The sequence below is a fragment of the Drosophila tropicalis genome, unplaced genomic scaffold, assembly GCF_018151085.1.
Source record: "Drosophila tropicalis isolate 14030-0801.00 unplaced genomic scaffold, ASM1815108v1 contig_993, whole genome shotgun sequence".
Classification (NCBI taxonomy): Eukaryota; Metazoa; Arthropoda; class Insecta; order Diptera; family Drosophilidae; genus Drosophila; species Drosophila tropicalis.
In genome coordinates, this window is record NW_027173497.1 from 929,416 (window position 1) to 1,173,208 (window position 243,793).

General features: G+C 37.5%; 2 protein-coding genes and 2 long non-coding RNA genes across 5 annotated transcripts; 1 reads left to right on the forward strand and 3 right to left on the reverse strand.

The window, feature by feature from the left end:
- Positions 1–18,575: 18,575 nt before the first annotated feature.
- On the reverse strand, positions 18,576–85,834 carry DCX-EMAP (Doublecortin-domain-containing echinoderm-microtubule-associated protein). Of its 2 annotated transcripts, none has more exons than XM_068302440.1 (11): positions 85,159–85,834; positions 41,287–41,481; positions 29,413–29,529; positions 28,929–29,317; positions 21,169–21,318; positions 20,935–21,106; positions 20,776–20,871; positions 20,318–20,716; positions 19,840–20,257; positions 19,377–19,773; positions 18,576–18,930 (listed from the first exon to the last, which is right to left on the reverse strand). In XM_068302440.1, the coding sequence occupies exons 1-11, from the start codon at positions 85,504–85,506 to the stop codon at positions 18,777–18,779; spliced, it is 2,835 nt and encodes a 944-aa protein (XP_068158541.1). In that variant the 5' UTR covers positions 85,507–85,834; the 3' UTR covers positions 18,576–18,776. The 2 variants fall into 2 exon arrangements, with proteins under 2 accessions (XP_068158541.1, XP_068158542.1); XM_068302441.1 differs by lacking the exon at positions 85,159–85,834 and adding an exon at positions 55,597–55,704.
- Positions 85,835–124,477: 38,643 nt separating this feature from the next.
- LOC137586448 (uncharacterized) lies at positions 124,478–125,332 on the reverse strand. The gene is made up of 2 exons (XR_011033791.1): positions 125,125–125,332; positions 124,478–124,731 (listed from the first exon to the last, which is right to left on the reverse strand). It is a non-coding gene; the product is annotated as an uncharacterized lncRNA (long non-coding RNA).
- A 4,427-nt stretch (positions 125,333–129,759) lies between these two features.
- Positions 129,760–229,586, reverse strand: LOC137586411 (Ig-like and fibronectin type-III domain-containing protein 2). The gene is given in 20 exon segments (XM_068302432.1): positions 129,760–130,633; positions 131,672–131,916; positions 131,989–132,269; positions 132,999–133,677; positions 133,772–133,982; positions 133,984–134,019; positions 134,103–134,295; positions 134,355–134,487; positions 134,578–134,725; positions 143,771–144,093; positions 144,649–144,942; positions 145,804–146,077; positions 146,142–146,355; positions 152,049–152,839; positions 152,841–153,172; positions 153,237–153,374; positions 153,441–153,611; positions 153,670–153,766; positions 191,921–192,009; positions 229,113–229,586. Coding segments are annotated over 19 exon segments (4,953 nt in total). The 5' UTR covers positions 191,930–192,009; positions 229,113–229,586; the 3' UTR covers positions 129,760–130,249.
- On the forward strand, positions 197,630–198,023 carry LOC137586452 (uncharacterized). Its single transcript, XR_011033793.1, has 2 exons — positions 197,630–197,722; positions 197,779–198,023. It is a non-coding gene; the product is annotated as an uncharacterized lncRNA (long non-coding RNA).
- Positions 229,587–243,793: the final 14,207 nt, after the last annotated feature.

Consider the following 243,793-nt stretch of genomic DNA (forward strand, 5'->3'; position numbering starts at 1 on the left):
TTTCTGTTAAACCAAGCCTAATATATTAATAGGATAAAATAATAAAGTTTTTAGTACAACATTATGCCTATATCATGGAATAATATATTGCAAATTAGGTCATTTCGAATAATTTGAACGCATTTTTTTCGAAATCCTGACGTGATGGAGAAAAACTAAGTACATGGCCGTGATTAGCAGCCCCCAATTACTATAGGAGACCTATTGAACTTTAAACACTTTTTCATGACTTCAAAAATGTCGGCCTGTGTTATCGATAAACTATACAAAATTTGAGTCGAATACGAAAGATCCCGTTTTTAAGTTATTCGATAAGTTTTGTACTATATATTTCCCGAATTAGAACTTTTCCTATTGGTTTTTTCATAGGTTAGGGTCATTCCACTTCTCGTAAATTCAAATTTTCGAAAATAAAAAATTTCTGATTTTAAAAACTTCAGTGTTTTCTAATTTGAAAGTGAATAAGGACTGATTTCATCGTATTCAATTGCAAAGTTTAAAATTTTTGTGAATTTCCAGAATGAAATGGCGGGAAATTCAAATTTTCAGAATTTCCAAATTATGATGTTGACAAATTTGGATTTTTAAAAATATAAGAGCTAATAATGACAGATTTGATAAAATTCAATTGCAAAATCCGACTAAAATTGGAATTTAAAAACTGGACTGGGCGCAAAATTTGATCTTTCAGAATTTTAAAATTAGAATTTTTCAAAATTTTGATTTTTCAAAATCTGTAAGTTGACAATCACTAATCGCTAATCACTAATTCAATTGTATTGATTCTCATATAAAATTTTGAATTTTTAAAATTTTCAAAAGAAAAATTGGGAAAAAATTCAAATCTTTCAAATTTTAATGGATTTGCGTGTGAAAGTTGACAAGGACCACTTTTATTGTAAGTGCAAAGTTTTGAATTTTTCTACATTGTGAACGAAATTTTCGGGAAATTGAAATTTAAAAATTATGATTTTGAAAAATTTTGTTGTTTTTTTTTTCAATTTTTCAATTTAAAAGCTAATAATGACAAATTTTATCAGTTGCAATTGCGAAATTGAAAGAACATTGGCATTCAAAAACAAATTTAAAGTATTGAAGTTGTCGAATTTTCATTTGTTGTTCATGTTCATTCATTTCTGCTATTGTATATGACTGTAGTTCATCGTTTACTCGACGAATTCCTAGAGAGCTTCGCTCTACCCGGGTGTCCTGTGAACAACACCACCAACAACACCATTTTATGACCCATATTGATCTCACGTCTACCACACCGAATCTACTAACCCATGTCAAATGGAAAACTGATCAGGACTTTCACGGGAGTGATCACTTTCCCATCCACATATCCCTCCTTGACAATTTGAATTCCGAGACTCAGGGTAGACCACCCAGATTCATGTTAGATTTAGCAAATTGGCCGGTTTTCACGGAACAAGCAAAACAGTATCACTTAGAGGGAGAAAACAGTAATGAACCAAATAAGGAATCAGCTAACCTGATTAAAATTATTAGGCAAAGCGCGAACGTGGCCGCACCACAATCCCATCCTAGACTCCGCTAAAAGTATACTGTCCCTTGGTGGAATAGTAAGTTAGAAAAACTAAAAAGTACTAAAAATAGAGCATGGAACTTATTCAAAAGAAACATTAGCACTGATAACATTATAATGTTTAACAGAGCCAAGGCTTTATTTAGAAAGGAATTAAGAGAGTCCTAACGTATGTATATCCCTGCTGAACTTCACGGCTGAAATGAACCCTAGATTAACGTCATCCAAAATTTGGCATAACATAAATACATTCTGCGGTAGAAAAGTAACACGCGAAATTCACTGCATAACCTCCGCATTCGACCCATTACAAACGTCTATAAATAAATTTGTTATCGCACAGACGTTTACATCCTGCTGATCTGAAGCATCCTCCGATCAGAACTTCAGCACATCCTTTTGCTTAAACAAGAGCCACTCAAAGACATCACCTCTCACCCACATCGCCACCATCGCCAGAAGCCCTCATGATAGAAATTAAAGCAAAGTATGTAGAATTTATGGCAGCCTTAAATAGCCTAAAGGGGAAGACACCAGGTTGCGACAGAATTTATTATCCGATGTTAAAAAACCTTTCATGAGTCGTGTTACATCGCCTCCTAAGACTTCATAACAACATTCTCAACATCTGTAAATCCCTCCCGCAGTATCCTCGCAAGACGGTTACTTCCTGCCAGGCCTCTAAGACGGCTCAAAAGAATGGGCTTCGCCAAACACATTAGCTAACCAACACCAACAATAATATTAATACATAGTCCTCTTGGGTATACCAATGAAGTTTAGTCCTTTTTGTATGTCATCTATTTGTGTTGTTATGATACTATTTTTGTATGTATGGATTCAGCGCTTAAAAAATAAAAAACCAGAGGGCCGGGGCTAACTTCGACCGCGTCAAAGTTTGTATACCCTTGCAACTAGCCATCAATGTGGAAGAACGTTTTATCTAAAAAGGCTTATGTTTGCGAAAGAATGGCCTACAATCATAGGAAATAACGAAGATATTCATCACAGTCACTGTTTTCCACCGATCGTTCCTATGGGAGCTATATGGTATAGTCACCCGATCTTTATCAAATTCGGCACAGTCAATAACAGATATATCAAACTAACAAATGTTTAATTTGAAAGCAATCGCTTTAAAAGTAACGAAGTTATTTACAAAAGTCACTGTTTTCGACCGATCGTTCATATGGGAGCTATATGATATAGTCACCCGATCTTTATCAAATTCGGCACAGTCATTAACAGATATATTACACTAACAAATGTTTAATTTGAAAGCAATCGCGTTAAAAGTAACGAAGTTATTTACAAAAGTCACTGTTTGTGACCGATCGTTCATATGGGAGCTATATGATATAGTGGTCCGATCCGGCTGAATCCGAGATATACAACCCCTGCAGTATATACAAGCCTACGTGCAAAATTTCAGCTCTGTAGCTCTTACGTTCTAGGAGGAGTTTGCGTTGATTCAGACGGACGGACGGACATAGCTTTGAACTCGTCTCGTCGTGCTGATCAAGAATATATATACTTTGTATGGTCGGAGATGCTTCGTTCTATGCGTTGCACACTTCTGACCAAAATTAATATACCCTTTTTGCAAGAGTAAAAAAAGTCGTCCCTATGTATATCTTATTGCACGGCATGTTTCCTTGTCCATTGCATGGGATTTCGTATATCACATTGCTTCTATTAGTCATCTCTATCTTGGATTTTGTTTTGTTGAATACATGTTTGAGGGTATTGTCCGGTTTATGTGCTATTTTTATTCCATCTTTGTCATAACAATCCGAATGTGATAGTCTTACTGATAATTTGGGTACATAAGTGACCGATATATGTATATGTTTTTTCATTCTTAGTTTTGTCAATGGTGGATTTATGTTTTTTAAATAATGTCCTGATTACGTTATCCGGAAAATCGTTGTCCTTTAAAATATTTATTATTTCCATCTTCGTTTCTTCATGGTATATTTTATCCGAAATGTTCAGCATCCGTTATAAATAAAATAATAAAATATACCATGAAGAAACGAAGAAAATAAATAAAAATAAACTTAAAAACAATGTTTCATTTTTATTTGGAAAAAAATGACCTAAAGCCTGATTAAAATTTTATATAACAACACAAAGGTCGCAAAAACTACCACAATTAAAGTTTTGCAATACTCTCTGGACAGAAGAATGTGTTCTGCCAACAACACTGCCAATTTCTCGTAGAGTTTTCCCCTCATCCCGCAGTTTAAGGATTTGATTTTTCAAATCGTGATCAATTCCTTTAGACTTATTGCCCATTGCGAAATTTTTAAGAGAATAAAAAAATTTGTCAAAACAAAAGCCATTGGAAATTTATGCAAATGCAAACATGTTACATTTACGTTTAACAAAAGAAACTGTCCAGCTCTAATGCTAAACAACGTACCAGTTCCTCAAGCCGTGGATGTCACTTACCTTGGCATCCACCTAGACAGAAGACTAACTTGGCGCAAGCACATCGAAGCAAAAAAGTCACAGCTTAAACTGAAAGCAAGTAGCCTACATTGGATCATCAATGCTCGGTCCCCTCTACGTCTGGAGTATAAAGTCCTCCTATACAACTCCGTACTGAAACCCATCTGGACTTATGGAGCAATACTATGGGGAAATGCAAGTACCAGCAATGTCGATATTATACAAAGAGCGCAGTCGAAGATTTTAAGATCAATCACGGGGGCCCCGTGGTACATACGGAACGACAACATTCAAAATGATCTAAAATCTGAAATAGGTAGTCAACAACTAAAGTATTCTGCGAAACTGGATGCACATCCTAATGTTCTTGCCAATTCCCTTACGCGAACTAATAATAGAACTCGTCTTAAAAGAAATTACAGACCAACCCAATAATAAGTGATTAGGGCCGCCTGCAATATCCCCAGGATTTATCTTAAGTACTAGATTAAGAAAAATATCTCAAACTTGTTGTTAGGCTCTAATTTAAGAGTAGATTCAACAAATATATATTAAACGTTAAAAAAAAAAATTTTAAATGTATTAAGGCTTTAAGCACAGTTATTTGTTATTAAACGGTAATTAAAGTTCAATACAAAGCATAAAAACAGTTGCTTCTTAGTTTGTACGCATACTTCTTCTGCATTGAAATTCGTTGTTTTTTAGTTTTTTAATTATAAACCAGAGGTCCGGGGCTAACTTCGACCGCGTCAAAGTTTGTATGCCCTTGCAACTAACCATCAACTTATGTTTTATGGCTTATGTTTGCGAAAGAATGGCCTACAATCATAGGAAATAACGAAGATATTGATCAAAGTCACTGTTTTTGACCGATCGTTCCTATGGGAGCTATACATAGGATCTTTATCAAATTTGGCACAGTCCGTTATAGGCGTAATAAACTCTTTAATATTAATAGTTTCACGATAATAGCATAGAAAATAACAAAGTTATTGAGAAAAGTCACTGTTCGTGACTTTGGGGTTTGTATGGAAGCTATATGATATAGTGGTCCGATCCGGCTGAATCCGAGATATACAACCCCTGCAGTATATACAAGCCTACGTGCAAAATTTCAGCTCTGTAGCTCTTACGGTCTAGGAGGAGTTTGCGTTGATCCAGACGGACGGACGGACGGACATGGCTATTTGAGCTCGTCTCGTCGTGCTGATCAAGAATATATATACTTTGTATGATAATCAAATTATGAATCTAATTATGAGGCAAATCTGCTGCTGTTTTGAGAGCTCTAACGATCTCCTTAAAGCTCTATTCTATGAAAATGATCTCTACTTAGAGCAAGCAATATGTAACAGGTTTTCACCCCTCGAACCATTCCAACTTTTAGATAAAAGAGGATTTATGTATTCTAGACAGTAAAGCCATATCTATCCTTTACCACATATTAAGAAGAGCAAATAATAAGTTAATTCAATCAAAAAGCTTAACTTTTGAAATTAAAAGTCCCTATCGATCAGAGACAAAGAATTTAAGCTAGCATTAAGGAAGCTTCCTAATACTAATTTAGCTTTTAGGTATATGTATGTATGTATATACAAAAAATATTCAGTTTTGAAAAGAAAGCCTAGTTTACAAACATCTATTTTTGGCGAGAGTTCGATTCAATTTACCAATAAAAAAATATTCGATCTTGATAAAACTCGGAATAGCTACTTATTAACAGCTTTAATTAACTACTGTTTGGAAGCTATGCGGCTGAATGATGTAAAACTTCTGTATAAAAGAAGTACACATTTGAAATGTCTTGTCTTGTACTGTTGAGGGTGTATTTACTGTATTTGATGGTCGAAGACGCTTTTTGGAAGGGGATAAAGATTGAAGAAGAAGTTCATGTCTGATCTCTTTGAAAAAAAAGACCCCACTTATTATTATTATTATTATAAGTATAGAATATAGTTGTAAACATCAACCTAATATTTTTACAAGCAACTCAGGCCTTCGGCTTAGACGAAAACTACATCCATACACTAGCCTGGGATTCGAACCCGGATCCTCGTTGTTCAGTTGCCTAAAATGACTGGGCCATTTAGACAACTCATCTACCGAGGACTGTGGAAAATACCACTTATGTAAGAATTGAGCATCCGTTTCGTTAAAGTGATAATAAAAATTGGGCATAATTTTTTGATTCATTTAGTAAAAAACACCATTGTCTGCATAAGGGTTGACCAGAGAATAATTTTTTTTACTTTAACAATTATTTTAATTCATTGGGTCTTTTATAGCAATTAGCAGAAGAAACCGAAGTCTAAATAATAAATGTATGGCGAATCCTGTTTTGAAGAAAAACCTATGCGGTTCGTCTGTCGAATTCGCTGCTTATTTTGGAGGAGTTGACATTTTAGTTTCTTTCGCAGCACAATACATCGTCGTCGATCGATTCAAAATTTTCATCCAAAACAAACGAAAGCAAGTTACCAATTTTGACTATCTGCTGGACTTGTAGTGGCTTCTTTTATTCGTTTATTATTTCCCTTGCAAAAAGCGGGTATAGCGTAAACTACGTCATACAAATAATTATATGTGCATCATATTTTTTGCAAATAAAAAGTCGTATAGTATTTTTAAATTATTTCTGAGAATGTGATTTTATTTATAGCATGATGTAAGATAAAAAAAAAAAAAAATTTAAACTTAATTTCAACTAAAATAAATAATTATATGTGCATTCTTTCACTTTGGTCTCTTAATTAACGTTGGTAATTTTGAAGTATTAATTATGTTAATAATCAATACTTTTTCCTTTATTATTTAAGACTAAGTTGAGACGATTTGGCATAGAATTGACCAACGACTGTAGAACAGATGCGTCAATATTAGCCCATTCCTGTTCTATAGCCAATTTAAGGTGTCGTACAGCCTCAAACTGTCTTCCATTTTTGAAAACGCGAGCCGACAGAATGCCCCAAAGATTCTCGATGGGATTAAGGCCGGGCTCAATGGGACCCACTTCAATACATGAATTTTTCTTTCTTCAAAAAAGTCTTTGGTGACCTGCGCCGTGTGGATTGAAGCATTGTCTTGCTGATAAGTCCAATTATCGCCATAAAGATTTCTAGCGAAGTCTATAAAAACACCGTCTAGAAGTTCTACATACATATTGGCATTCATTCGAGTAGATATGAAGCACATAGGCGTCTTTCCTAAATAGCAGAACGCGGCCCATACCATCAAGGTGCCGCCGCCAAAACCTCGCTTGTAACAAGATAGTCGTTCTTGGCGCGTATCTTTCCAATATTTTTTGCAATTGTCTGGGCCATCTAAATTAAATTTTTTTCGTCGCTAAAGATGATGTTGTGCCATTCCTTATCCCAAAATCGGTATCTATTGGCAAATTCTAAACGAGCCTTAATATGCTGCTCCCGAAGCTTTGGTTTAGGGACCATTGAGGTATGTTTAACGAAACGATTTTCGTTTAGAATCTGAACGATTCTACTCCTTGTTGTTTGAAGATCCAAGTGAGCCCTTATTTGACCGCTGCTCATCGAATCCTCGACTGCAAGACGTCGAATCTGCCGTTTGCATCGTTCGTCAATGTTGGTCTTGCGTCCGCTGCGTCGAGTAGCACCATATTTCGATGGGTTTTTCAGGAACCTACTTATGCAGTTTCTATGCCTGTTAAGTCTGGTTGCTATCTCAGAGATCTTGGAGCCGCTTTCATGCATGCCGAGGATAATTCCCTGCTCGTAATCGGACAAACTTGTACCACGAGGCATTTTAGCCTGACAACAATATATATTATGTACTAATTAAGGTTTTTTATTTATAAATTTAAAAAAATTATATACTTACAATAGAGATTTAAGCAAATTTTCAGAAATAAGTCTTCAACAGCAATACTTTACGTACGAATGATCAGCCACAAGTGTTTTACACATATAATTATTTACTACGCAGAACCCGATGAACCAAATCATTTTACAGTAACGGTACCACGAAAGAGATTAGAATGACAAAATTTTATACGCATGGCAAGCACAAAGAATACCATGATAATTGTGCATTCGTCAAACTTTTAAAAACTAACTTATAACAGTAAAACAAGACAAAAGAAATAATGCACATATAATTATTTGTATGACGTATATATCATCTTAATCGGCACGTCCGCATGTCCGCCCGTTTGTCATTCAACCGTGAAGTGACTTTTTTCAATAACTTCGTTATTTTTTAAGCTACTGCCGTAAAAATATTTGTCGGTTTAATATAGCTGTTAATAACAATGCCAAATTTCATTAAGACCGGACTGTAACCTCTGTAAACAGAGACAGAGGTTAGACACGGTTCCTGTTGTTTTTTACGCGCAAACTTAAGTAGATAGCTGCCCACCTTTTACCAAACTGACCGAGAGTGCAGCGCGTGGACAAATACACATCGAAAAAAACGGACTGGACTATGATTGGACTTTTTTAACTGATAGGGTTACAAATTTGCTCGATATGCTCTTTGATGTGTAAGTTATTTTGTAATGGTCAGTGTTAGCTTTTCTATTTTTAAGGAACAAGAAAGGTGGGAGCACAGAAGCATTACGTTTGCAATTCACCAAATTATAGAAGATTACAATGCAGAAGATTTTTCTTATAGCATTTCCCATTCAGCACCATGAATTTTGACGACCAACTGAATACAGAGTAAAATCCTATGAACGACATGCTCTTTGAAACTTCTTATAATACGAGTCTTCAAATTTTTCAAGTTGGATAACTCCTGGTCTAAACAGGGAGTCCTGTCAAACCTCTACCAAGACGTCCACAAATATCAAAGAGTAAATTAAGCGTATCATAAAAGAAGCGAACAGCTGAGTTCATATCTTTGTGATTGTACAGATAAGACCAGTTGGTAATAAAAACGTTTTCATTAAGCCTGGCGAAGTCAAATGAAGTAAGTAAGTCGACTCGCCGACTTGGGTATACCATATGGTATGATATACGAGAACTCTAGCGCCGCCACTAGCCAACGGCCATTTCTGCCCTTATGGATCGCTAAGTAAAATACGTTCAAACGCATATTTTACATGGTTCTTGTCCGATTTAAATAAAATTTGGTAGTTTGGTAGAAATAGATAAGATTAATAAGTCTGCCCAATTTGATTGCGATAGTCAAAAAATTTCAGCAGGCATTCGATTTTTTCTAAATTATGGAGACTAAAATGTGCGTAGCAAAATAGTAAAGTATACAAATCCTGCGCGCATACTAAAAAAATCTACATTTTAAATTTGGTGACTTTAGCTTTGTTAGTTTTTGATAAAATCAGCTTTATTTCATTTTCGGGGGCGGAAGTGGTCGTTTCAAAATTTTGTAAATAGTCAATATCTGCGCGTCTATTAAGCTAGCTTACATACCAAATTTAATGTCGGTAGCTGTCATAGTTATTAAGAAAAACAGCTTTATGTAAATTCTGGAGGCGTAAGAAGGCGTGCGCAAAATTGTTTTTAACTCTATACATTTACATACTGCACGAGTATACATACCAAATTTGGTGGCTCTAGCTCTTATAGCCTCCGAGATCTGCTGGTTCATACAGATGAACGGACAGACGGACATGGCTAGATCGACTCGGCTGTTGATCGTGATCTATAATATATTTATGGAGTCTGAAAAGCTTCCTTCTGCCTGTTACATACATTTAGGCGACTTTAATATACCATTTCACCTTATGGGTGTATGGTATAACAAAGGCGCTGGAAGAAATATTATTACTTAATGCTATTCAAGCAATTAAAAACTAAGTATCGCGTTGATCTGCAGCTACTTTTGGAATCGCAGAGACAACATTGCGTCGACATTGGAAATGAAGCAAGTAAGTCGACTCGTCGACTTGGGTATACCATACACCTGGTGAAACAAATATTTCAAATTTCGAAGACCAAATGTATGTCTATTAAATTGTTTTTACATGTCTTATACTATGTGCTATCTCGCTCACTCTACAAACACACGAGCACTCTAGCGCCGCTACTAGCCAACGTCCAATTCTGGCCTTGTGGACCGCGTAGTAAAATACGTTCATACGCATATTTTGCATGTTTCTAGTCCGATTTCAATAAAATTTGGTAGTTAGGTAGAAATAGATAAGATAAATTAGTCTACCGAATTTGATTGCCATAGTCAAAAAACTACAGGAGGAAATCGTTTTTTTCTAAATTATGGAGGCGGAAGTGGTCGTGGCAAAATGTGAAAATATCTAAATTCTCTGCGCATACTATGCCAGTATACATACTAAATTTGGTGACTTTAGCTTTGTTAGTTTTTGATAAAATCAGTTTTGTTTAATTTACGGGGGCGGAAGTGGGCGTGGCAAAATGTTTAAATAGCCAATATCTCCGCGTCTATTAAGCTAGTCTACATACTAAATTTGATGTCGGTAGCTATCATAGTTTTTAAGAAAATCAGTTTTATGTAAATTCCGGGGGCGGAAGGGGGCGTGGCAAAAAGTTTAAACAATTAGTTTCTGCGCGCCAACTAAACGAGTATATAAACCAAATTTGATGTCTCTAGCTGTTATACTTTTTAAGAAAAACAGTTTTATGTGATTCATGGGGGCGTAAGGGGGCGTGGCCGAAATTCCAATTAACTCTGAACATGTGCATACTACACGAGTATACATACCAAATTTGGTGGCTCTAGCTCTTATAGTCTCCGAGATCTGCGTGTTCATACGGACGGACGGACAGACGGACATGGCTAGATCCACTCGGCTATTCATCCTGATCAAGAATATATATACTTTATAGGGTCGGAGAAGCTTCCTTCTGCCTGTTACATACATTTTGGCGACTTTAATATACCATTTCACCCTATGGGTGTATGGTATAAAAACAACAACATTCGCACAAAATAACTGTAATTTTTCACATTTCGTTTTGTTCTAAGTGCATAACTATAGCCGCACTTTTCATTTTTGACCTCTGTAATCACTTTGTGACGTTGTTCTCATGAAATCGGTCGTAAATAATTAGCTGAGGAGACTTTAATCAATATGCCAAAAGGATCGGTCCTATCAGATTTTGAAAAAGCATAAAGAGGCTCGGGTGAAGTTCGCTAGAGACAATATGTCAACTGATTGGAAAAAGGTACAGGATTTGTTTTCTTATAAAAAGATACTAATTTTATATTTTAGATAATTTTTTCGGATGAGAAAAAATTTAATTTGGATGGTCCGGACGGATTCTCATATTATTGGAGAGATTTAAGAAAAGAACCTGTCTATTTCTCGAAGAGAAATTTCGGTGGAGGATCTCTCATGGTATGGGCTGCTTTCTGTGAGTCAGGATGCTTGGAGATTGCATTTCCAAGCACTCATATGAACTCCAGAGAGTATATCGATTTACTAAAAATGAATCTTCTACCGTTCCTTCGCGCACAACGAGAAGATTCATTTGTTTTCCAGCAGGATAACGCATCAATGCACGTCAGTCGGGAGACCCGGTCATGGCTTGATGAGAATGGAATTACACGATTGATGTGGCCGGCATGTTCTCCAGACATGAATCCTATGGAGAACTTGTGGGCTTTACTAGTGCGTAGAATTTATGCCCGTAACACAAAATTTAGCAATGTTAATAGCCTTAAACTGGCTATTATTAAAGAATGGGAAAATATCTCCCAATTAGATATAAGTAATTTGATTAACTCCATGCCAAATCGTATTTTTGAGCTTATTTCAGCTAAAGGTGGTTACACTCATTATTAATATAAGTAGGTTGTTATAAATTTGTTAATACTTTGTTTTTGTTTATAAAAAATGAAAAGTGCGGCTATAGTTATGCACTTAGAACAAAACGAAATGTGAAAAATTACAGTTATTTTGTGCGAATGTTGTTGTTTTTATTATTTATTTCTACATCTTGCTTCATGCTTTATCTAACGGTAGTTTTAGATTTCTTCTATGTCTATTCGTTTTTGAGTTATAAGAAAAAACAGGGTGCGGCTATAGTCGTGCACCAGAGTTTAGGTAAGGAAAGAGTAACAAAAAAACTTTCAAGGGTATACAAACTTTCACGCTGTCAAAGTTAACCCCGGCCCTCTGGTTTTTATTTGCACCGATTTCTAAAGCTTGAGAAATTTTTTGAGGGAGATCGAAAATTGTCATGCTCGTCCAGGTTTGGTTTTCAACCAGTCAGCATACTCACATCAAGTGGCTGTAGACGATGGCTGCAATGTGGTGGAACGGACAGCAAATCAATTCTGTTTTATTACAATCTAAAAATAATAAGCAATGTTGCGAAACATGATTATCTAGACTCTAGAGGGATCAGGGTTGCTTTTTCTACAGTGCACAGTGTAAAATCTTGAAATTTTCAAATGAATTCTAAAAAGTTTTCAGTATCCATGAATCCATATGGATTTTCTCCAAATAAACAAGGCGTTGGTGGTGCTTTTGAGCCTGCAACGTTGACAGCTAGGGCCATGGAAATAATGTTTCCACGTTCAGCTAAGTTGACGCTTTCAACTTGTTTCCAAACACGTCGACTGACAACCCTATTGGGCTCACGAACAGTTGTAAGCCCAGTCTTATCAATATTTTTTGTAGCTCGAAAACTTTATTCTCAATGACCTTGTCAAATAGGTCAATAAAAAACCTTGACATTTGTGCGATTGAATACAGACGCTCAGGCCAAACTAGCGGCCTCCTGCCTTCCGAACCGATTATTTTGGGTGGCGTTTCATATTTTCTGCGAACCAGTCCTTTCTAGCCTAGTTTATTCGTTGAAAATTCATTGGCATGGTTTCTTCTTTTTTTTTATTGATAGCCCGGCATTCACTTGCTGTTAAGCCAAAATAAATGTCTGCAGAATGGAGCAATTCTTCAAATTCTTTTTCTTCATCGTTCAAAAAATATGGTAAATGGCCTGACTAGCCCCCGTTCACCTCTACCGCTGGGATTTGTATTTTTTCCAATGTCGACGCAATGTTGTCTCTGCGATTCCAAAAGTAGCTGCAGATCAACGCGATACTTAGTTTTTAATTGCTTGAATAGCATTAAGTAATAATATTTCTTCCAGCGCCTTTGTTATACCATACACCCATAAGGTGAAATGGTATATTAAAGTCGCCTAAATGTATGTAACAGGCAGAAGGAAGCTTTTCAGACTCCATAAATATATTATAGATCACGATCAACAGCCGAGTCGATCTAGCCATGTCCGTCTGTCCGTTCATCTGTATGAACCAGCAGATCTCGGAGGCTATAAGAGCTAGAGCCACCAAATTTGGTATGTATACTCGTGCAGTATGTAAATGTATAGAGTTAAAAACAATTTTGCGCACGCCTTCTTACGCCTCCAGAATTTACATAAAGCTGTTTTTCTTAATAACTATGACAGCTACCGACATTAAATTTGGTATGTAAGCTAGCTTAATAGACGCGCAGATATTGACTATTTACAAAATTTTGAAACGACCACTTCCGCCCCCGAAAATGAAATAAAGCTGATTTTATCAAAAACTAACAAAGCTAAAGTCACCAAATTTAAAATGTAGATTTTTTTAGTATGCGCGCAGGATTTGTATACTTTACTATTTTGCTACGCACATTTTAGTCTCCATAATTTAGAAAAAATCGAATGCCTGCTGAAATTTTTTGACTATCGCAATCAAATTGGGCAGACTTATTAATCTTATCTATTTCTACCAAACTACCAAATTTTATTTAAATCGGACAAGAACCATGTAAAATATGCGTTTGAACGTATTTTACTTAGCGATCCATAAGGGCAGAAATGGCGGTAAATGTTTACTATTACTACTCGGGCCCAAAACGCCCTTAAACTACATAATTTTGGTATCAAACGAAAGAGAAAAATTGCACGAGCACAACCTCGGGTGCGCCTTGTCGATTTATTTCGTAGTTTTTGAGTAATTAACAAAATAAAATTAATGGTAAATGTTTACTATTACTACTCGAGATTTCAGTGTTGAAAAGTGGAAAAATCGGGTAAAGCTAGATTTCAGTGTTGTCAAACGCTATTTTTTATTTGGCGCGCTGTTTGACTGCCCTGGTAGCCAAATATTTTAATCTAAACCCAAAAGTCGAGGAATATTCGGCTGCTCTGGCAGCCGAATATTGTATTCGGTAAATGTTTACTATTACTACTCGAGATTTCAGTGTTGAAAAGTGGAAAAATCGGGTAAAGCTAGATTTCAGTGTTGTCAAACGCTATTTTTTATTTGGCGCGCTGTTTGACTGCCCTGGTAGCCAAATATTTTAATCTAAACCCAAAAGTCGAGGAATATTCGGCTGCTCTGGCAGCCGAATATTGTATTCTAAACTATATTTGTTCCATAAAATCAAGAAATATTGTAAACTCAACAATATTTTCGTTTGTTGAGAATAGTGCGAACAAAAGATTCAAAATGCCCGCGTATTCGAGTATCCAAAATTCGGCATTTGGCAACACTGTCTCAAAATCTGACAGCTTTTTTTAGCCGGAAAAAGCTACTTTTAGCTATAGTCCCGCTAAAAATATTAATTTTATTTTGTTAATTACTCAAAAACTACGAAATAAATCGACAAGGCGCACCCGAGGTTGTGCTCGTGCAATTTTTCTCTTTCGTTTGATACCAAAATTATGTAGTTTAAGGGCGTTTTGGGCCCGAGTAGTAATAGTAAACATTTACCAAATTAATATTTTTAGCGGGACTATAGCTAAAAGTAGCTTTTTCCGGCTAAAAAAAAGCTGTCAGATTTTGAGACAGTGTTGCCAAATGCCGAATTTTGGATACTCGAATACGCGGGCATTTTGAATCTTTTGTTCGCACTATTCTCAACAAACGAAAATATTGTTGAGTTTACAATATTTCTTGATTTTATGGAACAAATATAGTTTAGAATACAATATTCGGCTGCCAGAGCAGCCGAATATTCCTCGACTTTTGGGTTTAGATTAAAATATTTGGCTACCAGGGCAGTCAAACAGCGCGCCAAATAAAAAATAGCGTTTGACAACACTGAAATCTAGCTTTACCCGATTTTTCCACTTTTCAACACTGAAATCTCGAGTAGTAATAGTAAACATTTACCATTTATTTTAGTTGAAATTAAGTTTAAATTTTTTTTTTTTTCTATCTTACATCATGCTATAAATAAAATCACATTCTCAGAAATAATTTAAAAATACTATACGACTTTTTATTTGCAAAAAATATGATGCACATATAATTATTTGTATGACGTAGTTTACGCTATACCCGCTTTTTGCAAGGGAAATAATAAACGAATAAAAGAAGCCACTACAAGTCCAGCAGATAGTCAAAATTGGTAACTTGCTTTCGTTTGTTTTGGATGAAAATTTTGAATCGATCGACGACGATGTATTGTGCTGCGAAAGAAACTAAAATGTCAACTCCTCCAAAATAAGCAGCGAATTCGACAGACGAACCGCATAGGTTTTTCTTCAAAACAGGATTCGCCATACATTTATTATTTAGACTTCGGTTTCTTCTGCTAATTGCTATAAAAGACCCAATGAATTAAAATAATTGTTAAAGTAAAAAAATTATTCTCTGGTCAACCCTTATGCAGACAATGGTGTTTTTTACTAAATGAATCAAAAAATTATGCCCAATTTTTATTATCACTTTAACGAAACGGATGCTCAATTCTTACATAAGTGGTATTTTCCACAGTCCTCGGTAGATGAGTTGTCTAAATGGCCCAGTCATTTTAGGCAACTGAACAACGAGGATCCGGGTTCGAATCCCAGGCTAGTGTATGGATGTAGTTTTCGTCTAAGCCGAAGGCCTGAGTTGCTTGTAAAAATATTAGGTTGATGTTTACAACTATATTCTATACTTATAATAATAATAATAATAAGTGGGGTCTTTTTTTTCAAAGAGATCAGACATGAACTTCTTCTTCAATCTTTATCCCCTTCCAAAAAGCGTCTTCGACCATCAAATACAGTAAATACACCCTCAACAGTACAAGACAAGACATTTCAAATGTGTACTTCTTTTATACAGAAGTTTTACATCATTCAGCCGCATAGCTTCCAAACAGTAGTTAATTAAAGCTGTTAATAAGTAGCTATTCCGAGTTTTATCAAGATCGAATATTTTTTTATTGGTAAATTGAATCGAACTCTCGCCAAAAATAGATGTTTGTAAACTAGGCTTTCTTTTCAAAACTGAATATTTTTTGTATATACATACATACATATACCTAAAAGCTAAATTAGTATTAGGAAGCTTCCTTAATGCTAGCTTAAATTCTTTGTCTCTGATCGATAGGGACTTTTAATTTCAAAAGTTAAGCTTTTTGATTGAATTAACTTATTATTTGCTCTTCTTAATATGTGGTAAAGGATAGATATGGCTTTACTGTCTAGAATACATAAATCCTCTTTTATCTAAAAGTTGGAATGGTTCGAGGGGTGAAAACCTGTTACATATTGCTTGCTCTAAGTAGAGATCATTTTCATAGAATAGAGCTTTAAGGAGATCGTTAGAGCTCTCAAAACAGCAGCAGATTTGCCTCATAATTAGATTCATAATTTGATTATCATACAAAGTATATATATTCTTGATCAGCACGACGAGACGAGCTCAAATAGCCATGTCCGTCCGTCCGTCCGTCTGGATCAACGCAAACTCCTCCTAGACCGTAAGAGCTACAGAGCTGAAATTTTGCACGTAGGCTTGTATATACTGCAGGGGTTGTATATCTCGGATTCAGCCGGATCGGACCACTATATCATATAGCTTCCATACAAACCCCAAAGTCACGAACAGTGACTTTTCTCAATAACTTTGTTATTTTCTATGCTATTATCGTGAAACTATTAATATTAAAGAGTTTATTACGCCTATAACGGACTGTGCCAAATTTGATAAAGATCGGATGACTATATTGTATAGCTCCCATAGGAACGATCGGTCAAAAACAGTGACTTCGATCAATATCCTCGTTATTTCCTATGATTGTAGGCCATTCTTTCGCAAACATAAGCCTTTTTAGCTAAAACGTTCTTCCACATTGATGGCTAATAGGTAAGGAAAGAGTTACCAAAAAAGTTGCAAGGGTATACAAACTTTGACGCGGTCGAAGTTAGCCCCGGCCCTCTGATTTTTTTAAAGAGTTTTGACAAAGAGCTTCAAAATTTGAGCCTGGCTAAAACCTTTAACTTCTTAGTTTGCGAGAAAATCAGTTTTGTTTAATTTGCAGAGGCAGAAGTGTACATGGCAAAATTTTTAAACGACCAATATTTGTCGTATTAAGCAAGTATACATAGCAAATTTGATGCCTCTGCATTGTACATTGTTCACACGAATCAACATGTCCCTAGTCCTTATAGTCTCCGATATCTAGTTGTCCATACGGATGGACATGGCTAGATCGACTCGGCTGTTGATGCTGATCAACAATATATATTGTCACATACATTTTGGAGCCTTTATATACCATTTCACCCCATGTATGTATGCATGGTATACTTAGTAGGGTTGAATGAGTTCCTTTTTACAAACAATAACAAACGATTAGCTTCAATTCTAAATATTACAAAAATTCTTCCAACCTAAAATGTACACGGCGTTTTTTTTGTTCAAACTGTTTATTTATTTCAACGCTAGAAAAAAAAATCCGTTTTGGTATAATAATACACATTCGATATATTGTATGTATGTAAGTGTCTAATCTGTTAGAAGTGCACATTTCTTTATTCATATGTGTGTGTGTGTGTTTTTCTGTTGCTGCACTTGTTTTTGGAACGTGAAGTAGTATGTTTTACTGATATTTAGTTTCAGTTTTCGACATATAGTACCACCAGTGGCATTTAAAGGTTTTAACCAAATCAAAAAAGAAAATCTAATAAAATAAATATCGAACCAATGCAAATGGCAGCAATAACGGAAGATTTCGAGTTGTGGAAGTCAAGTTCGGTGCTGGCTAATTCCTTTTTTCTGTTCTCTTTTTTTAAAAACTTTCGAAAATTTGTTAATTTTTTTTTTTATAAACGTGCAATTATCTAAGATATTTTATTTTAGTCATTGTTATACCCTTGCAGAGCGTATTATTAAGTCGGTCAGAGATTTCTAATGCATAGACAGACCCGAAAGCCGAGCCGAGTTGAGATATTGTTATGTCGGTTAGCCTGACCTTTTCAATTACTCTCACATTACTAAGAGCTATTAAATGAAATTTCAGCAGCTTATTACCATAGTTAGAAGAAATTATTTAATCGGTCAGATCGTTTCAATGTAATATACAGCTTTCATACAATAACTGACCGGTCAAAAGAGTAGAATTAAGTAGGAAAACTTTTTGCTTCTTAAGTTTTTCAACCCAAGCTAGCCGCAAATATGTGTTTGTTTTGTATCTTTGAGTTTCGAGATCGGACAGCTACATCACTCATACGTATGGATAGGAACAATCCTGAAAAAGGCAGAGTGATTGTGACAGTTGAAACAAATGAAAATCTTCCGAAAAAAGGCTGCAAGGGTATAACAGCGCCGGCTTAGCCGAAGTTACCGTTTCTGATATTTTTCTATAAAACCAAATGGGAATGCTGGCCAATTCGTTGTATTTGTTGTTATTGCAAGCTTAAAAACTAGACAGTACTTGGGAGTATGAAGCCACTCGGAGTTTCTTTTACTGATAGCCCAAAGAGTCACTATCCAAAACGGTGGACGAAACTTGAGATGTGCGACGATGCCAGTAATCTGTGTAAGATGATTCGTACTGTCCAGTAGGGCGCCACGGTGGCCATTTCAGTTATTCCTCAACAATGTCCCAGACCATTAGGGAAGCATCAGTGCCGCCTACAGTGATAAGGGTGTGATCGCCGCATAGGAAACGAGCGCAAGCCAGCATTCCAGAATAAACCTTTGACTCATGGAATTCAGCACGTGGGGAGATGCAAGGATATCTATAAATGGGGCGGTAGTTGAGAATATAAATCGATTTATTATATACACATACAAAAACAATAAAGTTTGATTTTTAATAAAAGTTATCGCCAACTTCAGTGTGCCATGCACCAGCTGAAACAACTATGTTCAATTTACCGAACCTTGGCATATTAATTTCGATGGTTTAAATATTGGAAAAGAATATATTTTGTTTCTAATTCTGTCGACGGAAGGGACCGTGGCGAAAATGAAATAAACTTAAAAACTTTATCTGCGATCACGCTACTCAAATCTACAAAAGACATTTGATGCTCTAGGTTCTATGGACACCGAGTTTTAGTTGTCTAAACGAACGGACAGACGGAAGAACGTTTATCGTCAGGTCGAGTCGGTTATTGATGGCGTTTGGTACATAAAAACCACAAAAATCTTAGGTCCACAAAGTATTTTCCTCTCAAGTTACCTGAACAAGCGCAAATATCCTTCAGCATCACCCGAGGCTAACATATCATGGGCGGCTGATCGACTGCAAGTGGCTACAATTGTATTGGTGCTGCTATAATAACGATTACTCCACTGTCCAGCCACTAAAAAGCCGACTGTACAGTTGCTGGTCAGCCATTTGACATCCTTCATGGCAATGGGGCTACGTTCGGGTGATAGTGACTTGGCATCCCAAAATAGTAGATCGAAATCAATAGTCACTGTCTGAACGAAATTCCCATCCATGCTCCAATCCAGATGCGTAAGAGGCTGGGAACCGCGTATTTTGTTGACCTTCTTATATGAGAAACCATCGCGTGACACGCGAAAGAGGTAAATGCTGCCATTTTGCGAACCCATAGCGATCATGTCGCCAACTATAATATATATAAAAAAGCAGACATGATATTTTAGAGCTAAAAATACTTTGTTTTTTACCCTACCCTGATTGTAAGCCACGCAGTTAAGGGGTGATCCACAAACACGAAGCGTCAACATCACAGCTCCGTTGTCACAATTGATAACCAACAGATGGCCCTCAGTGCTGCCCGCAGCCAGAGTGCCAAACGGATGAAAAGCCAATGCAACACACTCATAACCAGTTTGAATGGTCCAAATTAGTTTATTCTTACGCCACAGGGCCACATGCTTATCATGGCCAGCTGTGGCATACAGTTCATCATCAGGATGGGCGGCTAGCCCCCAAAGTTGACGGCCGTGGCCGAACACAACCTGCGTGAATCGACGCTGTAAAGAGCCTTCTAGAATATTATTGCGGGTGGTGCCCACGTATATGTTGCCATCATTGCGACCAGGACGCTGTGGATAGATGGTTCTCACTCCTCCAGCCGCTTCAGGAAGCTAAAAGAGTATACGAGTGCGTTACAAAAAGCTGATTCTGTGTTGCACATTATATCGCACCTTTGTATCGGCTATCTTCTTGTAATTCTGTAAGGAATCCCATGCGGCTATTTTTCGATCCTTTTCACCACCTGAAAGCAGAGTGCCTTCACCAAGCATAATAAGACAGCCGATGCCTTTATTGTGTGCTTCGAATTCTGTACGCACAAAGTAGGCGCCATCAGAGTCCACTGAATATATGGTAATAAAACCATCTGAATCCGCTGTTATAACATCGCCGTCTGGCTCAAATTGCACGCTGGTTACATGCGAACGTGAAGGTTGCTTAACAATATCTGTACGTTCAAAGAAACCATCTTTGCGGCGATGCCAGAATGCCAGGTGCCCACGACCATGTGTGATAATTAAATTGTCATCGAGGGGATGAAAAGCAGCCCCCGATAAGCCCTCTTGCAGAGTCTATGAGTAAAAGAAAATAGTTACGAACTGATTTCGAATGTTTTCCTAGTTAACCATACAGCCACTTTGCCCAGCAGGTGACCCCATTGCCATTGCCAAACAGACAATATGCTCTCCCGGCCACTGTCCACAGCTAGAATATAACTTCCTCCGTTCTGAAAATAAGTTAAATATTAATGCATCTACGGACTAAATTAAGACACGTGTGTGTAACTAACCAACTGCGAAAAGGCTACAGCTGTAACTCCGGTATCTAGTTCTCCCATACCAAAGACGTATAGGGTTTGCAGCGATTCAGTACTCCAAATGCGTACGTGTGCCTGTGATTTTCGATCGCGACCTGCTTTTTGACCGGAAGCCACCAGCTCTCGTGAGGGATGCACATCCATGCTACAGAAAGAGTTGCAGTTTCTAAATTTTGTATTTTTTGAGGGGAATATTATTTTCCTTACCACATAATGTCTTCTGTGTGACCTACGTAATGACGCTGGGTATCTTCGTCCCGATCGAATAGAACTGCCACAGCGGCCACATAGTAGAGAAGTTCTCCAGAAGGCAATACCCACAGATTGCGACGTGCGTCAATTCCACGGTAACCATGACTGGATTAAAATGTAATGTAAAAAAAATGTGTAATGGATTATTATGTGCGTAAGGTGGTAACCCACTTTATTGATAATCGTATAAGTAACAAGTTTAGGCACCAAAATTATTTTTGTCCAATCGATGTATGACATAGTCATCCGATCTTAATTGAATTTAATACGCATATTAAACTGATATTTGTCAGTCATTAAGTGGTTTACACTTCAACACAGATTCTAACGCAAAAAAAACTAATTTGATATATTTTACAATCATCATTAAAAAATAATGTTATTATTATATTTTCATTAAATATCTGAAATACAGTAAGAATAACCATTTAAAAAGTTCACATTATTGACTCTTTTTTATACCCTTGCAAAAAGGATATATTCATTTTGGTCAGAGGTGTGCAAAGCATAGAAAAAGCATTTCCGACCATATGAAATATATTTATCAGCATGAGAAGCTGAGTCGATATAGCCATGTCCGTCGGTGCGTATGCGTTTTACTCAGCTGTCTTAGGAGCTATCGCGATGAAATTTTTTTTGGGACTTTTTATTACCAGCCCCATGTGTTAGTGTATTGATGAATTGAGTTGCAGGGAAAGAAATTTCAAAAAGCAAAAATGTTGAAATGAAATGAAAAGCCGCTGCCGAAATTAAGGAAGTGCAGCTAGCACTACCAATTGGGATCTGACTGGAAGGGGAGGTCAAGAGGATGCAACCTCTTCAGCTGCAAGCCTGTTGGTGTGAGAGGTGAGTCTGCCGAGGTGGCGGACCCCATATCTGAGGATCTCCCTGTGGACTGATGGGATTTTCAAGTCCCTATGCAGAACTGAGTTCTAGACGTAGAACGGGGCACGCACCAGTTTGCGCAGAAGCTTGATTTGAAATCTTTGCAGGACTTCCACGTTGAAATGGCTCGCCGCAGCTGAATGCCGAATGTCCAAATTTGCTTCAGTATAGTTATATATACAGTTATACAGCAGCACTTTGTTTGATCGATCCGTGACCGATGAGCCAGTGCGTCCTTCTTGCCTTCAAATTAAGCTGCATTGTCTTAGCCCTGATGTCAGCCTTCCAGTTAAGTCTACGGTCAAGGGTGAGGCCGAGGTATTTCAACTTGTCAACTGTGGGCAGAGGAGTCCCGTACAGACTGACTGAAGGATAGTCACCTATTCGTGTAGCAAAAGTGATGTGGTTGGATTTTGCTGTGTTTACTTCGATGTTCCATCTGAGCAGCCAAGGCTCAATAATGTTCAGCTGTCTTTCGGTGGCTTGACTTCGAGTTGATGCTGATCCTATAAACGCAGTGTCATCTGCATAGGTTGCTATCAGTAGCTCGTGAGACTGGAGAGCTGGGAGATCAGCCGTGTATATGGTATACAAGATGGGGCCTAGGACGCTTCCTTGAGGGACACCTGCCTTCACTTTCTCAATCCGGGATACCGCAGTGTCACATCTGATGTAGAAGATTCTATCGGCCAAGTATGATTTAAACAGCAGAAAGAAAGGGGCTGGGAGCCAAGACTTAAGTTTGAACAAGAGTCCCTCATGCCAAACTCTGTCGAACGCCTGCTTTATGTCCAGGAAGACGGCTGAACTATACTTTTTTTCCTCGAAGGCATTGAGTAATCTTTGGACGATGCGGTGACATTGCTCGGGGGTTCCGTGGTGTTGCCTGAAACCAAACTGGTGGTCTGGAATGATATCGTCCAGCAACGGCAGCACTCTAGCCAAAAGTATTCTTTCGAATACCTTCGAGAGAAGTGCCAGGAGACTAATCGGACGGTATGATGCGGGGTCGCTTTCCTGTTTGCCTGGTTTTGGTATCATTACGATCTCAGCACATTTCCATTGGGATGGAAAGTGACTAAGATCGAATATACCGTTGAACAGGCACGCAAGGTGTTGGATTGCTCATGGCGGGAGAAGCTTCAGGGTGACCGCGTCAATACCGTCGTAACCTGGACTTTTAGTTGTTTTTAGCCTGTCATTTTCCATTTTTACTTCCTCCGGGGAGACTCTGCTGATGGGGAGGGCCATTTGACATGGTGACTCTAGAGTCTGTGGTGTCGTCTCGTTCGGCCTGGGTGCACAAGTTGAAAGGGGAGAAGGCATTAGCTACGTGAGTGGCAAACTCCTCTGCCTTTTCCTCTGGTGATCTGCACCAGTCTCCGTTGGTACCTCGAATGGGAACTTTCCTGTTTATGGGTCTTTTGAGGTATCTGGTCGCATTCCATAGATTTTTCTCAGGGTTGTTGGGCTCGAGGTTCTCCAAGTATTCAGCAGTAGCTGCGTTTCTTTAATCAAAGAATAGAGTCTTCAGGTGTTTAGTGGCTCTGTTAAGTGCTGTTTTGTCAACTGGGTTGCGACTGAGTTGCCAAACTCTTCGAAGTCTTCTCTTGTTCCTGATTGCATCTGTTATCTCATTTGACCAGGCAAACTTGTGTGGCTCGTGTAGGTGGTGTGCAAGAGGTAGCAGCTTCACAAATGTCAAGGGCAAATTTTTCGACGGTTTCATCAATGTCCCCACCAGAGTTGAGGCGAACTGATGGGTTGACTACGTCCTCTAATATGGATTGAAAGAGTTCAATGTTAGAGTTTCCCCTAAGCAGCCGAGTGTTGCGTGTCTTGACTTCAGCAGGGGTGTCTACCCAGATTTTGATTGCGCTGTGGTCAGAAAGCAGGTCTGGTTCATCAACCACGACGATTCTGCTGAGGTGAATGCCTCTGCTGACAACAATGTCTAAGACATCAGGAACCTTGTTTGGGTCGGTTGGCCAGTATGTAGGTTGACCAGTTGAGGCGATCCTCAGGTTGAGTGTGTTGACACAAGGTCTGAGGGCAATTCCCTTGGGGTTATTTAGCCTTGAGCTCCACCATGAGTGCTTGGCATTGAAGTCGCCTGCAATGAGAAACCTGTTGCCAAAAGTGCTCAGGCATTGTTGAAACATTTGCGTGTCGACTGCGTGTCGTGGAGGAATTTAGCATGAAGCAATTGTCAGGAGTCCGAGTGAGGTTTTGATGACTGTTAATGCAGCTTGCAACAAGGGAAGAGTTAGCGGAGCGTTTTCGGTGTATTTTATTGTGGATTTTATAAGAATGGCAGCACCACCTCTGGCGTTGCCGCTCGGATGATTCGCCTGAAGCAAGTCAAATCCCTGGATTTTGAAGTAGGATCTGTCGGTAAGGTGTGTTTCACATAGGAGCATTATGTCGGTGCGGTTGCGTTTTAAATAAAGGTCGATTTCTGCCCAGCTTTTGCATGCGTTACCTTGATAATTTGCTCCAGCTGGGAGGATTGGGAGTTGGGTTCCGGGAGCGGGGGAAGGGGTGGGAGGTTGAATCCTGTTGTGGGAATGTTGCCAGGGAAGGAAGCGGCTTTGGCAGCGTTGGCGTATGATAAGCCACTAGTGACGTGCTTAGTATAAGCGTTCTGCGTGGTTGCGTTGTTGGTTAGCGTGGGTTGGCTTGCTGTTGCTGTTCGCAGTAAGTTCTTGGCCACTTCCTTATACACTCTGCAACCTTTGTAGGAGGCAGTGTGGTTCCCGTTGCAGTGAACGCATTTGGCTGGGGCTTCCTTGACTTTTGTGCACATTGAAGATATGTGGTTGCCTGCGCACTTGACACATCGGGCAGGCATGTTACAAAAGTGCTGTGTGTGCCTAAATTCCTGGCATTTGTGGCATTGGACGACGTTTCTGACTTTGCGAGGGGGCTCTATGGCTACGACTGCGTTGCAGAGGCGCTTGATTGAAAAGACTTCTTTATTGTTGGCGGCTGGCTCGAAATCAACAAAGAAAATGGGCATGGGGACCTTTGTGTGTCTGTTTTTGGCGTTGATGATATGCCGAACTGGGTGTCCAAGGGCTGCCAATTCCTCTCGGATGTCCTCAAGGGAGGTAGTATGATGCAGGTGCCTGATCACCGCTCTGTAGGCTCTTTCTTGCTTCAGTTGATAGCAGTAGAACGCTCTATTATTGGTTTCCAGGGCTGCTATGAGGAGCTTGTAATCTTGAGCATTGGCTGTCATCACACGTACCTCGCCGTCTTTACCTGCCTTGTAGGAGAAGTCCTTACCGATAGATTTCGTGATGAATTTTAGCATTTCGGCAATGTTTAAAACAGCCGGAATAAAGATGGGGGTCTTGGGTCTTGGGTTCACCGCCTGTGTTGGCTGTGGTATCAGCAGCGGGGGAGACACCCGGGTTGGTGCAAGCAGTGCAAAACTATTGGTGTTGTTGGTGGACGAGTCTTTGTCCTTGGTTTGGGCTTTGCGCAGGATTTCGCCGGGCTCTGGCGAACCGTCATCGTATTCAGATTCCGCCGACATGGATGAATCCGAGCTGCTCGATGCAGACCTTTTTTGGGAAACGTTCTTCTTCCGCTTTATTTTTGGGGAGGCTCCTTTGCGTTTTATCGGAACTGTTTTCCAGATTTGTCCTTGCCAGGGTGCTGATGTGGCATTATTACTGCCGCTTGGTGCTTCGTTATTGCTCATAGTGACGGAGGGTTGTGGTAGTAAACTTTATGGGCAAAGCCCACAAGTATGCTACACTTTTTTCAATTTTGTTGGCGCAGTAAGTATGCAATAGTTTATGTTAGCTTCGGTGATTGGCTGACCAATCAGGAGTAAGTAACGGAACCGACTAAGGTTGATTAGCGCGTGTTCCGCAAGCACAGTTATTTGTTGGTTTTGTTTTGATTATTTCACGATAACCGTTTGTTAGTCTTAAGATTTATCCGCACACACGTCCGTTTGGTTTGGAGATCGCAATAAGACAACTGATTACAAATGAATACTTTTATGACTTGTTTTTAAATTGCAGCATTGTCAGACAATGTGGTCTATTTAAATCATTTCAGCCACTAAATTTTGAACGTAGGTTCGTGTAGTATGTAAAGTGATTATCGTTCAAAAATCTTTTTCTGCAACTCATCAATACACAAACCAAACATTACACAGGCCAACATTTTTGAGGTTATGAAAAAGTGTTTGACGTTCAATAGGTCTTACTAGAGGAGAGTAATTGGGAGGTGCTGATTACAACCCTGTACTTAGTTTTTCTCCATCACGTCAGGATTGTGAAAAAAATGCGTTAAAATTATTTAAAATGACCTCATTTGCAATATATTATTCCATGATATAAGCATAATATTGTATTAAAAACTTTATTATTTTATCCCATTAATATATTAGGCTTGATTGAAAAGAAATTTACATAATATCAAAGGGTTATTTCTTTGTTATAATGGATAATATCTTACACTCTGGATATGGTTCTATAATGAGTAAAATTTGAACCAAAAAGTATGCTATAGGGATTCCAAGAATTGTCTGCTTTTAAATTTTAAAGAATTGTGGGAATTTGCTGCGTCTTACAAATTGTTTATTTATTAGTGTGTAAAAAAGAACTAATTTTCTTACACGGAATATTCTAAAATCTGTTAAAAAAGTTAAAAATTTTTGTTTTAAACTTTCTATAGTATACTTTTGGGTGCCTATTTTCCAACCGCAGATCTCCAGATTTCACAAAATCTGGACGTGATGGAGAAAAACCAAGTATGCAGTTAGAATCAGCGTACCCGAATTAGTTAAGAACAATTCTTAAGATAACGTCAGCAAAAATCATGTCGGCCTGTGTTATTAATCGTTTTACTACATTTTTTCCCTGCTTCCCTCATTCAATAATCAAACCACGGCACGCATACAAATAGAGTTTATGAGGCGGTGCGTCTGTGTGTTTGTGATCTGCTGTCGTACGTAGTAAGCAGCAGGCAGCGCCGATTTATATTGACCACTAACCATAGAATACATAGATGCGTCAAACTCAAGATTTTTTGATTACAAACGCTAGCCTGAGCGTGGAACCCCAGAGAACTTCGGCAAAAGCCGAACAGCGTAGAACCCCAGAGAGCGGCCGCAGTGTCGCTACACATCGAAAATAATTCAGTCTGCCACAGATCGCAGAACGATGAGCGCATGTCTGTGTCGGTGTGCTCTCGTTTTGCATATGTATGCGTACACTCGTCGGTACATGCTCAGGCTTCGTAGTGTGTGTGTGTGACGTGAAGTTGTACAACATCGCATTTCAATAGCTCCCTCAACCAAAATTTTTAATTTTCGACAAAAAAAGCGACAATGCGAATAGGTAATGCCTCTGTGAAAAGAATATCAAGAAGTATTGACATCAGCTTCGTGTGAATCCCGGTGGCTGTGCCGATAAAGTGCTCGCTTCGCGATCGGAATGTTCTTGGTTCGATTCCCGGAAAATTAAAAATTTTGGTTGAGGGAGCTATTGAAATGCGATGTTGTACAACTTCACGTCACACACACACACTACGAAGCCTGAGCATGTACCGACGAGTGTACGCATACATATGCAAAACGAGAGCACACCGACACAGACATGCGCTCATCGTTCTGCGATCTGTGGCAGACTGAATTATTTTCGATGTGTAGCGACACTGCGGCCGCTCTCTGGGGTTCTACGCTGTTCGGCTTTTGCCGAAGTTCTCTGGGGTTCCACGCTCAGGCTAGCGTTTGTAATCAAAAAATCTTGAGTTTGACGCATCTATGTATTCTATGGTTAGTGGTTTCATCCCAATAGCTCTTAAGATGGCTAAGTACCGACGCACCGACGGACGGAGAGACGGACATGGCTATATCGACTCAGCTTCTCATGCTGATCAAGAATATATATATACTTTATGGGGTCGGAAACGTCTCCCTCTGTGCGTTACAAACATCTGAGCAATTTTTATAATACCCTCTTCGAGGGTATAAATATCAAAGAAGTTAAATTCGGCTATGCCGAAGTTTATATACCCTTGCAGTCCTTGACAATAATAATTTCACATGTTCAAAATTTGTTTTCTGCAACTCAATTCATTAATATACAAACAAAACAATTTTACTCTTCATACTATGTACAATTTGTTCTTCTTCTTCCCTCATTCCCTAAGCAAAGCAACGCACGCATACACATACAGTTTATGTAGCGTTGCGTCTGTGTGTGTATGCATGTGCTCTGTTGATTTGATGATGACGTAGTAGGCAGCAAGCAGAGCTGCCGGCAGCGATTGAACCGATTTATATAGACTGTAACTTGTGTTCTATTTATCCGATCAGGGTCAAATTTTGGGATCTGAGATTTTATATCAAATTCTATTATATTGGTAAATTTCATGGGGATACTCCAATTTTTGCAAAAATTTTTGTTCCAGAGTTATATGATATAGTAGTCCGATCCCAAAGATTTTCATACTTTATCTCACCCGGGTAAAAAAAAAGCTCCCAAAAAAAATTTCATCCCGATAGCTCTTAAGATGGCTGAGTAAAACGCGTACGCACCGACGGACAGACGGACATGGCTATATCGACTTAGCTTCTCATGCTGATCAAGAATATATATACTTTATGGGGTCGGAAACGTCTCCTTCTGTGCGTTACAAACATCTGACCAATTTTATAATACCCTCTGCAAGGGTATAAAAATCAAACTCAATGATGGAGTGTGTTGCAACTAATTCTCGAACAACTCACACAAAGCGACATAAACTAAAGTTTGTTCGTCTCACAGCACGTTTTTATCCCCCAGTTCGATTTTACTTATACTTACACCCACTGCAATTGCAGTTTTTTATCGGGCGGTGAATTATCAGCCGGTGCGTGGTGTAAGGGCGGATAAAAGGTGCGTCGCAATCCACGAATGGTCACCTTACTTGGCTCTTCCTTCATTATGTCCAACATAGAATATTCCCCATTTGGTCGTAAAATCTCACTCTCTGGAGCATACAATATTCGTGGACGACTCTTGCTGCGTGGACGTGCGCCGCGCAACGGCACTTTAGGCAATTCGTCCGTGGGAATTATAGGTGCGGCCGCAACTACCGAAGGCCGTGACCGCGATCTACGTATGGGCGAACCAGCAATCAGAGCTGTTCCTGTGGCTAAATAGAATGTGTCCACATCGGCGAATTCATTGCGTAGTTGGGAAAAACTGCGTACCTGTGGGGCGAATGTTTAAGACATATAATTATTTGTGAAATCATGTTCACAACTTTATTTGTTCAGTTATTAAGTGGAGTGAGTCAACGCCTTACCTCCTGGCCTGTGCCTGTATACATTTTTTTTGCTCCATTAATTTTTAACACTTGACCCAAATCTTCAAGCACTTCCTCAAATGGCTGAGAGGTGCGTAGGTTCAACAAAACGCGACACTGCAATAAGAAAAAAGAGGTATAATTCTATATAATAAATATAATATTTTTTCACGTATTAAAAATGCTGAAAAAATTATGTTTAAAAAAAAAAAAAAAACGTACAGTACACGAAAACCAGATATCAAAGAAATAAACGATTTAGGAGTGTCTTAGACATCGGTAACGAAAGGAATCCACCACAAAAGCAAAGTATGATGTCACAGAAATGTCCTTTGACAATTTTAATAGTGGCCCAACTTTTCCCCCAACATTCTAATAACATTCTCACCAGTTCGTCTCTAGTCTAAAGGGAAGGCGGACGGCGTGACAAATCTTAACACGTTGTGCAGCAGGTTGCGGGCTAATGCGTTGTCATAAGTTTTCAGCCTGGGGCATTACCGAATGCGATACCTCCGAATCTCGCACTCAACCGCGCGTTAAGTCACCTGTAGCTGACTAAGTTACTCACATAGGAAGGCGCTTTTACAATTATGCAGAAAGGTTTGTTTTGTGATCGGTGTAAAATTTGAACGCTTAAGTCTGACGCTGAGAAGGCACTGTAAAAATAACTAGGTACTTCTCCTAGTCCACGCTTGAGAGAAGCATTCTGTGAAAGCTGACTAGGGAGCAGTTGAACCTAAGAGTTGCTTGTGCTGCAGCACTGGTTGTGGAAGGTAAATGTATAAAGTGTAGGTATTTCTCACACCTGACATATTTTTATACCCTTGCAAAAAGGTTATATTAATTTTGGTCAGAAGTGTGCAACGCATAGAAGGAAGCACGACGAGACGAGTTCAAATAGACATGCCTGTCCGTCTGGATCAACCCGAACTCTTCCTAGACCGTTAGAGCTATGTACACGTAGGCTTCTATATACTACACAGTTTGTATATCTCGGATTCAGCCGGATCGGACTACTATATCTTCCCATTCTAGCGGCAAAGTCACGAACAGAGACTTTTCTCAATAACTTCTTTATTTTTTGAGCTCAAATAATTCCCCTTTTTTTTGCTATGCTAATTGTAAGATTGTAGGCCTTTCTTTCGCAAGCAGTAGACTTTTTAGATAAAACGTTTTTCCACTTTGACGGCTATAGGTAATGAAAGAGTACCAAAAAACCAGCAAAGGCTTACAAACTCTGACACGGTCGAAGTTAGCTCCGGCCCTCTGGTTTGTTATTGTTTTGCAAAAACTATAAAATTGTTAATTACCAACAAAATAATCTAGGGCATCGCCGTTTTGAATATATAAATTAGACGGTCATACATTTTCCACACACAGTTAATAACGCAACAGATTAGTGTGTACTATGTTTTATTAGCGTTCTGCGTTTTTCCACCCCTCGAAACGAGTTTACAATTTTCCCTTATTGTAGAAGTAGTAAATATAATTGTTGCCGCTCGCCCCCCTACTTAATTTGACCTTTCTCGTTCTTCCGGCTTGAGTAAACTCCCCACACTGCCTGCCGCGCCCAACTGTGGACCAGCTGCAGGCACTTGCATACAGCACACTCAAACGTGTACCAATATAAGCATATGCAAGTCAGTTGCCTCCCCAGCACTATGGGGTGCACAGCTTAAGTCGATTTTTAAAAGTTTATAAAATCGAAATATTTCGATGACGTTTTATTGATAAAATATCAATACAGTTATTTGATTCTACTATGTGTTGCTAGATTTGTTTTGTTAAAACTCCAGGAAGCGTGTCCTGAATTTTGTGTGAGCTTAAGCGACCTTCAAAGACAAAATGGGCTTAGAAATCTTAACTTTAAGGAGACTTATAAAAAAATGTCTAGTCAGTTTACCATTTGGACCGTTTCTATTTGGTAGAATAATCAACTCTTTATAAAATAAATGAAGTAAGTAAGTCGACTAGCCGACTTGTGTATACCATACACCAGGTGAAACAAATATTTCAAATTTCGAAAACCAAATGTACATACATATGTCTATTAAATTGTTTTAATATGCTATGCAATCTCGCTCACTCTGCAAACACACGAGCACTCTAGCGCCGCCACTAGCCAACGGCCAATTCTGGCCTTATGGACCGCTTAGTAAAATAAGTTCATACGCATATTTTGCATGTTTCTAGTCCGATTTCAATAAAATTTGGTAGTTTGGTAGAAATATATAAGATTAATTGGTCTGCCGAATTTGGCTATTTAAAAATATGAAGTGAGCGAGATAGCACATAGTATGAACACACGAGCACTCATGTTTGGATTTCGAAATTTATAATAACAAATGGATTTATATATTTATACTTTTTACATCTTTTTGTATCTCGCTCACTCAAGCATATGCTCACGCTAGCGCCCCTACCAGCCAACGGCCAAGTCCGACCTTATGGAAAAATGTTTCTATGCATAACTCGACTATTTTTTGACCAATTTTGATCAAATTTGGTATTTTGTTGGATATTAGTATCAAATTTGAGTGAGAGGGTAGAAAATAACGGGAAACAATAGAGTTTTTTCAAATAACGGGGACGAAAGGGGGCGTGGCAAAACTTTTACACATACAAACCTGCTCATTTATTAAGCAAATATACACACCAAATATGGAGTCTTTAGCTTTAAAAGTCTTTGAGATAAACTATTTTTTTAATTGTGGGGGCGAAAAGGGGCGTGGTAAATTTTTGAAATAACCTCGATCCCTTTACATCCTACACGAACCCACAAATTTGGTGGCTCTATCTTTTAAAGTCTGCGAGAACTAGGCGTTCATACGGCCGCACGGACAGACAGACAGACGGACATGGCTAGATCGACTCGGCTGTTGATACTGAAACTGAATATATATATTTTATGGGGTGTGAAAAGCTTCCTTCTGTCTGTTACATACATGTTGGCGACTTTAATACACCATTTCACCATATGGGTGCATGGTATAAAAAGGAAAAGTCGCTAGCATAGACACGCGTAAATAACGGTTTTATCAAGCAGTGAAAGTCATTAAAATCTCAAGTATGGACAATAAATAGGCGGAGTCAAAACCAAAATGCAACAACATCTTGCCTCCTAATTTTCAACCCTTATCTCGATACACAAACCAGCGGCTTGGCATGGGTCCGGGGTGCACGCAATTATGAAAACAAAAACAGAAGTGCAGCAGGAACAATAACTAAGGAATAGGAGTAGCTTGAGTGGCTGGCAAACAATGATGGACCGTTGGTAGCTACAAATAATATGTATTAAATATTAAACCGGAGGGCCGGGGTTAAGTTCTGCCATGTCAAAGTTTATATACCTTTGCAAGTTTTTTGCATCTAAGCAGAAAAAGACTAAAAAACCAAGCTCACATTTCCTCGAAAAAACGGCCCACACACTCAAGCTGCTATAAAATGTCGGTTGCTGATTTTCATCAAATCTGACTGAGTTATAGAATATTAAATGCGTTTCCCGGAGCCATATGATCAAGTGGCCCGATCCCACTGAGTCCAAGATATGCAGATAATTCCAGCGATTTAATTATAACGGTCTTGCAGGAGATTGCATTAATCCACACGGACAGAAAGGACATGGATATACGAACTCATTTGATTTCCGCTCTACGGTTTTGAAGGTGGTTCCGTTGATCCAGACGGATGGGCCCACGAATGAAGGGACATACTTTATTTTGTCGAGAGAAATGCGTGACCAAAATTAAAATACTCTTTTTGCAAGGGTATAAAAATAAAGGTTATACATTTAATAACCAGAGGGCCGGGGCTAACTTCGACCGCGTCAAAGTTTGTATACCCTTGCAACTTTTTTGGTAACTCTTTCTTTACCTATTAGCCATCAATGTGGAAGAACGTTTTATCTAAAAAAGGCTTATGTTTGCGAAAGAATCGCCTATAATCGTAGGAAATAACGAAGATATTGATCAAAGTCACTGTTTTCCACCGATCGTTCCTATGGGAGCCGTTGTTTATCAAATTCGGCACAGTCATTAACAGATATATTAAACTAACAAATGTTTAATTTGAAAGCAATCGCGTTAAAAGTAACGAAGTTATTTACAAAAGTCCCTTTTTTCGACCGATCGTTCCTATGGGAGCTATATAATATAGCCATCCGATCTTGATCAAATTTGGCACAGTCGCTTATAGGCGTAATAAACTCTCTAATATTAAGTTCCAATTCAATTATAGCATAGAAAATAACGAAGTTATTAAGAAAAGTCACTGTTCGTGACTTTATGGTTTGTATGGGAGCTATATGAGATAGTGGTCCGATCCGGCTGAATCAAAAATATACAACCCCTGCATACAAGCCTATGTGCAAAATTTCAGCTCTGTAGCTCTTACGGTCTAGGAGGAGTTTGCGTGATCCAGACGGACGTCGTGCTGATCAAGAATATATATGTATACTTTGTATGGTCGGAGATGCTTCGTTCTATGCGTTGCACACTTCTGACCAAAATTATTACACCCTTTTTGCAAGGGTATGAAAAGAAAAAACCTAATTTGGGTCAGAGACTTTTGCGGCATGGAGACCGAAGGTTGAAAGACCATACAGACGAAAACATATAATTATAAGTAATATTGGCGGCCGAGCCAACGGAAGTTGCGTGCCATGGCTAAATGTTAGACTGCCAGGTCATAAAAGTGTTAAAAGCCAAAGGCTTCATAATCATATACACGTATGTTTGTACGTATGTATGTATGTATCTATCTATAGGTACTTACTAATAGACCGATCGAATGTTTTTATATTACAACCTAAGCAAAAGGTATGTTAAGATTTTGTTTTTAAAAGACCCTTTAAGGGTCCTGCAAACATTTAAGTTTCACAACTGAAACAAACACTTTTTAGAAAGTTATACTGTAAAAAATGATAAGTTTTGCGTTATAAGAGCATTTGTACAAAAAAAACGATCAGGACCCAAAAAAATCAACTTACGCATACTAATCAAACCTTGCGCTTAGCCCACTGGAGGTCAAGAAGAACCAAAAGGTTCTACCACCAGCAGACTTAGCTGAACAACTTGCTATGTCTAACTATACCTACATCTGTATGTATCTTCACAGGTACGAGTTTGCCTTGGACACGGCAAAGATTTTTATTAATTAAGGATTTTAGAAACTTTCGACTGAAGCTTACACCCAAAAACTCAAGAACAAATTCAATGCAGGACATAATCTTTAGCGGACGTTGACGATACTATGCGCAGTACGTTCTAGTGGCCCCTACGACACCAGGACAAAACATGTTAAGCGCGAGCTGAAGCAGATGACTGCCCACCTCCCACCCGACCGAGGGGTGCAGCCGTATAGCGCACGGCACGAATCGCGTGGACAAATACACAATAGAAATGAAGTAAGTAAATCGACTTGGGTACACCATACACCAGGTGAAACAATTTTTTTTTAAATTTCGGAAACCAAATGTATGTCTATTGTTTTAAAATGCTTCACTATGTGCTTCTCGCTCACTCTACAAACACACGAGCACTCTAGCGCCGCCAATAGCCAACGACCAATTCTGGCCTTGTGGACCGCTTAGTAAAATACGTTCATACGCATATTTTGCATGTTTCTAGTCCGATTTCAATAAAATTTGGTAGTTAGGTAGAAATAGATAAGATAAATTAGTCTACCGAATTTGATTGCCATAGTCAAAAAACTACAGGAGGAAATCGGTTTTTTTCTAAATTGTGGATGCGGAAGTGGCGTGGCAAAATATGAAAATATATATACTCTGCGCGCATACTAAGCCAGTGTACATACTAAATTTGGTGACTTTAGCTTTGTTAGTTTTCGAGAGAATCAGTTTTGTTTAATTTGCGGGGTGGAAGTGGGCGTGGCAAAATTTTTAAATATCCAATATCTGCGCGTCTATTAAGCAAGTCTACATACCAAATTTAATGTCGGTAGCTGCCATGGTTTTTAAGAAACTCAGTTTTATGTGAATCCCGGGGGCGGAAGGAGCGTGGCAAAAAGTTTAAACAATTAGTTTCTGCGCGCTAACTAAACGAGTATATAAACCAAATTTGATGTCTCTAGCAACTATACTTTTTAAGAAAAATAGTTTTATGTGATTCCTGGGGGGCGTAAGGGGGCGTTGGCGAAATTCCAATTAACTCTATATATGTACACAATACACGAGTATACATACCATGGTGGCTCTAGCTCTCCTCCGAGATCTGCTGGTTCATACAGATGGACGGACAGACGGACATGGCTAGATCGACTCGGCGGTTGATCCTGATCAAGAATATTTTGGCGACTTTAATATACCATTTCACCCTATGGGTGTATCGTACATTAAAGAAGATATTGATCAAAGTCACTGTTTTCCACCGATCGTTCCTATGGGGACGACAGACGGACGGACGGACATGGCTTTATAACCTCGTCTCGTCGTACTGATCAAAAATATATTTACTTTATATGGTCGTAAACGCTTCCTTCTATGCGTTGCATTCTTCTCACCAAATTAATATGCCCTTTTTGCAAGGGTTTAAAACTTGCAAGGGTATACAAACTTCGGACCCGGCCCTCTGGAAATGCTTAGAAGGGATGACTACATATATCTGCTGGATCACGGTGCTGGAGGTCATGAATCTCATGTGAGAAGCCTCCCAGCTACTGTATGTCCCATTTTACAATCGTGTTGTGAGGGGGATTTTAACGCTGCTGAGTCACCAATGATAGAGGGCAAGTCGTTATGGAAACTCGCTACTAGTTTTCTTCGGAATTCTAGTGTTAAAGGTTAGCCATTGACGACGATTATGCTTCGTCAATCAAATTATTATTATGTCGTATCAAGAATAACTATATTTGATGGATGGAAAAGCTTTCTTTCTATGGGTACATGAAGAATTTACTTATCAATAAGTTTTGTTAAAAATTTTAAAATTGACTTATTGTTCAACAAACTGCAATAAATACCCCGTATTGTAAATGCACAATTAACCTTTGCCGAAATAATTTACGTTGGCGGACCCACGAGGCCAAAAAAGTAGCCGGCAATCATACAGAAAATCAATTGTCTGCAATTTGTATTTTATTGTATGCAGCGAAGTAATAAACTACCCTGGCCCCCCACGCTAAGCAAAAAAACAACAACAAAAATTTAAGCCACGGTCAATTTGGTAATATCCGACGACATACAATAAGGAAAAACAAAGACAAGGAACAAAGGGCAACGAAAACAAGGACGGTGGAGATGTGGCAGAGGAACGACAAATGTTGGCACCACAACGCTTTTCCTTTCAAGCAGCTGTTTATTATGGAAATGCCTTAAAAAATGAAAATTGGCTCGACCAGGGAGTCAGTACCTTAGTGTCGGGGTTTCCATGTTGTCCTAGTAACGTTTTATGGTAATTTCGCTAAGTGCAAGTACGATTTTAGGTAAGAGGGCTTCCCTTTTTGCACGACACGTGCTACTTTTATGAATCAAAAACTACGTATACTGTGACCTCGAATATAAAACTTTTGCCATGTAAATTAGCTGTACAATACATATTTTCCACATGTGCAAATTATCATGATGAAAACAACTCACAATGGGTGTAAACACCTTACTACAGCCCAACCATAAAGTCTGTTCGATTCGCTATCAAATATTACTTTCCTTTAGCAATAATAATTAAAAACCAGAGGGCCGGGGCTAACTTCGACCGCGTCAAAGATTGTATACCCTTGCAACTTTTTTGGTAACTCTTTCCTTACCTATTAGCCATCAATGTGGAAGAACGTTTTATCTAAAAAGGCTTATGTTTGCGAAAGAATGGCCTACAATCGTAGGAAATAACGAAGATATTGATCAAAGTCACTGTTTTCCACCGATCGTTCCTATGGGAGCTATATGATATAGTCACCCGTTGTTTATCAAATTCGGCACAGTCATTAACAGATATATCAAACTAACAAATGTTTAATTTGAAAGCAATCGCGTTAAAAGTAACGAAGTTATTTACAAAAGTCACTGTTTTCGACCGATCGTGGGAGCTATATGTTATAGTCACCCGATCTTGATCAAATTTGGCAAAGTCATTAACAGATATATTAAACTAACAAATGTTTAATTTGAAAGCAATCGCGGTAAAAGTAACGAAGTTATTTACAAAAGTCACTGTTTTCGACCGATCGTTCCTATGGGAGCTATATGATCGATCTTGATAAAATTTGGCACAGTCGTTTATAAGCGTAATAAACTCTCTAATATTAAGTTTCACGATAATAGCACTGAAAAAACCGAAGTTATTGAGAAAAGTCACTGTTCGTGACTTTGGGGTTTGTATAGGAGCTATATGATATAGTGGTCCAATCCGGCTGAATTCGAAATATACAATCCCTGCAGTATATACAAGCCTACGAGCAAAATTTCAGCTCTGTAGCTCTTACGGTCTAGGAGGAGTTTGCGTTGATCCAGACGGACGGACGGACGGACATGGCTAGTTGAACTCGTCTCGTCGTGCTGATCAAGAATATACTATGTATGTACCTTGTATGGTCGGAAATGCTTCCTTCTATGCGTTGCACACTTCTCACCAATATTAATACCTCTTTTGCAAGGGTATAACAAAAGGGTCGTGGCTAACTTCGACCGCGTCAAAGTTTGTATACCCTTTCCTTTTTTTATATAACTCTTTCCTTACCTATAGTCGTCAAAGTGGAAAAAACGTTTCATCCAAAAAGGGTAATAGTTGCGAAAGAACTGCTAAAGTTACTGACGGAAGTCACTGTTCGTGACTTTGCCGTTTGTATGGGAGCTACGAGGGCAGTCCGATAAGTGCTTAGCCAACAAATGAAAACGAAAATTGTATAGAAGTGTCGATTTATTTCTCAACATAGGTTCCTTCAAGGTTAATACACTTGATCCAGCGATGCTCAGCGAGCTTGCATTGATCCAGACGGCCGAAGAATATAAATATAAATATGGTTATTCCGACTAAAATTAGTATATATACATATATGATGTTTTTACTGCAATTGAAACAATGAATACAGTACGAAGTCCAACACCCAAAAAGACAAACCCAAAAGTGACACCACACGCTCAGTGCCCTGGCCAAAGTTTTAATACTGGAAAATGCTAAATTTAAGTTTGCAACCAATGCGAATTTGAGTATTCATCATTTGTTTTTGCTGTTAACGGTTCTATTGAGCCGACCAGCAAGCACTCATTGACCAAGGCCATGAACTACATGTTACAAAGTCAAAAGCTTATGACTTTCAGTAGTAGTATATTTAGTACATTGGCCTCCAATGACATTGCCGACGCCGCCGCACAGTGGGCGATTCGGCAGATCTAGCGTAACTTAATTTATACATATGTGTTAGAATATTGGTGTTTTTTTTTAGAAACTATTAAAATTATTAATATTTAACATTAAATTCACAAATCCAAGTGAATAATATTGTATATATTGATTTTTATATAAAATTAATATTTAATTAATTAGTCGGAGTCAGAGCTGTAGTCTGTTTCTTCAATTTTCTCTAAAAGAAGAGCTTTTACCTCCTTATCTAAAATCGTATATTTATACCCTTGCAAAAAGGGTATATCAATTTTGGTCAGAAGTGTGCAACGCATAGAACGAAGCATCTCCGGCCATACAAAGTATATATATTCTTGATCAGCACGACGAGACGAGTTCAACTAGCCATGTCCGTCCGTCCGTCCGTCTGGATCAACGCAAACTCCTCCTAGACCGTAAGAGCTACAGAGCTGAAATTTTGCTCGTAGGCTTGTATATACTGCAGGGGTTGTATATCTCGGATTCAGCCGGATCGGACCACTATATCAAATAGCTCCCATACAAACCCCAAAGTCACGAACAGTGACTTTTCTCAATAACTTCGGTTTTTTCAGTGCTATTATCGTGAAACTTAATATTAGAGAGTTTATTTTGCTTATAAACGACTGTGTCAAATTTGATCAAGATCGGGCGACTATATCACATAGCTCCCATAGGAACGATCGGTCGAAAACAGTGACTTTTGTAAATAACTTCGTTACTTTTAACGTGATTGTTTTTAAATTAAACATTTGTTAGTTTAATATATCTGTTAATGACTGTGCCGAATTTGATAAACAACGGGTGACTATATCATATAGCTCCCATAGGAACGATCGGTGGAAAACAGTGTGATTAAAATCTTCGTTATTTCCTACGATTGTAGGCGATTCTTTCGCAAACATAAGGCTTTTTAGATAAAACGTTCTTCCACATTGATGGCTAATAGGTAAGGAAAGAGTTACCAAAACAGTTGCAAGGGTATACAAACTTTGACGCGGTCGAAGTTAGCCCCGGCCCTCTGGTTTTTTATGAATTGTGTTGAGCTTCTACACAAACTACTTATTAAAGGATCCGAGGATATTAATAACGTGTTGCCTCTGCTTTTCACATTATTCATTAACGATATTCCATCAGTCATTGTTCATTCGCGCGTGCTTATGTATGCTGACGCTGTCAGGCTTTGTCTTACTTATAAAGACACAGATTCATTTAGTCTGCTACAAGCTGATCTTAAAAACTTTCAATCCTGGTGCCAGTTTAATCTACTAAATCTTAACACTACCAAATGTAAGGTAATGACTTTTTTTGGTAAATCTCCTCAACTGGTCACTTACTTTCTAAACAGTAGTCCTTCAGAACGTCTAAACAATATGAACGATTTGGGCGTAGTTAGGGACCATAAGATAAATTTTAACACCCATATTTTCACCAAGGTCGCAAAGGCCATGAGTGTTCTAGGTTTCATTAAAAGATGTTTAAAAAAATTTGACGATCCCTATACAACTTTTTACGTCGCTTGTCCGTCGTATTTTAGAGTATGGATCTTGCATTTGGTCACCTCAATATGAGTCGCCCCAGACTAGACTTGAATCCGTTCAAAAGCAGTTCTTGCTATTTACTCTTCGTGGCTTTAGCTGGGATCGCAATGCCAATTTGCCTTCGTATTCTAGTAGACTTCTCTTGATTAACCTTCCGTCCCTAACTAACCGTAGACTATAGTATTATTTGATTGTTTGTTTTTATACCATACACCCATATGGTGAAATGGTATATTAAAGTCGCCAAAATGTATGTAACAGGCAGAAGGAAGCTTCTCCGACCCTATAAAGGATATATATTCTTGATCAGGATCAACCGCCGAGTCGATCTAGCCATGTCCGTCCATCTGTATGAACCAGCAGATCTCGGAGGCTATAAGAGCCAGAGCCACCAAATTTGGTATGTATACTCGTGTAGTATGTAAATGTATAGAGTTAATTGGAATTTTGGCCACGCCCCCAGGAATCACATAAAACTGTTTTTCTTAAAAAGTATAACAGCTAGAGACATCAAATTTGGTTTATATACTCGGTTAGTTAGCGCGCAGAAACTAATTGTTCAAACTTATTGCCACGCCCCCTTCCGCCCCCGGAATTCGCATAAAACTGATTTAAAAACTATGACAGCTACCGACATTAAATTTGGTATATAGACTAGCTTGATAGTATAAATATTTGTTTCACCTGGTGCATGGCATACCGAATTCGGCTAGACGACTTTCTTCCTTCATTTTTTCCTACTCGCACCAGGATTGTTTTCTTACTCTTGCGCTAAAGTTGAATATTAAGTTTTAAACAATCTTCGACATAATTTTTGATCTACTAGTAAAAATTAATAAAAGAATTCAGAAGGGTGTGCAAGGTTTTATCTGGCTTTGTATGATTTCACTTGGTTGGTTGGTCTGTAACTTTTTTGCATCATTGATGATGGAAGACCATGGAAGGGTGGAAAAATAAAGATGAATTGCGAAAATCAATTCTTTTCGGCGAATGGAACTTACCTGTACCGAATGGTCCAAATTATTGATTATGCGTATTACACGACCGGCACTACGTTTTATAGATCCCGATGTAGTTGATAATGTGCCCAAATCCGCTTCCATTATTGAGGGCTTGCGACTGGCAGGCTTGGAGCCCCATCCCTGATTTCCTGGCGATGCGTACCACATGCCGTTCTTCTTACCGTAGCTGGCGGGCTATAAGAAAGAGATCGATACACAAATAAATAGTCGAAGTACAGATAAACTCTGGACTTCTGCAAGTCTATACAACAATGCTTATATTTATACCATGCACCCATGGGGTTTGCGACAAATGTATACTCATTTAGAAGGTTGAGCGGTATAGCATTTTTACTATGCATCATGTAAACACAAGTTTATAAACATTTAAACCAATAAACTTAAAACAGTTGTTTCACTTGGTACACTGAAGTTAGTGAGACGACTTACTTACATGTACATATATCATGGGCGCAAACCATTATCGCAATAATTATGGAGTTGAGTGTGTGAGTATGCGCTCAGCTGTTTTACATTAAAAACTATAGAAAATTTCATGTGGATACTTCGACTTCTACATTTTCGTATATCACTGCATGATATAGTATTCCTATCCTGACGATTTTACTTTATCTTACCGGGTTATAAGTTGTTAAAATATCAAGTTTTATCCCGATATCTCTTAAGATGGCGGCGTGAAGTTTTCACCGACGGAGGGACGGACTGACTAAGTTTCTCATGAGCAAGAATATATATACATACATACATACATATTTTTATGGGGTCGGAAACGTCTCCTTTTCTGCGCTAGAAACATCTAACCATTTCATTAATACCCTTTGCAAGGCTTTAAAGAAATCTTATACATAACATATACATATTAGTCAAATTTATTGACCTCAAGCCAGATAAAACTGAGTTTTGATTTATTGCAATAAAAAAGTGTGAATAAAACAAAATTACAAGTGCATTGCGTTAGTTGCCTGCTTTAAAGTTCCAAGGGTCATGGTTTATCTATTGCCACAGTCCTTTGTAAATACGTTGTCATTTGGGCAACAGAACAGCGGGGATCCGGGTTCCTATGCCAGGTAAGTGATTGTGAAACAAAGTTATGTAGGTTGATAGTATACAACTGTACCCTATACTGATAATAGTTATATAGTGTGAAATATGGAAAACTTTGATAAAAAATGTTGTTGACAATGGCAAAAATGTTCCAAGTCGTGTATGCAGCAATTTGACACTTTACATTAAATGTTTTATCGCAAACTTTAAGTAAGAAAAGAACGAAACCAGAACTTGCAAAGGTATTCAGAACTGCCGAAGCTAGCCCGCCCCTCGGATTTTTATTTACAATGCGTCTGTGTTTCGTTGCTGGCGCTTCTCGCGCAAATCTGGAATTAATTAAATTGTTTTGTAGCACGCACCAAACATGACCACGAACGTGGTGGACACGCAGTCACGTCAGAAACACACAAACGTAAAAACATATATGTACTTACATACATATACAAATGTATATGGACAAAATCATAGCCGAATATAAATGTTTGTCCTTTTACCCATGAATATGTATGTACGTACATACGTCTGTACGTGTATGTATGTGTATCAACGCCTGGCGAATTTGATTTTGTGTTTTATCCAACAAACTTTTTCGCATTTCCTTATGAAAATCTATTCAGCGACACTCATCGAGAAGGTCGCGTGACACGAGAGTGTCAAATAATAAGCCATATGTATAGCGGAGGAGACTACTACTAAACTGACGTCGATGTTGCATTTAAAGCAGGAGTAGGCACCCATAGCCCGGATGCGGACACTTTATTTCGGCTCGTGATCCCATGCATGCTGAGACAACATGAGAGCGTAAAAGCTGAGTTAGCCTCTTGAAGTACATCGACACGAGACCTTCCACGTCGCGCAGTTGGGCTTGAGCCTAGATAGCGTTGAAAAATCTATTTTTTCAACATCGTGTTTTGCAAAAATGATATATGCAATCGATAGGGAATACATCAGGGATTATAAGTCCAAATCAGTTGAGATTCATGGATGCTAGAGCCGCCTAAATTTGAGACATTTTTAGTAAAGGGAAATAAATGATAATTTTTACACAAAGTCGCAACTTTAAAGCTGAATATTCGACGATTTTAAAAATCGATCTTGAATTTATTGTTTTATCCGAAAAGTATCTTTATCAATAGAATGTTTTATAAATTTTAATAATTACTAAAATCGTTATTGAACTACAAAAATACACTAAATATTGTTGTTTTTTTAACTTTGGTGGAATACAGCTAACAAGGATCAACTAGGATTAACGCCGGTCTACATACACTAGGTAGGTAAAATATTTACCAATCAGATGTACATAAATATGTGGTCAAAATCTGCGGATATTTGCAAATTCGATGTGTCAGCCATAAAACTATGGAAACCTCGTCTATATGAAGTAAGTAAGTCGTCTCGCCGACTTGGGTGTACCATACACCAGGTTAAACAAATATTTCAAATTTCGAAAACCAAATGTACATACATACATACAAGTCGCCAACATGTATGTAACAGACAGAAGGAAGCTTTTCACACCCCATAAAATATATATATTCAGTTTCAGTATCAACAGCCGAGTCGATCTAGCCATGTCCGTCTGTCTGTCTGTCTGTCCGTGCGGCCGAATGAACGCCTAGTTCTCGCAGACTTTAAAAGATAGAGCCACCAAATTTGTGGGTTCGTGTAGGATGTAAAGGGATCGAGGTTATTTCAAAAATTTACCACGCCCCTTTTCGCCCCCACAATTAAAAAATAGTTTATCTCAAAGACTTTTAAAGCTAAAGACTCCATATTTGGTGTGTATATTTGCTTAATAAATGAGCAGGTTTGTATGTGTAAAAGTTTTGCCACGCCCCCTTTCGTCCCCGTTATTTGAAAAAACTCTATTGTTTCCCGTTATTTTCTACCCTATGCTATCAAATTGGCACACTCAAATTTGATACTAATATCCAACAAAATACCAAATTTGATCAAAATTGGTCAAAAAATAGTCGAGTTATGCATAGAAACATTTTTCCATAAGGTCGGACTTGGCCGTTGGCTGGTAGGGGCGCTAGCGTGAGCATAAGCTTGAGTGAGCGATATACTAAGTTATGTAAAAAGCATTTGAACAGAATTTTATTAGAAGTCCACTCGGACTTTTACCTATGTATAAGTCACAGAAGCTATAACTTTAAACTCGATTTATTAGGAAAATATAGAATAGTGCGCCGAAATATTTCATACAGCTTCAAATGACGGTGTATTCTACAACAATTCCAAAATTCATCCAAATCGGTGATTCGCATACCTAGAGTTTCCCTTGTATGATTGTGGACCATCCATTAGACCAAGGATGGGCACGTAGTGGCTCTTTTGGCTCCCGTGGCTCTTTACCGGCATAGGCTTGGCAGAGAAAAGGGTAATTTTTTGGTCTCCACGCACACAAAAATTTGTGTGTCTCGAGTTTTATGACGGGTCATAAACGACCTTTTTTGGGTCGAGCGAGCGATCGTCGTCGAAATTTTAGGCAGAGGGACGGCCAAGTACCGAATTTTGCGGGAAGGGAGAAAAGGGTCGCGATCTTGAGCTCGCAACTTGTTGGCAAAGGGAGTGAGGGACAAGTACAAAATAAGGGTTGTTATTGATGAGTGCTCGAAACCGCAAAATTCGGGATTTGGCCGTCCCTCTGTCTAAAAGTTCCACTCTTATTGCATTGCGTTAAGTAACAAATATATTTCAATCGTGTTTTGACCAAATGGGCGTGGCATCTCGCCTCCACGGTCTATATACCGTATTGTGCCCGAAAAAGTATGCTAAATAAACATCAATAAACACAACTAGAATAATATTGGGCTTCTAGTGAAAAATGAAGCAAGTAAGTCGACTCGTCGACTTGGGTATACCATACACCAGGTGAAACAAATATTTCAAATTTCGAAAACCAAATGTACATATGTCTATTAAATTGATTTTACATGTCTTATACTATGTGCTATCTCGCTCACTCTACAAACACACAAGCACTCTAGCGCCGCTACTAGCCAACGTCCAATTCTGGCCTTGTGGACCGCATAGTAATATACGTTCATACGCATATTTTGCATGTTTCTAGTCCGATTTCAATAAAATTTGGTAGATTGGATTTAGAAATAGATAAGATTAATTAATCTGCCAAATTTGAATGCGATAGTCATAGAACTACAGGAGGAAATCGGTTTTTTCTAAATTATGCAGGCGAAAGTGGGCGTGGCAAAATGTGAAAATATATAAATTCTCCGCGCATACTATGCCAGTATACATACTAAATTTGGTGACTTTAGCTTTGTTAGCTTTTGATAAAATCAGTTCTGTTTAATTTGCGGGGGCGGAAGTGGGCGTGGCAAAATGTTTAAATAGCCAATATCTGCGCGTCTATTAAGCTAGTCTAATCAGTTTTATGTAAATTCCGGGGGGCGGAAGGTGGCGTGGCAAAAATTTTAAACAATTAGTTTCTGCGCGCTAACTAAACGAGCATATAAACCAAATTTGATGTCTCTAGCAACTATACTTTTTAAGAAAAATAGTTTTATGTGATTCCTGGTGGCGTAGGCGGGCTTGGCTGAAATTCCAATTAACTCTGTACATTTGCATAGTACACGAGTATACAGACCAAATTTGGTGGCTCTAGCTCTTATAGTCTCCGAGATCTGCGTGTTCATACAGACGGACGGACGGACGGACGGACGGACGGACGGACATGCTGATCAAGAATATATACACTTTATAGGGTCGGAGAAGCTTCCTTCTGCCTGTTACATACATTTTAGCGACTTTAATATACCATTTCACTCTATGGGTGTATGGTAAGTCTGGCAGTCTAATTAATCTTATCTCTTTCTACCAAACTACCAAATTTTATTGAAATCGGATAAGAAACATGCAAAATATGCGTATGAACGTATTTTACTAAGCGGTCCACAAGGCCAGAATTGGCCGTTGGCTAGTGGCGGCGCTAGAGTGCTCGTGTGTTTGTAGAGTGAGCGAGATAGCACATACTATGAAGCATGTTAAAACAATAGACATACATTTGGTTTCCGAAATTTAAAAAAATTTCACCTGGTGTATGATATACCCAAGTCGACGAGTCGACTTACTTGCTTCATTTTTTTATGTAATTATTGTTTATGTCCTAAAATAAAGAAAAGTTAACCCATGTGTGCGTCTACTGTGGAGTGGAAACTAACTTTCTGTGAATTTCTGCGAAATTGTAATTATAGTAAAATACAGCTCAAAGTATGTATTAAATTATGTTATGATTACTTTTCCGAGTTTTTCCGAGGTAAATTTATATTATCATCTATGTTAGAAGCAATTGTCGAAAATATCTTAAATATTTAAAATAAAATCAAAATTGTTTGTTTTTAATTTGTATTGCTTATTTGTTTTTATTAATAACAGTTCAAAATAAAATATTAAAATTTAAGTTGTTGACTTTTAATTCTATAATTATTTTAATCCGAAATTAATTTAAATCACATTACGTATACGCTGCGTGGGCTAGTATGGGAGGTCAAGAGGGCGTGGTCAAATCACTGCAATTTTTTTTTTTATTATGCATCCTAACATAGTTATATGTTCAAAGTTTCAACTCCGTAACTGCATTCCTTCTAGTTAATGCCACAAAATCTGGATTTTGGACCACTGTGCTATGGGAGCTTTATGATGTTGTCACCTGATTTTGATATATGGTTATGGCAATATGGTTTAGTCATTCGATCTTGATCAAATTTCAGACCAAAATGAATATACCCTTTTCGCAAGGGCGCATGGAATGCAAAAGTCGACGTGACGGCTTCACTTCTACATTCTTCCATTATTTAATTTTGGTTTTCGTTGTCTCATATTAAAAGATTTTGTTTGGCCTTTGTGTTACCTTAAATCAATAGCCTTCAGTTAACCCTCTAGGAAATTCCAGAAATTTTTGATTTCGAATGCAGGAAAACCAATTTTTTTGCAAATATTTGTGTGATTATTGCTATTTGCTGGTGAACCAAAGGAATTAAATGAAATACTTGGCCCCTGAGTGAGCTCAGGAATCAATTTGACAAATGCATTTTCTCTTCATTTCAAAAGACATCCTGTCCACTATCCACTCATGCTTCTCTTACTCGTTTCATAAACCACAAAGCTGTGTACATACATACATATATGCACATGTACATTTGTGTAGTATGTATACATACATATGTATAAATAAATAGTTTTATTTTGAATTGTTTTCTTCTTTTTGCAGTTTTCTCCATAGGTGAAAATTCAATTTTATATCCTTTTAAATTTTATTCCCTTTTCCGCAATGGCTTTGAAGAGGCAACAATGCATACATATGTACACATGTATAGATGTATCCGTACGTACCATTATTGGGAAACGGAAGGGCAGGTCGGAATGAAACAGCAAAAAATGGGAAACTGAAATTAATGCAAATTAATTTTCAACACAATTTCTCAACCGACATTTTTACATTGCTTTGTGACTCCGTCCCAGTGACCTGTGACCAACACCAAATACCAGCGGACACAGGGCACCAGAGACCAAAAGTAGAGAACTTTCAATACGGGGACCCAGCATGTGCACAAGGTTACAATCAAAGCTTTTAATTAAAATTCAACAAAAATGCAAAACAAAAATATGTACTTTAATATGTGTGTATATTTCTCATTTTATACAACTGCAAATTGGTTCAATATTTTAGATTCAATTTTCCAGTTTTTAAAAAAAAAAAACAAAGGTCCGGCGCTAACGGACTTCGGATGTATCGAAGTATGTATATCCTTTTTACGTAAAATTGTTTTATTAAAAAGACTATATAATTATTGTCTGCATAAGAAGCAATTTGATATACCTGTCCGATCCGGCTGAATCCAAGATATACAAAGCAGTATGTAGGCTAGTTTATAGCCGATCTACAAATTGCGTGCTTTAATCCAGACGGATCCTATGTGATGCACATTTCTGACCAAACTAATATACCTTTTTTGCAAGGGTATGCAAATCTGGTTTGTTTTCAAAGACTTTCACATATGTCAACGAAGGATTGGCACATTGTGGCTCACTTGGCTCCCTCCGTGTATTGTTTTGGCAGAGATTGTGCAGAAAAGCTACAACACCCATTTACAGCAAACATTTTTTTTTTGGAAAAGCGTGTATCGTCACTGTTTGGGGGATATGCCAATGTTCCTTGGCCATAATACATAACACTGTAACTCAATTCATCAATGCGGAGACAAAAACCTTCACAGTACCACAGTGTCTTGTTTTAATTCGCTAGTAGTTCGATCTGTACGATTTTTGTACCCGTGCAAGAAGGGTATATTCATTTTGATCAGAAGTATCCAACGCATGGCATCCGACCATATAAAGTATATAAATTCTTGATCAGCATGACAAGACGAGTTTATTTAGCCATGTCCGCCCGTTAGAAATTGTATATTTTGCACAGTCTGTATAACTCGGCCAGATCGGATTACTATATCATAGAACAGTGACTTTTATCTATAACTTGTTTTCTCAATTCGTTGTTTTCTATTGCCTTGAAATTTAACATTGGTTAGTTTATTACACCTATAGACGACTGTGCCAAATTTGATCAAGATCGGGTGACTATATCATATAGCTCCCATAGGAACGATCGGTGGAAAACAGTGACTTTGATCAATATCTTCGTTATTTCCTACGATTGTAGGCCATTCTTTCTCAAGCATAAGCCTTTTTAGATAAAACGTTCTTCCACATTGATGGCTAATAGGTAAGGAAAGAGTTACCAAAAAAGTTGCAAGGGTATACAAACTTTGACGCGGTCCTCTGGTTTTTGTTTTGGTATATCCTGATCAGGAGATCGTATTCTGTCCTATGGGCTCATAAATGAAAAATTTATTCATTGATTCATCAAATGTACCTACATGTAGATGAGATTTACTGAAACAAAGCTAAGACGAGTTTTCGAACTTACCCGAAGTTGGTGTTATCAAAAATGGTGGGTCAATCGGCGTTTTATAGTTGTTTATTTCAAATTTTTCAAAAAAAGAACAAAATATACATAGTTTAATATTTCAAATGTGTTCTTCAACAGTGTTGATTGGTTTATACTTTCATTATGACTGTTTGTATGGCAACTACATATGTGTACAATTTTTTTTATAATTAGTTTATATACCGCACTTTTATTTAATCATATTTATGATTTTAAAGCGCCATATTTTAATTTCCACTAGTGCGCCATTTTACCCACCCTATCTTTTCGCTTTTAAAACTAATAACATGAAGTAAGTAAGTCGACTCGCCGACAATACCATACACCAGGTGAAACAAATATTTCAAATTTCGAAATCATTAAATTGATTAAATTGCTCACTCTACGAAGACACCGCACTCTAGCGCCGCCACTAGCCAACGGCCAAAGCTGGCCTTATGGATCGCGTTGTAAAATACGTTCATATTTTGCATGTTTCCGATTTCAATAAGATTTGGTAGTTAAGTAGAAAAAGATAAGATTATTTGGTCTGCAGAATTTGGTTGCGATAGTCAAAAAATTGCAGCTGGCAATCGTTTTTATACCATACACCCATAGGGTGAAATGGTATATTAAAGTCGCTAAAATGTATGTAACAGGCAGAAGGAAGCTTCTCCGACCCTATAAAGTATATATATTCTTGATTAGGATGAACAGCCGAGTCGATCTAGCCATGTCCGTCTGTCCGTCCGTCCGTCCGTCCGTCCGTATGAACACGCAGATCTCGGAGACTATAAGAGCTAGAGCCACCAAATTTGGTATGTATACTCGTGTATTATGTACATATATAGAGTTAATTGGAATTTCGGCCACGCCCCCTTACGCCCCAAAGAATCACATAAAACTATTTTTCTTGAGAAGTATAACAGCTAGAGACATCGAATTTAGTTTGTATACCCGTTTAGTTAGCGCGCAGAAATTAATTGTTCAAACTTTTTGCCACGCCCTTTTACGCCCCCAGGAATCACATAAAACTGTTTTTCTTAAAAAGTATAATAGCTAGAGACATCAAATTTGGTATGCAGACTAGTTTAATAGACGCGCAGAAACTGGCTATTTAAAAATTTTGCCACGCCCACTTTCGCCCCCGCAAATTAAACAAAACTGATTTTTACAAAAACTAACAAAGCTAAAGTCACCAAATTTAGTATGTATACTGGCTTAGTATGCGCACAGAGTATATATATTTTCATATTTTGCCACGCCCACTTCCGCCTCCATAATTATTCCTCCGATTTTCTCCTGTAGTTTTTTGACTATCGCATTCAAATTCGGCAGACTAATTAATCTTATCTATTTCTACAAAACTACCAAATTTTATTGAAATCGGACTAGAAACATGCAAAATATGCGAATGAACGTATTTTACTAAGCGGTCCACTAGGCCAGAATTGGCCGTTGGCTAGTGGCGGCGCTAGAGTGCTCGTGTGTTTGTATAGTGAGCGAAACATGTAAAAACAATTTAATAGACATACATTTGGTTTTCGAAATTTCAAATATTTGTTTCACCTGGTGTATGGTATACCCAAGTCGACGAGTCGACTTACTTGCTTCATTTTCTAAATTATGGAGGCGGAAATGGGCGTGGCAAAATAGTAAAATATACAAATCCTGCGTGCATACTAAAAAATCTACATTTTAAATTTGGTGACTTTAGCTTTGTTAGTTTTCAAGAAAATCAGTTTTATTTCACTTTCGGGGGCGGAAGTAGGCGTGTCAAAATTTTTAAATTGTCAATATCTGCGCGTCTTCTAAGTTGGTTTACATACCAAATTTAAAGTCTATTTAAAGGAGTATGACGAGTGTATGATGTCTCTAGCTGTCATACTTTTTAAGAAAAATAGTTTTATGTGATTCCTGGGGGCGTGGCCGAAATTCCAATTAACTCTATATATGTACACAATACACGAGTATACATACCAAATTTGATGGCTCTAGCTCTTATAGCCTCCGAGATTTGCGTGTTCATACGGACGGACGGACGGTCAGACGGACATGGCTAGATCGACTCGGCTGTTCATCCTGATCAAGAATATATATACTTTATAGGGTCGGAGAAGCTTTCTTCTGCCTGTTACATACATTTTGGCGACTTTAATATACCATTTCACCCTATGGGTGTATGGTATAAAAAACTTGTCATGGTATGCAAAGTTTGGAGCGTCCGAAGTTAGCCCGGCCTTCTAGATTAAGAGATTTACCATTCAGCGATTTAGCTGAAAATCACATTTTTCTATGGGATTCTTTTTATTTTACTTGGCCGAAATCCTGCTAAATAACATTTGGGCTAGCTAAAAGATTGAAGGGGTGTGTTTTTGGTCCACACAAACATATGTACATAAAAGCACTGTGGAAAAGCTTAAATTACTTTATCAATTAAACTTTAAGCAATTTGGCAAAGACCAAACAAGGGAACTTCAAAACCCTTGAAACACCGTTTGACGTGCAGCCTCGCAGAAAATTCAGTGACACCACAGGGGAAAAGTCATGGTCCTTGTAGTCATTCTCATTCCCACTCCCGTACACATGCCAACCCCACCACTTTTTCATTCTTAAAAGACAAATCTCTTCATACTTAAACTGCGGTAATTTACTCATACTGAACCCAACCCATTGTAGGATAGCGTCTTTGTTTTTGGTAAACAAATAGTTGAACAAATATGAAAGACCAAATTTAACAACATAACGTAGTGAAAAGTTTGCTGGTGTTTTAAGCTCACCATACTTAGCATTTAATTGGATTAGTTTTTGTACCTTGCATTAATAGTGGTGGAATGGTATATCCAAAATGCCAAAATGTGTGTAAAAGGCAGAAGGAAGCTCTCCCGACATCATATGGTATACATACATATATGTATGTATGTATATTCTTAATCAGAAACAACAGCCGAGTCGATCTTGACGTATTCACCAGTCTTTATGTCCGTATGAACACCTAGACCTCGGACACCATGAAACCTAAAGCCACCAAGAATGGTACGTGGACTCGTGTATGATGCATGAAGGTCATGTTTAATGCTTTTGCCACGCCCTTTTGGCTGTGGCGGTGTGTGCTTGTAAGAGTGAGCGAGACAGCAAAATGAAAAAGGATTTTATATTTATATAATTTTCAACAGTTGATTCACTTGGTGCATGGTATACCGAAGTCGCCAAGTCAACTTACTTACTTAATTTTGTTGTTTTGGCTGTTGAGCTATTCAAAAATTGTGAAAAATAAACAAACTTTTTATTGTTCGGAAAGTTAAAAGAGTTATGCATATGCAATACATCCACATTCAAACAACAAATAATTTTCAAATTTTAATAACAAACTTATATTATTAAAAAGTTTCACATGTCTATCATGTGAAAACGACAGCTTTGTGTACGATAAAGTCATTGACTTTGATTTTAGTCCACATTGGCTTATTACGCCAATTGGATTATGAGCTGATTTGATGATAATCGCACCAGAAAAACCGGGGGGCTAACTTAGGCCATGCTAAAGTTTTTCTGTAACTCCTTCGTTACCAAAGAGCGTTAAAACGGAAAGACCTTTTGTATGTAGTCATCCGATGTTGATCAAAGTTTTCAAGTTTATAGACCATTATATACGTACGTTAGTTACCTAGTTTGGGGATAAACACACTAGAGCCAACGTCCCTGTCAAAGCAATTTAAAATAGTTATCCGATCTTGATGAAATTTCGAATAGTCTTTAACAGCTATATTGCAATGGGCTAGGAAATAAAAAGCTATGAGTGAAATTATATAGTGGTTCGATCCAGCTGCATCTGAAATATATGTACAACCCCTGTTGGCTGCAGTCTATACATGTGTATCTGCACAAACACACATGCAAAGTTTTAGCTCTGTAGCTTTAATAGTCAAGGAGGACTTCGCGTCGATCCAGACGCTCGAACGGACGGAAATGACAATTTTTTTTGTCGGATATGCATTAAAACACCTTTTATGCAAGGGTAAAAAATTATACATACGACTTACGTATCATGGTATACATATATACATATATACACCATGAAAACAAATATATTTTAAACTTATAATAACAAATGCACTTATGTATTTTAAAAAAAGTTCTGTTCAATTGCTTTTTACAAGCTTAACTCAGTATCTCGCTCACTCAAGCATACGAGCACCCTGGCGCCCCCACCAGCCAGCGGCCAACTCCGGCTTTATGGAAAAATTCTATGCATAACTTGGCCGATTCGAATAAAATTTGGTATGTTGCTAAATATTAATAATAAATTTAAGTGTGCCAAATGGCATAGAGTGCAAAATTACGGGAGATAATCGAGTTTTTTCAAATCACGCAGGAGGAGGTGGCAAAATTTGTACACAGACGGACAGAGGGACATACAGACATGGCTAGATCAACTCGGCTGTTGATACTGATCAAGAATATATGTAAGTACATACTTTATGGGATCGGAAAAGCTTCCTTCTGCCTGTTACATACATTTTGGTGACTTTAATATACCAGTTCACCCTATGGGTGCATGGTATAAATATGTATGTAGGTGACATCTTCGAACTCTTACAATCATCATGATATTTCTCTTTCGCCTTTCATCTTTTTATACCATACACCCATAGGGTGAAATGGTATATTAAAGTCGCCAAAATGTATGTAACAGGCAGAAGGAAGCTTCTCCGACCCTATAAAGTATATATATTCTTGATCAGGATGAACAGCCGAGTCGATCTAGCCATGTCCGTCTGTCCGTCCGTCCGTCCGTCCGTATGAACACGCAGATCTCGGAGACTATAAGAGCTAGAGCCACCAAATTTGGTATGTATACTCGTGTATTATGCACGCGTACAGAGTTAATTGGAATTTCGGCCACGCCCCCTTACGCCCCCAGGAATCACATAAAACTATTTTTCTTAAAAAGTATAACAGCTAGAGACATCAAATTTATTTTGTATACCCGTTTAGTTAGCGCGCAAAAACTGATTGTTCAAACTTTTTGCCACGCCCCCTTACGCCCCCAGGAATCACATAAAACTGTTTTTCTTAAAAAGTATAACAGCTAGAGACATCAAATTTAGTATGCAGATTAGCTTGATAGACGCGCAGATATTGGCTATTTAAAAATTTTGGCACGCCCACTTCCGCCCCCGCAAATTAAACAAAACTGATTTTCTCAAAAACTAACAAAGCTAAAGTCACCAAATTTAGTATGTACACTGGCTTAGTATGCGCGCAGGGTACATCTATTTTCATATTTTGCCACGCCCACTTCCGCCTCCATATTTAAGAAAAAACCGATTTTCTCCTGTAGATTTTTGACTATCGCATTCAAATTCGGCAGACTAATTATTCTTATCTATTTCTACAAAACTACCGAATTTTATTGAAATCGGACTAGAAACATGCAAAATATGCGTATGAACGTATTTTACAAAGCAGTCCACAAGGCCAGAATTGGCCGTTGGCTAGTGGCGGCGCTAGAGTGCTCGTATGTTCGTAGAGTGAGCGAGATAGCACATACTATGAAACATGTAAAAACAATTTAATAGACATACATTTGGTTTTCGAAATTTGAAATATTTGTTTCGCCTGGTGTATGGTATACCCAAGTCGACGAGTCGACTTACTTGCTTCATTTTTTTTTGGCTTTGCCCTTCACCTTTAACATGCTCATGGCAAAACTTTAAATAAACTAGATCGGGGTGCATACTACACATGCCGATTTCGGTGGCTAAATCTCTTATAATCTCCGATGTCTAGGTGTTCTCACGGACAGACGGACGTAGTTTGAGGCTAATTAGTAAATTATATAGCTTGAAGCTTGAAAATTAGTTTTTACTATTTATTTAGATAAAACGGTCATCTAGTTTATCACGCTTTATAGAAATAACGTAATTCAAGCGACTGAGTATTTGGTTAGAAATTAACAGAGGGATAAATCAGTTTGAGTTCAACTACAGTTTCGGTTTCCAGCACACGTAAATCATTAAAAAACACTTAGAAAAACAACAAAAGTCATTTAAACTTTTTGCCAACTTTTTTTGTTATGTTATTTTTACCCAGCTTTCTGCAGTGAAAAAAGAAATATGAAATGGAGAGATGTGTATTCGAATAAAGTTGAGTAGATGATTCTAGTGTCGGGGAGGGGTTGGTGTTTGGGTATATGTACATATATGTATGTTGTGATGAGAATGGGTGGTTGGTTCTATGAGGTTGGAAATGGCCTCATTGTTTATACTAGGAACTCAACTGACCCAAGACTTGGTTGGCGATGTGAGCATCACAAAGGGCGAACTTTCCTCGGTATCCTCGTCGATGTACATTTAAGTGAAATTTTTGTTTTGTCCGTTTTCCTCTTTTATATTTTATTTTACGCTTTTAATTCAGTTTACGCGCGTTAAGTTAATTTAGTTTATAAAACGTAAGTGAGTTGATTGAAACCATTTAGATTTAATTACACGCTCTCAAACTCTCTATCTATGTGTTCACAAATATGTATGTATGTATATGAATGCTCATATGTACATATGTATACCTAAGCATATATTACACATATATTGATAAGTATGTATAATACTGTATTGGTTTATCTTTGCATCTGAAAATGCTGAACCGGTTTGCTTGACGTTCGCGTTTCGACTACCTTCAAATTTGGTGTCTCTAAATTACACTAGACCTATTACGTTACGGTGCGCTAGGCTATCCAATGTCAACTGACCCCCTGATATGGCGTGTATATGAAGCATTTTCACATTGCCAACTCCACACCTAACACTCGTTTCGCTTCTCAACTTCAACTTCAACTAGCTTGGCTCCGGACAAGAACTTCGCATATATTCCTCTCGTAGCTTTTTCTATTCGTACCTTTTCGGCTTATTTATTTATTGTTCACTTTTGAAATCAGCGACGGCAATCTCAATAATGCTGACCCATTAGCTGCCATTTTGTGTGAATGTGTTAAACCTACATATTTACATGCATATGTATGTATACACCTGTTCATGTGTATGAAGCAGGGCTTACTTGACTACCCTGCTGTTCAGCCTAAAGATGGCTACCTGCCGTGCCGTGTCCACGGGCTTCTGCCAGAAATCATACGACTTCGTGCCTTAAAATTACGAGAGTATATTTATTGTGCGCACTTGGCTTTACAGTTAAAGAACAATTTGCTAGATTTGCTAGATATGTACATACATACATATATAGTGAAAAACGAACAGCAACGACAACTAAAAAGAAGATAATAATAATTGAAAAATAAATTTGTTTAATTTCGTCCTGGGTCGGTCCAAGCCTCATTGAAAAATTTCCATGACCGTTAAATTTAACTTCGTGTTCGTGCTGGGCCGGCGCTCTAAAAATTAGTCCCGTATTCATCTCTAGTGCGATGACTGTGATTACTAATACAGGTACAGTAGGGATACACAGGCATGGGTACTGGTACTGGTTGATTACCACTGTATTCGTTTTGGTCTACTTCAAGCAACTGACGCTGTGGGGCGCTTTGAATCAACAAGGCTTCGCTTTCGCGCCAAAACACATAGTACATAACATACATAAAGTATTCTGTTTAAGAGTTGGTGTTTGCGTGCGACTCTCGTTCGGCTCAATTTATTCGCTTTGTACGCCCTCAAGGGGAAACCCCGGACAACGTTTAGCTCGCCAAAATTTGCTACACTACCTTCAAAGTGAATATGCATCGGTCTTTAAAGCACCAACATGTTATTTGCAGAACTTAGTTGATGTTTTAGGGTAACAAATCAAAATCGTTAATCGAGAAAGACATACAGTCAGTAATATGTTTCTGAAATTCTCGTGAATATATGTGACGAGTCTGTCCGTCTGGATCAACGCAAACTCCTCCTAGACCGTAAGAGCTACAGAATTGATATTTTCTTTGTAGATTGTACTTCTCGGACTCAGATGAATCAGACCAATATATTATTCAGCTCCCTTACAAATGGCAACGTCACAAACAGTGACTTTTCTGAATAACTTCGATGTTTTTTTAGTTATTGTCATAAGAATTAATATTTGTTAGTTTTGTATGACTGTACCAAATTTGATAAAGATCGGGTGACTATATCATATAGCTCCCATAGGAATGATTCTTTTATAATTAAACATTCATCAGTTTACTTGTGACGCTATTGTCATAGAAGCTATTGTTTGTCAGTTTAATATAGTGACCTTGCGGAACTTGATCAAAATCGGATAACTATAATAATATATATAGTCATATAACTTTAAAATAGCATATATGTAAATGCTGCCTCCTCAAGATTTTAGGCTATTCCTTCGCCAACATTAGAGTTTTTGAATAAAAACTTTTTTCACATTGACGGTGACAATAGGTATAGAATGGCAAGGGTATAGAAACTTCGGCGCGCTCGAAGTTAGCCCCTGCTCTCTGGGCTAAAAGGTAACTTTGCTTGACAAAACTGAAAAAGATTGAAAAAGTATTTTTTGTTTACTGGTTCTGTTTACTGGTTTTTTGATCGGAACACATTTTACTAGAAATTCTGATATTACGGTTCGCGTGCAAAAAAAAGCTCTAGTTTTCTTCACACAACTTTCACTTTGGCTTTGGGCCACGACGTACTTTCTTTTACGTAGTTCGTGGCAGTCCCAACACCTTACTGTGCTGCCTCAGCTGTGTTGAAGAGAAGTGGTACGCTTTTGGTTTTTCCCGGCTATACAAACACTTTATATACCTGTAGACTCACACACCCTGAACCGAACAGAACTAAGTTACATTTTAATATATATTTATATTTATATTTATATTTATATATGTACATATATATGTGTATAAATATATATATATATGCATATATATGGTGTATTGCTCCGTGTGTGTGTTGTGCGTTACTTTCGAAATGGTATTGGTGTTGGTAGAGTGGTACGTAGGCCAAGCAATTTTGTTGCCCTATTCGCACACACTAACTTCCTCACTACGACTCCGAAGCCGATTCTGACTCTGGGTTTATTTGGGTTGAAATATTTATGTATGTAGCTGTAGTTCACCTTATTGCTTTTCACTTTGAAGTGGCTGGCTTATACATACATATGTACATACATACGTATGTATGTGGATATTTATTACCATTTCAGTTGTATTTGCTTGTAGTTCTCCACACCACGACTTCTTTTGTTTTGGTTGCCCTTGCTGCTTTTGCTTTGAAATTCTTCGCCTACGGCATAACAATTGAACCTCTATCAATTTTCCTTTTGTTTTGTAATTGAAACTGTATGCGCTTAAATTTTTTTGCCCTTGCAAAAAGGGCATCTTAATTAAAACGACGAGACGAGTTCACATAGTCATGTAAAATATATGAATAATTTTCCTGTTCCATATAGGTTCCTGCCTTGTCTACGAAATTTATGTTTTTGACGCGGACAGATGTATAAAAACAAACAAAATTAAATGTGTCTGACTTCGGTCTAAAGGCTTTTAATGCGTATGTTTGTGTACATTTAGTTACTTTTTGAATGTTTTATGCCATTTTGTATCTTTATCAGTGAAACTTTATGATTTGCTAGTATATTTAAAATATAATGTATTTCGCGATCTAATAAATTTATTTTGCAATTGATTTTCAACAAAGTGCGAGTGGGATCTCGCCTCCACCACCAAATCAATGCCCAAATAAGTATGCTAAATAATTTCATATCATACTTTCTGTACATTTGGTAGAAACTCATTTTGTTTTTTTATACCATACACCCATAGGGTGAAATGGTATATTAAAGTCGCCAAAATGTATGTAACAGGCAGAAGAAAGCTTCTCCGACCCTATAAAGTATATATATTCTTGATCAGGATGAACAGCCGAGTCGATCTAGCCATGTCCGTCTGTCCGTCCGTCCGTCCGTCCGTATGAACACGCAGATCTCGGAGACTATAAGAGCTAGAGCCACCAAATTTGGTATGTATACTCGTGTACTATGCAAATGTACATATTTAGTTGGAATTTCAGCCACGCCCCCTTACGCCCCCAGGAATCACATAAAACTATTTTTCTTAAAAAGTATGACAGCTAGAGACATCAAATTTAGTTTGTATACCCGATTAGTTAGCGCGCAGAAACTGATTGTTTAAACTTTTTGGCACGCCCCCTTCCGCCCCCGGAATTTACATAAAACTGATTTCCTTAAAAACTATGATAGCTACCGACATTAAATTTGGTATGTAGACTAGATTAATAGACGCGCAGATATTGGCTATTTAAACATTTTGCCACGCCCACTTCCGCCTCCACAATTTAGAAAAAACAGATTTCCTCATGTAGTTTTCTGACTATCGCATCTATTTCTACCAACATACCAAATTTTATTGAAATCGGACTAGAAACATGCAAAATATGCGTATGAACGTATATTACTACGCGGTCCACAAGGCCAGAATTGGACGTTGGCTAGTAGCGGCGATAGAGTGCTCGTGTGTTCGTAGAGTGAGCGAGATAGCACATAGTATAAGACATGTAAAAACAATTTAATAGACATATGTACATTTGGTTTTCGAAATTTGAAATATTTGTTTCACCTGGTGTATGGTATACCCAAGTCGACGAGTCGACTTACTTGCTTCATTTTTTTTTAAGAGTTCGTCAAAAACAATAGTTTTTTCTAATAGAGTAATGTCAGGGGCATCTAGAAATCATAACGAAAAGCTATTGGTTTACGTAAACTTTCACTCTGTTCTCTGTTCAAAAAAAGGCAGACTTTAAATTTCTACGTCTAGGGACTTTCTTCAGACATTTAAGTGAATCAAAATGGAAAATGATCTTCAAGGTATCTAGTCTTAACTTGTTGTATCGGAATTGTTGCTGTGTGTAATGTAGCTTTGTTGTTTTGTGATGATATATTTTTTGCAATCGTTTTCTCAAAAGTTTGTGTTTCGTGGAGTAAAAGTTAGGTGGATTGTTGGGGATTGTTGTAAGAAATTGAGAAGTCTAATTTGTCAATATGTTTATTATGCGATATTATTAAGGAAAATAGAAAAAAAAATGCCAAAAAGCTATAGACTATACTATAGAATTTTAGTTTATAGTCTATGATCCATTTAATGCATCAGAATTATAATGGTAAAATAAAATGACTAAAAAAGCCTAAAAGTATGCAAGTTGGTCAAATTTATTTTTTTCTGCGAATTACGAGAAATAAATGGTCATATTGCAGAACGAAAAAAAGCAAAATTATATTTTAGTCTTAGAAAACTGCCAGTAAAACTTCAATAAGCTAGCATTAAAATTGTAATTTATGACAAATTTTTTTGACATCTGGGCCAGTGTACATTCCTTGCCATATTCAAGATTCATAGAAAAATCTAGAAAATGCTACTCAAAGTAATAAATACCAACATTAGCAATATAAACACTTGGAGCAGGCAATTGCTTCCATGGGCTGTGGAATTCGCCAACTCTTTTGAATGCTTTTGCCAGGCTTGAAAGGAAAATCAATTGATCCTGAGCATCTACTTTCATAAGGAAGGAGGGGATAAAAACTACATAATTGAAAAACTTCTCTGTGGCAATACTCCAGAAATGTCAAACCAGGCCAAAAAATGTCTAAAATAAACATTTTAGAGTATTCAAACATAATTTCATAAAGAATCCATCAAATTTGACTAATGTTTATTAATTTTAACTTTACCCATAACCCTTATTGAAATGTTTAAGTGTAAATTGAACAACTAAAAAAGTTAACATTTTCGGATCAACTATTTTTAACTACCAAATTTAGCATAAACACTTTAAACGTCTAATTTATTAATATTTGACAATGCTGCGAATTCTAAGTATAAGCAAGCACCATTATTAAATATATGTATATAAAATTTGTAGTGTCTTGCCTTTTTATTGTCTTTTATCGCCGGCAAGAGAGAATTTTCGCATAAACTAAAGAAATTTAATATGAACTAAACTAAACCAAATACAAATCAATCTAAATTATGAAAATATGTATGTTTGGCATACGACGCTCCAAGTGAAACGGCTATTGTTAATAATTTAGACGCGATTGGTTAGGAAAGCGTGAATAGCAATAATAGGCTAGATCGACTTGAAAATCTTCTTTCTGCCGGCTAAATCTATTTTGCCCATTGGTATACAAAATCAGCCTCCTGAAGGGTGTTTTCTTCTTAATGTCCTCTGTTTGCAAGGTCACAAACTTCAAATCTTGACATACATACATTTGTACATACAAACATACAATCATACATATCCACACAACTCGCCTCAGACAAGGACAAGGACAAGGACAAGTACATACACATACATGTACTGCAATTTATTTGCTTGCCCTTTGGCTGTTCCTTCTTTTCAGCTCTGGAGCGTGTCAAAATGAATCGTCTTAGTTTTTCCTAAAGTGCGTTGACTTTAATTGAATTAAATTGATTTTGGCTTGCTCTAGGTAACCTGACAGTCATCAATTTTTTGTGTGCCAGGTGAAAAAGGGCAAATACTGTGATGTTTATAAATAGAGTTTTCTAATCTAGATGTTCGTCTTGGACCAGCATCATCGCTCACACGCTCTGTCGTGCCTTCCTTCTCCCCTCTCTCCTTACTTCCTCTCCAAGTATCCATCGTCGAGCTTGTTCACGTCTACGTTCTCCTCGACCATTGTCTCAATTTCAATCCATTTGGCCGTAAATTTGACATGACAATCAACTCAACTTGGACTCGCATTAGATACACGCATACAAACTCTCACTAAACATGACACAATGTTAATGTTTTTCCAATCAATTGTGTCACAAACATCGACTATGAAAATAAGTACACCATGCACATAGCCACACACACGTACCTGAATAGCAAACCCTATGCTTCTCAAAAAAAAAAAAAAAAAAAAAAAAAACTAATTTTTATCTACTATGTATATTTCCTTTAATCACAACTCACTTAATGTGATCCGTTTAAAACAATCAGATAAAAGTAGATATTAAACAAAGGTTGCAGGAAAAAACTTTTAACTGTAGCGTACAATCAGTTTTAAACTAAAAATTTCATAGCATTTTAAAAGAAGTTCTTTTCAAAAATTGAATGTTTAGTTTTGGAAACGGTTACTGTCGTCGCATGTCACTTGTTGGCGAATAGTTTACCGATCTTGGTTGATGGGAGAAGGGCACAATTTAAAGTTTTTCACGAGCACATAAATCAAGCACTAAGACCGAAAACAGAAAACTACTGAGAAACAAAGACCGAGCCTGAATTCTTGCCGTCACCTTTTAAGTGCGTGCAAAGTTGTTTGGTGAGAAACTTGAACTGGACTCAGCGGGTAGAAAACAAGAATTAACCGAGTGGACGAAAAATGGCACGAAGAACTTGACAAGAGGGGAGAAAAAGAAAAATTAATAAAAGTCGTTATAATACTCGTAACTTCCTTTTGGGTTCTTTTTCCATACTTTTTCTCCCTTTTTTTGCAAGCGCATATTTATACCCTTACAAAGGAGTATATTGATTTTAAACAAAAGTGAGGAACGCGAAGAATGTCCAATGTATAAATCATGAAGCTCTCATAGATGTTTTCCAAGCGAGTGGCAATTGTTATTTAACATTCGGTAACTTAATATACTGATTAATGGTTGCCTCAAATTGCTTAAAAGCTTCAAACTACCTCAGACATGGAACATGTATATGTACACATACATAAGTATATTCACACAATGATTATGCAAAAAACAAAGGGAAAACCGAAAAATTAAGATTGAGGGCCTAACGAAATAGAAAGCATCAATTGTGAGACTTCAATTGTGGCATTTACATTTGCATTGCTCGAAAATATTACGTTTAAAGACTGTAAGGGTATGTAAGCTTCGGCATAGCCGAAGTTAACTTCACATACAAGAAGCTATAAATCTAATAAATACACAGTTTTATCGAATGGCCGGCCTAAGTCTTAGGCCTCAATTGACAGTAACTCGAAATTTAAGAAAAAAAGTTTACTTTGACATCCTTGCATAGATATGGAATAAGTAGCACGGAATCCTGTAAGGGTGTTTAAATTTCGACGCAGCCGAAGATTTATTTCCTGCTTTCATTTCTTTTGGGTCGGTTAAAGAAAATTCCTCAAGTTCTTCGGTTCTGATGCTGTTCAGTATTTCATTTGATTTAAATAGTTTTGCCTACTATGGCTTTATTATTATTATTTTTGTTGTTTCATTTTATTGTTCTTTGGGGCTTTATGGGTACACATTATAATGGTAAAACAAGGTTAGGTCACTGCATATTTCCCAATGCCCCGCAGGTCGGTCACTCTCTTACAAATTGCCGCTGACTGTTTTTTATGCTGTTTTCGTGCGGAAGTGGCCTGGCTGGTGACTTATCGTCGCCATTTTCGTCATGAACGAGAAAAGAAAATGAAAAAAAAAAAACGAAGAAAAATAAATACATACATAAGTACATACATATGTATGTATAATAATTTCAGCATTTATTTTTTTGTTTTAGGTGTAAATATTTCAAGCTCACAAGTCTCCGAAATCAAGGAAAAACCAGGTCGAGGTTTATGGCTTAATTATTTCCATGCATGAAACCCCTTTTCAGGGAGGTCTTTATGATGTAAGACTCTTTTGTCGATTCCTTTCCTTCGCTGTTGTTGACACGCATATTATACATAATTTTTTATGATTTATAAAATATAAGAATAAATCCCAAGGCACTTGTTTGTGTGTTAATCATTTCCTACTTGTGCTCGGTTATTATTAATAGAGCAACGTCAAGATAGAGGTCAACATTGTAGTATAAATATTAAAAAATGCATAAAGATTTATGTTAATTATTTACTTAAGCACTCGGACTCGAATAACCTTAATTAGAGAGGAATGGTCAATTGTAAAATAGTATTGGGGACTACGTAAAAATAGAGTTGCCGAAGTTAACATTTTTGAATTTTGTTTTTGTATACTCTTTCAGAGGGCATTATAAAATTGGTTGGATATGTGTAACGCAGAGAAGGAGACGTTTCCGACACCATAAAGTATATGTATTCTTGATCAGCATGAAAATCTGAGTTGATACACCATGTCCATTTGTCCGTCCGTCCGTCCGTCGGTGCAATCAACTTCATTTTGAAAGCTGTAGGAATGGAAGTAAATATTTAATCTATTTATGACCCGGGTTCTTACCCGATAATTATCTTATAAATTATAATTTATGAAAATGAATTTACTAATTCGATAGCTTGTAATGTAAAACATAATTTTCTCGAATTTTAAAAATATGTATGTAGAACGCAAGTTACGTTTAGTACAAATCGGCTCAGCTCAAACTCTGCCAGCAGCCTACTACGTCATTCCTCGGATTCACCAAAGCAGCTGACAAAATATCAAAGAGGTTTGTTATAATGCATAATACCCTACACTTTGTATATGGTTCTTTGATGATTTAAATGTGAACCAAAAAGTATGCTATACTGATTCCAAGAATTGTCTCCTTTTTAATTTTAAAGAATTTTGAAAATCTTATGCGTCTTACCAAGTGTGTATTACTAATGTTTGCAAACAAAAGCTATTTTTCTTACAAAGGATGTTCCAAAATCTGCTGAAAGAGTTGAAAATTTTTTTTTCATATTTCTATAGTTTACTTTTGGGGGCCAACCCCAGATTCCCTGATTTCGCAAAATCTGGTCGTGAAGGACAAAAACCAACTATGCAGTTATAATTAGCGTACCCGTATTGGTCAAGAACACCTCTCAAGTTAACGTCACCAAAAATCATCTCGGCCTGTGTAATTATGTCATTTATAACTAACAAGCAATTTAATGATGAGTCAATGAACCCGTTCATCTAAATGGCCCAAGGACACTGTAAATCACAAATTTTTTAGATAGCCCCAAAATTCTTACTTTTCATGTATGAATTTTTCGGCTCTTTCGAGTTGACATAATCTTCCGTCTGTTGCAATACTTGAGAACAAGACTGCGTCTCCAATTCGCATAGCCATTGTTGTAGGTGGCTACTACCTGCGTGCAGTCATCGCCCCTTTTACATAGGCTTAGGCCTTTTAAAGGGTCCCACGCAAAGATGCAGAGTTTGCATAAAAAGAAAGAAGGGGGAGGATGTTTTGGGAGTCTGTCTTAATATATTTAAGGGTTAAAGAATCAACTTAATATTAAACTTCGTACGATGTATGTATGTGTGGGTACATAATTTGTACATATGCATGTATATGTATATGGTACACTGAAACCTCGATGTAACGCATCTGAAGGGAACCAGACATTTTTTGTTATATCTATTGATTCGCTATAAGAACTTATTATTAATATTAGTTTTTTTCAAATGACTTAAAGAAAAATTCGTTATGTTGAGTTTTTTCGCTATATCGAGGTTTCATGTATTTATATGTACCTATGTATCTAAGTACATACATATGTGTTCATATATTTGGGTTTGCCACTTAACTAGTCACATAAAACCAATGCATTTTCCGTAGGTGATAAATGCCAATTTTGCAGACATTGGGCAATAAATTGTAAAATTATATAGTTCAATTTTCAGTCATTTTTGGGCATTTTCGAGCGAAAATCGTTCTTGGATAGCGAAATTTGACTACTTTCAAAGGTGAGATCTCACTTTTGCGAAGGTGGAGGTCCCGAAATGTGAGGAATTTCGCTACTGTATGTAGAATGTATGTTTGTAGGTAAATATGTACTAGCATACATACATATATCCTAACCATGTGACATTTTCTGCTCCATTATTTTCATTATGTCTGACAGATGACGTTTCAACATGCAACTGGAATAGAGGCCAAGCAGCCATCGCACTCATTTGCCAACATACCGCAACCCACACCATCGCATCTATCTATATGTATGTATGTATGTAACAGCCCGCCCTTAACACGTATGTAACTATAACTCTAACTGTTTTTGCAATGCGACTGGACAGTGCTGTCAACTCGGGGCTGGAGCTGCTCATGTCTGCTTTAGACGCCAATATATTATGCCTTTAGCACTGTCAGGGCGATTGCTGCTGTTGTTCTTGTTGGTGCTGCTCCTGGTCATTTTGTTGATCTCACCTCCCCCCGTCCTGTTGCACATGTTGGTGACATATATGTATGTGAACACACATACACCTACACTGCCATATACTTATTTCCTTCAACTTCGTTCTCCTTTTAAATCTCTTCTTCACGTTGTCCATCTCTACCTAAGAATTCTATATTTATACATATGTATATATGTACATATCTGTATGTGTGTGTGTGTATGCCAGCATTTTGCATTGCAAATATTTGTACCCTATTTAAATTAAGAGTTTTACGACTCTGACCCAAAATGGTTGTGCCTTTTGTGGGTGTCTGTCGAACATAAGAAGATTTGAAGCTTATTAAGTGAATAGGCAGTGAAGACCACCTACTATCTAGACCAGCCAATTAAACTCTCATTCTGTACAACATCTGTTAAGTGAAGAAAAAGGTAACATAATATGCTATATTTTTGCGACATTTAATCAAAATCTAACAACAACATCAACTGGTTATTCTACAAATGATAAAACTGCACTTTTCCGCCTTCTGGTTTATATTCAGCTTTCAAATGTAAATACTCGAATTGAGTTAATGAAATAAGTAAGTCATCGCGTACATCATTGTGAATCCACATTCATTTTCTTTTCGCATGCCACATATCAAGCACAGGTTATTTGTATTTTCTTATTCTGGGCATAGCCAAAATTTTAGGCAAACTTGAAATGAACCAATATTAAACAAACAAATGGTTTTTGATCAAATTTGGCAAGCATATGTAAAGTAAAGAAAGTTATTGATAAAACTGACTGTTCCTATAGGAGCCATATGATCTGAATTTAGCAAAGACATAAATGGCTATGCTTAACTGAGTAATATAATTTTATTTGACAATTGCGTGAAACGTAAAAAATGTCATTGTTAAAAATCGCCGATCTTTCCAATGGGAACTATATGATATAGTCATCAGATTTTTATGAAATTTGATGAAATTGCATTTGTAGCAAATGTTAATTTTTATAACAATAGCTTAGAAAATAAGTTAAGACGTTATTGAGAAGAGTCTCTGTTCGAGCTCTAACTATCTAGAAGGAGTTTGCTTGATCCAGTTGGACGGACGGACACTCGTCTCGTCGTGCTGATCAATAATCTATGTACATACATACATAAATACTTTTTATGGTCGGAGATGCTTCCTTTTATGCGTTGCACACTTCTGAACAAAATCTTATACACTTTTTGGAAGTTTAAAAAAGTAAGAGAACCCGAATAAATGACTTTAGTAAATCAAATTTAACATTGATACAACAACTTGTAAGGGTAACTTCGATTTCGATGTAAATTTGATGATATTGACGCCACAATAGTGTTATGTGAACAAGCGGGTACATGAGTAGAAGAAATGCTGAACCACAGTGAAAAAGAGATAAAAAGAAAGAGCAACATGTTTCATTTTCGTATTGAAATTGTGTGTGAGTTAATAAGGAAATATCCTTTTACACATGTGACCCTAATAATTTCCAACAAGTTCCTCGAGTCTGAGAGGGGGTGACGCGCATGCATTACTAATAATAATGCCATTGTTTCACTGTGTTTGTGTGTGTGTATGTGAGGGTATGAAAGTGGGTGTGTATTGTGGGCATTTTGTGCCGCGTTGTGATTTATTGCATTCGTGTGCCAGATTTTACAAACGTAATGCGCCACACTATATACATATGTAGCCTCCTCGTTCTCCAACTCCCTCCTCATGCATATGTAAAGTTTCGAATATTTCCCCTTTGCTTTAACCATGTAAATGTGTGAGAGGGCCTGTAGGAGTGGTGTGTATGGGGTTTCACATATTCACATATTCCATTTAGAGTAATATTTCTTTCTTGTGCTTTCTATGCGTTACACTCTCGGAAGTGGCATGGACATACGTTTCAGTATTATTTGACATCCGTTTTTTTGTTTTCCCAAAAATGAATAATTTGCCCCTAAAATATAAATTTTGCAGCTTTTCTTAGCTTTCTTAATTGAATTAAAAGTAGTGGAATAATATTCTGTTTATCCGTACGAAATTTAACTCGAAATATTGGTTTTCTGAATTTAACTGAGTTTCATAAATTACACAGGCCGACATGATTTTTGCTGACGTTAACTTGAGAGGTGTTCCTAACTAATTCGGGTACGCTGATTCTGACTGCATACTTGGTTTTTGTCCATCACGTCCAGATTTTGTGAAATCTGGAGATCTGGGAATGGAAAATAGGCACCCAAAAGTATACTATAGAAAGTTTAAACAAAAATTTTCTACTTTTTTAACAGATTTTAAAATATTCTGTATAAGAAAATTAGTTCTTGTTTGCACATAAAACTAATAAACAATATGTTACACGCAGCAGAATTCCATAATTCTTTAAAATTAAAAAGCAGACAATACTTGGAATCCCTATAGCATACTTTTTGGTTGAAATTTTACTCATTATAGAACTATATCCAGAGTGTAAGATATTATCCATTATAACAAAGAAATAACTCTTTGATATTTTGTAAATTTCTGTTAAACCAAGCCTAATATATTAATAGGATAAAATAATAATGTTTTTAGTACAATATTATGCCTATATCATGGAATAATATATTGCAAATTAGGTCATTTTGAATAATTTGAACGCATTTTTTCGAAATCCTGACGTGATGGAGAAAAACTAAGTACAGGGCCGTGATTAGCAGCCCCCAATTACTATAGGAGACCTATTGAACTTCAAACACTTTTTCATGACCTCAAAAATGTCGGCCTGTGTTATCAAATGTTAATTGTTGTTTCATATTCAAAAACGAAACAAAAATTAAGTTCTAAATCGTGGAAAATTTTGAATTATTATTTCATACTTTTGATAATAATTGTTCAAGGGACTCATCAGCAGTTCTTGCATTCCATTCTGGATCATATGTGATTAGGGAAAAAAAATGTGGATTGATGTAATAGTACAATAGTTTAATGACCAACTAGTCGACTAAAAAGTAAAGAATAATTAACATGAAAATGATTTATTATTATTGTTATTTATGTAATATCAATGCAAGATCAAAACCTGACTTCAATCTTAATTAGAGTAGGTATGTGAAATTACCAATTTTGTTACTTAAGGAGTTAACGTACGGCCAACGTACGGATTGAACAATTGTACAATGCGAAATAAATAATTAATAAAATAATGGAATTGAATGGTGAAGCGAGGTAGGTTAGAAACGTAATGTAAATAAATCTCAAATATTTAAATTCATATTTTAGAAAAAGGGCAAAAACAGACTAAAGATTATGACTTTCTTGTTCTTGTTACAGAAATCGAGAACGATTTGAAACCAACCCAAAAGCAATTGTCAGGTGTTAAAGAAATGGACAATGTTACGCTTTTATTCTATTCTATTTAAATAGTAATAGAATTGTTGAAATAATCTTTGGCTATTAGTGTATCACAATGCATCCAAAAGCAATTGCTAATAACAAATTCATTGGGATACGAAAACGCTTTTAAAAACAATGAACCAAAACGCCCCTACCAACCTGCTGGAACTAATATGTTTCTATGGGGAAAATTGACCAAGTGGGCATGCTTTTGTTTTTATACCCTTGCAAAAAGGGTATATTATTTTGGTCAGAAGTGTGCAACGCATAGAACGAAGCATCTCCGACCATACAAAGTATATATGTATATATTCTTGATCAGCACGACGAGACGAGTTCAACTAGCCATGTCCGACCGTCCGTCCGTCCGTCTGGATCAACGCAAACTCCTCCTAGACCGTAAGAGCTACAGAGCTGAAATTTTGCACGTAGGCTTGTATATACTGCAGGCGTTGTATATCTCGGATTCAGCCGGATCGGACCACTATATCATATAGCTCCCATACAAACCCCAAAGTCACGAACAGTGACTTTTCTCAATAACTTCGTTATTTTCTATGCTATTATCGTGAAACTTAAAATTAGAGAGTTTACTACGCCTATAAGCGACTATGCCAAATTTGATCAAGATCGGGTGACTATATAATATAGCTCCCATACAAACGGCCAAGTCACGAACAGTGACTTTCTCAATACCTTCGTTATTTTCTGAGCTATTGTCGTGAAACTTAATATTAGAGAGTTTACTACGCCTATAAGCGACTATGCCAAATTTGATCAAGATCAGGTGACTATATCATATAGCTCCAATAGGAACGATCGGTCGCAAACAGTGACTTTTGTAAATAACTTCGTTACTTTTAACGCGATTGCTTTCAAATTAAACATTTGTTAGTTTAATATACCTGTTAATGACTGTGCCGAATTTGATAAAGATCGGGTGACTATATCATATAGCTCCCATAGGAACGATCGGGGGAAAACAGTGACTTTGATCAATATCTTCGTTATTTCCTACGATTGTAGGCCATTCTTTCGCAAGCATAAGCCTTTTTTGATAAAACTTTGACGCGGTCGAAGTTAGCCCCGGCCTCTGGTTTTCTTTGTTTTTGGATTTTTGCTTTGTTGCCTTATAATTTTCAAGTTGATTCCTTCAAAATTTTGTGATGAAACAACTAGTTAAATTACAGGTACATATTGTAGTAGCAAGGTTTATTCTTTATTTATTAATATTTTATATCACAGGCTTATTAATATTATTCTTATTTATTTTATTTTAACGTCTGTCGTCTTTGCTCGTAGCCTATCGAATGACTCTCTCTCTCTCTTTCCGTTCGTCTGTCTGTCTCTCTTCTCATTGTTCAGTGTTAATCAACGTGCATACTGCTCTGCCAGAACAGTGTTGGCAATTCCAGCATACTTATCGGCGTTCGTTATAGTTTAAACTAGTTATCCTACTACAATATGTATAAGCATAGAGTGAAAGCTCTAGGATGGCTCCAGTAGACGGACATCTCTCTGACCGAACGAGTTTTATAATCCTAAGATATGTGTCATTAATTTTATCGTCAAGATCAACGCAAATAGTGAATTGTATCTATAACTTTATACTTCATGCTACATATGTATGTACATATGTACCTACATATATGAGCCCGCATTACTATAAGGACAAAACGTTACTCTGCGAATTGCAGCGCATTAGGAAAAACTTGCTGGAAGCAATCGGTTTTGTTTGGATCACAAAATGTGCCTATTCACTAAATGAGGATGCATGTGGCAATTGATGTGTATGTTATATTTGTTTTAGTTGTATCTTCGTATTTAATAAAATTTGAACAATTGCAAGGTTTAAAAACACACTTTAATTAAAACATTGCACTTAAGCCGGTTTGAGATCAATCTTTTAAAAAAGATTTTTCAAAGGTAGTTCATAAAAGTGAGCAAGCTGCCTGTATAGTTACTTCATAAATCACTTAGTTCTATCATCAGCAGCCTTTGCAATAGAATCCAGGGTCATAATGCCCCATATCTTCACATATCTTCAACGCTAAAGGTAGTTGGGAATTCAAGCATCCGCCCTTGAGAGCATCAGAATTAGTGAACGAGTTTTGCCCAAAGTATCGTGCCCTATTATTTCATACAGTGTAATTTGTTTTGCCCTTTGAAATGTTGTTCCTTTAATGTTTGACCACAAGCCAGCTTACAATTATTTAAACTAGTCGGAGTCTAAACAAATAACAAAAACCATTTACATACATATTTGTTTTTCAAATTTAACCGAAAATAGGATAATAAGAACAATTGCCTCAATGACTCTTCCCAATTAACAATTTGTTAGATGCAAAAGATTCATATATGTAATTCTTAGGGAAAAAAATTTCTTCGACTCCCTATAGCTTTTGGGTTTAAATTTTACTCATATTAGATCTTATACATTATAGCAAAGAAGTAAGTCTTTCATATTTTGTAAGTTGTTTTTGATTTATTCCTTATTTGCTTATAGGTTAAAGCCAGAGGGCGGAGGCTAACTTCGACCGCGTCAAAGTTTGTATACCCTTGCAAATTTTTTGTCACTCTTTCCTTGCCTATGGTCTTCAAAGTGGGAAAAACGTTTTAAAGGGTTTCTTTTAAGTCTAATCTTTGCGAAACGGCTTACATAGGAAAAAACGAATAGTGGTCTGATTTGCCCATTTGCAAACATTTACTAAAGTTTTGCTCGCCACTGTTATGGTTTAGTCTGCAATCAGGCTAAATCCGACATACACAACACCTACAAAGCAGTAATTCATCACAATATTCACTTTGTTAAATCGAAAATGTTGATCTGTCATTAACCCAGTTATTATTTACATAACAGCAGCATTTAAGTACATATTATGTGCATGTGACAAAGTTTTTGTGCTTTTGGATAGGTTGCACATAATTGTGTAGATTGCTCCATCAAAAGGGTAAAAGCGTTTTTTAATTAACTGTCTCACACTCACATGCACGTGATTAATGCACATATACACAGGATATATACAATATAGTATAGTTTTGTATTTACATGGGATGTGTGCAGGAACGCATTTACTGCCGATTCCTTAGCCCAGAAATCACGCAATGTGGCCTTCTGTGGTGGTTCATATTCGCGCGCTGAAGGGTAAGCGGTCATCTCCGTTGTGGTCGATTCGGCGTACATTACTCTTCTTATTTTAGTAAGGCTACTTAGCCTAGTTTCGCCTTGTGATATTTCTGGCACAAAAAGTGTTATGTATCGCCTTGACTCTGATTAAAATAAATGAATTTAGAACACGTGACAATATACGCTATGATTTATGCCCCACGGTTTTTTGGGTAATTTTAATAAATTTTCGTGTATACAGTAAGTATAAAAATATGAGAAACATTTATAACAGGTTGATCTAATTAATGTCACTTGCACTCGCAGAAAACAAATTATGAGCCGTTGGAAATATTCACGGAAATTATTGTTTGAATGACGCGTGAACCGTATGAATCGCTGTTAAACACCCAACTGAAAACTTTGAGGCTCCTTAATCCGCAGTCCTACAGAGCACTACAGGTACAGAATGACGCAAAATATTGCACCGCATACATAAACATAAGAAAAATGGTCGCTAAAGTCTGTAAATGCGGATGGGAAGGGGAAAAATGGGCCCTCTGCATGTGCATTGATATGTGTGTGCAAATGGCTGGGTTTGTGTGTATGCATACACATGTACATATGACACGGTCTCTAATGGCAAAAACTTCATACAAAAGACTTCATACAAAACACACAACCATCAACCACCACGACGACAACGGCAACAACAATGGCAACGTTTCAATTGCATTTCCGTTTGTACCAGTTTTCATTTCAAAACTTATAAGTTTTAGACGACATCAACGACGGCGACATGACCAGTCTGCTAGCTTGGTGTACTAGCTTTAAATGGTAACCGGGACTTGGACGGGTGAGCGACTGTCTCACGCTGTACTGCGGTTGACAACGCGGCGCAAATGTTTGCAAATTCTAAAACTTTTCAATATTGTGGCAACGTATGCGATTTACAATGGAACGTTAGGACGAATAACTTATACATGATAAAATGAAGTATGTAAGTCGTTACGTTGACTTCGGTATACCATGCAGCAAGTGAAACAACTGTTCCAAATTCATAAGACCAAATAAGTGTGTGTAGATAAAATTTTTTTGCATATACTCTTACAAGAACATGAGTACTCTAGCGACGATACCGGCCAACTCCGTTCTTATAGGTGCCCCAGGATATTTTCAGCCCGAATTGGATAAAATTTGGAATGTTGATAGATATTACAGAATCAAATGAATAGACCAAAGATTTTTTAACTGTTAGAGGTTTCTCTTTTTTTATATACCCAATATACACTACCATATTTGGTCTCTAGGTCTCCGAGATCAAGGTGTTTATATGCTTGGTTTATTAAAGTTTATAGAAATGGTTTTGTTTTTTCGGGCTTAAAAAATACATGATAATCGAAATTTGATGCCCATTGTGCAAGCGTTGTGTAAAGAAAAACCAACGGAAGTGTACCCTCAAGTCCCCAATACCGGACCGCCCCCACACCAATCCACCAGAGTTCTTCGTCAAATCTTCTTCTCCTTTCTTCACTTGAGCCGCTTGACAACTTTCACCATTAGCGCACAACGGAATAAACACAAGTCCAATTTGTAGTCAGCGCCATCAATTCAACTTGAAGACGTTTTTCCCCAAACCAACACTGAACCTCAACGGCAGCCCCCACCCCAGTCCGAAGTCAGCCCCTCGCCATACCATTTACCATCACTCCTCCGTAATACCAGGCCCGCCACACCCTGTTCACAACTTATGCCAACTGCCACCATGTCTGTGTTTTATTGCTGTGCGCTTAAGCGACGACAAGAATGTTTGCCTACTTTACAGCGTCGTCGCCCGGAGAATTGAATTGCGTTTTGCATAGTTTTAAAACGAAACTCTCTTCAGAACCTTACAATTATGAAAATATGATATGCATTCCCAAGAATTGGGGGGTGTGCCTGTAAATAATTTATCTATTTTGCAAATTTTTGTTGCCTGGCTTATCATAAACTGTAAAAAATCGAGTAAAACATTTTGTTGTCATTTTTTGCAGATTGCGTTGCTCTCAGTGCTACTGCCACTTTTTGGCAGACTAAACTCTTAACAATAAACAATACAAATTCTAATTACCGTCTTTTGGCTCTGGTTTAGGTTTTACGATGTTGTCGAGGTCCTTTTGGCAAACTTGTGCTCATCCTGCCACAGCGCGTGTAGATTGGCTATTATGCAATCAACGATTTTCAACATACTTTCAATTTAAACTTTTTAAGTGGATTTAATATTGTTTCACTAGGACCCTATAATTCACATGCGGGATCCATTTTTTAAAAGGGGTTTTCCAGATTTCGAATTAATACAATATGGAAAAACATAACAAAAAATAATTTAAATCCTACTTTCGTCAAAAAACATTGATTAGAAATAGTTATATATGTTTTTTTTTATACTTTTGCAAAAAGGCTATATTATTTTGGTCAGAAGTGTGCAACGCATAGAACGAAGCATCTCCGACCATACAAAGTATATATATATTCTTGATCAGCACGACGAGACGAGTTCAATTAGCCATGTCCGTCCGCCCGTCCGTCCGTCCGTCTGGATCAACGCAAACTCCTCCTAGACCGTAAGAGCTGAAATTTTGCACGTAGGCTTGTTTATACTGCAGGGGTTGTATATCTCGGATTCAGCCGGATCGGACCACTATATCATATAGCTCCCATACAAACCCCAAAGTCACGAACAGTGACTTTTCTCAACACCTTCGTTATTTTCTGTGCTATTATCGTGATATTAGAGAGATTATTACGCCTATAAACTACTGTGCCAAATTTGCTCAAGATCGGGTGACTATATCAAATAGCTCCCATAGGAACGATCGGTCGAAAACAGTGACTACGATCAATATCTTCAATATATGTTGTAAGCCTTTTTAGATAAAACGTTCTTCCACATTGATGGCTAATAGGTAAGGAAAGAGTTACCAAAAAAGTTGCAAGGGTATACAAACTTTGACGCGGTCGAAGTTAGCCTTGTCCCTCTGTTTTATGCTGTTAATGGTATGGTGGTGCTGTTCGCATTTAAATCCGGATTACGGGAAAAACAGCAACCAGATTTTATTCAGCGCCAAAAAGAATATAACTCAGTCAATAAAATTTTATAGTTGGGACGCCACAGTTCAAAATTGCCCGATGTTTACTTTTTATTTAACGTCAACAATCTCCTTTCTTGTTACTCCTTTTTACAGTACCGGATTCAGCAAGCGCGGGACCTGTGGCAATAATGCGAAATAAGTGGAACTGTCGCTATATCATGTAGTGATATACGACAAAAAAAATAAAGGGCTTGGAGTATATAAAACATACTATAAAATTTACCAATGTGTTACTATTTAATGTAAAACATCATATCCCCCTACAAGAAAAAAAAAAAAAAAATGTGCAACGTAAGAAAAAATAAAGAGCGATAGAGTGATACCTTGAAGGTAAGAACATGTAGGTATATTCAAATTTGTACACCCTTGCAAAGAGTATTGTAAAATTGGTGAGATCTTTGTAACGCACAGAAGGAGACGTTTCCGACCCCATAAAGTATATATGTATGTATGTATGTACATACATATATTCTTGATCAGCACGAAAAGCTGAATCGATATGGCCATGTCCGCTATCCGTCCGTCCGTCGGTGAGTATGCATTTTACTCAGCCATCTTAAGAGTTATTGGGATGAAACTTGGTAACTGATATATGTACTTATAACTCGGATAAGATAAAGTAAAACCAGAAGGCCGGGGCTAACTTCGACCGCGTCAAAGTTTGTATACCCTTGCAACTTTTTTGGTAACTCTATCCTTACCTATTAGCCATCAATGTGGAAAAACGTTTTATCTAAAAAAGGCTTAAGCTTGAGAAAGAAAGGCCTACAATCATAGGAAATAACGAAGATATTGATCAAAGTCACTGTTTTCGACCAATCGTTCCTATGGGAGCTATATGATATAGTCACCTGATCTTGATCAAATTTGGCATAGTCGCTTATAGGCGTAGTAAACTCTCTAATATTAAGTTTCACGACAATAGCTCAGAAAATAACGAAGGTATTGAGAAAGTCACTGTTCGTGACTTTGGGGTTTGTATGGGAGCTATATGATATAGTGGTCCGATCCGGCTGAATCCGAGATATACAACGCCTGCAGTATATACAAGCCTACGTGCAAAATTTCAGCTCTGTAGCTCTTACGGTCTAGGAGGAGTTTGCGTTGATCCAGACGGACGGACGGACGGACGGACATGGCTAGTTGAACTCGTCTCGTCGTGCTGATCAAGAATATATATACTTTGTATGGTCGGAGATGCTTCGTTCTATGCGTTGCACACTTCTGACCAAAATTAATATACCCTTTTTGCAAGGGTATAAAAATCATCATATATGTAGTTCTAGAAGAAATATAGCTGAAAAAATTGAAGTATCCCTAAGAAATTTACTAATATAAAGTATTGGATATAAGACCTCAGATTTCAATTTGAATCTGATCGGATAAATAGGACACAGGTCAATATAAATCGGCTCTGCTCCTAGCGCTGCCTGTTGCCTACTACGTCATTGGTTATCAACAAATTGACTCACCAATGTAGCATAAAGTTTAATAATAAACTAACTCTTAGTATTAGTTCAAAAAAGTTTATGAAGAAAATAGTGAATTATTTTCCTGCAATGGATAATCATGCAAAAAACGAAAGTTTACCTTAAGTTTCTGAAAAAAGCGAGCGAGTGAGCGACTCCGATCAGCTGTCGCAACGCTGCCGATCTGTTACCGTTTTCTAACACTGAAGACAGCTGCTTTTATTATTCCTTGTTGTAACGAGGTGCAAAGTTATTTACTTTGCCTAACAAACCAAAAGGTGTAGAGTATGCCCAGCCCTGAAATGGATAAATGGAGTCTGAGGTACCAAAATTTTGGAGCAACGTAAAAACCGTCCGTACTGGTTGTTATTTCATGTACGTAGATGAGTTGTCTAAGTGGCACAGTCATTTAGACAACTGAACAATGAAAATCCGGGTTCGAATCCCAGGCCCTACATTAGATGTATTTTTTCGTCTAAGCCGAAGGCCTTAGCTGGCAGTGCATGTAATATACAGTTAGGTTGATAATTTACACCTATGTATATCCTATACTCATAATAATATTAATGGAATATCCATTGTAACTCCAATAATTGATTTGTTGAACAATATTCAGGACTTCCTTCTCCGACGTTCAACAGCTGCGGATCATTGTGCAGCTGAGTCTGTTATGCAAAACGGCATCACAGTGGTGATGCATGAACTTCCTCTAATTTTAGCAGGTGATTTTAATATCAACTTTTGTGTTAAAAAAAAGAGTCAATGATACAATCATCAATGATACAGTTTCTTTTTAATTTGAAAATCAATAACGATCCATTAATATTAACTACAAAATTCAATACCACTATTGATGCAGTTTTTTCGAGAGACTTGGACAAAATGCAATCTAAAACAATCCTATCTTACTTTAGCTACCATAAGCCTTTCGTTACAGTGATTAAATTAAATGCCTAGATTTATATACCCAGAATAATTAAAAAGCAATTCTCTACTTATCACCATCTCATCATTACTGACCTCTGTCTGACATAAACAGTACACTCTCTCCGTAGACACACTCTATTTTATACCCTTGCAAAAAAGGGTATATTAATTTTGGTCAGAAGTGTGCAACGCATAGAACGAAGGATTTCCGACCATATAAAGTACAGATATTCTTGATCAGCGCGACGAGACGAGTTCAAATAGCCATGTCCGTTCCTCCGTGCGTCCGTCTGGATCGACGCAAACTCCTCCTAGACCGTAAGAGCTACAGAGTTGAATTTTGAATGTGGGCTTCTATATACTGCAGGGGTTGTATATCTCGGATTCAGCCGTATCGTAGTTTTCTTAGTTATTGCTATGAAATTGGTTATTGGTGAGTTTATTGCTTCTATAAACGACTGTGCCAAATTTGATAAAGGTCGGGTGACTACATCATACAGCTCCCATAGGAAGGCTTGGTGGAAAACAGTGACTTTTGCAAATAACTTTGTTGCTTGCTATGCTAAGATTGTGGGCCGTTCTTTCGCAAACACTAGACTTTTTAGGTGGGTAAGGAAGAAGTAGCAAAATACTTGCAAGGGTATACAAACATTGAAGCGGTCGAAGTTAGCCCCGGCCATCTGATTTTTTTTTGGGCTTACTCCCCATATTTGTCCGACTGTATGTAAAAAACTTCGCTTCAAAACGAAAATATAAGTTTATAAGTTCATTATGCAAATTATATCTTTTTCCAATGTATAAGTTGAGAAATGAATATTTAGAATGTTTTAAACATACATTTTTGGCATTTCTTTTAGGACTATAACCGAATGTAAATATTATAACCGAATTAAAATTAAATTTTATCAAAATTTATCATACTTTAACATCTTGGATTTCTGTACAAATTTATTTATTTCGACCTGATTTTGGAAAAAAATACGTTACGAAACGTCACAAGTATTAACTTTTTGAGATTATAATGCAGGATAAAAGAAAATTCTGACTCGAAAATAAAGACAAGAATATTTCAAACACTTCAAGAGTTCACTAAATTGGAGTTTCATCAAATTAAGGTTCATTAATGATACTTTGCTGTCCTCCGTTTCTGTCCTGTTTAAACATAATTAGCTCGACTAATGAACGAACAGTTAATCAACCAATCTGTAACAAATGTTTTTCCGGCGATCTGAAAACGCGGGCCCCGTAGCTATTGCTAATCCTGCTAAATGACTGATCCAGCACTGGTTGTTAAAACTGTCATTGTTGTTGGTGTTGCTGTTGCTGTTAATTTTTTTTTGTTATTGTTGCTTCAATTTAAAACGCTGATATATAGTCATTTTACAGTTCAATAAATTTACGCAATGCCCTTTGCCATCTCCTGGACAATCCTCACTTCCCCGGCTGCTGGCCCTGCTTCTGTTGCTTTTGGTTTGCAGCTACATATACAATTTATTTTGACTCTGATGTTTGCGCGAACGATTCGGAATCTTACAAACCAATGACAGTTTAATTAATTGCCGCGCTGTAATGCGTTTTAAATTGTCATGTTTTTACCGTGAAGGGGAGTAATGAAAGAAAGGCTAGAGTTATAAGAGCTTAACGCATGTACCCTTCCCAGGACTTTCAGTGTGCGGTTGTTGGCTTTAATGTCTGATTGTTGCACCATGGGAGCAAGTTGAAAGTAATAAGACAAATTTAAAGTCAGGTTATATTTTAAACTTTAGACGAAAAGTCAATAAATTTGGTACGTAGATTTGATTATAATTCTTTAAAGTTTAAGCCACGCCCACTCCCACCTCTATGAATTAGAAAATCCCGATTGCCACCCGCAATTTATTGACTAACGTAATCAAATTCGCAGACTTACATATTAACCTCATTTACTTCTGCCCACCCAGAAAACCAAATCGGACGACAAACATGCCAAATCTACGTATAAAAGTGTTTTAGGCGGTCCATTAGGGTGAAGATGCCCGTGTGTTTGTTAGAGGGAGCGAGATAGCATGTGCTTTTATGAGGCATACATTTGGTTCTAGAAATTTAGAGCATTTGATCAATTGGTGCATGGTATACCGAAGTCGGCCAGACGACTTACTTCATTTTGTTTTAATTTTCGTGTATCTTTCTCTTGACCAAAAATCAAAGACAAAATGTTTACTCCGCAACCTCTTATTTTAAGCGGTTTGTCGTATAATTAAGAAAGAAGTCAGTTAAAAAACATGATATTTCCTGAACGCAAATATATATGGGGTTATTTGGTCTGTGTACAATCTAAGCAGTTTTCTCACGATTACTCAAATGCTGCATCGAAAAATGTCTTTCGATTAATTGAATTGATAATGGCTGAAACAATCGCTTCAATCAGACCCACACTTTTAAAAGGGGACACGAAGGGAATTATGATAATTTTCTTGCTGCCTTTTAAGTGAAAAGCCGATCTCAGCTCCATCTGCAGGAGCAACAGTCGAATCCATATCCCTGAAGCGTGCAAATCGTAAATGACAGTAACATTTTTTAGTTGTTTTGTGATTAGGCCTGTTTATATTGGAAGGTAATCGGATTGCTTAAACGTTATGCACATGTCTCCGAGGCAGGCTTCTCTCTTTCCTTTTACTTTTCTTTGGGCTGTGGGTGAAAAACTGAAGTCGAATAGGAGTGAGAGGAAGAAAGATGAGGAAAATATATAATTGACGTCAAATCCCGTCGTCTGTTGCCTCTGCCTCTGCCACTCCCGTTCTATTTGCACTTAATTACAGCGCGTCCTGACCTTGCGTGCTGCATGAGAAGGAGATTTGCTTTTCGATATGCCCTGCACGTTTGTGCCAAAAATTTTATTTTTTGTTGAGGGTTGAAAACTAAAAGCTTTGCGTGTTTATTTTCTTGTCCACGCCGTCTTTTTTTTCTTGGTTTGCTGCAGTTCCATGTGCTGGCCCGGTCATCATTCATAATTGGCGTGCTGCACCTTTAAAGCGTATTTATGGCGGTGTTGCATTATTACTGGCCAAGTCAATTCCAGGTTTGGAGAAAGTATGAATTTCATGTAAGTTATGAAACTGGTCGCAAACCATAAGGAAAATCGACATTATCAAAATGTACAACTAGTTACTGAAATTGCTTTCCCAATTAAAAATAGAAAAAAACACGACATTGTCTTTGAATCAGCGCATAGTAAACTTACTCACTGAGCGCAACCAATAAGTTCTTTTCATTGTGTCTAGTAGGCAATAGATCAAAATTTTAATTTACTTTATTGACATTTAAGACCTTTGTTTTATTATATTTACCAAAGAATTCTTCCACTTTTCTTTTCTTTTCCACTTTTTTCTAACTTTACCCAATTTATTATTCAAATATTCTTACAAGGTTACTGCAATTTGCCGCACCCCAAAAATTCTGGTAATGCAAGAAGCAAAAAGAAAAAAGCCATATCAAGTCTATGAAGTTAGTGAGTCCGAGTCACGCATATACATACGCCCAGCATGATGAATAAATTATCAAAAACGATTTGAAAAAACATTTTTTTTATTTTGTTTTCACTTTTCCACGCCTTTTTTCGTTTTGTGCAAATTTTTGATTAGTCTGCTTCTCATGACTTCTTAGAGTGAAGCAAGGGTTTTGTCTACTCGTTTGGCTACATATTATTAATTTCCTTAAGTGAAACCAAGCCACAAGTTTTCAAATTGGCCTTTTTTGTTTACGTGCAATTTTCCATTCATTTTTAAACTCAATCGTGGAGCGCTATTGTTCTTTGTGCTTTTTGTCGGAGCTGCTCGACCCATACGGCACAGAGCTCGACTTCGCCTCAAAGCCTGCAGCTGTGCAGCCTCGACTTCTTCATCATAAGTTTTGATTTCATATGAAGCGACCGAGGACCGAGTGAAACGATGCTATATGCGAGGCTTTTGTTTGCCAAGCCGCAGGCGAAGCGCGGGATGGCCTCAACCCCAGCTCTGAAGTTGGTGGCGTTGTAGAAGTTAGTGGTATTTCTTATTCGCCCCTTCTTTCATTTCCATTTTTCTTGCTTTCCTTTTATATCATGCACCCACGGGGTGAAATGGTATATTAAAGTCGCCAAAACGAGTGTAACAGGCAGAAGGAAGCTTTTCCGACCCCATAAAGCATATATACATATATTCCTTATCAGCATCGACAGCCGAGTCCGCAGACAGAGCCGGACGTACGGTGATCGAGTTTATTTCAAATTGTTGCCCCGCCTACTTACGCCACCGCAAATTAGATAAAAACTATTTTATCTAGGACTATACTAGCTAGAGACAAAAAAAATTGTACACAGCATATGCTACAAGGCACATACATTTTGGTCACTTGGTGCATGGTATACCAAAGTCGGCGAGACGACTTACTTTATCTCGACTTGACTTTGAAGTGCATTAGACGCACAGTCTTGAATAGAGCAATAGATTACACAGGTCAACAGCAATTTTGTGGCAAGGACTTCATATCCCTTTTTAGGGTTATTTGGTGTCACAGATTCCGAATATGATTGAAGTTTCTGGGAAATTAAAAAATAATACAAATAGTTCTAGATACCAAAATTTTATTAAGAGGGTGAACATTTTTGCAGTTTGGAAAATAGATACAATACAGAAATGAATAAAAATGAAGCAAGTCGTCTCGCCGACTTCGGTTTACCATGCACCAGGTAAAACAAATATTTAAATTTTGAACACCAAATGTATGTTATTTTACATACATATCTCAGTACAGCATATGCTATCTCGCTCACTCTTACAAACCCACGAGCCTTATAGCGCCGCCAATAGCCTATTTTTTCAGCCCTAAATTTTTCTTCTATCGATCGTTCCTATTGGAGCCGAATCCGAGATTATAATTAATGGAGAAGCCCACATACACTTGGTTTAATGCATTTGAAGAATGTTGTGTGTATAAGCAGTTCGTGACGAAACATTTTTTTCGTCATTACCAGCGGATATCGTTATAAAAATAAGTGATTAAATTTGTTTGTTCGGATGATCTTGTAACCCAGCATGGTGACCACCGCAAACGCTTTTTGTCATAGAGACTTAGCAGATGCGCTGCCACGGATCGAAATATATGTACATACATATATGTATGTATGTATGTACATATATACAGATTATCCGGGCTCCCCTACTATCCGGGATGAAGTTGAGTTTGTTCCATTGTCATTGTGATTACCTCTATTATCCGTTATTATATGATGAATTAATATTTTTTTCTGAAACGAGTTCGGGGCTTCCCCGTTTTAGTTAGCAATCAATAAGAAACAAGCGCGTATATACATATTACTTTGTAGAACTAAGAAACATTTGTTTGTGGATTGATTTAAAAATATGTATGTACGAAAGTACGAAAGTGTGAACGAAATATGTATGTGTGTGGACATTTTGCTCTCGATTTACCGGGATTTTTGATTTTACGTAATGGCTGGTCCGGACCGTCCCGGATAATCGGGGTCCAACTGTATATGGAATTCAAAATTTTACCCATGATGCTTCAAATGTCAATTAACAACATTTATATAAAACAAATAGTCCCAAATTATTCATATCTTTACAAAAAATGTTTGAAATGTGATTTTTTTGGGCTTTAAGACCTTAAGATCTTTTTATCATTATTTTAAATGGCATTCATTTATAGAGTAGTTTATTAATAAAATTGGATTTCTTCATTCAGTTGTCATACTTTAACCTTAACATTACTCTTAATAGCTTTGCTCTCTTAGAACTTGCTGGCTCTCTTTAATGGTTAACCTATGTACAAAATAAGAGTAAAGACCTTCTAAGTTAACTCTTCGGAGCGCCTATTTTCAATGTGGCCAACTTGCAAGCACCAAGCTAATTGTTCGGAAAAAGTGGGCCGGGGCTAATATCGGCAGTGCCGGAGTTTGTACACCCTTGCATGTTTTTTATACCCTTGCAAAAAGAGTATATTAATTTAGGTCAGAAGTGTGCCACGCATAGAAGTAAGCACGAGTTCATATAGCCATGTTCAACCGTCCGACCGTCTGGATCAACGCCATCTCCTTCTAGACCGTAAGAGCTACAGAGTTGAAATGTTGTATGTAGGCTTGTATACACTGCACGTGTTGTAAATCTCGGATTCAGCCGGATCGGACCACTATATCATATAGCTTCTATACAAGCGGCAAAGTCACGAAGAGTAACTTTTTTGAATACCTTCGGTGTTTTCTAATCTATTTTCGTAAAATTTAATATTGGTGAGTAAATTACACCTATAATTAATCGTAGTCGTTAACAGTTATGACTTTGACTCGTTGAGCTAATCAATATAACACATACATATATACTTTGTATAGTCGGAGATGTTTGCCTAGTTGCGTTGCTTGCTTCTAACCAAATTTAATATACCCTTTTTGTAAGGGTATGTAAATAAAAGTAGAGAAAAGACTCCCACAAGCTCAGGCCATGCCGTGTAAGGGAGTGTGTGGCTCCTTCAACTCCGACTCTTACTCTGAGGTCAGTCGCGAAAAGAAGAAAAATAAACAACAAAAAGCCCTGAAAACGAGCACAAGGGGAGAAAAGGAAAGTGGTTTGCATGCAAAAAAGGGAGCAGGTCAAAAACAATAAATAAGACGAAAGCTTTCCTTTTTAGGCCAAATGAACAAGTTGAAGGAGGACGCTGACCGCAAAACAAAAATTCAGCTTATATAGTTTTATACGAAAATATTCAAATTTCTATTGATTTTACGAGGACTCTGTCGTTAAGACCTATAGTAAAATTGTACAAGTAAATGCAAATTCAACTTACCTTAAATGCCTTAAATGAGGAGACGACATAGAAGGCCCCATCTTCCAGTTCGTCTAGGTGATACTTGCGATCGCCGTCCATTGAGAAGACATAGCGGGCCCCTCGGGGCAGATCCATTTTCGGAGATATTTTGTCCAGCAAATTGTCCAACGAGGTGACATCCCGGCCGGGGCGATAGCGCAGCTCCACACCGGGAAAAAATGGATCCCCATTGCGATAGAAGACTACTCTTCGAGCTTTCCAATACGACAAATTGGAATAACGTGAAGCGGCGGCGCTTGAAATTTCCGGTCGAGATTTTGAACGCACAAGGGGTACAACAGGCGGTTGCTCCGAGTTCTCACTCATGTTATCCAAGTATCCAGGGCTGATGGCGCAACTTGATCCGGCTCCTCCGTTACGCTGTTGCCAATAGTCTGGTACCCCGCCTCTGCCCGCAGCTGCTCCTGCTTCTGCTGCTGGTCCAATCCCAGCAGCCAATGCCGGCTTATCTTCTGTTAGGTCCTCCTCGTCATCGTAGTTGATTTGAAAACTCGATGATATATTTCGGGTGGGACTCTTGGTGGGGCTACTACGGTTGCTGTCGTTATTATTGCTCTGATGATGTGGCTTGTTGCTAGCGTTATTATTTATTTGATTATCATCGAACTGAGTCGTCGTCGGCGTAACGTTTCCCTCGAGCTGTGCGTTCGAACTAATTTGTGGCATTGTTTGTCCAACAAGCATGGGTTCGTGACTAGCAGCAGCTGCTGCGACGCTACCGCGGTCTTCGTCCAAATCAACTCCTGCCCCATTATCGTCATCCGCAGCACCAGGTCCACCTATATATTCATTCTCTTCGTTGGACATTGTCCTTGTAGCTAGTCGCGCTCTCTCTTAAGGAACTCTTTATTTCTTTCAAGCACTTGCCTTGCGTGTCTGATTTGTTGTGGTCAAACGAAATTGCTGCGTCGACGCAGACGCAAACTTTCCTCAGATGGCTCTGGGCTGATTCCAGGCGTGCTATAGTCTGTAGTTGAAGTTGGTTTTTCGCGCTGCGTTGATGTTTGCCAATTCCAGCTATTAAAATGCAAAATTTTATACATTAAACATAAAATCATACAAAAAATATTTTTATTTGTACTTTCGATTCTCGATATCATTTTGATGAAATAATGCTTGTATTACAAATATAAATATTATAATACTAAATATAGTATAGTTTTTATATCATATTATTTATATTATTCCCGAGCTAGTTGGCGGGGACGGGGGGTCTGGTATCGTACACTAAAAACCAAATTGCATTGAGCCATTCAACTTAATCTTCCCTTAATCAATATGCCAAGAACTCTCCAAGACAATGTGTCCATGTCCAGGCTTGCACCCAACAGGAGACACACTTGTGGGGCAACACTCCAGTAGCTCGGTTCAATGACTATCCGACCACTTTGCTGTTTCTTTGTGCAGTAAACAGACTGAAGAGTTCTCACTCAGCCAGCGAGAACACTACAGGCATTCACACTTTTCTCTCACAGCAGAGTCCGGCACTTGAGGCAAAAAATATGGCGTATTATTTGACTTGTACAAAAAAAAAAAAAGAATGGAGGAAAAAAATATCTGAGTTTTGGTCTCAGTTGTGGTTTTACTCCAAACATTTTACACTCGAACTACAACTACTACAACTATACAATCAGCCGAACATACATTACTTTTCACTGCATTGGAATTTCGTATGTTTAAGGACTGCAGCCAAAATGCAGTTGGCGTAAAATATTCTTTTTCTCTTTTTAATCACTAATGGGGTTTTACCTGCTTTCTGTAAATTCTGTGTGCACTTTTATGGCAACACGTTGCTTTTTGCTTCTGTTTTATTTCTTTGCCAATTAGGTTAATGACACTTCGGTTGCCGGGGTTATTTGTGCATTGCCTTTTTCATAGCCGTTTACTTTGCATCTTCCACTTCAACTAATTGCGAATCAATCGCTCTACGCAATCGTCTCAGGCCACCAGTAACGGAACACATACACACATTACGATAAATCCGATTTAATGAACTCGAAGAAATTGAGAAGCAGCAGCAGGTGCAGTTTATTAAAAAGTTGGCTTAACTTTCGTCGTTCAAAAAAGGAGAAGAAATTCCGTCTAGCAACTTTGCCGGTCAAAATGTTTTTGAATTGTGTTTCACGTGCCTCTGTGCCATGTGCCTCGCTGACTTGTCCACTCTAAGCTCGACAACAATTTTTTTAGAGAGTGCCTCGAGTCGTTCTCGTAGTAGTCGTCGTCGTCGTTGAAATACAGTTGTTCTTGCTGTTGCTTTGTTGGGTCGGTGTTCAAGTGACTGACTTATGGGGCTACTGCTGCCACGTGACCCATACTCAACCCCCAACCTGGACGCCTAATTGTGCCCCGCTTACAAAACCACGAGCTAGGTTTCTCGGTATACGTCCCAAACGAGAGCCACAGTCGTACGCCTGTACACGTTATGTCGTCTGCTAGAGGACCTTTTGTTAGGCTCTCTTTCTTAATCATTTAATTTTTTCTGCCTTCTCATTGCACTATTATTTAGAACTATGGGAAAAAGCCGTGGCAAAGTTTGTCTCGGCGTACTAAGTGCTTTAGGAGATTAGAAATAAAGGCTCTGGGTCCATTGGTCATACCGCACATAGCAAAACATAATTTTTATATATTAAGTTTTTAAGTTTAAGTTGATAAGTTTTTGGTTTGTGAAAATAACAAAACCAAAGCTTACGAAAAGGTTCATTAACTGTGAGTAAATATGATCACTAAACATGTTTATCTTTGACTCACTCATAAACCGACTCACTATCTCACCAACAGAATTGTTTTATTTCATTTTATAAATTTAAAAAAACGCGAATTCACTGGCTGTGTTTCATGTGCTTTAAAGTGCATAAAAATGTCAGTCCAATTGTGTGGTGAGCCATGAAATAAGTTTTGCGAAATGACAATATCCTCCTGTTTTATTTTTTAATACCCGTAAAGTTCAATATAATGTCAGTGAAATTGCCGATCCCGTGACACTAATCAGTGTGGCTTATATTTTGGGAAAAAGTTAGAGTTCCTGTGATCGCCGATTTTCGTCGTTATATCCGGAAGACTTACTAACTGGAGGCCCTTTCATATAAGTTTGTATTGGGACCAACCAATCGCTCATCGAACTTAGTCGCTATAACCGGACGGACGTTATAAGCAAAGTCGTCACAACAGGATTCGGATCTTCCAGAGAGCATTGAAAAAATATCGATTTGAGTAAAATTAAAATATGTACATCTTGAATTTGTAAACATTAAATCATTGATAATTTTTAATGTTTAAATAGGAACTTTAGAAATATTTTACTAAAAACTGTTGTTGACCACAGCTCGAATGTGGTAGCGAATACACCACCTCACCATGGTCTGTGCTTCCTGAAGACGTGAAAAGTTTCGAAAAAGTGAATCCCATAACTTCAAAAATTACTGTAAGCAAACTTAGCAATTCCTTGTGGTATTTGAATGAAGTTGAAAAGGAACCTGAACGGTCGGGACCCAGAATTCAACAAACGCTATGTCGCTTCGAAGAAAGAACAGTCTCACGTTCTGCGATCTTGTATTTTGATGGGCAACTTTTCCCAGATAAAACACTTGACAATTTCTATCACGACTCCAGATCAACAACAGTTTTCTTTAGGATGATTTGACCACTCGAATGGTTACGCTGGCTTTCTGGATGCAAAAAAACCGTTAGAAAGTTGTAAGTGACACTGCTGAGAGAGGTGTGCAATTAATGGAAGATATAAATGGTATCATTAATAGGAGCGAAACGGGACTTGTATCCAGATTTCAAAACTGTCCCAGTTTATTGTAAAACTAAATTGATGTTTATGTTGAAATAAATGTTTTATCTGTTAAATTAGTTCAGCTCATTTAAAAAGATTGTAGCTCATTCGCCACAAAGTTTAGAGCTTTTTACCTATATATATATATTTCTAACTGGCAAATTTTGTAGAGACATTCCAACAGACAAAGAAGTTTTTCTGGGAAGAAAACTCTTCGGACTCCATTTGTATATCAATATTCTTGAATCGATCTAACCATGTTCCTTTGGATCATCGAATTAGACTATTGTACGTAGTGGTTTTTTAGTTAAAGTTATCATGGTGATCAAGAAAAAATTATTTGGAAAAGTCCTGATCAATTTAATAATACCCTCTACGAGGTTGTACGAATTCTAATAATTTTCGTGCACTTTGAACCACTGTAATACATTTTACCGTATAACCTCAGTTCTCCGATTTCCACTTTCTTCTTGAGTCTGCGCCATCTTCTGCATTTCTCTGCGCCCTTTTCAAATCACATACACCAACGAAGTGAATGGGGCGTTCCATAGGCGATTCGCAGTTGTCCTTTGGTTGTGTGTTTTGTCGTCGACATCGTCAGCAACTTGAACGTCACCGCCGACAACCCTTGTCCAGGGCACTCGAGCTCCGGCTTATGCTTCGCGCACATGCAAGTTTTTATACCATGTACCCAGAGGGTTAAATGAAATGTTAAAATCGCCAAAATGTACATAACAGACATTAGAAACCTTTTCTATTCGGGTCGTAAGCATACATATTTCTGATCTGTCTCGACAGGTTTCGCCCTTGCATTTCAAAAAACGACTGACGATCAAATCTCACACTCTAATTAACAATGTTTTTAATTCATTTTGTGAGAATGAGGGAGTCAGCAATACGATTGCTATGTATATGAAACTTGATCTGCATTTGAACTTATAATTTAAACAAGGTGGCTTATTTGGTGCATGGAATTACCAAAGTCGACCCGTTTACTCGCATGGTTCTGCCGTTTTGGCCAGGCCAATTTGTATTAAATAGACGACTACTGAAGTTCTAGCTGGGGTAATACTTTGCACTGAGAATATTTTCTGTGTCACGGCGTAGGTAAAGCAAACGCAATAGTCGGAATTTTTTAGTGGGTGTTTTTGTCGCACAATTAGGCCAAACGTTTGTGGAAATTTGTTTTTATTACAAAGCTATTACTCGTACTAGGTCCTAATAATTTTCCTTCTTGCCAGAGAAGTTCATTCCCTCTTTTCCCCTTTTTTCTTTTTTAAATTAATCACACTTATACATACATACATACGTATGTACTTGTTCCTTTGTTTTTAGCCTTTTGCTTGGGCCTTATCAACGTTTGTTGGAGTTAATGTATTATTTTAATGTCATATCCGGTGAATTGCGTGATTTGTGGATTTTGCATTTACTAAAATGTAACTCATAATTTCAATGTTAATTTGGTTCTTTGGGAAATACTTTAAGCGTTATATGATAATAGAGAAATTTTTCTTATAAATGCAAACATTTAATTACAATGTTGCTTTTGTTGGCGGGTTTCGATTAACGGTTATGAACTTAGTTCCTGGGCATCTTGCTTTGATTTGAGTCCCCCAATTGCCCTCGGAAATTCAATGTGTGGTTCTTGGCATTTTCCCCCAAAACAGCATGAATTTTAAAGCTTTCGAGCATTGTCAACAGCCAGTTTAATTTTCAATTGTTGAATTTCCCCCGAACGGGCAAATAAATATGTTCACACTCACACATACTCATTGTCAAACCGCTAACAACTTAAATAAGCTGCTTGAGTAAATCCTGTTCTATATTCGTGCATGCAAGCAAGAGTTTCATGTATGTAATAAGCCCTTTCAATACAATGCTTTCCATTGTGCTTACATAGACGAAGACAAGTGTGCTTAGCTCCACTCTATTCGCAAGGAATTTAGTTTTTGTTGTTGGCCTATCTTAAAGTCTGCAGCACTATGAACTCCCCCTCCCAAAAAATTAAATTTGTTAGGTTTTCCAATCTTATATTAGCGACAAAATAAAAACCGCGGCATCGGAAATGTGGCACAATTAAACACGGACAACGAAGACAACTCAAACAATCATCTATGCACACACATAAAACCATACTTACACAGTACCATGGGCGACTTGTCGATTTTGTCGGCATAAAAAATTAGCTAAAACTTAATTTTTCAAATGTTTATTTACCCTTGCAAAGATGGTAAAAAATATGTACATATATTCTTGATCAGCACGACGAGACGAGTAGCATGTCCATCTGTCTAGATCAGCGCAAACTCCTTTTGGGCCTTTACAGCTACAGAGTTAAAAATTTTGTATATAGGCTTGTGTGGACTGGGGTTGTATGTCTCGGACTCTGCCGAGTCTGTAGTGACCGGATGTTTTTGATATATGACATGATAAGATCATGGTCAACATAATTACATAGTTGAGTTTTAGCTTTGAGTGCAATTTACTAGTATCCGCGTTCACGCGGTCCAATGAAAGACGACAGGTCGCAACCACTAACCATAGAATACATGTATTCTATGGATAGTGTCGCAACCTTTGTGAAAAGACCCCTTAGAAAGCTCTGTTCTGCCAAAGCGATAAGTTGTGTAATATATAGTGATCTTTTTAAAAAATTCCAAGTCGTAATAGAATAGAATCCAAGTCGTGGTAAGAATCAGTTACCGGGCTGTCTAGTCAATGCTTGTGGAAATTCTGGAGATAGTGGTACAGTGCCTAACATAACCATTTGGTTAGTCGATTCAAAGTGAAAGAGTTAAAGTCCCAGTCGTAGCGAGAAACCGATTATCCTTAGTAGCGGTAAGAGAGCCTTGGCTTTGGGAATTCGCAGCTGGAGTTGCAAAAGCTGAGTGGACGAACGCCACATGGTTCTCCTACAGTAACTTAAGGCGCAGAAGTTATACGGAAGGCAATGAATTAGAAAGACATACATTCACAGACTTGAAGGGAGCTGCCTAGACTGATAAGGAATTAGTCAGATAAAAACGTTTTTCATATGGTCACGTAATAGTGCTACCTCGCACCTGTCGCTCATAGGTTAAACGCGTATATGAAAACCGTATGAAGAGTTTTCAATGAGAGCATTAAATTGAGTCAGCCTTTCTTACAATCTGTAAAATTTGTACATTACTCGTTCTATTTGAATCAAGTATAACCTATTGTTTCTTAAGCAAAGGACGTAAATAGAATAAGTTTAAGTTAATTCATTTTCTCTCATTATGAGCCCTTGAACACTTTTTGTAAAGTATTTAGATAATCTCTAATATAGAATCCTACTTTAATTGTTTGATCCTATGAAGCGGTATGCGTAATGTAACCTATAAAGTAGGTACATTTCAATGTCATTTATATAATTAATCTAAAACTTGTTTAAAACCCACACCACAGCAAACTTAACGTCATCTTGGGCTCAACGATTACATCGAAAACCCGTAAAGTACCCTAAAGTCGTGACTAATGTGCTATATGAAATATCCCCATACCGTTTGCTCTAACACAACCGTTCCTTTTTTTCTCGTTTAAGACATTAGTGATTTAAGTGATTTTTTGGATTTGGAAGTAATGTTACAGTCAAATTTATGAAATTTTCTCAAAGTTGTTATGAAATAAACAAAAATCCGAAATTATGTTTGGAATAGTTACCCTAACATGGTAAGAAATAAAAATTGTATTTGTTATGGGGAAAACACTTTGAAATAGAACAGTTGTCATGGTTGGGTGGGTAAAGAAGAGGGACTAATCACATCTAAGTTCTCTCACATCATTTATTTAGATTCCTCGTTGTCTTCTTTATTTAGGTCACGGTGAATTGGCACCTTAGCAATAGTAATAATAGTAGCATCACCTTTAACTTTTGGTATTTATCTTACTTTTCTTAACGTGCATTAAATTAGTTAATGAGAGTGAGTGTGAAAAGGGGTAGAAAGAACCCCGACGAGCTAGACCCGTGAGAACAGCCTGATCACACTGTTGGTCAGTTTATTGTATCTGTAAATGTGCCAAACTTCATCAAGATCGGACGACTATTTCAAATAGTATTGCGACTATTGGTCGAAAACAGTGACTTTTATCTCCGATACTTTGGTCATAAATATAAAACTAACTAATATCAGTTACAGCTGTTAATGACTACGATGAATTTCATCAAGATTAATCAATAATATTTGTCGGCTATATCTTTAAATGACGCTGCCGAATTTCATCATTATATACATAGCTGTCATACAAACATGCGCCGCATTGCTCCAGCCTAGGATTGTAGGCCGTTCTTTCGCGAACACTAGACTTTTTTAGATAAAAGGTTTTTTACTTTAACGGCAACGGGTAAGGCAAAAATAATAACAAAAAGTTGCAACTCGAAAATCGACTTGGATCTATGAAGAATTCTATTGTATTGGCGAAAGTAACTTTCGCCACTTTCGCTTTAATTTGCTGTATACATATTTGATTTGTTCAAACCATCTTTATTAATTTTTCGCCAAATTTAGTTAATTGAAAACTCCAACAGATCAGCTGGATTTAAAGTATTTCCATCTTAGTGATTTATTTAAATTAAAACATTCTCTCACCATCAAATGACTTAATGCTACCCTGCAAATGTATATACAACCCCTTTATGGTCGACAGTACGATTCCGTCGAAAAAGTCATAAAAAACAATCTTCGAAAAAGCGAAATTCTACAGCAAACCTTCTGGCCAGATTTGGAAAACATTTTGGAACCGTTTATTATACCCTTGCAAAAAGGGTATATTAATTTTGGTCAGAAGTGTGCAACGCATAGAACGAAATTTTGCACATAGGCTTGTATATACTGCAGGGGTTGTATATCTCGGATTCAGCCGGATCGGACCACTATATCATATAGCTCCCATACAAACCCCAAAGTCACGAACAGTGACTTTTCACAATAACTTCGTTATTTTCTGTGCTATTATCGTGAAACTTAATATTAGAAATATTACGCTTATTAACGACTGTGCCAAATTTGATCAAGATCGGATGACTATATCATATAGCTCCCATAGGAACGATCGGTCGAAAACAGTGACTTTTGTAAATAACTTCGTTACTTTTAACGTAATTGTTTTTAAATTAAATTTCTGTTAATGACTGTGTCGAATTTGATAAAGATCGGGTGACTATATCATATAGCTCCCATAGGAACGATCGGTGGAAAACAGTGACTTTGATCAATATCTTCGTTATTTCCTATTATTGTAGGCCATTCTTTCGCAAACATAAGCCTTTTTAGATAAAACGTTCTTCCACATTGATGGCTAATAGGTAAGGAGAGAGTTACCAAAAAAGTTGCAAGGGTATACAAACTTTGACGTGGTCGAAGTTAGGGGGCCACGGCCCTCTGGTTTTGCCTTTTATTGTTTACCCTTTCGCTGTGAATGACAATTCTTTTCCCGTGAATGACTAATTAAAGCATTGTTATTAAACTTATTCTTTTGGATAAATATTTAAATAACTGTATAGCCGGTAAAACATATTTCTGTAACATACATTTTGGCGACTTTATTATATCATTTTATCCCTTGGGTGCGCGTATAAAAACAACAGTTCACTCGCTTTGCTTCTTCTGTCAGTGAGCCGAGAAAACTTTTCAATACTAAGTATGAAGCCCACGACGCTACTAAAAGAAGACATTGAAGAATACGACAGCCACGACATTGGTTACGAGTCCAACTCCCCATGCAACTGAATGAACCACAACAATGGCCTGACTTTTACATCCACATCCACATCGACTTCGACTTCGTCGACATCTCCTACTCTAGTTCTAGTTGCAAACTATGCAGAAGCTGTTGCAGTTGCTATCATATCGTAGAAAACCACAAGCAATCTACACCCACATATACTCACACAGACTCATATATATGTACTAACAACCACATCAGGGGCAGCTGCCATGTCAAAATGAATGGAACGCATGACAAAATGAATGGATGGGAATATATGCTTGGAAGCAAAACGACCACAAGCAGGCCAACAGACTGGCCAATGCAATACACAGAACATGCGGATTTAAGCACAAGCAATGGGCATGCCAACGCATTTCAAAAGAAAAAAAGTCTTCTGTCCTTAAATGTCAATGAGACCGGATTGTTCTCATCCAAGTCGTTGTTGGCGGTTAGCAAAAAGTTTCAATTGTCTGTGCCCGAGGATGTGTGAATGCGATTGTTTAAGTTTCTCTCATGTCCTGCACAGAACGAGATCACATCCCTGTTGCTTGTGAGTGCAATTATTTTTCAGTTGTGTATGTGGGGCACATATATATGAATGCACATTGACAATAATTTATGTGTATGTGATAAACTATATACACAGTTGATTATGCTCAAATGAGCAAAAAAAACATAAAAGTCCGATTGTGAGGCTTGATTCGAAGCTCACCAAAAACAAATTTGTTATAATATCCAAAAGCCTAATCCATTACACAGGTCGACATTTTTGAGGTCATGAAAAAGTGTTTGAAGTTCAATAGGTCTCCTATAGTAATTGGGGGGTAATGTTCACGGCCCTGTACTTAGTTTTTCTCTATCACGTCAGGATTTCGAAAAAATACATACACCCATTAAGTGAAATGGTATATTAAAGTCGCCAAAATGTATGTAACAGGCAAAAGGAAGCTTCTCCGACCATATAAAGTATATATGTTCTTGATCGGGATCAACAGCCGAGTCGATCTAGCCATGTCCGTCTGTCCGTCCGTACGTCCGTCCGTCCGTATGAGCACATAGATCTCATAGAGTATAAAAGTTAGAGCTACCAAATTTGTTATGTAGACTCTTGTAGTACCAACGGTGACAAAGTTTATTTCAAATTTTGCCCCACTCTTCATACTAATTTAAAAAAAACCGATTTTTTCACAAACCTTACTAACTAGAAACACCGAATTTGGTATGTGTACTAGATTAGTTTGTGCACAAATTTTGTTTGCTTAAAAATTTTGCCATAAAACTGATTTTCTCAAAAACCAACAAAGTAAAAGTCACCAAATTTGGTAGTCGCCCAGATTATGATTTTTTAAAATTTTTTTTCACAATATCAAATTTGGCCCAATAGTTAGTCTTTATCGTTTCTACCAACCCACATTGGGCCAGATTCACTTTTTTTTTGGCATAAACTACATTTCAAATGCTAGAGAGCTAAAATTTGGCAAGCACATAAGTCAGATGAAAATAGAATTTTTTTTTTTTTTTTTTTTTTTGAATATACCACGTTTTTACCGTTATCTGCCCAAAATTGTAAAAATTACCCCATTTGCATACTTTTAGGCTTTATTTTTAAAAAAAGCCTTTTTTAGTAAACAGCATGTATAAAATAATTAAAGGATGTCTACACAATTTATTTTTTTTCAAGCAACGCTTCAAATCTTCAGACGTAAAGCTGCAACCTACCAAATTTGTTTGAAATCGGACTACAGACACGGGGAACAAGGCCGTAGTTGGCCGTAGGCTAGTGTCGGCGCTAGAGTGCACGAGTGTTTTTAAGAGTGAGTGAGTTCGAAATTTAAAAAATTTGTTTCACTTGGTACATGGTATCACATAGTCGGCAAAAAGACTTACTCTCTTTTTAATACAGAGCGTATTAAACGAAATAATCGTGAATGGCAACAAATGTTAATAAAAGTTGCGACCCGCTATTGTTGTTCGTTTTAAAAGTCTTAAATGAATTTGTTATTCAATGTCAATTTCATGTGCTTATCTAACCACAAATGAAGCAAAACCAGAGGGCCGGGGTTAACTTCGACCGCGTCAAAGTTTGTATACCCTTGCAACTTTTTTGGTAACTCTCTCCTTACCTATTAGCCATCAATGTGGAAGAACGTTTTATCTAAAAAGGCTTATGTTTGCGAAAGAATGGCCTACAATCGTAGGAAATAACGAAGATATTGATCAAAGTCACTGTTTTCCACCGATCGTTCCTATGGGAGCTATATGATATAGTCACCCGATCTTTATCATATTCGACACAGTCATTAACAGAAATTTAATTTAAAAACAATTACGTTAAAAGTAACGAAGTTATTTACAAAAGTCACTGTTTTCGACCGATCGTTCCTATGGGAGCTATATGATATAGTCATCCGATCTTGATCAAATTTGGCACAGTCGTTTATAAGCGTAATAAACTCTCTAATATTAATAACATAGAAAATAACGAAGCTATTGAGAAAAGTCACTGTTCGTGACTTTGGGGTTTGTATGGGAGCTATATGATAAAGTGGTCCGATCCGGCTGAATCCGAGATATACAACCCCAGCAGTATATACAAGCCTACGTGCAACAGCTCTGGAGCTATTACGGTCTAGGAAAAGTTTGCGTTGATCCAGACGGACGGACATGCCCATTTTTAAATCGTCTTGTGCTTATCAAGAATATATACTTTGTATGGTCGGAGATATTTCCCTCGTATGCGTTGCACACTCCTGACCAAAATTAATATATCCTTTTTGCAAGGGTATAAAAACTATTTTTGATTGGATTGATTGTTGGTTAAATGCATGGAATTATCGTTAACTTTTAAACTAAAATCTTCAAGAAAATAAAAAATTTGCATATTTATTTATTATAAATTCCATCAAATTTTAAAATTCCGACTCAAAATATATACAGAGCCAAATTTTATGGTTTTAAAGAACCCGCGATAAAACCGTAATCTGATTGCAATGAAGCAAGTAAGTCGACTCGTCGACTTGGGTATTCCATACACCAGGTTAAACAAATATTTCAAATTTCGAAAACCAAATGTACATATGTCTATTAAATTGTTTTTACATGCTTCATACTATGTGCTATCTCGCTCACTCTACAAACACACGAGCACTCTAGCGCCGCCACTAGCCAACGGCCAATTCTGGCCTTGTGGACCGCTTAGTAAAATACGTTCATACGCATATTTTGCATGTTCCTAATCCGATTTCATTCAAATTTGGTAGTTTGGTAGAAATAGATACGATTAATTAGTCTGCCGAATTTGATTGCCATAGTCAAAAAACTACAGGAGGAATTATGGATGCGGAAGTGGGCGTGGCAAAATTTTTAAATAGCCAATATCTACGCGTTTATTAAGCTAGTCTACATACCAAATTTGATGTCTCTAGCTATAATACTTTTTAAGAAAAACAGTTTTATGTGATTCCTGGGGGCGTAAGGGGGTGTGCAAAAAGTTTGAGCAATTAATTTCTGCGCGCTAACTAAACGGATATACAAACTAAATTTGATGTCTCTAGCTGTTATACTTCTCAAGAAAAATATTTTTATGTGATTCCTGGGGGCGCAAGGGGGCGTGGCCAAAATTCCAATTAACTCTATACATTCGCATACTACACGAGTATACATACCAAATTTGGTGGCTCTAGCTCTTATAGTCTCCGAGATCTGCGTGTTCATACAGACGGACGGACGGACAGACGGACATGGCTAGATCGACTCGGCTGTTGATCCTGATCAAGAATATATATACTTTATAGGGTCGGAGAAGCTTCCTTCTGCCTGTTACATACATTTTGGCGACTTTAATATACCATTTCACCCTATGGGTGTATGGTATAAAAATCGAAAAATCGAGAAAAAGTTTTTTGCCATACCGATGTTCTTGCAAAATTTCAGACCAGTGGCATTTAAACTGTAGTTTATGCAAAAAAAAAAAAAAAAAATAAAAACGAATACGAAATCTGGCCCATTGTTGTGCATGTCCAGAAAAGTTTATCAATAATGTTAACTTTTATACTTTGATAGAAATATATGTATTTGTTGTAATTTAAAAGCGATTTGGCAATTCGGCACATCCACCAACTTTTGTGAACTAATACAGGTTGCTTGTGGCACCCAGAAGCCGAATTTTATTGGCAAAGTCTTTTGGTTTTCCTTTCATTTTTGTTTTTTAATTTAATTTGTGCTTTTAAAGGTACCAACAACGAATGTTTGGGATTTTTTTTTTGTTTCTTTCTCTGGGACCTTTACATCCCAATCACTTTAGGTAGCAAAAGGAAAAAGGGCCTTACTGCCTAATCTTGCGAGGCCTATATTTCACAGCAGTTTGCCCGAAAGCAAGTTGCCCACAACCCGATAGCCGAGTAAGCCTTTGCTCTGCACTTCCCTTACTTCACCAAATTCTAAAGAAGCACAATTTAGGATGAATAAACTATGTACGCCGAATCGCTACCAAATCTCCAACTTTATATTCATATCTTATCAATCTTACGTTTTGAATCATATTGTTTCTTTTATGCTTCCTGGTCGTTAGTGATTTCCCGTTTGGCAATAGCTCTCATTAACTGCCTCTCTTCATCAAATTCATCGCATATTTCCTCCTCCAATATCTTAAGAATCAGAATATCTGGCCAGTTGCTCATTTGAACACCCAGCATTAGTTCAAATGGCGATCTTTTTATTGATTCATTAACATGAGAGTAAGTAGTTTTTTGCACATTTGGCACATACTTAAACCATTCATAATAATTCGAACGGAGTTACCAAATTTAGTAGATCACACTTTTAGCATATGTAGTACTTCCCCGCAACTTGTTGTTTTTGTTGGATGTAACCAAACAGATTTCTTTCTGCTTAGAAGTTGCTTCTAATGGCCCAAGATGTACCGTTTCTAATTGTCCGTCTCCCTTGTCTATTGCCTTCATTACTCCTTCCTTTATTGGCGAACTTTTTGTCATAAATTATGCAGTTAACGCAATTATTAATAATTCGGGCCACTTTTGACTCTAAATGCGGCATCCAATAAGACTGCTGAATGCGTTTTACTCAGCCAACTTAAGACCTATTGGGATGAAACTTGATATTTGAACTACTTATAACCCAGGTAAGATAGGCTATGAAAATCATTAGGATTGGACCACTATGTCATATAGTTGTATAAGAAATATAGGTGAAGAAATTGGAGTATCCCTATGATGATAGTTTTGGATATAAAAAATCAGATCCCGAAATTTCAATCAGATCGTCTAAATAGAACACAAGTTATAGTTAATACAAATAGCAAGAAGGTCATGCATGTACAAGGGGATGGGGAAGAAAAAGAAACAGAGATGAGTTTTGGCTTCAGCACGGTTATCCTGGTAATTCATTAGGCATGCTTAAAAATGAATTATAAATTCCCCCTTATAAACTGCGTTTCAATATGCCCATTGACCATTAAACTGCACATCTTGCGTTCATGCAATTAATTTCCATTTCATCAAAATTGTTCATTACTTTTTCTCATGCCTTTCTCGCATGATTTTCTAGACATTCACTTTTTATACTCTTGCAAAAAAATAAGAAAAAATATTTTTGCAGTCGTATTGTTTACATCAACTAAAAATTTAACTGCCAACTTAGTATGTTTTTTAAAGCCAAAAACTGTGGCCAAAAGCGCCCTGTGTTTAATTGGGTTTTCGAAAAATAATATAACAATAGTATAATATCAATGCAAAAATGATCAAAGTTTATTTCAGCAATGTTTTATTTTATAACAATGTCGCAACAACTGCAGTATTATCGAAATGTTGAAGGAAAAGCTAGGAAATTTTAAAACGGCACCCACATTTGCTTTTGGGTTGGTTTTAGCTTGTTATCGATTTCCATGAATAGTTTTTTATCCAACCAAATTTAAACAAAATCTCATAACTACATACATATGTATGCGGTGCATTGTTCCAGAAATTCGATTTGAGGTGAAATGTACTCTCGCTTTGATCCTATAGGCATAGGGAAAGAGTAACACAAATACTTGCACGGTTAGACCCGCCCTCCAGCGAATTCAAGCAAATGACTAAAATTTTGCAGCAAGGAAATTAACATTCGGCAGCCAAAAGAGAGGAGCCACGATTCAGATAGAAAGCGCGCCAGTTTGTTGGCGTTTCAGTCATGATTAGTTTAAGTTTTCGGTCTGGGCCACCGCACTGCAGACCACTTTTGGCATGCCTCCTTTTCGCCACATTCGTTTTTAGAACGGGTGTTCACTATGCAGATGGAGGCACTCAAATGGTTGGCTGGTTGGTCGGTCAACTTTTTGACATGCCAGCAGCAAACATTTGCCCCTTTCTTTTTTATTCTTCTAATTTTTTTTGCGCATTAGTTGCGCTTGGCTGAACTCTCGCCGTCACTTTTGTCGTCCTCGTGGTCGCTGTTTCACTTTGTGGTAATTAATGTGCAGATGTGTGTGTGGCATCAATTATTTTCGTCCAGCTCCAAATTTCAGGGCTTTGGGGTAACTTTGTTGGATTTTTTCTTTTTATAAAATTTATTGGCAAATCAATTAAGGGATTTTAAAAATGCGGCACGATTCCATTTGCCTTTGTGCAAAATACGGAACAAGGTTTTAATATATTTGCTTTATAATTACTTCGGTTCCTTTATTGTTTTGTTTTGTTTTCTTATGTTGCTTGTTTTCCTCTTTAATCAGAAGTATTTGATCACGATGACTTTTGACGGCAACTGTGCGCGCGCAATCGTTCGTCCTGCCCGTTGGCATAAAATTTAATTAGCTTTAAGTGTGTCGGTTATCTGCCATGGTTTTGGTTTTGTAATTTGTTGTTAATTACTTTTTTGCAGCTTTTATTGAAAATTAATGCCAGCAGGTTTTCGGGTTCTGCTGCTCCCTTTATTTTTTCCTCCTCAGCCTATTCCCGGACGGTACTTAAATTGAAATCAACCATAAATAGGCATTAAACTTTTGGTGCATAATGATTTTAATGGCGGTTTTCTATATTATGCTGATTACTGTGAATTTTGTGTTTCAATTTGCTGCTATCGATTTATTCTAGTCGATTCTGATTGGTTTGCCTGTCATCATTTTGTTATTTTTTATGTACATATATTTTCTCTAATTATTTACTTTTGTGCAAATTTAGGCTGCATGACAATTTTTAATTAAATAATACATGGATATATTTGGATTAGAGATTGCTTGCTACCAAACTTAATGAAGATAATTCATATCTACGTCGGCTAATCTTCAATCACAATCAACTAATACTTAGCCATACAACCATGTATTCAATTTGATAGAAATTTTGTGAACTCTGTAAAAGAACAGATATTTCTGAATTCTATTTTTTATTTTATATATGTAGACGTGCTACGCCTGTGTACCCGATAAAAATGGAGTACGTCGTCTCACCGACTTTGGTATCCTACACACCAAGTGAAACAAATATTTTCAATTTCGACGACCCAACGCTTAACTTGGTTATTTTGTATAAAGGTTTTCTGATCCCATAATGTACAGTTGTTTCAGTATTCGGTACACCAAGAACGAAGAAAATATCCGATCGATACCCGGTATTTGGTTCAGTTTTCGGTACTCGGTTCTTCTTATGCTCATACTTGCAAGTACCGAATTGTTCGGTACGTGCCACACACTCACACTTACCCGTTCGGTGACCAATGCTCGGTTCACTGTATTTGGTCGAACGTACATACATATGTACATATGTAAGTACTTTGATCAGCAGCGTGGAAAGAGATGGAAAGAGCAATCGACATCTTATTTTGTTTCGTTTTGTTCTGAACCCTTTTATAAGTGGTTCAAATCGAAAATATCCTATAAATACATCGAACCCCAGTCGGTGGCTCAGAGAATGCCTACTCAGGTAGGTTTTAGGTTTGTTAATCTTTGAGATCCGTTTTTTTTTTTTCAATTTGCGGAGCGGAAGTGGAAGAGGCAAAACTTTTAAATAATCAGTATAAGCGCGAGTGCCAACCCTAGTTCGTAGCTGGTGAAATCACTACTTACTAGGGTACCACCATTACTTACTTTGCTGACCCTAAGCAATGCATTTCATCATATCGTTTCTTGTATGAAATGTCCGCAAAAAGGGTCAATCGCATCGTTTACCGCGAACTAGTTAATTGGGTCACCATGAAAGGGCTAGTGACCCATGTCAGGGGTGGCAAAATGGGTATTCAATCCAGGGGTGGTGAACGGAGTACCCAAGATGAAAAAAAATTAAAATAGTTTTAATGACGTTTTTATACCCTTGCAAAAAGTATTTTAATATTTTAATTCAGTCGGATCGGACCACTATATCATATAGCTCCCATACAATATTCGAGAGTGTATTACGCCTATAAACTACTGTGCCAAATTTGATCAAGATCGGATGACTATATCATATAGCTCCCATAGGAACAATCGGTCGAAAACAGTGACTTTTGTAAATAACTTCGTTACTTTTACCGCGATTGCTTTCAAATTAAACATTTCTTAATTTAATATATCTGTTAATGACTGTGCCGAATTTGAACAAGATCGGGTGACTATATGAATGTTGATCAATATCTTCGTTATTTCCTATGATTGTAGGCCATTCTTTCGCAAGCATAAGCCTTTTTAGATAAAACGTTCTTCCACATTGATGGCTAATAGGTAAGGAAAGAGTTACTAAAAAATTTGCAAGGGTATACAAACTTTGACGCGGTTAAAAATACATTTTTCTGCCTTCAATCGGTTTCATTTTCTTTTCTTTTTTTTGCCTTTCGCAGTTGTTCTTCAGGTGATCCACTGTCATCAACCAAATTTATTGCATCTAGGGGAAAAATTAAATAATAGCTACCAAGTAATACTTCATAAAAAACCTTCTCGTTTGTATATTTGTAGAATGGGGCGACATCTAAAATTTAGATTCTTAATGATGGCTTTTCAATACTATGTAATTGTAAGTCAATCGCGCAGTCACGCGTCGGCCTCTGCCTTAGGAACCACAATTTTAACTGTTCATTAAAAAGATTAATTTGTTTTTCTTCGTTTTTATTATCTATGTTATTACTGTCAATGTTTTTAAAATTTAATACTTCCTCTACTTCTTTGATTTTAACTTCATTTTCATTGTTTTTTCTCCCTTTTTAGGCGTGTTCTCTACTGTCGCGACACAATTTAATTTGCTTAAATACAGGATGGGCCATTTAAAGTGGAAGCATCTGGCAACCCCATAACTTTTGACAGAGATGTCAGATTAAGTGTTGGTAATGCCAGTCATCTGTCCAGACAACGACCAAGACGTTCCGACGAGAATATTGATGCCGTTCGAGCCAGTGTTGCAAAGACTCCATCGACATCAGGTCGCCATCGTTCGCAAGAGTTAGGCATCGCTCGTACCACTCTCCGACGCATAATTCGTGTTGATTTGAAAATGTTACCGTATAAAATTCAACGGACGGCGCTACATGCCTTGAAGATTAATATCGAAAAACGGCGATTATGACTGGCCACCGAGATCACCTGATTTGACGCCTCCTGCCTTTTTATGGGGATATTTAAAATCCAAGGTATACACTGGTAATCCAAGGACCCTGGCTGCGCTGAAAGACAATATCCGACAAGAAATTGCTGCCATATCGGCCGAAACATTGGGCAAGTGATGCGAAATGCAGAAGATTACGAGATATATGTACATATTGTTTTATTGGTAGTCAATTTTGTCACTTGTGTTTTCATTGTTTAAATTTTGTTGCAATATTTACGATTGTTGTGCACGTTGCTGCTTCAGAACTTGCAATGCTTTCAAACATCGAGGAAGAGCAGAAAGCATAAACAAAAAGAAACTGTACTTGCTTAACAATTGTTTTTGTAAATTAGGAAAGAAATATCTACAAAAACTATGTGATGATTGTTTAAGAATAAACATCGTGTTCATCTGAAATGGCTTCACCAAATCAGATGCACCAAAGAAATGTACAAAACGAACCAAAAATAAGTCATAAAGATTCATATATCACGTATTGCTTAAAACCAAAACAGAACATGCATCCACACTCTGTGGAAAAGCACTTAAGATTATAACAACGGCGCAATATCAAGTCGCCAACGCTGTGATGAAATATAAACATTATAATAAGCATTTTTAAAAACAATTGTCGCCTCCTACAGTCTAAGAATTCATTTATATACACAAGACGTTTGTTAATAAAATCAATTCTTATTTTGAATTCAAGAGATGAAGATCGTGTTTTAGTTTGCGGTGCTAAAATCCTCTTTATGATAGTACCGTTTTTTTTTTTCGTTTCGCTTTCGTGCATATACTTTTTTGATCGCTGGGTCGGCGTTCGCTTACCATAGGGTCAGTTAAGTAAATACCCATGTAAGGACTAGTGGCGAAGGTAGTACTATAGTGATGTCTGTAGCTCATATAATCTTTGAGAAAAACGCCTGTACCTAATTTGTCGCGCAGAAAAGTAAAGAAATTTATACAGATCACTGTACATACTACACGAGTTCTATAGTCTCTGAGTTGGTTCATACGGAGAATAATAATGTTATTGAACGGGATGCACGTGTCCATTCAAATTTTTCAGTTGATAAACTTTAAATTCGGGACTACAGTTGGAATGTTGAGCTTGCAGAATGAGTCTGCAGATTTAATGTTTAAAGTTTAAACTTTAAACTCATCAAAATCAACCCTTATTTTCTCACCCGTCACCACTCCCTCTGCCAACAAGTGGAGAGCTCGAGATTGCGTCCCTTTTTCCTCCTCCACCGCCAAATTCGTTGTAGTCGTCCCTCTGTCATTCAGTTCGACGACGATCGCTCGCTTGACCCAAAAAAGGTCGTTTATGACCCGTCATAAATCTAGACAGCCAAACTGGATCCACGGGAACCAAAATCCAAAAGCCATCCTTGGTCCTTAGTATAAGTGTAATATAATGGTGATATATAATGGTGTAGTATAATGGTGATGCTGATATGAATCTTAACCTTGAGTTTAAGAGTATTGAAAGTACAATGTACGATATATCAAAATTTGTAGCATACTTATACGGTTTTTGACAGTGGGGGCGAGCATCGTTTTTAAAATATATTTGTTACTTCAAGTAATATACAATAATAGTAACAATTCTTGCTAAAAATGTATTTTTGAATAATTGAATTAATTAATAATAAAACGGCTGTGCACCCCATTGTGTGCTGGACTAAAGACTGAGTGATAGTTTTGGTCCGAGTCACGCGACGCTTTCAATAGTCAGTGCATTATAACAAAATCTCATTGACTTTCGTGATAAGCAGATAAAGGATATTGACACGAAAGGACACAAATAAGCAAAAGTTTTTTCGACGTTTTCTTTTTACTTTGTGCCAAATACAACAGCTGTTTTAAATTGAAAGGACCAAATGCAATAAGTATATAAAATTTGTTTTCCAACTCCGTGGAGTAAACGTTTGGTGTACTGCCCTGACTGTAAATGCAAAACTGTTTGGCAAATTGTTCTATATTCAGCAAATTAATTTTTTCCGTACATAAAATCCATTTTGCTTAGACAAGATCAATCACCCTTGTAGAGGGTATTATGAAATTGGTCAGATGTCTGTAACGCACAGAATTAGAAGGGATGAAACTTGGTATTTGAGCCACTAAAACCCGTGTAAGATAAAGTATGAAAATCATCAGGATCGGACCACTATTTCATATAGTTCTATACGAAAAGTAGGTGATCGCTATGAAGTTTACTTATGTGATAATATAGGATTTAAACTTCAAATCCCTCAATGAATTGCAAGGAAATGGTAAATGTTGAAAATTGGCCGAGGCCACACGAAAGTATCAGTGCTTGGATATATTTTCTGACTTTGACCTTGAATATTACAGTACAACGGACATTCAGCACTCTTGGCAAACATTCCTTTTGAAGCTTGAGCAATTATTTATCTTAAGTTTCCAAAACTTTTTTGATCACTTTTTCGGTTTAGAAGCGCTATGATATTTGCAATGTAAAATGCCAAAAAACCCAGTGGGGGCGTCAAATATTTTTCACTTTTGCCTTTTTTTTTTTAAAGTGGTGATAATTTTACGGTCTAAGCAAAAATAAGTATAAAGCTCTGCGTATTCTGATTCAAAATTCACAAAATGGATTCCGCTCGACGACATAGCAAGGATTCTTTTGCGAATTTGCGACAGTTTCGCCGAAATTATTTTTATTTTGAGTCTTGTGGTTACGAAAATTTGAACAAAAGAAGTACACAAATTTCCATATGGCGGAGGTTAGCACGGCTCCCTTTCTTTTCCCTTTTTTCTTGTTTTTCATGATTTCTTAATTTACGATATCATACAGATTGTTTCCGTTTCTAGTTCCTATTCCTTTCCAAATGGCTGTACTACTGTCCGCCAGGGTCGGGAAATGTTGCCAAACACAAAACAAACAGACAAAAAGTTAATTGTATGAATTCAACACACTTCAAGTCAACAACAACAAATACTAACAGAGCGTGTTGACAACAGTCAAGGGCAATAATACGGGGAAAAAGCAAGAGATGGTGGAGAGGCAGCTGATAAAATGAGAAACATAGTGGGGTCGGAGAAGCAGTAACCGTCAACTGGGGTACGGCGTCGGAGAGCAAGCAAAGGAGCAAAAGCAGAACGTAAGGACAATACGCAAGTTGAAGGCAGCTTATAAGCCCCATCAGCAAAATACTATAATCCTACACTGAGACAAAAGAGGGACAGTAGCTTACTGAAGTCAAGTTTGTTCTCGTATCCGATGCCAAATGTATTATTTCGCAATTAGATTCGAGTCCCGCTTTTGGTTTTTATTTCGAGCCAAATTTCTTCCTTGTTGGGTTTTTTAAAAAGTAATTGCAAATTTCCTCTTAAATGGCATTTACTTATTTATTTTTTTCTCTTAAAGCTATGGATACAATTTGATTATATTTATAAAATAAAATTTTAGTCTGCGGGCAGCAATTTTTTTAAGTGCGTTTGTAAAAAGTGTGTCTGGAAAAAGGACTAACCAATGGGCGGGGCTAGCTTCATTCGTGCCAATATTTGTATACACTTGCAAGATGTCAACGCGAAAAAATCTGTTATGAAACGTCAATTTTTTAAAAATCTTTTATGAAACATCAAGTTTCGGAATATATATGTACATATCTGTTTATGTATGTACATATAAAGATACTATGCCTTTTCATCGTATGCTTGTAAAACAGCTATTTGATATAGTTGTACCAAATACTTTTTTCTATGCGTTAAAGAATTCTTAACAAGAGTAATATAACTTTTTTGCAAGGGTATAAAAATGATGAAGCAGCTCTTGCTACATCTACAGCTACACCTATCTAAGCGATGTTGCACATAAAAACCAGAGACGGGGCTAACTTCAGCCATAACGATGTTTGTATACTCTTTCAAGTTTTTTGTTACTCGTTCCTTATCCACAAGCGTCGAAGCGAAAAGACGTTGAATGGAAAGTCATATGTTCGCGAAAAACGGATTTCAATCTTAGGCTTGAGCAGTATGGTTATGTAACCATATGACAGCTATGTATATACATATGTATGTATATATAGTTGTTCGATTTTGATCAAAGTTGCCAGAATTATATTCTACTTACGCATGTATCACAGTGATTAACGGCTACATAAAAATGATAAATATCAAAGTATACGGCAATTACGTTAAAAGAACAAACTTCATTCCTATGGGAGCTGTATAATATAGTTACCCTATCTTGATCAAAATTGGCAGAGTCATTAATAGTTATATTAAATACATATAAGAGGGACGGAGATGGCTATATGAACCCATCTCGTCGAGCTTATTAAAAATATTTGTAAATACTTTGTGTGGTCGGAGATGCTTCATTCTATGCTTTTTCCACTTCTGACAAAAATTAATATACCCTGTTTGCAAGGACATAAAGGTAAAACTGCTTGTGTTTGTACTGACATACCGTTTGTTAAGCTAAATACGCAAGCACGGAGACGGAAGGGCATCGGGAGTATATATTGGTATGGGGTTGGCCACACTAAAGAAGCTCAGCAGACACTCAACAACACATACCTTAACCTTAGCACGGGGAATGTGTCCTCAATGCTTTTGTCGTGAGAACGAAAATACTTGAGAAAATCGTGTTAAATCGCGCTCAAGTGTTAAAGTAATAAGCACTTTTAATAAATAAAGTTGAAAGGTTGTATGAGCGAAAAGAGAAGGGGCAGAGTTAGCAAGTTGTTGGCTTACTAAGGTGAATTTGCGTTTTCTCTAGATTAGATCAATAACTAAAATATTGGCAAATTACTTTTCTGACTGTGTTTATGGCATTTTCGTTTTATCTGGGCCAAAGTTTTTGCATTCCTAATAATTTAAAATCAAGGACCAAAATCAATGTTTTTATTCATGTGTGATACACGTTGATTACATTTACGAAAAGTGTCCATTCCTGATTTATATAAATTAACTATGGAAGTATTTATCGACGTAATCAATTCAGCTTTCGAGAGAAAGTAATTAGTAAGTTTCCCTTGTTTTTTGTTCATCCCAACAATGCAAATCATTAAAAGGCATGATTAAAACATATTCTCAGTTTAAGTGCACACATTTGTTGATTGATAATGGAAAAAAATATTCGGTAAAATGTCTGAGGTAAGCACAAGCTATGCCTCTACGATATTAAATTGCAATGAGTGTCTGTGACTGCATTAACTCAATAATTAACACTAATTATGTGCGTCATGCATTCAATACTATGCTGATGATGAATATAATGAGGCCGATGACGACTGAGCAGAGCATTACAAGCCCGTTGGAGCTGGAGGATAGTTAATTATAATTTCAGCATAATTAAAAGTTTATTTATTTAAATATGCATGTTGATAGGGGCAATGAGTTACAGCAAACTCACCAAACTGGGTACATAAATGAGGCATAAAACCAATCGTAACCGACCGCCACCGTGTATCACTCTATCGACCCTCTGGTCTCTCTGCCAAATATTGTCTGTGGCCCGGGTTTTCGGGGGCTTATACCCGCCATTAGAAATATAATTTTCCACGACCATAATCACTTTAAAAACAATTTTGTGTGTGAGTGTGGCATATTTAATGAAAATTAATTTAAAACTTTTACGGGACCAAGGGGTATAGAGGTGGTGGTGGCGGTGGCGGTGGCGGTGGAGGTGACGGTGTCAGTGCCTGGCAAAAAGCCGCTTAAATTACCAAAATCCCAGACATATAATCTTTATGCCAGCTTTTTTGCATTGCACGAGAAACCCACCACCCCATCCACACCCCCAACTCACACACACGAACTCAAGTTTTGGTTGTGGCAATCACTTTTAAGTGTAAGCTGTGCGCCATATTGTCAGCCATTATTGTCAGTGTACGGAAAACGGAAATAGGGTGTCATATTTTTCAATGTCTGTCTGACTGACTCTTTCTCTCTCTTATTTGGTATGTGTGCGTGAGCCTGTGTCTGTGTGTGTGTGTAAAAATGCGTTAAGCTCCACTTGTGCTGAAGCTTTCCAACTGTCTGGATGTCTGTGTATGTGTATGGACTTTATCCGACCGTCAGACAACTCATGACATCGGCATGATATCTCATTACCCAGCTTAAGCAGTTAAACATTTCTCAGTAATTTCACAACATAACACTTTTTTGCAATTAATCCGTATTAGAGGTGAGAGCGTGATTGTCTCGGATATCTGCATATCAAGACCTAGCAAATTACAAAAATAGATTGAAATTGAATGAATCGAAACCCAAATGCGAAAAAATCAACAATAGCCACGCTTTAAGTCCAGATCTGCAGGTCTAATATCAAGACTTATTTGGCGGCTTTAGTTAGTCAAATTCACCGAACTGGAGAAAGATATGAACCATGTCCTTGCACATGTGACCAAACACAAAAAACAAACGAAAAGGCAAAGGAAAGGAAAAAATTAGAAAGTATAATGAAGTGTTTTATACTTGTTTTTATATTTTAGGTTGCCTCATCTGTTTTATATCTCCCTCCATCTGCCATCTCTCTGTTGACTTTTTGTGCTTGCTGCTTCTGCTGTGCCGTGACATTTTATCAAGTGCTAGCGAGACAACACTCATACGCCATGTGCGCCATGAATATTTGTTAACCGCACTGTAAACTGTGTTTACAAAAGTGTTGTTGTTTGCCACCGCCCACTATATACAAGAAGTATCTGCACGTATGTACCTAGATGTTGTATGCAAAAAGGATGGTCTATCTCTTTACACCCCCCGGCACCACCATATCCATTGCGCAGCGTCTCTCAACGCACTGCACCTGTGGGGTCTTCTACTTACTATACCTACTAACACGATACAAATGGGTCCACGCTTGTGTGTATTTTTGACATTACAAGGCAAAGGGTAAAGGGTACATGGGAGCTCCTTAATGGTACATTTCGCAGTCACACAATAACACACTGCCAAGTGCAAAGACTCGTACAACAGTCCTTAAAGATCCCTTGCCATCTTCTCAACTAATGTATCTTAATTTTGGTGGCTGCTGATATGTTTGCAAGCATTTACGCATATGCCGTCCATCATTAAGACATCTGTTTTTGTTGAAATATTAAACCAAACATACAAAGGAAACAAAGGAAAACTAAATAGTAAAAGCAACTACAAATAAACGAATAATAAGTGAAAAAGTTATATACTCAATTCAGGTAGATACGTAAGTATTTCATCTATCTCGATCGTTATTAAGACTCCGAACTCGGAGTGAAAAATATTCACATAAAGATTTCTTTACAATTTAATTGGTGACTTTTCACAGCTAGCACCCCTCTTTTCATTATCTGTTAATGTTAATTATTATACAATGCCATGCAATGGTTTATTAAAGTTACCAAAATGTATGTAACAGGGAGAAGGAGACAATTCCGACCCCATTAAAAGAATATCTTGATCAGCATCAACAGCCGAGACGATCTTTCCATGTCCGTCTGTCCAGCAGCAGCAGCGCTGCCAGCATCTTACTACTTAAATGAAATAAAAAGGGACAATGGTGGTTTTTATGTATGGATGATTTGATTTAAAGAAAAATAACTTTGAACATGTAAAACTACATACACATATATGCCAAGGACTGCAAGCGTATGTAAACTTCGCCATAACCGATATTTTTTTCTGTTACAAAAGAAATTAAAAATGTACCTTAAAATTTTAGGAACAATTTTCCATTTTACTAGTTCATCTACCATCACCCACCCTGTCGAATGCCTGCTGTGCCTTGTCAAAATCTAATAAGATAATCAAGATGTGATAACAGCTTTGTAGAGGGGATGTCATCTGATAAACTAGCCGATCTAGCGAATCAGACTCTGATTTCCCCGTTCTAAATACCACTTGACGACTGTCTAACAACTTGCGGATTGTGGCTAGCCACCACAGTCGTTTCGTCACAATTTTGTAGAAGAACATGGATTGAGTGAGTTGGGGGATATTGGTATTAAGGATGTTGTTGTAGAGGTCTAGGTTTCTTTGCGGTAGCATAGGGGGCAGGTTAGCATTTGGTCACTTATCCGATCTCTACCCGGCGTCTTCCCTTTCAACTGATTGAGGGCCGTAAGCAGTTCAATCATTGTTATGTCAGTTTCTACACTTTGGGATATGGGTGATGACGTAAGAGGAGTGCTACGATTAACTCTGGTATTGTCTTAATTAAAGGTTGAGTGAAAATCAGAATCGATCGCTTTAAGCTTTACTAGGCGGTCCATCGTGGTTCCCACACGCTCTTTTTCTCTATTTTGCTTTTGCATCAGATTATACATACGCAGGCAAACATGAGCACACATACAACGGAATTTATTTTGGCCAGGCCTTTAGAAAGTTCAGCATAGATGGAGATGAAGCGACTGTAGCTTCGTAATTTTCTGTTTTTCAAATTTTTGTTATTTTGAAACAAAGTTCCTTATCGCACGTTATGAACAGGGGCTACATGGATCAAACCGTAACGATATCAAATCGTAAGAAATTCAACCCTGTGAGACTGTGATTGTGTGTGTAAGTCAGAAGCCGGCACAAAAAGAAAATGAAGTAAGTAAGTCGTCTCGCCGACTTAGGTATACCATACGCCAGTAAAACATATTTCAAATTTATAATAACAAATGCATGGACAAATTTTAAAAAATTCTGGTTACAATCTTTTTACAAGCATAACTGAGTATCTCGGTCACTCAAGAACATGCGCACCATAGCGCCCCAGCAGACAACGGCCAACTCCGTCCTTTCGGAAAAATGTTTATTTGAATAACTTGGCTATTTTTAGTCAGATTTTGATCAAATTTGGTATTTTGCAGGATATTAGTATCAAATTAAAGTGTGCCAAATTTGATTGCACGAGATACAAAATTACCGGAAATATTCGAGTTATTTCAAATTACGGGGGCGGAGGGGAGGCGTTTCAAAATATGGAGTCTCTACGTAAAATAGTCTATAAGAAAATCGAATTTGTTTAAGTTTCGGGGAGGAGGGGGGCGTGGCAAACATTTGAAATAAACTCTACCACTCTAGCTTTTATAGCATCTGAGATCTACGTGTTCATACGGACAGACAGACGGACGGACGGACGGACGGACATGTCTAGATCGACTCGACTGTGGATCCTCATCAACAATATATGTATATGTATATACTTTATGGGGTGGGAAAAGCTTTCTTTTGCCTGTTACATACATTTTGGCGGTGGTGGTCCCTCGTCAGCCTTGATATTTCGTCTTGTCCCAATGTAAGGTGGATATCAGCCTATTAGCATCGCACATGACTCTTAGGGACTTGTTTTGGAATCTTTGAATGATTTGTCGGCTAGACATGCAGGCAGTGCCCCATTGTGGGATCTTGTAGGTCCATACTGGCTTGAGGATGGTTTTATATATAAGCATTTTTGAACGTAGCCTTAGAGTAGATCTGCGCACCACCAGCCAGAAGTATTTCCTCAATCTTTGATCCAGTATCCTCCTATTCTCCATAATATGAGGTCGGTCCAAGGTTCTTCACTCCATTTGCTTTCGGTATAATAGCGCTGTCCATACGTACTGGTTTCATCTTCTCATCCATGATGTCTAGCTGACCCTGTAGGATGCTGCTAGGAGCAGTTGGCGACTCATCCGTGATTCGTGCGTCTGATTCGCCTGGCATATCGGCAGTGTAGACTGTATAAAGAACGCCGGCTCTTATGATCTCGATCTCGGACTTGTCGTCACCGCATTTCACGAACAACGATCTGTCGAGTAGATAGGATTTTAATAGGCAGTAGTACGGCGCTGAAAGAACATTTTTCAGTTTATAGAGCAGGCGAGTTTGCCAGCTCCTATCAATTGCCTGAAAGAAAGCTGCGGTGCAGTACATCTTCTCCTCAAATGCTTCCAGGATTTCGGCCGTGATTCTATAGCATTGTTCTGCTGTGCCATGACACTCTCTGAAGCCAAACTGGTGGTCAGGGATCAAACCGGCCTCGTCCAACATTGGTCGTACGTTACGCAAAAGTGGTCTCTTAACCTCTTTGGAGACCAATACACTTATCGAACGATAAGAGGCGAGATTAGCTGCAGGTTTCCCAGGTTTTTGAATCAGCATGATTTCTGCGCACTTTCACTGGGTGGGGAAGTGTCCTAGTTTAATGGCAGGCTCGTCATCGCCATCATAGCCAGGGGGACATGGAAGCCTTCAGCTTATAGCTTTCTGCGACTAGTTTATGCCAACAGCCTGGATCGAGGGCCATTTGACAAGGGATGGTCAAGAACTCCGCCGTTTGGGTAGCTTTCTCTTGAGAGCATCTGTTGAAAGCGTGAAGGCTTCAGACAGGTTTTTGGCGAAGGCAGCTGCCCTGTCGCTGTCTGCACAACACCAGGAATCATCCTGTCTCCTCACAGGCTCTTTCCTTCTGGTGGGCTTTTTCACTCCACGAGTTAGCCTCCACATGTTGTATTACTGGTCACCAGTCTCAACATTCTCGAGAAAGTTCTCCAGAGACTGCTTACGAAGAGTGTACAGCAGTTCCTTTTTTTGGTCTCGACGCACACAAAAATTTGTGTGTCTCGAGTTTTATGACGGGTCATAAACGACCTTTTTGGGTCGAGCGAGCGATCGTCGTCGAACTTTTAGGCAGAGGGACGGCCAAGTACCGAATTTTGCGGGAAGGGAGAAAAGTTTCGCGATCTACGCACGCAGTCTTCTATATAGTGATGTGTTGTAAATCTATATGTATTATATAGCTGTCATACAATGATACAATGAAATGGCATGCTACATCCCCAAATTGCTCCACCCCAACATTGTAGGCTGTTCTTTTGCGAACATTAGACTTTTTAAACAAAACCTTGTTTCACATTCACGTTGACAATGTTTAAGAAAAGATTAACAAACAAAAACTTAAGGGGTATAGAAGCATCGCGCGGTCGAGGTTAGCCCTAGCCCTCCATACCTACATACATATGTAATCGCTGCAGATCTCTGTGCAATATCAATTCAAGGGTATGGACAGATTTTCGAATAGTATCGTAGAGCTGTTTGGTAGAATTGCGGTCGCAAAAAAGTTTTACATACCCATACGTATTTTTAGGACATGCGTACAGTTGACATCATATACTTTTTATTGTGTACATGTGGTGTTTGTGTAAGAGTGGATGTTTGTAAAATGTCATTTGTTTCAATTTGCTTCACTGTACGTGAAGCGGATTACACTAATTTATTTTTCCACACTTTTATACATAAATTACATATGTATTTGTATGTATGTACGTGTGTATGTGTTTGGATATGAGGTTTTTTGGAAATCCTTTTTCTACCCTTGCAAAAAGGGTATATTCGTTATGAGAGACGACCTCTGTCTATATAATAAATATAAATTAGTTTTGGTGTATTCTGGTAAACCAGTTTTAGTATCTCAAAATAAAACGGTTCCGAACGGTTACGGTACTAAGGATACTAAGTTATAATTGTGTGATTAAGCACTAAATACAATTTTTATTTGAATATGGTTGGTTGGTATTAATGAAATCGAGTCCACCGGCCTGAATTGTCTCTTGTGGGTGGCATTATAAATTTCAGCAGGAATAGCTAAAGCTACTTTGGTTATTCATTCGAGAACACGAGAGCAACAAGATTAGAACGAATCGTTTTATCGGAAGGAAAATCACGCTTTGCGTTTATCTAAGACAGCCTCAACCCGAAGACCTCAAGCTCAGAATCTGCCCTCCGAAGTTCATTTAGCCAAGTCAGTCTGCCAGTCCGTCTAGAATCTAGACTCTAGATAATGCTAATGGTTTCTTCTTCCAGTTTTATTCCACACTAGCAATATGACAGCTTGTTCCTTTATGTCAGTTGATAAAACAATGGTGTAACTTGGATCCGGGGAAGTAGCCATCAATAAAAGCATTGGTCATTCGTCTTCTCGTAACACAAAATGGCAGAAAATGAATACTGTTGCTTCATTTGTTTCGAGTGTTCCCCCTGCAGTGGCAACGTAATTGATTTCTGCCCCAAATACTGCCGCCAGATTCGAGTTTATTGGGAGATAGAATAGCATCTTTAAATCGAAATAGTCAGCTTACAGTGTTTCGGTTTGATTACTTTCTTACAGACAATTACGATTTCGCTTTTAGGAACAGATTAATCCTTGGATCGAAAAATTATTTTGGTTTGATTTTCTTCATCTAATATTTATGGATTTTTTCAAATAATTATTTCAAATTATAAAAAAGTAATCAGCAGTCCACGTTGACCAGCTTGGAAATGCCCCTGAAGTTCTGCAAATTGCTGATGGTTTCTCATCTCTAGAGCTAATAATTTATATGGCACCCCATTAATTATTTAAGCAGCTGACAAAATGTGGCCAGAGTATAAGTTATTGTCATCTAGACACATGGAAATTCATCTGCCAAAGACATTTAACTTTTGTTCACCGGTTGCTGAAAAGCGCGATGTCGTTATCGTTGAAGTGCTACCAGAACAGCACACACACACACACACATCCACGCGTTCTCGCATACACGTACCGAAAATAAATGTGTTATGCGTGCGCTTAAGTGTTCATTAATTTCGTACGTCAAACTATGTTTGCGTGAAAGTCAAACGAAAATGTTCCACCACGCTTAATCGTTTTGGAAAAGGACGAACGAAAATGTAAATGATGATGGGTACGTACGAATGTCTGGAAAGTGGAGTTGGGGCTTTCCATCTCCCCGTTTCCTAGCTGGCAAATTGATTTAACAGCGGATTCGTCTCGGCCGATTGCTGGGGCTTGGGTTTCATAAGAGTATTCAAGAAGTTGGATCCAAGCACTGATCTCTGAATGGAAAGTCATGCACGTAGGTGCAGTTTGGCTAGCAGGACTGTAGGATGTGCCTTCCCTTTTCTTCCACGTTGAAGAGAGAGATATACATATGTAGATAAATTTCTGGGAGTTTTGTTTTACAAAAACTAAGGGCAATGTACTTCCGTGTATTTTCATCAATTATTTTCTTAGCTTTATGCGAGATGCAAGTAAGTTACACACATTTCGGCGACTTTAATATACCGCTTCACACAATGGGTGCGAGGTATACAAAGATGTGTGCAAAGATGTGTGTACAATTGAAATCCTTACATATGTAGGGGAGAGGGCCCAGTTGTGACTCAGGCCCAGTTGTGACATTCTCAAATATTTTTGAAATGCGGTATTGAATGACAGTTTGAGCCCTGTAAATCATGTTTGTTAGACGTTCTGCAGTTTTTGGACAGACCCCAACGTTAATAATCGTATTGTATATATGCGTACCAAACATCGTGTTGAAAATCGTGCGAAAAAGTTTTTTTGATTTTTTTCAAAGTACCAAAATTTTGTAAACTTAACAGTGAAAATGTGAGTGTAATGCATTAAAATATTCTATTTGCCGTATATTTTGTGATCCTATAAGGATTTATGTGATTATGTAGTGTCTATAAAAAATATACATACATATAAACTTTAAACTATGAAAAGGCCCGGTTATGACTCAGCTGGGGTGCCCAGTTATGTCCCATATTATTTTTTGCAATAGGATTATGTAAAATTGTCAAATTCAAACATTTTTGTTGTTGTATAAAAACAAGGAAAGAAAATTTACTTAATGAGACCAGTTTGTCCGAAAATATTCTGGAAGATCTCGAGCGGGAAGGTGCGGGATTGTTTCATTTGGTAAAAACACAAATTAAGTAATGTTTGGGAATTAAAAAACTTTATATAGTTTAAGTCAATGTTCATTTGTGTTTTTCATTATTTTTGTCATTGAAGGCCTTCATAATAAGTAAACCATTAAATCACAACAATTGGAGTGATTTTCCTTTCATATTTTCTTATTTTCAGTGAATTTCTTAAGGTGAGTCATAACTGGGCCACTTTTTTTTCGGCCTAAAAAAAGTTATCCACATTAAACCTGTTCCAAAATTTTTTGAGTAACTCAAATAAACATACATTCTTTGGAAAAAAGTTGCGTTTGGTTAATATTTAAATGTTAAACTTCTTAATTTTTAATTTTGCGGAACTGTAGAAAAAATTTTGAGGTTTTTCAAAACCCGCGTCATAACTGGGCCCTCTCCCCTATGTATGTGAATACACAGCATGTGTGGAAAGTGTGTGGTACACGGTAGTGTTTCTTTGAATAAATTTCACTAGTGAATGTAAGTATTGCATCATTAGGAATTAGGCAAAAGTCAGTGCGAAAGTCAAGTACTTTCCAAGTGTTTTAAATGACAGGCTCAGAGCTAAAGTTCAAAAAGCTCCCACCGTAATGCGGGTAGCGCACCCGCTGACACACACGGCTACCGGTCACTGGATTCCCCGCCAGCTCCAACGCCTGCTTCAAACTCTATTCAGAATTACCTCTTTTTTTGCCGCTGCATCCTTTAAATATTTTCCCTTTAATTAAAATTTCAACAAGGCAGACTCACTTGTGGAACGATGCCCGCATAAATTAACTTTTGCGTAGGTAACTGGGAGTGTGACTGCGGCTCCTTCCACTACCTAGATCGACTACATCTCGGTGTAAACGTAGCGTAAGTGCCTTATCTTAATGTGCGCCCATATCTGAGGCTCTAATGCTTATAATAGGCCGAAGCGCAAACTCAAGCCCAGTACCAGTGCCAGTACCAGTACCAGCATCAGCAGCAGCAATAGAGCAGGACCCAGCCATTTTAAAATCCAACAACCCTTTTTATATGCAAATTGTTGCGTCACACGTACGTGCCCCAACGCCCCGCGTTTCGTAGGTAGACAGAATGATAGACGGGAGGCTGCCTTCCTCCGCACACAACTTGACATTTTTATACACTTCCTAACAAGGGTACAGACATTTCTTATCAACACTATCAGCTGAAAAGTCCCAATTAATACCAAACCGAAAACAATGTATACCCTCTATGGGAAAAGAGAAACACTTAAAAGGGTATACAAACTTTGGCACAGGTCCCAGTTCCCACGAATCACAGCTTTTTTTGTTTTTGAATTTAATTCCTTATAAGTATATAAATGATTCCTCTTTTATTTTTCAAGCTACGGTATGAGCTCGCTTTTTAATTTCCCCGTTTTCACATTCTGTTTTAAAAACCATATGAATTGTACCTGGGTTGTACCTTAACTTCGCAGGAATTCCTTGCTTGCGTGTACGTGTTGTAGAATTATATAATAGTTTGCAATTCAAATAGTTTTAATTAACTTTCACTAATTTGACGTCGCCGCTTAAGTTTTCTGAAGTTGGTAAACTAATTTTAAAGTGATTTACTATTTAAACAGCATGATGATTGGCAGCAAATCACTCAAAAATTCACCCTGCATCTTTTGATACCAATGGGAGAAGTGAAAAACGCTTCCTGTTAGCAAATCTAAAGTGGGCGACTGAATCAGTATCTGCACTTTGACAAAGTGCAAAACCTGTCAAAATTTGTTGGGCAAAGTGCCCACATGATGACTGGGAAACCAAATGGAGTAGCTAACCAAATTAAAATTTACCTTTTACCCTTTGCATTTCTCTTTGGCAGATAATTTTTTAATGTGCTCTATGCATTTTGCGTGTTGGTACGTAAATACATACATTTACATATATGTACATAAATCTCAAGTACATACAGGTCTGAGCCGGTAGTTTGAACAACTCGACACATAGCCTAGTCAAACTAGGCAGACTAGGCCCGATTGAACATTAAAGGGACTGCCCACTAAAAAGCCGTAGACCAGCCAGTCCAGGCTGGTTTAAAAAAGGTCCAAAAACTTCGCAGCACGCTTCGGGAACAAGCTCGTGTAGGTTGATCAATTGTCTAGAGTCTAGACTCTAGACTAAGAAGGCTAGCCATGGACTGATTCACAAGGCTCCAGTACTTAAGCAATACCTTCTGGCCAAATATTCCGAAAGTCCTATCCACTCTGGCGGAATATCAAACCAATTCTCAGTGTACCCCACAGAGAGGGATAGGGAAAGTTTTAGATATCAGCTGTCAGAGTAATTTTCGTACCGTTTATGCTACTTTCGTATGTTAATACTCAGACTTTCTTTTTCAAATTTTCAGATAAAATGACGTGAACTTGGTGCACTTTTTGAGTATTCATTTAACATAAATTGTATGGTTAATTAAAATACATTTCTTACATTATTAATCTAATTCAGCAGAATGATAATTTGTTTCGCATCGGCTTAAAATAAAGCGTCGCCGGTTAATATACCTTGTGTTTTCCTTGGTGCATACCATAAAAATTTTGATATCTGTGTGTTCTTGGTTTCATGAAAAGTTGATCAAAAGAATTTGACGATCCATATATGTACAACTAAAGTTATTATGCCATACACCCGTAGGGGGAAATGGTATATTGTAGTCGCTAAAATGTAGCTTTCCGACCCTAAAAGTATATATATTCTTGATCAGGATCAACAGCCGAGTCGATCAAACCATGTCCGTCCGTCCGTCTGTATGAACACGCAGATCTCGGAGGCTATAAGAACTAGAGCCACCAAATTTGGTATGTATACTTGTGTAGTATGTAAATGTATAGAATTAATTTGAATTTTGGCCACGCCCCCTTACGCACCCAGGAATCACATAAAACTGTTTTTCTTTAAAAACTATGACAGCTACCGACATTACCAGATACTACTTATTGAAATCGGACTAGAAAAAAATTACTCGTTATCCACAATCGTTTCCATTATCCCCGACGGAACTACCCTTCAGTATTGCTTCATCGGGGGGAAACTCCACCTACGTCGGGGTTCGAACTCGAGCACAACCGAATTGTACAGGGTGGTCCATCTAGTGTTTGGAATTTGAATCACGGCTTGTATGACTGTCAAACGTCAAATGTCATCCGTGAATATATATGTTTGATATTTACGAAATGGGACGCTATTCGCTTGAAGAAAGTTGGGAAATATTAAAAACTTATTTCCAAAGTGGTGAGTCTTCTACTCAAACAGTGCGAAATTTTAAAAATAAGTTTGGTAAAAAAAATGTGCCTACAACTCAATTTGTGGATCAATTCGTGAAGCGTGTTCGTAAAACTGGAACGTTAGTGGATAAACCAACTCGAGAACGTACTCGTCCAGTGCGCTCAACCGAAAATATTGCTGCTGTGGCTGAAAGTGTGCGTGAACAGCCATCAACATCAACTCGGCACCGTTTACAACAATTGGACATTTCACGCACTTCTCTGATGCGAATTTTGCGAAAAGACCTTGCAATGAAGCCATATAAAGTTCAATTGGTGCATCAGTTAAAGCCTATTGACCATCCGAACCGTCTAAACTTCGCAATTTGGGCTGAAGATCGTTTAATTGAAGATGATAAATTTTATCGAGAAATCATCGAAATTGAAGGAATGGATATGGACAACATTTGGTTTTAACAAGACGGCGCTACGTGCCACACAGCGCATGCCACAATCGAAATTCTGCGTCCAATCTTCGAAAATCGCATAATCAGCAAAAATGGTGATGTGACATGGCCTCCTCGAAGCTGCGATTTGACGCCATTGGACTATTTTCTGTGGGGAGCGGTGAAAGATAAATGTTATGCAAACAATCCAGAAACAATTCAAGACCTCAAGACCGAAATTCATGCAGCTATTGCTGAAATACAGCCGCACACAATCGAAAATGTACTCAAAAATTGGGTTAATGGAATGGGCTATTGCCAAGCCAGTCGTGGTGGACATTTGACCGAAATTATTTTTCATAAATAAATGACATAAATATACCTTTCAAATAAATGTTTAACCTTTAACAAATATCCACCCGTTTCTTTTTTATAACAAAATCAAATTCCAATTTTTAAATGGGCCACCCTTTAGTTTTAGAAGGTCTCTACTGAGCCACCGACTAACAAACAGTGGCGGCGCTAGAGTGCTCGTTTGTTTGTAGACTAAGCGAGATAGCAATTTAAGAGACATACAATTGGTTTTTGAAATTTAAAATATTTGTTTCACTTGGTGTATGGTATACCCAAGTCGGTGAGTCGACTCACTTACTTCATTATACCCTTGCAAAAAGGGTATATTAATTTTGGTCAAACGACTCTGCCAAATTTGATCAAGATCGGATCACTATATCATAAAGCCCCCATAGGAATGATCGGTGGAATACAGTGACTTTGAGCAACATTATTTGGCATGCTAAGATTGTAGGCCGTCTAATAGACTTTTTAGATGAAATGTTTTTCTTCTTTGACGACTATACGTAAGGAAAGAGTAACAAAAAACTGGAAAGGGCATACAAACTTCGGCGCTGTCGAAGTTAGCCCCGGCCTTCTGGTTTTTTCTTCGCTTGTCCGTCCTATCTTAGAGTATGGATCTTGCATTTGGTCACCTCAATATGAGTCGCACCAGACTAAACTCGAATCCGTTCAAAAGCAGTTTTTGCTATTTACTCCTCGAAGGTCAAGGTTGGTTGGCAATGTCAATTTTCCAACAAGTTCTAGTAGACTTCTTTCCATCTTTCACTTTACTGAAAACATCTATCCTCTCCTATACATCATTATCATCCGCTAAGCTTAGTTAAAAACATTTGCGGACAAGCTTAAAGAATACATCTGTTTAGGATGAAAGATTGATATTATTTGACGTAGTCTCACTTTTTCCAAGTATACTAAGAGAATTCGCATATCTCTAATTAGAGAAATTAGAGAAAAACAGTACTTTTTGCATTCAAAAATGATAAGATATACATACCTTTTTGCAAGGGTATAAAAAGGACACACTTCCGCCATCAAACACCAAGACCAAGATGGTTCAAATCAGTCCATCGAATTCGAGCTGTGTACCGCTTGACAAAGAAAAATGCTTACATACATTTGTACATCTTTTTTGCTCAAAGCCCAATGTTTCATCTCTCTTTTTCTCTAATCAATATTGTGTACCCACACGCTGATGCCATTTTAGCTACATTCTCTCTCTGCCACAGTCATGCCTTCCACGATATTTGTACATATGTATGAGACTTTTAACAACTACATAATTACATATGTATTCCAATAATCAAATGCAATAAAATTAAATAAACCAGATTATGGGTCTGCTTATTCCTTACGCCTGGTGTAAGCCATTGCGCCATTTGTATTTATTTACATTAATGCGACATATTTACAGCAATAATATTTTTGTACACAGAGAGGTTGCGGTGAGTATACATACATACATATGTATGTACATACACACTTACACATTTACATATGTTTATTGGGAGATGGCTTGTAAACAATACAATTAGCACGTTATTTGGGGTAACATTTTATTGGCATTCAACTACTTACACATACTTATTGGCATTAAAAGTGACTTGTTGTTGTACAACAGTGTGTAAAAAGTGAGCATTCGAGAATGGAAGCGCCCGTGCGTCCGTCTCTATCCGATCTAGTAAGTGTATTAGCTTTGAGCTATTGAAACGAATCTTTGCAATTAGGCTTGCAATCCAACAGATTTGCCGGAGAACTTTAACCTATCGAAGAGCTTATTTAATATTTTTGCCACGCCGCCTTTCCCCCTGTTTATTTTTCAGAGTCTAGCGTAGCTAAAGCCATCAATTAATGTTAACGGGGCCGAAGTTGGCCGCTGGGGTCGGCGCTTGATTGCTCATGTCCTCATGCTATGTATGGACATACATACATCTGGTCTTCGAAAATAATTTAATATGTTGTTTTTCTTGGTACATAGTTTACCTCACATCATAATTGATAAAAAATACATTGAAAATTTTAAACAACTGAATAATTCGCCAATATACATGTTATGTACACATGGGTACATATTGTAAGTTTAGCTTTTCTTAAAAGTGAAATAAAACGCATAACACTCTGTACATGTACATACGTACATGTATTCGACGGAAGAAGATGACTTGGAAGAAAACACTCCAAAGCCCTACCCTACCAGTACCTGTCTACGCCCTTGTTTTAATATAGCTGTTAATGACTATGCCAGATTGTATAAAGATATTCAATATCTTAAGCGTTTTGATCGAGATCGAATAACGATATTATATATGTACATATATGCGCAATATTGCCTAAAATTTTAGGACCTCCGACTTCTTATATGTAAAGGACCATTTGTCGCTTTAAAGCATGCATGTACATAGGTAACAAACAAGGAGCAAACAAATTTGGAAGGGTCTACAAACTTCGGCATGGCCCCAGTTAGCCCCTGCCCTCTAATTTCATTCTTCATTTAATGGATTGTAGTACCATAGGGACGCGATTCGAACTCTCTTTAGAGAAAAACGTGTAATATTTTTTAGTTCTTTCTTTGTTTGGATTTGCCATTTTCGTGACTATTATTACTTCATATATAGATTCAAGAATAAGTGTGCCTTCTCCACTGCTTCTTCAGGGTCCTTGGCCTTCTTTGTCAATCCTGCTTCTCCGTGTATCAGTACTCGTATTCTTAATGTGAAAAATTCACGCGATTTCTGCGATTAGACCCAAGTTTTGTGCTCGAGGAATTGCCCTGTGTCCGCGTCTCGACAATTAAAAGTCGTAGGCCTTGTGAAAGGGAAACAAAAAAAGATTTGTATAGATGCTGTAAAAATTTCACGCAAAAGTAATAATCATAAAAAATGTTAAGATTTTACTAATAAAAAAAAAACAACACTACGCAAAGAAAGAAACAAAAAATATGAAAGAATTCAGAAACAGGCCATTAAAAATGAACTAACTCATCGCTCCGACTTTGGAATGCCATGCAGCGACTAAAACAACTACTGTTCATAATTCATAACGCCAAATACATACATACTACATACAAATGCACCTACATAACTACATATATTTATTTCTTTTACGTGCCATCTAGCCAAAATGGTGTTCATACGGACAAACATAACTACCTCCACTCGCCGGTGCATGGTATAAGTAATCGTATCAAGTTGTACTCACCCACTGGACTTTAATACGTAGTGTGTCTGTTTTTCCGCGTTTGCAGTTCATTTAATTGTTTGGTTGGCCGGAAGCAAATAAATAAAATCATAAAATAAAGAAAACGAAAAAATCATGCTTAATAACAACATTTGCCTTTCGCATCCACTTGCCTTTCTTCTGTATTTGTTTTGTATTTTTTTATTGTGGAATCTGATTGACTATTATTTTTTTAATTTGCTTTGTTCTAGCCCAACTTGCCTGGCGTATACAATATTTTCCATTTTTATGACAAGATTTATTAGTTTAGCGATAAATAACAACAGAATCCGTTTCCACATACATACATACATAAATCACTTGACGTACTGTAATATTGGCTTTTAAGTTCTACCACCGAGAGTTCATTCAATTTTGGTAATTTTCAACTAAACTTGAAGGTTACTCTTTGTCGGGTTGTTATACCATGCACCCAAAGGGTGAAATGGTATATTAAAGTCGCCAAAATGTATATAACTGGCAGAAGGAAGCTTTTCCGGTCCCATAAAGTATATACTTACATATGTATATTCTTGATCAGTAACAACTGCCGAGTCGATCTAGCCATGTCTGTCTGTCCGTCCGTCCGTATGAACGCCTAGATCTCAGAGACTATAAAAGATAGAGCCACCAAATTTGGTATGTAGGCTCGCGTAGTGTGTAAAGTGATCGAGTTTATTTCAAATTATTGACACGCCCCTTTGCGCACCCGCAATATAAAAAAAAAGTTTATCTCAAAAACCATTCTAGCTACAGACTCCATTTTTGGTATGTATATTTGTTTAAATGCGCAGATGTGTATGTGGAAAATTTTAACACGCCCCCTTTTGCCCCCGTAATTTGAAAAAACTCGATTATCTCTAGTAATTTTCTACCCTATGCCATCAAATTGGCACACCTAAACTTAATATTATGTATATATTTTATCCGAATCGGACAAAAAATGGCCAAGTTATGCATATAAACGTTTTTCCATAAGGCCGGAGTTGGCCGTCATCTGGTGGGGGCGCCAGGGTGCGCATTTGCTTGAGTGACCGAAATACTCAGTTATGCTTGTAAAAAGCATTTGAACAGAACATTTTTTTAAATACCTACATATATGCATTAGTTATTATTCAAAATATATTTGTCTTACTGGTGCATGGTATACCTAAGTCGGCGAGACTTTCTTCATTTTTATTGCAACTCATATGTACATAGGATATGCTGAGACTTATACTACTTCGCAAGCAGAAAATTTTGAAATTTCTTGCTTACAGGTTTGAAGCTAAGTTTTAAACATGTGAAACACGTGAGGACTCTGCGCAGATTACAGGGTAAACAGAGCAAAAGATCTAAAAATTGGACATGAAAAGAAAGGATAATTAGGAGAAGCCAGCTGCAATACTGACCATCAAATTCTGTTAACCAACTTTTTATAAAACCGGAAACGCCCATAGTCTTGCTTACAGTTGTGGAAACATGTACAAAATGTATGTAACAGGCAGAATGAAGGATATCCGACCATATAAAGTACATATGTATATATATTCTTGATTAAAACGACGAGACAAGTCCATATAGCCATGTACGTCCGTCTGGCCCACTGGATCAAACCAAACTCCTCCTAGACAGTAAAAGCTACAGAGTTGACATTTTGCATGTGGGCTTATCGGCTTTATACTGCACAGGGTGTATGTATATCTCGGATTCAGCCGGATCGGACCACTATATCATATAGCTCCCATACAAACGGCAAAGTCACGAACAGTCATTTTCCTCAATGACTTCATGATATTAAAGATCGGTGAGTTTTTTACACCAAGTTTCATCAAGATCGGATGACTATATTATATAGACTTTTGTCAATAACTTCGTTACTTTTTACATAAATGTCACAAAAATGTATATTTCTCAGTCTAACAAAGCTCGAAGTTAGCCCCTGCCCTATGGGTTTCTAATAGTTTTTTCTTTTCTTTCTGTTTTTTTTTTTTGTCATATCTAAATCCATGATGGTCAACGAGATACATAAATGTTAAAAGTTTAGTGTTTGTACTATTGTGGCTCTGAAAATTATCTTTTGAAAAAATTAGTAATAACGGCCAACTTTGAAATTGATGGATGATTTAAGCATTTAAGCAGCCTAAACTCAATTACCTCAAAATTCATTTTTTCAAAATTGTGCTATACAATTTATGCAATGGCTATCGGCAGTAGTAGAATCAATGGTACCTGAAGGTATTATGAGATTCTTCCGATGTTTGGAAGGGAGTGTGGCAAAATTATTACACATACAAAATCTGCGCCTTTACTATGCTAGTATACATGCCAAATAGGATGTCTCTAGCTATCTAGTCTTTGAGCCAAAAGCTCTTTTGTTTAAATTGCGGGGACGAAAAAGGCGTGGCAAAAATTTGAAATAAACTTTACATACTACACAAGTCTATATACCAAATTAGGTGGTAGTTCATACGGATAGACAGACGTATAAGGCTATATCGACTCGGCTGATGGAGCTGATCAAAAATATATATCCTTTATGGGACGGAAACGCTGCCTTCTGCCTTTTACACACATTTTGGCGTCTTTAATATACCATTTATCCCTATGGGTGCATCGTATAAAAAGGACTGTCTTCGACCGACCGTTCATTTGGTTGGGTATATGTATTTTCGGATTCATAATAAAATCAAAAGTAACAAACCCGTGAAAAACCATAAGGTTTTCCATCCACTAATATCGATCTGGCTGAATGCGGTACAAACAATGCCTGCAGTGCGAGTAAATAGAAGCCAAAATGCCAAATAGAAGCTTAACGGGTCTAGATGGGAAGAACTTACTACGTCGTTAATATACTTTCGTGGCAAGGGTATAACACGAAGTCATAACATCACCAAAGGGCCAAGGTATTTCAGCCAGCCTCAAAGTGGGCATCACACAATATCATTTACTTGTAAATTTTTCCATTTTATCTGGCACTGTCAACATTTTCATCTCCATTCGGTCACCCTTTTTTATGTGGATTGTTCTTTCTTTCCTTTTTTCCCCCTTCCTTTCCCGGCAGAGGCAAGCAACTTCTATTGCTAAAGATGCATGTGGGGAGGGACTACGACTACGTATGCGAGAGTATAAAGAATGCATGGGGCACTTAAACGTGTTGCATAATTCAAGCAGCAGTTTATTCAGAGCGATTGCACTAAGCAAGCACTGCGGAAGTTTGAAAAGCGCATAGACAAGCAGAAAAAGATGAATGTTTACATACATATTTAAAAAAAAAGAGGGGAAGCACATTCAAAGCAATATGCTTTTTTTGAGAATCCCTTCATTTTGATATTTACTCACGGCTCGGCGCACTTCTCCTTTTATCAGAAATCACCGCACACACTTATCTAAAATGCTTAGCTGCCTTATATTTGTAACTAAATTATAATGATATTTTGTGGCACCAGCCTGTCATGATGGCATCATCCTTGTATCAGTATCAGATCATAACGGATTATGGTGAAAAGCGCTGTCTTAGATATTCTAATAAAAATAAATTTACATATGTAAGTTAAACTTCTTCCATCCTTATGCCATACTAATAATAATACTATGGCTCATCTTTGCACATCTCCGTCGAAGTAGAACTCTGTGTGTGTGTGTGTTTGTGTGTGTAGTACATAATAATACGCCTTACTGCATGCAACATTACATGAACAAACATCGTCAGAGGGATCAACATTCCGTCAAAATGAGATAGAGGAGATGCTTGGATATGAGTTTGAGTATAAAGGAGTAGAGGCAGAGAAAGAGGAGGCCATCCTTTAATATTGTATTAAGAACGTTGTTTATTCCTAACATACACAGTAAGAAACGAACGAGTAGATGAAAATAACCAGAGTATCTACTACAATATCTATATTGCATCAATTTTGTATTAATACATTTTTAACACTGTACGCCTTTGCTTAGAATAGAAAATGTACATACATATGTAAGTATTTCATCGTTTCTATTTTTCTGCTGTACATACTTATGTACCAATGAATTCTTTTCTGTTGTTCTTGGCTTGTAGTTGTGGTTTATTATTTTCCAATTACACATACACTTTTTGGAAGAATTCCTTTTTGATTTTCCATTCCCTATTGAGTAATTTCCTTGTGTCTTCATTAAAGTCACTAATTCGTCTAGTAGTTTTTATTCTTGGACATATCCAATGTACCTATATACATACATACATATGTACATAAGAAGTTGCTATTGTCGATTTTCCTGCTTTCAATGTACATACCTACATACAAATATACGTTACCTAATTCCTCTGCTGGTGTCTTCGGGCCCCCAAAACTTACTCAGATTGACTGCACATCAAATCGATGAATTTAACAGATAATTAATGAATGTATATGGGCGCAAGGAATAAGCAGTGAGTGGAGTGCATATTTAGGCATGTATGTACATATGTACTTATAGTAGCCATATACAAACATACACATACATTTTGCATTATCTTATTACATATGTACATATCTATGTATATGTTAGAGTCCAAGGACTCGGTAGCTAGCAATCTTAGCTTTCCCATTAGGTATTTTTGCTTTTTTTGTCTTTGCAAGATATCTAATGGAATAAATAAAATGTATAAAAAGAAGATAATTTTTAATTTTTACGTCTCTTTCGATTGCTGTTACCAAACAAACATTGTAACAGCATTCTTTATATTATTATATTTTTATTTTCAATCACAGTTACATACTACAAATTTATTACGTTACGCTACCCAAATATTTTGCAGTTTTACCTTGTTAGCTACTCAAAAAATGTACCCAAAATTTTCTCGCAATGCATTTTTTGTAAAGATGTCACGTCACAGTGTACATAAATGAGTGTGTCTGTGTGGCGCTTGGCGCTGTTTACACGGCCTATGTCTACATTTAGCATATATTTATATGTGTATATATACGTATATGTATGTAAATATGTATACATATGTATATATACATATATGGATATATGTATATACGGATATACTGTATAGCTATACTTGGTTGGTGTTCGTCTGTGCTCTATCTGTCTGACTGTTGTGTGTGTGTGTTTGGGTGTGGGTGTGGGTGTGTGTGTTCTTTGTGTTGTGCGCGTTTGTCATTTATGGCACAAGTTTCTTAAATCCAGCACCTTCTTGGCCAAGTTTGAGCTCTTCATAAATTGTGGGATTTACTTCATTGCACTGCGTATTGCTATTGCTGAGTGGGTTGTGAAAGTGATGCGCCGCATCTGTACCGCCGCCACGGTGCGGGTGCTGGTGATGCCTTCCGTTCAACGCGGTTGTGCCTCCACCTGACGTGGCTGCCGTCGGTGCGGTTGTTGTTGTGGATGACGTCATTGTGGCAGCATTGCCATTATGGCTGATATTACTGTTGCTATTGCTGTCGCTGCTGTTGCCGTTGCCGTTGGTTGCGGCCCTACCACCGCTCCCGCTGCCATGATGGTGGCCATTTTGTGTTGTGATAGCCGATGTGACAGTAGGTAACTTTGAGTAGGGACACCATGCGTATGTGGGTAGGGGATGGAAAAAAAAACAACAAAATTGCAGATATAAAATAAAAACGTATAGATACACACAGGTAATTGTATTTACATGTGCTAACTTACATACGTGAGTATACTCAGTAAAACTAAGAACCTAACCAAAATCCTTTAACGATTTCGCCCAACTGTTACACTTATTAATACATTTTAAACATTCTCCACAGTAATCGCTGAAATATAACTAAACATATCTAATTGGGTAAACTTTGCATCAAATTTGCTTCGGATGTGCAATAATGTAACAGGTACCAAAGCTTTTAAATTTAGTTCTTGACCTGATATATTGGAGTCGTTCAATCGTCATTAAAGCTGGTCCTGGTCTGTATTTTGTAGTCAGATCTACATATCTAATGTTGTGAAATCCTTACCTGTTACCCTGAATGGTATTTTAAAGTCGTCAAAATGAATGTAATGGGCAGACATACGGATATGGCTAGGTCGAGTCGACTGTTGATGCCGATCAAGAATATATTGGCTCTGTGGGGATGCTTCCCTCTGCCTGGTGCAATCATTTTGGCGACTTTAATATACCATTTCACTCTATGGGTGCGTGTTACATATATTTTGAGAAATCAAAATATATTTTCAGCATTTGGATTATGGATTATTCGTTGTTCTGTCCCTGCTGAATACAGTCGATTAAAACAAAGGACTAACTGAACTGAACTGATTAAAGTTAAACAAAAACAGCTTGTTGTTGAAACAAAAGGCTGTGAAATTATGTCGTTGCATGTACAAAATAGTTCCTGGTATTATCTAATATCTCAGCTGAAAAGACAATAATTAAGTCCTACATTGGTGAATAAATAATAAAGGAAATAAACCTTTTAAATCCAAAATATCCTTGTATTCGATACGTTTCATATTAATGCCTTTAAAAGCTACTTAAACTGCGGGAAATGCTGTTATTGACTAGGCCAGCTGAGTATTTGCCAACTACAAATGACTCAGTAAAACGTCCTCTTATCATAATACATACCTGCACCTGCTCCAACCCTCGCGTATAGGTTGGGTTCTCGAATGCCACGTTGCCATTGCCAGCCTTGCCGTGGTTAAGGCGTTGACGACGATAGAATACAATAGCAGCAGCAGCTAACAAAATGGCCAGAATACTTGCTACAATGCCACTAATAGTGCCGACAGCACTGGAATAGCTACTCGTGGCGGAGGTCACATGATTTTCTCCAAGCGTGAATCTAATGGGATTGGTCAGAACACTGGCACCTGCCCGAAGAGGAGACAAGAATCGGCAAATTAAGCCTCAATAGGAAACTGTGTATGTGTGTGTGTACGCACCGTAGGTATTGCCAGCTTTCACTACCAGCTCATACAGCACATCCTTCTTGAGGCCATTAATGCTTATTGTTGTGTCCTTTACATCGATGCGTCGTATCTCGAGAGCGGCAGCAGCACCACCACTCATACTTGTTGCATTATTCATGGTATCCATGCCATTTCCTGGCCCCGGCTCCATAGCCGACGTAGGATCGCTAGTTGTTGGCGGCAATACGGCGGCCTCATGGTAAAATATTCTATAGCCGTCAACGGCGTTTGGATTTTTTGTTGGGGCATCCCATCTGTAATGAAATAGTTTGTAAGATGCGGACCAGGCGTCGTATTATGAGTGGCAATATTGTTGCAGGCGGGCAAAACTTGTGTGGAATTTTAATAAATTTAGGGCGGCCAAGCTGACTTTCTTTCTCCCTCTGGCTTCGTTTATCTATCTCTATCTTTGAATAGCCAACCAGCAATCTCCTCCACCTCAACTTACTCATCCCCTTTTTCTCCAACAACCTTTGACGCTGACTGAGTGTATTAAAGTGAGATAAAAATCTCAGCTTTAATGGATTTGCGGTCTATTAGTGCACACAGGGGTTCTGCCCCACACACACACCCACACACCCCACACTCACACACGTGTACACACACAATATAAACTAAATCGAGTGAGTGTGGAGTTTTGTGGTGAGGGTAATGAATGTATTGCTTTCAGTGTGCAAAATGGATGAGTTTACTTCCGGTCCAGGCCATGAAAAAGTGTTGAAAGGCTTAGCCCGGATAGGTACGTGCCATTTAAGCGCTTGGACACTTTTTTAAGGGATTAAAGTAAATGGACTTAAACGGCTGAAGAAGTGGGCCAGATGTACTCAATGTGGATGAAGTCTTAAAGTTCCATAATATAAATAATAACAAAATGTACATTTCTAACAAAATGTACATTTCTAACAAAATGTACATTTCATAATTTCGACATTATATTCAATTTATGTGCATATGTATTAATCAAACCATTAAGAGACACATACCTGATGTTCACTTCGCTATCTGACATAACACTAATTACGATGTTTTCCGGCGGTCCAGGCAATCTATCGCGATTCTTTTCAAAGCACCCCACAATGGTGCGGGCGTATTGCAAACTGCAAATCTCTTTGGAGCGCACTGACTCGCCACGACACCAATTTAAGCACTTCCGCGGCACATGCTCGTCAGCACAGCACGATCGATGATCAGAGCCATCTGCAGCACAGCGCATCAATTTATCAAAGTCGACAATGCATTCGGGCTTATCAGCTATGGCATCGAAGTCCACATAATAGCTGCACGCACTGCGACAGGCTAGCGAAACATTTTGCTCGGCACAGCATTCCGACACATTGTGATTCAAAGCAGGCGTTTGACGTATGCGTACTGAAACCGGAATGGTGGTGGCACCAAAGGGGTTTTCTGCGTGACAGAAGTAGTCGCCTACATCGTTGGCCTGCAGCTTGCTTATACGCAAGGACATGGTATAAATCGAAGATCGTGTGTCATTTGCTCGGACCGAGATGTAGTAGTTGCCGCCCGTGATGACAGGAATACGGCCTTCCTTTTCACGCCAGAATATAGTTTTCGGCGCTGGCTTGGAGTCCACGGTGCAACGGAGTTCGATTTCATCGCCAACAGATGCTACGGTTATGCCGGCAGCTTGGATTTTCGGAGGATCTTGAATGAGCAAGTAGTTAAAATTTATATAAGAACTACAGTGCACTCTACAGTGATTTCTAATTTCAAGAGTTAAATGTATGTATGTACGTACAGCATACATTCACCCTGCGAGTGGCCTGCATTGGCACACCATAGCCGTTATCGGCATAGCAAGAGACGTGCTCCATATCTGCTGAAACATTATGAATGACAGTGACCATGTGCCTCGAGGTATCCTGACGTACCAAGTGTCCGCCTACATAAAGTGAAATGGTGGGCGCTGGATTGCCCAACGCTAAGCATAGAATGGTCATCGAGCCCCCCCTCGGGAATGTTGTCCGCAGGATGCACAGTTGGAGGCTGAAAATTTTAAAGTACAAATGAAGGAATGAATGAAAGGTATGAATATCTCTTCTGTCATCTTGTCTGCTGGCTTAACTTACATCGACAAAGGCGGGCAGAGCTGGATCCGTCCAAGCCACCAACGTTTCTGATGGCAACGAAACGCCCTTCTCTCCCACAGCCTCGACATACAAAACATGCTGCGAGCTGGGCTTGAGATTATTCATACGCAACCAAGCTAATTTTGTTTCGATTTTAATAAATTGCTCCGCCTTCATAGGCTTGTGGTAGACTCTGCAACATTAGGAAAACCATAAAGTATTCTGCAGTCCTTTGCCCATTCGCTCGTTTACCTGTACGTGACACGTTCGTGTGGATGCGCATATTCCGGCGGCTGCCAAGTCAATTGCATCCATGTGGCACTGTGACCCGCTACAGTGAGGGAGTGCGGTGGCGAGGGGGCAGCCCAGGTACCATTTTGCTGTCCTAAAACAGACAGATACCATCACAACAATTCAGTGCAATTAATTTCGATTCCACAAACCACCATAACACCAACCGATCCTGCACTCTTACCATATGTATTATTGTTCGAGGTATCCACTAGCAGCATTGAAGCTGGTAACGAGGTCCCGGATTTTCCACGCGTCACCACCGTGATCCTGTACAAGGTATTCGCTTCCAAATCTGTTAAATCGATACTCGTCTCATTCGTGGTCAATTCCTAATTGCATAATGACACAGAAATCGAAGAGAAACACAGAAAAAAGGGAATACAGATATACTAATTTCCAAACATACATAAAGGTAAGCCATTAGGCCGGTGCTTCCTTCGGCAGTGCCGCAAAAGGAAAATGAAAATACAAATACACAATATTTCAAACATTCAAATAAAACCAGAGCTATATATTGTACATATGTACATATATGCAGTTAGCAGACCTAATATGCTCTTATGTTACTTAAAGCGTTGTCTAAAATGATTTGATTTGAGCTACTAACTCGTCTCTGACCATAACGAGTTCGGTGTTTTTCTTGTTTTGAATGATTGTATGTCATTGTCACTGAATAACATGTCTAAATTTGTATGGCGGTTTCTTCTCGTTTTGGTTTGAGAATATTTGTTTATTTCTTTTTGTCTAATGGGTTTATTCCGTTTTCGGCCGACTTCGGGTCAACTATTGTACACTCTGGACTTGAGCCGGTGTCTTTAACTGCATTTCCGGTGCATGGCTAGTAAATATCACTTCATATACTTATTTGAAAATTTACTCCTGGACTTACTCATTTCGGTGTGTGTGGGAGCTAGAAAATTATCGGTTTTTGTCAAGACTAATAATAAACGGGCAATAAATTGTGTTAAGTGATTGAGAGGTACACTATGAGTGAATCTGTCATACAAAGCGAATTGAATGAGAATATATACTACGTTATTTTATTTGCATCGTCGCTTAAATAACAACAATAAACGCTTTGCGGTTCGGATTTATTCTACGTTCAACATATTTTTAGATACTTTATCAGTTGAAAATAAGCCAGGGACCCTTTAAGGATATACAAATACTAATTAATTAGTTTGTATGTTCATTTGTCTTCCATGAATACGTCTTTTGTTTAATATTGAATTTAAACCAAATTTAATCGTAAAGTACCATTTTGCACTACTCAAGACGACTTGTGGCTTGGCCTCACTATATCATTTAATACAGCCACATTTGGCTAAATGAAGTCTAATTAGTGTGTTAACGAGTTGGAACTTGGTTTATTTGACACCTTTAAGTTAATGGTACGATTAAAGCTGGTTAGAAACTTATTAGCACACATTTATACACAGGTTCTACCTTAGTTCAACAGACATCACTTGTGGGCCAAACTTGTTTTTACATGGCCAAAACAATGCGCTTGTTTTTCAAGGTTATATGTCCTCTCCTTCATTATCCATATTTTGAATTGACTTTGCACAAACCTAACATGAATTTTCAGCCAATTTCATAAACACAAACCGATGAGAGAGCATCTAACTTCCAAATACCACCGAAACTACAGAGCTTTAATAGAACTTTACTTTAAATTCGTAATTTTAAAACTGAGCTTTGTTTCAATGAATTTTTCCACTTTGTGTGTGTTAAATTGGCGATTGGGACCAATGTGCCAGCCACAATTGATAAACTATAATTTACTATCCAATAGAAACCATTTACCTTGCCCTAGCAAATAAATTGGAAAACACAACACACCCACTTAAACACACACACACACACTCCTAGACAACTAATTTTCTCCAGCCGAAGAGAATTCTTTGAACTTATCTAAAACGCATTAAATCTAAACCGAAAAACGATTTATTATGCTCTCGACCCAACACTAATAGCCGCAAAAGCCTTTAGTTTCAACTTTGATGTCACTTTATTATGGGTCCCTTTTCACCTATAATTGCATTAACCGCAACAATTGGCAAAACGAGGGCCATTCGAGTGTATCAAAATGAATAATTAATACTCGGTCGAGGTTGGGTCGCCAGCATGGCAACTAAATATTCAAAAGGCATCCCCAGCTGAGGAGAAACTAACTGTTTGGCCATAAAACTAAGTCCCCAGTTGCTCATTTAGCGTTTGTCTTGTGACAGGGCACATAATCGCCATCAAGTTACCCCTTTTTGGTTTGAGAAACTCCGAAAACAGAACTGTATCAGAATATTTAATGTGTCTAATTTTTGGCTTGCTTCTCGTCTCTGCCATGCCCCATTTTTCTCCCCTTTGGTCTCTTATTTCACTGTTTGCAGACTCATATTAAAAAGTTTTTTATGACCGCTTCGTCCTGTCGCTGCCAACAAACAGAAATAAAATTCTGCTTCTTTTTGGTTGTCAACCAACAGCGGCCGTAAGAATCATCGCAAAAGTTACTGCGCTCTATAATAATATCAGCAACGACAACAACACCACAAGAAAAAAAATTAAAAAAGGCACGAACAAAATCATTTGAAAGAAGCCACAAAACCCCCTTTATTTCCGTCCGCATTTCACATTCTGTTCCTGTAATATCCTGTAAAGTCAAATAAAGTTTGTGTTTTGTTGATGCTGGTGACACCCAAAGATGCGGATGTGCTTTTGACTGCCGTTGTCCTCTTGTGCATCTGGCGACGAATAGAAATTGCCAAATTATTGGCACTGATTCAATCATGGGAACCAAATGGATAGCGGTGAAACTGGGATATCGTTTGGAAACTGGCCCAGACCGCATAGAGAAGGTTCCATGGTTACTCGGCTTGGATTGGGCAATTACCTATAATTAGACTTTTTTGTTGTCTGCCAAAACAGTTGGTTTGAAACATGAACGCAAAAGATTCAGGCGAAAAGATGTTTTCCTGATAAAGGATATTCTTAAAACAAAGATTCGTTTACCCATGCAGAGCTCGGAAAAATATTGACACCACCAGAACATAACATACATCCCACTCTTGTTTGCACACGCGTCAGTTTATCGACAATCTCACCCTGACAACATTTAAAGTTGACATTTAAAAACCATTTCTTAAACGATACTATCAAAGCTATAATTGTCTGTGTAATTTATCTGAGGAACTTAAATATGTATGTTTGGGCGATTCCAGTATGACGTTACGGAAGATTTTTTTTAACTTGGCCGTGAAATTGGTGTCTCCACTTGCCAATTTCTGGTCCGTTTTTGTTTAAATCTGGCATGTTGCTGGATATTAATATCAAATTTAAGGATGTCAAGGTAATTGTGTTAATTAATTGCAGAAGGTGAAAAATTACGGAAGATAATTCATATTTTCCAAATACCTCGCCGACTTCGGTATACCATGTACCAACTGGAACCATTATTTTCAATTGCGTAAACCAAATGTAGGTATATATAAGAATATATAGGTAGGTAAATGAAGGCATGTTTGTTAAATTGCTTCATACCAGTCGTATGCTGTCTAGCTCGCACTTACAAGCCCAAGTAGCACTCTAGCGCCGCCAAGAGCTTATGACTAAGTCCTTATAAGGTATGGTAAAATACGTTTATACGAACAGACTAAATTTTTATACCATACACCCATAGGGTGAAATGGTATATTAAAGTCGCCAAAATGTATGTAACAGGCAGAAGGAAGCTTCTCCGACCCTATAAAGTATATATATTCTTGATCAGGATGAACAGCCGAGTCGATCTAGCCATGTCCGTCTCTCCGTCCGTCCGTCCGTCCGTCCGTCCGTCCGTATGAACACGCAGATCTCGGAGACTATAAGAGCTAGAGCCACCAAATTTGGTATGTATACTCGTGTATTATGTACATATATAGAGTTAATTGGAATTTCGGCCACGCCTCCTTACGCCCCCAGGAATCACATAAAACTATTTTTCTTAAAAAGTATAACAGCTAGAGACATCAAATTTAGTTTGTATACCCGGTTAGTTAGCGCGCAGAAATTAATTGTTCAAACTTTTTGCCACGCCCCCTTACGCCCCCAGGAATCACATAAAACTGTTTTTCTTAAAAAGTATAATAGATAGAGACATCAAATTTGGTTTATATACTCGTTTAGTTAGCGCGCAGAAACTAATTGTTTAAACTTTTTGCCACGCCCCCTTACGCCCCCGGAATTTACATAAAAGTGATTTCCTTAAAAACTATGACAGCTACCGACATCAAATTTGGTATGCAGACTAGTTTAATAGACGCGCAGAAACTGGCTATTTAAAAATTTTGCCACGCCCACTTCCGCCCCCGCAAATTAAACAAAACTAATTTTATCAAAAACGAACAAAGCTAAAGTCACCAAATTTAGTATGTATACTGGCTTAGTATGCGCGCAGAGTATATATATTTTCATATTTTGCCACGCCCACTTCCGCCTCCATAATTAAGAAAAAACCGATTTCCTCCTGTAGTTTTTTGACTATCGCATTCAAATTCGGCAGACTAATTATTCTTATCTATTTCTACAAAACTACCAAATTTTATTGAAATCGGACTAGAAACATGCAAAATATGAGTATGAACGTATTTTACTAAGCGGTCCACAAGGCCAGAATTGGCCGTTGGCTAGTAGCGGCGCTAGAGTGCTCGTGTGTTCGTAGAGTGAGCGAGATAGCACATACTATGAAACATGTAAAAACAATTTACATTTGGTTTTCGAAATTTGAAATATTTGTTTCACCCGGTGTATGGTATACCCAAGTCGACGAGTCGACTTACTTGCTTCATTTGTAGTCTGAGTTCAATTAACTTTGGTAAAGCGATAGAACTTAACAAAACTAATTCGATAGCTACACCGATTTGGCTGTTTATGCTGATCAAGAATATATACCCTTTATGAAGTTGGAGAAGGTTTTATCTGTCTGGTACATACATTTTGGCTACTCTGTTTCACAATTTCGATCTTTGGCTAGGCCACAAGGATTCGATACTACTGCGAAGCTTCCAAAATAGGTTAGTTTTCGAAATTACCGCATTTGTAAAACATTCGTGGAATGACCATATAAGGTACATATATGTACATACATATTAGTGATTATTTCGGCGATACTAGCTCATATAACCATGTCTGTCCGTTCTTCAAGACCTTTTAAAATTCAGCGCTGAAATTTTGACTTTTCTCAATAACTTCGTTATTTTTTGAGCTATTGTATATTATACCTATAAACGACTGTCTCAAGATTGGGCGACTCTTTCCTAACCTAAAGCCGTCAAAGTGGAAAAAGTTTTATCTTGCAGTCTAATCCTCGCTAAAGAACAACCTACAATCTTAAGCTTTATGGAATCTGATTTTTTATCATATTAAGCACAGTTATTAATAGATATACATATGTATAAAGTTGAAAATTTTGTACTACAATCGTATTAAAAGTAACAAAGTTATTGATCATTGTCATGAAGTTTAATATTTTTGAGTTTCTTATACCTATAAACGGCTGTGACAAACTTGATTAAGTGCTTTAGCCTATAATTGTAAATATGACCTTCGGTTCAGAGGAAAACTACATCCATACACTATCCTGGGATTCGAACCCAGTTCCTCCTTGGACACTTTTTGTTAAATATTTACAATTGTATAAAATGTATTTGTATTTGGCTCTTGTTATTATAGTATTTGATGATCTAATCTATATGATGCTTAAATGGTTAGATCGAAAAAATATACATATGTAACTACATTTTCTCTGACTGATAGATGCATAGAAAGAACTTTTAGTCTACCAAACTTTATAAAGAAATATAAAATCAGATGGCCGCGCTAACTTCGACCGCGTCAAAGTTTGTATACCCTTGCAACTTTTTTTGTAACTCTTTCCTTCCTTTCCTTTCCTGCTTGCGAAAGAATGGCCTACAGTCAGGCCTACAGGAAATAACGAAGATATTGATCATAGTCACTGTTTTTCACCGATCGTTCCAATGGGAGCTATATGATATAGTCACCCGATCTTTATCAAATTTGGCACAGTCATTAAGAAATATATTAAACTAACAAATGTTTAATTTGAAAGCAATCGCGTTAAAAGTAACGAAGTTATTTACAAAAATCACTGTTTTCGACCGATCGTTCCTATGGGAGCTATATGATATAGTCACCCGATCTTGATTAAATTTGGCACTGTAGTTAATAGGCGTAATAAACTCTCTAATATTAAGTTTCAAATAATAGCACAGAAATTAACGAAGTTATTAAGAAAAGTCACTGTTCGTGACTTTGGGGTTTGTATATTGTATTGTATGATATAGTGGTCCGATCCGGCTGAATCCGAAATATACAACCCCTGCAGTATATACAAGCCTACGTGCAAGCTCTGTAGCTCTTACGGTCTAGGAGGAGTTTGCGTTGATCCAGACGGACGGACGGGCGGACATGGCTATTTGAACTCGTCTCGTCGTGCTGATCAAGAAGAAACAGAGTTTAAAATTTAACCATTAACCACTTATTCCACATAACCATGTCAAATTGCACTCCTACATCGAGAAAGGCAAATGGGATCAGAGACGAAGCAGAAGTTTAATCAGTAAAATTTTTTCACATTTGTAATAGTCTGTAACTGCGACGATTTTGATCAAAATAAAAAGATTATTTCATACACACATTAAGATGCAAGGGTATACAATTTTCAGAGCGACCAAAGTTAGCCCGGACCCCGGCCCCAGGGCCTCGTTGTTTTTTTCATACCATGCAAACATGGGTAAATAGGTAGGTACATATATTCGCAAACAAATTTGGGGCACTATTATTGTATTGTAATTCTATCAATAAATTCTATTAATCAGACTGAATATAGCCAAGTTATGCTTATAAACGTTTTTTGCTAGGTGGGCCATAAGAGCGGAATCGGACGTTAAGCGCCGACGGCACTACAGTGCTTGTGAGGTTATAAGAATGAGTTCGATAGCATCTGATTGGTAAACGAATTTTATATAGATTTACAGATTTTTGGCAGTTGTTTCACTTGGTGCATGGTATATTGAAGTCGGTGAGACGACTCACTTACTTCATTTTGTTTAACATTTGCAAGTTTTTTTGAGGCCAATAGCATTGTTGATGGCCATGGCTGGTGCAGTGCAGCAGCACAAACATCAGCCGGCCCAACTGCCATTGAAGCGTGTTAATGTGTGACAACAACAACTACAACTACAACAACAACAACAACAAAAATATCATCAGCAACCGGCGAGCCAATAACTACAACAATACCAATGGCAAACAGCAACAACCAAGTTTGGTTGTGGGTTTTTTGGGTCGGCAGCAATATTTACTAGTTTATGGTCACGTTTTCATTGCATATGACGCTACCCACCATGGAGCATCGAATCATCATTTTTGTGACTGCCAGACGAGGCGTTGAAAACTTTATCCACAACTATAGTCATAGTTCCTTTCTCTTCTAACGAACTCTGTCCGTATGTACAGCACATTCTGTCACCTCCCACCCTCTAAGCTGATGTTTTAGACAGATATCAAAGATTATTGCTTTAAATTGGATTAGCATTGACAGGACACCAGAAATAAATATTCGCAAAAATATTTCATTTTTGAAAGCTTCGAGCTTCACATTTTATGGGCATACCAATTAATATTAACTGGTGCATAAAATTTTCAAAGAAATATTGAATTTCCATCGCTGAAATATTCTGTATTATTTCAGCTGTTGAATTTCGCATTGGATTCTGACAAAAAAAGCTGTCCATGTATGACTCTCTGATTTTCATGACACTTGTCCGTACCCTTTTTAAAGAGAGTGCTATGAAATTTTTGATTGGCATGAGAATCTGTCCCCCACGATTAACGATTAACAGTTGCCTTTCAGTAGTATTTAAGTTATCTATAAGCTCGGTATGATGCAGTATGAATATCATCCGGACAGTTTTTAATGTAAACAATCATATCCCATAATTTCAATAAGATCAGTTCTGCGTGCTTATCACTGAAATTTGGACACATAAAAAGGGCTTGGAATGGAAAAAGAGCGGCATCTTTTTCCTACATCAGAGTATCGGCTCTCATTTTAGGCGGTTTTTATATAATGTTAGTGGAAATTATCGCACAAAATATCGAATTTTCAAATATGTTTGCAAAAATCTAAGTTATACGTAGTCTGGTTCGTAGGCCTGTGTAGTATGTACGGTGATCAACACCCTATTCCACTAGTTATCTACTGATCAAAAAGCTACTGAACCACAGAATATTTTACATCAAAATAGAGTCTTTGGAATCATTTATTAGAGCGGTTGCAATTGGAAATCCACAAGAAAGTGTGCTGGGTTCGTTACTCATTCTGTGCCCGATGGGGTACCTACTAATCCCTGACAACTGATATCTAAGTTGATGATCACACTCAGAAAGAACAAGGGTAAGGTAAGCCCACAAACCACCTCCGCAAAATATCTGGGTCTCACATTGGACTGACGGCTCACTTGGCTCACTTGGCTGAAACCAGTCGCAGCTGAACATCAAGAACAAATATCAAGAATATTGATACTCTAGGGGGTCGGAAAAGCCATCTTCTACCTGATACATACATACATATTGGTGACTTTAATACTTATACATATGATTTCATCTTATGCCAAATTTGATCAAGATCGGGTGACTATATCATATAGCTCCCATAGGAACGATCGATTGAAAACAGTGACTTTTGTAAATAACTTCGTTACTTTGAACGCTATTGCTTTAAAATTAAACATTTGTCAGTTTAACATAGATATAATTGACTGTGCTAAAGTTAACCAAGATGGGGTGACTATATCATATAGCCCGGGTCATCTGGTTTTTTTAGTTTATTACTATATTCGCTTTCTCTCCCCGTACTGTGTAAATTTCACTGTTAGTGTTTTTTCTGTTTGTATGAATTCGAAATATCCAACAACAACTGATGTGTATATTAAGAAGCCCACAGGAAAACGGACAGACCGACGTGGCTATATTAACTCGACTCGTCGTACTGATCAAGAACATTTATACTTTGTTTTGTTGAAGATGTTTCCTTCTATCCGTTGCACACTTCTGACTAAAATTAAAATAGTCTTTTTGCAAGGGTAATGAAAAGAGCTTAGCACAATTTAAATTTTTTAGTCTAGCTTGACATTTCGGCCGAAATACCCATATTTACACTTAGACATTTGCCCAAAAGGCAAAAATTTGTAATAAGTACCACCTGCTGGCCCATATTCAAATGAAGCGCGCTGCCCCATTGTCAGATCTCAGGAGCAGGTACAAAGAAGAGACAGGCAAATGTTTTTGATTTCTATTGTATTGCTAACTTAGATACTTACATTTTCCAATTTGGCAACTGTCTCATACATGGTCATGTCATTGACTTTCCCGTATTGTACAATAAAATCAATATCATCAGCAGGACTTGGGGTGGTATACTCTGATGATGTCATCTCTTTTTCCACATCCGCACTCCGGGGAGTTGCAACATCACCAGCTACTGCAGCCAGCTCATCGCCAGTAACCAAGTCCGGCGGTGAAGACATGCTGAATCCCGTTGAGTAATTATCCACATCGGGCTGCGACCAGACCAAACTGATGGTAGTTTGGTTCACAAACGTCGCATGCACATCTTCAGGTGGTCCAGGAATATTTTGGGTGCCTATGAGAGAGTCGGGGGACTTTGTTTTATAAAACAACTTTAATTGACCAATATTGGTTTTGTCTGCCCATTTTGTGGGTTAAGCCCAACAGAAGGCTCTGACCAAATAATTTAACGCACAGTGACGTGCAACCAGGCGTATACGTATTGGCATACGTATACGCAAACGCATCCGTATGGGTAAGCTCAACGTTGAACAGATACGCAATTAAACAAACAGAATTAGCTGTAAACACAAACGAGGTACAGTACCAATACACGCATATGGCTGTACGCACATATGTATATAAGTATGTAGCTCTTGCTAAACGGTTAAATTTTGTGCATTTTGTGTTAAATGTGATTTCCGTACAAAATCATAGGTTCAAAGGTTTAACAGTCATCAGACTCGAATAGATATTGGAAATTCAGGTGTCATTAAAACAACACGAAGCAAGATAAGAAGTCGGGGTGAAAGGGCATTCGTCTATGGAATGCATACACATAGCCTATTCGATATCCGAGGACAAGGACTGACAGCTATCTGCATAACTAGTCCACTTAATGCTCACTTACCTTCCTCAAAGCATTGCAGAATGTTGCCGGCATATGATAAGCAATCGGGCATGTAGTTACTCCCTGATGTTGGCGGCGCTGCTGATGACGATGTTGACTTTGATGATACCGTTGCAGCACCTGCTACCACGGTTCCACTGTTTGTTGAAGCTGCAGCTGCCGCAGTGGCCGATTTTGTGGTCAACGCAAGCGGCATGACGCCACGACAGAGTGGCATACAGGCGTTAATGACACCGCGTCGACTGCAGCAAGGACTGTGATCCCGGCCACCGGCTGCACAACGTGCCAGGATAGCTAAGTCGAGACAAAATAGTTAGAATTTCCATAAACTGACATTGTTTCAATTCTAGATCATCTGCTCATCAATATTCCTTAAAGATAATTCCTCATTTAAGTTGTTCGACTCCACTTATTTCCCAAATGCTCTAATTCAAAAGGTTGACCTAAATTTAAAGGATTTTGCATTTCTTTTTAAGAGAGCTTACAACCATGAGTTGGCAACTTGTGTCAATTTGCCGGAAATTATCGAAGATTTCTTATCACATGGGCAAAGTTGCTGAGTAATCTTTTTGGATATTGAACACAGTCATCATGTTAAAGACAAATAAACGTGTTCTATAATTTAATTGATGATGGCCGGCCGTTTCTCTTTCATTCCATCCCATTTTGTGGTAGCCAATTAGGTTAATTGCACGATTCAGGACCGCTTTTCGGAGTGTACTTTAACTGACCTAGGGACCTAAAATTTGATTTCTTATTGAAATCCAAGTATCGAAACAGATATTCCTTGACATTTGAATTTGCTCTTCCTGCGAACAACATTAAATGTCTAGCAACTAAGGTATATTTTGACTCATCGACTAATAATTATTTGCATAACTTAAAAACTTTCATTAGTAGCCGTTTGCCGAATGGCATTTTGTATTCAGAAACGTCAGCAAACACAACCTCATTAAATTAGCAACAACGAAACTAAACTGAACAAAACACAGGAAAAGGGAAAATATGCTATTAGGAGTAGAAATACAATAGACCCAGCTCGACTGCCGCCGACACTAATTAGAGTTTTGTATGGGCGGCTGGAGTAGCAGAAGTCGCACTAGGCGGATAAAAAAGGAGGCGTAGGTAACGAACAACAGGCCACCTCTTACTTACGCATTTGTGCTCGACATGCCGGACCCAGACGCTCAATGTCCGACAGCCGAATGTTGTATGAACAGAGAGGGGCACATTGTGGTAAAAGACCTGATGCCTGGCAACATGTTGTCATGTTGTATTTGGATGGCTGGGATTGCATTTGCTCAGCTGGTTGTGTGCGTGTTATCAGGCGCGGCGATGGCTCACTCTTGCCATACGTATTAATTGAGACTACATAGAACTCGTAGTAGACATCCGCGTCGAGCCCTTCAAGTATAAGCGGAGGTTGGTGCTGCAAAACGCTTAATGAATTAGCCAAACAATGTGCTTAGAGAGGGTTAACTAGTTTTGGATACCTTCTCCACAGTCAGGTAGTCATCGCCTACACCAAGTCGACGAAATTTCACGTGATATGTAATGACCGTATCGGCCAAACGCTTGGGATTATTCCAATCCAGTATTACGAAATTGTCCGTTTTGGCCACTGTACGCAGTTTAGATGGTGGATCTGCTAGAACCCCATAGCCTTGGAATAGACAACTACTGTATTCAGACATAAAGCGAAGGCATCTGTAAAAATAATTAAAAGAACCAGACAGTAGTAATTGGCATGAGACAATTAAGGGTAGGCATTCCCTACAAAACTGTTACAACATTAATGAGTTGTAAGGAAAATAAAGAAAAAAATATCAAAGAAGGTAACTTTGGATATGCCGAAGTTTACATACCCTTGCAGTCCTTGCCAATAATATTTCTACATGTTCAAAATTTGTTTTCTGGAACTCAATTCATCAATACACTAACAAAACATTATTACTCTTTTCACTACAACTTTTTCTTCTCATTCTCATTCTTTCCATTCCCTAATCAAAGCAACGACGCATATACATACAGTTTGTCTAGCGTTCCGCCTGTGTGTATATGCATGTGCTCTGTTGACGACCAATGCATTGCACACATGCAGCAGACAGACATGGCTATATCGGCGGACAGACGGACATGGCTTTATCGACTCAGCTTCTCATGCTGATCAAGAATATATATACTTTATGGCAGGGCCCGGCACTCATATCCCACGGGGGACGAGCACGGTCGGCACCTCTAATGCATGTACCCGAACGGCTGCCGAAGCCCTCACACAAAAATCTCAAGAGCATGAGGGTGGATTTAGTTTTGTTCAGCATTTCGACGCAAGCAGATCTATTTCGTTTTCTTGAGAGAACACACATGACAAATTTGATCGCTGCTTTGGTTTATCTATCTTTTTCATGCATCAGATTATCAGCTGTACTCGTTTTCTTGATTTGACGCAAAATTTTGTCAATCTTATTGCTCAGTGTAAACAACATACGCACTCAAGCAAGTGCATATAAATGTATGTGAGGTTAACATTATATTTGTAATAGTTTATTGTACATAATAATATTAACTGAAATGTTTAAATTGAGGTGTAGTACATATTTCTTTTAGAATAATAATTGATTTCATAACTGCCGAACGCTCTCGTAACCCGTTTATCTCTTGCCCGTTCTCGACGACGACTGCCCTTAGACTCTCTCTCTTCGATGCCTCTGCCTCTCAGCTGCTACACGACTCGAAAATAGGGGCAATCTCAGATCAGTGTGCCCATCTCGTCTTTACACTCGGCCCTCCTGATAATCGTCTTCTGACTCAGAAGACAGCAACTCGTCGTTCTCAGCCACATATCGCCAAAGTCTCATATAGTCCACGCTCGTAGTTGTCATCCTTGGCCCTTCACCATTGGTCGCTTTCTTTACATCGTACCGGCCGTTGCGCTTAGCTTTGATCACTTCATAGGGTCCCAAAAACTGACTTGCCAATTTACGGCCCGCTACAAACCGCGTTCTCTTTATAGCTACCAAATCGCCAACTTGGTAGATAGCTTCGCCTTTCCTGTTCTTATCATAGTTCCTCTTGTAAGTCGCCTGCACCTTCTCTATATTAATCTTAGCCTCTTGTCTTAGCTTTTGACGCTCGTCGTTGAACTGATCTAATTGTTCCTCCTCTAATATATCCAGCAAACGGTCATCTATATGGTTACGCATTCTCGTTCCAAACAGGACTTCAAAAGGTGATATTTTCGTTGAAGAATGCATCGTTGTATTAATAGCCTTCTGTACTTGAGAAACCGCTTTATAACATTTCGTGGGTTCATCTGCTGATATTTTTCCGATAATAGACAGGATACAACGGTTAACTCGTTCGATTTGGCCATTGCCCCTTGCTACTCCTGTGGTTGACAGTACATGCTCTACATCGTTTGATCGAAGGAATTCTTTAAAAGCGTTTAATGTGAAGGCCACCCCTCTGTCACTTATGATCCTCTCGCAAAAACCCAAAAATGTCTGTCCATTCGTTGAGTCATTTAATTACTTCTTCCTGACCTGTGGACTTCGTTGGAAACAACCATACAAATTTCGAAAAACCATCTACCATTGCCAAAATGAATTTGTACTGCTTGGAGGTGCTGTCCATGGGTCCTAGATGATCCAAATGTAAAGTATGTAGCGGTGTGTCTCCTTTGGTTATACAATGCAAATATTCTTCTTATTTACCCAGCTGTTTATTATGAACTATACATTTTATGCAGTTTGCAACCAATCTTGATACTTTACTTTCCAAATGCGGTATCCAGTACTGTTGGTCGATAGCGTGCATTGTCTTGCGCGTCGAAAAATGTCCAACCTCGTGCGATCGTTGTATTATCTCACGTTCCATTAGCTTTGGTACAACCAATAACTCATTACCTTCAACTTCTTTGAATAGCAAACTACCTTTCACGTTGAAGCTTTTATATGGTTGCTGCTTTAGTAACTCTATAATCGCGATAATATGATCATCTGTCTGCTGTGCCTTCTTTAAACGCGCTGTTATTTCATCTTTTACTACTAAGCACGACTGCGGGTAACGGCTTAAACAGTCCACGTGCTGCATCTTAACTGCTGATCGGTGCTCCACGTTCAAATTGAAATCTTGTAAATACAATATCGATTGCGCAACCTCCCTTGGGATGTCCAGCTTTGACGTAGTTTGCTTAAATGCAATGCAGTCTGTCACCAATTTCACCGGGATCCCTAGCAAATAATGTCGAAATTTTTTAACGCCATATATGCTGCCTTGACTTCAAGAATGTAGCTATGCCTCTTCGAATCTGCTTCAGATGCTTTCTTACTTCAAAAATAAATCGGATGTAAATTGTTGTCAAATAGCTGAAGTAGTACTGCTCCAAATCCGTCTTTTGAAGCATCCGTGTGCAACTCGGTTGGTGCCTCGCGAGAATAGAGGTGTAACACTGGTTCGTTTATTATCGCCGTCTTCAATTGCTGCAACGCCTGAAGCTCGCTTGGACCCATAATAAACTTAACATCTTTTTCAGCAACTTGGTAAGAGGTCTTGCTATCTGCGCATACTGAGGAATAAACTTTCTAAAGAATCCGGTTAAACCAAGAAATGCCTGAATCGATTTGACGTTTGTGGGAATTCCGAAACGACTGATCGCCATCGTCTTATCTTTACCGGGCCAAATCTTTCCATCTTCAATTTCGTGACCTAGAAAGCTTATGCGTTTTTGTAAAAAACTACATTTTCCCCATTTTATTTTTAAATCATACTTTGCTGCAGTTTTTAATACCAATTTGGTTTTGTTTAGACACTCGTTTGCTGACCTAGCATATACTATAATGTCATCCATATATAATTGCATTATATTCTTGTTAATCAGATCCTGAAATATGTGGTTAACGAAACGAATGAATGAAGCAGGAGAATTACGAAATCCAAATGGCGCTCTATTAAACTCGTATAATCCTTCTCTAGTAATAAACGCTGTATATGATTTGCTAGATTCCTCTATGGGCACATGGAAGAATCCATTTTCCAAATCCATAATCGTATAAAAGCTTGCTGTCTGCAATTTCTCAAGCATCCTGTATCAACGCTTCGACTTGCTTTTGATATTGCGGTGGGGCCGAATAACTACATGAGATGTCAAAAACATTGTACCAATTGTCAGCATATTCTTCTTGCGATTTGGTGTCTTCAACCAGGCTCAGAAATGTATATCCACGCTCATCGATCGATACTCTAAACTTCTCCACAAAGTCGTATCCCAAAATAACGTCACAGTCCATAGTGTTGCTCTCCACTACCAAGAATTTTTGCTGCGTCTTTAGGTTATCCACGATGACTTCTGTCTCGAAAAAGCTTTTTGCTTTTGTTTGGCTTTTGCCTAGGCCGCAGAGCATTAAGAAACTTTCTTTTAAATCAATCTTACCCAAGTATTTTAGAAAAGAGTTCTTTACAATAGTGACATCTGAGCCCGTATCGATCAAACCGTCAACATTTACGCCATTCAACGACACCGACTTGACGCGTTTTTGTATATTTATTTTACGAACAGCTGATAACTTTCTGGGGCAATTAGTTGAAATATGTCCACTTTCATTACAACTAAAACATTTTCTATCCGCGCTATTACAGTCTTTACGCTTGTGCTCACTGGAACCGCAATTAAAACAATATTCTTTCTTTTTAATGTTTTCCACTTTTGCAATGGACGTGATTTTTCGATTGTTTTTCTCAATATTATCAAATTTTTTACATGCTCGAATACACCATATTGCTCTTTTAATTCTTTTAGCGATTTGCAATTGTACATTGAGAACTTGAACTCGCTTTTAATATTAAGCCCATCAACTATGTACCGTATAACCGCCGCGTCTTCGATTTTTCCAGCACTAGCAATTTTTCTCATATTCAGCATATATTCGTGAAACGATTCACCACTGTGCATTTTACGATCGCGTAGCTGTTGATGTAGGTCGGCGCTACTCAAATTTGACTCGAACTCACAACACAACATTTGTCTCAAACTCTGAAAATCACTGACTGTTTCTGTCTCGAGATATAACTGTGCCGCACCACTCATTTTATTTCTCGCTTGCACATACATCTGCTTGTCTGTGAGCTCGTAAGCTTCGGCATTCTGTTCAAAGTTCTCAAACCATTTCTCTACCGGTACATTGTAACCGTCAAACACACATACAACTTTTTCGAAATGCTCAGGGTTTATTTTGACTTCTGCATACTTTCTCTCATCTGCTTCGATTTTAAGAGAAAACATTTTTATTAACTGTTGCATCTTTATATCTAGATCTCTGGGATCACTTTTTTTCTACGTCACTAACTTCTTTCACTTCCATATTATTTTTTATCGATTCTTCATCTTCCACTAAACCGAACGTTTCGTTCAAGGTCTTCTTTTCAACAATCTTCTTTTCGTTTTTCGACTTCGCTGGTGTGCGCAATGGTGGCGACATTTCGGTTTTTCGCGACTTCGTGGCGCCGACTGATCGACTGTTCGAGAACGATTTCTTAGAAAAGCTACCGCGCACTACTGGAATTTTCACAACTGTACAACTTTTATTTGGATGTTTTGTACCAACTTTTACAAAATCAACCGCAACTTTATTGTTTTTTTTTTTTTTAAATTCCAGCACAACCGCATTTACATTTTTCTAAGAACTTTCTCCACATTACACATGCACTAACACACACAAAACCGGCGAGCCCCCAAATGTGAGGTTAACATTATATTTGTAATAGTTTATTGTACATAATAATATTAACTGAAATGTTTAAATTGAGGTGTAGTACATATTTCTTTTAGAATAATAATTGATTTCATAACTGCCGAACGCTCTCGTAACCCGTTTATCTCTTGCCCGTTCTCGACGACGACTGCCCTTAGACTCTCTCTCTTCGATGCCTCTGCCTCTCAGCTGCTACACGACTCGAAAATAGGGGCAATCTCAGATCAGTGTGCCATCTCGTCTTTACATGTATGTACAGTCAGTCACAAAAGTATTCGTCTCTAGGGTTCCCCTGTATTTATGCACGTTTTTGCAGGATATTCAATAATAAATTCAATCGTTTTTCACAGGATGGGGTAAATAAAATATTTATCTAACTCAATTTAACTTAATTTTATTTAAAAGTTCAATATTTTAAATTTTTTTCATAATAAAACAAAAAAATCGCAAAAATGTAATCCCACAAAAGTATTCGTCTCTTGAGGAAAATACTCAAATATGTTAATATTTTTTAGTTGTAAACTATAGCTATGTAGCTATGGGGTCTTAAACATCTTATTCTGTGCGCTACAAACATCTGTCCAATTTTATAATACCCTCTGCAAGGGTATAAAAATGACGTAGACATACTTCAAATACAATTGTACTTACTTAAACAAACTGAAATCTAATGATGTCAACTTTCCCTCACAGAGCGGGAAGCATGCCGAAGGTATTCCACGAGCACGACAGCAATTTGTATGATCCATGTCGTTGGCCAAACATGTGAATGTAATATTAGACCAAGGAGCACATACCATAAAGTCTGGCAGTGTGGCCAAATCGGTTTTTTGTGGATCGCACATCTTGTCCAGACACATGCGATGAGTCATTCCCTTGGACTCACAACAGGTTCGAATGTCCGGCAACTCTGGCATTGTTTGTTTATTTGTGTTGCCTGCTTGTGATTCGGTAGCCGATGCAGATGTGTGAGTGAAAAAACGCAATCGCTCACTAGGTAAGCTCGAGCCAAATTCATTGACCGCCGTCACAATAACGGCGTACATTGTAAGGGGTTTTAGACTCGTAAGAGCCAGAGAAGTTTGATTTGGCAAAACACTATACAGTGTAGACGTTTCTGCGGGATATAAAGAAGTTTTATGTATCACTTCGCCGCTTAGCTCATCTTCGTCGAAGCTGTGCAAAGTTGTGAGATTTACAGTATAACTATTGACACGATCACTTAATTTCTCCGGCCGTTCCCAACTAACATTTACTTTGGTCTCACTCACATGGTCGATGGTCAGCAGGGTGGGCATGCTTGGGATAAACTGCACCCCTTTCAGTATACATTTCAAACCACTTAAAGTGTGCTGAACACAGGATACTCGCGTCTTCAGCTTATCTGTAAAGGGTGTATACTCTCCGCGACACATATCTTGACACAAATCTGGGATCTGTTTTTTCCACACAGCATGGCACATGGTTCCTGCCATCGGCCATGCAGCGCACTATACTAGGGAAATCCCTCTCACAGGCTTCGGGATCGATGCCCGTTGTCCCATCCAAAATGTTATGGACATTGCAAAAGCCCATGCATTGACTTGACACATTGGCACGCTCACAGCACTCCGTAAAATCATGTGTTATTAAAGGTGGCACTTGACTTGGTCGCCAAAAACTGCGATTGTCCTGCGCATCCAGTGGAGGAGGTAGAAGAAATACATCTGTAGACTCGACAGTGGACGTATCAGTCGAATTCGAATGCTCTCCCGTTGAACTGGGAAGGCTTTTGACTAGAATAATTTTAACACAAATACATTTAAATGTTTATAATACTTTTGGATGCCTGGATAATACCTGTTAATATGCGTATGCTTCGCAGCACAGGATCTGAATTAACCTCACATATATACGGCCCCGAATCGCTTGCTTTCAAATTTTTTATCAAGAGGACCCAGACTTCCCCACCCGTCTCCATACTGCGTTCGTTAGGATCTGTATAATGATTTCTCATTATTTAAATGGCACTTACTTGTATTCAGCTTTTTCTGTGTTACTTACTCTCATCGTGCAAAATCCTTACACGATGATCCTTTGTTACGCGTACTGTGCCAGCAGTTAATATTTCATCACCCTTTTTCCATATTACTGTGTTATTGGCAGAGTTCTCAGATACCACGCAAGTTAACAGTGCATCTTTGTTTTCCAATATTATTGAAGGCCCGCCAGTTGCTTCGGGAAAATGATTATTAGGCAACTTCTTTACAAAAGCCCTGAAAATTCAGCTTACCAATTGGCACACCAGACTTAACAAAATCCGTGAATAAAAGACAAACAGTTAGTATTTGAACAGGTAAAAGCTTGAGCATTATTCTCTGTCGGATTACCTGAAATGAGGGTCCAAATTGCGATTCGTTAATATATTTTCGAAACACATGATTCAAAAGAGAAATAAAAAAAATTATTAGTATTTATTCTCTTAATTACATTGTATCTAGAGGTTATAACTTTCCGCTTTTCAGTAGCCAAACTAGTATTCACATGTACTATTTGATTACCAAAATAAAAATAGCCACTTGAAATTTTCTGAGCTGTTGAAAAGTGCAGCTAACCATTTCCGGCATGAAAAATATCACGAATAGTTTTCAATCGTTTCCATAGGGAAAAACGAAACATTTTGCTATTCCAATAGAGGGTTGGGGCTTAGGTAGGAGCCAAGGCTGATTCAAATGCTCATCGAGCCAATTCAAATTGACGGAAGCACAAGGCACCTCTACCTGACCTGACAGAACATTAGAAGTAGAGAAAACTGACATCCAAACGAACCCATCCTTCCCTGTCTACGCAACCAAAAGGTATGGTTATAGAAGCATTTTTGAATTTTTAGTCAAAAATTCGAACGTCGATTTTTCGTTTCCCTTTCCCATTTTTGTTTCTTTTTTTGTCTAGATAAAATGTTTAACATTGCAACAGTCGCTTGATGCTGAAACGAACCAATGTTGACTTGGGCGGCCCCTGGCAGGAACCACGGAAGCACGAGAGCTCTGAAAATTGGTTTGTGCAGTGGGCGACAAGCTAAACGTCACGAATCTAAACGTGCACGCGTAACTGAGAATTTGTTTACACATTTTTTACCTTTTAATTTTGATATCATCGACCCAAAGGGTATATTAAATTGTATATTAAAGTCGCCAAAACGCCTGTAACAGGCACAAGGAATGCCATTTTCGCCCAGTGACTTGAAAAACAACCGCGTTGATATTGATCAGGCTAATACTACATCCGATTACAGAATACTACATCTAAGTCAACCATAGGGACGGATTTGGCCGTTGTCGGATGTTGAAGCAAAATTGCTAAAATTCCTCACTGACAGTTTAGGATACTTTAACGAGTTTAAGCAGCACTTTGCGGCAACTGTACAACTATGAAAAAAACGAGCTTCTGTTGTGGTATCAAACCAGAGAATATTAGAAGAGTTCAATAACGATATGATCTTGCTTGTGTCGGCCTGCAGCGCAATTTGAAGTTCAATTATTAGACTATAGAAAATTTCCTCCAAACAGAAATATGTAAGTAGCAGCATTCAGTGATATGCATATTTTCGAATTCTACAAATAAGGCAGTAAATATATGCTTATATCATTCCCATACCTAAGTACTTGGACGATTCCTATGACATAATTCGATTTGAGACGCGTTCGCATCTACGAAAGCGCAACAAAATGACACGCAAGGGAGACTTGCACTCAAAGTCTTTCGCAAGTTGCTTAATCGTAAAAGTGACAAATTTGATTAAATCATGGCGCTATTGCAAAGCGATTTGTCTTTAGTTCTAGTTTGCCACGTACTATGCAACAGAAGCGCGAGTAACTTCATCGCACAGCAACCTGCTTCAAGCCCCACGCCCTTGGCACCATCTTCTTTTTTCCAATCCTCACCCACTCAATTAATTGTTTTTGCCGTTGCCTTTTACCATCTCGCACACTCACGTTGCTGCCATCTATTTGTCTTCATCAGACAATCCTCAACCTCCGAAACCGCGGTCCATAAAGTCTTCATTCGTCTCCCTCATCAGCCCACACGCTCTCACTGGTGAAACGTTGTTAACGTTTTGCTCGTTGACGTTGTGAGTAAATTGTATGGCGTTGCCTATGAGTAATATGATATACATGCTTCGATTCCGCAGCGTATTCCGTCTTGTTGAAGATGATGTGGTAATCAGTTTTGATTTTATTAGCAGAGTAAGCTAGCAAGATAGAGGAGTGGTAAAGGTCTTGAAATCTTTCTTTACGAGTTTCGTCGTCAAACTGTCAAAAGCAACAGCTACGCGTCCTTTAGGAATTCATCTGCCGCCCATTCCTCCGTCCCGATGAATGTATATACATTGTAAGTATTAACATATGAAGCAATATTGGCTTGATGCTCTTTTGCGTCATAATTGTTAATGAAATTACGTATACGTTTTTGGTTAAGTTTAATTAGCGTTCTTTAATTAAATTTCACTGATTAACAATGTTTCAAGCTTAATAGTTTCAAAATTTGAACAAGGATATAAATTAATAAATTAATATTCTGAAAATTATGGCATCGTAAAACGTTTTGGTTTTTTTTCGTCACACTTAGAACTCTGACTTGATATCAATGGGGCGACTAGATACATATTACCTTTTCAAGAACTGATAAAGTAAGTCATCGCAGTGTACTACCAGAATGGGCTATCCTGCTCACTCCTGCAAGCTCCTTGCAGGAATTGCAACTTTTTGGTTTACAAAGTCGAATTGTAAGCAGCAGGCAAAGCGTTTCCGACTCAACAAAATCTACATATGTATGTATGTACAAAATGTATGTGCATGTAATTGTAAAGCACGTCTCCACGACTTTCATATACCATGCACCAATAAAACAACTGTTTAAATAACGAATGTTTGTCTGTACTTGTTTCAAATTCTATTCACATGGTGTCTAGCAAGCATTTTCGGCTCACTGTTACAAGCCCAAGAGCACTCTGGAGCCCCGACCAGCCAAGTGCCAATTCCGCCCTAAGCAGACATATGTATTTTTATACCTTGCATCCTTAGGTTGAAATGGTATATTAAACCGGCCAAAATGTATGTAACAGGCTAAAGAAGACTTTTCTGACCCCATAATATATATACATTCTTGATCAGCATCAACAGCCGAGTCGATCTAGCCATGTCCGTCTGTCCGTCCGTCCGTATGAACACCGAAATCTCAGAGACTATAAGAGCTACACCCACCAATTTGGTATGTAGACTCGTATACGGTGATCAATTTTATTTCAAAATTTTGCCACGCACAGGTCCGCCTCCATGATTTAGAAAAAACGGATTGGCTTTCCCACAGTGAGCGAGCTAGCAAATGTTATGAGGCATGTAAAAAGCCAAAGTCGGCGAGACGACTTACTTACTTCATTGGCCCTATTTTGATTAACTTTGATAAATTTTTCGAATTATTGGGGCATACTTCGCATAAGCACAACAAATTTGATGCCTTTAGGTTTTAAAGTCTTTGAGAAAATGACGTGACGTTTTAACTAAACCCATATATGTCGATATAGTAAGTAGATATGTACTACAAGAGTCTACACAGCAAATTTGTTGGCTCTATCTATTAAAGAGTCCGAGATCTAGTTGATCATACAGAAAAAACGGACGGATAAATAGAGTCGGATGTTGATGCTGTTCAAGAATGTATAGACTCTATGGAGTTGGAAGAGATTCCCTTTGCCACGTCCACTCATTTTGGCGACTATAACACATATATCATTTCACCCTATGGGTGCATGGTAGAATAATTTATGTTATCTAAAAAACAAATAAGCATATCTGTTCCTTTTGTTTTTTAGATTCGGCAATTAGAAACAGTGAACACACATTAATGTTAAGGACTAAAGGCAAGACCTAATGTTCTAACAAATAAAAAAATCCATCATAAAAGGTGCCGTAGAAAACATTAAGTAAATTAGAAAAAATATACACAAAAAAGCATAAAAAATATAATGAAGAAGGACATTTACACATTATTTTATAACATGACCAAGACAGACAAATGGCAGGCAGCAAGCGCTAGATTAAGCTGACGACGAGGCATTGAGGAGAGGCAATTGCCAACGAGATATATACCATGGTAAATAGAATACACCGCAACAACATTTTAAAAGCCAACCGACAACACTTTTCACTTTGCTGCTAATTTAAAGTTAACACCAAAAAGTCGCAAGCCACTAGAAAATGTTAAAAGGAGAGACACAAAGTGGTGAAGAGGTAGCGACACATAGATGGTTGGGGATAGATGTGGCATGGACGAGGGTTGAATGGAGCATGATGGGGAGTATAAGCACTGTCAGGGGATAATGGGGTAAGGGGTCGCCCAGCTGACGCCACTGTCTATATTTCTCATGTCTGTGTGTGTTGGCTTTGGTTGGGACTACTTTATGGCTTGTTGTTCTTATTATTCCAGCTTTTGTTTTGTCCTTTTTCCTTTTTTGTTGTATATCTTTTTCGGTAAGGTAATTTTTCTTAATTACCACAAAATGTTTTCATAGCTGCTTGTGTTTCAGGCTTTACGGTTGTTTTTTTCGTTTTTTTTCTGCCGCCGAGCCTTGATAAGGATACAGCATTGTAGATTGGATCCTTGTGCAAAGGTGTAAATGTTTGTGAACAGAAAAAACACCATCAAACTCAAAGCCTAGCCAAAGACTTATCCCAACTGGCCTTTAGGGTACTTACATATGTATGTATGCATATTTTTTATACCCCTGCAGAGGGTATTACAAAATTGGTCACATGTTTGTAACGCACAGAAGGAGACGATTCCGACCCCATAATGTATGCATATTCTTGATCAGGATCAACAACCGAGTCGATTAAGCTACATATACCCATATGTCCGTCCGTCCGGCCGGCCGTCTGTGCAAATTAACTTCACGCCGCCACCTTAAGAGCTATCGGGAAGAAACTTGATATTTCTCGACAATAGCTCACAAAATAACGAAGTTATTGAGAAGCTTTGTGTGAAAGCTATATGATATAGTGGTCCGATTCGGTTGAATCGGATATATACAACCTGTGCTGTATATATGTACAAGCCTACATGCACACACTCGCTCACTTTAAAGCATCTTGGATACAGAAGCATAGTTGGACACAGAACTAGTAACTAGTGAATAAAGCAAACCTTTATAACATGAAAACCCCGTGTGTTGTAAGTCAGTTAAAGTATTGATAAAATAAGGCCTTCCAAGTATGAGAACTCATAACAAACATATATATGTACATACATATGTATATTCTTTAATTCCATAGAGTAACAAAGAATGGGTCAATTTTACATATTTGACAGCGTTGTTGTATTGCTTTTTTTGGTTTTTTAAGAAACTTTTCTTGTCGCTTAGGGACATGTTCTAACACACATCAATAAAGAAAGGGCAGTAAAAAGAAGTAAAAATGTGGCGACAGTCCCTAAGACGCATTCTTACACACACTAGCACACACACGTAAGGACGTAAGGAGCCAGAAATAACGACCACAAGCATGCCGAATGTTGGGTCTTCACTTTAAGCTCTTAGAATAAGAGGGGCTAGAACCTACAACATGTTTTCACCAAATGGCACCTTTACTTGCAACTAACGATTAACACCAAATGCAAAAACAAAGCTTTAAACATACATATATGTACATACGTATGTATATATGTATAAGTATCAATGAAGGTAACTTCGGCTCGAAGCTCTTTTAATTTAAATATGTCTTTACCTTTAAGCCGTTTCGAGATCAAGATGATCGCAATCCTGATAAATAGCACAAACGGAAGGCACGCCGCTTTTACCACAGGTAAAAGGAGTTGATGAATTGAAAATATCTGGAATGCAGGTTAGTTTAGTTTAACTAGGCCTATAATAGCATTCATAGGTGTATCGGCAAAATTAAAGAACTAAAAAACTGTGGGAATATTGTGTTAGAATGCACCTGACAGAAAGAGGGGGAAACCTGGATGACTAAATTTACGAAACATTGTCGGAACATTAGTCGCGCCGAATTCGTTATACCATGTACCAAGCAAAAAACCATTTGAAGCCATGTTTACATGAGCACTCTAGCGCCGGCACCAGTTTTCACCGGTTTCCAACTCCGGGCTTATCGTCCACCTAACGCAAAACTTTAACATGCCTAACTTTGCTATTTTCAGTCCGACTTAAATTAAATACGTAAGGAAAATAATTACACTTGATCACTGTACATACTACACGAATCCATGTGCCGAATTTTACCTTTATAGTCTTCCGACCTAGGTAGGAAGGAAGGACATGGCCAGATCGAGTCGGAGAAGCATCCTTCTGCCTTTTACAGACATTTTAGCGACTTTAATAAACCATTCCACCCTATTGTCCTTAGTATTAACGATTTTGTCAAACGAAAAACTCGAAATTTAATTTACGACAGTAACATTTATAAAATTGTCCACTGTGCGATTACTTTTGCAAAACTTTTTTAGGCTGATAAGCACTTCGGGTAAGCCATAAAGTCGTTCTGGTATTTGGACACTGACACCCAAAACAAAACTTTTTTGTAGTTTTTGGTTTCTGTTTTTAGTTTCCCTTATTTTGTTGTGTTTTGTTCCATTTCTCGCTCGCCGTTCGTTCTGCTGTTTCGTTTGGGTTGCGGTTTTTGTGGCATATGCAAAAAGGTAAGCAGTGCGGAAATGCTTTACCGGTCATGATAAAAAATTTGTTCGTTATGGACCAAACCAAAACACACCCACATCCATATACCTCCACACGGATAAGTAAAATAAATAATTAAGGGTTTATTTGACAAAATTATTTAGAAATTTAAAAATTGGAGTATATATGTAAGTCGCAGCACGGAGATCGTTATACCATGCACCAAGTGAATCAAATATTTTCAATTCATAAGACAAGATCCATAAATCCATTTGCTCCTATAAATTTTTCAAGGCTTTCTCACTTGATGCACATTTTACCGAAGTCGGCTCTACGATTTGGGTACTTTATATTATGGCGAAAAGCGAAACCAAGATTCTTCGAGTCTCAAAAATATAGGGTTTTTTATTATACCATGCAACTATAGGGTGAAATGGTATATTAAAGTCGCCAAAATGTATGTAACCGGCAGAAGAAGGCTTTTCCGACCTCATGAAGTATACATATATATTGATATATATATGTATACTCTTAACGGCCGAAATCAATCTAGCTATGTCCGTCTGTAAAGATCTAAAACGATTTTTGTACAAATATATTTGGGTTCGTATCTATTGAATGGTTATTTCACTTGTTGCATGGTATACAGAAGTCGACACGACGACTTACAAACTTCTTTTTCTTTTACTTCGAAAACTTTTAAAATCAAGTTGCTCTTTGCAAAATATAAGTTTCAATTGAGCTCTGCCTTTTCAAAGCTGTTTAATTATTCACAAGACCACTGCCAGGCCAAACTTTTAATCAAAATTAAGTAGGTAAGTCGTCTCGCCGACTTGTGTATACCGTGCACCGAGTAAAACAACTGTAACTGTAACTGTAACAACAACAACAACAAAAACTACACTGATCAAGAATATATACGTGCAACACGGGATTGGAAAGGCTTTCTTCTACCTGTTATTCACACTTTGACCGCTTTAATATATCGCATCACCCTATGGTTGCGTGGTATAATTAATACAAAGCAGAGAGTTTAAAGACACAAAAAGTTAGCACAAAATGGGTTTGTGTTATTAAAACGAAAAAAAAAAAACAACTAATTTATTTTGCAAGTTTGGTCTTTCAGAAACCCTATCCACCACTGGGTGAAGTCTGTCCGTGCTTGTAGGCAGATACAATTCAATCGAACCTCCTACAAGAATATAGTAATATTATATAATAATCGAAAGATATCAGAAATTAAGGCCAAAAAATGTATGTCTCAAATTTTTTCCGCCTCTGTATACAAGTCCCGCCATAGCATAATCAGACACCAGATTTCTCAGTCCAAAACGATCATTATGTTGGGAAACAGCGAGCTAGGCATCTAATTCCTTCAATTTTTTCTCACTACTAGTTTAGTACAAACCAGAGGGCCGGGGCTAACTTCGACCGCGTCAAAGTTTGTATACCCTTGCAACTTTTTTGGTAACTCTATCCTTACCTATTAGCCATCAATGTGGAAGAACGTTTTATCTAAAAAGGCTTAAGCTTGAGAAAGAAAGGCCTACAATCATAGGAAATAACGAAGATATTGATCAAAGTCACTGTTTTCCACCGATCGTTCCTATGGGAGCTATATGATATAGTCACCTGATCTTGATCAAATTTGGCATAGTCGCTTATAGGCGTAGTAAACTCTCTAATATTAAGTTTCACGACAATAGCTCAGAAAATAACGAAGGTATTGAGAAAGTCACTGTTCGTGACTTGCTCGTTTGTATGGGAGCTATATTATATAGTCACCCGATCTTGATCAAATTTGGCCTACTCGCTTATAGGCGTAGTAAACTCTCTAATATTAAGTTTCACGACAATAGCTCAGAAAATAACGAAGTTATTGAGAAAGTCACTGTTTGTGACTTGGCCGTTTGTATGGGAGCTATATGATATAGTCACCCGATCTTGATCAAATTTGGCATAGTCGCCTATAGGCGTAGTAAACTCTCTAATATTAAGTTTCACGATAATAGCATAGAAAATAACGAAGTTATTGAGAAAAGTCACTGTTCGTGACTTTGGGGTTTGTATGGGAGCTATATGATATAGTGGTCCGATCCGGCTGAATCCGAGATATACAACGCCTGCAGTATATACAAGCCTAGGTGCAAAATTTCAGCTCTGTAGCTCTTACGGTCTAGGAGGAGTTTGCGTTGATCCAGACGGACGGACGGACGGACGGACGGACGGACGGACGGACGGACGGACGGACGGACGGACGGACATGGCTAGTTGAACTCGTCTCGTCGTGCTGATCAAGAATATATATACTTTGTATGGTCGGAGATGCTTCGTTCTATGCGTTGCACACTTCTGACCAAAATTAATATACCCTTTTTGCAAGGGTATAAAAACGTCGAACATAAATATATAAAACCTAAAGTGTAAAATAAAGTAGTGATAATATAATGTAACAAAACGATGGAGCACAACGAAAGCATTCTGGAGGACTCTCCGGCATACATATGGGCAATTCCGAAATCACTCCCACCTTCGGAAGCAGAATAAAACTTTATATGTTATAAATCAAAGAAAATCAAATTTCTTACAATTCATCACTAATCATTTTTTAAAGTACTTTCAGCGGTACTATTAATCGTAATAAAAATTTTGGGCCTCCTGTTTTTATCTGTTAAGAAAAAAGATCCAAAAGAGCGGTCACTCACACGACATCAAATATATGTACATGAGATTAGACATGATTGCTAACAATCATGATTTGACAAAATAATTTTTTTTTTTATGATTGTTTAACCAATTAAACCCTAAATATATTTTCATATATTCTTCTGGAAAAATGTAAGTGCTAGGAAAACTTTTACTGTTTTTCGGTCACTCACACGACAAAATAAGGTGACTTGACAAATAAGCCAAATTACGGCAAACTCGTAATCTTATGGCTCCCTTTATATTTTTTATACCCTTGCAAGGCCTTGCAAAAAGGGTATATTAATTTTGGTCAGAAGTGTGCAACGCATAGAACGAAGCATCTCCGACCATACAAAGTATATATATTCTTGATCAGCACGACGAGACGAGTTTAAATAGCCATGTCCGTCCGTCCGTCCGTCCGTCCGTCCGTCTGGATCAACGCAAACTCCTCCTAGACCGTAAGAGCTACAGAGAAATTTTGCACGTAGGCTTGTATATACTGCAGGGGTTGTATATCTCGGATTCAGCCGGATCGGACCACTATATCATATAGCTCCCATACAAACCCCAAAGTCACGAACAGTGACTTTTCTCAATAACTTCGTTATTTTCTATGTTATTATCGTGACTTAATATTAGAGAGTTTATTACGCTTATAAACGACTGTGCTAAATTTGATCAATATCGGATGACTATATCATATAGCTCCCATAGGAACGATCGGTCGAAAACAGTGACTTTTGTAAATACCTTCGTTACTTTTACCGCGATTGCTTTCAAATTAAACATTTGTTAGTTTAGTATATCTGTTAATGACTGTGCCAAGTTTGATCAAGATCGGGTGACTATATCATATAGCTCCCATAGGAACGATCGGGCGAAAACAATGACTTTTGTAAATAACTTCGTTACTTTTACCGCGATTGCTTTCAAATTAAACATTTGTTAGTTTAATATATCTGTTAATGACTGTGCTAAATTTCATCAAGATCGGGTGACTATATCATATAGCTCCCATAGGAACGATCGGTGGAAAACAGTGACTATGATCAATATCTCCGTTATTTCCTATGATTGTAGGCCATTCTTTCGCAAACATAAGCCTTTTTGGATAAAACGTTTTTCCACATTGATGGCTAATAGGTAAGGAAAGAGTTACCAAAAAAGTTGCAAGGGTATACAAACTTTGACGCGGTCGAAGTTAGCCCCGGCCCTCTGGTTACAGTTAGTTCACGTATCTAAGTTTCATTTAAGAGCAGAACCTTTACGGAAACAGAACCTCTAATGCCGCAAACAATTTAAAGAGTAATCTCTTAAAAAAGTAGCAAGTTTACTAAAAACACAAACTCAACTTTTCTTACAAATATTTTGTACATTTGAACTTTTTTCACAATTTCTATCCAAAAATATATAATTTGAACATTTCTTATTAAAGTATAATGAAAAACAGACAGATCTTTGGTACTTAATGTTTCCGGAAATGTCCATATACATATGTACATACACACAAGAAAATTTGTATATACAAGAAAATTTATTCGTTAACCACAATCTTTTTCATTGTCCCGGACATAACTACCATCTTAGCATTGGTTTACCGAGGGGAGTGTCTTATAAATTGAGTAAGATTGCACTTAGCCACCCACTAGGGGTCCGATGAATTCATTTCTAAGATATGTCCGATCTGAACCAGATTTACAAGGGTACAAAACGAAACAAAAGAAATCTACACGTGGCGTGTAACGGTCTTTTAACTTGGGGCTTGGTGAATAGATTTTTAACATGTCATAAACAATTAATTTTTTCCTTGAAGCCTTCAGTTATGTCCGCCCGACTGCATCCTGTTCTGCAGGCAGTCCGATCGGACCACCAAATCAGATATCTCTTATAGAAACGACTAACAGTTAATTTTACTCAATAAATAGCGATAAAATAACTTGTTATTATCTAAGTCAATCGTGAGACTATATCATATAGCTCCCATAGAACCGGCCGGTGGAAAACTTAAAAACTTGTTCGCTTTCTTTGCGATTATCGCAAAACTTGATCAATATTGGATATCTATAACATAAAACATACGATAAAACATAAAAATCTCCCGTTAATGCACGCAGTTAAGCTGGACGGAACTTAATTAACTGGCGAATAAGAATTATATCAGCATAGATTAACACAGGGACTTACGATTTATTTAGACACTGAGTATACCCTATTACAGAATACCCTGTGTCTGTGTCAAATACAATGCAAAAGCAGAAAATTGCATAACAATAAGAAGAAGGCGACATAAAACAAATATGCATACATTGGAGCAACCCAAAAGAGCTGCTTTAAAACGTTTTTATCTATGCAAATTCGAACTTGGGATAAAGAACATAAATGATGGAAAATAAAAGCGGAAACAGAAGAAGATGTGTATCTAAGCAAGCATGTGAGTATTTGTGAATCAGGCATAACATACATTTATGTTTACGTATGTATGTATGTATGTATGTATGTAGACTTGTGTGTATATATCTGGACGATGATATTGATGTGGATGCATTCTTCATAACTATCCTGAAACGCAAATGCACAATAATAAATAATAACAAATATAAAAAAGTTAATATTGGTTATGCCGAACTTTAAATACCCTTGCAGTACAAAAGATGTTAATACCACATTTGAAGGATCGAAAATAGGTGTCTTTCGCAATACATTGAACAGATCTTTTGTTTGAATCCTGAAATTTAAGACGCACGAGCAGACGGAAGTGGTCATATTAACTCCGTTTTAAGAGTCTCACTCTAATTGTAATACATTTTGCAAGGGTATAAACTGAACAGCAATGAAATGTACAACGAACAGCAAACAAAACGCAAACAGCTGACAACAATGGCTCAGCAATACTCACTGTTGAGGAGAAAAGAAAAGATTGTGTGTGGATGGAGGAGGCGGTGGGTGGGGGATGTCAAGCGCCGGAGAGAAAACAAACCGTATAAGAATCGGGAAGTAGAAGGCAGAAAATGTACCAGCTACACTCGCAGCGACAGCATTGATTTTACGTATCCGTCACTTTACTTGGCAACTTCCGTTATTTTGTTGCTGCCGCCATTGTTGCACTTGCGTGCACTTGGCGTCACAACATTTTTGTTTCACATCCACACAGACATGCCCCGCACGCACACAATCATAACAATTACTACAGTACATATTTATTTTGGATTCGAAAACCTTACATATTTCGGTATGCGAGTATCACCGAATTTTTTTGACGCACAGATTCATAATTTTAGTGATATTAAAAAAAAAAGGAAAAATGTCCTTGCAAGACTTTTCGTAATATTTTCTTACTCAGCCAAACACAAAGCTCAATGAACATTTTAAAAGTCCGATTTCCAAACAACGGATCACAAACTCAAGCTGGAGCATACATATGTACATACATATGTATCAATATGTACATATACATTTTATTATTCTGTATATGTTTTGCTAAGCCAATTTGATGATGAAATTTGGCACAATCATCGATACATATTACAGATGGGAAAGAGGTATAGTATAAGAATCACAACTAATCACTGAATTACAGATAATAAAAACTTCATCAATGGATTTTAAGCTTCTTGGTACAACCCGAAGCCAAATTAGGTCCATCTTCGTTTCGCGTTTTACTAAGTTTGAACACAGTAGCTCCTCGCCAATTCCTTTGGCATTTCCATCATGCCATCGTTCGCATCTAGTGTGAAATAAATATGTGGCCATATGTACTTAAGTGAAAGTGTTTTAGCTAGACGCTACAAACAGCAGCAACAACAAGTTCAAAAATCAATTCAAAAATTGTCAAACTAAAAAGAGACAGAACGCGCAAAATGTCGAAATCATAACCGAAAAGAAACTTTTTTTATTTCCACATTTTAATTGTCGCGCATCATGTCAGCGGAACAAAAGCATAGGCGAAAGATATGAGACGGAAGGTGGTGAGTACGGTGTGAGGAGTGCTGTGAAGAAAGGAAGGAACGGGTGACTGCTGGCATAGTTCGCCAGTTAGCAAAGGCATCGATGGCTGGGGATGGATGAACTTGATAGATTGGCATGGTCGTCGCCCTTTCTGTTTCTGTTCGTGTTATCGCAAAATGCAGTTGACAGCGAACGTTGATTTTGACGTCGACACGGGGCGACACGAGTGCCAAAAAATACTGAAACGACCCACCAGAAAGTTGGGCGGCTACACGACGGATGCTTACGGAGGAAATGAAAAAGTCATTCACAATGAACAACAAATGCACCCACCTTTGAAAAAATCGTTGACATGTAAAATTTTAATTAAAACAAAAACAGAAAAATCAAGCCCACGATATATGTATGTACATATACATATGTACATAAATGTGCACACATAAATGCATACATACATATGTACGTATGTACATATGTGTACATAAATGCTTATACATATGTGCATATATACATATGTATATGTATGTATGTATATACATATGTATGCTTAGCCATACATACATATGTATGTATGTAAATGTACATATGCAGTTGTGTATGTGTATGTAGTACCATGACAATAACGAGTATGTCAAAAATATCACAGAGAAAGAGATGGAATCTGTGCGTGGCACAAAGCTTTTGAGTGCTGTCAGCACTAACAACAAGTTTGGCTACAGGCACAAAATGGTTTCTGAGCTGGGCCGCCTTCCTGTATTCCTGTCTTCTGGTGCTCACGTTTCAGTTCCTGGTTATGGACTGGACCTGGTCCTAGTGTTTTTACTATAGCTGTATGCCAAACTTCACTTATTACAACTGGTCTACCACACACTCATCACACATACACAAGTATGAGTATACGTTCGTGAACTTGTAACTTTTTCGTACGACGCGTCGCGGCTGACTTTCCTTCAGTAACAGCAGAAGGAAGGCTCTCGCCGCTTTCGTCCTGCCTCAGTCTTTGCACATTTATGCAAAAATTTGTTGAAAATTAGGTTCTAACGTGAGTACGTTGATGCACTTCTGCAATAATTAATGTAATTGCTAGGGAACCCTACCTTCTCCGTGAAATTTGCTATGATAATGTAAAATAAGTGCACGACGGTTGAATATGTGAAAATAGAATGAAAACAGAAAAAAGGACGCACATGGCTTAATCGACTTGGCTGTTGACGCTTATCAAGAATGTAAATACACACTTTGTGGGGTCGGAAGAGCTTCCCCCTTCCTGTTGCATACATTTCGGCGATTTGAACTTACCAGTTCAGCCTTTGGGTGCATGGCATAAAGACTGTTGTAAGTACTAATTGAATATTTTCAATACTGTTTTTTTTAGGTTTCTTCTTTGTCAAATCGACACTATGAGTTCAACCCATCTATATACATACATATGTATGTAGGTATGTACATATATGCTGTATGTCTAAGTTTTATTTTGCTCACTGTTTTCATCATTCACGAACATACATATATCCCTAGGTTACATATGTACATCTGTACATAAATACACATGTATGTATACATACAACGAGCGAATTAGGCAATCAAACTTTTCGACCTCCTCCAAATTGAAGCACTTAGAACTTCGTGCTCTGTGTCCCAAATTGCTTGTAAAAAAAAAAAAAAAAACTTTTCCTGACCATAAACTTTTAACACTTTTCAACACAGAAAAAAAGAGATACAGAAACATACCGTAAATTTCCAAGTGATTAAGCGATATGAAAAAAGTAAATTTGTATACCTTGTAGCCAGAGGGTGAAGGTATACGATATTTAAGTTCCCGAATTGCGGGTAACAGACTTTTTTCAACCCAGAAAGTCGATCAACAGCCGATTCCATCTAGCCTGCCTATCTGTCCGTCCAACCCAAGGTGTTCACCTTCATTTCGGAGAACTAGAGAGACCAGACATTTTTGTCATCACGTATGGTATGGTATGTGCCCACATTTTGTTAATTTCACTTGGTGCATGGTATATCAAAGTCGTCGCGACCACGTACTAGGTTCATTTTTATTGATATCCCATTTCCTTGTGTGTACCATATTGGCTTCAAAGGCAAAAAGTCAACAGTCCCATGAGTAAATTTAATCTTACAATGGGTTTACGAGCTGTAAAGAGCTAGAAGTATTTGTTTTATTTTACTTTTTGCTTTTTTTGTTTTTCGTTTTGTTGCACTAGTTGGGAAACTTGATGGACTTGCAGGAACAACAACATTTGCCATTTCCAGTGCTGCAAGAAACGGAGTGGGTGCCGGCAAGGGAAGGGAATGCAGGAAAGGGTTGGGAAAGTAGCAAGTCTAATTTTTTACCGCACTCACATAGCACAGAAATGTAGACGATGACGGGGATGGGGCGGGGTTCGCAAATTCGTCAGCTGCTCGTCACTTGCAGTTCACTGATGTCGACAGATTTCAGTTTTCTTGCCATTTTGCAGGCTTACCGACTTTGAAAGCTGTTCCACTGCAGTTAACATATACACAGAGCTCTTAGACTTTGACTGTTCTTACGTACATACATACATACATATGTATGTATGTGTGCCTGAATACATACAAATGTGTGTCTGTTGCGGCTTGTTTTTGGAGTTATACATTTTTATTTGTTGGAAAGTTCAACACAACGACTTCTGCTTTCGTATGCTCTTTATAAGTCAGTTGTGGAAAGTTTGTGGCAGCAAATGTTATGCAGTATGAAGTACCACAATATGTACACATGAATGGATGGAAAAGCACTTCCTCCAATGGATCATCAAAGACCGTTTCTTTAACAAGTTCAAGAAGAATGCTGAACATCGTGGCCGTAAGCTATAATTGCCAAAGTTGTTTTCAGCAGTAACTTAAAATGCTGAAAAAATGTAAGCAAATAGAGCAGTTCTTGTTACAGATAACGGTATCAATTGCCACTTGTGTTTTATTTAAAGAGGCATTCTGGTTTTTCCCGACTCCCAGACCTTTTTTTGGGTTCTTTGGTTTTTAGACGAAGGCTCCTTAATTTCGTTATCCTATGTCCAATGTTCATTTATATCAACTGTTAACTTTTCGAGTGCATTTCCTTGGCAAAGGATCCAAGAGTGGCGAATGTCGATCACCTGTATCATCCAATGACGATTCTCAGTGAAAGTTCAGGCCAGTCAATTCGCATTTTCGTCCGCAACATTCCCATCAATGTTTAATAATCCTATTTGCCATAACAATTAAAATGCTTCAGTTTCATTTAATTGCAGTCCTCGATTGTACAGCTGTCAAACTCACTTTACTCGTTGGTAATCATTATTACTGCTGTTATTAAAATAATTATTATACATACCCACAAATGAATATACATACATGCATTTTTTCATTTGTAAGTATGTCTACAAATAACTGTTGTTGCTAATAATACCAGGCATCCGCTGTTTAATAAATAAACAACAAAAAGAAATGGAATTCAACACACACTGGACAAAAAACCTTTTGAAATCCTTAATCAAATTAATTAAATTTTTAATGATGCATGATGCTTAGTAGTCGGTAGACATTTAAATCGGACAGCAGTTTCTGCATCCAAAAGAACAAAAGCACAAATACATTTGACGATGCCGATAGGTTAGTACATATATAACCTAGCACTAGACGGTTAACTTTTAAATTAATAAATGAAGTAAATAAGGCGTCTCGCCGACTTCGGTATACCATGCACCTGGTGAAATGTATGTTTTTATACCCTTGCAAAAAGGGTATATTAATTTTGGTCAGAAGTGTGCAACGCATAGAACGAAGCATCTCCGACCATACAAAGTATATATATTCTTGATCAGCACGACGAGACGAGTTCAACTAGCCATGTCCGTCCGTCCGTCCGTCCGTCCGTCCGCCCGTCCGTCCGTCCGTCCGTCCGTCCGTCTGGATCAACGCAAACTCCTCCTAGACCGTAAGAGCTACAGAGCTGAAATTTTGCACGTAGGCTTGTATATACTGCAGGCGTTGTATATCTCGGATTCAGCCGGATCGGACCACTATATCATATAGCTCCCATACAAACCCCAAAGTCACGAACAGTGACTTTTCTCAATAACTTCGTTATTTTCTATGCTATTATCGTGAAACTTAATATTAGAGAGTTTACTACGCCTATAAGCGACGATGCCAAATTTGATCAAGATCGGGTGACTATATCATATAGCTCCCATACAAACGGCCAAGTCACGAACAGTGACTTTCTCAATACCTTCGTTATTTTCTGAGCTATTGTCGTGAAACTTAATATTAGAGAGTTTACTACGCCTATAAGCGACTATGCCAAATTTGATCAAGATCAGGTGACTATATCATATAGCTCCCATAGGAACGATTGGTCGAAAACAGTGACTTTTGTAAATAACTTCGTTACTTTTAACGCGATTGCTTTTAAATTAAACATTTCTTAATTTAATATATATGTTAATGACTGTGCCGAATTTGATAAAGATCGGGTGACTATATCATATAGCTCCCATAGGAACAATCGGTGGAAAACAGTGACTTTGATCAATATCTTCGTTATTTCCTATGATTGTAGGCCATTCTTTCGCAAACATAAGCCTTTTTATATAAAACGTTCTTCCACATTGATGGCTAATAGGTAAGGATAGAGTTACCAAAAAAAGTTGCAAGGGTATACAAACTTTGACGCGGTCGAAGTTAGCCCCGGCCCTCTGGTTTAGATTCGTTTTACGTGCCCTATAGCATATGCTATCTTGTTCACTCTCACAAAAACACACGAGCACTCTGCCGCCGCCACTAGCCTATGGCCAAATGCGTCCTTATGGTCATTAACGAGAGAGTATTTTGGCGTCAAGTCGCGACGACCGGGTGTGTTCCTCGTAGCTGATCGAAAACTATAATAATCGAATAATTAAGTGATAAATGTATAAAAAAAACTTTAGAATTTAGAAAAACGCTAAATCTGCGCTAGTACTAAGCTAGTACACATTTCGTGACTTTACCGTTTGTATGGGAGCTATGTATATGATACAGTAGTCCGTATATATACACTGCCAGCCACTTGAATAAGAACACCCGTAATTTGTTTTTATTCGTTCTGGCATGTTAAAGCTCTTTATACTCATAACTTGGTTTTAATTTATAATCAAAGTTTAATGATTTCCCATGAGAATACAAACATAAAGTTGCCAATTTATCAATTTGTGTCATTAAGAATATAGTAATTATGACTAAAGTATAAAAATATCAAAGAAGTTAAATTCGGCTATGCCGAAGTTTATATACCCTTGCAGTCCTTGACAATAATAATTTCACATGTTCAAAATTTGTTTTCTGCAACTCAATTCATTAATATACAAACAAAACAATTTTACTCTTCATACTATGTACAATTTGTTCTTCTTCTTCCCTCATTCCCTAAGCAAAGCAACGCACGCATACACATACAGTTTATGTAGCGTTGCGTCTGTGTGTGTATGCATGTGCTCTGTTGATTTGATGATGACGTAGTAGGCAGCAAGCAGAGCTGCCGGCAGCGATTGAACCGATTTATGTATATAGACTGTAACTTGTGTTCTATTTATCCGATCAGGGTCAAATTTTGGGATCTGAGATTTTATATCAAATTCTATTATATTGGTAAATTTCATGGGGATACTCCAATTTTTGCAAAAATTTTTGTTCCAGAGTTATATGATATAGTAGTCCGATCCCAAAGATTTTCATACTTTATCTCACCCGGGTAAAAAAAAGCTCCCAAAAAAATTTCATCCCGATAGCTCTTAAGATGGCTGAGTAAAACGCGTACGCACCGACGGACAGACGGACATGGCTATATCGACTTAGCTTCTCATGCTGATCAAGAATATATATACTTTATGGGGTCGGAAACGTCTCCTTCTGCGCGTTACAAACATCTGACCAATTTTATAATACCCTCTGCAAGGGTATAAAAACGATGTTTACTTTTGGTCACGTGAAAAGAATAAGTGGTGATACTGTTTAATTATAGGAAAATGCGATCAATAAAATTAAGTTTTCATTTTTTTAGAGTAAGCTTACAATATTTATAACGGTTCAATAGTGGGTGGACCCGCCCTTATTTACTATTACCTTGTACATTCGAGTAGGCAAAGAGTCGTATAGGATATTAAGGTAGTTCAGAGATATTTGCGACCATGCAGCTTTAATGACCTCTATTAGCGACTCCTTTGTGTCGTATTGTTTACCTAATCCATAAACTTTCCTAGAAAGCCAACCCCAAGCATTCTCAATAATATTGAGGTCAGGTGAATATGGCGGCCACTCGAACGAATCGATGTTTTGGGACTGGATCCACGCTTTAACAAGCTCGCAGGCTCGATAGTAAGAAATGGCCCCCCAGACCATAACTCCACCTTCCCGGCTATAATGGCGGTTTAAAAACTGTTGTTTTTCGCAAATCGTGGAAATAGTAGTTAAAACCTTCTGGCCCATCCAAGATAAATTTTGTATATGCAGTGTATATCCATTCTGATTTCCACGCCATACAGGTGCGGGCGAAAAGAAGACGAGCCTCCTTACGAACCATATTTAAAGGTGTTTTTTTTTTTTCATTTTTACTCTCCTTAAATGATTGCTTGAACTTATAACTCGACAAACTGTAGACGCACTGGCTTCTACACCTAAATCGGACTTAATTTTGGCTGCCGAGTGGCGAGAATTGGAGGCTTCTCTTAAAATTGCGTGTCTGTCAGTTAAGGTAGTCGCCTGTTTGGTCAGACCTCTCACGTTTTTTCCATATTCCTCGGGATTTGGAAGAAATTCAAACACTACAGTCTACAGTATAGCTAATGAACGGTACTTTTAAACGATAAATAATTAAAGTTCGTTGAAATAGAGACCGAACAGAAAAAAACAAAGCAAAATGAATACAAGAGTGTTCCTATTCAAGTGGCTGGCAGTGTATTTAGTGGTCCTGGTATATTTACTTTGCCCAGAAGTGTGCAACGCATAGAAGAAAGCATTTTCGACCATACAAACTATATCTATTCTTGATCAGCACGACAAGGCGAGTTCTAATGTCCATCCGTCTGTCCACCAAAAAACAAGGTTGCCGGACCTACTTTCAGCCATGCCAAAGTTTTTTTGTTACTAAACTTTTTTTCTGAGGCATATGGGAGTTATATGATACAGTCGTTTCATCTTGACGAAATTTGGCACTTCCATTAATTGGTGTATTAAACAGACAAATATTAATTTTCAAGATGAAAGCTTGAAAAATAATGAAGTTATTGACAAAAGTCACTGTAACTGTAATTAATTATAAACAGAATCATTGAATTAGATATAATCAACCCATACAGAAACCTAGCCATGCTTGAAGCACATTCTTCCAACAAAAAAATATACATATATACATATTTATATTAGTGAAAGGTTGATATTTTTTGTAGGCTGCACGTATGTATATGTTTTTGATATCTCAAATAGTTTTGACGGGTTGACGGGTGACGAAAAACTTGTCGGTCACTCGATGTACCAACTGTACTATGCATTAATTTTCGTAATATAATTATAATTTAGTTTAAAAATCTAATCGGGATTGCGTATACAACAGGTTTAGCATCAATTTTATATTCAGCAACAAACAAGTTCTAATGTCACTCTGTCAAATTTTAAATTTTAACTTCACAAATAATTTATCATCAGGCCTCACTTTGACAACAAAAGAAACCCGAAAACGAAAACAAGTGAAAAACAAAAGGGATGATAGGATGCCCTTGAAGAAATTTGGCACAGATATTAATGAGCACGAAGTTTTATAGGTTAAGGCTTCCTTTGGAGCAAACGAAATTTATTTCTCTATCGATGAATTTCTCGCCTGCTCGTTTCTGTAGGAGACAAATGATGTTTATGGATTTGTTACCAACGTTATTTTCGACCGAAACTTCATGGTGGGATCCAATTGTTAGACACTCCTTATTTAAATTAATGAATGTAACTTTTTTGTAAGAGTATAAAAAGCCGCTGGGGCAAAACTAGATTCATATAGAAACAGGAAGCAAAACAAACGGCCCAGAGGGGGTAATTTAACCAGTGTGCCTGGGGACGTTTTGAATAAGCGTACACGAAATCAATCAACGACTTCTGACGTAATGAAATTAGCTTAAGTGGTAGGGCGGAGTACGGAAGAAGACATATCTTGAATTTTTTTGCTCGATAGCTGGATATGGTACAAAGATGCTATTGTCTTCATGGTGTTTAAGCCAAAAACGTTTTGCAATCTCGTCCATATCTAATGAGACAAGGGTTAGGTCTGCGGTTCTTAATCAAAAGAGGAACTCTGGTTGGCTCGTTAAAAACCATTAGTTAAAGTGAACACGAACGTCTTATTTACTAAGCAAATGTGTTTAGTCTTCAATTCCACAGTTTAATAATAAATTATACCTATTTGAATAGGTTAAAAAAAAGAGCATTTTTAAACAAATTCAAACTAAGCATACATTAACAAACATTATATCTTAAAATGAACGCAAATTTGTGTCTTTTCTCAGGCCTAGCGACTAGTGCCTCTACTAATCTATATCTTGCTTTTCCTCTTATTTCGATTACTGCATAGAGCCAGTGGCGGATGTAGGGCTAAATACTGGTGACTGGAACTGGTCATTATGGTTACCTACTTTTCCTCCGCCACTGCATAGAGTGCATTCTAGAAGACACTGCTGACAAGGCATTCTTCCAGGGAAACTATGCTCTAGAGGGATGCCGTTTCTTCCTACCAGAAGAAAACTTTGCAACAATAACTGTGGAAAAGTTGATTTATAAACAAACTTTTACGCCGCAAAGTTGTATTTTGTGCCGTCAACAAACAGAAAAAGAAAAACATGCGCCACCAAATGGCCAACGAAATATAAAAGTGCCCCGTACGGTCAGTGCAGAAGGAAGATGGAAAAGATGCTGTTCCGTTCTGTATATTGAGTGTGGGGGTAAACCGAATGTACAATAAATGATGGAAAGAACGTGGAAGAAAAATCAGCAAAGAACACACAAAAAGCAAAAATAAAATTGAAAGCATTCACAAGTTAAATAATAATGTAACCAAAACACAAAAGCGCAAATAAAGTAGTTGACTACGTTGAACGGAATCGTAGAGCAGCAGAAGGGGAGATTTGAGCATAAAAATGGAATCGGTGTATGGGCAGATGGCACACGGATGACGAGTACACTCGAACATTGAGCAGAATATATTTCGCAAATATTAGATACATTCATACATATACATTTGATATATTCATTAGTGTTACCATGACACTAATATCTAATATCATCGCATGACATCTCGCTCGCTCTTATGGTAGTTATTTACTGCTACATATGTTGATATGGGAGCATCATTAAACATTATCCCATTGGCCCCAATTTTTGTTTTAGATTTGAAAGTAATAAAAAAGCCCGGCTCAAGAACACCCCTAGAAAAACCATTGGCGAAAAATATTGAAATTTGTTCATTTAACAAAATAATTTGTACCGAAAAACAGACAAAAAATCTATTTTTTTCTAAAAAAGCTCAAATTTTTTAATTTTTCATGATTTTCCCCCAATTCTAGATTAAGAAAAAAAAATCGTTTTTGCTTTCAGACTTCATTTCCGAACGGTAGGGCTTCCATGAGAACGAGAGATAATGTCGAGAAAAATTCCTGAGCTATAATGAGCTACCGAGCTCGGATATATTGAACAGCAATCAACTAAACGGCAGCAGAGGAGCTCGTCAGCCAATCGGCAATCCAGATCCATATTGAGATCGAGTGCATGAGTTCAATAACTTCATACTGTTATCGTTCTAGTCACCTGTCTCGTCAACCGGAAAAGAGGACTAATCCATTTCTGTGCAGGACTCTTCCAATCGTTGTTGCCTCGAATAATCGGTGTAACCGCGGCACATATGTCTATGTAGCAGCAGTTTGTACTGTTCCTAGCCATTTTTTTCTAGAGAGATAGATAGTGTGAAATGAATTCTCAGTTGGCATATCAAAAAATTACACTGAATTTTCAGAGCTTCCCTTCCCTTCCCCGTGTGTCTGACACACACATAGGGTGAAATAGTATATTTAAGTCGCCAAAATTTATGAAACAGGTAGAAGAAACATTTTCGGACCCCATCAAGTACATAAATGAGCAATCTATGTATATAAACAGCAGTTTAAAGCTGATTAGTGGAATGTGTTGTAAAATATTTTTCTATTTTTATGTCATTGACTCCCCTTCATGAATTCCAAACATATAAACATAAAATAATTGTACTATTTTGTCTATTTCATCATCTAGTGCACCGTTATTTTTATTGTTTTCTCTTTGCATCCAGATCCCTACCATGTTTTTGAAAACCCGGCTAGTTGCCATACCACACAAATGAATATTACAAATGAAATTATAATGAATTATATAAATTGGTATTGTAATACTAACTGAAAGGTATTATAAAGGAAGTACTCTTTGAAATTAATCAAAATCGAATTGTACCGTAAAAAACAAAAACCTACTCAGTCACCAAAGTTATCCACAATTTTGAAAACAGTTGTTATTTAGATGAGTTATAAGTAGATTTCAACCTGTAGTATTAAAATAAGTTGAGAAAATTTTTGTCAGTGTCAAAGTATCCGCAAAAACTACATAAAAAATGGCAAGCAACTGCAAGATTTCAAACAGAGATCAACACTTCAACCAACATACCCCCGCCGATGACTTCACTTCCCACCCCAGTGGCAAGTCGGTAAAAGTCCTCAGTCAAATCAGTTGTTGGCACGATTTTCGCAAGCCAAAAAAGTAAAAAGAAACAAAAATCAAAAAGTTTTTGATGCGCCGCAACAACCAACCAACCAGCCAACGCACACAATCGACAAGTTCTGCGTGTTTCGTTGCCCTAACTTCTGGCACAAAACTTTAGTTTCCGGCTTTTTATGCCTTTCAGTTGGTTCTTATACCCTGCAGAAGAATATTAGACAGCAAAGAACATTTCTTTGTTTGAAATACTGTACGTTCGACTGATAGTAATAAATATCGAAGCCGTCCGTAATATCTGCTGTATGTATAGTCAATCAATGATGAAATGGGTCGGACATGAGACGCTTTTCAGGTGGTTTTAGCCAGTTTATACCCGGAAGGGTATAAAGTTGTCATCGTACCTTGTATTCCGATCGACTTGGCTTTTCTCGTATCTATAAAGATGGTGGTTGCTTTGCTTATTTGATTTTTCTTTAGCATGTGCACCGCAACACCAAGCCAAAGCAAAGGAAAAGCCGAATTCAAAACAAATACCCAAAAATTTTAGTAATTTTCCTTAAAATGAGCAAAATGCCAAAGTGGAAACTTTACACATAACAAGCATAGAATTTCTCCAACGTCGGACCTCCAAAGTAGCAACAGCTGAGACTGGTAAATGAAAATGAATCGAATTAGTGGAATATAAGTGTAAATTTCAATATGGATACATAGTTTCTGGCAAAAGAAGGCAGAGAAGGTATTTTTATACAATTGCAAAAAGGGTGTATTAGTTTTGGCCATAAACGTGGAACACATAGAAGTACATACAGTACATATGTATGTATAGGTACTAATGTATTTTATTTAATATAATTTATTTTTCAAGCAGATTAATAATTGAAGGTCTAATTTATGTGCCGACTGCGGCTGTTTTTCAAAATTGGATGACTATATCATATACATTTGTAACCCCAACATAATCGATCGGTTAAAAAATAATTTTGGTCAGAATAAATTTTTTGTTTCCTATGCTATTATGAACAAAATAGTTGACAATTCTGTTAATTATGAATATCATATTACATTAAGCGTGCCTCACTGCTCCTGCTTTGTAGGTCGTTCTTTGAAAGCAACTCGACTTTTTGAATAGGTAAGAAGTGAACGAAAGAGTTACTTGCATGGATCTTGCCCAAGTTCGCCTCGGCCCACTGTTTCCAAAATCAATATCTTCACAACCCATTTCAAATCATAATTGGCTAATTTACCTTTAATGTTTATGAAAAAGAGTTAGCATTAGCATCTTAAATCAAAGGGAGGCCAAATTTTTTTCAATCTTAGACCTCAATCATTACCAGCATATAAAATATCAAAGAAGTTAAATTCGGCTATGCCGAAGTTTATATACCCTTGCAGTCCTTGACAATAATAATTTCACATGTTCAAAATTTCTTTTCTGCAACTCAATTCATTAATATACAAACAAAACAATTTTACTCTTCATACTATGTACAATTTGTTCTTCTTCTTCCCTCATTCCCTAAGCAAAGCAACGCACGCATACACATACAGTTTATGTAGCGTTGCGTCTGTGTGTGTATGCATGTGCTCTGTTAACAGATGGTGACGTAGTAGGCAGCAAGCAGAGCTGCCGGCAGCGATTGAACCGATTTATATAGACTGTAACTTGTGTTCTATTTATCCGATCAGGGTCAAATTTTGGGATCTGAGATTTTATATCAAATTCTATTATATTGGTAAATTTCATGGGGATACTCCAATTTTTGCAAAAATTTTTGTTCCAGAGCTATATGATATAGTAGTCCGATCCCAAAGATTTTCATACTTTATCTCACCCGGGTAAAAAAAAAGCTCCCAAAAAAAATTTCATCCCGATAGCTCTTAAGATGGCTGAGTAAAACGCGTACGCACCGACGGACAGACGGACAGACGGACAGACGGACATGGCTATATCGACTTAGCTTCTCATGCTGATCAAGAATATATATACTTTATGGGGTCGGAAACGTCTCCTTCTGTGCGTTACAAACATCTGACCAATTTTATAATACCCTCTGCAAGGGTATAAAAATTGTCGTGCTAAAACAGGTATATGAGAAAACTTTTCCACCCAGTCTGTTGCATAAAACTTGCGCCATAAACAACTTTCATCTTTGTGTTGAGCAAAACATCACAAAGTAAGTATTCACTCGGAGGAGGCAGCAAAGCCAATGAAGATACTCGCTGAAGTTAAAGTTAGCCAGCCACACTTTCCCGGAATTTTGCAATTAAACAAAAACCAAGAAAGAAAGCCAATAAAAGTTTTACCACTTGAGATGGACACACTCATGCACACACACACACACTTATAGGTCATGGGAGCACCGCCTTAAACATGAGTCCAGGGCTAAGAGCCCTGAACTTCTAATATCCCAATAACCGAGCGTCGACTATGGACACATCGACAAGAATAAGTTTTTGGATCAACGCATCATCTAACTTGATGTAGATGATGGTTACACCCCAGTCAGTGTGGACAGCAGTATGTCCATATGCTGCATCAATATGGAGAACCTGCGAATTGAGAGGGCTGATGACAAAACGCAAAATCAAAAGTGACATGGGCAGCCCACCCTTTAGTCTCCTATTACAAAAAAATTTTGAATTCGTTTGAATCCTTCTGCATATATGTACCTTTATTTCCAAAAGAAAACTTCCTTGGGACTATAAACCGGAAATAGCAAAAAAAGAGACAGACAAATAAACCAGGGTAGACACCGAATCTGCTCTTAGTTTTTTCGCGCAGGTGCCATCCCTAACTCTGAGAACCAAATTTATTCTTTCAAATTTTGCGGTTCAAATTTTGCGAAATAGGCAGAACTGGCAATGCTAGAGTCGAACATTAATGTAAGAGCTTCGTCCTTAACAAACTAAGTTAACTCATATCGTTGAAGGCATACTATACCATCTAGAATCTAAGCTTTGACTTAAATGATCGTAATCTACAGAGATAACAACAATGTAATTTCTGGTTTCTCGTGTAAAAAACAAATATGCATAAATTGAAAATAAAGCAAGAAGAAAGAATCAGTAATATAGTGAATATCAACTAATGGGATATCACCTTTCCTTCCCTCTGGGACGGTTAACTTACTTGAGACGTGAAAATAAAACATGACGGTCAAGGACTGCAAGTGTATATCAACTTCCGTATACCCGATATTTGTGAGAATGTGGACAAGCATGGTAATTACAATACGAGCAGATTATCGCATTAATATCAATTATCGTAGATGTAAAACAAATGTGGCTCTAGTGAGGAAATGGCATACATACATATGCAGAGGTGTATGTACATACATACATACATAATAAGTAGATAACAACTTTGCATTTCTTTATCAGTAAGTTTTTATTCACGCACTTTTTTATACCCTTGCAAAAAGGGTATATTAATTTTGGTCAGAAGTGTGCAACGCATAGAACGAAGAATCTCCGACCATACAAAGTATATATATTCTTGATCAGCACGACGAGACGAGTTCAACTAGCCATGTCCGTCCGTCCGTCCGTCCGTCTGGATCAACGCAAACTCCTCCTAGACCGTAAGAGCTACAGAGCTGACGTAGCAGCTGACAGAGCTGCACGTAGGCTTGTATATACTGCAGGCGTTGTATATCTCGGATTCAGCCGGATCGTACCACTATATCATATAGCTCCCATACAAACCCCAAAGTCACGAACAGTGACTTTTCTCAATAACTTCGTTATTTTCTATGTTATTATCGTGAAACTTAATATTAGAGAGTTTATTACGCTTATAAACGACTGTGCCAAATTTGATCAAGATCGGATGACTATATCATATAGCTCCCATAGGAACGATCGGTCGAAAACAGTGACTTTTGTAAATAACTTCGTTACTTTTTACGCGATTGCTTTCAAATTAAACATTTGTTAGTTTAGTATATTCGTTAATGACTGTGCCAAGTTTGATCAAGATCGGGTGACTATATCATATAGCTCCCATAGGAACGAACGGGCGAAAACAGTGACTTTTGTAAATAACTTCGTTACTTTTACCGTGATTGTTTTCAAATTATACATTTCTTAATTTAATATATCTGTTAATGACTCTGTCGAATTTGATAAAGATCGGGTGACTATATCATATAGTTCCCATAGGAACGATCGGTGGAAAACAGTGACTTTGATCTATATCTTCGTTATTTCCTATGATTGTAGGCCATTCTTTCGCAAACATAAGTCTTTTAAGATAAAGCGTTCTTCCACATTGATGGCTAATAGGTAAGGAAAGAGTTACCAAAAAAGTTGCAAGGGTATACAAACTTTGACGCGGTCGAAGTTAGCCCCGGCCCTCTGGTTTTCCATTAACTCTTAGCTTCATATCTTAAGGTTAATAATAATAATGCATTTACCTACTCATATATCTATGTACTTGGCTGTATACTTATGTACAAACATAGATACATATGTGTGTACGTATGTGTGCCAATATGTGTATTTGCGGATAATACATACGATTAAAAATAAAGATGAATGAATTCGAATTCACATGTGAATTTAATTAAAAATTTAATTATTTTCAATGGTTGTGAAAAAAGGGACCGGAATGACAGGATGGAGAGGTAGGACATCCAGAAGGGCTTGCTTGCAGATGTGTTTGTGTGTGACTATGTACGGGCTGTTGTGGGTGGATTGGTGTTTGTGTTCGCATATGTAAATATATTTGTATTTGCGTTTGTTTTTTGTGTTTGCTGCCTATTAATGTCAAGTTGCCATAATGAGCACATGAAAAGCATCTGATGATGCCCAAACCAGAAGAAATCCAAACTCAAACTCAGGAACAAAGTCAAGGCCCAAGTAGGTTTCATATGTACATATGTATGCACATACAATGTATGTATGTCTGTGTTTGTTGGCTTGATAAGGACTTGCTGCCGGGTAGGACCTTGTAGCAATGATGTTTTTTCACTTATTTATGAAAATGAACCAGAAATCAAGAAGTTAAATTGGTTTTGTGTTTTGTAACTTTGTTGCTCTCTTCTGTGCTGTCTTCTGTTCCGTCTGTTGCGCTCTGTATCCACAACCTGTCGACTTTCTACATATTTACATACTTGTGTATGTATGTAAGACTGTGGGATTCGTTTGTATGTATGTATGTATGTACATATTTATTGTATATAAACATTTGTGAACATGTTCATCTATGAGTGGGTGTACATAGATCCATAGTCCTATTTAACACAGACAATCGTACTTACATACACATGTATGTACATGTGTTTATGGAGGCTAAATAACTGACAAACGGGAAATACGCAAATCCGTAGACAGACATCAAGAAGAATAAATATGTGTACACATCTCCAAATATAAAGTGAAATTTATACCCGTCCGTTAAGCCTAAATACGTATTATGCAGACGCCACACTTCACCCAAACAAAGAAAAACTTTTTGGCGTGTTGACATGTGGCATCGACTCGACTCGACGAGGCCGGGCACAGTTGGCGAACAGCTCTGACGGACACACACTGAGAAAAACAGGATATACATATGTACATATATATTCAAAAAGAAAAGACTAGCGAGATGATAAGTTATTAAAAACAAAAGATACCTGTGAGAATTTTCCGACAGAAACGAACTTTTGATGAGATGCGAATAGGTTTTTGAGCTTATTCCTTTTTTTGAGTGTAGGAACCCAGTTTTGTGGGCGTTGTCTTTGTATTTTCATTTCGCATACCAAGCGGTCCTTTTTTCGTTCAAAGTTATGTGAAACTAACTACAACATCAACAATAACATGACTGAGAATATCACAGACACACATACGTACATACACATGTATGTACCTACATCCATACAAACTAATCCTACAGTCTTACATACAATACATACATATACAAATACATATCTTTCACAAGTTCCATTGTAACAGTTTTTGTAACTGTTTTTGATAATCAAAAGTAATTTATGTGCCATGAACTTTCTGCACGGGGTATCTATGGGTGCTCTTTTACTTTTATGCGACGACAAAATTAGTTGAGTGAAAAGTTTAATTTTGTAATGCAAAAAGTTCATTTCAGTTAATTTAGGGCCACTTTTAGTATTCGGGCATAGGAATACTTTAAGTATATATGTATACGTATTTACGCAAAATATTAAATCCGATAGTTCATTTTATGCTAATAGCTTATTTGTGAGGGTTTCAAGGATCTTGTTCTTGTCATCGGAATATCGCCGAGGCTTATCCCTTGTCCTTAGGGACAAGTTGGAGACACGGTCATTTAAGTTGCGGCGACCTGTGAAGACAATTAAGTGCCATGGCGCCTAAGATTCCCAATGTCGCACTATCCATTAGACATGAGGGACCATGTCGCCATCTAGTACATAAAGAAGGGGACAATCTGACGACACGTGTAAAGAAATCTCTAATTCATTGTGAGGAAAAAATCCAACCTAACAGAAATTAATCAGGTCATCAGAAATCCACCATTATGTAAATAGATATAATGACATACATATGTAGGTACATACTTAGAGAGTATTTCTAATACTACTTTACAAAACACTCGATTCAATTTTCTTCTTTTTTATGTATTATAAGGTTTACTGGTAAACGTCAAACGTAAAGATAAATATTTAGTTCATCTAGTGTACTATCAAAACAATTTGAGATAACAATATTCATAACCAGACGAATTGAATTGAATGATTTTGAAAATCGACTTCAAGTGAATGAGTGTGATGATGTCTCAATAAAAAATAAGACAATTCGAATGATACGAGTGCCGTAGTACATTTCGATGATTTGACACTCAATTCATAGCCTTTCATTAAACAGAGTTATGTATTTTTAGAGATTTGACAAGTAGTTACATTCACACTGATTCATTTCATTTTGTGGTTGTGACTCATTCATTTGAAATCAATTCAAATGGATTCATTCGAATATTTTTTTCCCCTTATTCTCATTGAAATTTAAAAATTAAAAATTGACTAATTAAATCGCTAAAGATTCTACTATACCTTATATAACTATAACTCATTCGTGCGTATCAAAAATGTCTCGACTTTGGGAATCTCTAGCACCCATAATTGTTAGCCGATAACCGAAAAAGAGTTTGGGTTTTTTATTAAGTAATAACGAACTATAACACTAACCAAGTGCCATTTGTTTTTGGCCACAGTTCATGACAGTTTATTTTCTGCATCGGCAAAAATGGCAATTAGATACAAATGTACGTATGTATGTACATACGTACGAAAGAAGATAAGTAAAGATATACATTATCATAGTATGATTGTACGCGTGAAGGATTCAAGAGCTTTAAGCCTTAATCGTATTTGAAACGGCCACAATAGCTCGACTTGAAAAATACTCATATTTCTAAATTTACTTAAACTTTTTACAAACTTTGGCTTGTAACGTCTGGTGTACCCATGCGATCGGGCAGGTAACCCGTTTAAGATCACACCTGCATTCGCGCTCTTTGTGTGAGCAAAAAATTTGAGACTAACTTTAAAAGAGTTCAAAATGCATACAAAAATGATTGAAGATTAATAGTTCGTTCGTTCGCTCAACCTTGCACAATAACAGCGATGATAACTTTCAATGATCTAAGTAAATCGTCTCGCCGACTTCGGTGTACCATGCACCAAGTGATATGCATATAAGATATTTTTCTTGCATCGCTAGAACATGTCGATGTCAATTAGAGTCTTTAAGAAAATCTGTTTTGTTTGAATGACTTTTGTTACTTTTGTTAGGCAATCTTTTCAAATTTTCTGTATGATTTAACTAATAATTAAGCATTTGTATGCCTAGTACAAAGTGAGAGGAATGACACTTACGTAGGTCCTTTATCGGCGTCTTACAATCACCTTGTTTAGTATTTCAATAGAATATAACACTAATGCACCTGACAGCGTTATTAATGCGCAACGTCAACGCCTCAGACAAACGTCCTTCAGTCGCTTCATAAATTGCATTAACATATTACATGCAGGCACCACAGAAAGCAAGGAGGGATAGAGGCAGACAAGTAAATAGAAAGAAGGACAGAGCAGAAAAGGGAAAGAAACGGCGGTTACGCAACGGAGACAAAAACGAAGCTAGAGTCGGTACAAACAACAACAAATAAGCGCTTGATTGCAAGCTATTAACAGCATTAAAGATGAACAATTTAAATGATTCCCGCATGAATTAACATATTTCCTTGCAGCCAGACACTCTTACTAAGGGTCCGTAGACCCTACCCTCTGGATTTCGGGCGCCTGACTTTGGGTGTGACGGGGAGTACAAACAATGTATGTATGTTGGTCGACTACATAAACACATATCATCTAAACGTACATATAAACATAAGTATATTAATCATCTGCTTTATAAGTATTTCTGACCACTACCTCTTCTAGACACAAAAAGTGATTTCGATGCCACAAGTTTGTATGTATGTGGCCATGATGGCCAACAGCCATCTTGGTGTCTTCGTTTTTGTTGATTGGCTTGGCTCTTGTCTTGAGACATTCAAGAACACAGTGTTCAAGATATTCCAGTTTTTCAATTCAATATTTTTTATTTGATATTTGGATTTTCGAAAAACTTTTCTAATACGTGTTACAAGTTACAGATTAGCATTTGAAAACGATTTACCTAAGATTTCTGCCATTATAGACGAAAAATCATAACCGATAGTTTTGACAAATTTAAAACGGTAACTGGAAACCTTTCAAACGAATTTTGCAAATTTGAAACTCTAATTTTTGGGGGTGTAATAGGGCATTTCGGTAGGTAAATCATTCTTGGGTATTGAATTTTGAACAGTTTCTTCGTACCCAGTTCAAAAAAGTTGAATTATTAACTGGTTTGCTTACTGGACGCACGGTAACAAGGGGGAACGGGCACTTGCCTAACTGATTGACTGCTTGTTGTATACTGGGCAGAAGCCACTGGTAGGGGCGGCGGAGCTACCTTGACCTTGAATGCTTCAAATTACACAGGTAGCACTTGTTCGACAACAACGATTGTGTGCATGTATGTATGTAGATTAAGTTAATTGTTTGGGGCAATCAATTTTTGTGTTTATTTATTTTAATTTATTTTAATTCATATTCATTGAACTCACCTTATCTGGTATGATTTTTGGGTTAGACGTATAAAATATAATATGATGTTCACGATTTACAGCTGTCGCTATTTCGTTCAATATAATCACTAATACACCACTGCATATACATACATACATGTATGTACATACGAGCTACTTGTATTGCAGTAGACGAGAATCCATAAATATTCAAATGCCTGGTCGGGCCAGTTTTTTAAAAAGAACAAAAACCAAACTCGTTTTCCTGGGCATTTGATTTCGCACACTAAAGGGTGAGGGAATCTATATATCTACATTTGTGTGTATTGTATACTTGTATGCACTTGAAAGAAATGTTTCGCAAACCGGTCTATAAATACACATATACATATGTACACAAGTATGTGTATATAAACACGAAAAGATATAGGTATGTAACCTACCTACCGAGTATATGTACATATGCACATACTTACTTACATATGTATATTTTTGTATACCTATATATTAGACAGACCATGAATATTAGCTGTCAGTTATATTGGGCGTACAGGTGACTCGTTTGAAATGTAAATTATACCCACTCGCTACTCGAATACGGGTATGCGGTTTGAGAACATCGCTAAGTTAGGACAGCAATTTTTTGTTTGTTGGAAATATTAACAATAATTTCCAAATCTTTTTTGTTCATTCATTCTGTGTGGTACATCTGTACATACAAACGCAATTTGTGGGGCTTGCCACAGAAGGCCTCCGTAAATGAAAACCTCGAAAATCTAATGACTGGGCTAGCTGAAATTGGTGAACGCTTTCAAGGTGTCCGAGTGGTTTGCTCACTCAATGACGAAATCAATAAAGTGATATGCCAAGACCTTCATTTTCTCTTTTGTAGATAAAGAGACCCTTTACATGGTCTTGCAACGTCTTTCACAATTTTTAATTGTAAGGTCCATTTATGTTCGGCATAAGCCCATACCATCCCAACAACAACACTCTGCGTATACGTGATTATAGAGTTGAGTGTTCGGCCAAAGCCGGATAGAAACGTATTAGCACACATTTATACATGGATTCTACCTTAGATAACATTTATTATTACTTGTGGGGCAACTCTTTAAACAAGTTAATAACTTTGGCTAAGCTCTTTCTGATATTGGGAATTCAATAACTATGTATATTGAAGTAACAAATAAATAAGTAAGTTTAATAAGTAAATCTCGGATTCAGAAATCGGACCACTTTATGACTATGTTTATGTGTATTTCAATTTTAAGTTATTATACATGAAACTCCTTCTAATCAATCTACCTTACTGTTCTAAAACATACACTGTCTGTGGAATGACCGGAAATAAAGTCATCTGCCAGTCAAAGGAATAACGACGAATTGAAAATTTGGCACCTGATGAACCTCATTTGAATATTAATGATCACACCTATGGGCAACGAAATTCGCATTTACTTGTTAGCCTTTGGTACTAGAAAGCAAAACTTAAGTCAGCATTGTATAGTCCCTAGACTTTAATAAAGTCTAAATACATTATATGGTCTGAGATGCTTCCTTTTCTGCGTTGCTGTGTGCGACCAAAAGGAATATAACTTTTCTTTTTCAGGGTATTACAAATATGAAGTTACATTTGCAATTCAAGCCATAAAGCTTTACCCCGTCAGCGTCATAGAAAAACGAATAGGAAGGATATACATATATAAATGAAATAGCTGTGGGACAGCACCCTATCGCATGAGCCATCCATAAAGCTAGGCCTGAGGTAGTCCACAGAACTGCAGGGTAGTTAAACGAAAATAAAAACAAAGATTTAATGAACCCCTAATGATTTAAGCGGGTATAGATAAAGTTATCCCGCCTCTCCTTCCCCCTATTTGCGATTGCCAATTGTGTTAAAAGTTAAAAAGCGGTACGGAAAAATTTCTATTATGTTGGTAAATTTTTACCTCCTTTTTGTGAGCTATTAACAACAACAAACTGCTAAAGTGAATGCGCCCCAGCCAAACTCTGAATTTCAGAGGCACTGCCACCCATTAAACAAAACTTAATTAGCCCTAAATAAGCAACAGAGCCAATGAGCAGAGAGCGACCGATGGGAAAGGGTGCAACGTCTGTTGGCTGTGGTGCTTAGGGTGGGGGTGAATGACTTTGCATTTTAATGCAAAACTGAACTGTCATTGATTACTTCGACTGGGTCGGATGGGGACTGGTGCAGTATTTCTCGTTCTTGTGCATTTTGCGCGATAAGTTGATTAAATTGCATAAAAGTGGGCCTGAACAGAGGACGCGCAGTGGACGAGGAATAAAACGCATTAGTCGGCGGTTGAGTGGCGGCAGAACTTAAATTGAGATTGAGTGCCGCTAATTTGAATTCGTAATTTCCTTTTTCAGTCCGACACACTAAACGAAAGTCCGACTTCGTGGGGCCTCCGATGCGAGGGTGTGACCGTAAAATTTCTTAGAATACTGCAATTTTGTTGCTAGCTTTTTCTATCGTTATGCTACCTCGTCTGCCCCCCTTATTCATTTTCTCCTCCATATTCTCTGACTTTACGGCTGCATTATTTGAGCTCTTTTCTAAAGGCACTTGCAACTACTATACCTTTTGCATCCTTTCGTTCTTTTAACTTTATCGTGCAACTTGCAACTTTGCTTTTGCCAGTTTAACGACATCGCAGTGACGGTCGAACGAGCACGCAAGTACAGTCAGTAAAGGGAGCAAACACGCCAAGGAATCCATCTCAAGGACAGCACAAATGTCTGGACGATGTGGTACCCAGTATAATGAGAAAAAAGTGTTTCTCAACCTGTTTTACTTTCGATTACTTACGATATACACACATAATCCTCGAAGAATGTATAAACATTTATCAAAAATCTTGCCTTGAAAGTTTAAATTTTGGGTAGCTTCCCTAAATTTAATCTTCTAGAAATGGACGAAAACAAGACTAAAAAAACTTGTTTCACTTTAAGATTTTGTAGATTGAAAATGACTAAATGCTAAAATGACGAGATTCTAAATAATTCCTCATCTCTTTCACTCCTTATATTCTTACAAAATATACACTTCACATTGGAATAAAGGCTTCGATTAATGTTAAAACACTGGTCATGTACTCTCTTTTTTTCTGTCGACATTATTGGGCACGGTCCCCTTGGAAAGTGGTAACGCTTTGAACGCACTTAAAAAGAGTTGGGAATTCGTTTTCTTTCAATAATTTCCAAATAAAAATTATGAAATTTTTTCTGTTTAGCAAAGTTAGTCATAGAAATTACATCGCTTTGTGTTGTTATTTATTATTTTATTTTTGATTTTACTATTTACCCAAATACAAAAGCTGGTAACAGTTCTAACTCCCATTTATGTTACCCATACCCAGTACCCAACTGGGTCAACAAGACAGTTTTATTTCCAGTGCATGAAACTGATCAACTTAAACAACACAAAAAAATGCAAAAATGTTAGTTTTTTACAGTTCAGAAATACATACATACATACATACATATATACTCAGCGCAATTGGATCGAGAAATGAATTTGGTCAAAATAATATGTATTTGGCCATCATTAGACATAATAATTATCAAAAATATCGAATAAAGTTGTATAAAATGAAATGAGGCGTTACTTTGATTCAGGTTTGTAGGCTGTTCTTTAGTAGAAATCATGTGAAAGATTTTTTACTTTGAGACCAGTGGAGGAAGAGTAACACAAAAGCTTGCAACAGAACACAAACTTGAGCACGGCCGAAGTAGACCTGACCCTCTAGTTCTATACTTTTTTTTTTTTGTTTTTTGTTTCTGGTTCTTTGGTGAACCTCGACAAATGTAGTTCAAAGTCGTGCTACATCGTAAATCCATCGTTGAACTATAAAAAACCTCCTTACTGCGATTTGTACCTCTCTTGCCTGAACCTCGAAGAACCTAAGTTCGCTTGGCTTTGGGCTTTTGCTCGGCTGCCCCAACCCGTGAGCATTTTTTAATCCGATTTTGTTGCATTTTTTTTTGTACCGTACAGCGCTGAGTGGAAGTGTATATGTGTTTCTTGGCGATTACGCTTGCTTTTCCTCTTCTTTCTCCGACATTCCACTTTTTGATTATTTTAGTTTAACCCTGTGTACTGTAACCACCTAACGATTTCACATTTTTTATTTAATATAAGCGGTGTTTCCCATTTTCCGCTGTTCCTTTTGCTGCCAGCCTTGGTTGACTATTTTAAGCCGTAAAAACCCTTAACCATGGCTTAGCTCTGCAGACCATAAGTTTAACTAGAATGCACTGGGCGAAATTGTTTTTAATTTTTGAGATGCCAAGTACGTCCACATAACACTTTCATGCATAAGCTGTAAAATGGATAGAAAACTGTGTATGCTCCGTTGGACCAACATGCTGCCTAGATACCTTTGGTAAGTGTGTTTAGTAGTCTAGAGACTAACACATATACATATGTAGATGTACATAGAGCAAATAAAATCAAATCATATTTCCAGGGTTTTACTATTTCGCCAAAATAATCTAAGTACATATGTATATGGCTAGGCCATCTAAGAAACGTTTCTAATGGACTGAATTCTTTTTAAATTAAACATAGTAAGCAAAAGCAAAATGGTTCTCACTGATTTGGATTTGTTTGGGTAATCCTTTCGACTCAAAAAGTGCTTATGTACACGCTGACCACCAACACAAGGCACAAGAGACACCACAAGCACTAGCAGCAAGCTCTCTGAGATTGCCCAAGTCCTTCACAGAACTCCAAATCGGAAGTTCGTATATCGCTGCCTTCTGCCTTCTGCCTGCTATTTCCATTCGTTGGCTCTTTTCTAGTTGGCCTATTTGCATTATGAATTATTTATTTTGTTTATTTTTTCTTTAAAAAAGGAAAAACGAACGCCGGAAAATGTTGCAGAAGTGGAATTCTTGACGTCGTTCTCGTGATAAACGTTCGCCAAAACTAAACCCAGGCCCCTAAAATAAAGCGCTCGAAATTCGCGAAAAGTGTTTGTTTGGATTAAATTTATGAATATTATATTCAAGAAAAAAGATCCAGCTACCAGGGTAAGCTACTGCAATGCCAGAAAGTTTGTCTATAAATTCCTTTTTTTCGGTTTCGTTTACGGCACAACCCGTGCATGCCGCCACAACACATCTACCCACATTCTCATACTGACACCACAATTACCAACATCATCCCCGTTTCCACCCACCCAATTCGCTTTAGGGTACAATTTTGGTCAAGTTGTTTATTTTGACGGCATCATAAAATAAAATATCGACGGAATATCTTTGCAAGGGTTGAAACTCCATCTAAATAGTTGAAATACTTATAACAAACACTGTATCTTGATAGATATTTTGATAACTTACGAGGCTCATAAATTATGCGGGTACTAAATTCTTTCAGCTTCAGAGGTATATTAAATTTCGTGCAAATCATTCGGTGGCTCGCTGGAAATCTGCAATACAGAATTGGTAAATTAATATGGGCAACTTGAACAAAAGCATAAAGAAAAAAAACTATTTTGGAAATATTATTTTTAAGCCGATCGCATAAATTTAGACCAGTCATTAATAAGTGAATAAAACTGAAAGTTGCTGATAAAAGTCACGAACCAATTGTTTCTATCGGAGCCATATGAAATGGTAGTACAATCTTAAAGAAGGCAATGTTATTAAACAGACAAAAATATTAACGATTTTTAGGACAATCACTTAAAGCATTGATGATATGACTTTGCATTGTACGCAGTACCGTCCAGGCAAAATAAAGAGTCCAATGAATCCGAGATACACAATGCTCGCACTCTTTTTTTTTTTTTTGTTTTTGTCACAAAAAAAAGCTATTTCTTTTATGGATGTGCACATATGTATGTATGTATGTGTAAACTGATGTCCGATTATTAATATAGGAGCTACATAAATGTAAATTAGGCTTCGATACCAGGTTTTCTAATATAGGGGCTTTTTGTGGGTCAGGAATTCCCCACTAATTGGTAACCTTTTGAAAATTTCAAGACCAACAGCCCTGTAGACTGATCAGAACTAATCCAAACGTCAGATTACGAACGTAATCGTATCGATCTTGTAAATTTACAAAAACCAAAGCATGTGTAAGCATTGCCTACGCGTTGCTCTCTTTAGCTAATGGCGGTAGAGAAAACATGTCAATCCAAACGTGTGGCGTTTAAGCCAAACTTTATGTGGTTAAAGTCAAAAGTTGGCCGACTGCTCTGCTTCTCTCACTCCTTCCTTTTACTGCTACTCCTTCCACTTCTTCCATTTCCTCCTCTGCACTTCCGACCACTATTTGTTTGGGGTGTTTTGCGAAAATTTATTTATTGCTGCATGCTTCTCTGTTACCATTGGGGCACCATTCCCCGTCTTTGTGTACCTGCAGCAGAAGGAGGAACTGGAACAGAAACAGAAACTACAGAGTAATGGATTAAATAAAAAGCTAAACTGTGCTCTGCTGTTTTGTGCTGTGCTATGCAGGTGCCGGCATCGTCAGGCCAAACAATGTTTTTAACTATGGCTTTAAATGCTTAATTGTAAAATACTTAGTTTTTACAGCGCCAAGGTAAGAGAAATACATTGACGTGCTGCAAATACCTGCTGTTTATTTGCTGCTACTTGTTATGGTCATTTAAGTTTTACCAGATCTGGAGTACTTATAACTACAATAAAATAAGGCGTCGTGTCGACGATGAACCAAGCGACACAACTATTTCAAATTCATAAGACCAAATTAGTATGTATATTATCTCGTTCGCTATTAAAAGCAGACGAGCTTATTAGCGCTCCTACCGGCCAACTTCGGCCTTTATGTCCTCTCGGTGAAAACGTTTTTGGTATAACGCGGCCACTCTGTTACAATACCATTTTTAAACAACTTGCTGGGTAAATAAATATGAATAATAATGGGATACCATGCAGCTAAAGGGTGAAATGCTATAAAAAAGTCGCGACAAAGTATGTAACAGACAGAAAGCAGCTGAGTTCGGAAACACCTTAAAGTAAATGTGTGCTCACACCCTTGAACATTCTTCAAGGAAATCGGACAAAAAGTCCACTTGCTGGGTTGTTTCATGTGGGCGGCGAGCTGCCTGGTCAGCGTAAATACTTTTTGGATAATAAATAGTATACGGTAGTGTACATAGTACATAGTAACTAGTTTCACTGTTAATATGCTTCTTATAAGGATATTTGGAATATTCGTAGTCCACTCATTGAACAGGATCCTTGCAATAGTTGGTTGTTAATGTGACTTCTCAGGGCTCTGGGTACTTTTAAAATTTATTATATTGTCGTTGAAATTGTAGTTTCTCGCCACGCCTTATGCTAACTGACTCGACTCGACTCTCCGCAATTTATTTGTTAGGGTTATGTCTCCCTTTTGGTTACATTCCTTTTCGTTAAGCCAACCTTTATTCGTTCGCCCAGAACTTGGTAATTAAAGTGAAATAGAGTGTGGGTGTGAGCAACCTTATTTGAAATCCTTTAAATGTTTGTCTAGCTGCTGTTTGAGAATCGCTAGTATCTTTAACACCCGAAAAATGCTTTCAGGGCTTACTCATTTTTACCCTACCCTTATCACAAAGCAGCACTAGTATACATATGTATATCGAGTTATGGGTGTATGCTCCGCATAGTTGTTGTTTGCTATTCATCGTTCCCGGTACATACACAACGTTGTTCCAGTCACAGTAGTCTGAGTGGTTGTTACACCCTTGCAATTAGGGTATATTGACTTTTGTAAGAAGCTATAATGGACAAAAGGAAGGTAACACATATGTACATATACATATGTATATACATTCTTGATCAGCTCGGCGGGATGATTCCATATAGCCATTGTCGTCCGTCTGTCGGTGTGTCTTAAACTATAGAACGCCTAGACTGTAGAACATAAGTTTTTGCACTTAAAGTACTATACACTTCAAGCGTTGTATATCTCAGAACTAGCCGGATCGGAGCATCAAATTATATGGCTTCCATAGGAAATATTGGTGGACAACAATGACTTTTATCAATAACTTCCATATTTTTCAAACGATTGTTAAAAAATAGTATTAAATTATAAATTAATATAATAAGTTTTAACGACTATGCCTTGAGATCGGGCGACAACATCATATAGCCTCACATATATAAAATAAAATATTCTTCAGAAAAACTTGCAAGGGTATACAAACTTCGGCACGACCGAGCTTGGTCCCTGCCCTCAGGTTTTTGTACTCTATCTTGTTGTTCTTTTTGTTTCTTTGTTGTTCGTACAACGTAAAATTAATTTGCACAGCCGTTTTTCATTGCGTTTGTCGCTTCAATGTTTGATGTCTGTGTGTGGGTGTGCCAGTATGCGAGTGTCAGCGTGCGTTCCTTGCATATTTTAGCAAATTGCATTTATTCCAAATTTATCGTCGCCACCTATAACTCCAGCTTCCCTTCAGATCTTGCCAAGTACCGTGATACGATTCTGAAAACTCTTACATTAAATAAAATATCGAAGAAGTCGCTGACTAATTTTGATCAAACCTCTTTTCAAGAGCGTAGTTGGGATTCAAATTAGAAGGAGCAGACAGGACCATGAACCCATGGGGTGAAATGGTATGTTTAAGTCGCCAAAATGTATGTAACATTTAGAAGCTTTTCCGACCCCATTTAATTTTTATACCCTTGCAAAAAGGGTATATTAATTTTGGTCAGAAGTGTGCAACGCATAGAACGAAGCATCTCCGACCATACAAAGTATATATATTCTTGATCAACACGACGAGACGAGTTCAAATAGCCATGTCCGTCCGTCCGTCTGGATCAACGCAAACTCCTCCTAGACCGTAAGAGCTACAGAGTTGAAATTTTGCACGTAGGCTTGTATATACTGCAGGGGTTGTATATCTCGGATTCAGCCGGATCGGACCACTATATCATATAGCTCCCATACAAACCCCAAAGTCACGAACAGTGACTTTTCTCAATAACTTCGTTAATTTCTGTGCTATTATCGTGAAACTTAATATTAGAGAGTTTATTACGCCTGTTTACTACTGTGCCAAATTTGATAAAGATCGGGTGACTATATCATATAGCTCCCATAGGAACGATCAGTCGAAAACAGTGACTTTTGTAAATAACTTCGTTACTTTTAACGTGATTGTTTTTTGAAATTAAACATTTCTTAATTTAATATATCTGTTAATGACTGTGTCGAATTTGATAAAGATCGGGTGACTATATCATATAGCTCCCATAAGAACGATCGGTGGAAAACAGTGACTTTGAGCAATATCTTCGTTATTTCCTATGATTGTAGGCCATTCTTTCGCAAACATAAGCCTTTTCAGATAAAACGTTATTCCACATTGATGGCTAATAGGTAAGGAAAGAGTTACCAAAAAAGTTGTAAGGGTATAAAAACTTTGACGCGGTCAAAGTTAGACCCGGCCCTTTGGTTTATATATATTCTTGATCAGCACCAACAATCAAGTCGATCTAGCCTTGTCCGTCTGTCCGTATGAACACTTAGATATCGGAGACCGTAAGAGCTAGAAGCACCAAATTTGGTATGTAGACTTGTGTAGTATGCACAGGTATCCAGTTAGTTAATAATTTTTTCCACGCCTTTTTTCGGCCCGCAATTTAATCAAAAGTAGTTTTCTTAAAGACTATATTACCTACAGACATTCATTTTGGTGTGTATACCACTCCCAAATCCGCCCCTAAAACTAAAAAAAAAAATGAAGCAAGTAAGTCGACTCGTCGACTCGGGTATACCATACACCAGGTGAAACAAATTTTTTTAAATTTCGAAAACCAAATGTACATATGTCTATTAAATTGATTTTACATGTCTTATACTATGTGCTATCTCGCTCACTCTACAAACACACGAGCACTCTAGCGCCGCTACTAGCCAACGGCCAATTCTGGCCTTGTGGACCGCGTAGTAAAATACGTTCATACGCATATTTTGCATGTTTCTAGTCCGATTTCAATCAAATTTGGTAGTTTTGTAGAAATAGATAAGATTAATTAGTCTGCCGAATTTGAATGCGATAGTCAAAAAACTACAGGAGAAAATCGGTTTTTTCTTAATTATGGAGGCGGAAGTGGGCGTGGCAAAATATGAAAATATATATACTCTGCGCGAATACTAAGCCAGTATACATACTAAATTTGGTGACTTTAGCTTTGTTCGTTTTTGATAAAATCAGTTTTGTTTGATTTGCGGGGGCGGAAGTGGGCGTGGCAAAATTTTTAAATAGCCAGTTTCTGCGCGTCTATTAAACTAGTCTTCATATCAAATTTGATGTCGGTAGCTGTCATAGTTTTTAAGGAAATCAGTTTTATGTAAATTCCGGGGGCGGAAGGGGGCGTGGCAAAAAGTTTAAACAATTAGTTTCTGCGCGCTAACTAATCGGGTATACAAACTAAATTTGATGTCTCTAGCTGTCATACTTTTTAAGAAAAACAGTTTTATGTGATTCCTGGGGGCGTAAGGGGGCGTGGCCGAAATTCCAATTAACTCTGAACATGTGCATACTACACGAGTATACATACCAAATTTGGTGGCTCTAGCTCTTATAGTCTCCGAGATCTGCGTGTTCATACAGACAGACGGACGGACGGACGGACAGACGGGCATGGCTAGATCGACTCGGCTATTCATCCTGATCAAGAATATATATACTTTATAGGGTCGGAGAAGCTTCCTTCTGCCTGTTACATACATTTTGGCGACTTTAATATACCATTTCACCCTATGGGTGTATGGTATAAAAACAGATCAGAAGTCACCAAATTTGGCATCCATAATGTAGAAAAAACCGATTCCTGCAGTTTTTCGCCTATCGAAATGAAATTCAGCACACTTTTTAGTCTTACTAATTTCTACCGACCCAGAAAGCAATATCTAAATAATTATTAAAATCGGACTAGAAATATTTACATAAAGATAGCATGTACAAACGTGTTTAATTTGGCGGTCCTTAAGGTAGAAGGTGGCGTGTAGTTGTAGGAGTGAGCGAGATGGCAATTTCGACAATTCGAAATTTAAAATTGTTGTTTCGAAGTCGGCCAGGCGACTTACTTTATTTAAATACATTTCAATTTGAATCTCTTCTAAATTTAACGCTCTGGGAGTGCAGCTGCCGTCCCCAGCTATGCCTGTAAGTAAGTAAGTTGTCCCGCCAGTGGACCAAGTGAAACAACTGTTTTAAATTTTTAAGACCCAATTCATTTTACATGCTGTGGCTAGATCGACTTGGATGTTGATGCTGATCAAGAATATATACAAGCTTTATGGGGACAGGAAGCTTCCTTTTGTCTGTACCACAAATTTCGGCGACTTCAATATACCACTTTTCAGACTATACTAGGACGAGCCATTAGCTAGATTTTGTTTGTATATATTTTGTAACATTAAAAGCTAAAGCTGGTTTTCCGTTGACTTAAAACAATTTACGAAGTATAAGCAATGCTTTTTGCACCGCAAACAACAACAGTAACAATATTGTTGTCAAGATTGATGAACACCTTAATTATGACTGGTCTGATGTACCAATTTTTATCCAAATATAGCTTTAATTTTGGAACCCTACCACCATTTTGCCCCACCCCAACTTTTAGCATTTTAAATCACAATTTCACCATTTCACATTTTTTCTTCCATGGTACTTTTAGTCATCTTCGCCTTCTTTTGGGCGTCGCCAAATGGAAGTTAAGTTTTCTTATGAGTGAAGGCTTGAGCCCACGCTTGAAGTGGTCGCTATGGAAAGTATTTTCTTTTGGACTGTGAAGTCGATTTGCTAAATGCTAATATAGATCTTTGACTATTTATTATGAACAGACTTAAGTCGAAATCGACATATAATACAAACATGTTGTTTTGTCGGATAGAACATGCATAATTTGATTAATACTCTAACTCTACACCAAAAGACCTCAAAAATTACAAAAATTTCGATATCCCCCTAAACAGATGCTGGGGCTAACTCAAAAATTTTAAGGAGTACACATGTCTACCATGATATTAATATTACTTGGGAGCCGAGAAAATCAACTTCATAGTTGAAAAAACCAAATCGTGCTAACCTAGTGACCACCGCTGTATGTTATAGAGGTCATCTAATTCAGTGCTTTGATGTGGTTAGTTGCAGTGCAGTATAAAAGGTATTCGTTTACTTTACGGAATAATGTTTTTCGTGATTCTCTGATTTCAAAAGGCAAATATAATGCATTTGTTGTCCTTTCAGAAAGCTTCCAAATTAAGAAAATGGTTAAATTATCTTTATTTATGTAGTACGGATATATGTACGCGGAAGCACTAACGTATGTATATACACGTGTGCTTAAGTCGCATACCCAGACATATGGCTAAATCATACTCCGTACTACAGCAAGAGATTATTTTGGCCTTTCTTTTTATCTTGCATGCGTCAGTGTGCGCAGTTGGTGCGCTCAAAAAGTCAGTGAAGCAAACTGGAAGGCAGCCTGCCAATTTGTTCTGTTTGGCTCTCTGCTGTCTAACCTCAAGCTCCTGCTTCTAGTACACTAGACCTGCTCATGCAGCATTGCCTCCACTTTGCCCTTCCTCCACAACAATGGTTTGGTTTTGCCAAGCGCGACGGTGCAAAGCTGACAGCTGCTTAAATAATTTCCAGTCATGTGCGCCGCCCACAAAACACAACTAAACCGAACGTAAGTACAATAATAATAAAAAGAAGAGCATAAAAAAAGCTTGAATGGAAAAGAAAGAAGAAAGAAGAAAATGGAAGAGCAAGGAAAGTTCCCCTTCCGGCTTTTCGGGGTGGAGAACTTTGTCTTTTAAGTCGACTTTACGTCGTCGTAGGCGACGACTATCTACTATATGCACATATACAGTATATGTATCTATATCTATTTGGCCGTGTGTGTTTGTGTGTAAGGGTGCGTATCAATATGCCGGGTCACTTTTTTGCAGGAATTTTTTCCACTGTGGACTAAATCTATGTGTCTGCTTCATGTTTAATTGCCCCTCGTGAAGATTTCAATCTTTCCGAGCTGAAATTGTGCCGACAAAAGGGAGACTTTGCTCAAAGATTTCAAGTTAAGGCAATCAATGCAGGGCTAATTCAAGATTCTGCTCGCGAGTTCCTTCGATTCTTATATTCCCCTTCCTTTCTCTCTTAGTCTGTCGGCTTTCCGGAAATGACAAGGAAATTGTGTAAATTGATTAAAGATAGCCTGGCTTCACTCAATTCTTCCTTAGCTATTTCTACTAAATGCGAAATTCAATCATGACGAAAATTTAACATTTGTAGTAGCTTTATTTAAATGTAATTTTTTTTACCATGAAAAGAACATTTAAGTCTACAAAATGTGGTCCAGCTCTAAAAGTCTCCGAGATATAGGTGTTCATATGGACAGACGGACATAGATAGATCGACTCGGTTGTGTATGCCGATGAAGAATATATGTATTTTGGAAATGCTTCCTTCTTCCTCTTACATATGTACACTTGAGCAACTTTAAAAAACTTTGGAGTACAAAAATTGATTTCAAGGTAGGAAATACATAGCCTCAGATATTTGGGAGCTACGAATTGGGTACGTTTCGGTTTATTACTAGAATATGGCCCACCGTAATGCGATCTTAGGAAATTCCGCTCCTTTCGGATCGTGCTAAATCGGATCGGTTTGCATCAATGAAATATTTCGACTGAGAAACCAAAGGACATAAACATATGTATGTATGTATGTATGTATATAAATTTGGTTACAGGAATTTGAAGAAGTTCTTTTACGTGTAGCATGGTATACTGAAATCGGTGCGGCGAACCGCTTACTTAATTTTCTCTTTTACTTAGGTTTTCCATTTTTTCCCCTTTTTGGTGTCGTCATGTTTGTCGTCGTCGCAAAAAAAAACAAGGAGGGAACCGAATTTATCACGAATGAAAATTAATTAAATTAAATGGACTGAAAAAAATGTTATGGCTTTCCATTTTTTTAAGCGCTTAACTGGATTCATACATACATACGAATATATACATACATACATATGTATGTATATATAAATGAAATGATTAATCTACACTCAATTCTTGTTTTGAGACTTTGCCCCATTTTGGGACATTATATATTCTTACCATTATTTTTATACCCTTGCAAAAAGCGTATATTAATTTTGGTCAGGAGTGTGCAACGCATGGAACGAAGCATCTCCGACCATACAAAGTATACTTATATATTCTTGATCAGCACGACGAGACGAGTTTAAATAGCCATGTCCGTCCGTCCGTCCGTCCGTCTGGATCAACGCAAACTCCTCCTAGACCGTAAGAGCTACAGAGAAATTTTGCACGTAGGCTTGTATATACTGCAGGGGTTGTATATCTCGGATTCAGCCGGATCGGACCACTATATCATATAGCTCCCATACAAACCCCAAAGTCACGAACAGTGACTTTTCTCAATAACTTCGTTATTTTCTGTGCTTTTACGGTGAAACTTAATATTAGAGAGTTTATTACACCTATAAACTACTGTGCCGAATTTGATAAAGATCGGGTGACTATATCATATTGCTCCCAAAGGAACGATCGGTGGAAAACAGTGACTATGATCGATATTTTAGTTTTTTCCTATGATTGTAGGCCATTCTTGCCGTGTGCCGAATTTGATAAAGATCGGGTGACTATATCATATTGCTCCCATAGGAACGATCGGTGGAAAACAGTGACTATGATCGATATTTAAGTTTTTTCCTATGATTGTAGGCCATTCTTTTGCAAACATAAGTCTTTTTATATAAAACGTTCTTCCATATTTATGGCTAATAGGTAAGGAGAGAGTTACCAAAAAAGTTGCAAGGGTATAAAAACTTTGACGCGGTCGAAGTTAGCCCCGGCCCTCTGGTTTTTAACTTCATTGGATCATTAATTGAAAACCCCTTCGAATTGGATAACCTTTATTAAGATCGGCTGTAAATTGAATATATATAAACATCTCACAAAAATATACGTTTTTATGCACAAAAGCCCGGCAGATTTTCATTTCCCAGTAGATTAAATTTAAAGTTCTAATGTAAATTTTTGTCTATTAAATGCAAAATGTCTTCGCATTACCATTTAGAATCAAAATTTTTAAATGGTGGCAGTTCATTAAAACCAAATTGAGCCATCAAGCTCCTGGTTAAAACCATACGTTATAACTTATTCCAACTAATGATAACAGTTCCACCCTTAAATTGAACTATGCCACAGTGCTGCACTCACTATGAGGCTGTATGTAAGACTGACAAACCAGGTTCTGCTTTATGCCTTGGCGAAAATAATGAATCGGATGATACAACATTATGAACTCTCCAGCAGTAACTGAAGCTATACGTTGTCACGCATTTTACTTAACGGAGCTACATGGTACTCTTCCTGGAGTCGATAGAATATCAAAAGTATGCAGACGGCGTCTTCTTAGATAGGCAGCTTACTTTTGACGCAGTTTGGCCCTCAGCACTTCCTAAAATTCAAAACCTTCCAACAGGATCGTTTCTTCAAAGTTGTTGTTGATGTCCAATCTTCGCTACAACAATAATAAAGCAAGTAAGTCGACTCGTCGACTTGGGTATACCATACACCAGGTGAAACAAATATTTCAAATTTCGAAAACCAAATGTATGTCTATTAAATTGTTTTTACATGTTTCGCTCACTCTACAAACACACGAGCACTCTGGCGCCGCCACTAACCAACGGCCAATTTTACCCTTATGGATCGCGTAGTAAAATACGTTCATACGCATATTTTGCATGTTTCCAGTCCGATTTCAATCAAATTTGGTAGTTTGGTAGAAATATATAAGATTGGTCTGCAGAATTTGGTTGCGATAGTCAAAAAACTACAGGAGGAAATCGGTTTTTTCTTAATTATGGAGGCGGAAGTGGGCGTGGCAAAATAGTAAAAGATTTATACTCTGCGCGCATACTAAGCCAGTGTACATACTAAATTTGGTGACTTTAGCTTTGTTCGTTTTTGATAAAATCAGTTTTGTTTAATTTACGGGGGCGTAAGTGGGCGTGGCAAAATTTTTAAATAGCCAGTTTCTGCGCGTCTATTAAACTAGTCTTCATACCAAATTTGATGTCGGTAGCTATTACACTTTTTAAGAAAAACAGTTTTATGGAATTCCTGGGGGCGTAAGGGGGGCGTGGCAAAAAGTTTGAACAATTAATTTCTGCGCGCCAACTAACCGGGTATACAAACTAAATTTGATGTCTCTAGCTGTTATACTTTTAAAGAAAAATAGTTTTATGTGATTCCTGGGGGGCGTAAGGGGGCGTGGCCGAAATTCTTATTAACTCTATATATTTACATAATACACGAGTATACATACCAAATTTGGTGGCGCTAGCTCTTTTAGTCTCCGAGATCTGCGTGTTCATACGGACGGACGGACGGACAGACGGACATGGTTAGATTGACTCGGCTGTTCATCCTGATCATGAATATATATACTTTATAAAAAGTATATAGCTTTCCCTGGTCAGGAAATATGGCATCCAGATATAAAGGATAGCTTCTATTTATTTAAATTTTAAAATGTCATGTCCTCTAGTTTGTTAAATATTTCTTAAAGTTATTACATATCCTCTATTCCCACATAAAATTTGATTAAGATGCATTTCAATAAGCAATTATTTTTGAAACACATACAAATATCATAGAGTACGCCTGCAAAGACAAAAATGTACTGGCGGCCAAAGCTATTAGGACTTAGCTTCTCATTTTGATCAAGAATAGCCCTTGCTAAATTTTGATTCATATAATTTTAAAATAGTTGTTTCAGTTCTGGCACGTATGAAATTGCACATATTTTTCCTTGTTTGTTTTTGGCTTGTGGGTTTCCTTTCACAGTTTGTACATCAGCAAAATTGTAAGTAGTCTGCATTGTGCAAAAAGTTTGAAACATATTTAATTTATGACTGTTGAAGGCGAAATCCCCTCAGCATTTAAATCACTTATGCACTTAATCAATGCACTTAATATGCAAGAAAAGTTATAGCATTCGAAAGAGAACACAACTTTGTCTGGCCGACAGCAAAGGAAGAACCTCAAAAACGCCAACTTGCGTTCAGGAATATTATTCTTTGTGAAACAAAAATAAAGCCAAATTTAAATTGCAGTCATTTGTGTGTGGATTCAGTGTTCGTAATGTCATAAGGTCACATAAGTTTTCTCTGAAATCAATTACTGGGGTTTGCCCTTTTAAACCAATTACCGATAACAACTCCATGTACTATGGAGTTGCTAAACGATCATTGGAGCCTTGTTGTGAGCCTACAATCTGAAGTATTCTTCATTAAGGAACAATGTAATCGGAAAACTGTTAAGGTTACAGAGAAAGTTTTTATTCTTATTGCTCATAGAATATTTGAATGTTTGGATTGAAAACTCCCAACAATTATATAGGTATAAAAAGTTGAAACACATACGTCATACAAATAATTATATGTGCATTATTTCTTTTGTCTTGTTTTACTGTTATAAGTTAGTTTTTGAAAGTTTGACGAATGCACAATTATCATGGTATTCTTTGTGCTTGCCATGCGTATAAAATTTTGTCATTCTAATCTCTTTCGTGGTACCGTTACTGTAAAATGATTTGGTTTATCGGGTTCTGCGTAGTAAATAATTATATGTGCAAAACACTTGTGGCTGATCATTCGTACGTAAAGTATTGCTGTTGAAGACTTATTTCTGAAAATTTGCTTAAATCTCTATTGTAAGTATATAATTTTTTTAAATTTATAAATAAAAAACCTTAATTAGTACATAATATATATTGTTGTCAGGCTAAAATGCCTCGTGGTACAAGTTTGTCCGACTACGAGCAGGGAATTATCCTCGGCATGCATGAAAGCGGCTCCAAGATCTCTGAGATAGCAACCAGACTTAACAGGCATAGAAACTGCATAAGTAGCTTCCTGAAAAAGCCATCGAAATATGGTGATACTCGACGCAGCGGACGCAAGACCAACATTGACAAACGATGCAAACGGCAGATTCGACGTCTTGCAGTCGAGGATTCGATGAGCAGCGGTCAAATAAGGGCTCACTTGGATCTTCAAACAACAAGGAGTAGAATCGTTCAGATTGTAAACGAAAATCGTTTCGTTAAACATACCTCAATGGTCCCTAAACCAAAGCTTCTGGAGCGGCATATTAAGGCTCGTTTAGAATTTGCCAATAGATACCGATTCTGGGATAAGGAATGGCACAACATCATCTTTAGCGACGAAAAAAAATTTAATTTAGATGGCCCAGACAATTGCAAAAAATATTGGAGAGATACGCGCCAAGAACGACTATCTTGTTACAAGCGAGGTTTTGGCGGCGGCACCTTGATGGTATGGGCCGCGTTCTTCTATTTAGGAAAGACGCCTATGTGCTTCATATCTACTCGAATGAATGCCAATATGTATATAGAGCTTCTAGACAGTGTTTTGATAGACTTCGCTGGAAATCTTTATGGCGATAATTTGACTTATCAGCAAGACAATGCTTCAATCCACACGGCGCAGGTCACCGAAGACTTTTTCGAAGGAAGAAAAATTCCTGTATTGAAGTGGCCCCCATTGAGTCCGGACCTTAATCCCATCGAGAATCTTTGGGGCATTCTGTCGGCTCGCGTTTTCAAAAATGGAAGACAGTTTGAGACTGTACGACACCTTAAATTGGCTATAGAACAGGAATGGGCTAATATTGACGCATCTGTTCTACAGTCGTTGGTCAATTCTATGCCAAATCGTCTCAACTTAGTCTTAAATAATAAAGGAAAAAGTATTGATTATTAACATAGTTAATACTTCAAAATTACCAACGTTAATTACTTTTAAGAGACCAAAGTGAAAGAATGCACATATAATTATTTACTATGAATATAACTATAATTTAAAATTTTTTATTTTAGTTGAAATTAAGTTTAAATTTTTTTTTTTTTTTTTCTATCTTACATCATGCTATAAATAAAATCACATTCTCAGAAATAATTTAAAAATACTATACGACTTTTTATTTGCAAAAAATATGATGCACATATAATTATTTGTATGACGTATTACACAATGCTACACCAAATGTCAAATCACACCGGCCACTTTTTTGGATAGCAAAAATGGTTCTTGCACCTCCAAACTCAAATGTCATTAAAGTCTGTTAAAAATTTTCCATTTTACATAAAACGTTTTCCGCTTTTGAAGTAACAAAGAAAACTTTAAAGAGTATACAAATTTAGGCTTGACCGAACTTAGCCCCGGCATTCTGGTGTTTTTTTGCATTTCTTGTGTGTTCGCATGTTCAATGTTATGAAAAACGTCAGGAAAAATAATTGTGCAAGAGAACTTCTGACCAAAGGAACTTTTTTTAACCTTTAAGTAATTTGTTGAATATTCGTTTCTATTCTGTGTGTTTGAATGAATGGCAACATGGTTTACATTTTCGCTGGGAATAACAAGTATTCCAAGTGAACAGCAAGTTTTTAGTCATGAGAACCGTGTCGCACTATGATATCACTCTAAGGGATAGTGGATGCTGCTTACTAAAATTCGGGAGTTGGAAGTGGTCCTTGGATCCATCTTTGTACATTTTTCAGGTATATAGTAATCTGATTTTATTCTAATATAAATAACCGACACTTGTAATTATACCAATTGAAAAATAAAAGAGCTAATTATCCAGAACTAATTGCTTGACTCATAGTTTTTATGAAGCTTAGTTTGCCACTGCCATCTGAAATTAAGAACTGTAAAGTTCTGAGGTGATTGCGTAATGTTCTTTGCTGGGTGAAATTTTTTATCTACTCATGCAAGCAGTCAAACAGACACCGACATTTATGTGTCGCATTAAATCAGTGGCCGGCACGGCCCACAGCCCGGACTAGGGCTTAGCTCTGCACAAAGCTGCCGTGTCACGTACAGTGGAGACGCTCGTGTAGCTTTGATAATGCACATAAGCCCAACAGTCGATTTTTCGGCATAACGTCTAATTTGTGAGACATCTAGCTGGATTCTGGTATATCTAATCAGAAATTTAATTAATCATTTCAAAGAGCCCGAAACAATCTAAATTGTACATTTAAATTTACCATCCATATAGGGGCACATTGCGTATACGTATTAAGTAAGTTACGTTGGAGCATTTACGTACTCCTTGAAGCTAATGGTAGGGATAAAGCCCGATAGAAACTTATTAACATATGGATGGCACATGGATTCTACCCTAGGTTAACTTTTATTATTACCATACTATAATTTGGTTATGGTCTACCAAAGACCATCTCTTTGTTTAAGCTTTTTGTCTTATTGGACGATAAATTAACACACATGTATAAATAACATACATATGAGCATTTGGCATATTCTATTTTTACCACCATGTTCATATTCTACATTTACCTTCAGTCCACGCGCTTAAAAAACTACAAGCACACGATTTTTAGCCAAAAAATCGCCGATTGGGCCCAACGTGCAGTGTCATTTCGGAAACACTTTGTGTCTGTGGCTGCGTGTCGACCGCTGTCATAAATATAGATCTTATTAACCTGCTGACATCAATTTTCACGCCAAATTGCGACTACCTCTCGAGGATATGAGTGTGTGCATCCCAAAAAAACGCAGGGTGCTTCAAATGCCATAGTTATTTAATTCAATGGGCCACAATTTTTTTAAATGGCAGAGTTCGAACGGCATTGAAATATACTCACAAATGTACATCCACTTAGCACACTATACAGTCGCATACAGGCAGACACACTCCATGCATGGATCTAAGTGAAGGAAATAAGAAGATTTGTAGGCGGTAAACGAAGAGTGAAATCAGCGTATCGACAGTCGTCCTTGTAGTCGCTGATAAGCTTCGATTTCCTGTGAAGGCGTCGCATACAGGAGTCATAAAGCATTTGTAGTGTGCCATAATCAGCTTTGAGAGTCTCGATAGACGATATTAACATACATATGAATGTACATACATACATATGTCCATATGTCCATATGGACTCGGACACGTACATAGATAAGGAGAATAAGGATCAACTTATGGACTAGTTATCTTTGCTGTTGGAATTATTTTTAGCGCAATAGGATGTCAGATGACTACCGCATCTTGTTTGTCAGAAAAAGATAATGATGGCTTAAAGTGTAAATATCTGGAAAGCACTTAGTTGGCATAATTTATTTACCCGACATTATTTTGCTAACAAATTTATCAGATAAGCATTTTCGACTTTTTATACCCTTGCAAAAAGGGTATATTGAAGTTAACACCATACAACAGCATTAGCGGCTGCAGCAGCATCAGCCGCAGCAGCGTCAGCAGCAGCAGCGCCAGCATCAGCGGCAGCAGCAGCAGCGCCAGTTGCAGCAGCGAAAGGGTCAGAGAGCAGGAGGGGCAGCAGCAGCGGGAGGGTGGTCAGAACGGGCCTGGAGGCCGAAGCCGGAGGTGGCTGGGTGGAGAACACGCGAGAGACATTACAAGAGGAATAAAACCATTATAACGTGAGATCGAACCAAAGTCTTGATGATTGGGTGGTGTGCGTGCCGTTGGGGGACGGAAATCAAATACTTGCTACTGCAAGGTGACCTCCTCAAATAAGAGGAAGTTAACTTTAATTTTGGACAGAAGTGTGCAACGCATAGAACGAAGCATCTCCGACCATACAAAGTATATATATTCTTGTCTATGCTATTATCGTGAAACTTAATATTATAGAGAGTTTATTACGCTTATAAACGACTGAGCTAAATTTCATAATGATCGGGTGACTATATCAAATAGCTCCCATAGGAACGATCGGTCAAAAACAGTGACTTTGATCAATATCTTCGTTATTTCCTATGATTGTGGGCCATTCTTTCGCAAACATAAGCCTTTTTATATAAAACGTTCTTCCATATTGATGGCTAATAGGTAAGGAAAGAGTTACCAAAAAAGTTGCAAGGGTATACAAACTTTGACGCGGTCGAAGTTAGCCCCGGCCCTCTGGTTTTTTATTTATTTATCGCATGTATAAACCACGCACCCATAGGGTGAAATGATATATTAAAATTGCCAAAATGGATGTATAAACGTATTTTACTAGTCGGTCCATAATGTCCAGAGGTGGCCGTAGTGTCTCGTGTGTTTGTAAGAGTAAGCGAGATAGCGTACACATTTGGACTTCGCAGGTTATAACAGATGGTCCAAGTGGTGCATGGTATACCCAAGGCGGGATGACGACTTACTTACTTCATTTCACTTGGTACACTACATATGTACTTTATTTTTTTTTCATTCCTTTACTACTTTTTATTTTGGTGCTTTTTTATTCATTGACTTCTCTCGCAGGGTGGGAAGTCTATTTCGAAGGGAAATAGGAAGAGGTTGATAAATATACATATATCCACGTCAGCTTTTTTTATTAGACACGATACGCATAGAGAGACAACTCTGGCAGGCAAAAACCGTGAAAAGAGACAAAACGGAAACGGAAATCTCGGCACATCAATGCGGGACTATTCATGACAGTCAAAAGCTGTTACGCCAAAGTTGGGCGCTGGGCGAGTGTGAATCTGCGTGAACGCGCAATGCGGAATTATTTTAAGCGATGCCAATGAAAAAAGTTCCACATTGTCCACAATTTTAATACGATTGTGTGGTCTAATGAATTAAAGGTTAAGCTAACAAAAAACCAAAGAAGAAGATAAATGAAAATTAAAATAGGGGATGGGGATAGATAAAACAAACAGGGAACGAGAACAAATCAATGGCGACTTCAAAAGGCAATACCGATGTGTGTGTGTGCAAATGCAGAATACAAAGCCAGCAGTGCACACTGGGCCAAACTACGAAAATGTTGGCGAAAATTGCATTTTTAATGGTAAAGCATAGGCTGAATGATTCAGCCCAGGGCGAGCGATAAAGGTTTCATTTTTATACCCTTACAGAGGGTATTATAAAATTTGTCAGATGTTTGTAACGCGCAGAAGGAGTCATTTCCACCCCTGTAAAGTATATGTACTTATGTATATGTTCTAGAACAGCATGAGAGGGTGAGCCGATATCGTCACGTATGTCTGTCTGTCTCTCCGTCCGACCGACTGTCCCTCCTTCGGTGCAAATATATGTACTTCACGCCGCCATCTTAATCTTTGTAAATTTTGGTATGTTGGTACAAATTTGGGCTCCATAGTCAAAAAAATACGACAGAATATCGGATTTTTTCTAGATTATGACGACGAACGTGGGCGTGGCAAAAATCTCAAATATATTATAACTAAGAGGAGTCATCCGCTTGGACGGATGGATATGGCTATAGAAACTCGTTGCATTGTGCAAAGGTAATCATCGGTCTCTGGTCTAAACAACAGTTTGTCTCTTTAACAACAATTTGAGTCCAAAATAAATAATAAACCAATATTCACTATTTATTTAATTTAATGTGCTTCGCGTAAGCCGCACTACCCTCTCCAAAAACCCTTGACAGTTGGTGGGTAAGCATATAAGATATAAGGTCGTCTCGTCCGAGCAAAAGCCTTGTTTCGGTTTTGGTACCTTATTGCTTTTGCTTGCTTATGAAATATTTGCTTATGACTTTGACAATCAAGCGAACAAAAGCAATAAGGTACCAAAACAAAGCAAGACTACCTTGTATTCTTTTAATATGGTGTTTGGTATGCCGAAGTTGGCGACGTCTTACTTACGAGGGTGGTCCGATAAGTACTTATCCTCACCGTCCGATGGCGTCACTATCGCAAGAAGTCTTTGTAATCGTATAGAACCTTTTTGTAGACGACTAATCTCGAAATTTCAGTCGAATCGAGTTTGTGGTTTTGTTTTGACTCCGTGTAGAAGCAAACGTATGCACTTTTTTTAGAAAAATGGAAAAAGAGCATTATCCGTCAATTATTCGATTCTTGTGTTTGAAGGGAAATCAAAGAGCGGGTGGATTAACAACTGGTTAAAAGAGTTTAAGCGTGGTCGCACGTCGGTTTTTTAATGAGTTATATCCTGCATGAAATTATGGGCATGAGAAAGCTGTCGGCGCGATGGTTGCCGATATTGCTCGCTCCGGACAACAAGGGCAACCGTGAGACCATGGCCATGACCATCTGCAGCCCCATTCACCGTATTCTCCAGATTTGGCTACACCTTTTTTTCAGATGGGAGGCTACGTTGAGAAACAAATCGACACTTCTCCAAAATTTTCGTATTTCATTTGAACGCTAAGATAACTTATCGGACCACCCTCGTAGTTTATTGCTATGCTTGTGGTACTTAAATTTATATTCGGATGTTTGTAAATGCATTTGTATTTTTATTGACTATCCAATTGTAATATATGTATGTATTTATCCACATTTATATATGTATGTACATTTGTTTGGTTTTAAATCAGAAGCTTAAATCGTTAAAACCTCAAGGTTTAGTGAAAGGTAACAACTGTGTGCAACTTCATTCAGTAATTGAGTGATTGATTGTAATATTCGCTTCTGTACCATAAGTTTATGAAAAATATATACAATGTGATTAAATGTTTGGCCTAAAAAAGGGTAATAGATTTTCGTTCTTCTGATTAGCCTCTTGCACCGCCAATTAAAAGTACATAAATGGAAGACTTATCAAGATCGCTTTACTGTTGAACAGCCCTTACTTAAGCCTCATAGTATCTTAGAAGTGGGACCAGCTACATAATTGACCTTTTTTCTTAATATCAAGAATTGTTCGTAGTGCAACAGTTTCAGTAGGAACTGGTTGCCAAATTGATATTAATTAGGACAGCCTTCCACCCTCGAGCCAGGAGGCGAACTGTCAAAAAGAGGAAACGAAGCGTAACGGTAGCTGTCAGCGTTTGCCCATTTTCATTCCAATCTCCCTTTAGCCAACTGCTTCTACAACCACCCAATCGCACTTGATAAGCATGAAAGAAATCCTACTACAGTCGTCGTATCGTTGTCTTAACAATTTTCTAAATTAATTATATATGCGTCGTGTGTTGTAAGCTCCCCAAATAAGATGTATGTGTGTAGATATGTATGTACAGTGCGTACGAGTGAGTATCGTAAGACACCACATGTGTAGTCATACATTTTGAGTCTAAATGCGATAAATGTTTCAATGTCACTTGTTTGAATAATTTTTATTTGGCCGGAATACGGCAAAGGTCGGAATTTTGATGTTTTGTTGAGTTACAGCCATAGATTTTCCCTACAAAAGCATGTAGCCAATGCACAAAGGGCGGAATTGCCAAAATGGCATGCCAAGTGGCATAAAGTCGAAAATTTTGTGAAAGCAAGTTAGAATTATATTTCAGTGTATTCAAACTAGAGTCCCTAAATGGAAAAAATCGATGATCTCTTTCGCCAAACATGCAACCCTGTCACTCTGATCAAGCTTCAGAGTCATGTGATTAGACAGCTGATGCCTGCGACAACATTGGCGGGAAATGTTTATTCACTTTGAGCGCTTTTACTATATTTTATATGTATATGTGTACTGTTTTGTATTGTCCAAAAAGATAGAAAACCAAACACATTTGTTCATCTTCTGTGGACTAAAAACTAACCTTCTGCGTGTTTCTGGACGTGTGGATCGACAGCGGCCGCAACTCTGACGTTCTTGCAAACTGTATATTTGGCCAATTGACGGAAATAAAAAATATAAAAATTGTTGTACTTTATATATAGATCTTATACTTTCCTTTGTGATCGCGTATACACACTGTTGCCTTATATGGGCTATTGAGGTAGGCGTGGTCATATGAACTTTTAATTTTGTTTCAATATTTAAAGTGATATTCTTTTCAAATATACCAAGTTTTAGCTCAATATCGGCGTTATTTGACATTATGCCACTTATTTGGCAACTCCGCCCAGTGTGCAATGTAATATTTTATTTGTCTTACATTATTAACTTAGGGCCGTAAGATGAAGTATTAATCAAATAAGTAATTTTAACAACAATATCTCAGTGAATAACGAACTTATTGATAAAAGTCACTCTTCTTTCCGATTGTCCCTATGACTATATGAATCCGAACTATGCCTATATGAAGTCATCGTGCTGATCAAGACAGCCATGGGCAGACAGCCGACCGCTTGCAGGAGCTGTTTCGTTTAGGGCTTTCACTGTATACTCGGATATGCTTCCTTATACACTATGCGCCAAAAATTATGCGAATTTAAATGTCATACTTCTCTTCTAGTTTAGGTAGACACTTTAATTTCAATGTACGAACCCCCTTTAAATCGCATTTATGGTTCCGCCTATGGAGTTTAAGATTAAAAGTCTTTAGTCTCATTCCACTGAAAACTGTGTCACTAAATATGGCTGCAGTTATTGTTTAGTTGCTGCTAAATGCTCTTGCCAAGACACTCAAGTGGCACACACACACACTTTGCTGACATTTGAGAAACTGTCAGTTAGTCAGACAGTCAGTCAGTCAAGCGTGCAACTCTTCCCAATTTTTAGCATTGGCCCAGGGGCTTGCCATCAAAATGTTGACATACGGCACTTCTACAAGCTAGCTGTGGATATCAGACACTCTATACACAGGTATATGCATGGCTTCAGCGTTTAAGACATTGGGAATTTTTATCATTTATCCGTCTCCGACCCTCCACAGATGGTGACACACTGATTTCGATTACGACTCATGCTAATAATATAGACAAGCTGATAGTGGACCCTATTTTGAGGACATCTCTTGATGACATAGGTCACGACTCACTCATTATGATAATATCACCACTTGGGAATTGAACATCGCAAGTTTAAATTGCCCAATTAATGTCTGATAGAAATGAATCGTATTTATTATTTCATCTACCCAACTCATAATAATAATAGAATATTTGTTTTATATACTTATATATATTTTTGTATTTGCTTCGGTTAAATGATTTAAGTCAGGCTATATTATATATATGTATGTATATACGTAACTAAACAACTACACACACATACACACAGTATATTAATTTTTATCTCAAAGCTGAATGGTGGCATGACCTTGGAGTGTTAACAACATTTGCGATTTTTTTTTTTTTTGATGCTATTGTTGTTGTCGGATAAGCTCATCGCTATTTGCCGTTGTCTCAAGTGGGAAAAAAAGAGACTTAACATTTATTATTGTAAATGAAGCAAGTAAGTCGACTCGTCGACTCGGGTATACCATACACCAGGTGAAACAAATTTTTTTAAATTTCGAAAACCAAATGTACATATGTATGTATGTCTATTAAATTGTTTTTACATGTTTCATACTATGTGCTATCTCGCTCACTCTACGAACACACGAGCACTCTAGCGCCGCTACTAGCCAACGGCCAATTCTGGCCTTGTGGACCGCGTAGCAAAATACGTTCATACGCATATTTTGCATGTTTCTAGTCCGATTTCAATAAAATTTGGTAGTTTTGTAGAAATAGATAAGATTAATTAGTCTGCCAAATTTGAATGCGATAGTCAAAAAACTACAGGAGAAAATCGGTTTTTTCTTAATTATGGAGGCGGAAGTGGGCGTGGCAAAATATGAAAATATATATACTCTGCGCGAATACTAAGCCAGTATACATACTAAATTTGGTGACTTTAGCTTTGTTTGTTTTTGATAAAATCAGTTTTGTTTGATTTGCGGGGGCGGAAGTGGGCGTGGCAAAATTTTTAAATAGCCAGTTTCTGCGCGTCTATTAAACTAGTCTGCATACCAAATTTGATGTCGGTAGCTGTCATAGTTTTTAAGAAAATCAGTTTTATGTAAATTCCGGGGGCGGAAGGGGGCGTGGCAAAAAGTTTAAACAATTTGTTTCTGCGCGCCAACTAAACGAGTATATAAACCAAATTTGATGTCTCTAGCTGTTATACTTTTTAAGAAAAACAGTTTTATGTGATTCCTGGGGGCGTAAGGAGGCGTGGCCGAAATTCCAATTAACTCTGAACATGTGCATACTACACGAGTATACATACCAAATTTGGTGGCTCTAGCTCTTATAGTCTCCGAGATCTGCGTGTTCATACGGACGGACGGACGGACGGACGGACGGACGGACGGACGGACGGACGGACGGACGGACGGACGGACAGACGGACATGGCTAGATCGACTCGGCTATTCATCCTGATCAAGAATATATATACTTTATAGGGTCGGAGAAGCTTCCTTCTGCCTGTTACATACATTTTGGCGACTTTAATATACCATTTCACCCTATGGGTGTATGGTATAAAAATTAATAGAAACTGATTGTATCGGAATCCTATATGCATGCATACGTAAGTATGTATGTATGTATGTACATCGATGTATATTGATATGTACACTTGTATTTATTGTTATATGTATTTGTGTAGTAATCGTCAGCAACACTGAAAGCGATTTTAATTATTTACCTCTGACTGAATTTTCCTACTCTTGGCATCAATTTTATTGCAATCGATCTCGACCCGTTCCATAGTTCATTTAGATTCAAGTTGGCTTTTGTCAAGCCCTACCCCCATTGAAACATTTGTAACCATCAAGTGGATTAAGAACTCAATGATTCAGTGTTTCGCATGATAATAGCAGTCACAATATAAACTCAGCCGAGAAATCTATGCAGGTTTATCTGTCGACTTGTGCAGGTTGTCTGTATAGACAGTATGACTGCTACCTGTCTACCATTACCTTGGAGATACTGACATACTCTTCCAACCATCTGTGAGCATCATTCAAAGCTAAATCTTTCTTCGCCGCTTTTTTAATGGTTTTTATAATAAATAAATTGTACGTATGCAAAACTATTGTTATAAAACAGTTCATAAACCAAGGTCAGCAGAGCTTTTTCTGTCCCCCTTTTTTATTCCCCCACTAAAAAACTATTTCCTGATCTAGTTTGTAGTGGTAGCTAAGTTTGTAGACACAGTAATCAATCAGTAATCAGTATTCAAGTAAATTAATTACTATGCAGCCAATGTATGAAATGTCGCCAACATTAATGAAACAGAAGGATCAAACTTTACATCTTGATCGGCATCAACAGAGGAGTCGATCGAACTTCTGTCCATTCTTATGACATCTAGAACTCGGAGACTATGAGAGCTAGTCCTATGGCACTTCCGCAGTATACCAGCTATTACGAAGAAATTGCACCCCAATACTTAATTTCTACCATCAAGCCACATTTTATTCAATAAGGACGATATATTTTGTGTAAATCATAAAGTTGGCCGTAGCTGCCTGTTGATTCGTAAGAATGAGATTAGAAATTTAGGTCTTACAACAGGTAATAAAGCAAAGGGCCTGCTTCTGCAAGCCACAATGAAGAATGTTGTTTTATGTTTATTTTTATTCTATCTATTTGGCTTTTTTGGCTAATTCCAGGCAAACCAAACTTCAAAAAGGTCCTTTATCTGCAATACATACAAATTTACAAGGGGTAACATCTCATGTGAGTCTGCCGTGTTGTTCTTAAACATAAATAAATAACCATAAGGTACGGGCTAATTTCAGCCATGTCGAAGGTTGTATGCCCTTACAAGTTTTTCTCTTACTCGCTGATTCCCTACAGGCGTTAAAGCGGAAAAACGTTTTATGGAAACTTTCCCAATTCGGGGGAAGAACGGCCCACAAACTTAGACTGGAGCAATGCGGCACATTCATCGTACACATCACATATGTATATAATTTAATCGTATGTCTCTATAATCCTATTAATATTTATAATATAGTCATTCGATTATCAGATTTATGGATTGTTATATTCGTACGTTGTTTGGTAATATTTTCAAAAGAAGCACAAAAGTTTTTCTGACCGAAACTGACAAATAGTCATACCCTGCTGTAAAATAAGTATATTAATTTTGGTGAGAAGTGTGCAACACATAGAAGCAAATGTCTCCGACCAGCTTGACAAGAGGAGTTAGTAAGAATATGTCTCGGAGATGCTTCCTTCTATGCAGTAGACACTTTCGACCAAAATGAATATACCCTGTTTTGCAAGGTGAAGCAACAGAAAAAAAATATAAATTAATAAAGCCATGATTTCATGATTTTGTCAACCATTTTGGGTGCCCTAGTGTGTTGGTTTCTTGATTCAAATTTAATTACTTAGAGGAAATTATAAACCAAATTGGCTTTTCGGTAGGTTTCTTAAAAGTAAAAACCTTGAAAGCGCACGCAAGTGGAAACATTTTCCCAGTTTCCAGCAACAAAATATATGTATCTTATTAGAGGCAACGAGAAGTTTGGGATTTTAGTATTGATTTTAATGCTATTAAAAGGGCCTTTCTTTATGCCTTAACATATCTGTACGAACATGTGTATTTAATTGCACATTTAATGTGCGGTATCCCTGGCGTGGAAATGCTGCTCATCGATTAGGTTTTTGGTTCATTGGGATTACGAAGAGAATTTCATAATGAGGAATAAATTAAGTAAATAAGTCGCTTCGCCGACTTGGGTATACCATACACCAGGTGAAACAAATTTTTATACCCTTGCAAAAAGGGTATATTAATTTTGGTCAGAAGTGTGCAACGCATAGAACGAAGCATCCCCGACCATACAAAGTATATATATTCTTGATCAGCACGACGAGACGAGTTCAACTAGCCATGTCCGTCCGTCCGTCCGTCGGCCCGTCTGGATCAACGCAAACTCCTCCTAGACCGTAAGAGCTACAGATCTGAAATTTTGCACGTAGGCTTGTATATACTGTATATCTCGGATTCAGCCGGATCGGACCACTATATCATATAGCTCCCATACAAACCCCAAAGTCACGAACAGTGACTTTTCTCAATAACTTTGTTATTTTCTATGTTATTATCGTGAAACTTAATATTAAAAAGTTTATTACGCTAATAAACGACTGTGCCAAATTTGATCAAGATCGGATGACTATATCATATAGCTCCCATAGGAACGATCGGTCGAAACAGTGACTTTTGTAAATAACTTCGTTACTTTTACCGCGATTGCTTTCAAATTAAACATTTGTTAGTTTAGTATATCTGTTAATGACTGTGCCAAGTTTGATCAAGATCGGGTGACTATATCATATAGCTCCCATAGGAACGATCAGTCGAAAACAGTGACTTTTGTAAATAACTTCGTTACTTTTAACGTGATTGTTTTTTGAAATTAAACATTTCTTAATTTAATATATCTGTTAATGACTGTGTCGAATTTGATAAAGATCGGGTGACTATATCATATAGCTCCCATAGGAACGATCGGTGGAAAACAGTGACTTTGATCAATATCTTCGTTATTTCCTATGATTGTAGGCCATTCTTTTGCAAACATAAGCCTTTTTATATAAAACGTTCTTCCATATTGATGGCTAATAGATAAGGAAAGAGTAGCAAAAAACTTGCAAGGGTATACAAACGGTCGAAGTTAGCCCCGGCCCTCTGGTTTTAAATTTCGAAAACCAAATGCATGTCACTCTACAAACACACGAGCACTCTGGCGCCGCCACTAACCAACGGCCAATTTTACCCTTATGGATCGCGTAGTAAAATACGTTTATACGCATATTTTGCATGTTTCCAGTCCGATTTCAATCAAATTTGGTAGTTTGGTAGAAATATATAAGATTGGTCTGCAGAATTTGGTTGCGATAGTCAAAAAACTACAGGAGGAAATCGTTTTTTTCTAAACTATGGAGGCGGAAGTGGGCGTGGCAAAATATGAAAAGATTTATACTCTGCGCGCATACTTAGCCAGTATACATACTAAATTTGGTGACTTTAGCTTTGTTAGTTTTTAAGAAAATCAGTTTTATGTAAATTCCGGGGGCGGAAGGGGCGTGGCAAAAAGTTTAAACAATCAGTTTCTGCGCGCTAACTAAACGAGTATACAAACCAAATTTGATGGCTCTAGTTGTTATACTTTTTAAGAAAAACAGTTTTATGTGATTCCTGGGGGCGTAAGGGGGCGTGGCCAAAATTCCAATTAACTCTATATATGTACATAATACACGAGTATGCATACCAAATTGGCTCTAGCTCTTATAGCCTTCGAGATCTGCTGGTTCATACAGATGGACGGACGGACAGACGGACATGGCTAGTTCGACTCGGCTGTTCATCCTGATCAAGAATATAGTTACATACATTTTAGCGACTTTAATATACCACTTCACCTTATGGGTGTAGGGTATAAAAAGACTCATTAAATTTTGTTTAAGGTTGCCATAATTATTAAATTATTAGCTATAAGCATTTGTTCCCACATATATAGATACAATTTCGTAGACATAAAAAGGCTCTATAGATCTATCGCTTGAGAAACTTTCAACGATTTAATAAGTTGAAAGTATGTACATGTGAGTGTGAGTTAAATTCAGATCCGTTGAACCTATACATTTCGAACACGTACCGAAAATTTTAAGAACAAAACTGCAACAAAAGCACCAGGAGCAGGAAGATGATCTGCCTCTGCACTTACACTTGAATGCACATACAGGCGGCATTTAAATACAATATGCAAATGCATGAACAACGTGAGCAAGCAAATCCAAGGCACACTGTGAATTCTTTTGGGTAGTTCAAGAATTATGGAAATGGACGCGTCTTATGTGTTGCGTATTCGCTGCCATTAAATCCTTGCTGCTGCGCTTCCTTCGAGCGCCGACTTCTTTGTCCCTTCTCTGCCGCGGTCCCGTTTACTCTTTTTCCGCGCACTCGTTTTCTTCGGAACGTGGTGTGAATGACAAATTACAAGCCGTAACAAGCAAACGAGCAAGCGGGTGGAAAAAGGAACCAGGGGGCCGGGGCTAACATTGGCCGTGCCGAAGTTCGTATACACTTGCAAATTTTTAGTTGCTCCTAGCTAGCTTTAGGTATCCCCTAAAGCATGCAATTTTATCGCATACATATGTACTCTATAGGCATTCCTTTCGGAGCCAATTACTGTATTAGCCCTATAAGGCTGGCCATGAATTATACATCGACTGTAGCTTGGACAGGCTTTAAGGAGTTTGCCTCGATTCAAACGGACAGACGGGGAAACGGGCGTGCCTGTCTGAAGTCGTCTCATTGTGCTGGTCAAGAATGCGTATACTTTTTATGGGTGAGTTACAAAAAAATAATGTACCCTTTCGGCAAGGGTATAAAATGCGGACAAGTGGATGCGACGATAGCAAAAGCAGCAGCAACTTTTTAAACGATTTATGCAACAATGAATATAAAAGCAAACAATGGCCACAAGAGTGTAATGGGTGCTCGTGCCCGGGCGTCACACATTCCGAGTGCCGAGCACAAAGACCGAAAACTGCTGCATTTTAAATAGTTGACAATAACAACAATAACACCAACAATAACGTGTTTTTGGGGCTAACTCTGTATGTGCGCATACTATGTGTGTGTGTGTGTGTGTGTGTGTGTGTGCACAATTAGGGCGCTCCCAAGTCAGCAACTCCAAGATAAGGTGAAGGCGCTATAAAAAAGGCGAAGGTAACCGGCCCTAACAATAAATGCACAACAAAAAGGATCCCTTACCCTTGACTGCATTTGCTATTTTAATAATTGTTTCAAGATATGATCTTGGCGATTGTCTCCGCTCAAAGCTCAACCATAGCAAATGCCATCAAAAAACAAAAAACTTAAATTACTCATCTTTAATTTAAATTTCGAAGAACCCATGTATTCCGCGGTCTATGTTCTTCGTATATTGTTAAGTTCCCAACTTTTGTTTTCATACATAACCTCCACATAATGACTATCACAATACCCTTTCTACTTCTTTCCAGTTTTAACAACTTTCCCTTTGAATGACCTTTGGCTGTAGTTTGTAGCTAGGTCTAGCATTTAATATTACCTACATACATGGCAATTTTAAGCATTTGCTCAATCCTTTTGGTATTTGTAAGTCTTTTCGAAGCCTTTTAATCATAAAACTTTTATTGTTCTTGATCAATATTCGGGAAAAACAAAAGAAAACTTATAATCCAAATACGTATGATGAAACGTAAAAGAATATCAATGCAGTAGATGTCGAGTTTAACGATACTCAAAGCATCAGCATGAATATGTTTCATTTTTATAACAAATATTCGGACTAACCATTACTAAACAAATTAGTTCAATTACATTAAACCTGCCCGGGATTCTCTTTGTCTTCTATTTTTGCTTACTTTTGTATTTCGACAGCTTCCCATAACAACATAAACGAACATATTAATGAGAGAACTTGCAATTGATTCATATAACATGACTATTCTTGGGTCCCGATTTTAATATCATTTGGTATTTTGATAGATTTTAATAACACGTTTTACTGTGCTAAATTTAATTGCAGTAGTTTAAGTATTGGGATTTTTCGGAAGCTACAATGTGTCTCCGATTACTTTGTTCGGAACTGGAAACGTAAACAAGTTTGATAGTTTTTGATTTTCTCGTTTGAGCAAAATTTTGTAATTCCAACATCGCTGGCGTTTTTGTCTCTGCCGTGGGTAAGAGTGTCCAAATTATTGGTTATTTGAGGGAAAACAAAAAACAAAAGCTAAAAAAAACGCATTTACCAAGACCAAGAATAAAGCCCTTGGCGGAATACCCAACCGACGAATTTCGGAAACACAAAAGAAAAACTTAAACATTCTCCTACAGTACCAACATGTTCCCCACCCCACCGAGTGAAACCAATTTTTAGTCCTGGGGCGGCGTCCAGCATGCATGTTAAAATTTAAAAATATCCCTCCATTTTTCCTGGTATGACACAACTCCAGCAACTCTTTCGCCGTTTCACACAGACCTCGCCCACGAGAATTGAGTACTCAAAATTATATTATGTATGTACGAGTCGAGTAGAACAATGCGCACTCTTCATGCATACTACAATTTGTTTACTTGGGTCACTTTCTTTTGTATTTCTGTTTATTAAGTACATTCAGATTCATACAGTCCGTATGGACGATTGGGAGGTCCCTCCCAGTTGTTTGCCTCTTGTCTTTCCTCATTCAGCTTTTTGGCCAAAATTACGCAAATTGCAATTATGTTATATTCCTTGTGTTTTTATACCATGCCTCCCATTGGGCAAAATGGTATATACATACATATGTAACAAGTGAGAAAAAAATATATTTGCAACAATCGATCAAAAGTTGGATGTTGGCCGTCATAGGCCAATGGGTAGCTCCGCCCCTACGGAATTGGCTACTTTCAGTCAGAAATAAAATTTTGTCTGTTAATAGACATTAAATTAGACATTAATTAAATATATCCGAGATCTAGGTTTTATTCTGGCTAAATCGACTTGGCTGTTAATGCTAAGTAAGAACACTTACTTTATCTGTTAGATGCATTTTAGCGGCCCTTTTCTTAGTACATGGTACACCGGAGTCGGCTATACTTTTTGCTTATTCCCTTTCTGCTAGTCTGGTTTAATGAGAGACTGGGTGGAGGTCTTGATGATAGCAGCGTGACCGCAGTGACAAAAGCAACTACAGCGGCGACATCAACAGAAAGAAGATGCACAGTGGTTACAAAGTAATCACTAATATTTTAATTTAAACTTTAAACCCGAATGTGGGGACCTTCAAGCTGAACCTTTAAAAGTATAAGCCAATACTCAAATAGGCAAAAATGTAAAAGCCTGGAAATTAAATATTCAGTATTTTTTCACAATAAAAATTCCACCGTAAAAACCCGGCGTAGAAAAACCCCTTTGGGTTAAGTGCACAGCAAAGCCAACAAAGATAAAATATATTCATAAAAAAGTTGACAAGTTGAAAATAAGGGGAAACCCGCGGCTGGAAGGGGGTAAGTTCACCCTTGCCATATGATCAGAGCCTTTTTTGTGCACTCAAGCACATTTTTCAAATGCCAAACAAAAAGTTTTTCGAGCGCTGGGGACCTTTTTTCATTTCGGGTTTGATTATTCCTCCGCATATTCGTTCCTTGGCATCTCGTTATAACATCCGCGCATATAACCCTATTATATATAATTGTCATCAGAAACTCAGACTCTATCAAGTTTTTTATACCCTTATAGTGCGAGCCGTGTCAAAATATTTTCAAATTCCAGCAAATAAGTTTCATTTTCACAAATAATTTTGTACTTTAAAATATGTTTGTACATTTTAAGAAGTTTCTCTAATAAGATGTTTATACCATGCACTCATGCTTCGGTTTGGGGTCGACCTTTTCCAATAAAGTACATGCAGTATGCCAAACAATTCTTTGCAGGAGCAAAGTTGGTACTTAAAGTTGGTTGGTACTGGAAATTCGCGGCTTAAGGCATCGGAACCAATTCGATATTTACATCAAAAAATAAAAACTACAATTTAAATTTAATGTTAATCAATGGAATTTGTAATATAGGCAGACGAATTTGCCAGCTTCACTTTGGTAGACCAACAACGGATACAAGGCTGTGTCCCATGTAAGCAAATCGTTTGGACAGTCTGTTATACAGACGGATGGGCGACCTCTTTCATACATTTTTGAGACTTTATTGTACTGTTTCACTCAATGGTATAAACACAGCTTCTGGGTGATTTGCTTTGTGATGAAGCCGTTGCAGTGTGCCTAAGCGCCAAGATAAACTTTGCGTCTTGTTGGGAAGACTGCTGCAGAACTTCTCAACCCCATGAGTGTATTCTCGTCGCGAGTTTTCACTTCAAATAGCTCGGGAATTGTGTTTATGGATGTGTTAGTGTTTCTGCATATACATATGTATGTATATCTATGTACGTATCTGATATCTATGCACATATGTACATACTACATATATACGTATTTGCATGTTTGTCTCGGAAATTATGGGCTGAACACAAACAAAAGCGGCAACGTCACTACTGCTATTCTCTTTACCCGGCGCTGGTGGTGACCTGCCTTAGAGATGCCAGCGTGAAAAAAAGCTACATATGTACATACATTTAAACCAAACAAAAATATCGAATGTTTTACTCTTCATTTACACTAAAACTTTTTTAAATATGAAATGCGAAATTTCGAAACTTAAAAAAAAATCAGCCAAGGCAAGCATGAATCTGAAATATACATTATTGACGCTAATTAAATTGGACACTTATTGATCTAGGCCCATTTTCATGTTAGAGGAAGATTAGGTATCCTTTCGGCAATCACAGACCAATCCAATAGTATGATTTATCAAATTATCACTATATCAAACAGTTGCATTGGAAACGGTTCCGTCTATATATTACTTATTGTACATGGATAAAAAGTTAAAATTATAATATACTCGTTTTAGGATAGCAGCATCGTCGTTGTTCATATTTACAAGGAATATCCATCTATTCCTCCCTTGGACAGTTTCAGCACCAATTTTATGTCATATTTGGGCCTGCGTGTGTGTGTGTGTGGCAGGCCTCATTTTTTCACACGTTACGGCTGGGGCTTTCGGCGTGTGCTGGTGGAACTGGTGCCGCCACTTCCTGCTCATTGCATATCCAACTTTACTTTTCGCTTTCAGTCGGAAATAATAATTGCAACATGGCGTTGACTCCCCAGCTGCAGCATCCAGAGCGAACATTAGCGAATCTTCTACTTGTGGCGCAAAATAGTGTCACTTGTGTCACAAGGCAACCAGAAACCGTCCGTTACTCTCCAACGCCAACCTCATCCCAAATCTTTCACCCTCTCTCTCAACGGAATTCTTTTCTTTTGACACTTTTTATACCCTTGCAAAAAGGGTACATTACTTTTAGTCAAAAAAGTGGAACGCGTAGAAGAAAGCTTCTCTATACAGAATATAAGCATTTTTGGTCAACAAGACGTCTAGACTCTAGATCAACACAAGCCCATCGAATATACAGCCGGATTTTTAGAGGTTTTGATCAATAACTTTGTTTTGATTGGTCTGAAAAGTTGTTTTGTTTCATTCACATGTGTAACTTAAAATTTTCAAATTATATTGATCACGGCGAGTTCGAAGAACACAAGAGTATTAAAACTTCAGCACGCCTGAAGTTAGCCCGTCCTTCTGGTTTTTATTCCCGTTTCTTTTTTATTTTTTTGCTGTGATGCTCATTTTCCGGCAGAACAAGGACAAAACCCATAGGCGTCGCCATCCAGAGCATCCACTTTTAATTGTTTATACCGAGCACCATGAGGCTTAGATAGTATGTTAAAGTCGCCAAAATGTATGTAACAGTCAGAAATGGCTTATCCGACCTCTTAAAGTATATCATTTCACATCATATTCTGACCGTCTGACCGTAAGTTCGTGCCTAGATTTCGGAGTATAAAAAACCTCACCAAATATGGTATGTAAAACATGTTTCAGCATCCTGTCCATTCCTATTTTAATGAAATAACTAAGTCGTCTTGCCGACTTTGACATAGGTACCACGTGAAGACCAAATATTTGAGTATTATATTATATTTTATAACATAGTAGTGAAGTTGTTTTTGGTATCACGACGCCTTTTTCAAATGAACTTCTCAAAAGAATCACGAAATGTTGAACTTGTCACTCCTAGTGAAACCAAACCGGAGCTAGAAAGTTTAATTAACTAAAAATAACCCAAGAAAATAGATATTACACGACTTTTTCAGAGGCCATGTTTTGGAAGAAGAAACCCAAATGTTCCTATCTTGGAAAAACTTTATATCGATGGAATGTCGCGAAAACTAACTGATTCCTTATTCGAAAGAAAACATATTTCGGGAGGTAAGCTGTTTGTTATTTGATTTGACACGTCATTTAACTGGTAAAACAGATATCAACGACAGATATTACATTCATGTAATCGAGAACTGAGAACTTTGGCTCTAAAAGAAAAAACAATTTTTTAAAGCTAATAGAACTTTTAACTAACAAAGAGTTATGTAGCATCGGCTACCTATACAAAATTATTAGCAAAAATTCATTAAAATTTTAGCAGTTAACATATAATCCTAAAATAATTGGAATAATAGTCAATGCGACAATCGATATTTCGTTGGTCGTACAATGTATGTACAAATGGTATGTACAAAAGGCTGGAGAACCTGCTGAAAGGTTTCTAGCCAGTTCTAACTGAGCAAAGGAAAAGTTTTTTTAAATTAAAAAAATACGAGACGGGCCAAGAAAACTGCGATGTATGAAATAGTAACCGTCCCTGAGGTTTTAATAGGTAAATTTAACCTGGCGATGTCCTGGCGTGTAGTGGATACGCACCAAGTAATATGTATGTATTGGACCCACTTACGTATGTATATGTACCTTCAAGATAAAAGTATTACGTTTCGTCAAAGAAACCCCTGACGAAACAGCTGTGTTTGGAGTTCGATAAAAATTGCAGTGATCTAATGATTTCAATGACGAAAACAGAAAACGTAATTTTTCAAGACCAATACTGACACAGTAATTGTCAACTGTAAAAGAACGAAAGCTTTTATATCGGTTTATATATATTATTTTATCTATTGTGGGAAAACGTCTGTACGAACTAATCAGAAGGAACAAGCTATCACATTGCTAGTGCATATTTTCTGTAAAAGGGCAGCAGAAGAAGAAACTATTAGCATTAGCAATTTACGCCTGATACAGAAATCTCAAGCTTAGCAGCTAAGTTGATGCAGTCTCAGTTAGACGCAAGAGGCGATTTTCCTTCCTCGGGCTGAGACTTTTGATTTATAATTCATTGATAAGATAAGATTGAACAGATTTACAAAAAGAAGTTATGTTTACTACATGCACAACGGTAAGCACATATCGAAGGTGCAATCTGCTGTTGCAAACTTTGCTGTTCTTTTTTCCTTCATGAAGTTTGAATTCCCAACTACTTTTAGCGTTGAAGATATGGCATGTCCATTACAACTCCGGACTCTTAGCGAAGTCTGCTGATGATAGAACTTGTTGGTTTTTGAAACAGCTATACAGACAACCTGCTCAGCTTTTGTGCTGCCTACAATTAAAAATATTATAAATTATAAAGATTTATTGATCTAAAGCCAGTTTTCAAAAAGTTTTCATTTTATATTTATTTATTTATTTGGACATAACCGAAACCGTTTACTCCTTCTGTTATATTAACAAATAATTTCAATTGGTGCATGGTATTGCAAAATCGGCGAGACGGCTAATTTTATTTTGTTCAAAAATTTAAAAATTTTTAGTGATTTAATTTTTTGCAGTTTTCTTTAAAGTTATTGTTTCGACTATTTTCCGCAGCCCTACATAAATCCATATTGAACCATTGCTCAGGTGGCAGACAACTTGAAAAAAAAGAAAAAGCAATGCGCAAACAATTGAAATGACGCGAATGATTCAAGCAACTGCCACTTATACGAGGAGAGCTGACGAATATTCATTCTCCCACATTCCCGTCTCATGGTCTTTGTTAACTAGTCAACCATCCATGCATTAGTTCTTCCGTTTCAGCCATGATTTCCATTCTATTAAACTGTAACCATTTGTTTTCAATATAAGAATCGTCCATGCGCTTCGAATAAGAATTTATCAAATGTCTGTTATTTCGACGATATTGGTGTCACTGCAATCTCTATAGATTTCAAAAACGGTGGGTTTTCCAAGTCTTCCAAATAAAAGTTGGTGTTATCGAAATCTTGTCAAAGATTCATTCATTTTTTCCAGTTTCAGACCGACATTTACCCCGTCTACGCTTGGAAGAGCTGCCTACATTTTGGCGAATTAATTTACCATTTCAGTCTATAGGTGCATGGTATAAAAATGGGCCAACTACTCTCCATTTTGTTGATGTACACCATTTACCATTTATGTACTATTTTTTGTTGTCACTTTTCACTTTTATGCTTAAATTTATTTACCAAATTTTCCATTCATATGCAATTCTAGTTTCCCTACTAATTGACAACTTGTGTTCTTCGTCCTGTCAAATTGTAAAGCATTTGCACATTTGTGCATCGTATTTACACATCAATTTAAAATGCATGTATAAGTCTTATGTAAAATATTATATTTAAATAAAACAATTCGTTGTTGAGATTCTCAACTTTAAGGAAGTATCATATGTTTTGGAAAGTCTTATTCAATTGAATTTGCTGCATTTCATTTGTGCAGCCAATTCGAGTTAATGTGAATTTGCATTTTGGAAAACTTTCTCTGCCAAAAATCAGTTGAATTAAATGCCAAAAAGTTTTCCCCGTCGTATTTATTTTACAAATTAAAGTAAATTTTTTTGCAAAGAAGCTAATCGGCAATAGCAAGTATATCAGCAAATATACACCTAGAGAACGAATTTTTATATAAAAGACGTCAAAATGTATGTAACAGGCTGCAGGATGCTTTGTGGAAAGAAAAACAAGTAAAACAACTAAGTATATACTATAATATTGATTAGCAACAACAGCCGAGTCGGTCTGGCCTAGTCCCAGGGACTTTAAATTCTAGAGACACCGAATTCTGTTCATTTAAAAATAAAACTGAAATGTTACTAAAAGTTTCACTTAAGAGTTTTCCATTTTATAATTATTTTTCATATTTAATCCATACATACGGTTTCGGTTGGGTTTAGCAAATTTTGATTTGGCTTTTTTGCTTCACTCTTTGTTAATGGGAACAAAAATATGCGCTTGGCTTTGACTTTTTGTTTTTGCGCAAATTTTTCGAAAAAATTCATTCATTTCATTTCTCTCTCTATTTCATTTCAGAGGTATGTATGTAGTTGTGTTTTTTGCTTTTTATGGTTTTGTATTGTTTTGATGTGTATCGGGTTTTTTCGTATTGTGCTTTTCAAAGCACATTTTTGTTTGCACAGTATAAAAAATTAAAAACTTTTCTTTTAGTCATAGCAGCATGGCAGAACAGAAGCCAAAACAAGACTCTAAAACTTTTACGAATCAAAATTTGTTTGAGTCTTTTCTGAGGTGGTTTATACTTTCCTTTGTGTATCGTTTAAGAAACGCAGACACTCAGCGAAACCAGCGAAAATTTTCCAACTGTTTGTCTAAACCAAGAAAAACGTGACAAACACCGGACAAATTAACAAAATTATACCTCTCATTAAAGTTAAAAGAACAATTAGCGTACTTGTTCAATAATAATTGAAAAGAAAACCCCTTTCGTTGCTCAAATCAACCCGAATTATTAGTGAAATCATAATTTTTTGTTTTATTGGATTGGAATTTATTGTATCAGAAGCAATGCAAAAGTATTTCCATTTAATTTTTGCACTAGATCCAACACCTATGGAAGACAAATCTTTTTGAAATCGTTAATTCAAACAATTTTTTTTTTTTTGAGTGTACGAAAAGAAACGACTAAATTTTGTAATTTTCCTTTCTATGAGTGTTGGTATTGTTGTTGTTAGTGTTTTCGTGTGTTTTTTCTTTGTTGTTACTGTGTATTGTTGTTCAATTATTTTGATGTGCATTATTCACACTTGCTCTTCTTACAAATTCCATCTGACGATTTTCAAGAAGTTTTCCAAAAGGAACCAAAACCAAGCGAAGTCCATGGTAAACGGATTGAGCAAGTTGCGACTAATGCAATCTTAAAATACCTAACAATTTTTTTTTTGCAATCAAAATTTATGAGGCAATTATAAAGCAAAAAGTCTAAGCCTAATTGCTTAATTTCATTTGCATAAACAGTAAAAACACAAAAGCAAAAAATTAAAATAAAAAGTAGCTTTAAACCTACCCAAGTTCTTTTGTTGTTTTTTGTTGGAGTTTCGCAAGTATTGAGCTTGACTTGTTTTTATTATTTGTTGATTTGTAATTTCTGTTTTCTTGTTGTATTATTTATATACTTGTATATATTTTTTAACACTTCACTGGGTATTCAACAATTGATTTTTTCGTATATATTATATTTCCATTTGTTGGTTTGACTTTGACTTTGTTGCTGCAATCAATCTTAGCGTGTACTTAGTTCTCCAAAAAAAAAAAAAAAAACGTTAAAAAAATGTGTAGTATTAATGAGAGCTAGCTCTTTTGATTTTTAAACAATGAATTGTTGGCCTTGTTGTGGCTTAACGCAGCATACGAAAAGCTTAACCACGAGACGTAAAGCTTTTGTTTTGAAGATTTTTTTAGCACAAATATTCTTATATTCTCTTGATATTGTTTCTTGCTGCTTCTCGTTTTTATCAGCTCGATTGCTTTTGTGTGGCACTCCGTTAGACAACTGAATCTTGTGGCCAAAGACACCGCATTTTTATAGCACCGTAGCGAAAGCCGAAGCTTTAAGTCCGTTTCTGCGCAGGCGCTGAGTGAGTCGATTCGTAAAAAATATAAACACAAAGCAGCTGGCCGAGTCGATGTCGAGATGTGTCAGCTGTTCTATAGTTTATAGAGTCTAAAGCCGGCAACAACATGCCCCGTGGGGGATGCGCGGGGGCGGGGGGAGTTGGTATGCGAACGAAACGAGAAAATCAAAACAAAGCCAAGCTAAAGAGTAGATGAAAACGGTGTGGTCCGCTGAAAAGAAAAAGCTCAAGCTTGTTGTCTCTGGCCATAACAGGTGGTGTTGATTATGATGGCGGCCTCCACTGATGACTGCTGTCATCAAAATCAGTGTAATGACCGAAATTTTTTGTTTGGCCACCTCATTCTTAACTCATTCGTAATTGAATTTAAATTAAATTTAATCAATTTGTATACTTAGCTTTTGTTTTGTACGCCCACACACAAACACACACATGTATGCAAATAGGTGATTATTTGTATGTACCTGTGTGTGCACACTAGGGTGGACACAATTTTAAACAATGCACCCAAAAGTTGAAATAGCATATTAAAGTCGGCAAAAACAGTGAGAAAGAAGCTTTTCACCCTATGGATGCATGGCAAAAATAAGGAAATATTAAAAAAAAAAAAAAGATGAGAAAATATTTAAAAAATTAGAAAAAATTAAAAAATAACACAGGCCGACATTTTTGAGGTCATGAAAAGGTGTTTTAAGCTCAATAGGTCTCCTATAGTAATTGGGGGGTGCTGATAGTTAGTTTTTCTCCATCACGTCAGGATTTCGAAAAAATTCGTTCAAATTATTCAAAATGATTTGCTCATTTGCAATTTAATATTCCATGATATGGGCATAATACTGTACTAAAAACAATATTATTTTATCCTATTAATAACTAGGCTTGATTTAAAAGAAATTTACAAAATATCAAAGAGTTTTTTCTTTGTTATAATGGATAATATCGTACACTCTGGATATGGTTCTATAATGAGTAAAATTTGAACCAAAAAGTATGCTATAGGGATTCCAAGAATTGTCTAATTTTTAATTTTAAAGAATTATGGGAATTTGCTGCGTCTAACAAATTATTTGTTAGATATATGTGCAAACAAGAACTAATTTTCTTAAATGGAATATTCTAAAATCTGTTAAAAAGTTGAAAATTTTTGTTTTAAACTTTTTATAGTACACTTTTGGGTGCCTATTTTCCAACCCCAGATTTCACAAAATCTAGACGTGATGGTCAAAAACCAAGTATGCAGTTAGAATCAGCGTACCCGAATTAGTTAAGAACACCTCTCAAGTTAACGTCAGCAAAAATCATGTCGGCCTGTGTAATTGGAAAAATTAGAAAACAATTTTAACAACTCTTAACAAAAACTTATGCTGAAGTTTATATACCCTTGCAGTCCTTCGCAATATTACATCATATGTGCCCTTTCTTTATTAACAATTGAAGACAATCCAAAAATAATCTGGAAAAATCCTCGACCCTCTTCAACGCGCTATTGTCGCCCCATCCGATTTTAATTCATAGAGAAATCCATTGAATGCAGCATCGAAGAAAAAAATATTATAAAAATAAAATAGAAAAGCTTATTCCAACAAAAGTATACCTTGGCAATGTTATATTACAGCTAACTATGGCAAACGGTAAAATTTGTAACGACTTAACACAAACGTCTTCCTTAACGTGCTATATGTAGGAAACTCCAAACCCAACGCTTGATTGTCGACAACTCGAAAAGTTGTGGTAGTGGAACATCGAATACGGCCAGAGAATTTTTTAATAATTCTGACTTGTTCGCTGACCTTGATAGGTCAGGATAGAAATCTTATCGAAGATTATTCCGTCATATTGCAAGCGGTCTTTTCAGGATATTCCATAAATATTGAAATATTCAAAAACTTTGCACTCGACATAGCACAGAAGCTTTCTTCAAATGGTATTACCTTTCACATACGCGGACCTGCGGTTATTCAAAATGCTCCCGTGTCGATTGGAGAGTTATCTGAAGAAGCTGCAGAATTGATAAATAATGATATTAAAAATACCGCATGCAGCATACCCGAACATTCGTTCAATTCCATCAGATCTGTTTTTCACAGCAATAAATAATATGTATGTATATACTTATACCCTTCCAGAGGGTATTATAAAATTGTTCAGATGTTTGTAACGAACAGAAGCAGGACGTTAGTATATATGTATATTCTTAATCGGCATGAGAAGGTGAGTCGATATAGCCATGTCTGTCTGTCCGTCCGTTCGTGCGTATGCGTTTTACTCAGCCGTCTTAAAAGCTATAGATTTTTTTTTCTGCTGATCAATTTGTAAAATGAAATATATTATAATCAGCTTGATAACTAAACATCTACATGAAATTTATGTCTACACACGAATTAATATTGGAATAGGGCCTAAGTTACATTGAAAAATTAAAAATAAACAAAACAGTCTTAGACCTTGTTAATAAAATAATAATAGTTAAAACCTTTCTTTAACATTTTTAATGCTTCAATTGTACCAGCAATATTAATTGAAAATGTTTTCGAAATTAGTTTGCGACCTTCACTTTTAAGGTTTGCGCTCCTTGTAAAAAATGAAGCAAGTAAGTCGACTCGTCGACTTGGGTATACCATACACCGGGTGAAACAAATATTTCAAATTTCGAAAACCAAATGTAAATTGTTTTTACATGTTTCATAGTATGTGCTATCTCGCTCACTCTACGAACACACGAGCACTCTAGCGCCGCTACTAGCCAACGGCCAATTCTGGCCTTGTGGACCGCTTAGTAAAATACGTTCATACTCATATTTTGCATGTTTCTAGTCCGATTTGAATAAAATGTGTTAGTTTTGTAGAAATAGATAAGAATAATTAGTCTGCCGAATTTGAATGCGATAGTCAAAAAACTACAGGAGGAAATCGGTTTTTCTTAATTATGGAGGCGGAAGTGGGCGTGGCAAAATATGAAAATATATATACTCTGCGCGCATACTAAGCCAGTATACATACTAAATTTGGTGACTTTAGCTTTGTTCGTTTTTGATAAAATCAGTTTTGTTTAATTTACGGGGGCGTAAGTGGGCGTGGCAAAATTTTTAAATAGCCAGTTTCTGCGCGTCTATTAAACTAGTCTTCATACCAAATTTGATGTCGGTAGCTGTCATAGTTTTTAAGGAAATCACTTTTATGTAAATTCCGGGGGGCGTAAGGGGCGTGGCAAAAAGTTTGAACAATCAGTTTCTGCGCGCTAACTAACCGGGTATACAAACTAAATTTGATGTCTCTAGCTGTTATACTTTTTAAGAAAAATAGTTTTATGTGATTCCTGGGGGCGTAAGGAGGCGTGGCCGAAATTCCAATTAACTCTATATATGTACATAATACACGAGTATACATACCATTTGGTGGCTCTAGCTCTTATAGTCTCCGAGATCTGCGTGTTCATACGGACGGACGGACGGACGGACGGACAGACGGACATGGCTAGATCGACTCGGCTGTTCATCCTGATCAAGAATATATATACTTTATAGGGTCGGAGAAGCTTCCTTCTGCCTGTTACATACATTTTGGCGACTTTAATATACCATTTCACCCTATGGGTGTATGGTATAACAAGATTTCATGATCTGCCTTTAGCACCTATTCTTTAAGCGGACAGCAAGCAGTAAGCAAAACCAAAAGCACTTTGAAAAAATTTGATTTATTTTGATTTTATATTTACTTAAGAAATAATGGCTTAAAATAGTACAAATTAATATTTAGTATTTGGCATGGTAACCATAATTTTTTAAGCGCTTTGGCATATTATTAATAGTTTCATAATTTTTTAAAAGTAATAATGTGTCCGAATTTTATCACACCCTTCTCGCAAAAGTGACTTCAAAACTGTGATTGAAGATAAGGACGTTTTGTGTACTCTGCGGTCCAACTCATCCCATAAATTCTCAATGGGATTGAGATCTGGCGACTGAGGTGGAGTGTTCAGAACTTTTGAACAGTTGTAGAACAACTATGAGCTGACTTTGTGAGCTTTCAGCTTAGAGTCATTATCTTGATACAGCTTCAATGTAACACTAATTCCCATTTTTCGTCTTCAAAAACTCTACAGAGGTGATCGTAAAAATCGACAGCCAAAATAGTTTCTCGATAATGCGAGAAGCACTACTCCTGTCATCAAATGTTATGGAGCATAACAACAGGGCTTATTGCAGTATGCTTTGCCACAAAAAGACAGTGCTTCTTCCTGCATATTTTAAAATTCAATTTTGAATGCATTAAGGGTTCCGGTGTGCTTTTTGGAAATTGCATGTGCCCCCCGCAAATATAGCGTTGATGACACACTTGCAATAGCTGCAATAAGCCCTCGTCAAACAACTTAAGTCATTTTTGAGCCATGAATTCTGAGATCTGTAGCCTGACTTCACTTACTTTTTGTTTATAATTATTTTAGCCATTTCTAAAATTAGCCAATCTATTTCAACAAGATAGTTAGAGATGGGAGTATTGCAGAAATTAGTAATGTAAGACATTGATAGTTGCCAGACTGTTACTTTGTCAATTAATCGTTATTTGAGAAACTTTTTTATGACAACTAAAGTGAAATATTAAATAACGAAAATAAACAGAAGGAGAAAAGGGTGAGCTTTTTATACCATGCCCCTTAGGCTTAAATGGAATATTAAAGTCGCCAAAATGTATGTAACAGGCAGAAGGAAGCATTTCCGACCCCATAAAGTATATGTACATATGTATAAGTTAGCTTCCTCTTATTTGCGAAGGTCACCCAAACGTCACGCACACCCTCCTATAATCAAGACGGTGGTTCGATCTTCCGTTATAATCGTTTATTCTCTTCTTAAATCCCATGTCCCTCGGGTGTTCATCACCCAACGCTTACAGACCTCGACCTCTCGGTCCGTTCTGCCCACTCCAAAGATGTTGATCCGCGGTTTGCAGCGTCGCACAGTTGGGCCTCTGCTCGGATGGCGTTGCTAAAATCAGTTTTTTTATTATTGCGTTTGGCAAAAATGATATATACAATCGATAGGAAATACTTCAGAGATTATGAATCCGAAAAATTTCGAAAGGACTCTCAAAGACTCGAAAGTGTCCGAATTTTCTAGGTTAGGAGTGGTTTTCGCTTGGCCCAGTTAGTCTCTGGATCTGAATCTCATCGATAACTTGTGGGGTGAGCTATAGGATCAGTCTCGAACAGAAAAAAGTGGCAACAACCGACAATTGTGGGAGTGCGTCGAAGAAGACTTCGATAGAGTCCTGCCAAGCTTTGATTGAGAGTATCCCCAATCGGATGAGAAAAGTAACGGTAAAATTAAGGTGGATACATTCCATATTAATCAGATAATGAAACAAAAATAGATTTTCAGTGATTTCAAAACCAAAAAAAAAAAAATAAAACTTAGTCAATTAAGTGTACCTATTATTTTCATCAAGCACGAAATTCTGAAATTTCATATTTTTTGTTGTAACTTTTGAATAAAATAATTTTTTTATTAATTATGGTAAACAATACACAAATGTTCAATAAACAAATGTGCATTTAAATTTTGTTGATTAAGGTAAAAGAAAAAAAGTTGTGCTAATTTAAAGTCAAAAAAATCAATTTTAAGGGGTGTACCTATTATATTCATCATGAGTGTATATAGTCCCAATATGCGGAGACCTGCGACAGCGATGCGTAAGCCATAAAACTAAGGCAACCTCGCCTAAAAATGCGCTACAGGTATAAGGAAGAAGAAGAGCGCATGCATATTTGCCTGTGGCTTGTTTGTTATTAATTGATAACATTGCGTAATGCTGTTTTGCAAATACTACCTGCTTATATGTACATATACATATGCCTTTCTCCAATGTTAGATTGCTAATTACCTGCTTTGGAAAAACTGACAAGACAGGTAAATGTTATTTAAGTTGATGAAAAATTTGTCATAGTTGTAGGTTGCTCCTTTTAATTTCCGTTTACCTACTTGGATGCAAATATTAAGTTGTTTACCTAATTAATACAAAAATGTTAATACCGATTTTGTGTTCTACCTACCTAGTTAATTCAAAAAATATAACATAAAGAGCTACTTATTCCTCTCGTTTGCGACAGTTTATTATACCCTTGCAAAAAGGGTATATTAATTTTGGTCAGAAGTGTGCAACGCATAGAACGAAGCATCTCCGACCATACAAAGTATATATATTCTTGATCAGCACGACGAGACGAGTTCAAATAGCTATGTCCGTCCGTCCGTCTGGATCAACGCAAACTCCTCCTAGGCCGTATACTGCAGGGGTTGTATATCTCGGATTCAGCCGGATCGGACCACTATATCATATAGCTCCCATATAAACCCCAAAGTCACGAACAGTGACTTTTCGCAATAACTTCGTTATTTTCTATGCAATTATCGTGAAACTTAATATTAGAAAGTTTATTACGCTTATAAATTACGATTGTGCCAAATTTGGTCGAGATCGAATGACTATATCATATAGCTCCCATAGGAACGATCGGTCGAAAACAGTGACTTTTGTAAATAACCTCGTTACTTTTAATGCGATTGCTTTCAAATTTAACATTTGTTAGTTTGATTTAAGTTAAGCACTTCTATCATAACAAGGAGTCAAGTACTTATACCATAAAACCCAAGTCCAAGTCAACACATGCCCATTGGCCGATCCTATTTCATCATCACAAGCAATTCCCATCGGTCAACCCCACTCAGTCGTCACATGCCCATTTGTCGCATGATCGCCTGTCTCAAATAACAGTGCGATCGCTAGGATAAACAACAAGTCACCCCACTCAATCGTCAGATGCCAATTTGTCGCATGATCGCCTATCCCCAGTAACAGTCCGATCGTTAGGATAAACAACAAGCCTGATACCCAGAATCACTCCACAAATTTCGGCAATAAACAAAGAATGGTCCTGAGCACTTGTGTAAACAAAGAATGGTCCCACGCTCTTAGTGGACTATTGGACTCAGCCAACGCCGCCGCCTGCGACGACGTCAATTATCCAAGCCTTCATCCAACATAATCAAATCATAGAAAGTCAGTCTTAAGCCTAAGTCCAAACCATCCGGTAAACTTAGCTTTAGCTCCGCGGAATTTACTCTGTCAGAATCTTTCAGTTATCATTAAGTTGTAATTGTAAAGTGACTTTAAATAAAAATTGTATTTTTTTATACCGTGAGTGAAGGAAGTGTTTAATTTATATCTGTTAATGACTGTGCCGAATTTGATAAAGATCGGGTGACTATATCATATAGCTCCCATAGGAACGACGCCGTCGAAGTTAGCCCCAGCCCTCTGTTTTTAACTTCATAAGTGGAAACACCTTAAATCAGGACTGAATAGTATTTGTCAATATAATTCAAAACAGTTTTATTTATTTGTGCAAGAATGTTGTTAAAGAATGAAAGAATTTTGAAAGTTTTGAAAGTTCTGAAAGTTGACTGCCCAATGTACGGATACGGAAACACGAATGATGGAAATACTTCAAGGAGATTTTTTGAAAATTATGAAATGACATCTTTAATAACAGGTGTTAGCCATGAGATCATTAAAAGGTTAGCTGTTGTCTTGAATGTTATAAATTGCAATGAAATGGTAAATGGTGAAAAATTTGCCGACGGTACATAGGATTTTTACTCACGGAAAGGATTTAATAGAATATCAGTGTTTACCAATTGGAGAGCTACCCGAAGAAGCACAGGAAGTTAAAAACAAGGACTACAAAAGGTTCAGATATACTAATGTGGGAATGGTCTGGCAATCCTATTCAGCGAGCCCTAGTTGAGTCAGCTGACTCAAAAAGCGCGAGACAACCTGACAAGCCGGCCAGACAGAGAAGTATTAAGAAGACGGAGTTTTAAGACGAAAAGCCGGAAGCACTAACCATAGAATACATAGATGCGTCAAACTCAAGATTTTTTTGATTACAAACGCTACCCTGAGCGTGGAACCCCAGAGAACTTCGGCAAAAGCCGAACAGCGTAGAACAGGGGTAGGCACAAAGAGAGCCAGCTCAAACTGTCAGTGTATGTGTGTGCTTTACACTGCGAAAAATGAAAAGTGAATGAAATATGGCTCAATCACTCAAACCAGCACAATCGATGATCTGCTGCAAGAAAATAAATGAGAAAACAACCCCCAAATTAATTTTTTCATGTGCAGTTATCCAACAACGCGACATAGATGCGCTCGCGTCGAAATGCAGCAACAGACTAATTCTGTTTTTACTCTCTCAAGTGCACTCATATGCCGAAGAAAAGTGCCCGCACGGGGTATGGGTGCCTAACTCTGGCGTAGAACCCCAGAGAGCGGTCGCAGCGAGAGCGAAAAACGTTCGCTCGCAGCACTGTCGCTACGCATCGAAAATAATTCAGTCTGCTAGGGATGGGTATCGGAGGGTGAAGTATCGATACTTCGGTATGAGTCAACATCGATTCCACGATTCTTGAAGCCTTCAAGTATCGATACTTGCAAGTATCGGTATCTGGTATCGGTCAAAAAACGAGGGACTTTCCATAAATTAAATTACATAAATTATTATTTTATTTCTTTTCAAAGAATTTTAATACAATTGCAATACAATGCTGCTTCTTATTGCTTTGACGTAACCAACATCAAAATAAACTTAAATAAAAAATTAAAGAAACCAAAACTCGTCACCTAAAGATGCTAAAAACAGTCGTTGTTGATGGTGAGTAGACGACAAACGGTTTCCCTCATCAGTCATAATTAATCCGGCACGAGAAAAGAGCTTTTCAGAAGGTACTGATGTTGCAGGCATGGATAGGAAGATATCCGCCAATTTGTTGAGACCAGGGAATTGAATTTTCAGCTGCTTTCAAGACTCGAGTGGATTCGTTTTCCTGTTCTCCAAAGTTCTGCTAAAAAAAGCTCGCATTTCCATCATCAAGATTTGTGCTTTGATTTTGGGTAATCATTACATCATGAGTTTCCCAAAAATTTGCTGTGGAGTTAATTGTTGGATCACTTCACAGTAGTCGTCGATTCTTTCAATGTAGTGCTGCAGTTCGATGACGGTTGGACATCATTTTCATTCTAAAAATATATATAAAATATGTTACTCAATACAGTGTTCAATCAAAACTTACCTCTGCAGAGATACATCTTGTATCGGAATTCGAAGATGGAGCTGATAGTCCAGTGTCATCGGCATTCTTCGCTGTCCCATCTTTCTGGATATTGTGGTGCACCCGCAAATGTTTCAACAAATTTGTCGTATTGCCGCAAAAAGTATATTGTCGCCCGCATAAATTGCACTTAGCTTTTTTTTCACTTATTTCAAAATGTTTTCTCGCTCCACTTAGTTTAAACATTTTGTATTTTTCAAACGGTTACGTCAAACAACACAACATACATATGTATAATGAGATGTACAAACTTAGACGCTTTCAACTTTCAACTCAGATCACTCAGATCACACTCAAAACACTAAGTTCATCTGTTTCATATCAAGCCGAAAGTAGAAAGAGATAACAATAGATCGAAACTCGACCAAGGTATCAGCAGTATTGCGTGTAGAATCATCTGCACAAGTATCGATACCTACAGGATCGGCGAGATGGAAGTATCGCGTCAAAAAAACGATACTTGGTACACCAAGTATCGATACCTGAAAGTATTCGATTCTGATACCCATCACTACAGTCTGTCACAGATCGCAGAACGATGAACGCATGGCTGTGTCGCTGTGTTCTCGTTTTGCATATGTATGCGTAGGCTGACGTAATTACGTCCAGTACCAAATGTCCCCGGTCGACAATGTCGCCGCATCGTCGACTATACCGAAGTCGGCAGAATTAAATTCTGCCGGCGTCGACATGCAAAGACCAGCCGACGGTGCCCGAACTATCCAATGTCGTCATCGAAACACTTCGGCTACCGAAAAGAGTTGAGCAAACACAATTTCTTGAAAAAAATTGCCACAAAAAAAAGGCAAGAATAGGAAAAATGCAGCATCAAATAATATTTATTTTCATGACGGCTTTTCCATACCCTTGTTACTTATGGATGAGGGAAAAATTTGAACATTATTACCATATATGTACATATTATTTTTATATATACATAATTTGTCAATAACTTGTTACTTATACATAAATTGATCATTAAATAAGCATGTTTTTTTTATGTGAAACATATGTAAATTTCACATAATTTTACATGCATCGTCGGTTATGGCCAAGCATACTCTGTGTTTTCGGCACGCCACAAAAAGGAAGACAAAAAGAACAAAGTTCAAACGGGACATTGCATTGTTGTTTTCATTTACCATTTCGGCACGCGTCGCTTTGTAATTTTCGTTTCTCTTTGCATTTGATTTAAATTTGCGTACAAGACAGTTGTCAAAGATTTCAGTGTGAAAGATTACAGCGAAAATATTTAAATTATTAAAAATTTATAAAGGTAAGTTTGCATGCATTTCAAAATAATTCAAATAAAGTTTCTAAATTTTAAAAATAGAAGTGACAAATTTTAATTTTTTATGTTGCAGATGTCTCAAGGAGTACAGCCAGCGGCATTAGAAGATACATAATTTATTGTTTATGTTTATTGTTATACCCTTGCTGTTAAATAAAAATTTAATAAATGAATAAATTAATAAAAAGAAAATTTTGTATTTTGTATTTTATTTTTGTATGGACAACACTATCGACATTTAATGTAATTGTCGATGGAACGTCCTCTGAAGCGCATTAAAAAAGTCCCACCGACCAACGGTCGACATTTAACGCAATTGTCGATGGAACGTCCTCTGACGCGCATGCAAAGAAGATCCGTCGATCAACAGTCGACATTCAAAGCAAATGTCGATGAAACGTCCTCTGATACGAACGCAAAGAAGACCTGCCGACGTACCGTCGACGTTCAGAGGAAATTTCTTTGCAAATGTCCCTCAATACATTTTCGAAAAACCATCCGCGGACATACCGTCGACTATGTCGCTCAGTTGTCTTGATTGTCCTTATTGCTAGGCCATCTAATGTTAAATGTCGCCGCAACTTAAATGAGCGTGTCGCCGCTATGTCCCCCAAGACATCGGACATGTCCCCGGAAACTCGACGGAGAGTCTCCGCAGACACGAACTGCAGGGTATTTACTCTTGTAATTTATAATAATTATTAATTTTTAATTTATTTACTTTTTTTAAATTATATTTCCTTTATATGTATACTTAGTAATATATACATATATTAATTAAATTTAAATTTTATATACTATAAACAATTTTAATAATAAGAACATGGCAACAATAAACAGCAATTGGGGAGTGTGATCGGTTTTGTTTTGGTTTTAGTCGTGCCCCCTCTTCTTAGTTTTGGCGCGCTTTCTCTATTTGTTTTGATCAGTTTTTCTCTTCCTGCTTGCACTATTCTTGACCGCGCTTTTTTTTCATTCTTCTTTATTGCATATCTTATAACTATTTATACTGAAAACCTGCATAATAAAGGTCGCCGGTCGAATTCGTTACCGATTGCAATGTACAGTATGTACAATCGGTATCCAGGGAACACCACGAGGAGGCCATTGCAATAGCAATGGGGTCATTTACGAATGACCTTCGAGTCGACTTGAGATGATTAAATTCACATTAAATCTCCATGTTCCCCACCTAAAAAAACTAATAAATAAATCCTGAGCAAATCTATATTTTAAAAAATTACCCGTGACGGACGGACTTTCCCATAATACCGACTCTGTAGCTTATCGACCTTTTTTTAAGACTCTAAAATTTATATTTTCCTATTGCTTTTGTGCTTTTCAGAAACACCGCATCAGCCATTTGCTATTGTTCTTTAGCAAAACGAGTAGAAAATAATTTAGAATAAATTTTCGAAGCTCGCTGCATTCATGCAATTCACTGTACCAATCTCGGTAATTCGGGTCCTCAATATTCGAAAGGCATTCATTAATAATTTTTTTTTTTTTTCGCGCATGTGGGAAATTTTTAAAGAACTGATGGAAAATCTTATAATGCTGCTTCATCAGGTTAAATAAATGATTTTGTGGGGCTTTAAGCTTTAGGTTGTTGTTTATAGTTTTAAAATGTTTGTTAATGATAAAAAAAATTCCGATCCCTCATAATTTGCGATCTCTTCTTTTAAAAGTTCTTTGCATTTATCGCAATTGAACTTTTGTTGGGCTTTATGCATAACAAATCCTACGAAATATCTCAATGCATTCTCAGTGGCTATACTGATTTCAGTTGGCTGTTCTTCATCAGCCTCGGATACTTCCATATTTTCATCTAAGATTATGTTAAAATCTTCGTAATACACCTGATCTTGGTCATTTACGTTTTCAATTGCCAGTTCATGCTTTGTTTCTTCAATAACATTTATTAGCATTTCGTTTTTGAAGTTATTAATTTCATTGATAACATTTTTGAGATTATTGCATTGAATTCGAATAACATAGGATTATTGTTTGTGCCACCCCTAATTCTTATTAGATAAAATAGATGTTCTAGCGCATCTTGGTTTAGACGTGACAACATTAAAAAAAATACTCCGTGCCCTTCATTCCAAATATCGTTTGTAAGCATTAGTATTGCGTTTATTGATAGAACTATTCCATCTAAACAATAAACTTTTCTGCGATATAGACACTTCTTAAAGTACTCTCTCATTTCTATTATGTATTTTTCGTTGTCACTGCCTTTCTGGATCGCTGATTTATTTGGATTTCTATCATAAATATTACTGCTATTCAAGCAATCGAACGAACAACCTATTAACTTTTTCTATAAATTTAGATGTAGCGATTGCCACATCTTCGCAGTCAATAAATTTGCCACGTTGAATCAATGTTTTAATGGCGGATGATACTGTTTGGCTAAATACCTGCGTTGCATATTTAACCTTCATCTTCTCGAAAGAATTCGGAAACATGTGTTTCCTTGTTAATTTTGGGCACATTCTTGTAGAAGTGTTGCTTGTGTCAATTTCAAGCAATCTCACCACTACATGCCAGGAGACTGTACCATCAGGAGTCTCAATAGAATCTCGCATTAGAATGTTTCTAATGGATTTTGTGAGGTGGGGGACATCATATATGCCATATATTTTGTGGTCATCCTGAAAAAAATAGGGTGCTTCGTTAACTATTCCAAGTTTATTGAATGCCCCTCGATTGTTTGCGCCTTGATCGCATACTACTGCTGTTATAAAAAGGCCTAAGGTTCTTGCGGCTCTTATATTTAAATCTATTAATTGTGTTAACTTATGTGCAGTCCAGTAGATGCGGCTACATAGCTCAATACAAATTTCCAGTTGGCATATAGTCCCCTCACCATGAAAACACATATTTGCTTACATAGAGCGTCAGTTTTTTCGTAGCCATCATCCACAAATCCTTCCACTTCATCACGGTGGGAATTATATTGCAGCCCTTTTCTAATGGAAATTTCATCAAATACTAATACGGCATTCTTCTGTTTTCGTCCATATTTTTAAAAACAGCATGTAAATTGTTTAATAAACTTTCATTAAGGCCCGGAACCATATTTTTTTCCGGAGCCCATCTTAATAAGGACGATTTGCTTGGCAGGTTTAGCTCAAGATCGTCACGCATAAAATTATAGGCCTTCGAAGAATAAAAATTAATGCTTTGAGCAATTATTTTTTCATCTTCTATCCATGATTGCTTGTTTTTCAGTAACATAGTGCAAATCGTGTTTGAGTTCTTTCTGTACCAGGTATCGATTTTTGACGCGATACTTCCATCTCGCCGATCCTGTAGGTATCGATACTTGTGCAGACGATACTACAAGCAATACTGCCGATACCTGGGTCGAGTTTTGATCTATTGTTATCTCTTTCTACTTTCGGCTTGATATGAAAGAGATGAACATAGTGTTTTGAGTGTGATCCGAGTGATCTGAGTTGAAAGTTGAAAGCGTCTAAGTTTGTACATCTCATTATACATATGTTGTGTTGTTTGACGTAACCGTTTGAAAAATACAAAATGTTTAAACTAAGTGGAGCGAGAAAACATTTTGACATAAGTGAAAATAAATGAAGCAAGTAAGTCGACTCGTCGACTTGGGTATACCATACACCAGGTAAAACAAATA

Coding starts and splice junctions, on each gene's coding strand:
- DCX-EMAP (XM_068302440.1), bottom strand. CDS start 85,506: ATGAGTGAGAACTCGGAGCAACCGCCTGTTGTACCCCTTGTGCGTTCA. Junction 20,872..20,934: donor CTGTAGCCTTTTCGCAGTTG/GTTAGTTACACA, acceptor ACTTATTTTCAG/AACGGAGGAAGTTATATTCT. Junction 18,931..19,376: donor GGATATTTGCGCTTGTTCAG/GTAACTTGAGAG, acceptor CCCCATTTATAG/ATATCCTTGCATCTCCCCAC.